The 262011-nt window shown below is 50.4% G+C and overlaps 2 protein-coding genes and 1 pseudogene across 4 annotated transcripts; 1 reads left to right on the top strand and 2 right to left on the bottom strand.

Moving 5' to 3' along the window:
* Positions 1-13668: 13668 nt before the first annotated feature.
* LOC308258712 (T-cell ecto-ADP-ribosyltransferase 1-like) lies at positions 13669-55460 on the top strand (annotated as a pseudogene). The gene is made up of 4 exons: positions 13669-13724; positions 50682-50811; positions 54253-54322; positions 54786-55460. The product of its transcript is annotated as a T-cell ecto-ADP-ribosyltransferase 1-like (transcript).
* A 49416-nt stretch (positions 55461-104876) lies between these two features.
* Positions 104877-208433, bottom strand: PDE2A (phosphodiesterase 2A; the record flags this gene model as incomplete). The annotated part of the gene is made up of 31 exons (XM_080689365.1): positions 104877-105090; positions 105362-105468; positions 105586-105624; positions 106006-106118; positions 106329-106428; positions 106541-106615; positions 107532-107579; positions 107775-107862; positions 108228-108350; positions 108620-108690; positions 109704-109826; positions 110575-110652; positions 111255-111367; positions 111589-111766; positions 111900-111972; positions 112389-112452; positions 112560-112599; positions 113296-113407; positions 114412-114542; positions 114778-114846; positions 115368-115409; positions 115503-115577; positions 115764-115816; positions 116014-116152; positions 116797-116856; positions 122044-122099; positions 122895-123004; positions 130369-130457; positions 133566-133655; positions 165836-165905; positions 208363-208433. 31 exons carry the CDS (start codon positions 208431-208433, stop codon positions 104877-104879), a joined length of 2814 nt encoding a protein of 937 aa, XP_080545491.1.
* Positions 208434-220053: 11620 nt separating this feature from the next.
* ARAP1 (ArfGAP with RhoGAP domain, ankyrin repeat and PH domain 1) lies at positions 220054-254533 on the bottom strand (the record flags this gene model as incomplete). Of its 2 annotated transcripts, none has more annotated exons than XM_080711527.1 (33): positions 220054-220071; positions 220306-220455; positions 221876-221939; positions 222114-222164; positions 223696-223778; positions 225604-225636; positions 226104-226249; positions 226417-226530; positions 227857-227974; positions 228240-228308; positions 228394-228480; positions 228565-228712; positions 229109-229214; positions 229513-229725; positions 229849-230012; positions 230130-230181; positions 230447-230642; positions 231185-231287; positions 231534-231669; positions 233547-233681; positions 234805-234979; positions 235989-236171; positions 237551-237636; positions 239561-239760; positions 242357-242463; positions 242826-243028; positions 243494-243614; positions 243855-243924; positions 244295-244444; positions 244557-244678; positions 245255-245322; positions 245815-245963; positions 254019-254533. In XM_080711527.1, the coding sequence occupies 33 exons, from the start codon at positions 254513-254515 to the stop codon at positions 220054-220056; spliced, it is 4317 nt and encodes a 1438-aa protein (XP_080567653.1). The 2 variants fall into 2 exon arrangements, with proteins under 2 accessions (XP_080567653.1, XP_080567652.1); XM_080711526.1 differs by having other exon boundaries at positions 244557-244714; positions 254019-254515.
* Positions 254534-262011: the final 7478 nt, after the last annotated feature.

The raw sequence follows: 262011 nt of genomic DNA, 5'->3' as shown, positions 1-262011 counted from the left end.
CAAAGACTGTCTGCTGAGAGGAGGGTGGCTTTTGCCTTACTTGCCGGTAGGAAGGCACCCTCTTCCCTTTACTCCAGACACATACGCTCAGCTGCTCTGAGAGTAGGCTACGGTTACTCAGAGAAAGTCTCTTGAGAGAGATTTTTGAGACAATTCAAAGGACGAAAAGGAAGTGGTTTTCCAGAGAGAACTGGGAATGCGCAGACTTATTTAGGGCAAGGACCAGATGTGGCTGATACTCTCAGCACCCAGCTCTATCCCTTTGGACCCCATGTCTCAGGATCAGCTGTACTTCTCTACTGAGCGTGTTTCCAGAATGGCAGGAGGCTGCCATGCCCACCCAAGCTCCTCGGCCTGGAAGTGCTGAAGGATTAATCCTCCCTGGAGCTGCCCTCAACCAATGGCGGGTGGGACTGCTGAAATTACCCCAGCTCCCTGCCTCTCTGCTGAGATGGTTCTGAGGTGTGTGTTTTGCATCTTTTACAGGAACTTTCCATGAGATTAAGTTCCCGCTGCTTCCTGTGGCAACTGGCTTAAAACACGCCGTTTATTGGCTGCCTTTCCTCTTTTGCCTGTCCCTTTTGCAGATGCAGGGGCTGTTCTACTGTCCCTCCTGTAGGTGGCCCTGCACCTCCCCTGTCCTTGCACCTCTCACTAGGCTTTGGAGAGAACCTCCAAGAAGCTGGGATTTAGGGCAAAGTGGATTCATAGGTCAGGGTGAAATTTTTGAAAGGAGTTAGAAACCAGACTGAGAATTGAGACTTGATTTTGGAGATAGTTCACATGCTGGGTGATACATGAGTGATGTATTTCTCTTACAGTGTACTATTTCCATATTTAAAATATTAGTTCCTAGGTTTTTACAAAGCTGGCATTATCTGTTGAGTCCTAGCTAATAAAAATTTTCCCAAAGACTGCAACCTTTTTTACCTTTCTGTTGCTAGAACAAAAAAGAAAGAAAGAAAGAAAGAAAGAAAGGATGAGAGAAAGAGAAAGAGAGAAAGGAGAGAGAGAGAGAGAGAGAGAGAGAGAGAGAGAGAGAGAGAGAGAGAGAGAGAGGGGGGGAGTTAGTTTGTTCTGGCGAGAGAAGTGTTATTAAAGTGCAAGACAGATAAAATTCAGAGCTATGAAACCATTCCTAAGGCCTTGTTAGAGAAAGAAGGTGAGAATACTCACGAGACTAACTGTTATAGAAGGATTTTTTTGGTAGCCATCCTATTCAATATTTTATATCCTCAAAAAGTGACTTTGTGAGGTTATCTGAAAAGTCTCCTGAAAAACATTAGGTCTTCAAAAATTTAACATCATTTCCTAAGGTAGGAAACTTCGAATCCCAAAGTGTTGCATAATAATTGGTTGTCATGGGAAACTGCATGGCTGTACCTGGCATCTGCAACTCCCAAGTGTATATAAATAACTCACATCCTTTTGTTTTGCAAAAGAGTCTGAAAATTCTATATATGACTCTTCTCATTTAGACCAAAATAAAACTAAGAAAGTCAGTGACTCTGGCAAATTCTTCACCCTAAGACAACACATTCGAGAGATTTTAAATTAGACATTTGCCAAATGTAGCATAGTCTCTGTGCTTTACAGGCTTAGAAACCCAGAGCAGGCTTTCATAGAGGTATTTCCTTCCGCGGTGGAAGCTCAGAATCCTAGAATCAACTTTAATATGTAGACTCTCATTAACCAGCCTGACAGAGAGGCTGCGTGAAAGACACCGGCAGAAGGGCAGTTGGTTAATTCACACTGAAGCTCTTCCTGAGGGGCATCTGCATGCACACATTCTCCTCTAATCAGAGCATTTTGACCTGTGTAATTTGGCTTCCCAAAGAAGCTAATTGTAACCAGAAATTTGTTTGGTGGGCATGAATTCAAAACAAAGGGAATTTGATGATCTGAATAGTTAATGGATTCAGGCAAGTGAAGGTGACACTCTCAAACTATTCCCAGGATCAGAGGCCCGATGGATTTCTTGGTCCATGGTCCTTTCTCCCATGGGCGACATTTGGGTGAACACTGATTGTGTTTTTGTGACTCTTTTTTTTTCTATACTCATGCCTAATAAACCCCATCTGATAAACATATTCTTTCTTCAGATATTTTTCATATATTGAACCAGAGGCATGGATTGTGTGCGTGTGTGTGTGTGCGTGTGTGTGTGTGTGTGTGTGTTACTAGGGGTTGAACCCAGAAGCATTTTACCTCCAAGTGACAGCCATATTTTATTTTATTTTTTGAAACAGAGTTTTGTAGGTTACTGAGACTGTTTGTAAGTTGTTCAGACTGGCTACAAATCTGCAATTCTTCTGTCTCAACTTCCAAAGTACTAGGATTACAGTTGTGCACCACTGCACTGGGCACAGGTCATACTTTAAACCAGCAATTCCCAGTACTTGGGAGGCTAAGTCAGTTTCAGCCAGCCTCAGCTACTTAGCAAGTTCCTCTGGAACTTAGTTCTGCAATTTTGTTTCAAAATAAAAAATAAAAAGTAGGGCTGGAGGTGTAGCTTAGAGGTAGAATGCCCCTGAGTTCAATCCCCAGTTCTGCAAACAAAACAAAACCCAGCAATCAATATATGATGTTTTCTCTACAGCTGAGACACATTAAGTGTAGGAAGACAGGGTAGGTAAATATATCTCCTTCCACAAATACATCTAATAATCTAATAAGAAATATTGGCTTCTTGTTTCCACAATTTTGGCTCTGGCAGACTTTTTCCCCCCTCTGAAACAGTTTTTTTTTTAATTAAAAAGCAAAGCAGGATTGAAATAAAATTTTAAATATTTGTAAGTTAGGTCATGGATTCTTCTTTTTTTGGGGGGGTGGCACTGGGGATGGAACCCAGGGGCACTCTATCTCCAAGCTACACCCCCGGTCCTATTTTTTGGTTTATTTATTTATTTATTTACATTACTAGGGATTGAACTCAGGGGCATTCTACCCCCGAGCTACACCCCAGTCCTATTTCTTTTATTTTTTCTTTTATTGTTTGCGGTACTGAGGATGGAACCCAGGGACATATGAGCTATACCCTCAGCCCTATTTTTATTCTTTATTTTGAAACAGGATCTCACTGAGTTGCAAAGGACCTCACTAAGTAGCTGAGGCTGTCCGTGAACCATGATCCTCCTGTTTTAGCCTCTCAAATGCTGGGATTGCAAGCATATGCCACCATGCCCGGCCTGTCTTTTTATTTTTGAAACAGGGCTTGGGGTGTATCTCAGAAGTAGAATCCCTCCCTAGTACCACACCATAAATAAATAACAAAAAGGACTGGGTGTAACGCAGTGGTAGAGTCCCCCTGGCTCAATCTCCAGTACTGCTCTTCATGGTTAGCCTGTAAGAAGGTCGGGATGAGCAGGGACCACTACATTAAAGCAGGAAAAACTGGAGAGCCTGTGTGGAACAGATCCTGAGAGCATCAGACCAAAGAGAATGGGATGTGAACTTGATAAGTAGGAAATTATCAGCAGGAGTTCATGGATTCATGCTAAACTCTTGACCACGAGTGCCCAGAAGTGGCTTTCATGGTTTACTTAGCAAGTTTACTGAAGCCCAGTAATGGTCTAGAGTCAACGAGGTTAAGGGCTTTGGCAGCTTACTTAGCTAGTTGAGTGAAGCCCAGTGATGGTCCAGAGTCAATGAGGTTAAAGGTTCAGTGGTCCAGAATCTCAAGGAGACAGAAAAGGTTAAAGTGGACTTGAGTGTGCAATTTCCTCGGCTACTGCCATCCACTGCCCTGGGAAGGCTGAGGGCACTCCATGGCCTGGCACTAAGCTATGCAGAGATAGTGGGCACCCCAGAAAACAATGCCAGAGAGGAGGCTGGGGGATCCACCTGCGATTTGAGCCTTCTACTCCAATGGGAATGACAGGATTCTAGATTGCAGAGGCCAGGGGGTGGCTCTTGACTTCAGAGTCAAGGTGAGTGAATTACCATAAAAGGTTTCAGGGACAGAAGAACTATTTGAGTGTTTGACTTTCAGAGATCTGGGGTAGCAAGTAATTGATCATGGAGTTTTTAGGCATGAGCAGATGGGCAGTCTACAAAGGTGTGGCTTTATATAATTGGAAAACAAAAGTCCAACTCAAGTCACTACATACCTAATTATCAAACTAAGCCACTCCATAGGCCTATACCTGTTGATTGAGAGGAAGGCTGGATCCCTCGGAGGAAGGACCCTATGATGTGGCCATAAGTATATATTATGAAAAAAATTTTCCTTCAAGCCTCCCCCAGAAGGCCTGAATCCTAAGGTGACTGCGTTGATAGAGAAAATACCCAGACTTTTGGGTGCTGTTAGATGCTGATTCTGTTGATGCTATTATCAACTGCGAGTTCAAAAAGCCACCCTGGTTTGTTGATCAGAATGAGAGTGTATGGAAGGCATATCATAAACGGAGACTGGGTCAGTCCATCTGCACAGGGGATTCAAAGGATCGGTTTATTTTCCTAGTTCCTCTCTCTATAAAATAGACATACTTACTATTGGCTGAATTCCCTCATTGGTTACTTGAGTCATTGCTTCTTGTCTCTTCTTCAACAAGGCCTTTATGGGCTTGTGACCTGGATAAGAGATATGAAGATGGCCTGTTAGAAGGGGGAAAATGTGTAAAGACAATGTGTTCCAGAAAAGTGCCTGACAGAGTCGTCACTGTGGGTGAGTCTCTCAGCAGTCGGTGGCCGAGATGACCAGATGTATGGATGTCAGTCGGCCTCTTTCCCTAGCCACCCCTGCAGCTGCTCCATGGCATGGGTGCAAAGTGGTGTGGTGGGAGACAGGGAAGCTGTGCTCAAGCTTAGCAACATGTATATCCCCTCCCCAAAGCTAGTTTGGCTACTAGCTCTGGTGAGTGCCCAGTAGTCAACTGTAGTCGCCAACACCGAGCCCTTCACCTGGCACCGGGCACCATGCCCTGGTGGGCCAGCCAGGCATCCGGTGGTACGTTGATTTCATAGGAACCCCTTTCCTCAATGGAGACAGAAAGTATCCCTCTGGGAATATCTTCATTTCCAGATTTTCTCCCTTATTCACAATGCTTCTGTCAGAATCACCATCTAAAGATTTATAAAGAACATCATCTTTACCACTGTAGCAGTCCATAGGACATTACTTCCAAGCAAGCAGCTAATTTTATAGTGAAAGAGGATTGGCACTAGGCTCATACTGGGAGTTAGTTGGTTTAAGTTATATGTCTTCACCCAAAAACAGCTGGCTTGAAAGAGCTGTGGAATGACCAGCTGAAAATTCAGTAGCATTGCCAGCAGGGAGAAAGTAGCCCATCCATCTGGGAAGCAGTGGGACATTATTTTGGGTACTGGGGAGAGAACCCAGGGGCATTCTACCTCTGAGATACACCCCCAAAACCTTTTATTTTGAGACAAGGTATTGCTAAGTGGCTGGGAGTTTTGCTAAGTTGTTAAGGATGGCCTCAAACCTGTGATCCTCCTGTCTCAGCTTCCCAAGTACTGAAATTATAGGTGTGAGCCTCCACACCTCGGACGGGTTGTACTTTAAACCAGTAATCAAGCCGGGCGTGGTGGCGCACGCTTGTAATCCCCGCGCTTGGGAGGCTGAGACAGGAGGATCACGCAGGTTCGAAGCCAGCTGCGCGCGCTGGCTTAGGAGACCCTGTTTCCAAATAAAAATGTAAAAATAGGTCTGGGAGTGTAGCCCAGAAGTAGAAGGGCTTCCAGGAACCCCAGTGCCACCAAAAAAAAAAAAAGAAAAAAAAATAAACCAGTAATCAATATATGATGCTGTTTTCTCTACAGCTGAGACATATACGTGTAGGAAGATAGAGAGTAGATAAATCTCTGACAAATATATCTAATAATCGAATAAAGAATATTGACTTCTTGTTCTTACAGTCTTGGCCCTGGCAGATTTTTTTTTCTTTTGGGACAGTCTTTTTTTTTTTTTTTAACAGCAAAGCAGAATTGGAACACAATTTAAAATATTTGTAAATTAGGTCATAATAAGGATGTAAAATGTTTGCAATCTATTATATATTCAAACAGCATATGTCATGCATCAAATCTTACACTAATACATAAGATTATTCCACAATTAAAAATAGCCCAAATTAGTCGGGCATGGTGGCGCAAGCTTGTAATGCCAACATTTGGTTTGCAGACAGCCTCAGCTACTTAGTGAGGCCCTTTGTGACTCAGTGAGACCCTGTTTCAAAATAAAGAATAAAAAATAGGGCTGGGGGTATATTCGGAGGTAGAATGCCCCTGGGTTTCATCTCCAGTACCACAAAAGAAAGAAAGTAGCCCAAATCTAATAATCATAAGCCATATTACGGGATCTCTCATGCTATTATGACATTTCAATATTCCTTTGTATTTTATTCTCTCACCAAATGGAATGTACAAATGGAATTTTTAAAAATTGCTCAAGAATGGCTAAAACTCTGCAAATCATGCTGTCAAATTTACAGAAAATTCTGGGAGAACAAATGAGATAAAATACTGAGAAAAACTACCAATTATTATGCATGTAAAACTCTTCCATCTATTCATGATTCTGATACTAATATACTCTCTTAAGGAATTTTGCAAAAGATGATCTACTGGATACTACAGAAAAACCTTGAGACCAAACGTTGTAACTGACTTAACATGTGGCTCAGATAAAGTCATTCAAACGTAATCCACTTCCACACACATTCCCAAAAAAGATCCACTCTGTGCCAGAGCTAGCACAAATCTGGAGTGAAAACATTTGGAGTTGATCACTACTACTTACCAAATTTCTTTCTATTTTTTCCGCAAGATTTTCTATATTTAACACACACATGACCAGAACTCCTAGCTTCCCAGATACCAAGTGGGTTATTTTATGCAAAAGGAAGTTTTAAACCAATCCTCCAAATATAATTCAGTGTCAAAAGAAAAATTTTTATTTTTATAGCCTCCATCTGTTTTCCATTGATTAAAGAGAAACTGGCAATCTTATTATCGAATAGCACCAATGATGGGCCCGAGCTGAGTATCTTTTTTTTTCTTCTGGTACTTGGGATGGAACCGGGGCGTTCTACCTCTGAGCAACACCCCCAGCCCCCTTATTTTTTATTCTTTATTTTGAAACAGGGTCTCACTGAGTTGCAAAGGGCCTCACTAAGAAGCCGAGGCTGTCCTCAAACCGTGATACTCCTGTCTCAGCCTCCCAAATGCTGGGATTACAAGTGTGTGCCACCACGCCCAGCGAGAAAGTATCTGATGTTAGTTAAGTTTCAGTAGTTAAGAGTTCAGGTTACTCTTGCAGGTGATTAATTATTAAAACTGCCTTTACAAACATGAAACCATTTTTTTCTTCCTTAGGGGGAAGGAAATGGGAAGGAAGAGGAAATGGAGAGGAGGCACAAGATCGTGGCCGGGGTGCACGAGCTGTGCATTCAGTGAATGATTTGGGTCACTTTTTCACAACATGTGTTTACAAAAAAAAAATGTTATTTTCTTGTATATTTTACTAAGCCTATAATAAAAGACAGTATATATCAAGGCAAATTCAACACATTTATCGTCAAGTCTCATGAATATATATGATTTTAATTACGTCTCTAAAATACATTTGCGTATTTTCATAGACTAACATAATATAAAAACTCATGGAAGTCTCCTGTTACGCAGTTAATTTTGCCTAGATCTCACATTATCTTCATAAATATTCAATGAAATCACAACCAAAGGTACTGTAACTTCTGGAGCCTATCCAATTATTAAAGAAAGAGAAGATCAGCACAATTTCATAAAACAGAAGGGAATTTAATTCTCTACTTTCTTTTGCTTTTTGTATCAGTTGTTTGAAAAACACTAGATGCAGCCGGGCGTGGTGGCGCATGCTGTAATCCCCACGCTTGGGAGCCTGAGACAGGAGGATCGCGCTGGTTCGGAGCCAGCCTCAGCTACTTAGTGAGGCTCTCAGCAGCTTAGTGAGACCCTGTTTCCAAATAAAGTATAAAATGGGTCTGGGAGTATAGCCCGGAGGTAGAAATCCTCTGGGTTCCACCTCCAGTACCACCAAAGGGGGAAAAAAAAAAAAGAAAGAAAGAAAAATACTAGATGCAGGCATGAGATTTTCTATAAATTATCCAAAACTTTGGTTTTCTGACTTTTAGCTTCAGATTTATTTATGTATTTATTTATTTTATTAGTACTGGGTGTTGAATCCAGGGACATTCTACCTCTGAGCTACACTTCCAGGCTTTTTATTTTTTATTTTGAAACAGTCTCTCACTAAGTTGTTGAGGTTGGCCTTGAACTTGTGATCCTCCTGTCTCAGCCACCCAACCAAGCATTGGGATTACAGGTGTGTGCTGCCATGCCTGGTTCATTTGATCTTTTCATGTCTCTGATGCCAGCAGGCAGAGATGCGTGTGACTCTGTGTGTGGGATTAGAAAATCTTGATTAATATGAAGAAAGTGGATTCTCGAATGTTTTAGGACAACATAGTCCAAAGAAGTAGAAAGAAGAAACTCTAAGCCAGGCGTGGTGGCGCATGCTTGTAACCCCAGTACTTGGGAGGTTGAACAGAAGAATCTCAGGTTCAAAGCCAGCCTCAACAACTTAGCAAGGCTCTCAGCAACTTAGCAAAAACCTGTTTCCAAATAAAAAATAAAATAGGGCTGGAAGTGTAGTTCAAAGGTAGAATACACTTGGGTTCCATCCCCAGCACCACAAAAATAAATAAATAAATAAATAAATAAATAAATAATAAGAAACTCTACTTTTAAGTCATCTCCAGTAATTATTTTATTTTAAATTGACTTTATAGATAGGTGTGGTGGTGCATGCCTGTAATCCCAGTACTTGGCAGGCTGAGACAGGATAATTGCAGGTTCAAGGCCAGACTCAGCAACTTAGTGAGAGTTCCGTTTCAAACAAACAAACAAACAAACAAACAGGGCCAGGGTGTAACCCAGAGGTAAAATACCTCTGGGTTCAGTCCACTGTACTGCAAAAAAAATTTTTTTTACTTCTCAATCCAAGGATATATGATTAAAATGAAATATTTACCTTTTTTTTTTTTTGCAGTACTAGGGATGGAACTCAGGGGCATTCTACCTCTGAGCTACACCCCCAATCCTATTTTTTTATTCTTTATTTTGAAACAGGGTCTCACTGAGTTGCTAAGGGCCTCACTAAGTAATAGCTGAGGCTGTTCTTGAACTGCAATCTTCCATCTCAACCTCCCAAACGCTGGGATTACAAGCGTACACCACCATGCCTGGCTTAAAATGAAATATTTAGCCAGGTGTGGTGGCACACGCTTGTAATCCCAGCATTTGAGAGGCAGATCACGGTTCACGGACAGCCTCAGCTACTTAGTGACGCTCTTTGCAACTCAGTGAGATCCCGTTTAAAGAAGAAAAAAAAAAAAAGAATAAAAAATAGGACTGGGGGTGTAGCTTGGAGGTAGAATGCCCATGGGTTTCATCCCCAGTACCGCAAAAAAAAAAGAAAAAAAAGTGGAAATCAGCTGGGTGTGGAATAAAAATCAGGGCTGGGGGTGGAGCTTGGAGGTAGAATGCTCCTGGTCCCATTCCTAGTATTGCAAAAAAAAAAAAAAAAAAAAAAAAAGAAGTGGAAGTCACCTTCTAATCTTTTGTCTGGAAAAGGGAAAGCCTGTGAAAAGTCAATCTAGCCTAGGAATAAAAACAACAACAACAACAAACTCGGTCTTTTTGTGAATCACACTGGAAAGACATAAGGAATAGAGAAATTGGGCATGGTGATGCAACCTGTAATCCCAGTACTCGGGAGGCTGAGACAGGAGGATCGCAGGTTTGAGGCCAGCCTTAGCAATTTAGTGAGACCTGTAATTTAACAATACCCTGTTTCAAAAAAATACAAAAAGGGAAAGGGATATAGCTTGGAGATAGAATGCCCCTGGGTTGAATACCCAGTACCTGAGGGGGAAAAAAAAAAAAATCATGCTGTGACTTTGAAACAAAAGCCATTTGGAAACAGAGTGAGAGCAGGGAGAACTCAAAGAGAGCAAAGACACTTACTGTGGAGCCTCCGCCTCACCACAGAGGTGCCCTCTCACTTTCTTCAGTCCTTCAGATTTTGGCCAAATGATGCCTGTTTCCACTGGTGTGAAACTGGACCACGGATTTAAAGATGGCAGTCAGGGTCCGTCATTCAATGAAAGCCCTATGCAAGGAGCAATGGAGACCCCAAAACGCCTTTTCTCTGGACACGCAATCGTGAAGCAAGCGAGAGGAAGCAATCATGCCCATCGGAGGCAAAGTCGAAGGGCCCAGAATGCGGGTGTAAACACAGAGTCTGGGGTTGAGTCGTCAGCACGGAGACAATGCACAACTGGCAGCTGAGGCTCACACCTCGCTCCCGCTGTCTTCTGTGAAATCTTTGTTCAACTAGAAGATGGCGGCAGTATTTATTTATTTATTGGTGGTACTGGGGGTGGAACCCAGAGGCTTTCTACCTCCGGGCTATACTCCCAGACCTATTTTATATTTTATTTGGAAACAGGGTCTCACTAAGTTGCTGAGAGCCTCACTAAGTAGCTGAGGCTGGCTTCGAACCCATGTGATCCTCCTGTCTCAGCCTCCCAAGCACAGGGATTACGAGCATGCGCCACCACGCCTGGCTGGCAGCAGTTTTTAAACCCAGGCAGGGCCACCTTTCAATACTGGGGATGAACCCAGGGGCATTCCAACTCCGAGCTACACCCCAGCCCTATTTTTTTATTCTTTATTTTGAAACAGATTGTTTTTTTAAGCTAACTTGCTGAGGCTAGCCTCAAACCTGTGATCCTCCTGTGTCAGTCTCCCACCCTACCTAGCTGCAGGCCATGTGTGTTTCTTGGGATTGAATCCAGGGGCATTCTACATCTCAGCTAAACTCGCAACCCCATTTTATTTGTTATTTGGAAACAGGATCTCACTAAGTTACTGCAGCCTCACGACGTTGCTGAGGCTGGCTTCGAACCTGAGGTCTTCCTGCCTCAGCCTCCCAAGTACTGGGATTACTGGCACGCACCACCATGCCTGGCTGTAGGCCACCTTTTGATCCCAGCTTGGTGGCTAATGGTACAGGTAATGTACTCTCATTTGCTAACAGCTACTTTTTCTTCCTATCTCATGGGATCAGAAGACCCTGGGGATAGAGAGATGACTAGGGTCTGTTAGAGGTTGTGGACCCTAAATAAGAAGGTGCTTTTAGCCAGGCATGGTGGTGGCGCACGCTTGTAATTTCAGCGCTTGGGAGGCTGAGACAGGAGAATTGCACAGGTTCGAAGCCAGCCTCAGCTACTTAGGGAGGCTCTCAGCAACTTAGTGAGACCCTGTTTCCAATATATATATATATATATATATATATATATGTATGTATGTATATGTATATGTATATGTATATGTATATGTATATGTATATATGTATGTATGTCTGGGAGTATAGCCCGGAGGTAGAAAGCCTCTGGGTTCTATCCCCAGTACCACTAAATAAAATTTTTGTGTGTGTGTGGGTCTGGGGATGGAACCCAGGGGCATTCAACCTCTGAGCTACACCCCCAATCCTATTTTCTATTCTTTATTTTGAAACCGGGTCTCACTGAGTTGCAAAGGACCTCACTAAGTAGCTGAGGCTGTCCGCGAACCGCGATCCTCCTCTGGTCTCAGCCTCCCAAAATGCTTGGATTACAAGCGTGCGCCACCACGCTCGGTTAAATAATAAAAATTTTAAAAGCCACTGCATTTTAGCATTCATAGGATAATCAGTGTGCATTCATTATATATGTCTCATGCATCATATGAACTCTGTGACAGAAAGATGTGAAATTTCAGGCTGAGCAGGAAGCCTGTGCTCTGGGCTCTCGGCACCTCCGGGGAGCGCTGGCTCCTTGGCAAATGGGGCGAGGGGCGACCTTCACAGGCGACCTTCACAGGCGACCCCCCGGGTGGCCGGTGTTTCCCGAAGGCTAGGTGGGCTGGCTAGGTGGGCTGTGCTGAAGACCTGGGGGAAATGCACCTCAGCTGGTGCATTGGAAGCGTATGAATGATTTACAACCGAATGTAAAGGGGCCAAGAAAAAAGTGGAAGCAACAAAGAACCAACCAGAACAAGCAAATCAACTGCAACCGAATGTAAAGGGGCCAAGAAAAAAGTGGAAGCAACAAAGAACCAACCAGAACAAGCAAATCAACGATTTCCTTGGAAGGACTCCCCGACTCCGTGGCTGTCTGTCGGGGCGGGGCGGCTACCGCCATTCTGCAGTCTTGAGAGAATTCCTCAAAGAGCCGCACAGCTCTTGGTTCCCGCCTCCCATTATTACTTTGCGAGAGCTGAAAGCCTCGCGCTGCGGAAAAGCGTTGCAGATTAGAGAGGCTCTCACCCCAAGTTACGGTGGGAGAGAAAATGTACATTTTGGGCAATTTACCTCACATCTTTTCCTTGACAAATAGCGACTCCCCCACTGTAATTTAACAGAAAGGCTCCGACTGTGTCATCAGACTCTTCTTGGCGGCTTCCACGAAATAATGTGTTTTGGGTTCACGTGAAGATGAAGTGCTGATTCCAAGATAGAAAGTGTTTGAAGATGTCACCCTTTCTAAAAAGGCAAGGGGGAAAAAATACAACAATATTAACTTCAAATGTCAAAAAAGATGTCAGTAAAGCCGGGCGTGGTGGCGCACGCTTGCTTTAATCCCAGCATTCGGGAGGCTGAGACAGGAGGATACTGGTTCCCGGACCTCAGCTACTTAATGAGGCCCTTTACAACTCAGTGAGACCCTGTTTCAAAATAAAGAATAAAAAGTAGGGCTGGGGGTGTAGCTCCGAGGTAGAATGTTCCTGGGTTCCATCCCAAGTAAAGGGAAAAAAAGATGGCAGCAATTTCCATGGCTTCTTCAGTGAATCTGGGTCTGTGTTAGAAGTGGGGCTGCTGGGGCCATCACGGGAAAAAAGAAGGGTGCTCCCTACTACAGAAGCCCCCAGGGCAGAGAACAATGAGCCTCCAGTCCACTGCTAGAGAGTATCAGGTTCCTTAGAAGGACAGAAATACTGTCCTGGAACAGCTATCAGAGCTCAGGCTCAGAGACCCGGGGCCATTTCTAGTCCAGCCAAACCCCGAACGCCCCTGCTGTACAGTACAGAAGGGTCAGAAAGATCTGCTGACCACCAGGTGAAGTGGCCATGGGATGTGCCGGCATGTCGGGGGGCACATCGAAGGGCCAGGGGAGTGGGGAGACCTGGCTCCAGGCAGATGGTGTGGCTGCTGCAGTAATCCTGGCGAGAGAAGATGCCGGGACTGAGCATGTTTGTGTGGTGGTGGAGGGAGGTCTGGGGACCCGGCTGTCACTGAAATGTTCTAGGAGGAAGAGATGAGGGCTGGACAGACTGAGGGGTGTGGTCAGAAAACAGAATGGTGGACTCTGAGATTTCAAAGGTGGGATGAGTTCAATTTCTGATTAGATTCTAGGGTATTTGCATGGATATTTATTCTGAAATTCTTCTGGAAAATAAAAGCAGTCTAGACACAGGAAACAAAAGTAAAGACAAAAAGAACTGATTCTAGGCAAGCATTGAGTGCCTCCAAGCTACTTTCTGCAAGGTTTTAAAATTCACATCAGGCCCAAATGGAAACAAGATGGTCAGATAAATAGGTCAGCAGAGGAAAGATGCTTTCGGAGCATGAGGATGGAAAGATCGACATTGGATACTGATCGAGAAGCTGGAGTTCATCAACAGTAATTAGCATATGAGTAGAACACGTGTTTTGCGAAGTAATATTGGATGGTGAAAGAATCTGTTGGTCTTCAGAGCCAGAGATACCCTCAGGGGAGGAGACAGATAGGCACAGAGAGGTGCCCTCAGGGGCCGGAGGCCTCCAGGCCCTGGCAGGAAAGACCTCGCTCGTACAGAGTGGCACCCACTCAGGTCTGGCAGCTTGAAGCACCAACACAGAGGCCAGAGACTGGACTGACATTTGGCTTGGTGGCTTCAATAGTCTCAGGCTTCCTGGGGGTCAAATTTCCAATGGAGCAAAGGAACTAAGAGCGATGTCCTTGGGATCGATCATTTCGATATCACCGGAAAGGCTGGTAGAGGGGCTCCAGCTGAGAATTGGGGGGGGGGTCCCAGAGTTTATTGGCTATAAAATAGAGCTGGAAAGGTCTGAGAAGTCCATGTTCTGAAACATTTTTTTCTTTTCCCAGGCACAAAGACCCCCCTCCCCGCCTCCCACGTGCCTGGTTCTCCTGCCTGGTCTCTGGGTTTTGCTGTTCCGGGTTGATGGAGATCTCAGCTGCCTCCTGTTTGTTTGTTTATTTCTTTATTTCAGGTAGAACAGCTATAAAAGAGAAGGGCACAGACCTAGTTGCTCCCCGAGTTTGTCACAGAGAAAATGGGGAATCTTTTTCTTGCTTCACAGCTACTGCTTTTCTTCTGCACAAAAACCCAGAGGCTCTCCTCAATGAGCTCGGAGTTCACGTGACCTGCTTTGAGACTTTCAAGCGAGTGCATGTTCGGTGGTTCAGTCCTTCGGTGTGATTAAGGGCCGTGCGCCCCTCAGCAACAGTGTGAGGGGTAGTCACCCTGATGATAAACATAAGCTAAAGAGATACATGATCCAGAACACTGCTTTCTCTTTTGTAACTTTGGAGAATTCGGGGCTGTGCCAGTTCCTGGCTGGGGTCCTCCTCGGGCTCCTGTGATTCTTACCGTGGACACAGCAGTGATGCCTCGTGAGCCGCATTCTGCCCACTCTCCTTGGTGCTTGGAACGCGCAGGTGAGATTCGGAGGATCAGCCAGGCTCGGGGACTGGCTAATTCCTTTTTCCCCGGAGGCCGCTTGCTCTGTAGGGTATTAGCCAGCATCTCTGAGCTCTGTGTACTAGATTCCAGTAGCATCTCACCATTGTGACCACCAAACACGTTTCCAGACATTGCTAACTGGTCTCTTTTGGGTAAAAATCACCTCTAGTTGAGGGCTGCTGTCTTAGACAAATTCATCTGCCTTTCCCACTTGATATATAATTGGTCACCAAGTCCTATGGAAACCCCGCCTTCTTTTCCCGGTCTCCTTAGGAAATACACAGCAGGGAGCATTTTTATTTTTGTTTACTTATTTCTTTTTTGTGTGTGGTATTGTGTGTTGAGCCCAGGGACATTCTATCTCTGAGCTACACCTGCAAACCCCCCCCTTTTTTTTTAAAAAAAAAGCTTTGAAACAGCACCTCCCTAAGTTGCTGAAAGTCTCACTAAATTGCTGAGGCTGGCCTCGAATATGCAGTCTTCCTATTTCAGCCTCCCGAGTACTGGGATTACAGGCATGCACCACGAGACTGGTTGAGGGTTCTTGAGGTATTAATGAATCCAGAAAGGGTAACACAAGAGCAAGGTATTATCCAAGGCTGAAGCTGCAGTACCTAGTGGTAGCCACTGGGTGGCATCCGTACAACACCAACTCGGGAGCAAACGCGCGCTCAGAGCCAGGAACCTGATTTACCCCATTCGCGTGGCTGTAAGCTCAGGCCAAGTCAGTAACATCAGACACCATCTATCTGCAGAATACCTACTGTGTGCTGGGATCTGCTGATGGTGCTTTGCACACAATAATAAGCAGCACAATTATCCAGGCATGGTGGTGCACACCTGTGATGCTGGAGGCTGAGATAGGAGGATCACATGTTCACATTCCAACTTAGTAATACCCTCAGCAACTTAAGTAGACCTGTCTTAAAACAAAAAAATAAAAAGTTCTGGGTATGTAGCTTGGAGGTAGATTTCCCCTGGGTCAGTCACCAGTACTAAAAAGTAAAACAAAACAAAAAGCTCCCTAAAACAAACAAAAACAGTTAATCTTTATTGCAAATTTACTCCTTGCCGGACACTGGGTTCTGTGTATTGTATGTGTTATCTCCTTGAATTCTCACAATAATCCTAAGAGGCTCAATATTTGTTTGCTTATTATCTAATTTTATAGACTAGAAAAGAAAGGTACATACGAGTTAAAAAAAATAGGTTGGAAGGTTTATTTATTTTGACACTAGAGGCTAAATCCAGAGACATTCTACCCCTGAGCTACACCTCAATCCCTTTTTATTTATTTATTTATTTATTTATTTATTTATTTATTTATTTTTGCAAATCTGGGGATGGAACCCAGGGCCATTCACCCTCTGAGCTATACCTCCTGCCCTATTTTTTATTCTTTACTTTGAATCAGGGTCTCCCTAAGTTGCAGAGGGCCTCACTAAGTAAGAGTATGAACCATGATCCTCTGGTCTCAGCCTCCCAAATGCTGGGATTACAAGCATGCGTCACCACGCCCGGCTTTATTTTTTGTTTTGGAACAGGGCCTTTTCTGGTCATTGAGAGTCTCACTAAATTACTGAGGCTGATCTCAAATCCGTGATCCTCTTGTCTCAGCCTTCCAAGACTGGAATTACAGGCATGTACCACCACACTCAGCCCGAAGTTTATTTATTTCATTCCTCCAGAAGTATTCAACACATTCATATAACCAATGGATGCCTACGGTGTCAAGTCAGGCACGCTTATAGACAAGAGTGATATTTTAAACCCAATATCATGGGAGAGAAAGCAGACCTCAGAGTGTGAGGGTTAGAATCTCAACTTGCACAACTTGCCAAGTCAGTGTTCGCACTCAGGTATTTGAGTCTCATTCTAGCACCTTCCGCCACATCCATCTTAGAGAGAGGGACCCCCAAGCTCTGCCTGCTTCCAACCTGTCTCTTTGCTGGCCTGTGACACAGCAGGACCCTTGCTCAGAACACTTGCTTGTGTGTCAGGAACTGTTCTGAGCACCCGAGGGTGACTGGACAGACCCAGAACTTACTTTCTTAGAGCCTATAGTAGAAGGGGCCGGACAGGGAAGACATGTGTTCAAACAACTCATCCCAGAAAACACGAAACACAGCTGTGCCGGTGCTGGAAAGAAGAAGCACAGGGCAGGTAGCTGTGAACGTGTCTGAGGGGAGTCCAGGCAGTCAGGACAGGTTTCCCTGTGGAAGGGCCATCAGGGCTGAGGGTTCAAGCTTGGCTCACGGTTAATTGAGCAGTGAATCAGGAAGGAACTGTCTACACTAGGGATGGGAAACCTGGAGGCTGGGAAAGAACTCAGCCCCAAGAGTGAGAAGATAAAGGGTAGTGAGCGAAAGATAAATAGCAAAAAATTGAATTCACGGAGGTAAACACAAGTAATGTCTGCATGTATCTTGTTCTGAGCAGTTTTGGTTATAAGTGTGATCTTGGAACCAGACAGCCTAGATCTGAGCCCCAGGTCCACCACCACGGCATACTGGCCGTCGCGGGGCCATCCCACCTTCTCTGTGCTCTCCATCATCAGTAGAGAGGGAGCAAACTTGCCCCCGCTTCAGGGCCTCTGGGGATTCAATGAGCTGGGGTGTGGAAGGCGCTTAGCAGAGCACCTCTACTAATTATTACTAGTAGTAATTATTACTATCCTCAGCAAATTCATACTCTACTCTCTTTACAAGTAAGGATCTAACATCCTTAGAAACTTCTCTGCGAGTGCGTAGTATGTGAACTCAGCTGTCTGCGCCAGCATGGAGGAAAGATTCCTCCCTATTTCCTTTATACAACTTTTTGATGCTCCTCTGTGAACAACAAAGACTAAATCAAAGCGGAAGACAGAACAGAGGGCCCAGCGACGGAGCCACACACACACTGACATGTGGGATTGATGGCACAGGCTGCACTCCAGCTTAGCAGAGGGGCTTTGAATAAATGGGTTGATGGGATAACTAGCTTGAGGAAAACGAGCCTTGACCCCTTTTCCACAATTATCAAAAATTAATTGAGGATGGACAGTAGATGTCACTCTGGAAGCTAAAAATAAAGCAATCATGTTCCTAGAAGAATAGATAAATCTGGGAACGATGGAGCACACCTCTAATTTCAATACTTGGGAGGCCGAGGCAGGAAGATCACAGGTCTGATGCCATCCTGGGCAACTTAGTGAGACCTCTTTTCAAAAGAAAATATAAAAAGGGCTGGGGATGCAGCTCAGAGGTAGACATCCCTAGGTTAAATATCCAGTACCAATAAATACATAAATAAGAAAGAATGGATGGAGAGAAAATATTTCCTAAAACGAACATAGCAATTGATAAATCTGATTTCATTAAGATTAAGAGCTTCTAGTTGGCCATGGTGGCACAGGCCTGTAATCCCAATACATGGGAGGCTGAGACAGGAGGTCTCAGTAACATAGCAAGATTCTCAGCAACCTAGTGAGATCCCATTTTCAAAAACAAAAGTTAAAAAGGACTGGGGTTGTAGCTCAGAGGTAGAATGCTCATGGGTTCAATCCTCAGTACTAAATAAAATAAAATTTATAAGCCAGATGTGTTGGGACTTGTACTTGGGAATCCCAGTACTTGGGAAACTGGGATAGGAGAACAGAAGGTTTGAAGCCTGCCTCAGCAACTTACAGAGCCCTTAGCGACTTAGCAAGACCTTGCTTAAAAATGAATTGGGGCCAGGCGTGGTGGTGCATGCTTGTAATCACAGCATTTGGGAGGTGGAGACGGGAGGATCGTGGTTTGTGGATAATCTCAGCTACTTAGTGAGGCACTTCGCAACTCAGTGGGACCCTGTTTCAAAAATAAAAAGACTAAGCCAGGCGTGGTGGCGCACACTTGTAATCCCAGTGCTTGGGAGGCTGAGACAGGAGGATCGCACAGGTTCGAAGCCAGCCTCACTTAGTGAGGCTCCCAGCAACTTAGTGAGACCCTGTTTCCAAATAAAGTATAAAATAGGTCTGGGAGTGTAGACCAGAGGTAGAAAACCCCTGGGTTCCATCCCCAGTACCAAAAATAAATAAATAAAGAATAAAAAAAATATGGCTTGGGGTGTAGCTCAGAGGTGGAATGTCCCTGTGTTCCAGCCCTAGTGCCACAAAAAAAAAAAAAAAAAAAAAAAAAGAATTAGAAATTCCAGTGAGGGCATTGTCAGAGTTTATATCATAACACACTCGTAAGTGTGAATAAACAACAGAAATACTTTAAAAACATGTACAGGAAATAAGAATGATTTAATTATAAGGAATGACTAAGCAAACTTTTTTTTTTTTTAATGCAGTACTAAGGGATGAACCCAGGGACAGTCTACCATTGAGCTACATCCCCAGTCTTCTTACTTTTAATTTTGAGACAGGGCCTTGCTAAGTTGCTCAGGCTGGCCTCCAGCGTGGATTCCTCCTGCCTGCCTCAGCCTCCTGAATAAGCTGGGATCACGGGCATGTGCCAGCATGCCCCGCCCTAAGAACTTGAAAATGAAAAAAATATATAGACTTTTTAAAAACGAGTCATACAATAATTACAATTGAAAACTCATTATATGAGTCTCACACTTCCCTGAAGATGGAATGGGTTATACTTTTCTCTGTTCTTCCTGTTAAGTATAATTAAAATCTCATTATGTATAAAATAAACCAGAAGACATAAAGAAGGCAGACCCACGGGGCCTTCGGGTAGAAGGAATGACACAGTGATGTATTCCCTCCCTAGAACCTAGATCCCCCGCCTTGGAGCTGAAGAAGCCGGCACTTAGGAAATTCCAGTGGGCACAGAGCCAGAAAGCCCCAACTAGAGCCTGTTGTTTCTAGCCAAAGACCCAGAACAGAGACAACATAGAAGACAGAAAAGTTCTAGACAGTAACACCATACACTAGCCGAACACCAAAGAAAAAACCACGATTCCCCCCCACCTACCCCGACCCCTGCCCTTTTGGGAATTAGCTGAGAAGGCTGAGTTGAGAGCCGGGGCTCCCACCCTTATGGACGTGGTTAACAAACCTTCCTCCCCTCTGCAGCATCCATGGGGACCCCGTGGGGAGTCCTCCTCCTCTAGTGTCCATGGAGGTTGGCGGTACTTCCTCCCATACCTGAAAATAGTGAGATGGCGCCCACCCCACGCTACTGGAGTGATTCACAAAATATCTTCAGCTGAAACAGAAGTTTAAAGACAATCCAGAGCCTCAAAACATAATGCCTAAAATTCTCAGGTTTCAATAGAAAATCACTTATTATTATTAGTTTGCTCAAGCTGCCAGAACAAAATACCCTAGCCTGGGTGCTTAAACAACAGGACTTACTTCCTGTAGTTCTGGTGGCTGACAAGTCCCCACGTTGAGGTACCAGCCCGCTTGGTTCTTGCCTTGGCAGATGCCCCTCTCCTCGCTGGGTCCTCCGTGGCCTTTCCTCTGTGATCACAGAGGGAGCAAGGTGAGATTTTGTTGCCTTTTCTTATAAGAGCATTAATCCCATCAGACCTGGGCCCTACCCTCATGACTTCACCTAACCCTAATTCCCTCCTAAAAGGACTCATCTACAGACATTGAGGAGCACCTCAATAAGGCTGGCCTCGAACCCATGATCCTCCTGTTTCAGTCTCCAAGTACTGGGATTACAAGCGTGTGCCATCACACCTGGCTAAATGGAAAATTTAAAACTGAAAAGTGAAGCCGGGTATGGTGGCACACGCTTGTAATCCCAGCATTTGGGAGGCTGAGACAGGAGGATCAGGGTTCACAGGCAGCCTCAGCTACTTAGTGAGGCCCTCTGCAACTCAGTGAGACCCTGCTTCAAAAATAAAGAAAAAAAGATAGGGCAGGGGGTAGCTCGGAGGTAGAATGCCCCTGGGTTGCACCCCCAGTACCATACACATACACATACACACAAAAAAACGAGTAACTTATTTTCAAGTTACTCCGCTATACCCCCTCTGGTATAGGGCTTTAACTCTGCCCCATCTTTCTGTCTTTGTAATAATAAAATTGCTTAAGCTTACAGCAAAAAAACAAAAAAAAACAACAACAAAAAAAACCCCAACACAAAACAAAAAAACTGAAAAGTGTAGTAACTGAGATAAAGTCACTCCATGGACAGATTCATCAGCAGAGTTAGAGGGTCAGAGAAAGAATCAATGAACTGGAAGATAGAACATCAGAGATTACTGGCTCTGAACTAAAGAGAAAACAGTTGGAGAAAAATGTTAACAGCCTTAGGGATGTGTGAGAACAAAAGATGTAACATGCAACAATCATGTCTGGAGGCCTAGGAGAGGAGAGAGTGTGGATCTAAGCACTCAAAGCCAGTGCATGGTAATTTTTAAAAATAAAGTAGGGGTGGGGCTAAGTCAGAGGTAGAACATTCCTGGTTCTCAGGCCTTCGGGCTCAGGCTAAAACTAAACCGTTGTCTTCCGTGGGTGTCCAACTTGCCAACTCATGCTGAAGATCTTGAGGACTGCCCGCGCCTGTACCCCCGTGAGCCAAAGACCTTATAATCTGCCTACCTTCCTACCTATCTTCACACACATTCTCTTGGTTCCGGTTCTCTGGAAACCCTGACTCATGTAGTTATGATGTACCAAATCAAAGATATTTCAAAAAAGGAAATTATAGGCTCCATTCATGAATACAAATACCAAACAATCTTAGCCTATTAGGGGCATGCTACCTCTGAGCTACACCCTCAGCCTTATTTTTTATTCTTTATTTTGAAACAGGGTCTCGCTGAGTTGCAGAGGGCCTCACTAAGAAGTAGCTGAGGCTGTCTGAACCGTGATCCTCCTGTCTCAGCCTCCCCGAATGCTGGAATTACAAGCGTGTGCCAACACGCCTGGCTGAGTGTTGGCAATTTTAACTCAAGAGTGTGAACAACAACAACAACAACAACAACAACAGCAACAACAATCTCATCGTTGCTTAGTTCAATTTAACCTAGGTATACAAAGGTGGTTTAATATTAGGAAAAAATCCACAAATACAAATCATTGTATTAACTCGTTAAAAGAGAAAAAAACATGACGACAATTGGTCAGAAATTTGTTTTGTTTTGTTTTTTTGCAGCCGGGCGTGGTGGCGCACGCTTGTAATCCTAGCATTTGGGAGGCTGAGACAGGAGGATTGTGGTTCGAAGACAGCCTCAGCTACTTAGTGAGACCCTTGCAACTCAATGAGACCCTGTTTCAAAATAAAGAATAAAAAATAGGGCTGGGAGTCACTCGGAGTGTCACTTGGAGGTAGAATGCTATTGGGTTCCATCCCCAGTACCACCACCAAAAAAAAAAAGATTTATTTTTGAAAAAAATCTGTCTATCATGATCAGTATTTATAGGAAAATATGAAGAGAAAATCTGTAACATAATAAAGAGCACCTTAAAAAAAAGAGACGCCGCATCTTAAATGGAGAAACTTTGGAAGCGTATCTCTGAAGTCAGGAAAGGTACACAAGAATGCCCTCTAGCACTACTTTTATTTAATATGATATGAAAGTTTCTAGTCAGTACAATACAATAAAGAAAAAGGATATTAGGGTCAGAGGGTTAGGGGAAAAGGACATAAAAATATTGTTGTTTGAAAATTACAAACCCAAACAAATGTGCTGATAAGTTATGAGAAAGATCATAGCTGTAGATAAAAGATTCTCAAAGTCAGTTGTCAGTTGTCTTCATATATACTAGCAGCAAGCAGCTAGAAAATACAGTTAAAATAAGGAATAATACAGGTGTATCAGAGAATGCCAAGTCCCTAGGACTTGATAATACTACCAAAACTTCTGCAAGACCTTTACAGAGAAAATGATAAAGGGGTCAATTCTCCCCAAATTTGTCTGTAAGTCTGATGTGATTCTAATAAATGCCCAAAAGGGATTTTATGGAACTTGATAAAATATATTAAAAATGTAAATAGAAGCTAGGCGTGGTGGCGCACGCTTGTAATCCCTGTACTTGGGAGGCTGAGACAGGAGGATCGCACAGGTTCGAAGCCAGCCTCACCTACTTAGTGAGGCGCTCAGCAGCTTAGTGAGACCCTGTTTCCAAATAAAATATAAAATAGGTCTGGGAGTATAGCCCGGAGGTAGAAAGCCTCTGGGTTCCACCCCCAGTACCACCAAAAATAAAAATAAAAAGTAAAAAAAAAGTAAACAGAAGAGTGAAGGGCCATGATTAGCCAGGGCATTTCTATAGATGAAAAGAAAACAAGGTGGTCCTTGGGGAGAGAGAGAGGGAGGAGAGAAGCAAAGGCCCACAAAGACCTGCCATTCAAGTCTCTGAATTACATAAAGTAGAGAATATTTCCTACACTCTGTGTGTGTGTGTGTGTGTGTGTGTGCGCGCGCGCGCACACGCATGTATTTGCGCTTATTACTGGAAATTGAACCCAGGGGCATTCTACTTCTGAGCTACACCCCCAGCCTTATTTTGTTTTTTATTTTGTGCTACTGGGGATTGAGCTTGGAACATTCTACCTCTGAGCTACATCCCTGGCCCTATTTTTTTTTTTTTCAGGACTGAAGATGGAACAACACAGCATTATACCTCTGAGTTACAAAACCAGCCCTATTTTTTATTCTTTATTTTGAAACAGGGTCTCACTGAGTTGCAAGGGTCTCACTAAGTAGCTGAGGCTGTCCACGAACCACAATCCTCCTGTCTCCGCCTCCCAAATGCTGGGAATACAAGCATGCACCACCACACCTGTATTTTTTTTTTTTTTTTTGAAGCAGGGTCTTACTAAGGCAGAGGGCCTCACTAAGTTGCCGAGGCTGGCTGCGAACCTGAACTCTTCCTGTCCCAGCCTCCCAAGTCCTGGGATTGTAGGCATGTGGCACCACTCCCAGCTTTTCCCAAACTTTTGGCTGTGACTGCATGCACTGATCTAATGATGAACACTTATCTTTCAGAATAAATTTCTGGAAAAATAAGTCAATGTCTGGCTAGCCGCTTTCTTCTGATGAAGTAGCTTTGAGAGAATAAGGCCAGAAATTAAGATTCTCCTTCAGTGGATAAGTTTAACGGGAGTGATAGAACAGAACATGGTGCAGAAAATCCTCCAAAGATAACCAAGCCCTGGTCACATACTGGGGTTAGTGCAACTGCCTTTACTACCTCATTGGAAGCCAGCCTTTGATCCAATCCATCTCCCTAGCTTTCTCTAGGACAAGGCAGTTGTGGCCTGTGCAGCAGGGTGAGGACCAGAATAGCCATTAATGTATATTGACTCCAGGGAAGATTTCTGCATCTGGCAGCTGAATGTTGAATCACATCAAGGTAAAGTGCAAATAAATAAGCCCAGTCCATGTACACAGAGCTCCCAAGCCAACTCCTTATGGCCTTGTTCTTAAATAGAAGCAGATGACATTGAGGACATCTATAAGAATAAATAGCATGCTATTACAAAATAAGAATAACATGTTATATAAAATAAAGGAGCTGGTAGAGATGTTAATAATGGGCGAGACCATGCATGTGTAGGGTCTGAGGTACAGGGAAATGTGTAGGGTTTGAGACTAGGGGATATCTATATACTTCCTTCTCAATTTTCCTGTGGACCCAAAAGTGTTCTAAAATAATTAAGTCTTTAAAATGTTGAGGGTTGAGGGGATCATCAAAAACCAAGAATGAGGTCTTGGATATTAGAAATATTTGCCAAGTTTTTGATGAGTTTAATAGAAGAGCAGAAGATAAATTTGTGTCAATCCCCCAGGAGGGAGAACAAAGACAAGGAATCAGAAAACATGAAAGGAAGACAATAGAAATAGAGAATCAATCCAGAAGGTAAAATCTCTAATAAAAATAATTTCTTAAAAGGATGCAAAAATCCAAGTCTCCAGGGCCCACCAATTTCCCAGAACAAAGAATTAAAATAACTACACATCTAGACATGTCACTGTAAAATTTAGAAATCCAAAGATAAAGAAAAAGCCCTGAAAGCTTCCATAGGGGAGACCAAGTGGGGGACAGGTGCCTCCAAAAGGTGCATCAGATTCAGGTTTTTTTATGAACAACATTGGACATTAATACTGCATAATCTCAGTACTTGGGAGGCTGAGAGAAGAGAATTACAGGTTTGAGTTTAGTGTGGTTAAATTAAGTGAGACTTTTTTTCAAAAATTAAAAAATAAGCCGGTGTGGTAGGACATGCCTATAATCCCAGTACTAGGGGGGCTGAGACAAGAAGATTGCAGGTTTGAGGAGAGACACACTAAGTAGTGAGACTTTCATCAACCTAGAGAGATCTTGTTTTAAAAATAAAATAAAAATAGGGCTGGGGGTGGAGTTGGAGGTATAATGCCCTGGGGTTCAATCCCCAGTTCCAAAATGTAGATAAATAGGGTTGGGGGTAGCTCAGAGGTAAAATACTCCTGGGTTCAATCTTCAGTAAAATACAGAGAGAGAGAGAGAGAGAGAGAGAGAGAGAGAGAGAGAGAGAGAGGGAGGAAGAAGAAGAAGAAGAAGAAGAAGAAGAAGAAGAAGAAGAAGAAGAAGAAGAAGAAGAAGAAGAGGAAGAAGAAGAAGAAGGAGGAGGAGGAGGAGGAGGAGGAAGAAGAAGGAGAAGAAGAAGAAGAAGAAGAAGAAGAAGAAGAAGAAGAAGAAGAAGAAGAAGAAGAAGAAGAAGAAGAGGAAGAAGAAGAAGAAAGAATACTGCATAGTTCCTTCAAACTTCTGAAAGAAATTTACTTTTCTCTTTATTTTTGCATCCAGCCAAACAATATCAAGTGTGGCATAGAACAGAAACATTTTCAAACCTGTAACACATGGCATTTCTCCTACTTCTTCTATTAGAAAATTACTTGAGATTATACTTACGTAAAACAAGGCAATTATCTAGCCTGGGTTCTCTGCAAGGAAAACTTGAAGCAGAGGTTTAGTTCAAGTAATTTATTTGGGAGTTTGATCCCAGGGAGCAAAAGTGCATGTCAGAGAAAGTGCAAGAAAGGAAATGGGAACACATTGCAATTCCTGAGTTGATCGCAGCAAGCGTGACTAGTTATTCTAGCCCGTATGACCATCTTAGAACCCTTTGGAAATGCAACCCAATTTTAGCCACTTAAAGAAAGGGAATTTATTTATTTCTCTACTGGGTCTCATCCTCCACTGGTCAAAGGTTCCCTCCTGGGGCATTAACTTCCCTGTGCTTCTGGGTGGCACACGTGTGAGCATGTAGTTTGCACACATTCTATCAGTCAAGGCCTGGGCAGGAATCCAGAGCATGGGCTGGAGGTATAGCACTTCAGATCCTCTAATACCCTCTGCTAAATCCAATCCATCACAAGGTCTTGGCGGCTGCCATCTCTGCAGAGATTTAGTGCGAGAGGATTAGAGAAAGCTATGGTTCCTGCCATACAGCTGCTCCCAGAGCCATAAATGATATTTATCATCTCCCTTTAACACCCAGAAATACAGTGTTATAATTACTGCTTTGTACAATCTTATGTCTCCTAGAGAAGTTAAAAGGAGGAGGAAATGCGCTCGCATAGTCTTTAACATTAAGCTACGTGTCGGCCGTTTTCGGTATTCTTCGTTTCTGCCTTGGGATTTGATTTACCATGTAATGTCACTTCCTTGCTCAAATATAGCTTCCCTCCCTCCCTCCTCCTCTGTGCTGTTGTTGTTATATATATCATCTCTTTATGTAAGTTCAAGAATACAATTTTATCCATATTGGTTTATTGGTTTGGGTACTGGGGTTGAACCCGGGGCCATTTTACTATCCTCACAGCCCTTTTTACGTTAGTTTGAAACAGGGTCTTGCTAAGGTACCACGTGCTGACCTGGAACCTGCGATCCTCCTGTCTCAGCCTCCCGTGCACTGGGATTAGATGTGCACCACTGTGCCTGGCTCCAACTTGTTTTTTCCTCCCTCTCTCCTTCCTTTCCTCCTTTCCCTTCTTTTTCCTTTTATTGGAGCATTGTAAGTATACCCTTTGGATTCCACCCATTCCTCCCCTTCCCATACATCAGTATGGCATTGGTGGGGAGATCGTAGTGATGCCTTCATATATAAATATAACATTGTTTCAACTATTTTCCCCTCAGTCCTCCATTTTCTCCTCCCTACTTTCCTCTCCAAATCCCCTCCCACTCTCCTACTGGTTTCTGTTCATTTATCTGAAGTCCCTTTTGTTTCCTCTTCTCTCTGCATCTTCCATATATGAAAGAAAACATATGACTCTCGACTTCCTGAGACTGGCTAATCTCACTCAGCATAATATTCTTTAGCTCCGTGTTTTTTTTTCTGAAAATGACATAATTTTGTTCTTCTTTTTGGCTGAATAAAAGTCCATTGTACGTATATCCCATGTTTTCTTTATCCGTTCGCCTGTTGATGGACACCTAGGTTGGTCCTGACTTTAAGTATTTTGGACAAATTCCAGGGAGGAGTATAGCTGGGTCATATGGTGGCTCCATTCCTTGGCTTTTGAGAAACCTCCATGCTGATACTCATCGTGGCTGTACTGAATTTACACTCTCACCAACAGTATATATGACTTTCTATTTTCTCACATCCTTGCCATCGTCTCTCTATATATACATTTTTTTTATTTTTATTTTGTTGCAATATTGGAAATGGAACCCAGGGGCATTCTACCTCAGAGCTACACCCCCAGCCCTATTTTTTATTCTCTATTTTGAAACAAGGTCTCACTGAGTTGCAAAGAGCTTCACTAAGTAGTAGCTGAGGCTGTTCTCGAACTGCAATCCTCCTGTCTCAGCCTCCCAAATGCTGGGATTCCAAGCGTGAGCCACCACGCCCGGCCTAAAGACTCTTTTCACACTCTTGATTGTTTCTTTTGATACACCGCTTTTTAATTTGATGCCATCCATTTATTGATCCTTGATTGATTTTCTGAGTTTTGGAGATTTGTGTGTGTGTGTGTGTGTGTGTGTGTGTGTGTGTGTGTGTGTGTTACTGGGGTTCCTGGAAACCCTTCTACCTCTGGGCTACACTCCCAGACACCTATTTTTAATATTTTTTAAAATTTGGAAACAGGGTGTCCTAACCAGCTTGGCTGGGTTCGAACCTGCGCGATCCTCCTGTCTCCGCCTCCCAAGCGTGGGGATTACAAGCGTGCGCCACCACGCCCGGCAGTTTTGGAGATCGTATTAAGGAAGTGTTTACCAGTTGGAGAGCTGGTCTTGTTTCTTTCTAGTAATTGTAGTTTCTATGTTTTTTATCTCTCTTGAGTTGACTTCTGTGTTTTATGCAACTTTTAAAAATCACTAAGAGAGCCATGCATAGTACTGCAGTACTGGTGATCCCAGTACTCGGGAGGCTGAGACAGAAGGATCTCAGATTTGAGACCAGTCTCAGAAATTTAGCAAGACCCTGTTTCAAATTAAAAAATAAAAAGGATTGGAGGAGTAGCTTGGAGGTAGAATGCCCCTGGGTTCAATTGCCAGTACAAAAAAGTTATTAAGAGAGGAAAAACATATACTTTTACTAATTTTAATTACCTATATAGTTATTTTTATTGGTACTCTTTCTTTTATTTTTATTTTTTGTGTACTGGGGATGGAACCCAAGGGCATTCGACTCTGGGCTATACTCCCAGACCTATTTTTTAAAATTTTTATTTAGAAACAGGGTCTCACTAGGTTGCTGAAAGCCAAAGTAGCTGAGGCTGGCTTTGAGCCTGTGTGATCCTCATGTTTCAGCCTCCCAAGTACTGGGATTACAAGCGTGAGCCACCACACCCAGCCTTGGTACTTTATTTTTAATAGACTTTAATTTTTGAGCAATTTTATATTCACAGCATAATGTAGCAGAGTTCAGAGACTTCCTAGATACTCCCTGCCCCTACACAGACATAGCCTTCTCCATTATCAATATCCCCGCTCCCTAGTCTTGTACCAATTGATGAAAAATACTACCTTCAAATATTCATCTGGGTTACTGAGTCTTTTGGTGACCTTTAAATTGTTTTCTGAGGCAAATGCCTCTCTGGCTTTTCCCAGGCCTCAGTCCTGGTATCCCAAATACTTTTCTTCTGTAATAATAACATTTTCAAGTAGACACATGGTCCCTCATTTTTCCTCCCTAGAGTAATTTCTCAACTTCCTTTAGAATGAGGTATAGCCATGTGCCAAGATGTGTCTAATGAGATGTATATGGCAACCTGTGGATCCTTCCCAAGTTTTCAATTCTATAGAGAACAATGAGACAGAATGTGTTCTGAGGCTGATGATGCTCATTCTTCCAGCGTCTCCATTGTGTTTATTGGAACATGGATGCCCCAGTTTGGTCATAGATTCAGGTCATACCCTAGGTTGGGTCTCATTGAGGAACCATTACATCCCCTAAACACCCACCTCCTGACTCACCCAATTGGTGGAAGAGAAAAATAAACTTCTGCCTTGTTGAAGCCACTGATGAAGTAAGTGTATGTGTGTGTGTGTGTGTGTGTGTGTGTGTGTGTGTGTTGTTTACTTGTGGCATTAGGAATTGAATTCAGAGGTATTCTACTTCCCAGCTACACCCCAGCCCATCTTACTTTTAATTTGAAGCAGGGTGTCACTAGCTAGTCTTGCTAAATTGCTGAGGCTGGCCTCGAACCTGGAATCTTCCTGTCTCAGCCTCTCAAGTACTCCCAAGTACTGCGATCTCCCACACCCAGCTGATTTATATATTGTGTTTTATGCCACTTTTAGCCAAATATTATCCTAGGGAATACCAAATACCCAAAAGATATGAAGATAATAGATACTTAATGAAGATAATTACTTAATGGAGATAAAAGAACTTGAAGATTTTACAAAAGTTTTGGAAGGCATCAGGATTTTGTTTAAACAGCTCACAGCACACAATTTTAAAAGGAATAGATTTAAATCGGTGATGTGTACATGTTTGTCCACACAAGTTTTTTACCCCAATGTGATGTATGAATACAATGCACCAATAAAAAATTTAAGAAATTAAAGGAAATAGATAATTTTGTTCTTAAAAAGTTCCGCACAAGCCGAGCGTGGTGGCGCACGCTTGTAATCCCAGCATTCGGGAGGCTGAGACAGGAGGATCGTGGTTCGCGGACAGCATCAACTACTTACTGAGGCCCTCTGCAACTCAGTGAGACCCTGTTTCAAAACAAAGAATAAAAACTAGGGCAGGGGGTGGAGCTCTCGGAGGTTGGATGCCCCTGGGTTCCATCCCCAGACCTGTAAAAAAAAAAGTCCGCACAGTCTGGGGTCTGGGCATACTGTAAGCCCAGTACTTGTGAGGCTGAGGCAGTAGGATGTGCCACCACGGCAGGGCACAACCTCACTCCACTCAGCCATCACCCAATCACTCAACAAATGTTTAACTAGACACTCATGATCCAAGCCCTGTTTTAAGAAATAGGGTTAAGGTGGTGAACAGAAGGCGCACCTCCCTGCTCCCCGACATTTGCTGTGTACTGGGGAGGCAGGAAGACAGCAACATGGACACAGTAATATCAGAGTAACATCAGGTGCTGCTAAATGTGGCGAGAAGAATAAAGCCTGGGGAGGGAGGGAGGATGCCCAGGAGAGGAGGAACACAGTATGGGAGGGAAAGTGGTCAGGAAAGGATGAGAGGTGATCAGTCCGTGATCAGATGACATCTGAACAAATACCTATAGAAGGGAGGGAGGGGCCGGGCGTGGGGGTGCGCCCCTGTCGTTCCAGTATGAGGGAGGCTGAGAGAGAGGAGGATCTCAGTCTTGAGGCCAGCTTTAGCAATTTAGAGGGGCCCTCTATAACTTAATGATACTACATCAAAATAAAAAAAATAGGACTGGGGGTGTAGATCATAGGTAGAATGCCCTTGGGTTTAATCCCTAGTGATGATGGTGATGATGGTGGTGATGATGGTGCTGCTGCTGCTAATAATAATAATAATAATAATAATAATAATAATAATGCCACCACCATACAAATGCTCAGTGGCTATTGCCTGATACAGAATCCTGGCCTTCCACTGTTTCTCCATCTTGCCTCTCTCTCCCTGGCCTGAACCTCCCACTCAGAGGGCTGGGGATCATTTTGCACTCTTTCATAGAGCTGCTTAGTTCTGGTCCTCTTACTGCTCACCCTGACAGACTATTCATGAGGCCCTTTCAGACTCATCTGCCTCAGAGGCAAATTATTTTCTTGCCCATAGGAAGTAGGATTGGCTGGTGTGAATGATGTTTCAGAAAAGATATCCTCTCTCCTTTCTCAAGTAGTGCTGCAGGAAGTGTCGCTCAGTGCCTGTCTGCCTGGGTTGCGCAGAATTTATTTCTAAAAATGTAATAAGGACGACAAAAAGTCTGAGGCTGAACCCACTTAGGTCCCACCCACTGGTGTAAGAGAGCCTGTCTCCCACCCACAGAGAAGCCTGGATTGATCCTTTACGTTTTAACAATGGGGTTGGTGAGAAAGGGTATCTTGTTCTCTTTTCAGTCACAGAGCATTGGAGACATAGAGGATGTATTTATATGTTTATTGGTCACTTGGGTTTCTTTTGCAAATTTCCTTTGATCTTTTTTGTTCCAATGTGCTTTTCTTTTCTTTTCTTTTTTACTCATTTATAGTAGTTTCAGGAGGGCATTAAAACTGTTTATTGTTCCATTAACTAAGAATAAAAATGCAAAAATAAATCAAACTTAGGTTTGGCTGCATATAACAACAACAAAAGCAAACCTAACTCACAAGAGTTCTTAAATACACACAAATAAGCCACATGGTGACAAATGCTTATAATCCCAGTACTTGGGAGGCTAAAACAGGAGGATTTTCGGTTTGGGGCCAGCCTCAGCTACTTAGTGAGGCCCTTTGCAAATTAGTGAGGCCCTGTTTAAAAAATAAAATAAAATAAGGCTGGGATGTATCTCACAGATAGAATGTCCCTGGTTCAAAACCAAAAACCATAAAATATATACTACATAGATATTTTATATGATACATACATGCATATAAATGCATAACTATAAACTTTATAATTATATATGCATTTATTTTATTTTTGTCTGCTTTTCTCTCCCAATTATTTCTGTCTTACAGATTGCTTTATCCATCTCTAGCAGGCTGTTTTCCTCTGTTTATAGCATATTACTGTGTAAACCTGTTTTCTTTCTTCTCTCTTTCTTTCTTTCTTTCTTTCTTTCTTTCTTTCTTTCTTTCTCTCTTTCCGTTTATTTATTTATTTATTTTAGGGATTGAACCCAGGAGAAGTTTACCTCTAAGCCACACCTCAGCCAGGCGTGGTGGTGCACGCTTGTAATCCCTGCGCTTGGGAGGCTGAGACAGGAGGATCGCACAGGCTCAAAGCCAGCCTCAGCTACTGAGTGAGGATCTCAGCAACTTAGTGAGACCCTGTTTCCAAATAAATTATATTAAAAAATAGGGCTGGGGGTATAGCCTGGAGGTAGAAAAGCCCCTGGGTTCCACCCCCAGTACCACCAAATAAATAAATAAATAAGCCACACCCCAGCTCTTTTATTTATTTATTTATTTATTTATTTGTTTATTTATTTATTTATTTTACGGGTCTGGGGATGGAACTCAGGGGCATTTGATTTCCGAGCTATACCTCCTACCATATTTTATATTCTTTATTTTGAAACCGGGTCTCACTGAGTTGCAGAGGGCTTTACTAAGTAGCTGAGGCTGTCCGCAAACCACGATCCTCCGGTCTCAGCCTCCAGAATGCTGGAATTACAAGCGTGCGCTACCACACCTGGCTGTTTTTTTTTTTTTTTTTAATACAGAGTCTTACTAGGTTGCTGAGAGTCTTACTAAGTTGCTGAAGCTGGCTGCAAACTTGCAATCCTCCTGCTCAGCCTCCCAAGGACTGGGATTACAGGTGTGTGCCATCATGCCCAGCTTCTTTTCTTTCTTTCTTTCTTTCTTTCTTTCTTTCTTTCTTTCTTTCTTTTTTTTTTTTTTTTGGTGGTACTGGGGTTCATGAAAACCCTTCTACTTTCAGGCTACACTCCCAGACCTATTTTTATATTTTTAATTTGGAAACAGGGTCTCTTAAGCCAGCAAGGCTGGCTTCGAACCTGCGCGATCCTCCTGTCTCCGCCTCCCAAGCGCGGGGATGACAAGCGTGCGCCACCACACCCGGCCTTATTTTCTTTTTTAATTTAAATTTATTTGTTTTTCATAGTGCTGAGGATAAAACCCAGGAGCATTTGCATTCTCCCTCTACATCCCAGCCCTATTTTTAATTTTTATTATTTATTTATTTATTTACTTTGTGGTACTGGGGATGGAACCCTCTACCTCCAGGCTACACTCCCAGACCTATTTTATATTTTTATTTGGAAACAGGGTCTCTTATGCCAGCGAGGCTGGCTCCGAACCAGCGCGATCCTCCTGTCTCCGCCTCCCAAGCGCAGGGATTACAAGCGTGCGCCACCACATCCGGCTATTTTTTTATTTTTATTGTTTTGTGGGTTTGGGGATGGAACCTGTTACGTTTGGGAAACTGTCCCCAGGGATCTTTTTTAGATCCCTGGGAATAATTCCCCGAAAACTCCCCAAAGAAACAAAACAAACAAACAAACAAACAAAAAAACCCAGAAAAACAGAACTACTGCGGGTTTTTGTCCTGAGCTAAGGATAAATACACATTAGCCCAGACTCTTGCTGAAGATTTAAAGAAGTTTATTAAAAAGATAGAAATACAGAAGATAGTTACAGCCCCATGCCATTAGAATGGCATGGGGAGGGGGGGGTGGTTCGAGTGAATGCCCCACCACCAGAGATACAACATGTGGACCAGACCTTTTATACCCATGACCTCCATCTTGTTTACATAATTCTGACGTAGTAAACGTCCCTGTAAGCCCCCCACCACCAAGGTGTCTTTCACAAAGGTCCATCCCCTCCTCCCATCCCAGCTAGATTATTATGTAGATCTGTTTTAGAAAGAGGAAGTCCTAGCTCCCCTCTCCTATGGACTTGCTAATTTCTTTTAGCTAAGTCAATCTAAGTTTCAATAGCTGTTTGCTTCCTGACCTAAACCAAGACCAAGTCTTCCTTTCCCCAGGTCTGCCATTTTGACACAATTATTTTTGAAATATATCTATTAATAATCAGAGCTTTCTCAAATCTTCCCAAGCCATTCCCAATACTGGCACAGAACCCGGAGGCATTCGACCTCCAAACTACACCCCCTGCCCTATTTTTTATTCTTTATTTTGAAACAGGGTCTCACTAAGTTAGGAGGGCCTCACTAAGTAGCTGAGGCTGTCCACAAACCGCGATCCTCCGGTTTTCAGCCTCCTGAATGCTGGGATTACAAGCGTGCGCCACCACGCCCGGCTTAGTCTTTATTTTGAAACAGGATCTCAGTAATTTGTGGAGGGCCTCACTAAGTAGCTGAGGCTGAGCGGAAACCTGTGATCTTCCTGTCTCAGCCTCCCAAGTACTGAGATTACAAGTGTGTGCCACCACGCCTGGCTTTAAATTTATTTTTAATTTTATTCTTAACTGATACATAGAAGTGTAATAATTGTACATATTTATGGGGTGTCATGTGATGTTTCAATATGGATATACAGTGTGTAATATTTAAATCAGGGTAAATATATCTCTTTAAACTTTTATTATTTCTTTATGATGAAAACACTCAAAATCCCTTTTTCTTCATTGTTGTACATTGTTGTTATCTCTAGTTACCTTACTGTGCAATAACACACCAGAACTATTTTCTTTTATTTAACTATAATTTAGTACCCATTGACCAACCTTCCCCCTACCCCTTTTTTGTGGTACTGGGGATTGAACCCAGGAGCATTCTACCTCTGAGCTATACCTCCAGCCTTATTTTATTTATTTTAATTTTGAAACAGGTTCTCACTAAGTTGCTGAGGGCCTCCCTAAATTGCTGAGGCTGTCCTTGAACTTGTGATCCTTCTGTCTCAGTCTCCTAAATACTGGGATTACAATTGTGGGGCACCATGCTGGGCTTCCTCCTCCTCCTTCTCCTCCTTCTCCTCCTCCTCTTCCTCTTCCACCTCCTCTTCCTCCTTCCTTGTGTGTGTGAGGTACTGGGGATTGAACCTAGAGGCATTCTGCCTCTGAGCTACACCCAGATCTGCTTTATTTTTTATTTCAAAACATAGTCTTACTAAGTTACCAAGGGTCTCGCTAAGTTCCTGAGGCTGGGTTCAAACCTGCAGTCCTCCTTCCTGTCTCAGGCTCCCAAGTACTGGGATTACAGTCCTGCACCATCACACCAACTCCTTTTCTTATTTTAAGATAGCCTTGTTAAAATAAAACTGAATTTAGCCGGGCGTGGTGGTGAACACTTGTAATCCCAGCATTTGGGAGGCTGAAACTGGAGGATCATGGTTCGTGGACAGCCTCAGCTCCTTAGTGAGACCCTCCTCAATTTAGTGAGACCCTATTTCAAAATAAAGAATAAAAACAAAAAATAGGGCAGGGGGTGGAGCTCGGAGATCGAATGCCCCGTGTTCCATCCCCAGGACCGCAAAAATAAAACAAAACACACTCACACAAAAACAAACAAACCCTGAGTTTAATACTTACTGTGGTACAGCGATCTCTACAGGTCTTGACAGCATTTCAGAAAAGGAAGGGCTAAGCTGGAACTGAGAATTTTTGCGACGTTTAAGTCTGGTCAAAAGGGGCTTCATCAGGACTGGGTATGAGACATGATACGTAGGAGTCTCCTGGGGGACACAGCAAAAGGAGGGTTGTTTATTTTTTTTTTGGGGGGGGAATCTGGGGATGGAACCCAGGGGCATTCGACCTCTGAGCTACACCCCCTGCCTTGTTTTTCATTCTTTATTTTTGAAACAGGGTCTCACTAAGTTGCAGAGGGCCTCACTAAGTAGCTGAGGCTGTCCGTGAACCGCGATCCTCCGGTCTCAACCTCCCAAATGCTGGGATTACAAGCGTGTGCCACCACGCCACCTCAAAAGGAGGGTTTTGAGGCAAAAGGTTCACATAAATTTGGGGTGTAAACTATCATTTCATATGTTCTTGAGAGCAGGTAGGCTTTTCAAGTTCATGGAATTAATAATAGCTTCCCTCTTTCTGGGCAACTTTACTGTAACTTTTACTGTTAACTTTACTGGAACAGTAAAGTTAACACTGATAAAGACAGAACTGTGAGGTGGTGTAAATTAGACAGTGAGCTGTGTGGACATAGATGGCTTTTGGTTCTTGCTGTGCCCTGGGTCCTGCTCCTCGGCCTGAACAGCAGGACAGCCTGTTACTCTGCAGAGGCTGCGATGCAGTACAATCCAGATGGCCACGTTGCAGGTCACGTTTCCAGGGGTGTGGTTCTGCTCTCCATCAAGTGTCAGGGTTTCCCGGTCTGTGTGTGTGTGTGTGTGTGTGTGTGTGTGTGTGTGTGTGTGTGTGTATGCACTCGCACTACTGAGAATTGAACCCAGGGGTGCTTTACCTCCGAGTTATACCCTTAGCCCTTCCTAGTTTTTTTGTTTTGAAACTGGATCTTGCTAAGCTGCTGAGCGTCTTGCTAAATTGCTGAGGCCGGTTTTGAACCTGTGATCCTCCTGTCTCAGCCTCCCAAGTACTGGGATTACAGGTGTGTGTCATCATATCCAGCTGTTTGTTTTGTTTTTAGTTCTGGGAATTGAGCTCAGGGGTCCTCAACCACTGAACTATATCCCTAGCTCCCCTTTTTTGGTGGTATCGGGGTTTCTGGAAGCCCTTCTACCTCCGGGCTACACTCCCAGACATTTTTTAACTTTTTTTTTTTATGTGGAAACGGGGTCTCCTAAGCCAGCACATGCGGCTGGCTTCGAACCTGCGCGATCCTCCTGTCTCCGCCTCCCAAGCGCGGGGATGACAAGCGTGCGCCACCACGCCCGGCTCCTAGCCCCTTTTTTTAATTTATATTTTTTTGTTTTGAGACAGGTCTTACTAAGTTGTCCAGGCTAGCCTTGAACTTGCGATCCACAGGCCTCAGCCTGCTAAGTTGCTGCCACCATGCCTAGCTTCCTGGATGATCATTTCTTAGAGCATCTAGTGGGACAGCTGTTTTAAGGCAGGGCTGAAGGGTCCAGATACCACATATCTGAAACCTAACACAGACAGACCAGGAGAAGGCTATGGTCTGTGTAGTCAGTGTTTGAGCCCAGTGTCCAAAGTTCCCAGGCTAAGTGAAGAGAATACATCCCATTCTGCCTGAGAGCTCATAGAACCAGATATTGAGTTATTAGCTAAATTACCACCTTTTCTGATTCTTTGTTTTCTTAACCCCAGAGAGGTTTACAAGGACATGAGCACAGCAGTCCTGAGATTGAACCGCGGGGTGCTCTGTGTCTGAGCTCCACCCCAGGCTTATTTTTTGACTTGGAATGGGGTCTTGCTAGGTTCCTGAGGGTCTCCCTAAATTATTGAGGCTGTCCTCGAACCTGTGATCCTCCTGTCTCAGCCTCCCAAGTACTGGGATTACAGGTGTGTGGCCCCATGCCCATCTATCTCTCCACCTTTGAAAGAAGTGTACAATCATGTTATCTTTTTTTGTGAGTATGATACCGGAGGTGGAACCCAGGGGCTTTTCTATCTCCGGGCTATACTTACAGACCTATTTTATGCTTTATTTGGAAACGGGGTCTCACTAAGTTGCTGAGAGCCTCACAAGTACCTGAGGCTGGCTTTGAACCTGTGCAATTCTCCTGTCTCAGCCTCCCAAGTGCTGGGATTACAAGCGTGTGCCACCACGCTCGGCTTCATTTATCTTTTGTGTGTGTGTGTGGGGGGGGGGGGCGGGTATTGGGATTCTACCTCTGAGCTACAATCTGTTGTTTTTTCTTTGAATCAGGGCCTCACTAAGTTGCTGGCCTCAGAACCTGTGATCTTCCTGTCTCAGCCTCCTAAGTACTGGGATTACAGGTGCGTGCTACCATGCCCGTCTTTCTATATACTTTTTTTTTTTTTTTTTGGTGGTACTGGGGTTCCTGGAAGCCCTTCTACCTCCGGGCTACACTCCCAGACCTATTTTTACATTTTTATTTGGAAACAGGGTCTCCTAAGCCAGGGCGCGCGGCTGGCTTCGAACCTGCGCGATCCTCCTGTTTCTGCCTCCCAAGCGTGGGGATTACAAGCGTGCGCCACCACGCCCGGCTTCTATATACTTTTAAAATCTTTTTTTTTTTTTTTTTTTTTTTTTTGCGGTACCGGGTATGGAACTCAGGGCCACTGTACCTCTGAGCTACACCCCCTAGCCCTAGTTTTTTAGTTTTTTCTTTTTTGGTGGTGGTATTGGGGTTCCTGGAAACCCTTCTACCTCCGGGCTACACGCCCAGATCTATTTTTATACATTTTAAATTTGGAAACGGTCTCTCAAGCCAGCGCAGCTGGCTTCGAAATTGCGCGATCCTCCTGCCTCTGCCTCCCAAGCGCGGATTACAAGCGTGCGCCACCACGCCTGGCTTTTTTTAACTGTTTGAAACAGGGTCTCACTGAGTTGTGAAGGGCCTCGCTAAGTATCTGAGGCTGTCTGCGAACCACGATCCTCCAGTCTCCACCTCCCAACTGCTGGGATTACAAGCATGCACCACCATGCCCGGCCTTTTATTGTCAATTTTATTAAATACATAGCAAAGTATTGTTTCGCATGAACACACATTCCTGTCTGATAAAGTGTGCAAGCCTCCTGATTACCTTTGACATTTTGCCTTGCCCAAATCATCCTCAGTGATATCTTTTGCACCCGAAACTACCTTTGAGATTTACCGGAGAGCCTATAGAAAGTCACAAAGAATTTGTTCTTCCACCTTATAAAAAGAGACTTGCTAAAAACAATTAGGCTTACTTTAATATGTTACAAATTGCATGAGAAACATTGTGAAATCAGAGGAGAGGAGCAGTTTTGCCTTCCCTAAGTTAATATAGCGGAGTAAAATGTAATTAATAAAAACTATTTAAAAATGTATGAAGTGGCTGGGGGTGTAGCTTGGTGGCACAGTGCTTGCCTAACATACACAATGCCCTGGGTTTCATCCCCAGCCACACACACACACTCACACATACACATACACACACTTATATGTTTATCTATAAACTTATATATAAAAACTATATCTATATACATATATATGACTTCAAAACAGCTGGGTATGGTGGTGCACACTTGTAATCCCAGCATTTGGGAGGCTGAGACAGACAGGAGGATCATGGTTCAAGGACAGCCTCAGCTAGTGAGGCCCTTTGCAACTCAGTGAGACCCTGTTTCAAAATAAAGAATAAGCCAAGCGTGGTAGCACACACTTGTAATCCCTGCACTTGGGAAGCAGAGACAAGAGGATCACGCAGGTTCGAAGCCAGCCTCGCTGGTTTAAGAGACCCTGTTTCCAAATAGAATATAAAACAGAAATAGGTCTGGGTGTATCCTGGAGGTAGAAGGGTTTCAACCCCAGTTCCACAATAAATAAATAAATAAATAAATAAATAAATAAATAAATAATAAATATAAAACTTTAAGACATTATAATTCATAACTTCTATTACCTTTACAATATGAACGTAGTCACAATTTGAATCTATTATATTCTAAGCCAATGGTTTTCACTTGCAAATTCATATCACTTACCTATGGAGTTTTATTAATATACAGATGTTTAGGACGTACTAAAGACTTACTGACTCTCGCCACTAAATAATCTTAATATGTTTTCAGTATATTCTAACTATATGCTTGAGATGTTTACATTTATAGTACATATGTCTCAGGAATATTATATGTTATGTCTGAAGGTTTTTTCCCTCTGTAAAGATTATGTTCATAGGTAGGCATGGTGGCACACTATGTAATCCCAGTACTTCAGAGGCTGAGGTAGTGGATCAGGTACAAGGCCAGCCTCAGCAATTTAGTGAGACCTTGTTTCGAATAAGATTTCTTTTTAGAAATAGCACAAATTATGCTGTGCTCATGGATGAAGTTATCAATACCAATCTAGCTGTCATATAAGAGGAGGGGTGAGTCACAGGATGGAACAAGAAAGGACTCATACCAAGACCCATGTGCATGTCTGTTTGAATTTTAACCTCACTAAGATAGAAAATTACAACGCACCAATAAAAGTATGTAAAAGAATACATAATCATGTTCATCCATTTTAATAAGTTAGGATGGAAAGAGGATTAATCATTATGTCTATAGATATTTATCTAAAGCTCTAAAACCTCTGGGTTGGCTTCATTTGTTCTTTTTGTTTGTTTGTTTGTTTGTTTGTTTGTTTTTATTTTTTATTTATTTTTTATTTATTTTTATTGGTGCACTGTATTCATACATCATAGTAGGATACATACTTTTGTAGACATACATGCACACTTTTCCCAGTCAGCCCCCACCCAATCCCCACCCCATTCTCTCCCTATCCCTCCCTCCCATGCTTGGCTTAGTAGTTGACATCTAGTATTACGGCAATTTATCTAAAATTAAAAATGATAATATTTTTCAGAAAAAAAATCTATCCTAATATGGAATATGAATTCTAGATACCCAAAACGATCTTGAAAAAGAACAAAGCTAGCAGATATATATTTTCTGATTTCAAACCATATAAAGCTACAATAATTGAAACAGTGTAATACTGTTCTAAAGGCAGATATATAAACCATTGGAGTTAAATACAAGCCTAGAGCTAAATTCTTCCCTATATTGTCAAGTTATTTTTGACAAGGTTTCCACAAACATTTGGTGGTGGAAATAATAATCTTTTAACTAAATATTGTTGAAAAATAATAATTACATGGAAAAGAATAAAATTGGACCCTTACCTAATCCCACATACAAGTATTAACTCAAAATAGATAAAAGACCTAAATAAAAATCTTAAGACTATAAACTTTTAGAAGAAAATCTGGGTCATAAAACCTCACAACATTGAAATTGGCAGTGATTTCTTGGTTATGATTTCAATGGCACAGGCAACAGAAGAATATACAAACTCCCTAAAAAATAAAAAAAAATATTGTATATCCAAAGACAATGTAAACAGAGTTAAAAGTTACTAATAGAATTGGATAAAATATTTCCAAATGCTATATCTGAAGGTATATTAATATTCCAACTAGAAATCCTAAAAATTAACAACAATAAAGGCAAACAATACAATTTAGAGATAGGTAAAGACTAACAAAAATAATGAATCTCCACAGATAACCAATCTTAGTTGTCTGTTGGATGGAAAATCTTGTTTCTCTGGTTCTGGTGAGTGTTACCTATTTCTTCTTTGTAGTTAATCTCTTTGAGTATTTTCTCTAGCGCTGGTTTTGAAGACATAAATTCCTTCAGTTTCTGTTTGTCATGGAAGCTTCTTATTTCTCCATCTAATTTGATAGAAAGTTTTGCTGGATAGGAAATTTTTGGCTGGAAGTTGTTTTCTTTCAGAGTTTGGAATATGTTACTCCAAGCCCTTCTGGCTCTCATGACTTGGTTTGGGAAGTCTGGAGTGATTCTAATTGGTTTGGCTCTGAATGTCACTTGGCCCTTTGTTTTTGTTGCCTTTAAGATTCTCTGCTTGGCTTCCACATTGGTCATTTTGACAATTATGTGGCGTGGGGATCCTCTTCTCTGATCCTGTCTAAAGGGAGTTCTATAAGTTTCCTGGATCTGTGTATCAACCTCTTGCTCTATATTTGGAAAATTTTCTGCTATTACTTCCTTGAAGAGATTGTTGATCCCTTTGGTTTCACTTTCTTTTCCCTCCTCTATTCCAATTATTCTTAGGTTAGCTCTCTTAAGATGGGCCCATATTTCTTCCATGTCAGATTCCTGCTGTTGGATATTTTTTTCTAGATTAGAAACTATGCGTTCATTTTTGGATTGCTCATCTTCTAAGAGCGAGATTCTGTTCTCCATGTGTTCTAATCGGTTGTTTGTGCTTTGAATTGAGGCCTTTACTTCATTAATTGCATCCTTTATCTCTTTTTGGCTCTCTCTGAGTTCTTTTCGAAGCACCTCTATTATTTCTACAGTTATTTTCCTGATTTGATCTTCTAGAAATCTCTGATTTTCTGTTTTATCGGGTTCTGATGTTGTGGGGTTGTGCGCATTCATTACTCCAGTGTTATTCCTCTTTCCCATGATTTCGGAGGTTTGTGCCTTCTCTGGGTTCTTCCCTTAGGTCACTATGGCTTCACTTAAGGTGCTCTGGATCTCGAGTCTGTATTATCTCAGACCCCACTACTCCTTTATTGGGTTGTATCACAGAGTCTCCGACCCAGGGAGTCGATAGAGGCTGCTTTAAACTATGGGGGGTGCCAGGTTGCACGTTTTCCTATGGTGTGATATCTCTGCCACCACCACTCCCTCACTGGGTCAAGTCCCAGGAGGTACAGTACTGGGATTTCTCCTCTGTGGCCCGCAATTTGACTCACTGTTCTTGAGTACGCAGATGTAGCTGTACTGGACTCGGTGAATTCACTGCTGCTGCTGCCGCTGGTGGCAATATGGCGCCTCTGCCACGCCCTCGGCCGTGAGGCTGGTGTATTTTTTCTTCTCTGGTTTTGATTTCCACTCTGAATCCCTGCAGCGTGTGCTGAGCTCGGCCACTGGGAGCTTTAGACGCTCTCTGCGTGGAGAAATCCCGCCTGGCTGTTCCGCAGTGGCTCACCTCGGCTTGCTGTAGCCGTCCGTTGAGTTCGCCGCTGCCGCCGGCAGTATGGCGCTGCTGCCGCGTCCTCGGGCGCGTGTGTCTCCTCTGTGGCCCTGAGCTCTGTTCTCAGTCCGCTTTCTCTCTGGAGCCTGGTGGGTTTTTTTGTTTTTCTGGTGATGGTGTTTTCTGGCTATGAAAGGCGCTGGTTTTGTGGTAATGGAGATTGGTTGTTAGCAGGGCTCTTAAGCCCCGCTTTTCTCGGTCGCCATCTTCCCGGAAGTGGTCTCATTTGTTCTTCAGGCTACAAAAGAAGCCAAATTTCCTTGTTAGTTGCATTTTCATTCAATCTTTTCCTTTAAAAATGGGTAGTTTTCCCCATCATTTTGCAATCCATTCATCTGTTGATGGAGACCTAGGTTGGTTCCATATTTTGGCTATTACGAATTGTGCTGCTATGAACATAGGTATGCATATGTTACTGTAGTTCTCTGGAAACCCCTTTGGAAAGATACCCAGGAGTGGTAGAGCTGGATCATATGGTGGATTCATTCCCAGTTTTCTAAGGAATCTCCACACAGATCTCCATAGCGGCTGAACTAGTTTGCACTCCCACCAACAGTGTAAAAGAGTTCCTCTTTCCCCACATCCTCGCCAGCATTTGTTGTCGAGTTCTTTATGCTTGCTACTCTGATTGGGGTCAGATGGAATCTCAGCGTAGTTTTGATTTGCATCTCCCTGATGGCTAATGATCTTGAACATCTTTTCATGTATCTATTGGCCATTTGTATCTTTTCTTTTGTGAACTGTCTATTCCATTTAGTTGCCTATTTCTTGATTGGGTTGTTTGTTTTGCCTGTGTAGAGTCTTTTGAGCTCTTTGTATATTTTGGACATTAGCCCTCTATCAGAGTGATGACTGGTAAAGATCTTCTCCCATTCTGTAGGCTTTCAATGGAATTCTACTCATCAATAAGGAAGAACAAAATCATGTCATTCGCAAGAAGATGGAAAAACCTGGAGAACATTATGTTAAGTGAGATCAGCCAAGCACAGAAAGAGAAGGGACATATGTTTTCTCTAATATGTTCAAGCGAGGGAGTATTAGGGATACCAGAGGGACTCCAGATGATGGAGGGGAAACCTCAGCAAAGCCAGGAAGTAAGGGGAGGGGAGGAAGGCTGAGGCTGATTAATGGGAAAGCTACATTCAAATATGTGTACATGTGAATATAACATAGCTAACCTGGACACTCAGTATTAAGAGGGATGGAGAAGGGAGTAGTGGGGGGGAGCACCAGGTACTGTGTGAATATATGCCATTGTCAACATGATCCACATTATGATATAAGACTATAGTGCTCCAATAAAATAAAATAATAAATAAAATTAGTAGTAATGAGTTAACCATAAACATTTCAAATGTTTTGTCACAATGAATATATTTCATTTTTGCATTTGTTGTACTCTGATAACTTCCCTGAAAGTCCTTACAAATCATCTACAGTGTTTAGTCTTCAACAAAGAGGACTGCACTAGGCTAGGCATGGTGTAATTCCAGTAGCTGCGAGGCTGAGACAGGAGGACCTCGGGTTCAAGGCCAGCCTCAGAAACTTAGTGAGATTCCCCCACCCCCGCCACAACTTAATGAGACCCTGTTTCAATTTTTAAAATAATAAGGGTCATGAGTATATCTCAGAGGTAGAATACCCCTGGATTCAATCCCCAGTGCAAAAAGAGGGAAATAAAAAATTAATTGCAATAAATAAATAGAAGGAAGGATGGAAGGGAGGGAGGAAAAAAGAAAAGAAAGAGAAAGGAGTAAGTAAATAAATGAATGGAGTGGAAGGAGGGGAAGGAATGCCAGAGACCTGTGAGAAAGAGATAGGCCAGGTGCTGTTCAACACAGGTGTCTGGTGCCATGTTTAAATAACTTTGACTCCATATCTCAGTCAGGATTTTCTGATTTTCTCTAATAGAGAAGCAGATTCTTCTAATCCAAGACTGAGCAGAACAAGAGTAAATTACATGGAGCTGAATGGAACGATGCAGGAGAATTATGAGTTTTGTGTGGAATATTGCTGATGCATTAAGGTTCTCTTAAAATACTTATAACCTTTATTTTTGCAAATAAAACCAAAATATTTAGCAGATGTTTAACTTACAAAACAGTTTTATAAACAGAAATGAAACAATTTAGTTGACTGTTCATTTTTGCAGATAGACACGAAACATTTATCTTTTCTTCCCCCTGCCTGACACCTCTGCAATTCAGAAGTCATACTGAGTATTCTCATTTCCATAGCAATATAGTTATTGGCTTAGGATTCCTTTTTTGTTAACAGGACATAATTTGAAACATTGCCTTACCTGGACTATCTTATATGAAAATGATGCTCATTTAATCAGATATGACCAGACACTATTAAAGATCTAAGGATAACTTTCTAGACCCGTTGCTCACAAATCCTTCTTGAGGAGAAATTGGGCTCACAGGGTTCCCAGCTTTAAGTATAACTAAGGAAGCTCATTTCCTGGCAGGCCCAGGAAGCTTCAAATACTTACAGACATCAAGAGGAGAGGAATTCACCCGAGTCTGCGCTACAGCGAGTAAAAGTGAATTCTTGGCTTGGTTTCTTTGCCTCGTGAATCTTTTCAAAGTCCAATCTAAGGTATCTTGTGAAAACTTCCAGCAATGCATATTTAAAAGGCTTATACAGTAAATCATTTTCCAGCTGCACCTTGTAAATAAGCAGGCCAAATCTAGTGGGACCAGCCTTATTTTGTGGTCAAGAAGCATGTTTCTTTAAAAGTACCTTTAGTCAAAAGGGATGACGTTAAGGACAAGTTTTGTGTTTCAATAGAAAACTGTGGCATGTAGCCGGGCGTGGTGACACACGCTTGTAATCCCCGCGCTTGGGAGGTGGAGACAGGAGGATTGCACAGGTTCGAAGCCAGCTGCACTGGCTTAAGAGACCCTGTTTCCAAATACAAAAAAAAAAAAAAGATCTGGGAGTGTAGCCTGGAGGTAGAAGGGCTTCCAGGAACCCCAGTACCACCAAAAAAAAAAAAAAAAAAAAAAAAAAAAAATAGCACTTGGGGTAGAGATCAGAGGTAGAATAGTTCTGGGTTTAATCCTCAGTACTGTGTGTGTGTCTGTGTGTGTGCATAAAAATCAGTTTTGGTATCTACCTATACATTGGACTGGTTCCTGTTATCATGCCCAAACTGTCAACATTTGTCAAATTTTCAGTTTTTCCAATTTCCTTCCATTTGTAGCTACAACCTTCCAAACCAACTTGCCAGTTTCCCCCCATCTTTCCTGACTTGGTGTCACTGAGAGCTAAGACCTGACAGCCCAGATCCTTATAAGGGTTCATCTACCTTGTTATTGACCTTTGCTCCCAGTATCTGAAGGAGGACCACCAGCTGGAGCCCAAGCATGTGATATGCACCTCCATGGACTGGTCAGTACAGCGGGCCAGCATGGGCCACATTTCATCCTGGGCTGGTTGCTGTTGGGCCACTTAGGAAATCTGTAAAATGCATGGGTCATGCATGCCCTGTGAAAGATAATCAGGAGTATGGACAATATCACAAGAATGTCTACATCTTAGCCAGCAAGTCATGCTGTAGAATCTATCTATCTATCTATCTATATATTGATCCTCCAGCTGGTAGTTCTCTCTCAGATACTGGGAGCAAAGGTCAATAACAAGGTAGATGAACCCTTATAAGGATCTGGGCTGTCAGGTCTTAGCTCTCAGTGACACCAAGTCAGGAAGGGGTATGTATATGTATATCTGGCCCATGCTGGACCACTGTACTGACAAGTCCATGGAGGTGTATATCACACACACACACACACACACACACACACACACACACACATATTATTGGTGTACTATAGTCTCCCATTATAATGTGGATCATGTTGACAATGGCATATATATATTATTTATATATATTGTATGTGTGTGGTACTAGAGATTGAATTCAGGGGTGTTCTACCTCCAAGCTAAGGCCCCCATCCTTATTTCGTGTTCTTTATTTTAAAACAGGATCTCACTAAGTTGTGGAGGGCCTCACTAAGTAACTGAGGCTGGCCCCGAACATTCGATCCTTCTGTTTCAGCCTCCCAAGTACTGAGATTACAAGTGTGTACCACCACACCTGGCTTACAGATTTTAATCTACCCACCTCTTAGAATCCACTGGACTGGATGCCCTCAGAGTTCAGCTGCTAGCTTTTACTTTAGTATGATATTATATATTAATATTCCTCTTCTTCATCCTGGGCATCTAACTTTTAAGATACCTGATCTGTAGGACTTTTGCAGGGTGTTCAACAGATGGTCCAACTGGTTCTTCAGAAATGACACCACAAAGAATCATTTCGCTCAGTCATCAGCTTCAGATTTTCCTTGCTCTAAGATGTCAAGGACAGTGTCTCTGGGCCCATCTTGAACAAGAGGATGCACTGATAAGGCGGGTCAAAGTTTGTGCTGACTAGGGCAGACTATGTGTGAGCCAAATTCAATGTTGACTTCTACCCTCGCTTTTGTCTTCTCCATCCCAGCTCTGGACCCCACTGTATGACCACAGGCAACAGTGTTGCCTCCCATTGTCAGATACTATAATGTTGGATACAGTGTGCTAAGTTTTGTTTGTGTGTGTGTAGTACTGGGGTGGAGCCCAGGGGCTTTTCTACCTACAGCTATACTCCCAGACCTATTTTATACTTTACAGGGTCGCACTCAGTTGCTGAGAGCCCCACTAAGTGGCTGAGGCTGGCTTTGAACTTGTGGGGTCCTCCTGTCTCAGCCTCCCAAGTGCTGGGATTACAAGCGTGCGCCACCACACCCAACAGTGTGCTAAGTCTTAAAACTCCCCTCCACCATTTTTAGCCCCTCCTTTTTCTTCACAGCCACTGTCTTCTTTCTTGTGTCCTTTGTATATAAAAGTTTTGCATGTCTACCTGTCCCCGATAGGTTTCTGCATTAGGCACTGAGCATCTTCCAGCTGTAATAGTCTTCCTTTTTTTTTTTTTGTGGTACTGGGGTGGAACCCAGGGCTTTCTACCTCTGGGCTATACTCCCAGACCTATTTTATATTTTATTTGGAAACAGGGTCTCACTAAGTTGCTTAGAGCCTCACTAAGTAGCTGAGGCTGGCTTCGAACCTGTGTGATCCCCCTGTCTCAGCCTCCCAAGCGCGAGGATTACAAGCGTGCGCCACCACGCCCGGCTGTAATAGTCTTCCTTAATAACATCTTTCTTTACTAATGTTGAGACCTTCATTGTTCCCCCCCTTACATAGCCAGTAGTATTCTGTGCCTTTAATTCAACACCAGTCATTGAATCGTTGGGAATAATTACATGTTTTTGCCCCAAATACCTATATGGTACCACTCATCAAGGCTAGTTCAGTTGGGTGTGGTGACACACACCTGTAACCCCAGTGCTTGGGAGGCTGAGTGAAGACAATTGCAGGTTCAAAGACAGCCTCAGCAGTGTAGTGAGGCTCTATTTCCAAACAAAAGATAAAAAGGGCTGTTGGCATAGCTCAGAGGCAGAGTACTCTTTAGACAATCTCAAGTTTCTCTCTCTCTCTCTCTCTCTCTCTCTCTCTCTCTCTCTCACACACACACACACACACACACACACACACACACACACACACACATATTACCCGATGGCTGGGTCTAGATACACAGGAAACCAACTGGCTCATTACAAGGATCCAGGACTAAGAGAAGCTGGTAGTTCTGATATAGGCAGGACACACAGATGGGAGGTCAGGCAGCAAGAGGGACCACCGTAACCCTGCACCAAAGACAACCCTCTGCTGATAACAAGTCTGCAAGACATGCCCAACACAGGATATCAGTATGGTCTAGGAGCTTAGGAGAGAGGAATCAGAAACCCACCTGGAAAGTCCCTGCCTGCCCATGCACATTTAAAATTGGGCCCTAACCTCAGGTTAACTTTGCCTAATTATAATATTACTAGGATGATGGTTTTCACCCTTCTAGTGTAGGGTAAGTACAGGCCTAAAAGAGATAAGGTAATGTCATTCCTCCCCTCCACCCACTCAGAGAACACCCAGAGACTTCTCCACTCACCACTAAAATCACATTAAAGAGGCCCAGAGCACAAGCTGGAGCCCTGCCCTGCTGAGCTGCTCGCAGCAACACCGGCTCCTTCCTTTGCTATGAGGAGTGACTTCTTTTGCTTTCAATAAACCTGCTTGCTATATGTCAAGTGTATGATTCATCCAATTCTTTGTCCGGGACACCAAGAGCCTGGAAAAACATTGGAACCACCTACCCCAGGAAGTTCTCAGAGGAAACAGTGTACAAAATTAACAATTTGGTTATATGCTTTAGTGTTCGACCAATAAAAAGGGATGAATAAGGATGCAAAAATATTCCTTAAAAGCACTCACCTTGGCTGGGTGTGGTGGCGCACACTCATAATGCCTGCGCGTGGGAGGCAGAGACAGGAGGATCACGCAGGTTTGTAGTCAGCCTCTTTGGCTTAAGAGACCCTGTTTCCAAATAAATAAAAAATATAAAATAGGTCTGGGAGTGTAGCCCGGAGGTAGAAGGACTTCCAGGAACTCCAGTACCACACTCAAAAAAGCACTCACCTCTCTACCTGTGCTTTGACATAATCTCCTCAAATAGCTCAGGTGATCTGTAGACCAAAATGTAAGGGGCAAGGATCGACTGGCAAACTCTGCTTTTTACAGGACCTACCTGCATGTCATAAAACACACATCCCCACACCTGATGCCCTGGGGAGGAAACAGGAAGGTCCTAACTCTTCCTGGTATAAAGAAAGGAAAACGTGCAACAGCAAAATACAAGTTACCTAGTTCACAAACTATCTGGCTTCCCTTTCAAATAAAATCTGAACTCAATAGCACATCTTTCCCCAGCATAAAAGGGCAGAGCACAGCCTTTCATGCACTGCTGTCTGAGGAAAACCAGAACGAATCTTTAAGGATCTGCTGGAGATCAGGTGCCTGAGGGGAAGGGCATCTGAAGGTCAAGGAACTAGGAATGTCCCCTGAGGAGAGAGCGTGTGATAGAATAGAGCTGGGAGGAAATCAGGACTGGGGTGACTGTGGCTGTGGGAGGTTACATGTCAAGAGCCAAAGCCACAAAATCGATTCTGGGCAAGACAGAGAGATACTGGATAAATACTAATATTCATTACATGGACGCTGTATAACTTAAAAAGCCTAAGAGTCAGTTAAGAATGTTAGGAAAGCATAAAGTATAAAATAATGAAATAAATTCAGAGTTATCTGGGAACATGAATGACATATCATCCATTCACATTGTGCTCGAATATTTTAAGTGAAACTTTCCCATAGAGTCATAATTTTCAGACATAAATGTGCAGGATTTTTGTTTGTTTGTTTGTTTGTTTTGCTGTGGGGGTTTGTTTCGGTTTTGGTGTGGGGATTAAATCCAGAGCTTTAAACATTCCAAATATACTCTCTACCACTGAGCTACACTCCTACCCTTAAGACCAGTTTTTATAATTATAACACATTTCTTTTTCTCCTTCTTCTTCTTCTTCTTCTTCTTCTTCTTCTTCTTCTTCTTCTTCTTCTTCTTCTTCTTCTTCTTCTTCTTTTGAGGTACTGGGGATGGAACCCAGGGCATTCTACCTCTGAGCTACACCTCTAGCCCTATTTTTTATTATATATGTATATATAATAAATATATGTATATATGTATATTATATATGTATATATATGTATATTTATTATATGTATATTGTGTCTGTGTGTCTGTGTGTATATGTGTTACTGGGGATAGAACCCAGAGGCTTCCTACCTCCGGGCTACACTCCCAGACCTATTTAATATTTTATTTGGAAACAGGGTCTCACTAAGTTGCTGAGAGCCTCACTAAGTAGCTGAGGCTGGCTTCGAACCTGTGCGATCCTCCTGTCTCAGCCTCCCAAGCGCAGGAATTTACAAGCGTGCGCCACCATGCCTGGTTTATTCTTTATTTTGAAACAGGGTCTCACTGAGTTGCAAAGGGCCTCACTGAGTAGCTGAGGATGTCTTTGAACCACGATCCTCCTGTCTCAGCCTCCCAAATGCTGGGATTGCAAGTGTGTGCCGCCACGCCCGGCTTAATTATAACACATTTCAATTTGTAAAATATTTCAGTTGAATATTCATGTGTATTCATCAGATTTCCATTGCTGTGACAAAATACCTGAAAGAATCAACTTATAGGGAGGAGAAGTTTATTTGGGTTCATGGTTTCAGTTTATGATTAGCTGACTTTATTGCTTTTGGCCTAGGGTGAGGAAGAACATCACAGTGGAGAGTTTTGGTAGAGCACAGGTTGTACCTCATGGGCACCAGGAAGCAAAAAGCAAAGAGGGGGGAGGGGGCCAACAGCCCAATATCCTCATAAAGAGCACACCCTCAGTGACTCATTTTCTTCCACCAATTTCCACCTCTTAAAGGTTCCACAAGTTCCCAGTAGTGCCATTAGCTGGGGACCAAGTCTTTAACACAGAGCCTTTGGGAACACTTAATATCCAAGCCATGGCACCATATTTATGTGGCTTTTGCAAAAGGCTGTATCTAGTCAATACTAGCAGAGAAAACTGAATTTCCCCATAAAACCAAAATATGTCATGCTCAAAATTCTGAAATTTACATTCTATAAAAAACACACTTATCACCACAGAATATAAAATTTCTTCTTTTAGAATTGAAGGGAAATGTTAAGTTTCTAGTTTTGATTTTATTTTCATCACTTTTTTGAGTTTTAACAGCATTTCATGTGAAAGCATCCAAATTCAGGATACAATTTTAGAAGAGTAGCATCATTAAAACATCACTATTATTATTTAATCGAAGAAAACAGGGTGTGGTTTGTTTAAACTTAACTTTCATGTTTTTGGTTGCTCTAGAAATGGGGCTTACTCTATGATGAGATTAAGTTAGACAAAAAGCATATTTGGTTCAAGCATGCCGTTCTTAATGGACCACCATTCTGGATCTGCTAAGATCTTGAAACATCATTTTTGTTTTGGTGGTACTGGGGATGGAACCCTTCTATCTCTGGGCAATACTCCCAGACCTATTTTTTTTTATATTTTATTTGGAAACAGGGTCTCTTATGCCAGCGAGGTTGGCTTCAAACCAGCGCAATCCTCCTGTCTCCATCTCCCAAGTGCAGAGATTACAAGTGTGCGCCACCACACCCGGCGAAACATCATTTTAATTCACTAGGATATGTTCCTATTAAGTACAGCTCCCAAGGGCTTTTTTTTTCTTTTGAAGGAAGAAAATCTTATAAAACATAGATTGTCTCAAGTATTAGGAGAGTTCTTGTAACTCAATACCGACTTCAGTTTCTTCTCAATGTCCGGCATTCGGTGTCATCCCTGCCTTTCAGCAGTGTAGGGAACTGGGGAAGGTACAATCACTTGAATGTTCTGCCTCTCAGAAACAAAGCAAACATTGCTTTCGCAGGCACATTTTTTTCTTCAAAAAATTCATTCTAAATATTTGTTTATCCCATCTCGACATCATGTTGAAGTGAGTTTTTTTTTTTTTTTTTAATATCCAGGAGGGTGGTTAGTGTAGGTAAACAAAGATGACCCTGAGGTCAGCAACTCAAACAGTTGATTATAGTTGGTTTATGATTGTTGAAAATTCTTTTTTTAATCCATAATAAGTATAGATATATATATAGAGAGGGACAGTCTCTACTAGAGTTCTGAGCTACCGAGTCTGTTATATGTCTAGGATGTCCCCAAATGGCTCAGGGGATGGCAAGCCAAGGTAATAGTAGGGCCAGGAGCTACAGCAAAGGTTCTCACTAAGAACAGTTAAATGTTTCACAGCCCCTCTCTGCCATTCTCAAGGTTTGGGTAGAGCATAACCTACTGTCCAGGCTAAGCCAAAATTCTGTGGAAAGTAATACAATGGACTTAGAGTTCAGAGATAAATTTGCAAAATTTTCAAAGAGCTTCAAGCAGGAAGAAATGAAGGGAGTGGGTATCAACCCAAAGTGGGGTGACCATCATATTTTGTCCTTTGACTTGCTGAGTGCTGAGTATGTAGTTTGTATCTCTATTCCTAAAAAAAGTTACAAAGAACATATATTCATTATAAAATATCAAGTATTTGAATATTCATTAGGTATAGTAATTAATAAGGCAAGTTGATTGCATTAGTCTGTATTCTGTTGCTATGTCAAGATATTTGAGGCTAGGTACTTTATAAAGAAAAGATACGAGCCAGGCATGGTGGCACACACCTATAATCCCAGTACTTGGGAGGCTGAGACAGGAAGATTGTAGGTTTGAGGCCAGCCTTAGCAACTTAACAAGACTCTCAGCAACTTAGTAAGACTTTGCTTCAAAATGAAACATTTTAAAGGGCTAGGGGTATAGCTTGGAGGTAGATTATCCCTAAATTCAATTCCCAATACAAATATAAAATAAAGTAAATTTAAAAGGTGGTTTTCTGCTGATACTTCTGATGGCCAGAAGGTCTAGACCTCAAGGCACCTGCATGAGGGTCCCCCGGGCGCATCAGGACATGGCAGAGAACTATGTGTCATGTTCAGAAGGGATCACAGGGGAGACGGGAAGCCAGAGAGAAACAGGGGCCAGGCTTGCTGTCCTCATAACAACTTCTCTTGCAGGAACTAACCGGGGTTCCAAAGGAACCGCATTCATCTGTTCTAAGGGAGATGTCCTTGATGACCAATTACCTCCCACAAAGCCTCTTAAAGGTTCCACCACCTCAACACTGCCACACCCGGTACCAAGCCTCCAGCCCATGAACCTGTGGAGGAAAACCATATCCAAATTATAGTACTGATCATGGAGAAAGCTGATAACACTAGGAGACATTCAAAGTATTGGCTGGGGACATAGCTCAGTGGTACAGCACCTGCCTAGCAGACGTAAGGTCCCCTGTTTGATTCTCAGCACTGCCCTTGCAAAAAAGAAAAGAAAAATGAATGACTTTCTCATCTGTTTCAGCAATTTGGGAGGCTAAGATAGAAGAATCCCTTGATTCGAGAAGTTCAAGGCCAGCTTGGGCAACATTGTAAGACATTAACTCAAAAAGAAGAAAAATCTTTAAAAGAAATGTTGAGCTGGCCTTGGTGGTGCAAGCCTGTAATCGTAGGATTTGGGAGGCTGAGATAGGAGGATCACAAGTTCAAGGTCAGTCTCAACAACTGATGAGGCCCTTAGCAACTTAGGTAGTCCTTGTTTCAAAAAACATAAAATAAATTAGGGCTGGGAAATATAGCTTGAAGGTAGAATGCCCCTGGGTTCAATACCCAGTAGTACAAAAAAAAAAGAGTGTTGAGAACTGTGACGTAGCTCAGTGATAAAGCACTTGCCTTGCATGCACAATGCCCTGAGTGTTTATCCCAGTACCAAAAAGAAAAGATGATGATAGATAGATGATAGATAGATGTACTGACTTGAGTTTGAGCCCCCAAGTTAACAAAATTTGAGAATAATTTTAAAGCATCTGTGAAAAGACAGTGTTTCTCTAAGGGAGAGTAAAATGTTAGTGTCTAGGAAGAGGCTGCTAAAACTTTATCTATTTCTCTCACAGACATCCACATGACCCGCAGCTCTGCCTGTTACCAGGAGTGACTGTTTCACTAAAGCTCCCTACTGGGGACTGGATGCTAGACCTTTCCTAGAGCAAGCCCCTGGCAGAGATGTTTACAAGGAATCCTAATTAGCTGTTCAGGAAGCAGTGTAAATAGGAGCCCGGACGTCTGGATTTGAAGTAGCAATTCATTAACACAGACGGATGCACCAACATACAATGAACACATGTTTACACCTCACTTACACTGCTGTTTGCAGGTTTTTCTTTTAGTGTGAAGATGACATTGCTTCTAGACAAAGCAGTGTACATCTTCATGCTAACTCAGTGGCTAACACAGCATGTAATATGCACTGCCCATTCTTAACCTGCATCCTGCTAACTGGCTTTTCCCTCATTTTTAAGACAAGACAGTTCCCAGAGTTGAGTTTCAAGCTACAGCCAGTTAGAGTGCATGAATCTGAAAAGTTTTTGTGGTGTGTATGTGGATTGAACCCAGAGGTGTTCCCCCAGCCCTATTTTATTTTGAAACAAGGTCTCACCAATTTGCCGCATGGGCCTTGAATCTGCGATCCTCCTATCTCAGTGTCCCAATTAAGGGGCTTACAGGTGTGCACCACTGCACCTGGCCTGAAAAGGAATTTAAAAATACTACCAGTAAACAAAACAGAGTCTCAAAGCTTAGCTTTTGTAACACTCACAGTATAGTGAGATTGCACTCATACCTGTTCCATATATGAGCCCTGGGATTGGATTATGTCACATCTCATGCTGCACAAGCAGCCCATGCTGTGGGTTCTGGGCAGCCTCCCGTACGTGCTGGTTGCTCAGCAAACAAGCCAAAGGACCCTCCAGTGTCTGGCCTGACATTGCTCCCCGTGCTGGATGTGGTTACAACGCATTTGATGATCAGTATGAGGGCTGTATCGAATAAGTGGAGGAAAAGGCACCTCTGTTGTTAAGAGAAAAACTGAACACAAATAAATGATTAAAAACTGAATGGGGAAAGGCAGGACACTGAAGGAAATAAAGAGCAAGATAAGCTATTCAGAAAATTTCAGTGATTTGTACAGAATGGTTCTAGTGGACTAAACTGGAGATATTGCAAAAGATTTTTAGCAGAGCTATAAGAAAATTCTGCCAGAACTCACATAAGTTTTAGTACAAGGCCTTCTGCTCCTACTTAACGCGAGCTCTTCAGCTTCTCAGGACACAGACGCGTTACCGGGTTCTTAGAAGAGCTAAAACTAAATCTCATTACAGCAGGGCAGGTAGTGTACTATGGGGCAATTTGCTTCATCATCTCTGGATCTCCGTGTTGCTGTTTCTTCATTTCTTGGTGATGACAAGACACTGTCATCAGAACCCGCTTGGGTGTTGATATCAAAGCATCCTCTATACATCTGCAGGAAGAGGAGGTGTTGATACCAAGGTATGAAGTGTATCAGAAAGTCACTGTAAGGCAAACTAATAAAAAATAGAATAAAAATGTCCTTGATGATTTCAAAAAATGAAGAGTAACTTAAATTGCTTCTATGATAGTTCTACTAAAATCCCCAGCAGACAAGACAGCAATTTTAGCAGTTTAGGTGAGGCCAAGTCTGTACTGGAGGTACTGGGGCAATCATGAAATAGATGGAGGGTGCTCACTACAGAAGCCCCCTGGGCCGAGAACAGTGGGCCTCCAGTCCACTGCTAGAGAGTCTCAGGTTCCTAGAAAAACAGGAATACTGTCCTGGAACAGAGAGCTCAGGCTCAGAGATATGAGGCTATTTCTAGTCCAGCCAAACCCCAAACACCCCTGCTGTACAGAAAGTCAGAAAGATCCGCTGGCCACCAGGTGAAGCGGCCACGGAGCGTGCCATGTCGGGGCACACTGAAGGGCCAGGGGAGTGGGGAGACCTGGGTCCAGGCAAAGGGTGTGGCTGCTGCAGTAATCCTGGCGAGGGATGGGGCTGGGACTGAGCAGGTGGCTGTGGCGATGGAGGGAGGTCTGGGGACCCGGCTCTCTATGAGATGTTCTAGGAAGACAGACTGAGAGGTGTGGTCAGAAAACAGGATGCTGGACCCTGAGGTTTCTAGTGTGGAGAGTTCACAGGTTTTGGTCAGGTTCGAGAACATTCCCCTAGGAGTGACTGACCAGATTGAAGAGCAATTGTTGGAATGAGGAATCTAATAACCGAAAGATTTTTCCAAAGGTCTTCCAGTACAACTCAGTCCTACTGCGAGGGACCGTCCCTAAGTTGCTCTGGGGGTGAAAAAAAGAGGGGCAGACAAATCTACAATTGCAGAGTGCAATTCACTAGGGTCTTGCTGATGAAAGCGCGGTCCTGGATACCAGCAAGACCACTTGGATCCCTGCAACTGTGGTAAAAAAAAAGAGAGGGTTATGTATGTTTTAGGACAGAAATGACTGCATATTAGCTGGCATGTATCTAGTTTATGTTAAGCCAGTATAAAAGAGTCAGAACTGGGTTTGGTGATGCACACCTGTAAGCCCAGCTACTCTTGAGGTTGGGACAGAAAGATCACAAGGCTAACCTGGGCAACTTAGTAAGACACTGTCTCAAAATAAAAAACAAAAAGGGCTGGAGCGATAACTCAGTGGTAGAGTGCTCCTAGGTTCGGTAACCATTACTGGGAAAGGGGAGGAGGGGACCAGGCACATTTCTGGAGTCAGGGTTCAGTTGTAAAGCTCCACATACCTCTCTAATGGCTTTGTCTATTTGGATTTGCTGAGAAACTATGGAAGGAAAAATGGGGTTTTCTCTGGGACAATAATGATTGTTACCATTCAAGATGGCTGCAGTTGTACTGAGCTGAATCCATGTGAGTGGGCCTCACGGTGGGCCATGTGCACAGGAATTGTGGCTGGAATGACAAAAGGCAGAATTGGTAAAACCAAAGGAAAGGAACCTTGGCAAAGATGTATCAGTAATGGCTGAAAATGGTAATTGAGAACACCAAAAAAGGCTGTTACTGCTTCTAGCCTGGGATGGATAAGAAGTGCCGCCCGAGAGCTTTCTCCCATCCTTGGCTAAGCTGCCTGGCTTTCTGGCCTTCGTGCCTTTACATCCATCATGGCTCGTGGCCTGGGGTCCCTCTCCTTCTTCAACCACCTTCTTTATCCAAGCTATGACACTATGAATTTCAGTATAGTAATTATCTTTCAAGACCTAGTTCCAGCTTGGGCATGCTGGTGCATGTCTGTAATCTCATTACTTAGGAGGCTGGCACAGGAGGATCACAGGTTCAAGACCAGCCTCAGCAATTCAGTGGGATCTTTAGCAACCTAGTGAGATCCTATTTCAAGATAAAAAAATAAAATAGGGCTAGGAGTGTAGCTCAGAGGTAGACTGCTCCTGGGTTCAATCCCCAGTACTGCAAACAACAGCAATAACAAAATCACTTCTAATGGTAAGTCTTCCTTGATATTTTCAGAGAAAACTCAATATTGTATCATGCTCTATGCCGTAGGTGTGGAGTCAGACCACCTCAGTGGTAATCTGGCTCAGCATCGCTAGCTCTGTGAGTTGGGGCAAGTTACCTAAGCAATCTGTATCCCAAGTTCCTCATCCCAATACTTTAGTAGTATTGCTGTGAGAGTTTTAAGAGAAAAATTCAAGACTTATTGCTTGGTGCAAATATTGTTCAATAAATACTAAATTTCTTTTTTCCCATGGAGAACTTTGTGCACATTTCATCTTTCTCCTGATGGTGTATGGCTCACCGTTTACATGGTAATCATTTGCCTACAGTCTGGAGACTTTGTCTCTCTATTCAGCTGCACTTGGGGCCTGTCATAATGACTTGCTTAAATCAGGGCTTCAGGATATGTAGTTGCAGTAAGTTAAGTCTTATTGAAAGTTTAGGGGTCTGATCAGAAGCAGATATGAGCTGCAGAGGTACTGAGTATTCAGCAACTTCAGACTAAAAATTAGTCCTTATACTCTCAAGGGGGTCTGAAAACCCCCGTCAAGAACCAGAAGTAGATGTTCTCAGAGTCTCTTTCCCTCATATTTCTTATTTCTTTTCTTTTTTTCTCCCTTCTTTCTTTCTTTGTGTGTTGTAGTGGGAATTGAACCTAGGTCATTCTACTTGTGAGCTATATCTCTAACCCTTTTTATTTTTGTTTGCTGAGGCTGTTCTTGAACTTGTGATTTTTTTTTTTTTTTTTTTTTTTTTTTTTTGGTGGTACTGGGGTTCCTAGAAGCCCTTCTACCTACCTCCGGGCTACACTCCCAGACCTATTTTATATATATATATTTGGAAACAGGGTCTCTTAAGCCAGTGAGGCTGGCTCCGAACCAGCGCGATCCTCCTGTCTCCACCTCCCAAGCTCGGGGATTACAAGCCTGCGCCACCACGCCCAGCGAACTTGTGATTTTTTTTTTTTTTTACTCAGTCTCTCGAGTGCTAGGATTATGGGTGTGAGTCACCATGCCCGTCTTTTCTCTATGGGATTTCTGAGTACTTCAGGAATCCTGAGAAAGCAAGAGAGGATAGTCTAATCAGGTTTAGTGAGCCATTAGTTATTACCCTTTGAGGTTTTGACATGAAGGTAAAGCCCTGGAGGTTTGGGAGGCCCATGTCTTGAAATTCTCTGTATGGAAACCTTTCCTTCTCTTCCTCTCACCTGTAGGAACTTGAGAAGGCCCCATGCTCCTCTTCCTGCTGCTGCTGCTGCTGCTGCTGCCTGGGATCCTCATCCTGCCGCTTCTCCTTGATAACCCGTATCCTTCCCCTGCCTAGAGCCTGAGAATCAGTGTATGGAAGGGAGGTCAAGGGGCAGTGTTATGGTGAGATTTAGAATTGATATGATTGTGTCATGAGGGTTGCAATATCATCAGCGTGCAAATCCACTGTGATGGATTTACTGGGTGGTAACCTAGGCAGGTGGGGTGTGGCTGGAGAAGGTGGGTCCTTGGGGTGTGGCCTTAGGAATTATACTTTTGTCTTTGAATCCCCTTTATTATTTGCTATCTCTTGCTTCTAGCCCCCACTATGTAAGAGCAGAACCCATGCTGTCCTCTCTGCTTCCCACCACAACGCCCTGAGCTCCACAGACCCAGCCTGACATGGGCTGGACCCTGCAACCTCCAAAAAATGTGAGCGAATAAACCTTCCTTCCTCTAAGTTGTGTGGTTAGCTGGTTTAAAATCACAGGAATAGAAATGTTGAGCAAGGCAGGAAGAGACGGCCAGGTTCTCTATCATCAGCGGTATCTGGAAGGGTGGGATCATTTTTGTGGTTTACTTCAATGCTCATGTTCTCTCAGATGTATGAGGAAGCTACCAGATCTGACTGTAAAAGCCGGGCACTCTATCTTAAAATTTACTGCCTGAGATTAGTTCATGTCTCTTTCCTCTTCGCTATGATTAAAAAGCAATATTTATATGCACTATCAGCAGCAATATTAAAAAATCACAATTTGTGCTTAATGTTATAACCTAATAAAATAAACTATTCATAATCACACCTTGCTTTTCTGTGTGTAGATATGTCTATAGGCTGTATTATTTGTTCAAGAAATTCTCCTAAGGCATTAGATCTGACACCAGCATCTTTATAGCTGAGAAGATTCCTACTGTACACTTTTCATAGATGTCCTTGCAGGACTGATGGACTGAGCCATAAATACAAGGGCTGTTCCAGATAAATTCTTCCCTCTATACCATCCCACCAGAAATGTTAGCAGGTACCAAGCCCTGCTGACTAACTTGGATAACAGCTCCCACATCTACTCCTAATCTCTCACCCACTCTGAGCATCTCCAGGGAAGTAGACAGGCATGTTCATTAAAGTGACCAATCTACTTTTTGTTCCTTTCTTCAGATCTTTTCTGCCTGTAAGGTCAACTCCTGCTCAGCTGATAAAAACACCCATTCTATTTTATAGAATGAGATGTTGCCTGATTCTAGTAAAAGACAATTATATGTTTAAGTTTGTTATTATTTTGTTTTTAACACACTATAAGTAAAAATAATTGAATGTGTTTAGTGGCACATGCCTATAATCCGGGCACTTGTAGGCTGAGGGAGAAGGATTGTAAGTTTGAGGCCAGCCTCAGTAACTTAGCAAGATCCTGTTTTAAATTGAAAAATAAAAAGTGCTGGGGATCTAGCTCAGAGATAGAATGCCCCTGGGTTCATAGTACCAAAATAAATAAATAAATAAAAGACTGTAATCCCAGCATTTGGGAGGCTGAGTCAAAAGGATCACAGGTTCAGCTGAATGTGGTGGTTCATACTTATAATCCCAGTATTTGGGAGGCTGAGACAGGAGGATCGCAGGTTTGTAGCCAGCCTCAGCTACTTAGGAGGCCCTCCACAACTTAGTGAGACCCTGTTTCAAGAAAAAGAATTAAGAAATAGGATTGGGGTGTAACTCCGAGGTAGAATGCCCCTGAATTCAACCTCAGTAGCACATACAGAGAGAGAGAGAGAGAGAGAGAGAGAGAGAGAGAGAGAGAGAGAGAGAGAAAGATTGAGAGAGAGAGATTGAGAGAGGAGTGTAGCTCAGTGGTAGAGTACCTCTGAGTTTAAGCTCCAGTATCTCTCTCTCTCTCTCTCTCTCTCTCTCTCTCTCTCTCTCTCTCTCTCTCTCTCTCTCTCTCACACACACACACACACACACACGTGAGAACATTTAACATCAGAGCAGGAAAAAAAAAAGTTCATGTCTTCCCCATGTCTAATTCAGGCCTCAGCAGGGCTCCGCTCAGTCTCTCGGGGATGCAGGAAGCTGGGGGCGCCATAGCAGAACGTTCATTCACAATTCCTGAGACAGAGAAAGGGAATCAATAGACACATGATGGATTTCTGGGTCTTGTCCTTCTGCCCAGGAGTGACAGCATCGTTTTTGCTCATGTTTTATTGATTAATGCAAGTCACACAGCCATCTTCAACTTTAAAAAGGGATTCCCATGTGCACTGGAGAGGAGGAAAAATCTATAATAAAGCCAATTGATTGGGGAACTGTATCTTAAGACCAAAAGGCAAAACCACAGGGAGAAACATCAATAAGTTGGACATACAAATATGAGTAGCTAAAAGGTACTGGCTGCTTATTGTGTCTCGGGCACTCATTGTTCTAAGCCTTTCATTTAATTCTCATAATAACCTCAGGAGGTAAATTCCACTATTTCCTAATTTTGCCAAGAAGGCACTGAGAAGTTATGTAACTGACTATCAGGGAATAAAATGGACACAAGAAGTAAGAAAAGGGAACATAAACAGGGGAAGGTCAGGTCAGGGGATCGTTAAGTGTTAGGAGTTATGCTAATTAAGCAGTGAATGCTGGCATTCCAGATAGGATAGGTTGAGTTCATAGGTCTGGCATGTAGTTGGCTAAAGGAAATCCTATTGTTTCTTGTTCAGGAAAGAGTCTCTAGTTAGCATTTCATATTCCGGGGTCATTAAAGGTTCATGATTCTTTATCAGTGTTAGCAGAGAAAAAAACAGTTGTGATGGAAGAATGCATTTTTTTAATATGTCCTAGGCTAGTAAGTCAACACTTTTACACGCTATGAGTAAAGTAAGTCAGAATCGAACGCACAAATTTCCGAATAGTAAATTTTGCCATAACCAAAATGCAGAAGCAGACTGGGTAAGGATCTCTGCAAGATTTATGACATGTAAACAATGTCTACGTTTTTTTTGTTTTTTTTTTGTTTGTTTGTTTTTTGGTGGTGGTACTGGGGTTCCTGGAAACCCTTCTACCTCCGGGTTACACTCCCAGACCTATTTTTATATTTTTTAAATTTGGAAACAGGGTCTCTTAAGCCAGCAAGGCTGGCTTCAAACCTGCGCGATCCTCCTGTCTCCACCTCCCAAACTCTGGGATTACAAGCGTGTGCCACCACACCCGGCGACACACATCAGTTTTTAAACATAGAAAAATTAAGTCTGGCTCGGTGGTACACACCTGTAATCCTAGAATTTGGGAGGCTGACACAGGAGGATTACAGGTTTAAGGTCAGCCTGGACAACTTAGTGAGATCCTGTTTTAAAATTTAAAAAAGTAAAATAGAGTTGAGGGTGTATCTTAGAGGTAGAATCCCCTACCCACAGGTTCAATCCTCAGGGCCTCTCACATGCAAGCACATCCCCCCCACACACAAAGAAAAATATATGAACAAGCAATTTACCAATATGAAAAACAAATATTTTAATGTTCATTTTATGCAAATTGAAATGCAAATTGAAACAATCATGACGAATTTCTTCGTCTATTATACTGACCACTAGACTTTATCAAGCTGTTTTTTTATTTTTATTTTTTATTTTTTGCAGTACTGGGATGGAATCCAGAGGCATTCTACCTCCGAGCTACACCCCCTGCCCTATTTTTTTATTCTTTATTTTGAAACAGGGTCTCACTGAGTTGCAAAGGGCCTCACTAAGTAGCTGAGGCTGGCTGCGAACCGCTATCCTCCTGTCTCAGCCTCTCAAATGCTGGAATTACACATGTGCACCACCACGCCCGGCTTCAAGCTGTTGTTTTTTAAGCAATTATTGCTTTTGTTAAACCAAACTCTTGAGACCTGAGAGATCTGTGAAATAAATGGTTATGTTGAACCATTACAGATGCTTTTTTTTTTTTTTTTTTGGTGGCACTGGCAGTGGAACCCAGGGGCTTTCTACCTCCAGGCTATACTCCCAGACCTATTTTATATTTTATTTGGAAACAGGGTCTCACTAAGTTGCTGCGAGCCTCACTAAGTAGCTGAGGCTGGCTTCGAACCTGTGCAATCCTCCTGTCTCAGCTTCCCAAGCGCGGGGATTACAAGCATGCACCACCATGCCCAGAAATCATTACAGATGCTTAAGAGAAAGAAAAGAAAAAAAAAAAAAAAAGACCAGGTCTTGGGACAAGTTCCTGCAGTTACCAGTAGCAGCAGGTAGCGATTGGAAATATGACTACTGAACCTAGAGCTAAGAGTATTATGCCATGAACCTTGAGGAAGGAAAGCCTAAGTGATTGACATTGAACCTACACTGGCTTTAGATAAGAGGGGCAGAACAGAGCTTTGGGATCGAAGGGTGCCCCATAAGGAGAAGTACTTGTTGCTTCTGGACTGGCTGGGATTAATAGTCTGAGAAGTCTATATGCAGACAGGGATTGGTGGCCCTGGTGGTCAGCCATGAAGGAATTTAAGCCAGGCTTTCAACATGAACAGTCCTTTTTATTTTTGCCAGCAGCAGTTAACCGATTGCCTACCTTTTCTTATTTCCTCCCCCTCTCTAGTCTATGACCCATAGATTCCCAAATTTATTTGGTATACCACCCCTTTCTCAGAAGAAAAAATTACTCAGTGCCCCCAGAAATCTACCTTCTTTAAGCAAATAAACAGAATGACACAGTGCCAAATTTGCATTCTTTTATGTGTCTATATTTTATTCCAGGGTCACCCACCCTGGTACATGTGCTGGGCCTTTATAATTAATATTAGGCCATCTCGATATTGTCCTCTTATCACTTTGAATCTGTATAAGATTCTGAACTCTGGTTCTACCATTTTCCTTCCATCATTTTATTTAATATCCAGGTGAGAAAAGTTTTGGTGCATCATTTAAGGCAGTAACCTATGTCGCATAGGCAACACTGCAACTTCAGCCTCGAATGGCTGAAAGCCAAAGTCTTTACTCTGCCCTACACAGGCCATAGCCATTTTGGCACTCCCTAGACATTCTGATCTCATCGTCTGCTACTCTCCTCTTTTGTACACTCTGCCCCAGCCACACTGACCTTCTTGTAATTCTCAACCCAGCAGACACATCTTGGACTTGGGGCCTGTGGTTTTTAGCTCCTGCTGCCCAGCACTTACTTCCCCTAGGTATGGGTCTGGCTTACGTAGCTTAGCTCAGGTCTTTTCTCAAGGCCTCCTTCTCTGTGAGATGCTCCATGTCCGTCTACAGTTGTAACTGCCTCCCCTCCCCCACACCAGCCCCCTCTCCTGCTTTTTCTTTTCCTTAGCTCTTGGCAATCTAAAATATTATTTATATACTTTTACCCTATTTCATATTGTCCCCCTCACACTTCTGATCCAACTTGCAAGTTTTCTTGCCACCATAGTATTTACTATCTTCAATACTAGAAATGTACTTACTTATATTTATTCATATATACCCTGTCTCTCCCCAGAATCTAGAATCTCAGCTTCCACAAGGACAAGGCTGTCTTTACACTATTTCACCAATATATCCCCAAGCTCTTAGAACAACACTGAGCATGTAGTGGGAGCTTAGGAAGTCTTTACTGAATAAATGAATTGTCTCCCTTCCATGGATGAGAAAAATAAGTCTTCCAAGACAATACTTCTTCATGGTACCAGCCAAGAAAAGATAGATCTGGAGTCACCCAGGACAACAATTTGGTGTGACACTGGGGACTACATTGTTTTTAAAAAAACATTTTGTTAAAGTGTAGAATGCTACAGAAAAGTACACAAATTGTATATGTATCACTTGATGAATTTTCAGATATTCATCACACCTCTGTAACCAGCATCTTGAAAAAAAATAGAATATCATTAGTGACCCAGAAGTTCCTGGGAATCCCCCTAAGGCATTAAAAAAGTAATCATTATTCTCACTCCCAACACCATGGATTAATTTTGTCTGACTTAGAACTTCATAGAAATAGAATTGTATGAAATGTATGAAATGGGGACTTCCGGGAAGATGGCGACCAAGAAAAGCAGCTAAAACTTGATCTCTATTGCCACAAAATCAGCGTTTTTCATAGCCAGAAAATGCCATCAGCAGAGAAATAAAAAATGCAAACACAAGGGACAGAGATAAAAAAGACTAGAAGAACAACCAGAGACCAGAATTCCCTTACAGCACCAGGATCCAGAGAGGAAAGGTAAACAAGGAGCTGAAATGAGCAGCTGCAGATCATTCGGGTGTAATTTAGCAGTTCTTCCAGTGCAAAAAACGTCTAAGACTCCCAGTGGTCAAGCTCATCACACCTTCCAGGGACTCAGAACAGAGCTCAAAACCAGAAAAGAAATACACCAGCCTCACGGCCGAGGGCATAACAGCAGCACCATATTGCCCAGGGACTTTGATAGTCTCCCTGGGTCTGAGATTTTGCAGTCCAACCCAGTGAAGGAAGGAGTAGTGGTGGCAGAGATTCCACACCCTAGTCGCAGCTCCCCGTGGGAAAACGCCCAGCCTGGCACCCCCACAGTCTCATGCAGCCTCGACTAACTCCCTGGGTCAGAGACTTTGCGATACAACCCAGTAAAGGAGTAGAGGTGACTGAGATTACCACAGACTCGAGATACAGAGCACCTTAAGTGAAGTCGTAGTGACCCAGGAAAGGCACAAAATTCTGAAATCATGGGAAAGAGGAACAACAATAGAGCAATGAATGCTCACAACCCCATATTATCAGAACCTGATAACACAGAAATTCAGAGATCTCCAGAAGATCAAATCAGGAATATAACTGTAGAAATAATACAGGACCTTCAAAAAAAAATTAGAGAGAGCCTAAAAGACATAAAGGATGCAATCATTGAGGTAAAGTCCTTAATTCAAAGTACAAACAATCGATTAGACCACGTGGAGAATAGAATCTGCTCCTAGAAGATGATCACTCCAAAAATGAACGCTTTATTTATTTATTTATTTATTTATTTATTTATTTATTTATTTGTTGGTACCGGGGTTCCTGGAAGCCCTTCTACCTCTGGGCTACACTCCCAGACCTATTTTTACATTTTCATTTGGAAACAGGGTCTCCTAAGCCAGCGCGCGCCGCTGGCTTCGAACCTGTGCGATCTTCCTGTCTCTGCCTCCCAAGCATGGGGATTACAAGCATGCACCACCACGCCCAGCCGAATGCATAATTTATAATTTAGAAAAAAAAATCAGACTGCGGGAATCTGACATTGAAGAAATATGGGCCCATTTTAAGAGAACTAACCTAAGAATAATTGGAATAGAGGAGGGAAAAGAAGGTGAAACCAAAGGGATCAATAATCTCTTCAAAGAAGTAATAGCAGAAAATTTTCCAAGCATAGAGCAAGAGGTCGATACACAGGTCCAGGAAACTTATAGAACTCCCTTTAGACAGGATCAGAGAAGAGGTTCTCCACACCACTGAATTGTCAAATGAGTAATGTGGAAGCCAAGCAGAGAATCTTAACGGCAACAAAAACAAAGGGCCAAGTGACATTCAGAGACAAACCAATTAGAATCACTCCAGACTTCCCAAACCAAGTCATGAAAGCCAGAAGGGCTTGGAATAACATATTTCAAACTCTGAAAGAAAACAACTTCCAGCCGAAAATTTCCTACCCAGCAAAACTTTCTATCAAATTAGATGGGGAAATGAGAAGTTTCCATGACAAACAGAAACTGAAGGAATTTATGTCTTCAAAACCAGCACTAGAGAAAATACTCAAAGAGATTTACTACAAAGAAGAAATAGGTAATACACACCAGAACCAGAGAAACAAAATTTTCCATCCAGCAGACAACTAAAATTGGTTATCTTTGGAGATTCATTGTTTATTTTAGTCTTTTACCTATTTCTAAGTTGTATTGTTTGCTTTTATTATTTTTAGGATTTCTATTTGGAATATTAATATACCTTCAGATATAGCATTTGGAAATATTTTATCCTATTCTATCAGTAACTTTTAACTCTGTTTACATTGTCTTTGGATGTACAATATTTTTTTATTTTTTAGGAAGTTTGTTTGTTTACCCTTTTGTTGCCTGTGCCTTTGAAATCATATCCAAGAAATCACTTCCAATTTCAATGTTGTGAAGTTTTATGACCCAGATTTTCTTCTAAAAGCTTAAAGTCTTAAGATTTATATTTAGATCTTTTATCTATTTTGAGTTAATATTTGTATATGGTGTTAGGTAAGGGTCCAATTTTATTTTTATTCCTTTTCATGTAATTATTGTTTTTCAACAATATTTAGTGAAATGATTATTATTTCCTTCACCAAATGTTCTTGGAAACCTTGTCAAAAATATCTTGACCATTTATGGAAGAATTTATTTCTAGGCTTTTTATTTTATTCCACTGGTTTATATATCTGCCTTTATAGCAGTACTACACTGTTTCAATTATTGTAGCTTTATAAGGTTTGAAATCAGGAAATGTACATCTTCTAGCTTTGTTTTTTCTTGAGATTGTTTTGGGTATTTAGAGTTCATATTTCATGTTAGGATAGATTTTTTCTGAAAAATAAATAAATGTATGATAGTTTCACCTTAAAAAAAGGAAAAAATATCCTCTAGTAAGAAAGAAAGCAAAAAGAAATATTGAAATGTTATCTCTAAGTCATCAAAAGCTTGGTATCAGACAAATGAATGTTATGTGAGATTATCATTGTTAATTTTGGATAAATTGCTATAATACTAGATGTCAACCACTAAGTCAAGCATGGGAAGGAGGGATGGGGAGGGAATGGGGTGGGGATTGGGTAGGGGCTAACTGGGCAATGTGTGCATGTATGTCCACAAAAGATTTTTTTTTATCCCATTATGATGTATGAATACAGTGCACTAATAAAAAAAATGTATGAAATGTAGTCTTTTTTGTTTTAGTTCATTTACTCAAAATTATGTTTGTGAGGCTCATTTAAATTGTGTCATATAGCTGTATTTTATTCATAAATATGTATGTATACATATACATATACATACATAGACATAGACACAGACATAGTTCAACTTTAGTAGATCCTGCCAAACTATTCTCCAAAGTGGTTCTATTATTCTACATTCCCAGAAATGCACAAAATTTCTATCACTTCATTTTGCCATAAGTACTTGCTATTGCAAGCCCTTTTAATAAGTTAAAAGGTGGGTGATACCGCCAAGCTATTCTGGTGGGTATCTCATGGTTTTTTTTGTTTGTTTGTTTGTTTGTTTGTTTTTGGTGGTGGCACTGGGGTTCCTGGAAGCCCTTCTACCTCCGGGCTACACTCCCAGACCTATTTTATACTTTTTTAATTTTTGGAAACAGGGTCTCCTAAGCCAGCACGGCTGGCTTCGAACCTGCGCGATCCTCCTATCTCCGCCTCCCAAGCGTGCGGATTACAAGCGTGCGCCATCATGCCTGGCGATATCATGGTTTTAATTTGCATTCCTCTATGTGTACTGAAGTTGACCACTTTTTTATATGCTTATCAGTTATTTGAATACCATCTTTTGTGAGGTGTCACTGATTCTCCTGTCCTATTTTTTATTGTGTTCTCTATGTTTCATTTATTGATAAGCAGGAGATGATACATATATATGCATGTATATATTATTTAAATGAACCTTATATATAAAAATTGTGTAGACATACATATATTCTTTAAATGAACCTTTATTGGCTATATGTATTGCAAATATCAGTCTCCATTCTGTGGCTTAATTTTCTACTCTTTCAATGATGTGTTTGAAATAGAAATAGAAGTAATTTATTTTAGTGTAGCTTAATTTAATTTAGTTCTTTGTTAAGTCATGGTAGTGCACACTTATGTCCCAACTACTCAGAAAGTGAGGCAGAAGGATTACAAATAGAGGCCAGCCTGGGCAACTTAGCAAGACCCTGTTTCAAAATAAAATGAAGAGAAGGTTGGAGGTATAGCTCAGAGATGGAACAGTTCTATGTTCAATCCCCAGTAATGCCCAAAACAAAACAAAAACAGTCTTTTATTTTATTGGTGGTGTTTTATTGCACCCTGTTTAAGACAATTTTTTCTGTTCAAACTCAATAATTTGGCTGACATTATCCTTTAGAAACCTTATTGTTTTAGCCGGGCATGGTGGCACACACTTGAAATCCCAGTAGTTGGGAGGCTGAGACAGGAGGATCGCGCAGGTTTGAAGGCAGCCTTGGCTACTTAGTGAGGCACTCTGCAATTTAGTGAAACCCTGTTTCCAAATAAAATATAAACTAGATCTGGGAGTTTAGCCTAGAAGGCCCCTGGGTTTCATTCCTAGTACCACACACACAAACACAAATAAAATAAAATAAAATAAAATAAAATAAAAAAAGAAAACTTACAGTTTTGTCATATAGATTGCCAACCGCTGTGGGACTGACTTGGGGGGACTTGAAAGAGGATTAAATCCTGTTGTTTTCCATGTTGATATTCACTGACCGGCAGGTGCAGGTGGTGGAAAGACCAGCCCGATGCTTTGTAACACAGCCAGGGTTTTCCTGGAAGTGGCATGCCCTTTCTGGACCTCAAGAGAAAAGCAAGTCATCGACGGCCTCCAGAGCTGGGGGAGCCGAGTCCTGCGATAGATCTGTTGACCCCAGCCTCTGGAGAACCCTAACTAGTACAACCTGTTGGCCATTTCAGTGCGTGGCAAGGCGTGATAAGTGCTTTCCAGTGATGTTTTCCCTTGATAGACATGATCTCAGTAAGAAACTTTACCATCGCTTTGCCTATGGAAGCCAGCTGGTAGGTTGTACTTAGAATAGAATATGTTGATGCGCATCATTAGCACTTTGAAATGATGGAGACAACATCATCTGGCCTAAAAATGCCTTGCCAGGGAGTGGCCAGGGAGGAGGGAATAGAAACAGCCTAGGCCTCCCTCCCCCAGACAGGTCATGTGGGAAAAGTTCTGGCCTTTGGTTTGAAGTAGATCCGTGCCCATCAGGGCTGTGGGATGGGCCCCTGGCAACTCCACTCCAGCTTCTACGCAAACTTTAACCAGTTTATTTCTTTTAGAATTCAATTTGGGGGAGGGGGGAAATTCTCTAATGCAAATGATGTACTTTTAAAAACATATCAATGTCAATCACTAAGTCAAAGATGAGAAGAAGGGAGGGGGAAGGAATGGGGCAGGAATTGGTCAGGGCTAGCTGGGTGATGTGTGCATGTATGTCTCCACCATCTTGTACCCCATTAAGCTGTATGACTACAATGCACCAATAACAAAAATTTTAAAAGTGTGTTATAAAAGAGCAAAAAAGAAAAAGAATTCAATTTTCATGATCTTCTCTGATTCCAAATAACATGAACTATAAAACCATTTGCGAAGACAGATGTGGTGGTGCACGCCTTAGTCCCAGTACTTGGGAAGCTGAGACAAGAGGATCACAGGTTTGAAGCTAGCCTCAGCCACTTAGGCCCTCAGCGACTTAGCAAGTACCTGTTTTAAAATAAAATATAAAATATGGTTGAGGTGTAGATCACAGGTAGAATGCCCCTGGGCTCAATCCCTGGTAACACAAACACACACACACATTGAAAGAAAAAAAAAAGGCATTCATGAATCAACAGGGGTTTATAACTATGAACAGACAAAAATAATCCAAGCTGGGCATGGTGGCACATGCCTGTAACCCCAGTGCTTGCAAGGCCAAGACAGGAGGATGGTTCAAGGCCAGCCTCAGCAACTTAGTGAGACCCTGTTTCAAAAATAAAATGGGAGGCCAGGCGTGGTGACGCACGCTTGTAATCCCCGCACTTGGGAGGCAGAGATAAGAGGATGGCGCGGGTTTGAAGCCAGCTGTGTGCGCTGGCTTAGGAGACCCTGTTTCCATATAAAAATGTAAAAATACGTCTGGGAGTGTAGCCCAGAGGTAGAAGGGCTTCCAGGAACCCCAGTACCACCTAAAAATAAAATAAAATAAAATAAAATGGGGTTGGGCATGTAGCTAACAGGTAGAACATCCCTGGGTTCAATCCGCAATACCATACATACAAAAATAAGTCATCCAAGCTTAAAAATAAAACTTTAAAAGACTTTTAGAACTCTCTTTCCAACAGATATTGTACCAACAATTGCACTCGCATATGCATAAAAAGTACATACATTTGTTAAAATGTATTCATGCAGCCAACCCTTCACTTGTATAAAAACAAGGGGAATCATACGTATAAAATTATCCTCCTGGGGGGTTGTTGAGTCACTCTTCTTATCTTGAAGCACATTTAATTCTCACACCATTGACAAGCCCTGAGACTTCAGCACACTGCACACATGCTAATCTTTCCTAGAAGTTCTTTCCTGCAGGTGCAGAACTGTGGCGACGTGCACAGGTGAAAGAGGAAGCCCTTGGTACTGCCAACGGCTTTGGGGAGCTCTGAAGATGGAGTGGGCAAAAAGACACCCTGGCCAGTCTCCAAAGACTCTGCATACAGGGCTTAATCTTACACAGGAGAACATCTGAATGAGATGCTGGAAGATGTTAGTTGATATAAATGAGAATAAATGTCCCTGAGAACAGGAAATGGCTATAGCTTACATAGTTATTAACCATTAGGCTATATTAGGATAGCCATGGTAGAAGGTAATGCCAGCACCATGAGAAGTTTTAGTTTTTTCACTTGTGCCTTGGTCCACTTGGGCTGCTATAAGAAAATAGCATGAACTGGGTGGTCTGTGAATAACAGGAATTTATTCCTCACTTCTGGGGGCCAGGAAGCCCAAGGTCAAGGTGCTAGCAGATTTGGTTTCTGGTGAGGGCCTGTTGCTGGCTCAGAGGTGGCCATCATTCCGCTGGGTCCTCATGTGGCAGAAGAGGCAAGAGGGCGCTCTCCATGGTCCTGTGTGAGGACACTAATCCCATGTGCAAGGGCTCTGCCTTACTGACCAAAGGTGGGTTGCTCAACGCCATCACACTGGGGTAGGATTTCAACATAGGAATCTGGGAAGACACAAACATTTTGTCTGTAGCAATCAGTGAGGAAATATTGGCTTTTTCCTCTTTTTTTTTAATGATGTTTCCACAGTCCTTGAAAGCATAGTGAAAATTGATACAAATTCAAACAGACTTTTGAGAAGTGAGGCTACAGATTCAGGGGAGCAACAGGCTTTGCTACTTGTGTAGAAAAGATAGAAGAATAGAAGAATTTTTACTACCTCATGTTGAGAGCAGACAGCATGGACAAAGACTTTACTTTTGTAGTCATTAACTTTTTTTTTTTTGTGGTACTGGAGTGGAAGCCAGAGGCTTTCTACCTCCAGGCTATACTCCCAGACCTATTTTACATTTTATTTGGAAACAGGGTCTCACTAAGTTGCTGAGAGCCTCACTAAGTAGCTGAGGCTGGCTTCGAACCCGTGCGATCCTCCTGTCTCAGCCTCCCAAGTGCGGGGATTACAAGCGTGCGCCACCACGCCTGGCTCTGTAGTCATTAACTTTAATGTTCCTTGTAGCAAACACCTTGAGTTCAGCTGGGCATGGTGGCACACACTTGTAATCCCAGTATTTGGGAGGCTGAGACAGGAGGATCACCGTTCATGGCCAGCCTCAGATACTTAGCGAGGCCCTTTGCAACTCAGTGAGACCCTGTTTCAAAATAAAGAATAAAAACTAGGGCTCGGAGGAAGAATGCCCCAGGGGTTCCATCACCAGCACTGCAAAAAGATTAATAATAATAATAATAATAATAATAATAATAATAATAATAAATAAAAAAACGAAAACACCTTGTGTTCAACACACCAAAAAATGTCTATCAAACTCACCCTGTCAGCCTCACTGTCCATTCCAGATTCTGAGGCAGTAAGAGGTCCACTCTGCTTCCCGTTGACACTTAGGATGCCTAAGAGAACATCCCCAGGAGTGTGGGGAATTCAGCTCTGTGGGGCAACCTTCAACCAGTGGAGGAGAACAAGGGTCAAAGGATAAAAGTGTTTCCCTTTTGACGTCCAGGAAGATGGTTCTGAGACTCATTTCAGAAGGTCATCATAGTGCCCAGCCCAATGTAAGTATGTTTAAATGATAATATCTTGGGTTTTTTTCTTTTTGTTTATTTTTGTTTGTTTTTTGTTGTTATTGTTTGGTTGGGTTTGGGGGGAGGGCACTGGTGACCCAACCCAGGGGTATTTTATCTCTGAGTTACACCTCCTAGCCCTTTTTAATTTTAACAGGATCTTGCTAAGTTGCCGAGGGTCTTACTAAGTTTCCGAGGCTGGCCTCAAACACGTGATCCTTCTGTCTTAGCCTCCTAAGTACTGGGATTACAGGTACATGCCACCATGCCCAGCTAACAATATCTAGTTTTTAAAAAATATAATGGAGTCAGGCATGGTGTCATCCCAATACTTGGGAGGCTGAGACAGGAGGATTGCAGTCTTTGCTGCCAGGCTCAGTGACATGGTGAGACTATCCACAATCTAGCAAGACCCTATTTCAAAATAAAATATAAAAAGGGGCTAGAGTATAGCTTGGAGGTAGAACTACCATGGGTTCAATCTTTATTACCTCACAATATAAAGAGATATTTTCAGAGATAATACAAAGCAACATTGCTGATACATGGATTAATTTTACCCTCATTGTGTGTGTGTGTGTGTGTGTGTGTGTGTGTGTGTGTGGTATGTGTATGGTACTGGAGATTGAACTCAAAGGCATTCTACCTCCAAGATACACCCCTAGCCCAATTATTTACTTTTATTTTGAAACAGGTCTCACTAGGTTGATGAGTCTCACTACTTGCTGAGGCTGTTCTCGAACCTGTGATCCTCCTGTCTCAGCCTCTCAAGTTCTGGGATTACAAGCATGCACCACCTCACTCCGCTATCTCAAAGACCAAATGTGCCTATGCATAGAAAATAATACAGAGGGTAGACACCTGTCTGGGGATTTTGTGATTCCCACATGCTTTATTTTCTCTGCATTTTAATTCCTTCATAAGTCTCCCATTAACTAGTAGTAACTTGTTAACTTAAAATGTCATCATTTATTATTCAAAATCATTTATAGATTTTATAAAACATTCAAAGTTAACATTAAACACCATTGTTGATTATAAGAGTTTTATAAGGCGCACGCTTTGTAATCCCAGCACTTGGGAGGCTGAGACAGGAGGATCCTGCAGGTTCAAAACCACCCTCAGCTACTTAGTGAGGCTCTCAGCAACTTAGTGAGACCCTGTTTCCAAATAAAGTATAAAATAGGTCTGGGAGTGTAACCTGGAGGTAGAAAGTCCCTGGGTTCCATCTCCAGTACCACACACACACACACACACACACACACACACACACACAGAGTTTATAAGATAAATGTAGTAATAAAACATTATTTGCAGGTAGGCGTAGTAGTGCATGCTTATAATCCCAGTACGTGGGAGGCTGAGACAGGAAGGTGGCGGTTCGCAGTCAGCCTCAGCTACTTAGTGAGGCCTTCTGTAACTTAGTGTGTGTTTTAAAAAACTTAAGACTAAAAAGTAGGGCTGGGATGTAGCTGGGAGGTAGAATGCCCCTGTGCTCCATTCGCAGCACCACAAAACAAAACATTATTTGCTTTAAGTGGAACAGCTCTAGGATGTACATAATTTGCAATATTGTGTAAATTCCAGTGATATAGGAGCCAGTTTATAAAACATTGGTTCTTCACCTCTACTCGCTGAATACCCATTTACATTTACACTGACATATTCTTAAATATCGGTGCAAGTAATAATAATCAGGAAATTTGGAAATTCCACCTCATTTAACTTCTTCGAGGATAAAAAAAAATGGACTCAAAGTCTTTTGGGAATTAAAATGCCACATTTGCATTTTTATTTCCCACTGAGGTAAAGTCAGGGAGAAGACCTATAGTCATCTTTTAACTAAAACTCACAGTGTAGCCGGGCATGGTGGCACATGCTTGTACTCCCAGTACTTGGGAGGCTGAGACAGGAGGATCACAGGTTCAAGGCCAGCCTCAGCTATTTGGTGAGGCCCGCCACAGCTTAGTGAGACCGTTTCAAATTAAAGAGTAAAACATAGGGTTGACGGTGTTGCTCAGAGATAGAATGCCCCTGGGTTCAATCCCCAGTACTGCAAAACAACAACAACAAAAAAGACCTCACAGTGCAATTTTACTTGTTTATTTTGTGGTACCGGGGATCAAACCCAGGGGTTTTGAGCTATATTCCATCTGCCCACCCCCCCTTTTGAGAAAGGATCTTGCTAAGTTTCCCAGGCTGGCCTTGAACTTCCGACCGTCCTGTCTTAGTCTCTGGAGTCGTGGGACTGTGCCACTGCACCTGGTTATATAATTTACTTTAACAAAGGGTTTGCCTTGATGACTAATATTAAGGTCACATGTGTTAGCATTTATTTTTCTTTATGCTTCCACTTTGTACCTGTTTGTTTGAGAGCTCCGCCTGTAAACCCCATTGTTGCAAGACGCCTGGGGGGCAGTGAAGACAGAGCGCCATCTGATAGGATGTGCAGAGGAGAGAGTTGATAGCTCTCCCTTCCTTCTTTTCCTTTTCCTCCCCAAGCTCCAAGTCACAGCAAACTCCAAAACGGCAGCTAATTTCAAAGCTGATCTGCTCTACCCAGCCCCGCTCTGGCTCTGCAGGTTTCTGTTACACACATTTGAAATGAATCCCTCAGCTGGGAAGGATCACACCAGATACACATTCAAAACCGGAACACGCTCTTCCTCCGGCACACATGCGCTCTCAGGGGTGCACGCTGATTCAAGATTCTGGTAAGATTCTTGGTCAAACAAAACCTGCATCCGGAGGATAAACGGTGCCCAAGGGTGGGTAAGAGCTGCGTGAGCAGTAGTTACTCCCAGTAGGCTCACAGCAAAGCCGGGCCTCCAGGGTCCTCAGCCTGTGCCACAGAGAGTGCTGGGCTCATCGCAGTACCAGGTACCCACTCAGCAGAAGCCCATATTTCTCTCAGAATCAAAACAACTAAATCGTTCCAGGCATTTCCTTAGAAAATAATAAAATGAGAAGCAGTGTGGTTATACTGGCTGCCGTGGCTATGTGCAGGAGAGGGGAGCAGAGCGCCCACTCGCACAGTAGCTTTGTGTACAGGTTAGAAAATTCTCTGCTGTTCTTTTCCATCAGGGGCGTGAAGCCTCAGCCCTAGGGGCTCAGCCAGTGCGCGGCCCCCGCGGGATGTCCTGCCTCCGAGTGCTCTGTAGCATCCCACGGCCTGCAGTAAGCGAGTGCAGCCACCAGAGGACAGGGCGCGCGTGTAACCCGGGCCTTTCTCAACGCCCTGACTTGTCTTCGGAACTTATTTTCCTTGACTTGTGAAAGAGGTGGGTTATCAAGATAAAATAAGGAGGAAACACCCTTGAAGAGATTAAAACTAAGAAGTGGAAAAATGACGCCAGTGTCACGTGCACACGGTTTATCGTTTACGCCTACAGTGGCCCAATAATTAAACAAGTTACTTTAGAAAGAGGAAACTGCAGGGGAAGGGAAGGAATTTGGGGGTTCCCAACCGGAGGATTCTAATGCGGACCATGCCGATTCCTTCGTGTCCCGTAATTTATAACCTGAGACGGGTGTCATGGGCCAGAGCAGCAAAAGGAAGTCCCATAATCCGTAAACCTCGGGGGAGCACAGGGCCAAAGCCGCGCACAGGTCACTTGGCAGTGAGACCCGAGGGCTTCCTTATATTTATTTTACAGGGACACTCGGCCCTCAGTATCTATGGGTCCCACTTCCGTGGATTCAACCAGCGTCAGATTGAAAGCATCTGGAAAAAAAGAAAAAGGCAAGAAAAGTACTTTTTAAAGCTGAACTGAACATATAGACTTTGTTTTCTTGTGATTATCCCCTAAATAATATTGTACAGCAACTATAGCGTTTGCATTGTATCAGGTATTGTAAGTCATCTAGAGATGATTTAGAGTATGCAGCCAGATGTGCATAGGTGGAAAGCAAATTCTACTCTGTCTTATGTAAGGGACTTGAGCATCTTTGGATTTGGGTGGTAGAGCTGAGTCCTGGAGCCATTCCCCTGTCAACACCACGGGAGGATTGTGATAGAATTCTCCAAACCTTGGAGAGTCTTAGTACTAAAGGATTTCTTAAAATCTTTGTAGCTACCAATTACTGACCTAATGCAAGTTTACATATTATTGGGCTTAATCTGCATATGTGTTTTGCAACTCAGCAGGAACCTCGAAGCTATTAAACCAAAGTTAGATTTTTCTCTTTTCCCGTCCAGAAGAGGGGCTTACGTTTGAAAGTAATGATAGTATTTAAATTTGTGTTAATCTAGTTTATTTTTCACGGATATTTATAGATACATTTTGTTCTATTCTTATAAGTCTACAAAATCTACCTTTTACCCAAAGGTTAAAACTACTTGATTGAGTAGTTTGATTTTTTTTTTCACTTTGGAAGTTTTAAGTAGAAACTATTAAAAAATTCATCCTTTTGAAGACTAATTTCTTTAATCCTTTTAAATGCATTAACATAAATTAAAGAATGCAATTTACAGTTCAAGCCTCTTTGTAAACATGGTGTTCTGCAATTTGGAAGGTTTTCTTTTATTGTTCTCTCAGCCTGGAGGGTTTTTCATAAAGTGCTGGCACATTTAAAGTATTGGAGGTGTGGCTTGATTTCTTAGGTTTTTTCCTCCCCAGGGAGACATTGAGTCCCTTTATCTTAGATTTATATAAGCTCTCAGTGGTGTCTTGAAACCAATATAAAAAGAAAATCCACAGAGGTTGAGAGTCATCATAGCTGTATTTTCTGCAAATCTACAGAGGAAGCCTAATTAATTCCACAATACCTTCTATATCAAACTCATTTCTTGGTCCTCCATGATATGCACACGCCAGTCCTTGAGAAATGAGCAAGCTGAAATAGACCTCTCAGGGTTCCAGAATGCTCTTGGACTTCCAACCCCTCAGTTCATGCTAATCCAGACCCCATGCGGTGGGGCTTTTACCCAGGGAAGGGAAGTCTCTCACAACAGAATATCAACAGAATCAATGATTACAATATTAGAAAATCTGAAAATTAAACAGTAGCATTTTTCCCCTAAGGAGAAGAAAGAAGAGACCTTGCATACATTCAGAAAAAGTCACGCGCTTCCCTGGATCCACTTGCACATATTTATCCTCTAGGGGGCATGAGTTCCCTGTTTCTGGTGAAAACCACAATTCTCTGGACAAGTATTTTGCTTCTTGGACCTTCCAGGGGAACTTGACATAGCCAGGTCTTAATTTGAACAGAAAGAAAACAGTCCAGCTTGGAATCAGATAAATTCTAACCCAGAAACTAGCAGCACTCATCCCAAGAGACAGAGGCACAAAGTCCTTTCAATCTGCTTAGACTGCTGGTAAGCTCACAGAGACGGCTCCACCTGCGTGCTCTGGACTCCAGGATGGCCGAGAACACTGGCAAAAGCCACCAGATAGTCAACCAAGACAGCAGGAAGCAGCGACAGCAGGTTCTCACTCCGAATGCTGCCTGTGTAGATGATCTTAGCCAGCTGTTCCTTCGTGCCCTTGTTCTGAGCAGGTTAGAAACGTCTCAGAGACAGGCAGGTGCCCTGTCAAGACCCCGAATGTGGGCTGTCCATCACCACCTGGCTTCCCTTTCAAAAGCAGTGCCCGAGACAGGATTTGCCTCAAGGGGACCTATTTGAGAGGTGACTTCAGGATGCCAGAGTGAGGAGCTGGTAGGGCGACCAGCTGTCCCTGTCTGCTGAGTCTGAAGAGTTTCCTAAGCCCCGAGACTTTCAGGAGAAGGACTCAATGGAGTGGGATGAGCTGGGCACCACGGGAACTGAGTGCTGGACCGCGAGAAGGAGGGAAAGCCAGCACGAGGTGGACTCATGCGTCGTCTGGATCCCACAGCACAGAGTGCTCCTCAGAACTGTTTACCTGCAGGACGGAAGTGGGGCGTGCGCCCATGGGCTCCCATCCTCGACTAGTCGAGGGCGGACCGTGGGTGTTAACTCCTTCCACATTCAGGGCTCCTGTGCACAGGTGCTGTGAACCCCATAGACATCTCCTGCCGACCCTTCAGAGAATCCCTGGGCAGAGAGTGAGAAAAGCACAAAGCAGCTGAGAAACGGCGCAGTGAGTTACACCTACACAGATAGATGCGGTTGCTCCAGCGATGGCGGGGTCAAAAGTGGCCTGAGGGGCGGGGCATGAAGGTTGATTTCATCGTCCTTTGGTTGGCTCATATTTGAGCTCAGCATGAGAGGGCTTCTCCACCTCTGTTCTTAGCTTCCAACTCATTTGTTGATTTAAAAGAGATCGCCGTGCATGTGGCCCCACCCCTGTAATCTCAGTACTTGGGAGGCTGAGACCGGAGGATCACAGGTTTGAAGCCAACCTCTGCAACTTAGCAAGATCCTGTTTCAAAATAGAAAATAAAAAGGGCAAGGGCCGTGGCTTGGAGGTAAACTGCCCGTGTTCAATTCCCATACCAACAACAGCAACAAAAAGATAAAACTCTCAAACTCCGCCGAAATAAGAAATCCAGCAGGGCAGCTTTATTCCATCTTGTGTATGTAGGGGAAGATGCTATGCCAACCATCCCCTTCTTGCTAAGAAGAGAAAATTCATAGGTATGTGTACCTCTTCCCAAACTGATGTCTTGATTTAATGTCATAAGTGTAAATCATTTTTCGTGAGACCACCAATCAGAAATCATAGACTTTTTTTTGTGGTACTAGGGATGGAACCCAGGGGCATTCTACCTTCCAGCTACGCTCCCAGCCCTATTTTTTATTCTTTATTTTGAAACAGGGTCTCACTGAGTTGCAAAGGGCCTCACTAAGTAGCTGAGGCTGCCCGCATACCATGGTCCTCCTATCTCAGCCTCCCAAACGTTGGGATTACAAGCCTGGCTCCACCACGCCTGGCTCATAGACTTTTTAGAGATTAAAAAGTCTCATTATTACAAGACATAACAATGACCGGTTATGTCTTGCAAAACTCCTTTTTGTCAACCATATTTGCAAGGATGATTTATATTTGTATTTTTGGTGGTACTGGGGATGGAACCCAAGGGCCTTCTATCTCCGGATTATACTCCCAGACCTATTTTATATTTTATTTGGAAACAGGGTTTCACTAAGTTGCTGAGAGCCTCACTAAGTAGCTGAGGCTGGCTTTGAACCTGCGCAATACTCCTGTCTCAGCCTCCCAAGTGTGGGGATTATAAGCGTGCGCCACCTGCCCGGCTTATATGTATTTTTTTTTTTACTTCTGTGCTTCTTTTAAACCTTTTATTATGGATAATTTTAGAAGTTAATAAAATAGAGGGAATAGTGTAAAGAAACCTCTTTTTTAAATCTTTTATTATGGGTAACATCAACAACCATCCACTTTAGGCCGTCTTTTTTCCATCTCCCTCTGCTAAGAAGTCATACGGCAGCAAGCAGCAGAGGGCCCCTTTGCATGATTCTAAATGAATAAAAGTACTATTAGTCTCAGATAACATCATGTCTAGAGCTATACAGTCCAGGGCTGGTGTAGAATTGAATAATCAATCTTCAAAAATTAAGTTTCTTCTATCATTTGGCTCTTTAAGTGTATGTGTGTGTGTGTGTGTGTGTGTGTGTGTGTGTGTGTGTGTGTTACTGGGGATGGAACCCAGGGGCATTCTACCTCTGAGCTACACCTCCAGCCCTAATTTTTTATGCTTTCTTTTTCTTTCTTTCTTTCTTTCTTTCTTTCTTTCTTTCTTTCTTTCTTCTCTCCCTCCTTTCTTTCTTTCTTTCTTTCTTTCTTTCTTTCTTTCTTTCTTTCTTTCTTTTTATGGTAATGGGGATGAAACTTAGGGGCTTTTCTACCTCCATGCTACACCTCCAGACCTACTTTACACTTTATTTGGAAACAAGGTCTCAGCAAGTTGCTGAGAGCCTCACTAAGCTGCTGAAGCTGGCTTTGAACCTGTGATCCTCCTGTCTCAGCCTCCCAAGTGCTGAGATTACAAGCGTGTGCCAACACGCCCTCCTTTATTCTTTATTTTGAAGCAGGGTCTCACTGAGTTGCAGAGGGCCTCACTAAGTAGCTGAGGCTGGCTTTGAACCTGTATGATCCTCCTGTCTCAGCCTCCCAAGGACCGGGATTACAAGCATGCGCCACCACGCCGGGCTCGTTGGCTCTTTAGAATGTGATTGTAAGGTGGCTGCTAAGCCTCCAGAGATCACATCCTTGTTCCAAGAAGGGAGAATGCGGAGGGACAAAAGGACCAATGACATGTCAAATGCCTCAGGTTCCTTTGAAGACCTTTCCTGGAGCTCCACTGGGCAACTCCTACTACCTTTTGGCTGGGACAGAGCCACCTGGTCTATATTTGATACAAGGGAGTGTGCAGGCGTGAGGCTAGTCATTTTAGTTGGGGATACAGCTGCCCTGAATTAAGTCAAGGTCCTGCTAGTCAGGAAGAAGGAACCCCTGCCATTTTGCTCCTCCTTTTCTCTACACTTCAAATGCCCCTCGCCCCACCACTCAGGTTAGTCCTTTATTTAATGACTATTTATTTAGCATCCACTGCCTGCCAGTCCCCAGGCCAGGTTCTGGGTTTCTAAAAAAAAAGAAATAGAAGTTTTTGTTCTTGAAGAGGTCCTATTCTAACCCATAGCTGGAAGCCAACGCATAATATCTAAACTTGTTAAATTCAGAGTCACACAAACACATTATTTAAAGATGTAGAAGTAACCCCTGGAAGACATAAAACCAGAATTCTTCAAAGGGGTTGGTTGCCCCTGGAGACCAGACTGGGGAGGGGAGGCGTAGAACGGGGGATTGTGCATACTATTATACATTCCACGCTCATCGTGTGCTGCGCGCTGCTTTTTTATTTTTTTAACCATGTGCCTACATAATTCCGATAAAATATTTATTAAATTCTGTGAAATAATATCGCAGCGAACACCGTTGTGCATAAAGCATTGTTGCCATTTTGGGTTACGTCTTCATGAATTTCTCTTGTTAAGGATTGCTGATATGAACTAAAGAGCTTAAATGGAACGACACATGTAAACCACCGGTGCACATTAGTGAGAAACAAATAAATCGCCCGGCATTTTGCCCAGATTCCCAAGGGCTGCCACGGGGAAACACGGCTCCCTGGATGACAGCTCCCTGGGTCCCTTGGGAACACCAACAGCAGCAGTGAGCCGCCCGTTCCAGTGTCAACTCGGGCTTTTGGCAGTGTGTGTTTGGGATAGATTCCTGTGTGTACATATTTGGGCCAGTGCATATGTGATCTTGCCATGTTCCCCTCCCATAGGGACTTACCATTTTCCACGTCCTTCAGCCATGTGTCAGCACGCTTTACCACAGCCTGACCAACGGAGATTAGCGTGCGACCATGGAACATCTATTTGTTTAACGGGGCAGACACAGTCTTTCTCTCACTGATTCCTATCACCCACTTAGCCACAGCCCACTCAGAACCTCCTTTGCCCCAAGCTGCACTTTGGCTGGCGCAACTACTCAACTACTTACCCTTTCCCCCTGCAGGGTCTGAGCCTGTAGCTGCCCATTCAGGTCACTCCAGAGTGCAGAAGCACTCGGGGAATCTCCTGAGCTGCAGACCTTCTCCGTCCTGCCCCCATTAAGTGTCAGCAAACACCTTCTGAAAATCAGGCTTGCTTTACACCCTGTCAGCAGAGTAAATCCATGTATGCCTCTGATCCGCTTGTACAGAGGCCCAAAAGCATCCAGGTTCCACATGACCATCGGGGTCATGTGGAACCTTCTCTGTCCCTTGGTGGAAGAGTTCCTCTTTCCTCGGAAGCTAGGACTTCTCCAGGCCTAAAGTTATAGGAACACAGAGTAAAACCTTTTCGAGTGGATCCCTGGCCATGATGGTAAGAGGAGCCACTCTTCCTTCAACCTTTTGGGTCCTAGACCTCTGTATTCCAACTAATGGAGACAATTTCACATGACAGCCACTGGTTCAGTACATATTCCATACCCTTCAGGACAGCTGGACAGCACCTGGACCCCTTTAGGGTCAAGGCCCATGCCCCCAGGCTAGTGCCTTCCCTACACCTTTCAGACCAGGTAATTCCAGGTGACACTCTATAATAAGGCAGGATCAGCAGGACCTGTGGGAATGTGCCCATGTCGCTCCTTCTTCTCCATCACCTGGGGCCCTTAGGCTGGGGCAACAGGAGGCAGCGTTCCAACTCAGAAAACCAGAATGCAGTCGGTTCTGCAGACAGAGGAAGGCAGGCCCATATCTAGAGCTGGTTACAGTAAGAAAGAACCACCCTTCCTTTCAGGTTAGAAGGGGCCCAACAACTCGTTGGCTCTTTCCCAGGGATGGAGCTGCACTGGAGACTCTGTTGCTCCCCATTAGATAATTAGAGGCAGTAACAAGGTTGGCTTCTGTGAGTGGGATCCAGGCTGTCAGCCCCATGCAGGGTCTCCATCCCTGACCCCTTGACTCCTCCATTCATGAATCCATTGCTCGAGCACTGGAGTGCCTAAGGACAGAGGCTGGCCGCCATCTACAGAGAATGCATCCTGGCCACCATGATGCTGAATCCTTCCCCTAAGGTGAATGCTTCCTAGTCAACATTGGTGTGAGGCTCAGACAGGCACACACTTGTGCCCATCCCTGTGGGTCCATCTACATGCCTCTATCCCAGGCCTCCCAAGAGTCATCTCTCAGCCCTTGGACGGCCAGCTGGAGATTAACCACTGCTCAGGAGTCAGTCTCTGTGTACTAGGACAGTTCTCGCCCTGCAGAAAACTTACAACCAGCTGGGCGTGGTGGCACACACTTGTAATCCCAGTACTTGGGAGGCTGAGACAGGAGGGTCACACAGGTTCAAAGCCAGCCTCAGCTACTTAGGCTCTCAGCAACTTAGTGAGACCATTTCCAAATAAAATATAAAATAGGTCTAAGAGTATAGCCCAGATGTAGAAAGCCCCTGGGTTCCATCCCAAGTACCACAAACAAAGAAAAATTAAAAAAAACTTACAACCAAATGTACTGCTCTTTTCCCACAGAGACCATTTCCTTTCTATTCCACTTCTATTCTAGAGCGTGGAAATATCTATTTTCCATTCACACCACCCTACAGGTGAGTCGAGCTATACATGAACCAGGTCTGAATGTTCTCTTCCTCTGTCCTCTGGTCATAAGGAAGCCCCAGGAGGCAATAAATGTGAGCTGCACCAGAGGTGTCCGTGCAAAAGCTGATATGCATGGGGCTCTGAGCCCCCTGCTTGTGCAACTCATTCATGTCTCAGGTGGGAATGGACTATTTCTATCTTGTGATGGATTGCTGCTGTGCCGGCCTGACCTTATCACGACTTGATGGCTCTAACAATATTCAGCTCATGATGGGCAGCTCCAGTCTCATCATTATTTGGTGTCTGTCCCCCAGTCTGTCTCTGCAGGGTCCTGGTAATATATCAACATCAGAAACTGCTTTTAAATGCACAGTTCTCAGCCAGGCATGGTGGCACATGCCTGTAGTCCCAGTACTTGGGAGGCTGAGACAGGAGGATCACAAGTTTGAGGACAGGCTCAGCAAGTAGCGAGACTCTCATCAATCTAGCGAGATCCTGTTTCAAAAAAATAAAACTAAAAAATAGGGCTGGGGGTGTAGCTCAGAGGTAGACTGTCCCTGGGTTTAATCCCCAGTGCCCCCCCCCAAGTGCATAGTTCTCTGATACAGAAGGCAGAAGTCTGTGCTATGCATTTCCTGTTGGGACTTGTCAGAGACTCCAGCCAGCATCCCTATCTCCATAGATTCCTTGCACACTACAGCCAAGTGGCAGAGCCGCTTGCCATGCAACCTGGTCCTAAACGCGCTACAAGTGAGTGCTGAGCCTCACTTGAAATTGTTAGACTTCTGACTACTTAGTAAATGCACTGCATATACATACGTGTGTGTGTGTGTGTGTGTGTGTGTGTGTGTTACTGGGGATTGAACCCGGGTCATTCTGCCTCTGAGCTACACCCCCAATCGTATTTTATTTTGAAACAGGGTCTCACTAAGCCAGCCTAACTAAATTGCTAAGGTGGGCTATGAGCCTGCAATCCTTCTGTCTCAGCCTCCCAAGTACTGGGGCTATAGGCCTGTACCACCATACCTGGCTGACATGTAAAGTTGGGCCCTAAAACTTTCACCTGCCTAGCAGGCTCTTGAGTCTAGAGTTTACCTCCCATTCTCTGACACACAAGTCTTATTAGAACCTCCAGGGAAACTCCATATTCCTATTTACCAAGTCCAGTTGTTTAATGCTAGCAATGTAGTGGACCAAGTGATGTTCTACAAAAAGTCAAGGTGTCCAAAGTCTTGAGCCAGGCATGGTGGCGCATGTTTGTAATCCCAGCATTCAGGAGGCTGAGACCGGTGGATTGCGGTTCAAGGACAGCTTCGGCTACTTAGTGAGCCCCTCTGCAACTCAGTGAGACCCGGGTTCAAAATAAAGAATAAAAAAATAGGGCAGGGGGTGTAGCTTGGAGGTCGAATGCTCCTGGATTCCATCCCCAGACCCACCAAAAACCAAAAACAAAAACAAAAACAAACAAAAACAAAAACAAAAACAAAACACAAAGTCTTGGAAGACTCTACTGTGATTTTTGTTTTCCAGTACTGGGGATGGAACCCAGGGGCATTCTATCTCCAAGATAAACCCCCAGCCTTATTATTATTATTTTTTATTTTTTATTTTTTTTTAGTCTCTTTATTTTTTGAAACAGGGTCTCACTGAGTTGCAAAGGGCCTCTCTAAGTAGCTGAGGCTGTCTGTGAACCACAATCCTCTGGTCTCAGCCTCCTGAATGCTGGGATTACAAGCATGTGCCCGCACACCCGGCTCCTACTGTGACATATTTCTGATGCTCCCAAAATGTGCAATGCTCTCTTCTACCACTTGCCATTGCCCAAGCGCCTCCTTTGATCTGGAGGGCCATCTCCAGCCCCTCTGTGAAAGTTTAACTACCATTTCAGTCTCTCAGGTCACCACTCTGCGCAGCCTTCCCTGACCACCCTTGTCAGGAGAGGTTGGCTCCCCCTCCTTCCTTCACAGCCCATGGGAGCACACACCCCTGAGAGGAGCACTCCACTTCTGTCAGCCCTGTACTCTTCCCCACCAGATTGTGTGGTGCTGAGGATGTGGATGGCCCCCTTTGTATCTGTAGCCATCTGCGTTTGTGTACAATCAAGAACTCAGAGTGTCTCCCTGGGACCAAATAAATGGGTTCTGCTTGAGAGGTGGAGAATCGAGGATGGCAGGTCACAGGTAATAACAAGTCTGATTATTTTTTTCTCCCTTAATTGTGTAGAGCGTTTAGCAATCACTGTTAATGGACTGATGCACCACTCATTTCCCCATTCTCCAACCACTTCCCCTTCATCTTCTTAAAGAGGCCAGACAACGTAAGTCCTTGGTTTCCCAGACTCTCAAGTGTCTAGATGTAGCCATGTGTCAAAGTCTGACCAATAAGGTGAAGCAGAGGTTGGCTAGAGGCTGCTGGGAAAGCTTTTGCTTTTCTGGTTAAAGGGTCGCTTGGGCTGGCCTTTCCCTTTTCTCCTTCTTCCTGCCTGGAATACAGATGCAAAGCCTGAAACTTCCTCAGCCATCTTGTATCACGAGGCAGCAGTCTGCACACTGAGGGTGGGTGAGCAGAAAGCCTCAGCCGGAGCCAGGTATGATGTTCACACACCCGTAATTCCTGGACTTGTGAAGCTGAAACAGTAGGATTGCAGGTTCAAGGCCAGGCTCCGGAATTAAGCGAGACCCTGTTTCAAAATAATATCAATATATTATGATAATAGAATTATATTAATATATCATTTAATATAATTAATAATTATAATTAATTATACCATTATTTTATCATATCAATATATTAATATAATTCTATTAACCATAGAATTATATTGATATAATAATATATTTTATTATATAATTAAGTATAATTAATTATATTAATTAATATATAAAATAATAATAATAAAACATTAGGGCATAGCTCAGAGATAGAATGCCCTGTGTTCAATCCCTAGTACCAAAGAAAAAGAGAAAAAGAAAGAGAAGGAAGGAAGAAAGAAAACAAGAAAACCACAGCAAGTCTGAGCCTTGGGCGGCATCTCAGAGCCACTTCCCGCCTTGGGCTGCTGCCTGCTGACCTCCGCTTACTTGAGGTAATGAAGTGTCCTAATTGTTTGAACAACCACCTGCTTGTCAGGTTATTCATCCCAGCGCAGAAAGCATTCCTGACTGAGAACACACAGGACAGCAGGGACTACCTGCCAGAAGGGTGTTCCAAGTGGAAGTCATGCTGGAACCAGTTGTTGAGATAAACCCACCAATTTGCGGCCGTGCAGGGGTTAGCTGGTTCACTTCCACCCGGCTCTTGAAGCCAGGTGGCGGGAGACCTGGAAGCCAGACACGCAGCCTCGCCTCAGGTGTTCACAGTCAGGTGGGGGCCTCTGATGAAAGGGGCACGGCGAGCAGCGTGTGGCTAACTGTGGGACTGGATACAGCTGCGAGGGGAAGTGCCTTGCATAGCGATGTTTTCCTGCAGGACCCGGGCTTGAACGGGCTTCAGAGGTGAGTAGGACTCGCTGGCTCTTCACGAGCCTTCAGAGGAAAGCAGGCTGAAGGAGGTAAACTGTGTGGCAAGCCCCTAGCACAGTGGCGTTAAATAGTAATGCCCTTCTGGTCCTCTACAGAAGGTTGTTTGTTTGTTTTGTGGTACTAGGGGTGGAACCCAGGGGCTTTCTACCTCCGGGCTATGCTCCCAGACCTGTTTTATACTTTATTTGGAAACACGGTCTCACTAAGTTGCTGAGAGCCTCACTCAGTAGCTGAGGCTGGCTTCGAACCTATGCAATCCTCCTGTCTCAGCCTCCCAAGTGCTGGGATGACAAGCCACCATGCCCAGCCAGAAGGTAGTTTAGAAAACTCTTTTCTCTTTCTCTCTCCCTTCTCTCTCTCTCTCTCTCTCTCTCTCTCTCTCTCTCTCTCTCTCTCTTAGGTTCATCTGGCCAACAGATATTTATTTGGATTTTTCTGTAGATGAGGAACCACTTGAGGAGCTGTGGATACACCTGCGGGCAGAACGCAGTACCCGACCAGGTTGACCATCCCCTCCTGCGACTCCATCTCCTTTCCTTGGTGCAGGTTCTACTCTGGCTATAGCGTTCTGCTCTATTTCCAAGGCAGGCCCTGCTCTCACATCCCCAAACCCCCCTACCCCTCAACACACACGCACGCACACGCACACACACGCATCCAGAGCTGAGCTGAACACGGAGATGATCATTCCAGACGGGGCTCTCTGCTGGAAGGAAGGGGTACTGCTAATCATTGCGGTGAACAACAGGCAAACCAACTCAGTGGTCCCCTCTCCAGGCCCAATGCCGAGGGCTCACCTCCAGACAGCCTCTGCGTATGTTAGATCTGCTTCCAAACCATGTTCCACAGAACATCTGGGAGAGCTCAACAGGGAGGGGACTTCACAAGAACAAAAACAAACTGAAGATCTCACATTGAAATGATTTGGAGAAACTCTGAATCAACCCAAGATAAACAGATTTCCTTCCCGCAGGACCTCCCAAGATGAATATGTATGAGTAAGAGGAGAGCCTGTCATGTCTCCCAAACCCATTTGACTACGGATTCCTTTGTGTATAAAGCATCTCAGCATCTCACACTTTAAGAAATTCATCCCTGGACTAATGAAATTGTTTTCAGAGTTTGTGCTTATCTCTGTCCCAGCATTTAGTATTAAGATATGAGCCCCAGGGTGGAAATGGGCTCATACTCAGCTCTGCCTCTTTCTAGCTGGATTTTTCATCAGGATGCTTTTCTGCTGTTTTTCATCAAGATGCTTTTGGCTGCAAGTAACAGAAATCAGTTGGTATTATGGTTTATTACTCTCATAGCAACAGTTCCAGAGTTAAGTGTTTTCTGTTTCTTTTTTGTGTGTGTGGGGATGGAATCCAGGGGCATTCTACCTCCAAACTACACCCCCTGCCCTATTTTTTATTCTTTATTTTGAAACAGAGTCTCCCTGAGTTGCAGAGGGCCTCATTAAGTACCGAGGCTGTCCGTGAATGCTGGGATTACAAGGGTGCACCACCACGCCCAGCTTTTATTCTTTATTTTGAAACAGGGGCCAGGTGTGGTGGCGCACGCTTGTAATCCCCGTGTTTGGGAGGCGGAGACAGAAGGATTGCGCAGGTTCGAAGCCAGCCGTGCTGGCTTAAGAGACCCTGTTTCCAAATAAAAAATATATTTAAAAAATAGGTCTGGGAATGTACCCCGGAGGTAGAAGGGCTTCCAGGAACCCCAGAACCACCAAAAAGAAACAGGGTCTCACTGAGCTGCAAAGGGCCTCACTAAATATCTGAGGCTGTCCACAAACTGTGATCCTCCTGTCTCAGCCTCCCAAATGATGAGATTACAAGCGTGCGCCACCATATCCAGCTTTAATTGGTCATTTTTATAAAAGAAGTATATGTAAAAAAAATCAGAATATACACATACTGACAAGTAAATCAGTTTATATATTTGTACATTATCCATTATAAAAATCCCAACATGTAACGATTCTTTCCTCACAGGACTTCCCATGAGTATGTAGGCTTTGTGCCCTGCACCAAGATGAATATTTTCCCAGGTGAGTCTTCCAAATGACAGTTGCCTGTCGTTACGTGACCCACGGGATCGCGGGGCATGTCCTCGTTGGTGACCAGCTTTTCAGTCCTGGTTAGACTCTGTAGGCCCACTTCCCATCAGGCTCCTTCTGTAGCTGAACATTCAGTGTCAGAAGCAATTCCAGAAATTTCTCAACCTCCGTTCATCTGTGCTTCAGTTCCTGCTGTACTGACTCATTTGCAGCCAGAATTCAGCAGACTTTGTCTGTAAAAGGTTACTGACCCTCCATTCGAATGACCTTCTCGTTGAGATCTCCAGGCTCACTTCCGGTATTTGCAATATTTATATCCAGTAAACCACCTTTCACCAAGATTTGCTTCCCTTCCTCTTCCAGTAGAGCTTTGGCTTCAGAGCGTCCATGAGGTCATCTTTGACAGACAGAACAAGTCTGAGTGGCCAATCTTGTGGTATTAGTCATTCTCTGATTGCCACCCTTTCCAGCCTCATGGCCAGCTTCAGGATGTTAACGCCAGGATAGAGTAACGTGCACATGCCTTCCAGTGGGCACTGGCAGGCTTAGAAATTCTGCAGATGTTTAGATAATGAGTCCTTCTTTCTGTTCTCTGGAAGAACTCAAACTAATAAGTCTTAACATTCTGTTTGATCTAATTTCTGAGTAGTCGCATCTCAGGTTAAGATACAGAAGACCAGTTAATACCACTGATAAACCATCAAGTTTAAATTGCAAGTTTAATTTACGTTTCTCTATGAGTTTAAACTCTGCCTTCTCCAGCAGTCCTTGTTCTAAACAAACCATCCTGATTGTACAAATGCCACAGTTCCATACAAACATACTAAGAATACAGACTGCATCTCATAAGTAACCAAACATGAGCCAGACAATTAGGCAATTAGACTGAGGTTAATGAGAGCAAGCTCTTGAAATAATCATCACCCAGCTGAACATTAACAGGTAAGGTGATGTTCACTCTATGAGCATGGCACCCAGCTTTGTTTACCACTGCAGCATTTCCAGTGTCTGGCCAAAGTAGCATATAGTATTTTTTCAACAAATATGTGTTGAACTAGTTGGGCATGGTAGCACAGGCCTTTAATCCCAGCTACATGGGAGGCTGAGACACAAGGATCACATGCTTGAGGCCAGCCTTGGCAACTTAGACCCTGTCTCAAAATAACATCACTGGGTTCATCTCTCAGTACTGCAAATAAATAAATACATATGTCTCAAATGAATTAGTTCATTCATCAATTAATTAATATCAGACAGGTCACTGTGAACTCCCATAGGGCAGTATCTCTCTGTCTGAATTCTTCTGCAGCATGCCACCAGCAGCTAGCCTGGGCTGGGCCTGAGGAAGTGTATAGTGTCTACTCTCTGAGTGACAGATGTCTGTACTGTTGACAGAGATAAGTGTGTATGTCAGAGGGCACAGTGGCACCTGCCTGTAATCCCAGTGCAGGGGAGGCTGGTGACACAAGCACACTTCCACTGAACATGATTTCCTTTGGTGGGAGGCCTCCCTGTTCGTCACGCAGGCATGGTTTTACTGAGCAAACTGTTATCTTCAGTTGAATGTGGTGGCTCTTGCATGACCATGATTACCACTGAGATACTCCCAAAGATTTGCCAGCCAGCTCCGGGCTCCTCAGTAGATGCAATCTTGCAGATTGGATTTTTAATAACAGTGACCAACATTTCATATAAGCATTCAGTGAATTTTTTGCTGAGAACTTATTGTATTATGTTTGGTATAAGTGCTAAAGACATAGAAATAAACGAAACTTAGTCACCCTCCTCAAGGAACTCAAGTTTTATTGGAGGAGACAGGAAATTACAACCAATAGGATCTGTGCTCTGAGAGATTCATACATCATACAGGTTCAAACAGGAGAAGAGAACCAGGCTCAGAGCTACACAAGACAACAGAGCCAGGGTCAAAGCGGCCTGCCCAAAAGCCCAACCACACTGCAGGAATCTTCTGGCAGAAACATCACCTTAGTTGGGCATGGTGGAGCACACCGATAATCCTAGTACTTGGGAGGCTGAGACAGTTAAATCACAGATTTACAGCCACCCTCAGCAACCTAGTGAGACCTATTTCAAAACAAAAAAATACAAAGGTCTGGGGTCGTAGCTCAATACCCCTGGGTTCAGTCCCCACTACCACAAAAGAAAGAAAGAAGAGAGAGAGAAGGCAAGGGAGAAGGAAGAAAGAAAGAAAAGAAAGAAAGAAAGAGAAAGAAAGAAAGGAGAAGGAAAGAAAACACCACCACCCTGTCACCTAGAACTTAACCTATGTAAGTCACTCGATACCAGAAACTCCTTGTGGGTATCCAAGGAATATCCGAGCACCTTCATCATAGCTGCTTTTAGATGATTTTCTCTCCCTGCATGCAGTCATTTATGCCCATCATGTGCTTTGACCACCACATCTCATTCGGGCCCCTTCTGGATGGAATCAACTATAGCAAAGTTTAGGAAATGTTGTTTTAGTTTTCTGACCTCGGATGAGGCTGAGGCTGGTGACTTGGGAGTCTGAAAACCACCACCCACGGGACGGGGAGAGGTGTGGTGGGCAGGGAGGGAGTTGGCCCCCCTCCCCCCGCTTGGCCTGAGATCTCAGTTTCTCCATGTGACCCCAGAGGTGCTATTGAAGCTCCATTTGTTCTGAGGGGTTCCTGCCAGCTAGCTTCTGGGCCTCAGTTTCTCTTGCTAAAAAGGTGACAGTAGCTCCTGCTCCTCTTTGGGAGAGCCTACCATCTAAGAGATTCTTCTGTTTCTCCAGCCAACACTAGGGAGAGGCAAGAAAGCCCTGGAAGGCTCTGTGGCTACTTCCTGGCCCTCACCCAGCTGAGGATGCACAGTAGCCCTCCGCTCACCATGTCCTCCCAGCCTGATGACCATCACTGGCCAGGCCCCAGGAGCTGTCACAAAGAGGGAACCCAGCATAGGGTGGGGGGAGGGGTAGACTCACACTTGGGAGTTGAGTGCAGGCTCCACCATTTCCTAGCTGGGTGGCTCTAGGTAGGTCACAAGATCTCTCTGAGCATCTGTTTCCAAGCCTATATAAATGGATTGCTGGCAGTACATGAGACCAAGATAGGGAAATGTCCAGATTGGGCTCGGTATACAGGTTGGCTCAGCTCAGTCTGAGCTGCCCCAAGCTCAAAGCTTTGCTGTCATGATCCCGGCTCTGGTTACCTGGGAAGATCCCTGTGTGGGCTGCAGGACACTCGAGAGCATTCACTTGAGAGACTTCCCCTGCCTCTCCCCCTCCTATTCCCAACACTCCATTCTCTCTGTCCCAGTCCAACCAGGCCCATGTCAACTCACCAACACCCTGAACTGGGAGCAGAACCAAGCCTTGAGGATGGGCGGTGGCTCTCGCACATCCTACCTGACCCCGGCCCTCAGCTGCTGCAGTGGAAGCAGGGAGACAGTGTTTTCAGGTGCAGACAGTGTTCACTTCCAGCCTGGGAGGGTGGGGGCCTCTGCCCAACAGGGCCAGTTTGCCCCCAGCTGTCTGGGCAGTGGGCGATCCTCAGGCTTGGAAATGCTGTGTTCGTCTTCTGGAAGACTGTTTCAGAGCCTCCATCCAGGGCCCGTCAGTGTTCCCCCCCGGCCCCCTATCCCTGAGGCTTTGTGGCTATCAGCTTCTTCTGCAAAGGTACAGGCATGTAGCCTAGTGATCCTTCACCAGGAGAGCGTTCAGCCACTCCAACTAAGCCCGTCGGGGGAGCGATGCCAAGGGTCTGAGCTAGTGGGCCGACCGCCCTCATTCATTCTGCATTCATTCATTCATTCATTCATTCATTTATGCAACCACATGCTGACTCACCCAATCCATTCAACTCATGACCCTCCTAACTCATTTCCTCATCATCCTGGGACCCACTCGCTCATTCAGGGGCCCACTTCACCCGTTCACTCACTGACTTACTACAGTCATCTGCTCCTTTCTCTAACTTATCATTACCGGTCCATCCACTCCTTCCTTCAGCCACACGTGAATGCTGATTGAGGCTTTCAAAGGGCAGGACTCAGTTCCTCTCTGAAACACTCTGTCCCCAGAGACAGAGAAGTTCTCAGACAAGAACGGTTAAGGAACTTGGAGAAGGCTGGCTGAGGCAGGTGCGTCTCCTCGTGTACATTTTTTGTTCCTCCAGACCTCAGAGGCCTAGGCTGGAGCTAATCAGGTGCTGCAGTGCACAGCAGGGACCTCTCAGACGTTCATCCAAGGCCCTGGTCTTATTTTAGTTACTCCCTTTTATTCCCATTCTTCCCTGATGTGCCCCCTTCCTCAAAAGTAATCATGTACTTAATGTCTAGCACTTCCCCTCCTCCTCCTGCTCCTCCTCCTGCTCCTCCTCCTCCTCTTCCTCCTCCTCCTCCTCCTCCTCCTCCTTCTTGAATACTAAACTCAAGGTCTCTCCAGGTCTACATGCTAGGCAAATGCTCTACTACTGAGCTACATGTCAAGCCCACCACCTCTTTTATTAAAAGAAAAATTGTGCCGGGCGTGGTGGTGCACGCTTGTAATCCCCGCGCTTGGGAGGCAGAGACAGGAGGATCGCGCAGGTTCGAAGCCAGCCGCGCGCACTGGCTTAGGAGACCCTGTTTCCAAATAAAAAAAGTATAAAAAATAGGTCTGGGAGTGTAGCCCGGAGGTAGAAGGGCTTCCAGGAACCCCAGTACCACCAAAAAAAAAAAAAAGAAAAGAAAAATTGTGTGTGGTACTGGGGATTGAACCAGGGGCATTCCACCTTCAGGTTACACCCCCAGCCCAATTTTATTTCTTATGTGGAAAGAGGGTATCACTGGCTGATGAGAGTCTTACTACTTGCTGAGGCTGTCCTTGAATCCGAGATCCTCCTATCTCAGCCTCCCAAGTGCTGGGACTACAAACGCACACTGCCTTGCCCAGATTTTTTTTTTTTTTTTAATTTGAGACAGGGTCTCTAAATTGCCTAAGCTGGCCTTGAACTTTTGTTCTTCTTGCCGCAGCTTCCCAAGTCACAGGATGGCAGGCATGCACCACTGCACCCAGATATGTCTAGCCTTTTGTTCATGGGAATTCTTATAAAATCGGTATTGCAATTCAGAATACCTATATTTTGGCCAGGCATAATGGCACATGCCTGTAATCTCAGTACATGGGAGGCTGAGACAGGAGGATCACAGGTTTATGCTTTAGCAAAGAAGCAAGACTTTGAACAACCTATAAAGAATTTGTTTCAAAACAACAAAAGGGCTGGAGTGAAGCTCAGAGTTAGAACAACCCTGGGTTCAATCCTTAGAACAACAACAAGAACAACAACAAAAGAATACGGACATTTTAACTATGTAAGCCGTACTGTATCATGGGTCTCAGTCCTCATCCCCCTTTTTTGGGTAGTAAGGAATGATCCCAGGGGCATTCTACCTCCTAGCTACACCCCCAGTGTTTTTTATTTTTATTTTGAAACAGGGTCTCACTAAGTTGCTGAAGGTCTCCTTGAATTGCCCAGGCTGGCCTTGAAGCTGCAACCTTCCTGATCCAGGCTTCCTAGTACTGGGATTATAGGTGTGCACCATCACACCCGGCTTTCTCCTTTTTTCACTCACATATATATTCTTAGGATTCAGGCAGCTATGTACCTTTATACATTTATTATTTCTGCCTGCTAAAATAGTACCCCATGATGTACACACACCCCATTTTGCCCAACAATATGCTACATACTCAGTCGGCATCCTCATTCCTGCAGCCAAGGATTTCTTTGGGCTACAAATAAACATCCCTAGAAGTGACGCTGAGAGTCATAGAACATATACGTATTTAATTTGAATAATTTCTGTCAGATTGCTGTCCAGAGAGCTGCATCCATCAACATTCCCATGGATGGTGTCAAACTGCAAGTTCCCGCATTCCTGACAATAATTGACATTATCTGGCTCCCTGAAGTCCACCCGTCTGAAAGGTATAAATGGCTTGTTGTTTCCATTTCTGTTTCTCCGGTAACCAATGAGTCTGAGCTTCCTTTCCAACCCTTTTGAGTTTCCTCTTCCATAAATTGTGTATTCCAGTTATTTCTCCATTTATTTATTTATTTTTATTGAGGTTGCTGTCTTTTTACTAGTTTGCAAGAATTTCTCCCATAATTCATCAATTTTATTTTTTCGGGGGGGGGGGTTTGGATTTTTTTTTTTTTTTTTTTTTTTTGGTGGTACTGGGGTTGGAACCCAGAGGCTTTCTACCTCCAGGCTATCCTCCCAGATCTATTTTATATTTTATTTAGAAACAGGGTCTCACTAAGTTGCTGAGAGCCTCACTAAGTAGCTGAGGCTGGCTTTGAACCTGCGCGATCCTCCTGTCTCAGCCTCCCAAGCGTGAGGATTACAAGCTGCGCCACCACGCCTGGCTAGCCCCTCATCAATTTTAAACATTGCAAATAGCTTCTCTCATTCTATCAACTCTCTGTCAACTTTATCCATGATATATGACAATGAACAGAAATCCACAGTTTCACTGTAATTGAATTCACAGATTGTCCTTCCTATAGCTTGTCCTCTTTTCACACGTAGCTATTTTCTACATTTTTCTTCTGCTAACTTTAAATTTTTACCTTTCACATTTAGTCAACAATCCATCTAGCACCCACCTGTGTATAGGATATTAAGTAGGGAAAGAAATGTGTGTGTGTGTGTGTGTGTGTGTGTGAGAGAGAGAGAGAGAGAGAGAGAGACAGACAGACAGACAGACAGACAGAGACAGAGGACGGAACCCAGGGACTCACATATGTTAAGCAAGTGCTCTACCACTAAGCTACATCCCCAGCTCTTTTTATTTCATCTTGAGACAGGCTCTCACAAAATTGCTGGGCTGGCCTTGTCAAACTTTCAACCTTCCTGCTTTAGCCTCCCAAGTCGCTGGGATTACAGGCTGGGCTACTGTGTCCTGCTCAGTTTTCTTTTTCCCCACGCCACGAGCGAGTTTTTCTAACAATCCGCACTTCTCCCTAGATTGTGGCCCCACTGTGATTGTGCAGTATTGTGGGGCTCCTATTTATATGTAGGCTCCTCTCTGACTCTGTTCTGTTCCACTGGCCTATTAGTCTGCCTTGCACCAAAATCACTTAAAATTATATCCTGCTTTATTTTCACTTTTTTTTTTTTTTTTTTTTGGTGGTACTGGGGTTCCTGGAAGCCCTTCTACCTCCGGGCTACACTCCCAGACCTATTTTTATATTTTTATTTGGAAACAGCGTCTCTTAAGCCAGCGAGGCTGGCTCCAAACCACCGCGATCCTTCTGTCTCCACCTCCCAAGTGCGGGGATTACAAGTGTGCGCCACCACGCCCGGCCTATTTTCACTTTTCAAACTTCTTTTACTACTCACAGTTGTTGTTTGTTTTTTACAATATACATACACATATAGTATCCGTGTGTTTATATGTTTGTGTGTGTTTGTGTTACTGGGGATTGAACCCAAGGACATTCCACCTCCAAGCTTCATCTCCAGCTTTAAATGTTTTGTTTTGTTTTAAACAGAGTCCTGTCAGATTGATGTGAGTCTCACTAAATTTCTGAGGCTGGTCTCAAACTTGTAAACCTCCTGTCTCAGCCACCCAAGTACTGGGATTACAGGCATGTACCACTGTGCCTGGCTTGCCTGAGTTAATTTCTAAGATGCTTTATAGTTTTTACTGCTATTGTGAGTGGTATACTTCTCTTTTTCTTTTTTGGTACATTGCTGGGATGGAATCCAGGGCCTCACACATGCTAGGCAAGCACTCTACCACTGAGCTACACCCCCAGCCCTTATTTTTAAGTTGTAATTTCTTATTGGTTCTTTCTGTTGCAGAGAAATGCTATTAATTTTTATCTTATTTCCAGTGATGTTTATTAACTCATTGGTCCCAACAGTTTGTCTATTCTATTTGCTTCCTAGTGAGATGATTGTGTCACCTGTGAAAAACAAGTCTCATCTGTTCCTTCCAAAATTGTGCCTCTTGCTTCTCTTCAGAGCATTGACCAGACTTTCTAGCACTGAATTAAACACGACCGGTGACAATGTGCATCCTGGTCTTATTCTGGTTCATAAAGGGAATATCTTGACTACAATCTAAAATGGCTAAAAGTAGCTAAAACGATTGCTGAAAAATTTTGGAGTGTTCCCTTTTCCAAGTTCATTTCCCGTCTAACCCCAGTTTGTTGAAGTCTTCTAAATCACAAATAGGTATTAACTTCTAAATCACAAATAGGTATTAACTACATCAAATACTTTTCTCCACACCATTCGAAATAATCGTATGATTTTTCTCAATATGCCTATTAATATGGTGAATTACGCTGATGGGTTTTCTGAGGTAAAACCATTCTTGCATCCCTTGGGGAAAAATTTTCCATCTGATTATGATGCATCTTAAAATACTCTGTTGCATCTGGTTAGCTAGTGTTTTACATAAGACTTTTGCTTCTGAGTTCATAAGCAAAACTGAGCTAAGCTTGCATTATATTTTGTGCATTACTCTTATCTCATTTGGAAATCAAGAACAGGTTAGTTTCATAAAATGAGCTGGCAGCTGTACTTTTGCCTGGAATCGTTTTTATGAGCTAGAAACTAATCATTCTTTCAGGGAGTGAACTCATCTGTAAAACTATCTGGAAGAGGAGTTTTTGAGGCAGGGTGGTCTTTAACTACAGCTAATCCCTTTAATACATGTTTACCTGTTTTTTTAATAGCCTGTGAATTTTATATTTTTCTAGAAATGTATCCACTTCATCTAGGCTTTCAAATTGTAGTGCGTGTGTGTGTGTGTGTGTGTGTGTGTGTGTGTGTGTGCGCGCGCGCATGCACACGTACAAACGTATTGTGTGTGTTACTAGGAATCGATCCCAGGGGCATCCTACCTCTGAGCTACACCCTCAGCCCTATTTTATTTTTTATTTTGAATCAGGGTCTCACTAAATTTCCATGCACTGGCCTTGAACTCCCATCCTCTTGTTTCAGCCTGCCTCCCAAATCCTGAGAACATGCCTGTGAAATTTAATCTAATTTTAATCTAAAATTACAAGCGTGCACCCGGCTCATCATTTTTTTTTTAATTTTCTCTTCACATCAACGGTCCTGTGCCAACGACATAACAAGGTTTAGAGGGAGGCACATCTTTCACAGTGATGAGAGCACTCAATTACCATGCTTATGACCCAAAAAGGGATCTGCGATTGTGTGTTATGTTTTTATTGTGTCTTTTGTTATGCTTTTAATCTCTCTGGTATCTGCTAATATTTTGTTTTTGTTCTATATTTAGTATACTTGCATCTTGTATTTTTAATGATCAGCCTTATTAGAGGTCAATCTTCTTCATCTTTTCAAAGAACCAGCTTTTGGTTTGGCAACCTCTAATTGTTATTGTTGATATTCTCTAGGTTACTGATTTCTGCCCCATATTATTATTTTTTCTTTTTGCTTTTTGTGCCCTCTTTTGCTCAGCCACTTGAGTGGAATGCTTAGCTCATTTGTTTCATTCATTTTCAGAGTCTTCTCTTTCCTAATAAATGAATTTATTTATTTTTATTTTTATTTTTATTTTTTTGCAGGTCTGGGGATGGACCCCAGGGGCATTCAACCTCCGAGCTACACCCCCTACCCTATTTTTTTTTTTTATTCTTTATTTTGAAACCGGGTCTCACTGAGTTGCAGAGGGCCTCACTAAGTAGCTGAGGCTGTCCACAAAACGCGATCCTCCTGTCTCAGCCTCCCAAATGCTGAGATTACAAGCATGCACCACCACGCCCGGCTCTAATAAATGAATTTAAAGATAGAAATTTCACTAAACACTGCTTTGGCTGTTTCACAAATGTTGATATCTAGTAAATATTTTTAAATAATCTAGTTCTAAGAATTTCATAATTTCCTTTATAGTTTTCTTTTTAGTACATGAGTAATATAATAATATGCAACTCAATATCGAGATAAATGGAAACATGGCTATTAGTTTGTTATAAATGTCCTTTAATGTCTGCTTTGATTGTATTATAATCAGAAAACAATGTAGCATATTGATCCTTTGGAGTTTTTAGGCCTCTGTATGGCCTCATAAATGGTCTATTTTTCAAATATTCTGTATATGCAGAAAGACTAATATTCTCTGAGTGTGGGGAGGTGTATATATATTCTCCACTGCACCATTTTGCATTCCAACCAGTGATGAAGGAGGTTAGAACTCCGATGATAACCTGATTCCTTCTCCACTATTTCTCCCTCCAGCAGAATCCACCCTGCTCACCCGCCTGCAGCCTCCTTTACTCCACACCTCATTCTTCTACTTGGTTCTTTTTTTTGTTTTGTTTTTTGTTTTTAATGATTTCTTGTCCTTCACGTTGCTATTATCTTCTCTTGTCCTTACGTAAATTTAAAGCATTTATTTTAAATCCAGGGCCCATCTGTTCCAGCAAGTCGGCCTCAGATTCGTGTGTTGCCTAGTTTCCTTTAGTTGCAGACTCTTCTGACCTATGGACTGGGTTTCCCTTGAGGCTTGGTGATTCCTACTGGGAGTGAGGTCTGGTGCCGAGCGGAAGGCCGTTCTCCCTCTTGACACTAAGGCAGGAGCCAGAGGTGAGCACAGGCACCACGCAGCCACAGTGGGACACTCCCTTTTGCGGGTGCCTCCTCTGACTGGTTCCCTCCAGCAAGGAAGCAGCTCCTCCCAGAGGAGGCATCCAAGGCAGTGAGGCTACAGGCGCTCCCCCAGCCCCACTTCCCACCCCAGCTGCTGCTGTTAGTTCCTAGAACCCCTCGCTTCCCGCTCTGCTTTGTGGTTCCTCCCGGAATGACAGGAAACGAGCCGGGCAGCCATCTTGGCAGGAAGTCCCTGTGCTGCCTGTTCTCCCAGCTGACCCCAGCCTGCAGACTTGATGGTGCACTTCGCTTTCCTCATGGCTCCACCCTGGTATTCCCTGGAAGAACAATCCTTCTGGGCTATGAAGTCCAGATTTCACTCATACCCAACTCCCCCAAACAGGGTGGCCTCCCTCCCTCCCAGAGACCTTCAGTATCCTGAGGGTTTCCAGAGGGGCTCAGTTGATGGGTAAGAAAACTAAAACCAGTGAGGGACCCTAATGCTCATCCTCCCAGGAGAGAAGGGAAACCCCAAGGGACTGTGAAAGTGTGCAGGTGGTGACCACTCCTGCTCTGTGCTTCAGGAGCGACCCAGAAGTGAAAACTTCTGCCAGGAGAGAGACCTCCCTGGACATCCATCCTCCCCACACCTGCCAGGTGCCTCCTCCTCCTGTCCCTTTCTGCCTGGACCCAATACTCTCCCCGGGTGCTCTCCATGGTCTAGGCTTGGAGGCAATGGCTGCCCTGCTCCTCTGGGGCCCAGCTCCTTCTTCTTCCTGGACCCACACCTTCTCAGGAGGCCGTAGCAAAGAAGTGAACAACATCTCTCCCGCCCTCTCAGCACACCCCACCCCACCTGCCACCTCCTGCCCTTCTCAGCTGACTTTTCCTCCCCATATCCAGGGCCCTACCTTCATGGTGGTCTCCAGGAGGCTGAGCCCTGGGAAGTGCAGCCATGGGGTGTGCTGAGGTTTTGGCACCACCCCTGGCATTCTCCACCTGCCAGCCTGCCTTTCTGTTCTGTCTTCAGGGCCCTTGCCTCCTATCCCATTCATCTTCCCCATTGGAACTGGAACCTCCCTGACCCCCAACCTCTTCACCTCTGCTCTGCCTCTCCTGCCTCGGAACACAGGAGCAAGGCCTGCGATGCTGCCTTGCAGGTGTTTCAGGCAGAGGAGGAGAGGTAGGGCATCAGTTCTACCCACCCCAATCACAAGGCCGGTCCTGTCTCCTCAGGGGTCCCGTCCAGCCCACCCTGGAGGTGGGCATGGAGTCCCACTAAGGCAGAACTGGTGGTCTTCAAACCTGTTCAGAGAACAGCTGTAGGGGCTGAAGGCCCCCAAGAAACAGTTCCCATTTTCACAGTAGTGTCTGTAGCGTGTAGGCTGTGTAGGATCTGTGTCTACGCACAGGTGTCTGTGCAAGAGACAATGACCATGTGAGGTGGTGTGTGCATATCCGTGTGGGAATGCCACTATGCTTGTGAATATGAAAAGGGTGTATATGGTGGACTGGAGCTAGGAGCCCTTCAACACTCTGACCCCAGGTACCCTTCTCTGACCTTTGGGGTGGGGCACTGATTGTGAGTGCTGGGCACCACCTGGTGGCCACGGGGTGCACTATAAACCACAGCCACTTTTTTCTCCCTGTCCCAAGGCAGGCACTTACCCAGGTGTGTACTCCTCTGATCTCCATTCCTTCTCTGAGCCCCATCCACTTGTTTGCCCTCCCCATTCCCCACAACATCCTTCAGACACTGATGATGAGAGTCCTACCCTCCTGAGTCACCTTCTTCTATCCCAGAGAAAGAGCCCTTGGAAGGGAGGCAGACAGGCAGACACATGTAACCTTGACCAATTACTTAACCTCTCTGAACCTCAGGCCACTCAGCTATGGAATGGGCTAATTGAATATATGCCACAGAATCCTTGTGATACTTAAAGAAGATGAGAAGTAAAAGCATTAAGCTGGGAGGGAAGAGTAACTACAAGAAGTCGGAGGAGGCAGCCTGTGTTCCTTGACCTCCCGAAGCCAAGGGGGCCAGCCTTGTATCCTGTGACCTCGTCCCCCACCCAGCATCCCCAGACAGCTGCCCTGCCCACCTCTGCAGAGAGCTCACCCCTGCCAGAGGCCCACCCCTCACTTGGGTGTGGGGAGGATAAGGCTAAGCAGCCCCCAGGGCTCCCTACGAGCAGCATGGACCCCACCTCCCAGAGCACGCCCTAGTCCTTTCTGCATTCCATCCCACTGGTCACCAAGTCCCGCCAATCCAACATCTCCTGGATTCTCTCCTTGCCCAGCCCAGGGTAAAGTGTCACAAACTCCACAGCCTGGCACCCAGGCAGTTAGAGATTGACCTTACCTCCCCTCCCTCTTTCCACTCCTTCACTCCCTTCCCTGCGCCTTTGTTACAGTTTCTAATACCACAAGGGCCTGCAGGAAAGCAGCACCTGCCTTCGGACCTCGCCGGGACCTTTTCAGGGGTGCCATCCTGCCTGGAGCCCCATGGCCCCGCATCCAGCAGGCTGTCATGTGTCTGAGTCTGTATCTCTCCCCTCTGTCACTGCGAGACCCTCCAGACCAGGGACAAAGTGAACTCTGCACCTCAGCACAGGGTCTTGCATGCATGAGGCAATTATTTGTGTGTTGTTCCCTCAATTTGGTGACAAGGAGGGGTGTGTCACAGCGTGAGCATCAAGGGACTGCTGGGCTGGGGAGAGACAGCAGCTGAGGGGTTGGGAGGGTCAGCAGAGCCTGTGGTTGGCACTCAGGTTGTGTTTCCTCTTGGTCCGAAGGGTTGTGGGAAGGGACGTGCACACACATTCAGGGCTGGGGTCATGGACAGATGAGCAGCTACACTGGTCCACATGGTCTCTGCTGTCAACTGGGCACCAACTAAATAACCATGTCCTACTAGCCTTGGGCTAGGAACTGTCCCCTGGCCAGCCCCAGGTCCTGCCCTATGAGAAGAGACAGCCTGGGGAGCCCAAAGCAGGCAGGCAGGAAAGGAGCTTGGAGCCTGCCCCAAGGGGAAGGCTGGAGGCCAGAGACTCTCCAGCCCAAAGGAGCTGATTCTAAACCCTGACAGGCTGGGGGAGAGGCAGGAGATGGGCTTGCAGGGCAATGGGCTCCCAGTGGCAAGGCTGGTCTGGGGGTGGTGCTGTGGCCACAGCATGGCCCTGTCCATCTCCCCCTGGCCTGCCCTCCCTCCAAGAAAGGAGAGCACGCAGTTCCTTGCAGATCAACCTTGACTGGTCAGGACTGGATCAGCCAGAGGAGGTAGGAGGGGTTTAGGCAAGTCTGGGGCAGGGCCTGGAGATTTGCCATTTAGAGCATCCTTGGGGCTCCAGCCCGGAGCCCCTGTGCTCTGTCTACAGAGGCAAACACTCATGCAGCCAGGGTAGCAGGGACCAATTCCACAGTCCCAACCCAGCTCCAGATCTGGTGTAGAGTCCTACCCAGGGGCACCCCTTCAACAGGACTCAGATAAACTGAGATGTGGGTTTTACAGGACACAGGCATCCCTGAAGCTAGGGAGAGGTTCAAAGGTTCAGGCTGTGGCTGTATGGGCCTCATGACCAGGGCAGGCCAGCACACAGGTTTAGAAGGCCACCCCCTCCAGGCAGCCACCCCGATTGCTTTAATCTCTCCGGTCTCTCTTTGCAGTCCACAATTTCTGTCAATGATGGATCCTCTCCCTGCTCCATGCCCAGTCCTCTCCATCTGCCCTAACTTCTAAGCCCCTGCCATCTTGCACAGAGCAGTCTCCAAGTCCCAACAAGACTCCCCCAGAAGAGTGGCTAGGCACCAGCGGTGACGAAAGCTAGGGAGTTCCAAAGGGCATTTGCTTCTCCCAGTCCTGCTCCCCATCCACCCCAGGCACAAAGTCTACAAACAGCCCATGGGAGAGGGTTGGTAGAAAGAAATAGATTTATTCTCATGTACAAAGCGATCAGCCCACAGGACCACATACAACAGGTGCACAGAGTCCTAGAAAAACGCATCTCTCTAAAGGCAACTCAGAGTAGGTAAGGCAGGTGGCCCCCTCCCCACCCACAACACACACAGGACAAAACAGAAGAGAGAAACCTGAGGCCCCAGGGGGTCTCCCGAGCCCCGGGCACGAGTGGATATGGCCTTGAAGAGGAGAGAAGCTCTCCCCGGTGCGGTCAGGCCCCTCTCCGGCTGCAGGAATGGGAGAGGGGCTCAGGCCAAGGGAGAACACTCGGTGGACACTGAGGAACTCAGGGTTGGGCTCTCTATGCCCCAGGGTGGCAGAAACATTCCACACCTTCTGCTGGGACTCCACAGAATTCTTCATCTAAAAGGAATCTTAGGGAACAAATTGTCTTACCCTCTATTTTGCCCAGATAGGGAAAGAAACTTGCCCAGGGTCACACAGCCGGGAAGAAGCCTTGCTGACACACAAGGGCCTGTCTCCCTGTGTCGGGACCCTTCCTGCCATCACTCCCGGCTCTGCTCTGCCTGAGCGCCCTCTTCCCAGAACACTGAGCTGCTCCTCCAGGAGCTTCCTCCTGCCCCTCCCCCACCCCAGCAGCACCCTCGGGTGGTCCTTGGGGCGCCTCTGCCCCTTGGCTATTTCTAGTCCCCCCCCCCCTCTGTTTCTGTAGAAGTCTCTCTTTCCCCTCCATGAGGATCCGGGGGATCCAAGGAGGTGGGAGTCCACCAGGGGTAAGTGGCACAGATCTGGTGGGGCAAGAACGGGCAGAGAAGGAACTGTCCAGCCTGCTCAGAGAGGGAGGGGCTGGGGAGGACTTGCAGAGGGGCCCACTGTTCATTGGTCACCCCTGTGCTCTCAGAGGACGAGACAGACGAGAAAGCTGAGACCCAGGAAGGTCAGTACGAGCCTGGGTTGGCGCAGGATGTCCTGGTCCAGAACCCAGGACCCATGGCTCTGCTTCCCAGTGCGTCAGGCCCAACTGGTGGAGGGCAGCGGGAGAAGAGCTGGGCGGGGCGGGTCCCAGAGGTCACTCGGCAGCATCCAGGCTGCAGCAGCCGTTGACAGGGGCCCTGGAGCCATCCAGCTCCGACACCTCATACTCCTCGTCCAGGAAGTCCAGGGAGTTGTTGCTTGGGAGGCCGCGGATGGTGAACTTGTGGGACACCTTGGTCCAGTGCTCACGGTTGGAGGCCACGCGCTCGTACAGCTCTGCCGCCTTGGGGAACAGGTCCTGTAACAGCCTGGGGAAGGGGAGGGTGAGGGGTCGGAAATCAGTACAGACACCAGTACAGACTCACAGAAATGTGAGTCATGGGACCGGCAGGGGAAAGCGGGGCAGTGTCTCCCCACCAGGGGCCCAGGAGGAAGTAAAAGACCATTTAGCAGCCAAGTAGGAGACAGCTGCGGGTCAGCTAGAGCCGGGCACAACCAGGACCTGTGTCTACTGCGATGTCCACAGCCAGCCCCACCTGCCCTCCCGGCACGGCCCAGTGCCCCCAGGAGCCCACTCACTTGTAGATGGGCATCGCAATGTGCTCCATGAAGCTGATCTGCAGCTCGGGGATGTAGGCCTTCTCCCGGTCCATCATCTCCATTGGCCTGTTGCCCATGGCCTTCTCCTGAGGGCAGGAGTCACCGGCTCACCCCTTCTACGCCTCTGCCAGGCACCAAGCCCTCCCCGCCCCAGGCCGGGAGCCCTCCCCCAGCCTGCACACCCGAGGTCAGGACACACGTACCAAGTCTCCCTGGGAGAAGAACTCTTTGTAGATCAGCTCCTGGGAAGCAACACTCGCATCACTTCCTGTAAGAAGGAGCCCTCCACCCCAGCGCATCCCCAGGATGGGAGATGCAGGCCAGTGACTCAGGCCCACTCGTCCCACCCTCGCCAGCCAGCCTGGCAGAGGGATGGCCCTAGATGGGCGGGAGTGACTGGGGGTTCCGGCCCACCTTCCACCAGCCACTGATGTGCTGTGTGACCCTGGGTAAGCCCGTACCCCTGTCTCAGTCTCATCTGTCACCCTGAGATGCGCTAGGTTTCTGTCTCCTCACAATACAGCCAGACTGAATGCAGCACAGAGAAGGTGTTCAGGCTGCAGGGGACCGCAGGGCCAGGCAGGGCCTGCAGCCGTGTCTACTCAGGGAGGGATGGCACTCACTGCGATCTTTCTGGTGGTCTTCCAACCCTTGGTCTGGTCAGAGAGGTCACAGGAGGTCATCAGGAGGCAGAGGAGAAGTCTGTGGTGCTGCTTGTTGGTTCGGTCATAGCCCACTGTTGGGGACAATGGGGTCAGGAGGAGGGGGCAGCCTCCTTGCCCCTCTCAGGGCAAGACTCTCAGGGCCCACCCCAAAGTGAGCCAGGGAATTGGGCATTCCTGATCGATGTCACGGGGCCAGTGCTGATGCTAGAAGGGTCAGGGTAGGCAGCCCCGGGGATGCTCCCCACCCTGACTGCCCAGATCTTCTGGCTAATGGCAGGCACCTTCGGCCATCTTCTGGAGGTCCTTGAAGATGCGGAGGTGGTGGGCCAGGTCTGTGGCCAAGATGATGTCCCGCATCAGGTCCAGCATGCGCTGATAGTCCTGGGGTGGGCCGGGAGGGGGATGTCACGGCCTTCCGCTGGACACACCCCACTCATGTACCCCAGAGGGAGGAGCCCCACAGCTCCCACCCCTCATCCTGCTCGCCGGTCACCTTCCGGGAGAAGTGGTCGAAGATGTTGCAGCCGTGGGTGTTGAGGATGGCGATGGCCTGAGCGAAGTGGTGCCTCTGTGGGGAAGCGGTGAGGGGCCTGCTGGGGCAAGGGTGCTCCCCTCACCTTGGACCCCAGCTGGGCTCCTGCCCTCAGCTCAGTGCAGCCCACAGAAAGGAGACTCTGGGGGTCCCCAGTACCCAATGTCAGCTCTGTGTCAACCCTCTGTGGCCCAGGGCAGGTCCCCACCCCGGCCTCAGGTTCCCCAGCTATCACGTGGAGGGACCCAATAAGGTAAGCCCCGAGGGCTGCACAGGCTGGAAACATTTTGAAAGGATCCCTGAAGCCCTAGACACTAATTCATGCAGAGAGCATTTGTTTGCTGACAAGAACGAAGTGAGTAGGCGAGGGCGAGGCCCTGTCTCTGGACTCCAGAGGGCTGTCACTCCAAGGAGGAGCCGGCCTATTCCAGGGGACAGAGGCCACGACCAGGGCTCCCACCAAGCCCCCGAGAGAGAGCAAGTGCCACATGCATTTCTGGGGGTGTGCGAGGAGGGGCAGCCTCTGCGGGGGGGTGGTGCAGGAGGCAGCTGAGGCAAGGTGACCTTGGAAACTGGGCTACCACTTGTGCCAAGTGCAGGAAGATGTCTCGGACCTGGCCCCTGGGCCAAGGAGCCGGGTATAGGATGGGCAGGCCCACACCCAACAATCTAAGGCGCAGCTGCACCACAGGCGTGGAGCACCGCAGCCATAGCCGCAAGGGTGTTCCCAGACACAGCTGAGTGCTCCCTCAGCACACCTACACCCCCATCTGTACCTGTGCTCCCAGGGACCCTCCAGGAAAATGATCCAGACACACCCAGGAATGGTGCAGCCCCATAGCCTGTCTACAGAACGCAGTTTGGGAACAGGAGGAGCTGGGTCCCAGTCTAACTTTGCAAGTCACTGGCCTCACGGGAGTGAGAAGGACAGGTCTGGGCGGAATGGCGATACCTCCATGACAGATCCCTCGGAGCTGTAGAGTGCGGCCAGCACGGATTTCTGGAAAGGCCCAGGAAAAATCCAGTCACTCCTCATACGTGGATTCAGGTCCCCACCATGACTGCAGCTTGGCTGAGAGCCCAGGCAGCCCTGGAGGGCCTCCACCAGCCTCTAACACTGCACCCTGTCTCGCTGCCCCCCACCTCTCCTCCCAGGCACCCGGGAGGGCTCCAGCACGAGGAGGGCAGGTCTCACCGAGGCCACCTGGAAGGAGTTGTTAGTGCCTCTGTGGTCCAGGTCGTGACACATGCAGGAGATAAACAAGGCAAAGATCTCCATGTCCCTGGTTGGGAGCCAGAAAGGAGTAAGAGGTCACCCCGAGCTCCGCCCTGGGCCCCCGAGGAGGGAAAGCTGGAGATGTGCAGCAGCCAAGGGACAGGTGGGCGGGACGCCGGGTCTCCTTCCTGGACAGAAGTTTGGAGCGGCAGACCCGCTTTGGGGTGGAGGGTGTCGGGCCTGTTATTCACTGACTGCACGACTGTGCGCAGGTCCCTCCTGGAGAGTTGGGGCTACACAACCTTCCTGCCTCAGCTAAGAGGACCTGACGGATGGTGCAGGTCAGCGCCCCCTTGACCTGGAAAACTGGAGGTCTTGACCTGGGAAGGGGAGCCTAGCTGCTGCCAGAGGTGGGGAGCTGCAGCCACTTACTCGAGGTAGTTGGTGAGCTCCAGGTTCTTGTAGAGAAGGTAGCAGAAGTGGGAGACAGAAAAGGCGTGCATCCAGTTGTGGTAGGGGGGATCCCGGTAGCCCTTCTTCACCATCAAGCAGAACCTGCGAAGGAGAGGAGGCAGCAGAGTTCAGCACCTCCTCTTCCAGGAAGCCTTTCAGGTTCTTCCCTGCCCCATTTCTTGTCTTATTTTTCATTCATGATCCCAGTATCTGGAAATTGTATCTCCTTCGTGGCACCAGCACAATTGGGCCTCCCTCAGCTACCCTGAGAGGCCCCTCCCCAGAAGCCTGGGGGCAATGGATGTGAGAGTAGAGGACAGACTAGGCAGCGCTGGGGCTTTCTGCATCGAGGGGAGCGCCGGGGCACACACCGGGCCAGGGTCGGGCAGTCGATTTTGTAGTTGTTGATGAAATTCATGTCCTGCAGCATGCTCAGAATGGCCTGGGAAAACGGAGGGGAAGCATGAGAGCGACTGTCAGCATCGAGATGGGCTCCTCGGAGCTCTTTCTGAAGCCCCACATTCAATATTTTGGAGTCTTAAAACTTGAAATTAGAGGATCATAAAATAGTTGAACCAAGTAGCCGGGCGTGGTGGCGCACGCTTGTAATTCCAGCATTTGGGAGGCTGAGACAGGAGGATCACAGGTTCACGGACAGCCTCGTGAACTTAGCAAGGCCCTTTGCAACTCAGTGAGACCCTGTTTCAAAATAAAGAATGACAAATAGGGTGGGGGTATAGCTTGGAGGTAGAATGCCCCTGGGTTCCATCCCTAGTACTATAAAAAGGGGGGGGGGAGCTGGAGGTGTTACTTGGGAGTAGAATGCCTATCCCTAGTACCGAAAATTTAAAAAAAAAAAAAAATTGAACCAAGCATTCAGAACTGTAAACTTTTGGAAGTTGCTCTAAAGGATCTAAGAAGCCGGGCATGGTGGCGCATGCTTGTAATCCCCGCGCTTGGGAAGCTGAGACAGGAGGATCGCACAGGTTCGAAGCCAGCCTCAGCTACTTAGTGAGGCTCTCAGCAACTTAGTGAGACCCTGTTTCCAAATAAAATATAAAATAGGTGTGGGAGTATAGCCCGAAAGTAGAAAGCCTCTGGGTTCCACCCCCAGTACCACCAAAAATAAATAAATAAATAAATGAGATAAAGGATCTAAGAACTCTTAGAACCAAGCTCACATAAAATCTTAGAAAGACAGAGGAGGGGCTGCAAACCCCAAAGCCACATCCTGGGGATATGGATGGATCCAGAGCAGTTCTTGGTGATCACCCATTCAGCCTAGACCCTGGGCAGCCCCATGATGGCAGACCACATGCCTACTCCATCTCTGAAGGAGCCGCCATCGCCTTCCTCCTTGACTCTGCCTTACAGGAAGTCCGTATGCACTTCTAACCTAAATCTCTGGCTGCACACCCTCCGCCTTTCCAGTCGAGCAGGGGAGGGCCAGCTCACCATGGAAGTGTCGTCCTCAGGCAGAGAGCGAGGGGTGTAGGTGAAATTGGCAAAGTTGGAGTCAATGGCAGCCACGGGCTGGATGCCGTCATGGAGAAGTTTGGTGTACTCATCATCAGAGACCTGAGGGGGGGCAGCCAGGGTGTCAGAATCCCCATGGCAGGTGGGAGATCCTTTACCCAGAATGCACCACCCTCCCCTCACAGCCCTGCAACACACCTGTCATTCCTCCCTTACCTGTAACAGCCTATCTTTGGCAAAGATAGGGAACACCCCTTTGTGACCCCCCAACTCGTAATATTCTTTAATAGACACTAACTCTAGCCGTCCTTCTCTTGGGAGATCTTCCCAGTGTCTCACCTTAGTCCTTCACATTACATTTTTAGCCTATGCACAAAGCCTGAGGCCCTTTGGCTGGGACCCAGGTAAGAGGAGGTGCTCACTGAACAATGATATCACATACTCTGACCTAAGGCCTGAGGATGGCGTGGAATACCAGCAGTTAGGACCGCCCAGGCTGCTTGATCACCGTAGCCAGGGAAGCCTTGGGTGAGCCCCTGGACCTTCAGTAACTCCCAAGATGGGGCTTACTCCCTCACGGGGAGTACTAGACTGCACTAAATACTTCCCTGGGTGGAGTCCTGCCAGCTATGCCCAGCCTGGGACCAAACTGAGAAATAGCATAAAAGAGAGGTCTAGGTGTAGGGGGTGGGAGGCCAGGTATTGCTCTGGGTCTGTCCCTCATCCCCAGGTCAGAGCAGTCACAAAGCCCATCCTGGACCTGGGCTCCAAGGATCCGGAGAGGCAGGGAAGGCGCATGGAGGAGACGGCCCTGGGAACCCAAGGGGCAGACATACCCTGCAAGCCTCACCTTCATGTGGTACATCATCATCTCATTGGCCAGGTGGCTGCGATACTGGGCCTCATTCACTTTTTTGTATAGGAGAGACTGGGGGGAGAGAGGGAAGGATGGGGCTCAGGCAAGGATGCCATGAAATCCTTGAGATGCCCAGAACTCGTTCAAATGGATGAGAGAGAAGCTCCGATTACGGTCCCATTCGGAGCCCTGTGTCTGAGCCTTTGGGCTCCTATCCAGAGCCCACCCCCCACTTGCATCCAGGGGTCCTCACTCAGGTATCCCCCAGGTCCTCTGAGCATTTGAGGCACTTTGCGCCCTTCCCCTGCCTGTTGGGTCCCAAGGCTCTTGGCAGGAAAGAGGATAAGTCAGAGACCTGGGACTGGATTCCCAGGCTGGGGCTGCCAACAGAACTGGTCAAAAAGAGGCTGGCCAGGGGTTTGGTTGAGGTCGTTTCCAGAGAAGGGGAAGAGAGTTCTGAGAATGAAGGAGTGTCATGGTCTTGGGAGGCTGAATATAGTAAACAGTATCCCCAATTTTCAGGTGGAAGCTGAGCCCAGAGGTGGCCAGCTTGTACTGAAGGCTGCATAGCAGCCCAGCTGTAGGTTCTAGGTCCCCGCCCAGAGAACGGACCCTCTGGGCAAGCTAAGGGGGGAGGGGCCCTCGCCGGGCCCGCCCCTGCCCCGCCCCCTCACATGAGCGATGCTGATGCCGCAGTAAATGGAGAAGGCCGTGGCCAGGTCCTCGTCGAACTTGCTGAACCACGGCCCGTTGATCTTGTTCACCAGCTCAGCCACACCGATGACCTCTGTAAAAGAGAGAGGGGCTAGGAACGACCCGTGGATGGAGTCGGGCATTCCAGCCCTCCCAGGTTCCCTAGAGAACGCTCCAAGCGCGGGAAATCCTGATCACTTCTGCCCCAGGACGCTAGAGGGGATGAAGAAGGGCAGCAGAGCTGCCGTTCTGCCCCGCCCACCCGCAAGGCTCCGCCCACCGCCCAGGCCCCGCCCCTGCCGGCCCCGCCCGCACCTTGGTTCTCGTTTTTAATGGGGAAGCAAAGGATGTTGCGCGTGCGGAAGCCGGTGCTGTCGTCCACGCCGCGGTAGAAAAGTGGATGGGCGTACGCGTCTGGGATGTTCAGGATCTGGCCCGTGGTCGCCACGTGGCCCGCGATGCCCTGATCGGCTGGTATGCGGATCTCATAGCTCTGCCGCGGCAGGGGAGGAGAAATTAGCGTCCTGTCCGCAGAGGGGACCGGCAAGCCTCAGGCCTGCTCCCCAGAGCCCCCCGCGGACTCTCGGGCCCCCTCCCCACGCGCACGCCCCTCCACACTCCCTCACCTCATCATCCACCACGCCCCCATCGAACACCTTGGCCACCAATTCGTTCTGGTCCAGCAGGAACACGGAACAACTGAGCGGGGAGAGGGTTAGTCCGCAGGGCCCTAGCACCCCTCTCGGACCACCCCAACTTCCCATGACGGGCGGAGGCCGGGTTTCTGGGGCTTGGCAGGAGTGCTCTGGGTTGGGGGGCCCTCTCTTCAGGTCGGGCGGACACTAGGCATTTGTTCACTCAAGTGATTTTTTAAGCACCATCTATGTGCCAGGTATAGTGTCAGGAGCTGGGGACCCATGGTAAGCACAGCGGGCTCTGCCCTGAGGTCAGTGGGGCTGACAGTCCAGTGAGGGAGATGGGCACAAACTTAAGGATCCCACAAAAGGTGATGGGGTCCACGGGAAGGCAGGGAGGCAGAGAAAGGGGAGGACAGGAGCGATGAGGAAGGGCAGGCCCAGGGCCTCCCCGCCCACCCCCTGCGTAGATTCGCTCACATCTCGGCATTGCTGAGGTTTCTGGCCTCTGTGATGATCTCCTGGAGCAGGACGGAGACATCGTCTGGCAGAGGGAGAGGACGGGGCAGTTGTAACTCAAGCCAGGAGAGCAGAGGACAGCCCTCCCACCTCTCTCCCCAAACATCTGCGTGGAGGAGAACGTCTGCTCACCCAGGTGAGTGAAGAGGTTCTTTGCCACTTGAAGAAGCGCCTGGGATGGAGGAAATAAAAATCATAGAGGGTTTTTTTGGGGAGTCACCCTACCCCTGGGTCTCCTCATTCCTCTCCTAGGGACTTGACAGTGTCTAATATGTCTTTTGTTTTGTTTTTTTGTTTTGTTTTTCTTTTTTGTGGTACTGGGGTTCCTGGAAACCCTTCTACTTCCGGGCTACGCTCTCAGACCTATTTTTATCTTTTTTTTTTTTTTTAATTTGGAAACAGGGTCTCTTAAGCCAGTGTGGCTGGCTTTGAACCGGCACGATCCTCCTGTCTCCGCCTCCCAAGTGCGGGGATTACAAGGGTGTGCCACCACGCCCAGCTGTCTAATATGTCATTTGACTACTAAGTAAAGGAGTGGGGAATGGCCCAGAGAAAGAGGGTTATCTCCGGAGACTGACAAGTGTGTTTGTTCATCTCAGGCTCCAGCTGCCCAGATGTTTCTGTAGTACCCACGTGAAACACTAGAGGGCGGTCACAGACAGTGCCTGCAGCCCCCTGGGGCTGGGCCTGAGAAAACTACTGAGCTCCCTCAAGAGGCCTCCAGGTCACCAGGTTACCTACCTGCTGCAGGGCAGGACTGCCACTAGCCCAGAAAGCCAGGGGCATCTCCCTTGTGGATGCTCTCAGGGGCTGAGAGCTGGGTGAACTGGTCCAGGGAGGGGGCAGAGGGTCAAGGCAGGCCACTCACCTGGCACTCACTCTTGAGCTTCTGCTCCTTCTGGAAGGCCAGGGTGCTAGTGAGCACAGTGCCCGTGTAGTGGAAGCAGTGCTGGATCGTATGCTCATCCTGGCCCGTGAACCTGGAGGAAGGGGTGGGGGTCACTAAAGAGGGAAGGAAAGACAGGTTCCGTCCCCAGTTCTTACAACTCTGTGCCACTGGGAAGCCCAGAGAGATAACCACCAGCTAGCCCTAAGTCCTCCCCTCCTCCCTCTCAGCCTGCCAGCTCCCTGAGAGGAAGGCTCCACTCCTCCTCAGACCAAAGTGTCCTTCATCCTCAGGCTATTGCTTTGCTCTTGTGTTTGTTTTGAGGCAGGGTCTCATGGTATTGCCCTGGCTGGCCTCAAACTTTTGGGCCCAAGTGATCTGCCTGCCCCTGCCTCCCTAGTAGCTGGGACTACAGGCACCCACAGTAATAACCACAGAAGGTTATTACTCTGTGTGTGTGTGTGTGTGTGTGTGTGTTTGTGTGTGTGTGTGTGTGTGTGTGTGTGTGTGTTGCCAGGGATTGAACCCAGCTACATCCCCAGCCCTATTTATTTTTATTCTTTATTTTGAAGCAGGGTCCCACTAAGTTGCAGAGGGCCTCTCTAAGTAGCTGAGGCTGGCTGTGAACCTGGATCCTCCTGTCTCAGCCTCCCAAGTACTGGGATTATGAGCTGGTACTACCATACCTGGCTAGGCTATTATTTCTTGAAGCCAGAGCTGTATCTCCCTCCTCTGGGGATTTAACCAGATCAGGGTGGGGTCTCCTTCCTCAGACTACAGATGTGCCCATGTGCCCAGGCCAGAGCTGGGTGTTCTCCTGCTCTTCCCCAGGTGCCCCTCCAGCCAAGGGAGGAGCGGTAGCAAAGAGAAGGGAAACCAGATTGGGCATTGACATGGCTTTAAATAAGACACAGCAGGTGTCAGGGCATCGGCAGTTACCTGAGCCAGCAGCAGCTACGAGGGCCTAGCAGCCCCCTTTACCCTGTAGTCTTGCCCTAGCAAGCTGCTCAGCCCACCCCTGCTGGGACAGGACCTCCTGCGTAGTCCTCTTCCCCCACCTCTCAGCTCCATCCTGATCCACATCCCACCCAGACTCACGAGTCTCCTCCAAGCTTGTTGAAGGCGCAGGCCAAGGCCACCACCTGGTCAGTGGCCCGGCTGATAACCGGGACACAGAGCATGGCCTGCAGCTCACAGCCCAGCATGCTTTGCAGCTGCTGCACGTCCTCCTGCAAAGGGGGAGACAGTGAGTCGTCGTCAGGGCAGGGAAGGAGGGGGCGAATGCGTCCCTTCCCCCAGCCCTCCACCACACTCTGCAACAGGCCGTGGCATGGGGAGTGGATGTCGTAAAGTCCCTGGGGCCTGTCTCCCCCATTTCTAGGCTGCCATGTTCCAGACACCTGGGATCTGGGGGCTGGGCTGAGGAACTCCCTCTTTTGGGGACTCAGCCAGGCCATGGCTTACGGAGGTAAGGTCCTTCAGCTGGATGGACGTCTTGTCTTCCACGACTTGGCCAAGGCGCCCCATCGTCAACTAGGTAGAAAGGAGAGGCTGAGTCAAGGCTCAGCTCTCCCTGGGTCAGGGCATCTCAACCCATCTCCGCCCCCTAAGTCTGGAAGTTTCAACAGATTATTCAGTCAGTCCAAACAGTGGATGAGTCAATTCTGAGAAGAGACAGAGGAGGGAGGCTCGGCAGAGTCACCTGTAGAAGACTCTAGAGTCTTCCCTAACAAGGAGAGAGATACGCAGGCGCCAAGAATCCTCATTGATCCAAACAGACTCTAACAGATGCGTTATCTAGAAATACTCCCAACAGGAGTGAGCTGGTCCCAAGTAAAGCCTTCTAGATGATACGAGATTTCTCCTAATGGAGACTGATCGTGAGATACTGGGATCCTTTGTCATTTCTAAGTAGATCCCAAGGTCCAGATAATTCCACCAGATTCCAAGATAGTCTACAGAACCCCAGCCCCTCAGGGTGGACCCCAAGAGTGCCTTAGCAGGCCTCAGTGGCCCCCACAGACTCCGGTGCAGGCGATGTGGGAGGGACTCACAGGAAAGCTGATCTCCTCCCCCAGCACTTTATCACCGATGACCTGGGGAGCAGAGTGGCAGGCTAGTTAGTGGAAAGGCACATCAGGTCCCTCTCCCCCACCTCGCTCCTGCCCACAGTGGACCTGGGCCCTCACCTTGCAGGAGAGCTGCAGACTGTCCTCGGACACCAGCAGGAGGCAGCAGTGGGATGCCTGGGTCTCCTGCTCCAGCTGAGAAGGGGACGGACAGAGAGCTAAGGGCTGACCGTGGATCTAGGGCCACCCACCTCCACCCTCTCGCCACCCTGAGGCTCTTCGAGCTTGTGGAGGAGGGGCGGGGCGTCCACGGAGGACTCAGGGTCTCTGGAAGGAGAGGAGACAGTAGGGGAGGTAGGCGCGAGGGACTCTAGGACTCACGTATTGAAGGACTTTGAGCTGCAGGGAAGTGGCATCCAGGTCATAGAGTTCCCCTGCAAGGACGAGACATGTTCAAAGAGGGCCCCACCTGGCCTTGGGGCGGGGTTCCTCAGGCACCACCAGGTCTCTGACCTCCGCGAGCCCCCCCCCCCAGCCAGGTTCCGTCCCCCAGACAGCCCAGACCAATATATGCCCCACCCCCCCAAAGCCCCTCCCCTCCAAGTGGACCAGGTCCAGGCTCTGCCCTCACCACACAGTTGCAGGATCTTTCGGTCGCGCTCAGAGTACTCTAGCCCACCCTTCTGGTCTTCCGCCACCTCCACTGGGGGGTTCTGGACGCCGGGCCCACGCTGCTGCAAGGCCTGCACCCTCTGCAGGGCCACCAGGGTCTGGGGCGAGCCGAGTGGTCAGTGCGTCCCCACTGTCCCCACCCTCACCACACTCGCTGCCCCAGAACTCTTCAAAGTTAGCCCAAGGCATTCTCTCCGCCTGCCCCGCCCATCACCCAGGCCCAGCCCAACAGCTCAGGCTTCCGTGTGCCATCCTCCTGGGGTTCCCACTGCCCTGGTCCAGAGCATCCCTAGGTCCACAAACAAGTGCAGGGTCTCTCTCCACCCCTAGCACCCAGATCCTTCCAAGACTCGACAGGGTCCCATTTGTCTGTCTCTAGCACCTTTGGGGAGGTACCTCTGTTAGTGTCAACTAGAGCCTTTGTTTGGGTCACAAAATCCTAAGTTCTCAGGTGGGTAAGAGCCTCAGCATCACTATGTAGTTAGTCCTTCCTAAGTTATCTAGGGGGCCTTTGACTTGTCTTACCTCACCGCTAATCTAGTAGGCCAGTGCTGTCAGTATTCTCGTTTTCAGATGTGAAACGGAGGCTGAGAGGGGCTAAGTGATTTGTTCAAGGTCCCAAGGATCAAAGATAGTGGCACAGGAACTGGAACCCAGGTCTGTCCAGCTCCCTGGCCAGGCCATCCTCCCCACAGCAGTAACGTTGAGCAGCCCCCATCCAACCGTGACCCGCCACACTCACATGCTTCTCCACTGCCTGCAGGCTCCACTCCTCACTGTCACTCAGCTGGCCACAGTGCACCTGGAGGGATGGGAGAAGGACCAGCTGTGACCTCCTCCAGCCTGTCTCTGCCAGAGTGCCTTCCTGTGTCCAGCACACATGGGTCCCCACCAACACATACACACTGCCGTCTGCAGGCCTCCATATAAGCCCATCCTTCAGACCATGGTCACGGCACCATGGTCTGAAGGATGGCGGGAGGCATCCCCTCCTGCAGGAAGCCTTCTAGCAGATTCAAAGGGTGGAACCTTTCTGTTTCTGTCCCATTACTCCATCAAAACTGTCCTATCGCTGGGACAACCGGGGTCCCATCAACAGCATGGCTCAGGTCTTAGAGAGACGGACCTTAGATCCTCTCCTTACTATACAACTGGTGCTATTAGCCTCAGTCTCCCAGCTCTCTCCTTTCTGAATTAGGGTCTTGGGCTGCCCCCCAGTCTGGGATAGAGCCAGGAGTTCCACATGACACATCCGCTGAGCGTAGGGAAGATGAGCGGGTGGATGAACTGCTTGGCCTTGCAGGGGATCCTCACCACTGAGTGATGCAAACTTCCACCCTGCAGATGAGCGAAGGCACAGAGGTCGAGGGGCTGCCCAAGACCACCGAGCAGAGAGTGGCAATGTTAGGACAGCTGCACCCCTCCCTCTCCTCTGCCCACCCCTTCCCTCTTCATCCCGTCCCCCCTCTCTAAGCTCCAGGTTCCCTGGGCCGGCCACCCCCATCTCTTACACTCTGTGAAGTCCTGCCTCCCCCTTGCTTGGGTGCTTGATTAGAAAAATAAGGAGAGGAAGGGGTGGCAATCTCAGCCCCCCCCCACAGGCCTTGCCAGCAAGGCTCCCCACCTGCGCCACCAGCTTCCTCGCCTACCTAGAGCGGGTCACCACCTGCAGGGCTCGCTGCGGTTCCTGCACGGGGGGCGGGGGGGCTTCACCTGTCCCTGGCCTCAGCAGCCCCTGCCTGCCTCTGCTGTGGGTCCCCTGCCAGGAGCAGATGGAGAGGAGGGGAGCAGCAGGTTCTCAGGAAGCTCATGTCTGGCTGGGGCGGGGAGAGTGGGGGGACCCACAGAACCTTGTATCTGATGAAGGAGAGGGCAGGCAGCCTTGGCTGCGAAGCCTGGGGGCATCCGGGGGGTCCCTGTGTTGACACTAAGCCATGGGCAGCACAAGCAGAGCCAAAGAGGGGGCCCTGCAGGCAGGAGGATGCTGGGGGGAGAGGGGAGGATGAGGACCCAGGCAGGGGTAGGATCTGTGGTGCCACAGAAGGGAGGGCTTTGAGTGCCAGGCTTTAGTCTGAGAGTACTTGGGACATGGCAGATTTCAGCATCTGAGGGCCACAGTCTATGGGTGAAAGGTGAATTAGAGGGGGCAAGACTGGAGACAGGAAGACTTGTAATGATACTGAGGCTTTATACTGTGTGGCTCCCATGGGATAGAGGGTTGAAGGAAGCTGAGGCCAGGGCTCATTGACATGAGGTTTACACCAATATGCTGGCATTTTACTGTTAGTGCAAAGAGAGAGCATCCTTTTTGTTCCTTCCTCCTGGACCCATCTCTCCAGAAAAGGGAAGGTCAGGAGCTCTCTGGGGCAGCCAGTTCCTGAGCTGCTCACATGGCCCAGGAGCAGAGCTGGGAGACTGAAAAGGCTAAGGGAAAGTAATGGAGTCCCCAGCCCGGCACACGCCCCCGGGATACCTTACTGTACCCCGCCCAGAATGTGCACAAACACATACATACTTCCACTGAATATCTCAGCACCCCCCATGCACACACTCATACTTTCCCATGGGAGAGTGAACACACTCGCAGTTGTAGATACAAAGACATCCACACACCCACACCTACGGTGCCTACACCATTCGCCTGTGCATACAAAGAGCCATGCACACTTTTTTGACATCCCCCCAACATACTCAGTCACCCCAACACACTCACATGTGGCCTTTGCTTCACTAATAGGAACACACAGCTGCACCTGCCATTGCTAATCAGGATGGTGGTGGTGGGTACTGGGGCTCTAGGAAGAGTTAAAGCCCAGCCCAGCTGCCGGTCCCCCACCCTCAGCGAAGCCATCCCAGCCCCATGCAAGGAGCCAGTGTGACAGGCACAGCTGGGGGGAAGTGCGAACACAAATCAAGCATCAAATGCCAGAGACCAAGGGCCGCCCACTCCTCAAAGGGACTTATTATTCAGGGTTGAAGAACAGGGCCAGAGACTTTGCCACACAAAGAATCTGCAATCAAGGCGCCTGGAGCTGGGAGCCGCAGAGCCCACAACTCAGCTGCACCTGGACGGCAGGCTCCCCAGAGAGCCCTAGGCCCACTGCGCCTCCAGAGGCCCCAGGATTCCTTGCAGGGCTCCCTGGTTTCCTCACTAGTGTGGGCTGTCGTTTGCAATTCTATCTTTATTTTGCTCATTTGTTTCATGCCCTGAAGACTATATGGTCTGTGAAGCAGGGCCTGTCTAGTTGGTCTTGATCACTTCTGCGTCCTCAGAACCTAGCAAAGAATGTTAGCACCCAGTGGGTACTCTAGAGATAGTTCATTTCAGTGGGGGGGGGGGAATTGCTGGTGAGTAAACTCAGGGGCATTCTACTTCTGAGCTACATCCAGCCCTTATTGATTGATTGATTGATTGATTGAGTACTGGGGATGGAACCCAGGGCATTCTATCTCCAAGCTACAGCTCCAGCCCTATTTTTTTTTATTCTTTATTTTGAAACAGTGTCTCACTGAGTTGCAAAGGGCCTCACTATGTAGCTGAGGCTGCCCACAAACTGCAATCCTCCTGTCTGAGCCTCCCAAATGTGGAGATTACAAGCGTGCGCCTCCACCCCTGGCTTTATTTTTTATTTAGAAATAGTATCTCACCAACTTTCTGAGGCTGGCCTGGAACTTGTGATACTCCTTGTCTGGACCTCCTAAGTACTAGGGTTATAGGCATGCCCACACCCAGCTTGGAAATAGTTCTTCAATGGATGGATAGATGGATAAATACCAAAAGCAGAGACCCAGAGAGGGGAATAGGGCTTCTTGAGAAAGGAACTTAACCCTCACCCCTTGTGACTAGACCCCCCAAAAAGAGATCTGCCCTGAAACCCTCCACCTGCCCTCTGAATCGGGTAGCAGCCGGGAGGCTGTGAGAGCCTGTGGCCAGGGAGCAAGTCAGGTGTGTATCCATGGGGGGGGCAGTCCTGGGGAAGTGCATTTCTACCGCAGTGAGAAGTACCCTCTTAGAGGAGAGGCAGGCAGTGAATAATAAACCAAACACCTTTCAAGAGCTCCTCACTGCCCAAGGTATTTGAGGAGGTGAGAGGATGGCTGCGAGGAAACTCTGGCAGCCCAAATTTCTCAGCAGCGTGCACCCCACACATCCACCCCGCTAGGACCACACTTCCCCAACACGCCCCCCCCTTTGCTCAAGCTCTTTCCTCTGTGGGGACACCCTTTCCCTTCTCTGCTTGGCCACCTCCTACACATGCCCCAGAACACCACTCAAGGGTCCTATCCACGGTGCCCCTGGCTCCTCCAGCCTCTGTCCTGGGGGCACCTGCTGGCAGCGCTTGTCCTGCGGTGGCCGAGGGCGTCCTGGCCTTTCCCCAGCTGAAAGCTCTTAGAAAATGGACTTGGTTTGTTCCAGCACCTTGCCTGAGTTGGCGCTCAGAGCAGGGTTCTGCTGAGTGAATTCAACTGGAGTGATATGATCTCACCTAAGGGGCATGCATGCGTGCGTGTGCAAACACACACACACACACACACACACACACACACACACACACACACACACAACCTTTCCTCTCTTCAGAAAGCCTGGATTCCTGGCTCAACCAGAGTCAAGGTGAACAGTGGTCATTGCAACCATTTTCTTGCCCACAAGATGAACCCTTCCAAATGTCTTCCCCTGCCAGAGCTCCCCCCTTCCCCCCAGTCCCCACAGCCTCCACATAAGGAAGTGCTTCTCAGGAGTCTGCCTCCGCCCCAGCCCTTTCCCCAAAGGAAAGGAGGCGGGCCAGGTGGCTGCTGCCCCTACACACACCTCTGCATGCTGCCCCCAGCACCGGGCCTCCCCCAGCCCACCAACTCAGGGACAGAGAGATGCAGAAGAGCCAGGGAAGCAGCCTGCTGAGGACTCTGCCAACAGCAGATCTGTTCCCTGCAGGAGCAGAAGCTGAAGGTGGGGAGCAGATTGTGGGAGAAGCCAAGGAGCCTGGTCTCCCCCAGTCAGCATATGGGGCCCAGAGAGCTAGCCAAGTACCCCCCACCACCACTCCCACTCCCCTCCCCACCCGCAGCAGCTCTGGAAAGGTCTAGAGCCTCAGAAACCTTTAATTCCACTTGAAGGAGTCCCCTGGGCCACCAAGGGTGGCTGATTATTTGCTCAGGGTGGCAGCTGCTTGGGAAGAAGCAAACCCCAAGTAATGGCAATTTGGGGTGCTGACCCGTCCTTTCCTAGAACAGGACAAGGATTTTGAACCCCTACCTCCATATGCAGTAGAAGCTCTTTCCAGAAGACTTCCCACCCCATCCCCATGGATCAGAAACCTGGGGGTCTCTGCGAGGAGTGGCAGAGGATGGAGGGGAGCCTTGGCGGGGTTCCCAGTCTAGCTTCACCCTGCAGCAGCACATCCCCACACCCCACGGAGGCCCCTTCCCCTTCCATGGCCCCTCCAGGACGTCCCTGGATGCCTGGCTTCTGCCCAGCCTCAGCTGGGGTCTGGCTGGGGCCTCCCCTCCTCAAGTGCCCTCGCTCCAGCCACACCAACCCCTGCTTGGGTTTCCCACGCTGTCTCTACTGGTCAGCTCATGTCCTCCAATTCCTCCTCAGTGTCTATCAGTCATGTGTCCGTGCCCTGCTACATACCCTACACAACACACCAGGAGGATCTCAAAGAAGGAACAAGCTGGGGATGAGCCAAGGCTGGGCTTTTGCAGCCCCCTGGGCTGAGTGCAGGTGGGATTTGAGCATCTCTCAAGACTCGGGGCTTCCTCCTGCCCATTCAAGGTGGGGCCCAGATGGGGTATGGGAGATACCCCGACACTCTTCTCAGACTCTGTCTCCTCTAGGTCCATCCCAGTTGGCTGTTCTCATCACATACACACACACACACACACACACACACACACACACGCACAACAGATCCACCCACCACTCCTTCCTTTGCTCCCTGGTCCCCCATCCCACCACCCTATAACCACATGGATGGGCTCTTACCAAGATGACGGCCGCCACAGCCCCGGCCTCCTTGTCCACCAGCGGTATGACCAACACTGAGGGGGAGAGGGCAATCAGGTGGTCCTGTGGGGCCAGCAAGGCTCAGAGACACTGAGCAGGGACCCAGGGAGGGAGACGAAGACCCAGACAGAGAGGCCAGACAGAGACACAGAAAGACCCGGAGGCCCAGTGAGGCAGAGAGAGGGGTCTTGAGCCAGCGACAAAACCAACCATAGCACAGGAGGAGACCCCCTCGCCTGACAACTCTCTTGTGATCCTCCCGGCAACCCTGGGAGGGAGGGAGACAGGAAGGCTGAGCACCCCTCTTTTACACATTGGGAAGCTGAGGTCCAGAAAGGGGAAGTGACTTGCCCAAGATCACACAGCAAGTCAGGTCTCCTGACTCCCAGGCTTGTGCACTTTCCACATCGAGACAGAGGACAGAGACCTAGAGAGACTGAGACATGAGGCAGAGAGAGACATGGCGGGCGGGGGGCATGGAGAGGAAGGGAAAGAGAAACGGAAATGGTGACAGAGAGCATGACAACATCGACAGCCCCATCTGGCCATGGCACCAGTGAGTCACTGAGCCCTAGCAGGTGCCAGGCCCTTAACATGCGGCATCTCATTAGCTCCTCACAACGCCCCCTTGAGGTAGGTACCAGTCCCCCACTTTACATTAGGAAACTGAGGCTCAAGGAAGTTAGTAGCACAGTAGAGAGAGAATTAGATGGGGGATTGCTGCAGACCCAGAGCAAGAGAAAGGAGACAGAGATGAGGACTGGTAGAAGACATACATGAGCTGGGAGCAGAACCCCGGCCCCCCACCCTGCCCAGCTCCCAGCCCTTACCTTGGGTGTCAGGAGCCAGCGGCGCCAGCAGCCTCGCCAAGGGCTTCCCTGGCAGGTCTGAGGAGCCCAGCCCATTGCAGCTCAGCCTCTTCCGGGAGATCACGGCCTCTCTGAAAAGAGGACACTGTCTCACCCCTCAGCCCCTGGATCGAAGAGGAGCGAGTCCCGCTCCAGGGAACACACAGCAGGGGTGGGGCCTGCACACCTGCAAGGAGGATCTGACACACTGACCTGCCTCAAGCTGGATGTGAGGAGGGCAAAAATGAGAATCCAGACCTTGGCCCCTGTGTGGAGGGGCAGCGGCCACAGGCTGCTCTCTGGTGCCTCCTGCTGGCAGGTAAGGGAAAGGCATGTGTGCAGACCCAAGGCTGAGAGACAGGCTGCCTGTGGCTACTTGACCTTAGGCAAGTGACCTGACCTCTGACCTCCCTAGGAGAACAAGAGAATGGAGGTGGAGGACAGCAGAACCCAACCTCAGAAAACAGCCGCAGAGCAAGTGTTGGTGCTAAGCACAGGAGGAAGACTCCGAGGCGATCACTGGTTTAGTGGGCATTTCCTTCATGTCCCTCACAGCCCAAGCAACTTACATCGAGTACCCCCAAATTCCCAACAATTATATGGGGTAGAAATGATCATCTCCATTTTCAAGTGGAGCAGGTGAAGTTACCTGTCCCAGGTCCCACAGCTAGTAGGTGGTGGCAGGAGCTGGCACCCGAGCTAAGTTTAACCTATGCTGAACCATCCCAAAGACCTGTGGGGTGTGAGCCTGCAGCAGGGGCCCAGCACGAGTGCCGGGTGCGATGGTGGAACTGAGGGAGGGAGAGGTTGGTTATGGAAAGAACACATTTCTTTCTACCCCACGACACATACCACCCTTCTCCTGGGCCTCAGGCTCTTCTGCTTAATTAAGTGCCTGATTTTTCACCAAATGTCACTCCCTGATGAATAATTGTCCTGGGCTCCTAGTCCCTCATGCTGCCTCCACTTAACTATGTTTATAGGAACTGCCTGGCCAGACAGAAGAGAAGCTTGGGAGCGCTGCTACACTGATGTAGGCATTTGGGGTTACTAGGGGGACTCTGGTACAGGTCAGATGAGGCAAAGTGAGAGCCAGCCTACAAGTCACCGCATCAAGAGGTCACAGCCTCTGAGAGATCAAGGACCACAGAGGCTGCGCACCTCCTGCAAGGTTATCAGAGCTCTGATCCAGAGCCCCTCCCCCCCGGCCCCTTTGATTCATTCAGAATCTACAGGAACCAGAGCTGTCTCCGACCTAACAACCCTCACGCTCAGGACCTCTGAGCCTCCTGGAGCTCTGGACTCTAGTTCTGAGTTGTCCTGACTGCTTGAAATCATCCCAGGAAGGAACAGCAACCTAGAGCAGCAGGGGGGCATGGGAGCCCTGAGGCTTCATGGAGACAGAGGCATGACCCTCAGCTAAACCCCACCTGCTACTTACTTAGCCTTAGACACTCAGGTTTTGGGAAGTCACAAGGTGGCACTGGTCTCTGAGTTGCTGGTTGGTAAGCCAGGCAGCCTCTCCCCCCATCCCCCAGAACCCCCCATCCCCCTTCCCACCCATAGACCCTGGGCTGCTCAGCCTCTCCTTGAGGACCCTGATGAAGGTATAGTCCCCAGCCTTTCTCCTCTTCTGCACAAAACTCCTCATGGCTCTTGATTCTCTGGCCCTCACCCATGAGCTTCAGACCCAAGATAGTGAAGGCTACCTGGAGGCTTCCCCTGGGTGTCCCCGAGGTTTTATAAAGGTACCCCAGCCTGAATGTATCATCTCCATGCCCTTCCCCATCAAAGCAGCATGAGCACCCACTGGGGCTTTTATAGTTCGTCAGAAAACTGTCCCAGCTGCCCATGGGTGGGTTGCTCCCCAGGATGCTCCCAAAACTGTCCCTGCTCTGTTCCAGAGCCACTTCCCAGCTCATAGGAAACATCTCGGCCCTGAGCTCTGCTGCAGCCTCTCCCTTGGCCTCTCGTCTCCTGTCCAAGTCTCTCAAACCCGTCTCCATACAGGGCAAGTATAAAATTTCTGAACTAAAAACCTCATGGGAGCATACTGTGTAAAGTCTTTCATCCCACAGGGCCCACTGGGGCCGGGTCAGGACTGAGGGCGGAGTCAAGACTGGGATCCATTCACCACTGAGGGAGCCAAGTGCCATGCAGAGACCGACATCCACAATGCACATGCTTGAGTCAGGAGAGGAGGGCTCTGAAAGGGGAGAAGAGCAGGCCCGGCCTACCCAGAGAAGACTTAAGCAGAGGTCATGACACACAGGCTCGTGTCCGCCGTTCGGGCAAGGGGATGCGCGTGCACAAAGGCCCAAAGGAGATGTGACTAGAGTTTGTTCTGTCCGAAGGTTCAGCTACAAGGAGGTAGGTGTGGCTGCACAGGGGCTGGGGCTCTGCATTGCTGGGCTTGATCCTGAGGACAGTGAGACCCCTGGGAGGGGTTGAGCAGGGAAAGGTTTGATTTCAGATCCATCATGCTGGCTACATAGAAAGGGAGAATCTGACACCAGAGATTTGGTTTCCATGAGGGCTTCATTGCCTTAGTGGCCCTGAACAAGAGAGGAGGCTGGGCTGAGGCAGATCAACTTTGACTGGGCCCAGAACCCCTCCCCGAGCACTAGCCCCCCCCCCCAATCCTAAACTCACAGGGAGGTCTTGCTGCATCCTGCCCCCCCCCATGTAAGCCCCTTTCCCTGGCTGCAGCCTTCCAAGAACGGCTGTCCCCCAAAGGCCATAGATGTCACAGACTGCAAGGGACAGTGCCAAGACGGGGTCCCCCATCACGTGGGAGAAAAGTTTGCCTGCTGCTCAGACGCTCTGATGGCTCTCCCCTTCACTAGAGCGCAGGCACCTCCTCCAGCCCTCTGCCTCCTTCCCCTGCCCCTCCTTCCATTCCCTTGGGGGGAGACTCCACACCCCAGGGCCAGATGTCCAGGCCAGTGACTCAGCCCTGGGTGCCAAGGTGGCCATGGTGTGCCCCACTGAAAATAAAGACAGATGGGCACAGAGTGAAGAGAGGAACAGGCGTGGATTTTATGACAGTTCCGTCTCTTTAACAACTATTTGTTTAATGGAAAAAGAATAGAGGAAAAAGCTCTCCACTGGAAAGGTCAGCAGCCTGGAGAGAGCTGAGTGCTCAGGCCTCTTGCGTGCCCTGAGCAGAGCATCCTTCTCCCATCCCCTGGGGGATGCCCCACCTCCTTTACTGAGACCTACCCCTACCTGCCCCTTCCTGAGCGCCCCCCACCAAGCCCGGGTCCTTGACTAAGACCAACCTCCATGACTCTGCACCCCACTGAGCTCTGTCCTCCTCACTGAGCACAGGTGCCCTTGTTAATCCTCCCTCCCTCACTCACCCCCATCCCTTCACTGCGCCCCCACCTCACTGTGCCCCCGCCCCACTGAGTCCCCACTCCTCATTGATCCCTCACTCCTTGCTGAGCCCCCTACCCATCACCAAGCCCCTGTCCCTTACTGAGCAACAGGTCACTGGAGGCTTTGGGATGGCAAGAGAAGCAATGAGAAGAGGTAGGTAGTGGGTTGGAGACTGGATCGCTGGGTGATCAGGGAGGCGGCACCAACAAGAGAGAGGCGAAGCTTTCCAGGATGCTCTTCCTCCAGCCCTGAGGCCCCTTGCAGCCTCTAGAATCCAGACCTGGACCAGCCCTTCCCATCAGAATGTTCAACCTTCTCATTTCCCAGAAAAGTAAAGGAGACCAAGCAAGACAGGTGGGGACCGGGATGCAGCTCAGGGGCAGAGCACTTGCCTAAAGTGGGTGGCCCTGGTTTAGTCTCCAGCACCCACAAAACAAATAAGTAAACAACTCACTGAAAAAGAAAAAAAAAAAAAAGCAAAGATCAGTGAGCTAGACATGGGGTGGTGAGTGCCCCGTGCTGACCTGGACCCCAGCGCAGTGTTTCCCTGTGGCCAGACCCACCCCTGGGGAAGCCGCTGCGGCCAGAAGCCTTCCTGAAGATTGGGTCTTCTTCAGTGATGGAGGTCTGTGACTTAGGCTTCCGGAAGAGGGTCTGGCCTGGCCTCAAAGATGAGTAAATGGGATTGTCTGCCAGGGTGAGGCAGGCAAGGATGATTTTGAGAGTTGACAGCTCCAGCAAGCACCAGAAGGCAGGAAAGCCAGAACACATTTGGAGTGCAAGGGGGCATCCACGAGCCTGCAGAGTGGGGGTCAGAGCAGGGGGCTGAGGCAGCCGAGGGGCCCTCACTCCCCCCTGGTTCTCCGCCATGCCGCCCTCCCCCCGGGCCTTATCTGTCTTTATGATCCAGTCTCCCCAGCACACCTGCTGCTGTTTGCCGGCAAACCAGCGTGAGGGTTTCCTGAAGGAGCACCCCACCCTGCCACCACCCACACCACAGCTTGTGGACGGCTGCCTCCACCTCCTGGTGGACCAGAGCCACAGGGTCACCCCGCAGGAGAGCCCTGCACTCAGTCTCACTCAATCCACCGAAAGAGAGACTGAGGCCAGAAGGAAAGTTGTCTTTCTCAAGGTCGCCCAAGGTTAATCCTAGGTGGACTTGGGAATGGAGGCAGCTAGGCCTCGCTGAGCTGCTGCCCTGTGCGGGGCTCTGTGCGTAGCGCTCATACCCATCATCTCGGCAAGCCAAGGCAGAGGCCCCAGGGTGAGCCCAGAGAGGATCCGGGCCTGTTTGACTCCCACTCCAGTGCTCCTCCCTCTTCTACAAACCTAGGCCTCAAGCTCTGATCCTGCTGGTGGCACCAGAGAGCAGGGGCCAGTCAGCCTGTGGCCTCTTATTCCTAGGGGTGAAGACGAGCTGACCACCAACCGCACACAGGGACATGGGGAGGGGCAGACTCCAGAAGAACTTTCCTCGCCAGCCTGAACAAGCACTGATCTCTGTGACCCTGGGATGCCCCTACCTACACCCGTGTGTTTGTGTGTGTGTGTGTGTGTGTGTGTGTGTGTGTGTGTGTGTGTTACTGGGGATGGAACCCAGGGGCATTCTACCTCCGAGCTACACCCCCCAGCCCTATTTTATTTCTTTATTTTGAAACAGGGTCTCACTAAGTTGCAGAGGGCCTCATTAAATTGCTGAGGCTGGCCACAAACCTGATCCTCCTGTCTCAGCCTCCCAAGTGCTGGGATTATAAGCCTGCGCCACCACATGTGGCTTGCCCCCACCCTCTTGCCTCCACCTCTCAGGCCCACCTGGAGCTCCTAACCCCTATCTCCCGGCAGGCACTCACCTCCCCATCTCCACTGAGCTCCCATCTACTTGTATTTAAACATTCACTTTTAATCGCCTCCCCCATCACCTTTTCTGAAGGTTCCAGGTGCCATGAGGAGGGATCTCTACTAGGTCTGGAGTGACTGGGGAGGGTGCTGGGTGATGTTGGTGCAGAGGACCTGAGCCCACAGTAGACACCACCCACCTTCCAGCAGGAGGGGGCAGTGCAGGCCAGAGGGGCAGGGGATGTCCACAGGATACTGCACCCTGCCTTCTGAGCCTGTCATTCCACATCCCTCCCAGGAAGGCCTTTCTAGGCAGCTTAGAGACCTCCTGGGAGAGTTGAGCTCATATTAAACAAAGACTTTAGGGTGGGAAGCTGGGCATAGTGGTGCACACCAATAATCCAATATATAGAGAGGCTATATAGACGGCTAGAGGCCAGCCTCAGCAACTTAGTGAGGCCTCAGCCATGTAGTGAGACCCTGCTTCAAAATAAGAATAAAGAATATTTTTAGCCAGTTGTGGTGGCACGCACATGTAATCCCAGGACTTGGGAGGCTGACACAGGAGGATTGCAGATTTGAAGCCAGCTTTGGCAATTTAGCGAGGCTCTCAGAAACTTAGTGAGACCCTGTTTCCAAATAAGAAATCAAATTGGACTAGGGGTATAGCTCAGAGGTAGAGTGCCTCTGGGTTCAATCCTCAGGGCCACAAAAAAGCAAAAACAAAAATATTTTAAAAGAGGAGGAGTATGGGTGTAGCTACCAGGTAGAATGCCTCTGCGTTCAATCTCTAGTACCAAAAAGAAAAAAAAAAAAAGAAAGAAAGAAAAGAAAAATAAATAAAAAATTAGGTGAGGAGGTGACTCAGAGGAGAAAAGGGAACATTACATTTTTTTTCCTTAAGGTTCCAAAGACCTCCCGGTCCTATCCCATCATTTTATAGATGGAATTCAGAAACCAGAGGGCACAGTCTGTGGCTTTGTTCACACCATCCTCAAGGGGAGAAGTTGCCTGGAGAAGCTGAAAGGGAGCGTGCCACCCATGCCTACCCCAGGGAACTCAGCAGGGACAGGCAGTGCAGCAGGGCAGGAAGGGGAAAGCCCTGAGCTATTGGAGAGGAGCCTGCTACTGCCACTGGGAGGGGCCAGGGAGAGACCACCACCCTGGGAACCAGACCTCAGGATTCTAGCATGTCCAGACAAAATGCTCTCCGCACCCTGTGGCCTACTGGAAAGCCCTGTGTCCTCAGCTCCCAGCCCAGTGCTCCCTGGGCCCCATGATGGCCCTTCGTCTGTTCTTAGAAAGCAATGGTGGGTCCTTCAGGGCCCCTCCCCCCGCCACCTGTACGCCCGGCCTTTAGTGTCGCTCATCTGACAGGTTCCCTTCCCATCAGTGACCCCTGAACAGCCAGGAGCCAGGGCACCCGTGTCCAGGCCTGGCTCCGCCTCCCCCGGTACGCGGCCATGGACATGCCTCACAACATTTGCTCATCTGGAAAATGAGGAGTCTGAATTCACTGGGCTGAGAGGTGTCAGGGGACCGTAGGGCACTGCACCCCTGATCCTGAAGTCCCTGATTCTGATGCTCTATCATGATAATAACTAAACCATGGCGATCGTCAGCGATCAGGTTGTTTTAAATACTTTGCATGTATTAAATTCATTTACTCCTCCCCACAAACCTATAACTACTACTAACATTATGCCACAAACAAAAAACCAGGGCACAGGGAGGTTGCATAACTCGCCCAAAGGTTACACAGTTAACAAGCGGGGAGCTGGGCTTTGAACCTAGACAGCGGGGCCCCAGAGCCCTCCACAGGATGCTGCCTCTGACTTCCCTGTTGTCAGATGCCGGGGGCGGGCACCATGCCCTCCCGCAGGCCCTGCGCTCCATGGTCCCGAGCCTTGGCTCACAGGTAGTTCTCATAGCACGCTGGGCTTTCAGCTGATAGACACCACGGCCTTGGCCTCAGAGACTGGACTGTGAGTGGTCACAGCAATTTAGACTCTAAGAGGAGAACACCTACTGGTGGCACTCTCCCTTCCCTCATGCAAGAGGAGACACTGCTTCTCCCCTTCTATACTGGGGTCAACAACTTAGCCAAGAAACCATCCCGGCAGGGAGGCGGGGGTCAAGGTGGAGAAGGACAGGTCAGACCTGGTGACCTCAGGAGGTGCCTCCACCCTGAGAATCCCCTGCTGTGCGAGCGGGCTGGGGAGTGCAGGGGACAGCTTACCGGACTCTCCCCTCCTGCGGCAGCTCATGAGGGGGATCCTCACACACCAGCCGGGACTCCCCATCCAGCAGGTAGGTGTAGACAGTCTCCTAGGATAAAAGGCGCTCGTGAGGCCCGTGGAGAGGCCCAGTCCTAGTTTGTACGCAGGGGCCTGCATGGCCAGGCCACAGCCCCTCTGGGAGCAGAGCTCTGGCCCTGTTAGTTTTTATGCCAAATGGCTCTCCTCGCCTTCACTTCTTGGAAGGGGCTCTGGGTAAGGAGCCACTCATAAATCTGCCAAGGTTCCTTCCAGATCACCCCAAAGCTAAGGTGCTGGGGACAGAGCCCCAACGGCTAAGGCGCAAACAAATCACGCTCCCCCTGGATACTTCCCTGCTTCACTCTAGCTGTGGGTATTCAGCAAATAATACTGAGCACCCACTCCAGGCCCCATCTAGGCTGGGCTCAGAGCGCCCCAGGAAACTGCTGGGGTACCACACCTGTGTCTGAGCCGGGGGAGAAGTGTAGGGGGGACACTGCCCCTATCCTCTGTGGGTGCCCAGGAGGGCTTCCTGGAGGAAGTTACCTTTAAGCTGTACTGAGTGGGAAATTGGACATACTTGGGAACTGGGCTGGGGGACAGAACTGGCTCTTGGGGTTAGTAACAGGGGTGCAGGTGGGTCGAGAGGTGTCAAGAGCACAGAGCATTTAGGAACTCCCAGGGGGTGAAGAAGCACGAGGGGTTGGCTCGAGTGAGCAGCGCTGTCTGAAGAGCCCTGGGAACAGAGCTGGGGGAGGGGCCGGCACGAGCCAGAGGAGCAGATGTGTATTTTGGACCAATTGCTCCCTAGAGTGAGATCAAAGCTCCTGCCTGAAGCCTGTCAAGTCTTCAGCCCTCCAACCCTCCCTCCCAAGCGCCCAGTGCAGTCTGGGACGCCAACTGCAGGCCCAGTGTTTTCGTAGACATCGCCCTCGCTATTTAGGGGCCCCTCACCCAGCACATACCCCTGCACCTCTGCAGTTGATTCTGTGGGAAGCTGGAGGGGCTCCCCTCTGCTGGAGGTGGTGAAGCCCCACCCTCAGTAAACATGGAACCCTTCTCAGAGTAAGCAGGGCCTTCTGCCACCTGAGGGGCCGCAACCTGGCACCCTGGTGCTCTTGACTGTCCCCAGCCCTGGAGCTGCCCAGCGCTATCGCCAGACACTGAGCTGGGCTCTGGGTGGCGGAGCCCAAAGGGAGAGAAAGGGACCAACACCAGCAAGGCTGGCACCCCGTGTCCTCCAGAGGGGAGGGGAGGGGAGGGGAGGAGGCCACCCACGCCTTTTGTCACCCTGTTGTCACTTTTTTGTCAGCAGGACATCCCAGGAGGGGCCCTAGATGTTTGGCACAAACAGGTGAAGACCCCACCCAGGTCCACGGGAGACAGGAGCCCTTGTCCCGCAGAGGGCCGCTAAGCCGTGGTGGGGGCGCCTCCCTTCACTTCCGGATATCCGCGTCTCCCACCCCCTCGCTCTCAGCCCTCCGGGTTAAAATTAGCTGAGTTTATTGGAGAGAAGGAGGGAACTGTTTCAGACGCATCAGCACCATCTGCATCGGGGCTGCCTGCCACAATGGGTGCTGATGAGGGAGCCAGGTGCCGCAGCTCTCCTCCCTGGGCGGAGGGAGTGCCCTCCTCCTCCAGGCGCCTCCCTCACCTCCCTGGGGCCCAGCCTCTCCCTGCAGTCAGGCCAGGCCTCCCCCAAGTCAGGGCTTCCCTAGCTCCTCTCAGATCTCTCGGGAGGGCAGGGTAGACATTTCCACCAGCCAGGAACCTAGTTGTCTAGGCCACAGCTGTCATCCCAGCCCCCAGCTTCTGGGCTAGTTAATCCAGTACGGGGCATCTGGGTTGGCCCAACCACCGAGACACCCAGCCTATGAAAGCCCAATGGGTCACCTCCCCCTCCCACTCCCAGGGCAGCCCCCGGACCTCCACTTGCCAGCTTCCCCCACCCGCCCTTTCCAGATGTACCTCTGCCCCAGGCCAGATGTTGCCTCAGTCCCATCCTCTCCTGGAGGATTTATTTTTGGGTGCCAACACGCCACCCACTTCCTACCAATTTCACGCTCAATAAAGCTCCGTCATTAGCCCTCCTCCTGGGCGCTGAACTTCTAGGAGGCTTGGGGAAGCAGAGCCGAGGAGAGGGAACAGGAGTGCCGAGGTGCCAAGTGCCATTTGTCCCTGTCGTGCTGTGTGACCTCAGGGAAGTGCCCTCCCTCTCTGGACCTTTGGTGGCTCATCCATCATGCAGATTCAGGGACAATGGGCTCAGGGACAATAGGCTCCAGTGGGACAAGAAGGCTGCATCCTGAGTTGGCTGTATTCCCTGAATGAGGCTGCCCTTGGCTGGTGGCTACAGGGGGAAAGTTGACATTTAAGGCCATCAGGACCCACTTTGTGCATCTTCTTCTCCAGGAAGTCTCCCATGCTCCTTAGGCTGGGCCAGACCTCAAGCTCCATCCCACGGGCTTCAAAAGCCTCTTTCTTCCCACCTTCAGGCACAACCAGGAGCCTGTGGCTTTGGACCGGAGACTTGGTCTATCCACCTTCCTCTTTAAGAGCTGAACCAGTGGCCATTGAAAGTTGAGGACTGTCCTAAGACGGTCAAGGAGGGACACCATCCTTCCAACAAGGTACTTAGGGCCCAGGTGACCATGGTCACCCCGTCTACCTGCCCCAAACCTGTGATCCCATTCATGGTACTGGGACAGGACAGAGAAAAGCCTAAGAATCACTAAAGGTCGGGACACCTTAATCCAGTGTAGGTCCATTCATCAAGGCTGACTCCTTTAGCATCTCTGAGACTTCCTTAGGTCTTGCCTCGGCACCCCCTACTCAACATATTCCAAAACCCACCATAAATGGTGACTCTATCAATGTCCCAACTGTTACCCCACTGAATGCCTTCCATTATCTGAGACAATTTTTCCAGTTGACCTCTAAGGCCCCTTCTAGCTCAGATTTTGCCGGATTCTTTTGCGGGGCCATTCTGTGGTGCTTAGCTTCAGCAGCCCTGCTCCAGAAAGCCCTCTCAGAACACACAGCCAGTCCTGCGCATCCCCACAGGGGTTCATGGGCAGGATCTGCCTCTTCTCTCCTCCCCCACTGCATGTGAGGTATAGCTCAGAGCTGGACAAGAGCTTGGGGTGGGTGGGAAACGCAAGGCAGGGGTGGCACCTACCACTCTGGGGAGTACGGCAGAGAGGGCCTCCTTGGCTGCCCGTCGCAGGCCCGCAATGTCGATGACAGAGCCCAGGCTCAGCAGTGCGTCCTGGAAGAGAGGAGAGGGTGGTGAAGGGCCATGCGCAGCCCCATATGCCCAGAGGGCCATGAGCACAGACCGCGCCCCGTGTAGACCCCAGCTGAGGCTGCTAACACGCAAGATCTCAGAATCAAACAGTATTGAGGCCCCAGAATGTCCACGTCCCTTCATCTTACAGATGGGGGAACTGAGGCTCGGAGAAGGACCGGGGACTTGACTGAGGCATCACAATGAAATAGAGGATAAGAGCCCTTGTTCTCTCATAGAGGTTAACTCTGGCATAATAAGGAAAACACTAGCTTTCACATTAAAATAAGCAAACACAGAGAAAGAAAAAGAAAAAGAAACTTAAACTTGACTCCTTGCTCTGGTATGTATTAGCAGGGTGTATCTTGGAATCACTGAGCCTTAGTCTTAGATCTGTAAATTGGGGACAACTGAGGCTACTGCCCCCTACAGGCTGACTTGGAGACAACTGAAACTGAGCACTCAAAAACTCTGGAAATAAAAATAAAGCCAGGCATGGTGGTATATGCTTGTAATCCCAGTACTTAGGAGGCTGAGACAGGAGGATCTCATATTCACAGCCAGTTTCAGCAATTTAGGGAGCCCTCAGCCACTCAGCAAGACTCTGATTCAAAATAAGAAATAAAATTAAAAGGGCTGGGAGTATAGTTTGGAAGCAGAATACCCCTGGGTTCAATCCCCAGTACCAAAAATAAATTAAATTAAATAAGAATGAAAATGAACACTAGGGCCTCAGAGAGGGTCCAGCACAGTTAGTCTTGGCTGAAGGCTAGTTGCCGCTGCAGGGCAGTCTCACCCATCTCATGTTACAGCCAAGTGAGGCTGGATTGAGAGTAGCAAGAGCCCAAGGGGGGCCTGAACCCACAGGGTCGGAGAAGCACAGCTGGGCCACTGTGGCAACCTGAGTGGGAGAGAAAAACCCAGCCCTGACAGCCTCACAGCTTTTCCATCCCAGAAACAGGCCTCGTCCTTGGAGAGCCGGAACGGGGACGATGAAGGTCCCGCTTCTCGCTCTATTAACTTGGCCAGAGCCACAGGGATCAAAGAGAAAGGTAATGGATCAGGGGATCCAGGGCCAAGGCAGGATGGTGACTCACACGGCCCACTCACCAGTGCCCTCTCCCCAGCCCTTGGAAGTCCTTCCTAATGTCTTCCCCGTGGATAGCTGGGTGTGTGTGTTCAAAAATCAAAGTGGTTAGCTGGGCACCATGGCATGCACCTGTAATCCCAGTATTTGGGAGGCTGAGACAGGAGGATCACAGGCTTGAGTCCAGCCTCACAACTTAGCGAGACCCTGTTTAAAAAATAAAAAGAGTTGGTGGTAGAGCTTGGAGGTAGAATGCCCCTGGGTTCAATCCCCAGTAATAGCCAAAAAAAAAAAAAAAAAAAAAAAAGTGATTAACTGCAGGATGAAGCAGGCATGGCTTGGCCCCCATTTGTAGGAAAAAGATATGAAGTTCAGGGTCTTGGTGAACCACAAATTCAACATGAGCTCACAGCATAAGCATGGCTGGTAAAAATTAAAAAGCTAAAATCGCCGGTCATATTAATAGAGATCCATTAATCCAAATAGAAAAGATGGTAGTTCTTTCACTCCTGCAGTCTGGTTTAACCACCATGGGTTCATTGTGGCCCAGGAAAGGACAAGATGAGACTCATCCAGAGATGAGACTCATCCAGAGGTGTAAGGAGGGAACTGGAAACCAAGTCCTACATTTGCTTAAGACCCAGGGAGGCTTAGCCTAAAGCAGAGCAGACTCGGGGTCATCAGTGTCCAACTCCAGATTCTCAGACATTCCAAGGTGGGGGAATTGAATTCTGTGTCTCCGTGGACTTCCTGGGGACCCCAGAGCCTGGCATCAGCCCAGTGGAATAGAGGGCTTTCTTCTCAGCAGAACCCTGCTACAAAGACAGAGGCCACCAGGAGAAAGGGAGGAAGTGGGCAGCCCATTCCTAAGGGTGTGAAGCAAGAATGGGCTGAATGCTCATTCAGAAGAAAGGCTACCGAGAGGAGTCCTATACTGAGGTCTAAATGAAGCCTGGGTCTAGGCTTCAGATTCAAATTTTACTCTTGGCTTGTCTTTTTAGTAGCAATTTCCTCCCCTTCCCACTCCCAATCCTGTGTTTCCAGGAGGTCGGCAGCAGTGGGCTTTTCTCCCCAAAAGTCCTCCTTGCTTTCCCCAGCCCCAGCCTCCCTTTGGTCCCTCCCCCTGCTCAAGGATGAAGATACATCTTAGTTATGGAAAGATGTCTGCCCTTGGACATTAAAAACTGCTGATTCCAAACAACACAACCCCCAAAAAGGATGGTTTATCCTTGTGCCCCTCAGACACCACTCATCACAATTCACACAGCCTCAGCGCCACCCGACCACAGACCCCTACATCATCGCAATGCCTGTGTCACACGTGCCGGGTCTCAAAGTTACAGCTACTTCCTCATGCATTCACAGGCAAGGGCTCCAGACACACCTGCTCACACAGCACACGAATGGGCTTTCGTGGTCTTCCAAGGTTAATGCTGAGGACTAAAGAGGGAGATGGAGCAGATGCCCCAGATAATCTCAAAATACAGTCTTCCAGACCCAGGCTCCCCGACTGAAGCTCCGAGTGCAAAACCCCAGATGGTGATGCTGGCGTAGAAATACTCCCACCTGGAGGCATGGCGGAGGCGGGGGACATTGTCAAGCTGACCCCCAAGAGTTCTGCCCTTGGTGGCATCTATGCTGGAGAAGTTGAGGAAGAGAGATCAAGGCAATGGCGTGAGCCTGGTATGAGGGGGGAAATTTATCCAAGCCACAGGCTTCAGACAGCTCAGTCTCCCCATTTGACAGATGAGAAAACTGAGACACAAAGAAAAGCAATAACCCATCTGTGGTCTTCTAGTCGGTCAGCACAGAGCGAGGTCCAGAACCCAAAGCTTAGGATCTCCAGCCCCACATCTTGCTCCTGCTCTGTGCCGACCCCCATCTCCCGCCCCGGGGGGGGCTTAGCAAGAACGGTCTGTCCTTTGTTTTGATTGGTGGGCTCCTCAAACTGCCCTTTGCTTTGATTGGAAGATGCCCTAAACTGTCCTTTACTGGAATTGGTGCTTGCCTGTCTGGCCTTTGTTCTGATTGATTGGTTTTCTGTGACTTTTTAGGCCAAGGGCAGAATAATGCCAGTGGGGGAATGGGAAAGGAAATGTGGGGACAGTTGGGGCAGGTGCAAGGAGGGGCTTCAGGTCCTGGACCAGAGTGGACTGATGGGGTCCAGGCCCTCTGCCTGGCATCCTCTCTGCACCCACCTCCTAGCCCTGCCCAGCCCGGGCCCCGGAGTGGGGGCGGGGTGTCGGACACAGGAAATGCTGGGCTTGTTCTGGCCTGGCACTCAAAGGGGCCTTCACGGCTTGCTCAAATGCCACCTGCTCCATGAATCTTCCCCAGATTTCAAAGCAACCTCGCTTCCACTGCATCGACTCAGGGAGGAATAGCTCAAAGTCCAAAGCACATAAGGTGCTTCTCCCCAGAGGGCATAGTGGCTGTCTCAGTGAAGGGAGGAGAGGTTCCATGGGGAGCAGCAGAGGATGGGAAGTGAGGAGAATTGTGAGGTGGGGACAGGTGGGGAGCCAGGCTCAAGTCTGGGTTAGAGTCCCAGGAACCTTCAAAGGAAGAGGGAGGAAATATACAGTCACTGCCATCCTGCTCGCAGGCCCATCCACACATGGCACATAAATGTATGTCACACCACTGTGTGTATGCTGTGTGCACACCACTGCCCACATCTGTGTGCACATACACCCCACACAAACTGCACACACAGAGAAAGAAATGCAACCCTATATCCAAGGCACACGCAAGTAAGCCCTTAGACATGTGCACACGCACAGGGGTGGGGTGAAGGAGGTCACATTTTCGACTCTCAAAGGCCTTTTTGAGCAAACGCCAGTGTAAATAGCAGCATAAGAACCAGGCAATTCCCCAGCCCCAGGTGAGAATCCAGTCCTGTCCCAGACTGATGACAACAGCTCTGTGTGACTTTAAACACACGCCTTTCCTCTTCTGAGCCTTGGTTATCTCATTATTAATAATGGGTCTTTCTACCTCTGCTGCACATAGTTCTATGGTTTTGTCGCTTAATTCAGTGAGGATGGGTGGATGGATGGGTGGGTGGATGAATAAGTAGGTAGATGAGTGGGTGGAAGGATAGGTGGGTAGGTGGATGGATGGATGGATGGATGGATGGATGGATGGATGGATGGATGAATGGATAGGTGTGTAGGTGGGCAGATGAAAGGATGGGTAGATGGATAGATGGATGGATGAGTGAGTAGGTTGGTGGATGTGTGGGTAGGTGGGAGGGTGGGTGGATGAGTACACAGGTGGTGACTGGGGGTGGGTAGAAAGATGGATGGATAGGCAGGTGGAGCCGCCCTGCTCTCCCCAGCTCCCTACCTGCAGCCTGTGGCCTGAAGTAGGGCTGTCAGCATCTCAGACAGTGACATTCCCAGTTGCTAGTCTTTCTCCCCAGGTACCAGGAAAGCAGAGCCTGTTCTGAGTCGACTCCCCTGAATCCATGCTGAGGGCTCAACCTGGGGCTGGATCAGCATTTCAACATTCATCTTGGGAGAGGAAGGGGTTTAACTCCTTGAAACCTAAGATTCTATGAAATCATAGACCTTGACCTTATCCTCTTTGGAGCCACCAGCCTTCAAAGTCAGCGTTTATCATCTCACGATGCTCCCCTGTCTCATCTCTGTGAGTCCCTACCCATTTACCCACCTCCACGGCCCTTCTATTGCCCTCCCTGCTGCCTGGCACTTAGCCTCCACACCTCCTGCTGGCCTACAGGGAAAAAAAATAGCATCAAACTCAAGAGTCAAGTACCTCCTGGGACTCGAGCGAGCTGTGCTACTGGGACTATCTATCCATACCAACTGGTCCAACTCTGCTTGTGTGGGGTCCCCTGTGTGGCCTGGGAGCCAGGGCTCTTCTCTCAGCCTGGAACTTGGTGTCCTCTTCTCTAAAGGGATGGGAGGTCCTCCACGTTCACCAGCCCTCTGGAGCTCCTCTGCCTCTCTGTTCCTCTTTCCTTCCCTCGGCCAGGCTCTTCCGATCTTCCAAATGGATCTCTCTGCCTCTCTCTGCTTCCCTCAGCTGATGTCCATCTCTGTCTCATGCTACTCCTGTCTCGCCTCCCTGAGTGGCAACTTCTTTTCCACCTCCACATCTCGGCTCTTCCTCCCAGATGGTTTTTCCCCACTCTCAGTCTCCCTCTCCTGTGTATGCCCTGTCCCCACCTGTTCCTGTATTTCCTGCCTACTCTTCCCCCAAAGCTCCACGCAGTTGTCTCCAAAACCTGGGGAGGAAGCACCTGACCCAAGATGGGCACCTACAGAATGGGGGAGTTCAGGAAGGTGACCGTGGTTTGGAAAACCACTTCTTTTACTCCCTGCTTCCCATTCTAGTAGACAACACATACATGTTCTAATCTATCCAGACAACAAGGCCCTTCAAGGGCAGAGGAGAAGTTGTCCAGGTCTATGCCCAGCACATGCCTGCCAATAGCAAGTACAGCTGCTAGGGTAAGGGAATTAATGGATCCACTCTCCCAAAGGAGGCCTTCTCAGACCCGAGAAGCTGCCTTTAACTGGGCCTCAGACCCTGCCTGAGCCCAGCACCCAGGGCTCCCTGCAGCTTCTCATAACTCACAACATGCCCAGCCCTAGAGACAGAAGACAAGGAAGCCAGATGAGGTGTCTCCTCCTCCTCCCTCTCTGCCTCCCCAAACGCCTACGCCTACCACCTGCCCGAGGAGCCGCCTCTAGCTGGCACTGGTGCCTGAAATATTCAGAGAAGAGCTGACTGTACATGCTAACATCTTGCATCCCCAGGCCTTCCTGCAGTAAAGCTGAGCTGGACTAGGGGCAGGAGATGAAAAAGGAAAGGGGGCTGGTGACCCGTGAGAGTCCTGGACTAAAGGGGGAGGCAGGACAGAAACCTAGGCCACACTTGGACTAGCTCAGATGTCAATAGGTGTCCTCCAATGGTTCTCAAACTTTAGCACACACCAGAATTGCCTGAGAGCTTGCTAAAATGTGGAGTGCAGGGCCTTGGCCCCAGAATGTTTGATCCAGTTGGTCTGGGATAAGGCCCAAGAATTCGTACTTCCAACCCATTCCTAGAAGCTGCTGGTTTCAGGAGGCCCCCACCTTGAAATCCACTGACATCCATGGTCTCTGATCCTCCCCAGCCCTAGGAAGTACCTCTTCTGTTCATACCACTTTGGAGGTGGAGGGCTGAGGACAGAGGGGTCGGCCTTGCCCAGGTCAGGGCTGCCTCTCCTCTGAAGGCAAGTCTATTCCCACGTGAGGGGACTCCACAGGGAAGGATGTGAAGCAGGGGAGGAGGGTGAGGAAGGAGAAGATGAGGTGAGGACAGGGGACAGGGCGCTGGAAGGGGCTATTTACAGCCCAGCCCAGAAGGAAGGCCCTCCTCCCCTCCCATCCTCCTCTGCCTTCTGCTTCCCCCTCCTGGTCCCATCCCATCCTCCTCCCTCCTGCCCACCCTTTACCCTTCGCCCTTTGCCCTTCACCCTTCGCCCTTTGCCCTTCGCAGACTCTGGCTTCAGTTGTTACTCCAACAGGGCCGCGTCTCCAGCCTCCGAGCCACACTGGAGACACGTGCACTGTAGAATACACCTGCGCCTGTCCCTGCGCCTCCTGTGGCTGTCTGTCCCTCCATCCCGATGATCTTGAGCCTGTTGGAACCTCCCCTACCAGCCCACAGCCAGAGCCTTCCTGGCCTCCCACCAATCCCTGCTTCTTCTGCAGCTCGTCCCATGTCTCCTTAGATCTGCCAGGGGCTAGGCTGGGGTACATGGGGTGAGAGGCAGAAGGAGCTGGGGGGCAGTTGCCAGAACAAAAATTTTTCCAAGGGCTTAACTCAGTCCCAGCCTGGGGTCCAGAGTCAAGGAAGGAGGGGATAAGAGACCAGTCAACACAAAAAGAGGGAAGAGGTCAATAAACAAGTGTGTGAGCGGGGACATGATACTGCAGGTAAGATATCAGATGTCGCAAGGAGGCTCAGGGCGCCTGCACCCTCCTCACCTTCAGCCACCTTGTCACCAAGAGTGACACCCTCCCTGCAGCTCACATTCTCCTCATCCCCGCGGGCCCCCAAGCACGTCTCCGGGTCACCACTATCACCCTAGTCATCTTGGTCTCCTGGCCTGGAGCTCATGAGGGCAGAACTGGGCAACCGGGCCGGACTCAGGAGCAGATAAGTAAGCATACTGAGTCAGTTGTGCCTCCAGAGGAGGCTGGGCAGCAAGGGGGACACGCTGGCCCTAGGTGTGCAAGCAAGGAGTAAGGCCCTGCCAGGGCGTCCCGCAGAGCCCTCCAGCTCTGGGTTCCAGGACCCTGAGTGCCTGTGAAACTTCCACTGCCTCACCCCCTCCAATGGCCTCTGTGGTGTATCAGGAGCTGGACAAAGTAGGCCCAGAAGCCTCTGAGAGGTAGCTGTGGAGGCCCAAGCAGGAGACAGGGGTGCTGCTGAGTGAGCAGCTGGGCCAGTGTCAGAAAAGGGAGATAGGTCCCTCAGGAGACGATGGCCAGAGGAATGATTGGATACATGAATGAGTGACAGAGTGAGTGACCACCCTCCTCTGAGCCTCCCCCAGGCACCTCCCCAACCTGGGCCCTCACTGTACTCTGTGTCCTCACCTGGCTCACCCATCAGAGGAGAGGCAGCCCTGGCCCGGGCAAGGCTGTCCCCTCTGTCTGCAGGAGCTCCAGGAAGCCAGAGGTGGGGCCCCACTCCTCTGCAGGTCCCGGCATCACCCAGCCCTTCACAGGACTCAGATGTTTGCTGAGCTGAGAACTGCTGGGTGCCCAGGGCTGCTGGGCTGTGAGGGTACAGGCCCTCATGAACAGAGAGGTGGGCTCCCAGAGGCCCCCAGGGGGAAGACAGATGAGACCTCTCAAGGTCTCTCAAGCCTGGGATGGTGACAGCCGTAGCTTGAAGAATGAGGGCACCTTGAACTGAGATTCCCTGGCAACCTTTCTAAGGTGTCTCAGCAGGCCAAGGCCCTGTGTTAGGATCACCTCCAAGCGCAAAAGGGGAGGGGGATACTTCCCTAAGAGCAACTGAGTGGTGTCACCACCTCCAGGAAGCCTTCCTGCCCACATGGTCCCTTGTCTTCCTCCCAGGCCTCCTGAGAATTCCCACAGGACCAGGGTCTACAGGCCCCAGGCTTCATGGAGTTCAACTCCCAGCTTGGTGGAGGAAGGCTAAGGCCAGAGGGAGCAGGAAAGGTCTGCAGTGGTCCTTACCTGGAGGCAGCAGGCCTATGCCCCAACTCAGGCTTCTGGGCCTCACCAGGCCACTTCCCTCCTGGACGCTGTTTTGGGGGCCTCTCTGATATGCTGGTTGGCCAGGGGATAGACTGAGTCCCTCTCAAATATGGGGTGGGGTGTCTTCCTCCAGGCTAGTGTCTGAACCTCTGGTCTCCCGCTGCGCCAGACCCCAGTGCCCACTATGGCAGGTACATGGCACGGCACGGCCCAGGGTGAGCGGGGACCTGTGGAGGGCTGGGGAGGGAGGGCAGTGGGGTGAGGAGGACAGGCAGGCGCCAGTCTCCACTGGACAGGCAGAGAGCAGGTACAGAGGGCTGCCTAGGATGCCTGCCCGGGCTCAGCCGGCCCCGCTCTCTCCAGGCCTCGCTGGCTAGCTGCCTCTCCCTGATGCATGTCTCCCTCACAGCCTCACCCGGACCTCAGAGCTGGGCCCATCCCAGCTGTTCCCCAACCCCAGAGGAGCGGACAATGGGAGATGGGAAGGAGAGACAGGGACAGAGAGCAGTTCAGAGGCCAGGGGAGACGTGAGAGCCGGGGGTCTCAGGGAAGGCCAGAGGGCAGGGCCAGCCAGGAAAACCTTCCAAGCAAAACCAGAGTTGGGGGGACAGTCCCCCTCCATCTGCACTGACTCCGGCCCCTCCTTTCCCTCTCTCTGCCCCTGCAGGAATGTGTGAGCACTTTTATTGTTCCTAAAAATAAACCTTCTTTATTGGGAGTTGGGAGTGAGGAATCTTCTGGGCAGGGTTCGTCTCAGGCATGCCCCTGCCTCTGAGCTCCCTTCCCCTGTGTTCCCCAGGGTGGGGCCACTCTGGGCCCCCTCCCCCCACAGTGCTTCGTTAAACATAAATGTGACTCTCCCTCCCTGGATCCTCACTTCCACCAAGGCTCTGAGCTCCCCAGCTGTTGGGAGCAGTTTGGAAAGCCCTCCTGGGCATCTATGAAGGGACAAAGGGACAGGGGCTGCTGCCGCTGGACTCTCCCTCCACTCAGGCCTGGGCCTCTGGCCGTCTCTCTCCCTGTTTCCTCTGCGCCTTGGGCCCTCTCCCACTGAGGCCTCCCATCATGGTGTCCTCTCCTCTCTTCTGACCTTCCAGGCCCAGCCCTGATCTGGTCCTCCAGGAAGCTCCCACCCCTGCTCTCTGACTTTTGTCCATCCTGTTCTCTCCCCTGCTCCCCTGGCCAAGCAAGCCTGGAGCCTGGCTGTGGGAGTGCAGAGCAAGTGTGGGCACTGAGGCCCAGGCCCACCGCCAATGAAGGAGAGAGGTTGGCAGGGACACTGCGGGCTCTGGGCCCCTCCATCCTGCCCTGAACATGGCCCCTGGTGGCCCCCTCTGTGTCCCTCCTGGCTTAGGTTTATCTCTTCAGCCCCAGTGTCTCTGTATTTTGGTCCTAGGGGGAAAGTCCATTGGTCTTGCCTCCCCTCTGTTTTCAGATGAGAGAACTGAGCCCCAGAGAGGGGAGGTGATGGGCCTAAGAGCCTGTTGGAAGCTGGCCCGGGGCCTCAGTCGCTGCGCATCACCGCACAGGGTCCCAGCTGGCGGGGCTCCAGGGACAGAGGCGGGCTCCTCCCACCCACCCTCCCCACCCGCCGGCAGGCAGGCTGGCATCCAAAGTTATTTGCCTTTGGAGGGCCCAGGAGCCAGAGAACAAACATCCGGATTCTCTGGAACTTCTCCTGCTTTCCCTTCTCACATCCAGAGGGCCTGGGAGCCAGCGCAAGTACACACGTGAGCACATGCACGCTCATGCACAGCCGGGGCGGGTGAACGTGAGCCTGGGAGCTCGGGTGGGATTGCTGGCGACAATTTGGTACAGATACCTGCCTTAGAGGCAGAGCCCTGGAAAGATGGTCCCCTTCCACCAGAATCTCAGACCCCATATGCAATTCACAGTAAACTTCATCTTGGATATGGACATTAAAATAGCTTTTGTATGGCTTTTCTGATTGCAAAGTTCCCAGTACGCGCATCGAAACTGACCTTTTGCTCTCATTTTGTGGGGAGCTCCCCCTTGACTGGTGACCTACACACATGTTGTGCATAACGGCGTGTCCCTACAGACCATCATGTGACCACGACAGAATGTGTCCCTTGGGTTACTAGGAAAACATCTGTATGAAAGCAGATGAGTTTTGCTTCTGTGGGAGACTGTGTGTGAGAGTGTAAACATGTGAGTATCCGTGTCCGTGTGGTGCGTGATTGTCTACACGTGCGGGTGGCCTTCGCCACCTGTGCCCATCAAGTGTGATTCAGGCCACTGGCATCGATGTGAGCTGGCGTGTGCAGCCAGCTGTGGCTGTCTGGGGGACCGTGAATGTGCGGTGGCTGATCTTGTTTAGGAATGAGTAAATGCATGTGTGGCTGGGAGTGGTGGTATCTGGACGATATCATTCTCCTACACCCGGGCATCTCTTCCATGGCCTTCCCCAGATCTGGGCCCACTTTCCTGTGCCAGCACACACCACAATCATGGGGCAAGTCTTTTAACCTTCCTGGACTCAATTTTCTCATCTGTAAAATGATACCTTTCCCCAGATTAGACAAAGTTAAATTACAGTTATCCAAGTCTTACCTAAGCTAGCTGCTATATCTGTGCAAGTTAGAAAGAAGCAATCTCAGTTAGCAGTGGCTCATGCCTGTAATCCCAGTACTCGGGAGGCTGAGTCAGGAGGATTACAGGCTGGAGGCCAACTTCAGCAATTTAGTGAGATCCTGTTTCAAAACAGAAAATAAGAGCCGGGCGTGGCAGCACATGCTTGGGAGTAATCCCAGTACTTGGGAGGCTGACACAGGAAGATCACACATGTTTGAAGCCAGCCTCGGCTGCTTAGTGAGGCTCTCAGCAACTTAGTGAGACCCTGTTTCCAAATAAAGTATAAAATAGATGTGGGACTGTAGCCCAGAGGTAGAAAGCCCCTGAGTTCCATCCTAGTACCACAAAAGAAAGAAAGAAAGAAAGAAAGAAAGAAAGAAAGAAAGAAAGAAAGAAAGAAAGAAAGAAAGAAAGAAAGAAAGAAAGAGAGGGAGGAAGAAAGAAAGAAAGAAAGAAAGAAAGAAAGAAAGAAAGAAAGAAAGAAAGAAAGAAAGGAGAAAAAGAGAAAAAGGGGGTATAGCTGGAAGATAGAATGCCTCCGAGTTCAATTTGAAGAAGGAAGAGGAGGAGAAGGAGGCCCCAGTCCACTGGGAGGAAGCATCCTGAGGGGCTTCTTAATGAGGGAGCAGGCTCAGTATCAGTGCCACCCCACCTCTGTTTGAGCCCCTGTGCAAGGTGCAGCCTGCCTTGCAGGTGACCACGAAATAGCAGCTCCCTTTCTTCCTAACCCTCCTCCAGGTGGACAGCCTGGGACTGGAGGGCCTCTGACTCTGGAACTGGATGGACACATTCCGGATAAGGCTCTAAGGACACCCACCCCCTCTTAAATTCCCCTGGGGTTCTGTCCCTTTGATCCACTCTCCAGCCCTCCCTTCCCAAAGCCCAGGGGAAGGTCCTGCAGAAGCTATGAGGAGAACTGACTTAACGGAGCTAGATGCAGAGAGCTGCTCCACAGGCTGAGGCTCTGAGATCCCCAACACAACTCTCACTGAGGCCTAGAGAGAAGCAGTGACACTCCCAAGGAGACAAGTGAGCCCGGGAAGTCCAGGCTCTGGTGTCAAGGCCTCTCTAGCTGGGTTCCAAGAGACCAAGCTTTAGACTCTCTTGGTCCTGGAGCCCCAGGGAGGAGGAGGGGTCCAGAGATGGGCACTTGGACACCTGCACCCTCAGCTGTTGGAATGGACCTCTCACCCCTCCCACCAGGGCCAGATCCCCTACTGGTGTGATTAACCAAATTATGGGGCTCTTTCTTGAGCAAATTGCATAGGCCTAATTGAATGAGGCTGCAGGGACCTGGGCTGGAGGCTGACAGGGGAGAGGAGGGTGTGGGAGCCAGTAAGTATGACAACACTGAGAGACAGAGGGACAGAACAAGGCAGGGAGGGAGACGGAGAGGGCACCATCCTGTGGCATCCTTCTCCGTGATCCCCCTGGTGCTCCTGCAAGTGGTGCCTGCAGCGCAGGAGTTTCAGGGGGCTTCCCCCCGGGAATCCACGGAGCACTTACCAAGCACTAGGGACTGTGTTCCTATGTGCATTACAAGTAGCATTTCATGTAACCCTGACAACGGTCCCATTTGATACTTGAGGAAATTGAAGTTTAGGAGCTCAAGTGACCTGCTGAAGCTGGACCCTTGACAGGACACCAGCTGGCCCTGCCTCTTCTTTGTTGCGGGGGGGTGGGGTGGTACTGATGATTGAACCTGGGGGCACTCTACCACTAAGCTAAACTCCTTTTTTATTCTTAGAGACAGAGTCTCACTAAGTTGCTCAGGCCAGCCTCAAACTTATTATCCTACCATCTCGGCCTCCCAAATACTGTGCCAAGGTACCTGGCTTCAAGCCCTTAATCTTAACCTGCAGCATCTCACCAGGATACTCGCACCCTGTCCCTGGAAACCTCCCTGGGTGTTCAGAGAAGGGAGGAGGCCTCGTTCCAGTTTACCGTCGGGCCCAGACACCATTTCTGTCCCTCTTAGACATTTCTCCTTGCTCACTCTGCAGCATCTACCCTCCCTCGGCACTCAGCAGCCAAGACTGAGACTGATATCACTCAGTCTGCACACCAGAAACCCCTCTCACTTTCACACAGCTTCCCGCTCTGGCTCATACGACTCACTCCACGACGGCACACAGGGACGCCGTCCCCATCACCTTCACACAGCGGGTCCCACATCCTTGGCGACACACAGGCATCCCACAGCATCCACAGTGTCCGCCAGGCGCCAGAGGCCACACGCAGTGACTCACCGAGTCACCCTCACTCAGGGTGCTCCCCATCCCCCTGTCACCCTCCACAGTCCCAAGGCCACTGCCACCCACAGCTCAGATCCAGACTCCATGCCAGCTCTGTGGCACACTGTCACATTTCAACATCACCCAGAACCTCCTCGTCTCAAAAAATAAAAATAATCCACCTTTAATGAAATGCTATCATATATCCTTTAAAATAGTTAGCAACGCAACCTACAGAGTGGGAGAAAAATGCAAATCACATATCTATTTTTTTTTCGGTACTAGGAATTGAACCCAGGGACATTCCACCTCTGAGCTACACCCCCCAGCCCTATTTTTTTATTCTTTTTTTTTTTTTTTTTTTGGCAGTACTGGGGTTGGAACCCAGGGGTATTCTGCCTCCAAGCTATGCCCCAGCCCTATTTTTTATTTTGAAACAGGGTCTCACTAAGTTGTGGAGGGCCTCACTAAGTATCTGAGGCTGGCTATAAACCTGTGATCCTCCTGTCTCAGCCTCCCAAATGCTGGGACAAATAGATAAGCAAAATGTGGTTAACTACATAGAATGGAATATTATTTGGCCATAGAAAGGGAAAAAAATCCTGTCACATGCTACAACACAGATGAACCTTGAGGACATCCTGCTAATTGAACCTAAAGGCGGTTGCCAGGGCCTGGGGAAGGGGAGAGGGTCATTGTTTAACAGCCAGAGGTGCAGCTTGAGAGGTGAAAAGAACTCTGGAGATGGATTGCAAAACAATGTGAATGCACTTAACGCCACCGCGCACTTAGGGTTGTTAGGAGACTAAAGTTTATGTTATGCATATTTTTCCACAATTAAAAATTAAAAAAAAAAACTTAAGCAAGAAAAAAACAAAAACACAAAAGTAAGGAGGAAATAGATGAAGTAAAATCAATGTGACCAAATCTTAACTACTGTTGAATTTGGGTGATGGGAATATGGAGTTTATTGGATTAACCCCTTCAGTCGTGTGTTTGAAATATTCCACAACAAAACATTTGAATCTGCCGTGCCCCACCCCTTCCAGGAGCCCGGCCCCCTCAGTGCCCGCTTTAGCCTAGGTCTCCAAAGGGCTTTCATCACCTCCTATGCAACCTCCCAACTGAGCCAGGCTGGCTTCTGGCCCCACCTGGGTCTGAAATAGTTCCTATCAGCCAGGCTCACCACAGCTCATGGGCACAGTGACCCACTCCCAGCTTAGCTGAAAGCCCAGGGCACCCACACCCTGCCTCTCCCTCCACCTCCACCTCTCAACTCATACTCCTGGTCTCCTCCTCCCCCAGGCGGCTCCTGAGACCCACTCCCCAGGCTCCACTGTCACCACGCTCTCTCCCGAGGTCATCCCAGCCAGGTCCACAGCGTAACAACCAACCAGTGCCTGTGGACTCCCAAATATATGCCAGGTTGGCCCCGCCACCCACTGGACAGTTCCCCTTCCCAAACAAGTCTCTCTTTCTGTCTTCTTGTCCTCCCCACCCCCCTAACGCTGACCTGACCGCAATCTCTGCCCATCTCAGAAACATCCCCACCACCCATCACCTGATTCTTCAAACCCCAAGCCTGGAGTCATCCCTGGATTTTCTTTCTTACTCACTTCAGTCATCAGCAAATTTTGCCTTTTCTTTTGGTAATAGGGATTAAACCCAAGGGCACTCTGCCTCCAAGCTACATCCCTAGCTCTCCCTTTTTAATTTTTTTTTTAACTCTGAAACAGGGTCTTGCTAAATTGCTGAGGCTGGCCTCAAACCTGCAATCCTTCTGTTTCAGCCTCCTGAGATTACAGGCATGTTCCCCCACACCTGGCAAATTCTGCCATTTCTAAACATGGCCAAGACTCATCCTTCTCTCAGGCGCCTCCCAGCAGTCTGCCCGCCTCCCGCTGAGCCTTCCCCTTACCCCCCCCCCACCCCTCTGCTCAGCAAGCGAGCAGTCTCTCAATGCTCCTTCCCTGCCTGAACCCATCTGCATCTTCCCACCACAGGGTCACACCAGCGTTTGTGCTCAGACTTCACACGGCATCACACAAGCAAGGTCAGGCTCGGGTCCCTGTTTCCACGCTGGATGTCAGGTTTTCACACCTGATGTCACTCCCTGCTACACTCTGGTTTGCACACTTGGCCACACACTCTATTAGACCATCGGGGCGCACCCTGGGTCTCACAATCCAGTGTCAGGCCCTCCAGACACAAATCAGGGCCACATCTGTCACTGCAGTGTCACTTGCTCATGTGGACCCCTCAGTTCTCAGGATGTCATACCGTCCACACACCCATCGCCACCCTCAGTGGCACACACTTGGGGTCACAGGATGCCACACACCCAGGTCACGTATTCAGTGACTCACCCACTCTCCACACGCTATCCCATGATCTAAGTTGCATATTTGGTATCAAACACCATGAGCTCAGTGTCACACACCCAGTAGGACGCTTGCTGTCCCACAGTCAGTATCCCAGTGTCACCCTCAGCGTCACCCCGAACTCCACGCGCTCCCCTCCCTGCTGGGCACAGCCCGAGAGCTGCTGCCCTGTGTCAGGGCAGTTTCCTGTTGTTGTGCTCAGAGTCCTCAGCTCTGCGTGCTCCATCAAGGATTTCCTGTTGTCAGGACCCAGTCAGGCCTGGTCCAGTCTGGGATACACAGCCCAGAGTCCACAAGAGGCCCCGCAGAAACCCTGGCCCCTCCGCCTCCGGCCCACCCTGGCTGGACTCGGGATTTTCCATCTTCTCCATTCAAACGACCTGGGCTTGTGCTGGCCATACAGGCTGGACAGAGGAGGTGGCCTCTGGGCCTTACCCCACGACTAGGCTGTCCAGGCCTGTGCTTCCTCAGATAGAGATACCTGGGCAGCCTGCACAAAGCTGTCTACACCATCTGAACAACTTTGGGTGAGACAAGTTGGGCCTTGGTCTGAAACTGCTGGAAGCTTTAGGAGGGGAATGGAAGGTAGAGGAAGAAGAGCCATGGAAGGCAGCCCAGAGGAAGCCAGTGTGCTGAGGGCCAGGAAATATGGAGGAAGAGGAAGAAAGGCACCAGACAAGGAGCAGAGTCTTGGAACCTGGAATCCGGAGGAGATAGGGACCAAAGGGTTGAAGACAGGAACATGGGGGTGGGGGTTTAGAGAAAACAGGACTCTCTCCTGGAGCCAGCAGTAGGTAGGGGCAGGCTCCATTTCTCAGCCCCCCTCCCTGGCCTTTCCTGCCACCCCAGAGATTGCCCCCCCTGCCTGCAGGAAGGACTGGAGGAGGCCAGCGCACACGCTCCCCACACGGCCCGAGATAAATATTTCCTGGGAAACGGAACTTGTTCTCTCGGTGTTTACAGCCAAAGGCCACACAGGACAGAGGGGGCAGGGCTGCCGGAGGAGCCTCTTTACTGGACCCAGAGCATCTGGCTAGGCACTGCCTGGGGCCTCTGTACACCTCTGAGCCAGCCCCTGCCTCTCTCCGAGATCCGCCCCAGGCTCGGGTGGCTGCCTCTGCCTGGCCTTGTCCCGGCTTCTGTTTTCTCTGGGGTTTGATGCCTCCCCGTTTAGACTAGGCTGCTCTGATGCCATCTCTCCTGTCCTTGGTCAGTCAGGGCTGCGGAGAGATGGATGATGGGCAGACAGACAGACAGGCTGGAGCAGCAGCTGACTGCCTCCCTGGCCCCAAGTCCCCACATGCCCCGGCTTGCGCAGCCCGACAGGTGGGTGCAGACAGATGGCAGGGCCTCAGGGCCCCCATGGATGCCAGATGCAATGGCCAACTTGTTGGCAGCAGCTCCCTTGGGGCCACAGGGCGTCAGCGAGGCCACTGGCTACTGCTACTGATGTGCAGAATTCAGAAAGAGACAGGCACAGAAAGAGACGGCTGGCAGCGGCAGCATTCACTCAAGAATGTTAAACTGGGGCCTGGAAATGTCACTTGCAGGGGTCCTTCCAGCCTCACCCCAGGGCTCCCTGCTGGAACCTATGCCCCACTGACATGTGGTGCCTCCTCCCGTGGTGAGGGCATCCTGCCCACCTGCCCTCCCTCAGGCTGAGAAGCTGCCTACTTCCAAGAGGCAAGGTGCCCTGGCTCAGCCCACCCACGGCTGCCCACCACCTGGGCCCACTCATTCAGTGGTGGTGGACTCAGCCTCACACCTGACTCAGAGACCAAGTCTCCCTCCGCCCATCACTAGGGCAGAGGCTTTTGGAGCCAGGTGTTTTGTTTTGTTTTGTTTTGTTTAGCACTGAGCCAGCCTCCTGTGGCCCCCTCTGAGACCACAACCTTGTTACAGACCCCGCTCTCTGCTGGTTCCCATTCCTGTGCTAGTCCTTCCCACTGGTCCTGATTGCCCAGCAGGCCTCTGGCCCCACTCATCATTGGCCTTGACTCTCCCCATCCTTTACAATTCCAAGGCTACCTCCTCCAAGAAGTCTCCAAGACTGCCCCAACCAACAATTGAGCCTCCTTAGAACCAGCCCTACTCACAGCCGTTCTCATTCATTCAAGAAGTCTTTACTGAACACTGTCTGTATACAGGCCTATGATAGGCCCCACAGGAGCCCAGGAGAGATGAAGGAGACTCTGCTGACTATATAGTCACATGAGAAAGAATGTAGGGTAACAAGATCCAAGCCTGGGGAAACTTGGGAGCCATGAGTGCCCAAGAAAGGGAGGAGACTGACTCAGCCTGGGGTGGAGAGTGGTCTGAGAGGACTTCATAGAGGAGGGGACATCTAATTAGGGTCTTAAAAAAAGAGTATGAGGAGGGAAAAGGGAAAGTTCTCCAGACAGAAGGGTAAGTGTGACCCAGGGCAGGGAAGCTCCAGCTGGAAGAGCTGATGTGTATTGGGGAGTGAGCAGGGCCACAGCACTGAAACACTGGGTATCAGGAAGCAGGGAGTGGACACGAGGGGCCCAGCAGGCAAGGGGAACAATGCCATGCCAAGGGGTGCAGCCTTTACCTCTCCCAAGGCCAGCGACAGAGGAGCCATGCATTTGGGATCGAAGTGTGCATACCTGCACCTGGTCCATGGCTGCCTCTCCCCCACCCTCTACCCCAGCTGGGCCCTGGGACTCAGTGTGCTCAGCTCACCACCTTGAACTGTCTCAGCCCCGAATTCCAGGGAAAGCAACGAATTCCAGGGAAAGCAACATCTCAGGATCCCAGTCTTAGCTGGAAGAGCCCTTCCTCCAAGCTGGCCAGCTGGTGGCCCCCCAGGAAGCCTTCCCAGGAGGGTATGCTAAACTAGTACCCAGTGGGTGGGGGTGGGTGCTGGCAGCTCTGTTCCTCTGGCTGCCACCCAGCAAGTATCAGGAGACCTCCACGAGCCTCAGCCCAGTCCCAGGGCACACCCTGTCCTGTGGGGGTACAGCCTATTTCTGGCTCCAAGGATCACCCTTGCAGGGGAGCAGGGAGAGGGCAGCTCGCCAAGGACCTGCTGTGGGCCAGGCCGGAGCAAGGCGCTCACACACACACACACACACACACACACACACACACACACACGCATGTGCATGCGCGCTTCTACCTACAGCTCTGTGTGCTAAGACCCAACAACAGTGATTCTGCCCATAACAATGGAGGAGCTTACCCTGTTTGCAGGTGAGGAGAACGATGCTCAGGCTGGCTAAGGGACTGGCCCAGATTCACAAGCCTGGGAAGCAGGGACAGGAGCACATGCATATGTGATCCAGGGTCTGTCCACCCTACGAGGCCATCTGTCTCCCCAGCCTCCGTGTCACAGGAGAGTCCTCAGCAGCACCCCCCCCTCCAGCTGCCTACAGTCTGGACAATATTCTTGGGTCTCCACTCTGTGGAGTCCTATCCTCTGCGTTGAGGAGTCCCCAACAGCAGCCTGTCTCTTTCCCAGCAGAGCTGAGCATGAGCTTGGGTGATCAGTGGGGGTATTTATAGACCCAGAAACAGTAGCCCCTGCCAGGAGGTCAGGCAAGCGCTAACCTGGGACAAGTGTGGAGTCGGGGGCAGGACAGGGTGAGAGGTAAGGTGCGCATGGCACGAGATCCTCAGTGAGGAGACAGCAGGACCCAAGATCCTCAGCGAGAAGGAGGAGACAGCAGGGCCCACACAGAGGGAGGCAGAGAGAGAATACAGGAAGGGAGCAGAGGGATCTGGGAGGCCTCTGGAAGGATGAAGTTGGAGTAGGGAAGGCGCAGAACTCAAACTTGCTGAGAGTAGAGCCATTGGCCAAGATCAAGAGGGTCTATACACAGAGGAAACAAGGAGCCTGGATCTGAGCTCCTTCCCTCAGGACCCAGGCCCACCGGCCACTTCTCCAATCCCCCTCCCCTCACAGCTTCCTGGGTGGATGACAAACCCAGTCTTTCCTGGCGGGTGGCCCAGGCTGCTGAGACACTGCTGGCTCCCAGGAACACCATCTGTCCCGGCTCTGGGGGGAGCTCCCGCCCCATCGGGAATGCCATAGCAATAAATAAATTAATAATGACTATCCAGGCCCCCCCTCCCTGAACCAGCTTCTGCAGCGAGACCAGTCCCACTGGGAGGGACATTCTCAGCCCTGACCCCAGGCGGCAGCAGGGATCCCACGCTGAGCCCCTGATGCTCCAGGCCCCTGTGGCTTCTCCTTCCCCTCTTCCTGAGGACAGGGAGGGAGGGTGCATCTGAACTCCACTCAGCTCTGCCCTGATTCATCTCTGGGCCTCAGCTTCCTCAAATGTAAAAGCAAAATAACAGCAGTCCCTACTTCCAGGAGGTATGGCAAGAACCAGACAGGAGTGTGTGTATCAGAGTGGACCAGAGGAGGACCAACACAAGCCGCAGCTTCCTCCTCCTCTCAGGGGCCCAGGTACACAAGCAGGCCAATTTACACACACACACACACACACACACACACACACACACACACGCCATTTTTGTTCCTCATTGAGCATGGGAGATTCCTTCAGGTACCTCAAATGCATGGCCAGGGGCTGGGACTGGTGCTCCTATCGATAGAAATGCACTGACTGAGCCCTGTAACAGGCATCCATCCAGGACAGTGGGGATACTGAATGGAAGAGGCACAGTCCCCAGGCCCGAGTAGCTGAGTGCAGAGATGAGCCAGACATACATATGGAGTCACGTGATGGGGAAAACAGGGTGCTTGCAGCACACAGTGGGCGACAGACGGCAGAATGCCCCAGCATCCGACTGCCAGGCAAGAGAGCTCAGAGGAGGGAGGGGGAGCCAGCTGGGTCCGAGGCGATGGAGAGGCAGGGAGAGCGGGCATCCCGGAGGAGGGAGGCTAGAGCGGAGCCCAGGAGGGTGTAGTAGGCTGAGGGCTGGAGAAGGCCCCGGGGTGGGAGAGGAAGGAGTGGATGGAGGGGACCGAGGCCACCACGCAGCAGCTTCAGCCGTTGCCAGGGGGGTGGGAGCGCAGAGAATTTTTGAGTGGAGAATGACAAGTTCAGGTCTCTGCCTTAGAAAGATCCCTCTGGCAGCCGCATGGGGGATGGGGACAATGGAAAGTAGGCAGCCAGTGAGCCTCCAGGGCAGCTGCTGGGCAGGTCCCAGCAGTGGCAGGAGCAGAACTTGGGAATTGCTTAGGGCAAAGAATGGAAGAAATTATCAGCGAGGGAGGAGTTGTAGGGGCAGGATCCCCAGGAGTGAGGGACTGGGATGGGGCTCCAGCCTCCCAGTCCTCCCAGGAATGAGGGCAGCTCTCCGACTGACCTCCAGCCTGCGCCCCCCATCCCCCAAGCCCACCCTCTCCTCCCTCCACTGAGCTCTCACCTCCAGTCGGTCGTCTCTACTCCCTGGGGGCTCTGGCTTCTGTGCAAGGGGGTCCTGGCTGGCTGCAGAGACAAGAAGGCCAGGGGCTGAGGCCTGCCAGGCCTTCTCCCCTTCTCCCCAGCCTGCCCTCCCAGCAGCCCCGGGAAGCCCACGGGCAGCCCCCTCCTCCAGGAAGCCTCATCTGGTTGCACTCAACCCTCTCCCCAGACTCCCTTCTTGCTCCCTGCTTCCTGTAGGCCTCTCTGCTCTGCCAACTTCTTTTTCTCCTGACTCTCAGAACAGAGGCATGCTCTTCCTTTCTGCCTAGGGCTTCCGATGGGTGGTAACAACCACATCTGTGCCTCTTCTGAGCCCCCCACCCCCACTTCTCCCTCTCTCCAAGGAACTCCACCAGCCCTCTAAGCCACAGTGTCCCTGTCTATAAAACGGGATCTATACGGTCCATCTTGCGTAGTCGCTGAGCCTGCGCAGTGGGCCAGGGCCTTGTTCACAGACAACCCAGGGGCTCCCAGCCTGGGGTTGCTGCAAATCCCAAATGAATGTGAGCTCATGGGAGCTGCCACCCCCAACCTGGCACTGAGAGTCCTCTGGGCTCTGATTAGAGCCCTACCCCACGTTCCACCAGGGCCACTTCCGCAACTCCCGGAATGCCAGCCATGGGGACGCCGATCCTGGGCCCGGCACACACGCCGGCTACCCACTCCCAAGCCCATCACCCCAGCCTCAATGGCAGGCACTGCCCAAGGGGCTGCTGTGGGCTCCTGCCCCTCCCCACCCCCACCAACAAGCGTGCCCAGGCATCGGACAGGCGGTGGGATATTCTGAGCCTGGCTTCGTTCCCGTCAGCTGCCGGCCGCCATGCCAGCCTGGCGCGAGTGCAGGGGCTGATTTGATTTGGCAGCTTCGGAAGCGCGTGGTGGGGACAGGGAGGGGGAGGGGGATGAGACACCCATCCCCGCTAGGAAATAAACAGCCTGAGGCACTCTGCAAGCTGGGGGAGGGCACAGTCTGGCACGGGAGGAGCTTCTGAGACCTCTGCCGGGTGTCCCCCTCTTCTATCCCAGTCGTTGGACACCTGTCCAGGCTTGCTGGGATCCCTGGTTCTCCTCGGATGACTGTAAGGGTGGCAGTAGCTGCACCTGGCATATGGATTCTTGCAGGGTGGCTGTGGCCGGGTGGCTGTGGCTGGGTATCATGCCCCTGAATCCTGCAGGGTCAACCCCATTTGGCTACAGCCAGGCCTGAGTATTGTCGATGACCGCGTGGGGCTGATGGTCTATGAGTGACCATCTCCCCGGTGACCGTGGCTGTGTGGCTGGACTTGTACAGGAAACCGAGAGCAGCCCAGGGTGTGACGAGGTCAGCCGGGAGCCGGACTTCGGTAGGGCCTGGCACGTGTTGGAGCTGGCCCTCTCCTTCCCCCTGTGCGATGACCCCACTAACCCTGCCGTGTCCGGGACAGGAAATGACGAGGGCTGAGATAAGTGTCTGACCCCAGGGTCATCCCTTTTGTCCACAAAGCACGAGTGAGCCATCTCTGCACTGCCTAGGACAGCCCCTTCTCGGGGAGGGGGCAGTGCTGGCTGCGGTTGCTCCCCAGGGACCCCCGAGGCCCCCACTACTCCTAAGAGAGGCCAGCCCTCCAGTACCATCACTGCTCCCATCATCACCCCGCTTCTGGCTCCCCTCCACCCTCCTCAAATATGGGGGTCGTGGATAAGCGGAGGGTCTCAGCTAGGCCCTCAACTCCTCCATAACCCCACCCAGCCTCAGTGTTGACCCCTCTCCTGCCTTCCCCCACCGCAGCCAGAGGCCTAACTCACACCCAGATGTTCTGGGACTCTACCCGCCCCTCTGATGTTCAGCCGTGCCCCGAGACCTGGGCTCTACAGTGCATACTTAGAGAACTGCTGTGGGGGCATATGGGCTTCTGGTTCTCTGATTTCTGCACTGTGGGCTTGACCAAGACCCACAGGGACCCACAGGCCAGGGCTGTGCCCAGACTCCAACAGGGAGGCCCAGGGGTGGAGTCTGCTTTGGTGAAGACACAATGTCTCAACTGTCACTGCCTCCCTATTGTCCCATGGGTCCTCTGGGGACCTCAGGGCTCTCTCCCCACCCAGCCACAGGAAGCTGAGCCCCTCCTGGAGACACTGCAGGAGGGGCCAGGACTGAAGGGAGGAGGCCGCAGAGGAACCAGCTCACGGAGCTCAGCTGTCAGGAGGAGCTGGTAATGGAGACAGTGGAATAATTTACAGCAGTCCCAAGGGGCTTCCTGGAGGAGTCACATGAGGCCTCATGGGAAGAGGAGGATGCTGGGTCCCAGTGTGGCCTCCTAGCTGGGCCGTTGGGTTTCACTTGGATGTGCTTTTGCTAGTCATGTACTTGTGGGTGTTCATGTCCACGGGTGCCGTCTCAGGAAAAGAGACCTGTGCTCAACTGAGTCCCAAGCAGGGCTCAGCCAGGCAGCAGGGGCACTGGAGGAGAGGAGTCTGGGCGAAGGAGAGGAAGGGGCAGCAGCTCTAGCCCATCAGGAAGGGCGGGGTAGAGAAGCCTAGGCTTCAGGAGGGGCCTGCGCACTCAGCCTGCCTGGTCCTACCACGGTCAGCCTTCAAAACCTGGACACCAAGCTGGGCGTGGTGGTGCACATTTGAATTTCAGTACTTGGGAGGCTGAGACAGGAGGATTGCAGGTTCAAGGCCAGCCTCAGCTACTTAGTGGGGCCCTCCACACACACACACACACACACACACACACACACACACACACACACCCCTGGTTCAGTTGCCAAGACTAAAGGGAAAAAAAAAATCCTGGAACCTGACACCAGGGCAGGTGTGAAGTGGGGCTGGAAGGAGCTCAGCACTGAGCTCTGCTGTGGGCCCTGATCTACTGCACCACTTCAGACAGGATCTCCCCTCTCTGAGCTGGCTTCCTCTTCTGAAGAAAAGGGTCGGCTGGGAGGATGACACAGGAGGATGGCAAGTCTGAGACTTAGCCCTGACAACTTAGTGAGAGCCTGTTTCAAAAGAAAAAAGAAAAAAAGAAAAGGGCTGGGGCACAGCTCAGTGGTAAAGCACCCTGGGTTTAATCCCCAGCACCTTGAGGAAGCAAAGGAGGGAGAGAGGGAGGGTAAGGGGGGGAGCATTGCCCTTGATGATCTCCTATGACCCATCCAAGTCTCACAATGGGCTGAGAGAGACTTACACACCAGAGGGCCAGAGGTGGAGATGGGATTGGGACAGGGCCCGGGACAGGCAGAGGTGAGAGGGAGGATGGGACAGTGGCAGGAGAGGGGAGAGCCTGAGGAGGCATGCCAGGGCTTGGGCAGATGGGGAGGTCCCCTGCTGGGGACCCTCTCTACTACCCAGACGGGAGGTGGTAGACAATGAGGCCTTGTGGACACAGGGAGCAGCTGTCCCTACCCCACCTCCCACCTGCTTTCTGGCCTGTGGAAGGAGAGAAGAGATGGAGGAGTGACCAACAGGGACTCCACTCCCAGACTTCCTCCACTCCCAGACTTCCTCCACTTCCTGCTCTCCAGGTGTCTGGGGGTGAGGGGTGACCAGAGGTGATGAGGAACACCCCACCTCAGGGCCTGCTGGGTAGAGCATCCTATGCTCACTGGGGAAGTCCTCCAGCACATGCAACTGTGCTGGGCTTCTAAAAGGGCCCAACCAGAACGGCTCTAGAGGGCTGAAATCCTCTCCTGGAATCCAGGCTCCTCCCCAACTCCAGCCCGGGTGTCCGGGCACCGGCAGGATGCAAGAGGCAGCGAGATACTGGACAACTGGGCTGCGCTGTGCCAGGCAGGGCCGTGGGCCTGGTGAGGACCCAGCAGCCCCTCCAGGCAAGAGCAGGGTCTTCCCTCTGCAGCCTGTAATTGGCGGGTGCCGACAGGGTCCGCAGAGGCCTGCCTCCTTCCCTATCTGAGCCCTTGGTACAGGGCCCTCTCAGATGGTTCATGTGCAGGAAGCGCTCATGTCCTGTTTTTCCCACAGGCCGCCGGGGAAGGGGGGTTAGCAGGCCTCCCCGTCCTCCACTGTCTACATTTCTGCCCAGAGCCTTTGAAGACTAGAAAGAAGGGTACTCCTCTCGGCCACAGCCTGAAACAGTTGGAGAATAGAGGCAGGGGATGACAGGAATGACTCCCCAACAATGTGAGCTGAGGGAGTGGGAGAGCTCACACAGGCACAGGCTCACGCACCGGTTCTGTTGTGGCAAAGAGAGCTTGTGTGACCAGGTAGAAAAGGTCCCCAGTCTCCTTGAATATCAGCACACCCTCCTCCCCTCCCTCAATGGGGGGGGGCACCACCACCCGGAGCTATCTGTCTCCATTGCTTCTTGTTATGTTTTTAATAACTGAACATTGACATTAACAAGGCAGGTGGCTGCAGCTCTTCCCAGCAGCCCCATTTAGAATCATTGAATCATCAACTCATCAAATCCTAGAATCCTGCATGCACAGAATGTCCGCGTCTTCGGCTCCCAGAGTCGCAGCATCTTAAAGTCACAGAATGTCGTAATCACACAACCACGCACCCACCCAGCTCTGGCTGGGAGTGAAAGCCCCCTACCCCCAGCCCAGGTTCTCAGATCAGGTTCTCACGCCTTGGGGCTAGAGCTCAGAGAGCCCTGGGAGCTACTGATCCCCAACTCCCTCCTTTCACAGGTGAGAAAAAGCAGCAAAGAAATGGTCTTGTGCAAGATTCCAGAGAGCAAGGAGCCAACCACGAAACTGCAAGATCGGACCTCAGCATGTGGGTGTTCCGGAAACACACAACTTTCAGAAATTTGGGTGTGTTGATAATGCTGTGCCTCTCTCCCCCACTTCCTCTTACTCCCAACCCCCACCCTGCCCTGGGGCACCCAAAGAGAGGCAATCATGGGTGGGGGTGCATGGTGCCACCAATTCCCTCTGGTGAGGACAGGAAAATCAAAATGCCTGTCCCCTGAAGCCACCAGCTGGATGGGGAGGGGCCCTGCTGGCTCCTCTCCAGGGAGCGGGACAGGAAGGCCCTGGGCCTCCAGGATGCCACCTCAGAGGCAGCAGCTTCAGGGAGCAGATCCAAGGTCCAGGGAAGCAGCTGAGGCTTACAATTTACATTAGAAGGATCATGTATGTTTGACATTTTCATAAATTTACATTTTTACTCCTTTTAGAAGTACTCATACATCTTTGGTTTGAATTGATATTAAGTATTACCTTTTGAGGATTGCTTTCATTTTTGAGTTCTGAACACTCTTTGCCCTGGGCAGATCCGAGATCCCCAAGGTATAGATGAGGATGTAGCAGCCCAAGGCTGGGTCCAGATCTCAGGTTGGTCTCAGACCTCATGGCCTCCTGAGGGGCCTCCAGTGGGCTTTCAGTGCTCAGGCTTCTTCCCTCTCAGAGGCTGCATGAAGCCCACCCAGACCCCTCTAGCAGGAGCCTTCCCCTCCCTCCCCTTCACCTCTGCAGCTGCCTGGTTCTCTCCTCTGCTGCTCACTGTTTGCCCCCATCCTTCAGCCCCTCCCTGTCCAGCTCCATCCTCTTGCCTGACCCACACCAGCCTCAGCCTCAGTTTCCACCCCCCACACCCGTGCACTAGGGAGCTGCCTCACACAAGCTGATGATCATCCCTTGTTCAACCCCTCCCCAGTCCTCTCAAGTCCTGAACATGGCATATAAGTCCGGCACCAGGCCTGGCCAGCCTCATCAGGCCTTGTTTCTCAATGCTCCACATACCCCCACCCCCCCAATCCCACCCAAGATCCAGCTCCACCGGAGACCACGGAACCATCACTGTTTCACTACCACAGGCTTTCCTCCCTCTGCCTGCCACCAGCACACCGCCACAGTCACCCGCTCCCCTTCCCTCCATCCAGAACTTGTTGCTAGCTCATCCCTGAGCTCTCCCTTTAGATCTATTTCCTCCCAGAAGCTCCCCTCCTTGCCGATCCCCTCCCACTGTGAGCTGAATTAGGGGCTCAGTTCCATCCCATCATGACCCAATTTTATCTCCATCGCTGCCCTCACTACACCTGCGACCCACATTGCCTTCATCCATACCCCACTCCCCAGCCCTGCTACCTGCCATGGACTAACATGGTGTTGCTCAGACGTGGGGAAGCTGTGGCCAAGTCTAAGGCTTGCTCATCTCTACCCTCTGCCTCTGCCAGAGACAGAGCGGTGCTCACTAATACCCGCCCCCATGAAGGCCCGGCAGTACAGTGTGTGGCTTGGACCGGTGAGGTGAGGTGGTCAGAAGAGGTGAGAACTTCGGGTCTGAGCTGGAATCTTCCTGGGGCATCCTTCAGGGATCAGTCCTAAGGCAATTATTGGGGCTGGGCTACAAAAAAGTGCCCAAGCCAGCCCTAGGGTCACCAGAGCAAGCCATTAGAGTGAGAAGAGAGTCTGAAATGAGGGAAAATCAGTGTCCCCTCAGACCACTGGAGGGACCAGCCATGAATTCAGGGAAGGATTCCTGGAGGAGGGGCCACTTCTGGTTTGTTTGGGGCAAAGAAGGAGGTAGAGATGAGTCAGGTTGGAGAAAGTGGTCAGGGCCAGAGATGTGAAAAAGAAAGCTCTGTCTTTTCATGTCCTTTGCCCCTGAGAGGTCAAGGTCAGGGAGGTGGGAGGTTGATGGGCAGGAGGACAGAGCAGGGTGGGCAGGAATGGAGATGACCTCAGTACTAAAACCATGGTCAGGGCGGGTACAGATGACCAGGGCTGGCAGGGAGTAGCTCCCCAGCTGTGGCTGGGAAGCGTTTCCTGTCTCTTTGCCAGGGGGGTCATTAATAATCATTTACCCGCCACAGGCAGCAAGGAGGCCAGCCAGGGAGCAGCATGGTGCTGGGGCCCGAGCCCAGCCTGGCAGCCAGGAGGACCGTATAATAGTACCAGCCCTGCCACCTTGCTCTGAGCCCCAGGCCAGTCAGCTGACCTCTCCTGACTTCTGGAAATGCTGGCAAAAGGAGGATATGATGGCGATTCCACCTTCAGTCCCCTCCCTGCTCTGGACCTCAGTCTTCCATGATGGCAGCTGGTCTGCCGACCCCACTGAGCAGCTATGGACATCTGATGCCACATAGGAGCATTTAGACTAAGCCAAGCTGAGCTCAGGACACAGCAGTGGGAGGGAGGGAGGGAGACCCGAGGCCCAGTCTCTGCAGACCTCCCTTTCTGGCAGGGGCCACACCCATATGGGGTGCACACATAGGGACCCACAGAAGGGAACACAGAAGGGAGAGGCCAGCTGACCAGGGCTTAGGGCTGATAATGTGGCTGCACGTGGAAGGCGGGAACTTACATGTGACCCTAGCACTTAACACTGTGCCTGCCTTGGCCAGAGCAGGGGCTCCAAAATGCTTTTAGACAACTGCAGGGGTTAATCTGTTAAGTGGGACATTTGTGAAAGGGCCTTGGAAGTTGGAAAGAACTGCATTAAAAGATGATTATGATGATGGTGGTGATGGTGGTGATGGTGATGGTGGTGGTGGTGATGGTGATGGTGGTGGTGGTGATGGTGATGGTGGTAGTGGTGGTGGTGATGGTGATGGTGATGATGGTGGTGGTGGTGGTAGTGGTGATGGTGATGGTGATGATGATGGTGGTGATGGTGGTCGTGATGATGATGATGGTAGTGGTGGTGGTGGTGGTGATGGTGATGGTGATGGTGATGATGGTGGTGGTGGTAGTGATGGTGGTAATGGTGATGGTGGTGGTGATGGTGGTGGTGGTGATGATGGTGGTGATTGTGGTGATGATGGTGGTGGTGATGGTGGTGATGGTGATGATGGTGGTGATGGTGATGATGGTGGTGATGGTGGTGATGATGGTGGTGGTGGTGGTGGTGATGATGGTAGTGGTGGTGATGATGGTGGTGATGATGGTAGTGGTGATGGTGGTGGTGGTGGTGGTGATGATGATGGTGGTGATGGTGATGATGGTGGTGGTAATGGTGATGGTGGTGGTGGTGATGGCAGCAGCGGGGAAGGCTCTAACCAAACACAATGGGATGGGGAAAGAGAAATGAAAGCTTGGGAAGGCTGGAGGCCCAGAGACAGCCACCCAGTGCTGTTTGGCTTCAAGATCCCTTTTGCCAGTTGAGCCAGACCCCTCCCCCACCCCAAGCTGTACTTCCCTGCCCACCCCAACCCCGATGCGAGGCTCAGCTCAGGCCCCTTCACTCTGAGCAACCTTCTGGAAGGAGATGTCAAGTGCTGGCTCCCAGCCTCTCCCCTAATGGACTCTGGTGATCTCTGTGCCTCCATTCCTTAAGGACTCTTGGAGTGTCATGCTCTCAAATAGCTGTGGGAGGCCGCCTGGGGTTTGCCGTGGCGTTCCCTGGAAGGTCTGACCTGGATCTTCTACTGACTGGGATCTTCCCCATCAGACTACAGAGTCCCCACAGGTGTGCCAGGATAAGGGTCTCTGTGAGGACAGGGACTCCCTCTCCTCCATTAAATGTGCAGGTCAACAATAGGTTGAGGTCTTCCTGTTGTCTCCCTGAACAGTGATGAGGACCACAGCTACACAGCGAAGGGAAGAGGAGAAGGAAGCATAGAGGAGGGTTGGGTGCTGCTCAGCATCCCTGAGGTTATGTGAGCCGAAAGGAGTGCTGGGCCCCCACGGCCCTGAGAGAGCGTAGTTGGCAGATGTGCCCAACCCAAGCTGCTTGGGCACCAAGAGGCACCACCAGAGGCACCCAGCCTCCCCGCCCGCGCTGCCCCCCTTCCACGGAGCACAGTGAGGTGGTGGTAAACACAGTGACCTTGCTACATGTGCATCCTCTCCCCCTCCAAACCCTGGCCCCAAACACAAGACAGGCCAAGAGGAAAAGAACAAAGGTTCCCGGACTGCGACATCGCCCGCCGCCCGCCGCCTGCCTGTCCAGCGCCTGCTCAGCAGGAAACCCAAGACAAAGGCTTTGGTCAAAGTAAGGAGGATGAAGGGCAAAGGGTAGGCCTGGGCTGGGGGGGGGGCACATGAAGGCATCTCTAGAGGCCTCAAGGAAGGGGAGCAGGACAGGCTGGCAGCCAAGCCTTCCCTGCACACACACGTCACTCCACAAACATTTATGGGGCACCTGATGTATTACACACACACACCCCAACTGTAACAAGCCTTATCCCTCATGCCACACCCCTTATTCATGGCTGCCTTATCCCCTGCAGCATATTCTACAGCCCTCAGCACACCCACCACACACCCCTCACTAGACACGCCTCACACACTCATCACAGGCGCAAACAGCTCCCAGGGGGAGGAGATCACAGAAGCACACCTCACAGTGAAAAGTCACACACCCACCTTCACATCACACCACACTCACATGCCATCTCCCACCACACACCTCACACTCACCTCCCCAACCACAGACACACGCATCCAATTAAATCCAGCACACTGGGCAGCCAGACGAGGAGGCACAGGCAGACACACCCTGCAGAGATACTGTACGCACCTAAAGTCACACACTTGTGGGCACACGAGCCCTTCAGCACAGACTTCCCCTGCCTGCACACTGCTTCCTCCTACCTCCCCCCACGCTCAGCAGCAGGACTCCGCGGCCCTGGCTGCACCCTTTCCTGTCCAGAGTTGTACAGCCGCCACACAGCACACGTGACACTCAAAGGCCAACACACAGCACATGTGACACTCAAAGGCCAACACACAGGTCCTAAGCAAACCCAGCATGTACCACAGAGACCCTGAGCCACCACAGAGGCTGTGAGCACACTTGGGCACGCACAACCTCCCTCACAGCGCCTCTCTGATAAAACACTCAGTAAAACTCATCAGCCCTCACCACAGCTCTACCTGGCCACACACAACAGCCAAGAACATACACACGCATCTACATATACAACCCCCCACGCAAGCGGCCCCTACAACTTCACCCGGCAGCAGCAAACACGCGGCAGTCATACCTACCCACCACTCACACTACGACACTGCCTCCCTAGCCATACACAGCACGAGATGCCACAGCCCCACAATCCCCGTGCTCCCCATAACCCCCACCAGTAATTCCACTCATGATGATATGGCCATCCGTGGCACAGCACATGCGTACACACAGGCACACCCAACACATGCAACCCAGCCTAGAAACACATGAACGTGCATATCCAACTCACCCAGCCCTGGGCAGCTCCCACCACAGGTGCCTGACTCTCCCCCATCCCAGATGCCTGCTGCCTCGTCAAGCCGGGACAGCAGGGACCAGGGGGGTTACAAGTTATCAACACCAGCACCCTACCACGTGATCCCCTGCCTCAGATCCCTGGGCACCACCCGAGGGCAGCACACCACATGTTTAAGCCCTTCCATCTGAGCCCGCTCCATGCCATGCCTGGGAACAGGGAGAGGGTGGAGGCCCCAGGGCACCAGCCTTGCCCTCTCCTCATCCCAAGGCAGAGGCAGCTTGAAGGGGGAGGGGTGGCCACAGAGAGAAAGCCCAAAGGACAGAGGCCCACAGAAATTGAAGAGATGATGAACAGACCAAGAAAGGTGGGCACACGGGGCAAAAGAACAAATCAGGAGAGAAGCAGGGGGGCAGAGAGTGAGCCCAAGAGTTGGAGAGAAACCCAAGGATTAAAGTAAGACCACCACACCTCGAGAAGAGCAAGAGGAGGGGGAGACCTACGGGGAAAGACTAGGGGATCCTCTACGCAGAAGAGAGGGAGAGTCTGCAGAGGAGAGAGCCCAGATGCAAGAGGGGCTTGCACCCTGAGGTGGAGTCCTGGCTGAGGACGGAAGTCCAGGTATTTGAGTGGGAATCTGGTTGGGGTGCAGTTGAGGCAGTGGAGTGGAGGTTTGGGATCTTGGGGTGAGACCCCCAACTCTGAGATGGGGCCACCCGCAGCAGGCAGGGGTTCAGGTGGTCTGGGTGAGCCCACAAACTCATCTGTACAATGGAGGTTCCCAGGTTTGGGCAGGGGTCCTCCTATCTGGGGGGGGGGAGCAGGCTTGAGCAGAGCGCTCAGTGTGGACTAGAATCCCAGTGTGGATTAGAAATCCAGTGCTTGGGGTGGAGTCCCAGATCCAAGAGAAATTAGGAGTCTAGGGTAGTGTGTGGACCGTGAAGTGGGGGTTCAAGGGCTCCTTCCGGGTATGGGCTGCAGTTTCCGCACAAGAGTGGGGTTTGGAACTAGGGCAGGGGTCTCCTCCCTGGGGAGGACTCAGGGAAGATGGACCATGGAGCTGGCATCTGCGTGCTCCGCAGACACCCGATTCCCCCGGTGCCCAGCATGGGGTCGGGGGGGGGCCTACCTGCAGGTTGTCGGTGCATGGCTGCGGCGGCGGCGGCTCGTCCGGCTTGAGGAAGACCTGCTGGCCCCGCCTGAGGAATTGGACGACAGCGATGAGGATGTGGTGCAGCACCAGGACCATGCTCGCCGCGCCCGCCAGCCGGCCCGGCCGCTGCGCTCGGTCAGCGCGTCCGCGGCAGCTTCGCGGGGTCCGCGGGAGTGTCCGCCGGCCCGGCCCCGCCCCGGCCCGCCCCGGCCCGCCCCCGGCCCGCCCCCCACCCCGCGCCCGCCGCACCTCTCGGCCGGTGGGCTCTCCAGGCTCCCCCCGCCCTCGTCTCTCCCCTCTCCGGACTCTCGGACCGGTCTGCAGCTGGGACCCCCGCCTGCCGCCCGCGCCCATCCCCGCCCCCCGGCCCCCAGCGCCACTCTTTCGCTGTCTCGCAGGGTCGGTGCCCTGTCTGACCACATCCTTTCCCCGCCACTTTGAGTCCTGGGACCCGGCCAGGGAGCCCCCCAGGCCGAGACCAGAGTGGGAGCGGAGAAGGGAGAGGGGGAGGGGTAGCTTGCTCCTCTCCCTCCGACCCAGAAGGTTAGAGGGAAGTCAGGGAAAATTTTAGAGGTCGCCCCAAGACGGACGAGCCCTAAAGCAGTAAAATCTGCAAGAGGGACACGTGCGCACACACATGGGCGCACCGCTCCTAAGTGCGGGATGAAGGCACTGGGACCCCAGGACTGGCGCGCAGGGCTGCGTCGGCGCCCGGGATGGCTGGCGAGGGTGCAGGCCCCGGGGCCACGCAGCCCGCAGCTCCGCGGTGGGACCCGCGCGCCGGGAGCGCGTCTCTCCGCAGAGCGGCCTCTGGGCTCCGGCGCCTGCGGCTGCCGCGGCGCTCCCGCGCCCCCTGGTGTCCAGTCACGGCGAAGCAGCCCGACCCCAGTTGCAGTGGACCTGGCGCGATGCAGTGGGGTTGGTGGGTTATAACCAGAGTCAACTCCCTGTCTGGACCAACCCGGTTTCTAGCCTTCATTTGCTCTGACGGCCAGCTGAGCTGGTGCACTGGAGGTTGAGTGTGAGTCTGGTCTGGCTTCTGTCAGCGACCTGCTGAATGACCTTGGTCGCATCCTCTCCCCGACTTTCTGGGCTTCGGTTTGTTTTCCCTTCAGGTCAGCCAGGAGGATCAAACCGGAATGATGGGAAGGTAGACAGCATCCCTTGACAGCCCGTGCTGTGGCCTGACCTGGATCTTTCCCGCGGTACTGCAGGTCCCTCTTTCTGCCACCTTCCCTCTCCCAAACCAGCTTCCCTGCGTCCCCACCTCCCCTCCTCACTGGGTGATTCATCTGGGCCCTTTCCCCCTGGGGAATGACTTCCTCAACCTTGAGTCACTGCGCCCAGTCCTGGACACCGTCCAGCACCTGGCACCGGCTTGGCAGAGCCCTGGCTGTCCCTTCATTCAGCATTCTCCCGCTTTTCTTTCTGAGCCCCTTCAGGGGCTCCCCGCCACCAGCACAATAAAGCCTGAAGCCTCAGCCTGACATACCAGACCCTCTGCAACCACCGCGACTTGTCCATCCGCTCAGGCCCACCCTCCAGTATCCTTGTATGTGAACTTCTTGCTCCACTCTGATCAGTGACTGACTCTTTCTCACCTCCAGGCCTCTGTCCATGCCACCCAACCCCCCGACGCCCTCCAGCATTGTTTCAGCCTGCTTATCATTGGCAGTCGGGTGGAAGCCCCCTCCCCCAGAAGGCCTCACCGGGCATGGCCCTCTCTGTCTCTTTCCTGGGAACCATGTCTCAGATCTCAGGGAGGGGTGGGTGTGAGTGACATGGGCCAAGTCAATGAATTTTACTGGGTCTTCAAAATAGGGGAATCTGTCAGGGCGTGGTGATGCACGCTTGCAATCCCAGTACTTGGGAGGCTGAGACAGGAGGATCACAGGTTCATGGCCAGCCTCAGCTACTTAGTGAGGCCTCTGGAACTTAATGAGACCCTGTTTCAAATATAAAGAATAAAAAAATAGGGCTGGGGGTGTAGCTCAGAGGTAGAATTCCCCTGGGTTCAAGTCGCAGTAACACACACACACACACACACACACACACACACACACACACAAATAGGGGACTGTCCTACTTATTAACACCATAGAAAATAGTGCATAGCCTAAGATGTATAAAGATCTGGTCTCAAAAGAGCCTCCTTTCCTTTTTCTTGGCCTCAATTTCCTCCTCTCTAAATGGGATGAGCAATGTTAGGGCTACTGTACGGACTAAGTCTGAGCCCCAGGCCCACTGCACAAATATCTTGGTAAGTCCCAAGTATGGGCTTTAGTTGGCCTGGGCAAGTCATCAGCACCCAGGGGCTATCTGTTATGGTCACTAGCTAGAGCTACGTGTCCTTTGGGAGAGGCCATTTTAGGCCTTGCAGTCAAGAGCCAGTCTCTTGGGCTCTTTCCCTAGGCAAGGCCTCCATAGCACTCATCTCCTGGGAATTACTTCTTAGGTCTTACTTGAGTCTCTCATACTGCATCTCAGTGGCTGGAGTCCCAGATGCATGCCCTACGTCTCCCTCAACTCATATTCTTTTTGTGCAGATTTTTGCAGATTCAAGCATTCCTCGGAGGGGTTGAGTCTGAACTCTGTCCCAGACTTGCTGTGAGTCCAGGCATAGCACCAGACCTCTCTGAACCTTGATTTCCCCATATGTGAAATGCTAGCACTCTAAAGTTAAGAAACAAACTGATTTATTTTAGTGCTCAGTAGGATACAGAGTCCTTTCTTAAACATTCTCTCATGAAATCCTTGACATTCTCCCAACAATTCCTATCCCTGTGGGGACTCCCAAGGCTCCTCTGGGTCACAAAGTAAAGGGCTCACTAAGTTCTCAAGGGTAGAAATGGCCCCTGTCCCAAAGCTAGGACCCCTCAGCTTCCCAACAGACGCTGGCCCTCACTCCAACTAACTCTACATCTGTGATCCAGTGTTGATTTTTCTCCCTGGTTCCTGGTCGAATCTCCTGGAAGTATTTTAAAACGTTGATGCCAAGCCAGGCGTGGTGGCGCACGCTTGTAATCCCAGCATTCGAGAGGCTGAGACGGAGGATCGCGGTTCACAGACAGCCTCAGCTACGGAGTGAGGCCCCCCGCAACTTAGTGAGACCTGGTTTCAAAATAAAGAATAAGCCGGGCGTGGTGGTGCACGCTTGTAATCCCCGTGCTTGGGAGGTGGAGACAGGAGGATCGCGCAGGTTCGAAGCCAGCTGCGCTGGCGTAAGAGACCCTGTTTCAAAAATATAAAATAGGTCTGGGAGTTTAGCCCGGAGGTAGAAGGGCTTCCAGGAACCCCAGTACCACCAAAAAAAAAAAAAAAAAAAAAAAGAATAAGAAATAGGGCAGGGAGTGGTAGCTCGGAGGTCAAATGCCCCTGGGTTCCACCCCCAGACCCGAAAATAAAGAAAAAGAAAAAGAAAAGAAAAACGCTGATGCCTGGTGCCCCGATTGCAGATGTATTCTAATGCCCAGGCAATTCTAATTTGCTGCCTTTTCGGAGCGGCCTGAGTTAGAGGCATCTCCTCCTGGCTGACCTCCTCCTCTGGGGGCAAGGGTCAGAGCTGGCCCCTAAGAGTTGAACATGTATCCCTGGGGTCGGGAGGCTTTGCCATTTATTGAGCACTTACTGTGTGCCTCGCATTTTCTTTTTTAATTTTTTCTATTGGTGCATTGTAGTCCTACGTCTTAATGGGGTACAAGATGGTAGAGGCGTGCATGCGCACATCACCCATTTAACCCATCTCATTCTCGCGTTTTATTTTTCAACAGAGATATCAGGTAGGATCTTGGTTTTCTGGCTCCAGGCTGTGGCTTAAATTAATGTCTTGCCTCTTAAGAAGCAAGGGAAGGTAAGAAAAATGAATCTCTCTCTCTCTCTCTCTCTCTCTCTCTCTCTCTCTCTCTCTCTCGGTACTGGGGATGGAACCTAGGGACATTGTACCTCTGAGTGATACCCCCAGCCCTATTTTTTATTCTTTATCTTGAAACAGGGTCTCACTGAGTTACAAAGAGCCTCGCTAAGTAACTGAGGCTGTCCGTGAACTGCGATCCTCCGGTCTCAGCTTCCTGAATGCTGGGATTGCAAGCATGTGCCGCCACGCCCGGCTTCCCCAGCAATCTTTATGTTCCCAACAATGCAGTGGTTGAGGGGCCTATGCCCAAAGCCCTTGCATCCTCTGCATCTCTATAACAGCAGGAAGCATGGCCCCAAATGTCCTCCCAGATCCAGCTCAGGAGGCCAGGCCCAGCCCCTCCAGCCTCCTTTTCCCATCTCCCTATCCTAGGGCCCAGCGCCCCAACTATTCAGGAAAAGGTGACTCAGAGGAGAACCTGTCAGCCTGGATGCTGGGCCTCAGGTACTCTAAGAACCGGCTCTGCCTTGTTCCTAATAATAACACCTCCTGCAGGTGGGCCCTGTACTTACAAAGCATTTTCCCCCACTCTATCCCCATGTTGCAAATAAAATGAGGCTCCAAGATTGCCCAAGATGACTCGGCTGTCAGCACAGGAACGTGGGCCCAGGTCACTGACCCCACGCCCAGTGCTCCCGCCACTGAGGAGGAGCCTCTGCTCATCCAAGGCCCCTGGGCAGAGTCACTCTGGCTACATCCACCCTGCTCACCACCTTTACCGGGCTCCCCAGGGCCCCCAAGGAAGCATCCAGGCCCTCAGCGTGGCTCACAGGGCTCATCCCTCATGACTTCCCCTGCCTCTGCTCCTGAACCTTCCTGCCCTCAGCCATGCCTGACTCCCAGCTGTTCCCTGGGCTCTGGCTTCTCTCCCACCCCCGACTTCGCTCAACCTGTTACCCTCACACAATGAATGCCCTTCCCGGGGCAGATCTGCCTGTCAACATCGCGTACTTGTTTATTCATTTGCACTCCAAATATTTATTGAGAATCTACGCCCTGCCAGGCATTGAGGACAAAGGAGTTAAAAGTGAGATCTTCTTAGATACAGGAGGAAAACTCCCATCTAACGAGCATCTGCCCCACCAGGGTCTCCACGGTGGGCACGTGCTCTCCCTTTCTGGCACACCCAATCCTGTCTCCAGTCCTTCCCTGCATCCCCACAGTCCAGCCTGGGCTGGGGACACTGTGGTTCCCAGGGAATTCTGGAGAGTAAGGTGGTTTCCAGCTGGGTGTAGGGACACATGCCTGTAATCCCAGAATTTGGGAGGCTGAGACAGGAGGATTGCAGGGTTTGAGGCCAGAGCACAGTAACTTGTTGTGGAACTTTATTTCCAAATGAAAAATAAAAAGGACTGAGGGTGTAGCTCAGTGAGCACCTCTGGGTTCAATCCCCAATATCTCTCTCTCACACACACACACACACACACACACACACACACACACTAGTTTCCAGTTCAGCATCTTTCCACTTCCCACACTTGGTACCAGCAAACTGTTATGCAGTATAAGACTCTGCATCCAGGTCTGTGAGCATGTGTGTGAAGTGGGAGAAGGTGTGAGTATGGTGTGTAAGTTTGTATCTTTATAAGAGTATGTGATACTTCCATTGCATGACTGTACTTGTACATACACAGATGTGCATGTGGACCTCTCTAGGACTGGGTATACGTGTGTGTACAAATAGATCTGCGTAGTGTGTACAGTTGTGTGCATGCACAAGTGTCCGAGTCTGTCATGTGGATGCATGTGTGTACAAGTATGTATGTGTGTTCAAGTTCACAGCTGAGGGAGGTGCTACCCATGGCCACTAGTCTGGGTCCAGGTGTGTGTGTCCACGGGCTGTGGCTCCAGGTGTAGGTAGGCCCTCGCAGAGAGAGGGTCTGACCACAGGCAGGTGGCAGGGATGGTGTGCATTCTGGCTCTGGGTGGCGGAGCCTGCCTGGAGAGCCCTGGCGGCATCTCTGAGTCAGGAAAAGCACAGACTGAGTGCGCTGAGGCTGGGACCAGGAGAAATGGTCATTTCCATGTTATTTGCATCCACGTTTGTCTTGTATCCAGCTCTGCCCGCCTCACTCATACCTCCCCGGCTCACCACTGCCCACAGGACACAGCAGCAATGCCAGTCCTGTCCTGGGGGGCTCCCTCCACCATGCCCACACTCCCCACACTGCCCACCCCTCCAGCACTTCTCACCGCTCCAGGGTCTCAGCCCCCACTATCTGTCAGCTTCAGAGGGCAGGACCGTTTTCTATTTGGATCACTGCTGGGGTCCAGCTTCTAGCCCAAGGCTTGACCTAGAAGAATTACCTGAAAGCACATGCAGGAATCAGCAGTAGACCCTCCCTCCAAGCCCAGTCTGTCTCCTTTCAGTGGACTTATAGGTTTTCTGTGTGCCCCCTCCGTCTGACCAGGGCTCCTCTAGGCAGAGACTGGGCCTGATTAATTTACAAATGTCTATACCCACCGCGGGGCAGAGCATGGAGAACAGGGCGGGGTAGACCTGGGGCCAAGCCTAGGGCATGCAAAGTCCAGGCTGGAGCTACCTCTTCTGTGATGTTCTGGGAGGTCTGAATGGTGGAGCTACCTGGGCTAGTCAAAAACAGATAAACAGCCGGGCGTGGTGACGCATGCTTATAATCCCTGTGCTTGGGAGGCGGAGACAGGAGGATCGTGCAGGCTCGCTGGCTTAAGAGACCCTGTTTCCAAATAAAATATAAAATAGGTCTGGGAATGTAGCCCGGAGGTAGAAGGGTTTCCAGGAACCCCAGTACCACACACACACACAAAAAAAAAAAACAATAAACAAACAAACAAAAAACTTTTGCAGGGCAGGAGCCTCCAGCCTGCCTTCTCTCTCCCATCCAGAGCCCTTTCTGAAGTCACTCTGGCCATCCAGCCCCTGCTTACACACTCCCAGGGACAGGGCCTCTCTTCCCAGCCAGCTCCTTCCCAGGGAGATGGCTCTGTCTGACACTGACTCCTCCCAGAGTGCCAACCTGTCAACCCTGATTCTTCTGAGCCTTGGATCCCCAGGGGACACCAGAAGGAAGATAAGCAGGAAGAGGAGAGGCAGATCCCAATATTTACAGCAGTCCTGGCAGGTTTTCCAGCCTCAGGCAGATGTGGGAAGAAGGAGCCCTTGCCCAGCCCAGACATGGGTCCACTCCCTCCTACCCTATCTCCCCTCACTGGACCCTCCAGTCCTCCTCCAGTCTGCAAGACTAGAAGGGACAGCTCTGTGCCTCACGGAGCTGCTTCCTCCTGAGCCCTGGCTGGCAGGCTGGGCCTGTGAACTGAGAGGCTGGTTCTTGGCCAAGGATGGCTGTCCAAGACCCTGCCTGACCCCGCCCAGAGAGCTGCAGCCACCAGGCTACCCAGCTTTCCCCAGGGCCTAGGCTGGCCCTGCTCCTGGGGTACCTCAGAATGCAATCAGTCACCTGCTCAGCCCCCCAAGTATACATGCACATCAGTATTCAGAGCTGAGTCCATCAAAGAAACTGAAACAAGAAAATCTAAGCAACAGAGACTCAAGGTCCCATGCTCTGAAAACTCCCTGTGAACTCAGAAACCATCACACAGGCCCCAGTCTTTGACTTCAGGGATACAAGAACTCCCAGAGCCTCATGTTCTAAGAAAGCCAGAGCTGCCATTATAATGCCCTATTATTAAAAGAATAATACATTCTATGGATCCAAGAGCCTGAATTCCTCAGAAATCAGGAACCCAAGATCCTAACATTCTTTTACCCTAAACCCATGACTCCAGGACTCTAATATCCCAGTTTCCTTGCCCCCCACCCACAGTCTGTAGGCTTGAACCTCTATGAATACCAGGGAAGGACCATGCCCCAGCAAGCCCATTGTGCCTGCCTGCAGTGGGGCACTGGAGAACAGGGGCTGAGGAATCCCATGGGAATGAATGCCCCTCCTGGGCGGTGCTGGGAACTCCAGGCAATCCAGCAGTGAGGAGGCAGGGAGAGGGCAGGGCCAGCAGGAGAGCAGTCTAATCCCACCACTTTGCAGCTGTGTGATCTTAGACAAGTGCCCCTCAAGCCCATTTCCTGCCTTCCACAGTGTGGGTCAACTGGCTTTGCTCAGAAGGTGGCTGAGAAGAATAAATGAGAGGTGCCCAGAGCTAGGCACACACAACAGCTCAGAGGATGACAATGCTAGCCAGCCACGCCTGCAAACCCAGTACTTAGGAGGCTAAGACAGGAGCATTGAAGTTTTGAGAACCAATTCAGCAACTTAGTGAGACTCAGCAACCTAGCAAGACTCTAGTTTTTTGTTTGTTTGTTTGTTTGTTTTGTTTGTACTGGGGATGGAACCCAGGGGCATTGTATCTCTGAGCTATACCCCCAGCCTTAGTCTTTTTGTTTTTGAAACAGGGTCTCGCTGAGTTGCAAAGGCCCTCGCTAAGCAGCTGAGGCTGTCCATGAACCATGATCCTCCAGTCTCAGCCTCCTGAATGCTGGGATTACAAGCATGCGCCACCACGCCTGGCTAAGACTCAAAGCAAAATATGAAAGCTAGGCATAGTGGCACACACCTGTAATCCCAGCATTTGAGAGGCTGAGACAGAAGAATTGCGGTTCTCGAGTAGCCTCAGCTACTTAATGAGGCCCTTTGCAACTCAGTAAGACCCTGTTTCAAAATAAAGAATAAAAAATAGGGCTGGGGGTGTAGCTCAGAGGTAGAATACCCCTGGGTTTCATCCTTAATACCACACACAAAAAAAAAAAATTAAAAATAAAAGTTAGATGTGGTGGTGCATGCCTGTAATCACAGTTCTTGGGAGGCTGAGACAGGAAAATAGCAGTTTCGAGGACAGCCTCAGCCACTTAGCGAGGTCCTGTTTCAAAAAAACAAAAGCCAAAAGGGCTTGAGGTGTAGCTCAAAGGTAGAATACCCCTGGGTTCAGTCCCCAGTAAAAGAGAGAGAGAGAGAGAGAGAGAGAGAGAGAGAGAGAGAGAGAAAAGAAGAAGAAGAAGAAGAAGAAGAAGAAGAAGAAGAAGAAGAAGAAGAAGAAGAAGGAGAAAGAAGAGGAGGAGGAGGAGGAGGAGGAGGAGGAGGAGAAGAAGAAGAAGAAGAAGAAGAAGAAGAAGAAGAAGAAGAAGAAGAAGAAGAAGAAGAAGAAGAAGAAGAAGAAGAAGAAGAAGAAAGAAGAGGAAGAATAGGAGGAGGAGGAGGAGGAGGAGGAGGAGGAGGAGGAGGAGGAGGAGGAGGAGGAGGAGGAGGAGGGAGGGTAAAACGGCAATGCATTGCTTGCTGTCCTCCTGTCCTCCCCATGGCTTGGGCACAGAGACAGTTCACTCCTTGGCTGCACTGATGAGCTGGGCCTGCTAGCCCCATCCTCCCCGTCCACACAAGCTCCTCTCTCCCCTCCCCATTGTCCCTGGTGCCCTGCAGTCCTTAGTTTAGAAGATGAGCCTGATGAGATGTGCAGGGCCAGGATCAGGGAAGCCTCTCCTACTTCTCAGCCTCATTTCTCTCCTCTGCACCATAACAGCATGGGGCCATTCCCAGACAGTTCATTGCCCCAGAATAAAGGCTGTGTGGCCATTGGTGGCCTCTGTGGCCGGTCTGGCAGGGAGGAAGACCCAACAGAAGTGATCCTCCTGAGGCTGTCACAGCAAGGAGGCACAGTATGGTAGTAGGCTAGGGGACCCCAATGTGGCTCCCCACCGCAGGAGTCCCAAATGCTAGAGGAGAATTTGATTGAGCCCACCCCTTTGGACCTGGCAAGAACGCGTTCCAAGAGAGTGGGCCCTCCTCCGTGAGCCCCTCAGCTGGGCCGCTCTGGCAGAACTGCTTCTGGATATGAGCCCTGGTCCTCCCCTAAACAGCCCCACATGAGTGAGATGTGCTTCAGCCTCCCGCCTTTGCTTATCCCACCCTCCTTGCCTGGGGAAACTTGCTCATGCCTTTACAGGAGAAGAGGAGGAGCATCCGTGGCCACCACCTAAGTGCAGGCCCACCTCATCTATCCTCTCACGTAATCAACATGACATTAGCCCCATTTTACAGTTAACAAAACTGTGGCCCTTGGGAGGCTGAGACAGGAGGATTGCACAGGTTCGAAGCCAGCCTCAGCTACTTAGTGAGGCTCTCAGCAGCTTAGTGAGACTCTGTTTCCAGATAAAGTATAAAATAGGTCTAGGAGTATAGTCCATAGATAGAAAAGCCCCTGAGTTCCGCCCTTAGTAACACACACACACACACACACACACACACACACACACACACACCACAGCCTTGAAATGGAGGTCATTTGTCTAAAGCCACACAATGAAAAATGAAAGACAAGCAACCTGAACCTGGCCCCTTCCAGCTCCCAAGTTCATGCCTCATGCAGCTGATTCCTGGGAGATCTCAGGGCCTCCCTTCTGGCTCCTTTCATGTTTTTTGAGCCACATCAGAGTAGCTCCAGTAGTCCCAAGCTCCAGAAGGCAGAGACCACAGTCTCTTCTTCTCTTCCCTTCCCAACTTGGCAGCAAGCTGGAGCCCAGCTTCCCGATTGATCCAAACTCACTCGATGGGCAAAGGCTCCCGTAGTGGGACTGGGAGATGCAGCGTTCTGTTTCTAAGCACCCGTCGCTATGGAAGCCAGGTGCTGCCAGCCCAGGGCCTAGCAACGAGGCGCAGTGTGGGGCGGAGGGCAGTGTCAGGGGCTTCAGAGGCAGCCAACAAGCGGGAGGGAGGGTGACTACATACGCTCCCAGAAGTGGAGGGCCGGACTTGCTGCCCTAGCCGGGCTTGTGAGGGGAGGAAGGAGGTGGAGCGGTGAAGACACGGCAGGACCTGAGAGAGGAGACCGAGAGATAAGGGCAGAGAGTAACATGTAGAATGGACCAGAGGAGTCCAGAGACCATGAAAGGCAGAGGCACAGTTAGAGAGAGGGGACGGGAAGCTGGTCAGTCACCAAGAAGGAGCCAGAGGCAGGTGAACAGAGGGACCAGCTTCCAGAGAGGCCCGATTCCTGCCCGCCTCAGGGATGAGGAGGATGTGGCAGAGAGTGGGGGACAGCCAAAGGGGAATGACAGAGATGGATGGACTCGGGACAGGAGATAAGGCTGAGGCTGGAGACAATATAGAAGGAAGACTAAAAGAAGATAAAGGTAGGGAGAGGGGCAGGCAAGCCGTCAAGGTGACTGGGGGACAGAGCAGACAGCAGCCAGACAAGAGGGCAGAAATACCAGGACAGGGCACTGAGGCCCTAGATGCTGGGCTGCCCAGTCCTGGTCCTTCCTCCCCATCGCCCATCGGCAGCAACCACCTTGCACCACCACCACCATCACTGCACCACCCCAGCCTCGCCCCTGGAAAACAGAATCATCTAGGAATAGACTCTCAGAAAAAAAAAAAGAAAAGAGTCCAGGATCCCATGCCGTGCTTACCACCAACTGGACAAGTCTAGAGCAATTCTATACAGCCAGGCAGTATCTGAAACCGCAGAAGTCGGGCTTTGAGAACGCCAGCCCTGAGCTCCTCCCCAGCCCTGCCCAGAGACAGCCCACCCCTTAGCTGCCCATGGAGGCTTCAAAGCTCCATCAGTGCAGAGAGGTACCTTCATCCCTTCCAGAGTGACTGTGATGACAGCCCTGGATGGGATCTCCCAGTGAGGGGCAGAGCTCCAGCCTGGACGTTCTGTCCTTTGTCCTCCCCAGCAGGCCTGTGTCGGGGCATCGGGGCCCCATGATGGAGCAGGCAGCCCAGGTGCAGAGATGGATCACAGCTGTCTCTTTCAGCACCATGGAAGGCAGGCAGGCTCTGGGGAAGCCAGCCTGGTCCCTGGGGGCCAGGGAGTGACAGGTCCTGAACAGGCAATATCTCATTTAAGCCTCACTGTACCTACCATACAAATGAGAATGGATTTGTCCGTAATTGCCACCAGCAGATGCTGAAGCAGGACTAAGCCCAGGTCTCTTGGAGCCAGGGCAGGTTGGAGGGCCTGGTGGAGATGGGGGTAGAGCAGCCAGGAGGGGGGTGACCCACGCCTGCTCAGGGTCCCCCAGGGAGGATGGGGGTAGCATGGGGAGGGTCTCAAGCCCCACTCTGGCTGCCACTCCTCTTAGCACCAGACGTCCCATCTCCCCATGTCAGAATGGGTGGCAGCACTTGGCCAGAATGGCAGATGTCACCTCCCTCTCTGTGAACACTGTCCCAGGCACTGGCAGCTGGCTCAGGGGGCTCAGTGCCCTCAGAGGTGCCACTTGCCCCCTGCCAGCCTCCATCTCCCAGACTCCTCAGGGAAGAACAAGATGACAATGAGTTAAACGCCTACCATGCGCCCTGTGGTGTGAAGCACTGTGCACTCGCTATCTCAATACACTGTCCACGGAGGTCTTGGAGGCCGTGCACTGGCCCCACCTCCCTGCAGCTGCTGGCCTGGGCTCCCTACCCACCCCAACACCTGCACAGGGCAGCACCAGCACCCGCCTGAGGTCTGCTCTCAGATCACAGGGGCAGAGCGGGCTGGGCAGCAGGAGGTGCAGAGGGGACCAGAAGCTTGGTTCTCCTCGTCTGTGGTGTTCATGGGAGGGGCAATGGGAAACAAGGGGAGGTTGTGGGGCTGTCAGGGGGAGGGAGAGTGGGGGTGGGGAGCAGAGGAGGCAGCTGCTGCCCCATCAGCCTCACCCCACACTGTCAGCTGGGTCTGGGCCACAGCCCAGGAAATCAACCCACTGAAGTCAGTAGAGCAGGAGTTGTGAACACAAGATGTGAACCATACAGGTCTGGGTTCAAATCCCAGCCCCTCATTTTCTTGACATGTGGGCTATGTATGTCACCTAAACCTCTCTGGGCCTCAGTTTCCTTATCTGTACAGTGTAGTTACCAAGGGTGTCCAAATACCAGATGTTAGGATATCACCCTTTTGCAAGAACTTTGCATTTAATCCTCCTGGGACAGTTGCCCTTTGCAAGTTCCCGTTTTGTTCTTTTGAAGATGCTGTGCTATGCTGAAGATTACTCAACCACTGAAACCAAGCTGACCTCTCTAGTTCACAAACCCGGCTAGAGCCAGGTCGGCTTCCTTCCATCACTTTGTAAGTCTGTGCGCTTCACAGGCCTCTTCCCTGTACAGATCCCTTCCCTATAAATAATATTCCTGCCCCTTCCTTTGGGGCTGATGCCATTTTGGCCTTAGCCCATCTACTGGAAGATGTAATAAAATTTTGCTCCCTGATTCTTGTCCAGCCTGGTTCCTCTTGGCATTTGATCTAATATTTGGTGCGGAAAGCCAGGAGCCACGGCGGGGAACCCAAAGGGAATCTCTCTTTTGTATTGCTGACCATGTACCCACCACTAGCCAATTCTACTGCGATGAATGACATTTTGTCTTTCTCCTCTGGATTTCTGACTTGCTCCCCTCAAATCCCAGAGGTAGGCCAGAGATCCCCTCTCAGCTCTGGCCCCATGGCACCTCATCCCCACAGACATCTCTGTCCAAGGCTGTTTCCTTCCTTCTTCCTTTCTTCCTGATCAAACAATAAGAACACGCTCCTTTGGCTACAGTACTCCAAAATTCAAATTGCCACTTATCGTCCTTTAACTTCTGAGGCCAGGCCCAAGCATCTCATTTTCCTTTGCAATACTGCTTGGCCCCAATATAAATTAGACAATGGCTCTCACTCGCCTGAGAAAGGCCTTTCTTTCTTGCTTTCCTTCCTTCCTTCCTTCCTTCCTTTCCTCCTCCTCCTCCTTCCTCCTTCCTCCTTCCTCCTCCTCCTCCTCCTCCTCCTCCTCCTCCTCCTCCTCCTCCTCCTCCTCCTCCTCCTCCTTCTTCTTCTTCTTCTTCTTCTTCTTCTTCTTCTCTCTCTCTCTCTCTCTCTCTCTCTCTCTCTCTCTCTCTTTTGTGTGTGGTACTGGGGATTAAACCCAGGGACATTCTACCTCCAAGCTACACTCCAACTCGATTTTATTTTTTACTTTGAAACAGGGTCTCGCTCAATTGCTGAGGGCCTTCCTAAGTTGCTGGGGCTGGTCTCGAGCCTGTGATACCCCTGCCTCACCTAGCTCAGCACAACACTTTCAATTTTAACGTTCTCTATGATTTGGGCACCTTTTGTCATCATAATGGAAAGTGGTCTGAAATTTCCTACACTTGAGCCTCATCTTATTCCATCTACCAGATTCTTCTTTTCAGCCCAATTCTGGCTCCCATGTCCATCTCCTCCTACTCTGTGGTCCTCTAGATCCTGAGGGCCCTTCAATCCTGCTGATAGAGAGGGTAGAGTTACCCTCTCACCTTCTAACCCGTCGCTGTGGAATCCACTGCCGCCATCCCCTCTGACTTGCTGCTGAGATACATCTTGGCTAACTAGAAAAAGTTTGATCCCAACAACCTACAAAAGAAGCATCTTCCTCTTGAGCCCCACATTCCCTACCCCTGCTTGTGTCTTGTTCTGTTGCTTGCTTTTCTAAATAAATCTCTTTGCTTTCCTAAACCTCAGCTAGCAGATGGCTTGCTTTAAAACCAATAATTTTTTCCTTCTCCTCCTCCTCCTGTTAAAAAGTAACATGTTGTTATCAGTTTACTGACCACAGAAATAAAGAGCTGGCGCCAGCAAGCCCAGGGAATTACTTCCCCCTTCAAGTACCTTCAAGCCCCCTCTTCAGACTAAGGGGAAAAAGTGTCCCTTTTAAATCCAAGTTGCTAACTAGGGGACTCAAAGAAGGTTCTTTTCTCTCTTTTCTCCTCCTCCTCCTCCTCCTCCTTCCTCCTCCTCCTCCTCCTCCTCCTCCTCCTCCTTCTCTCTTCTCCCTTCTCTCTCTCTCTCTCTCTCTCTCTCTCTCTCTCTCTCTCTCTCTCTCTCTCTCCTTTTTTTCTTCCAGGATATTTGTTTGCTGTCTACTTTGATGTATATTTTGTGTACATGAGTATGTGAGTGTGTTGTCGGTCTATCGTCTACATGGTACCAAAGCTGGCTTATAGATAAATGAGACCTCCTAAATTAAAAACAATGACAGAAACAAAAAATGGATCCAAAAACCCTTTTAGTTCATATGACTTAAATAAATCTTTAACACGTAAGTTAATTTAAATTTGTTGGTAAAACAGGCAGAGTGGTGCACACCTATAATCCCTGTACTTGGGAGGCTGGGACAGGAGGATTACAGGTTCAAGGATAGCCTCACCAGTACTGAGACTCCCATCAACCTAGTGAGACCTTGTATCAAAATAAAAAATAAGATAAAATAGGGCTGGGTGTAGCTCAGAGGTAGAATGCCTCCAGATTTAATCCCCAATATCACAATAAAATAAATAAGTAGCCAGGCATGGTGGCACATGCTTGTAATCCCTGTGCTTGGGAGGCAGAGACAGGAGGATCGCGCAGGTTCAAATTGCTGGCTTAAGAGACCCTGTTTCCAAATAGAAATATAAAAATAGGTCTGGGAGTGTAGCTTGGAGGTAGAAGGGTTTCCAGGAACCCCAGTACAATAATAATGATAATAATAATAATAATAATAATAATAAGAAGAAGAAGAAGAAGAAGAAGAAGAAGAAGAAAATAAATTTGTTGATAAAATAAAAATAAAGAAAGAGCTGGGCTTGGTGACACATGCCTATAATCCCAGTACTTGGGAGGCTTAGACAGGAGGATCTCATGTTCAAGGACATCTCAGCAACTTGACAACACCTTGTTTAAAAATTAAAAATTCAAAAAGGGGTCTGGGAGCTGGGCATGGTGGCACATTCTTATAATCCCAGTACTTGGGAGGCTGAGATAGGAGGATCACACGGGTTCGAAGCCAGCCTCAGCTACTTAGTGAGGCTCTCAGCAACTTAGTGAGACCCTGTTTCCAAATAAAGTATAAAATAGGTCTGGGAGTATAGCCCGGATGTAGAAAGCCTCCAGTACCACCCCAGTACCACCAAAAAATTAATTAATTAATTAAATAAATAAAATAAAATGCAATGTCCAGGTGATTTTGTTTGAAGCACCCCCTCATGTTACCCCCGGGTAACGTGAGGCTGTAATTTTCCTCTGTATTTCTATCTTTTTAATAAACTCCTTTAAATCTTAAAAAAAAATACAATGTCCAGCATCTTTAGGATTTCCTTTGATTAAAATAATTTAAATGCTAACTATGTTTGTTTGTTATCTTGGTTTTTATGAATACTGTAAAGTAACTATTAAAATGGATAAATTAGGTAAATACAAATGAGATAAATATTTATAAATGTGTATATTCTTTAAAGATCTGAATTGTTTAAAAGTAAGTTAAAATACTAAAACATCAATTGCTAAATAAACATTTAAGTACTCTTGGCTTCTAAAAATCCACAAACATAATATTTTGGGGTTGATCAAATGTGTTTTTACATATGTAGAAACAGTTTAAGAATGCTTTCATTTTAGGTCTTCACTAAACTAAGATTACTAAGAATTAAAATTTTAAATAATGTATATAATCCTATATAGAAAAGGTACCAAAAACTTAAAACTGGGTTTTGATGAGAAAACTATAAAGAACATAAAATATTTTATCTTTTCAAAAAGGAGTAATTTGTCTAAATTAAATTTTTCTCTAAGAATTGTGTACAAATATAAGTTAAAAATAATAAGGCCAAGGCTGGGCATGGTGGCGCATGCTTGTAATCCCCACGCTTGGGAGGTGGAGACAGGAAGATCGCGCAGGTTTGAAGCCAGCCGTGCTGGCGTAAGAGACCCTGTTTCCAAAAATAAAATAGGTCTGGGAGTGTAGCCCGGAGGTAGAAGGGCTTCCAGGAACCCCAGTACCACCACCAAAAAAAAAAAAAGGGGGGGGGAAATAAGGCCAAAGTAAATCCAGTAAATAAAGGAAGATGAAGGTGAGGGTTCTGGGGATGGAACTCAGGGGCATTCTCCCTCTGAGCTATACTCCCAGCTTTTATATTTTTTTATTTTGATGGGTCTTGCTAAATTATACTTAAGCTGGCCTTGAACTTATGAGGCTCCTGTTTCTCAGACTCCCAAGTACTGGGATAGGTATACACCACCACCACACCAGACAAAGGGAGATTTTTTTTTTTTTTTTGGTGGTACTGGGGTTCCTGGAAGCCCTTCTACCTCCGGGCTACACTCCCAGAACTATTTTTACATTTTTATTTGGAAACAGGGTCTCCTAAGCCAGCACGCGAGGCTGGCTTCGAACCTGCGCGATCCTCCTGTCTCTGCCTCCCAAGCGCGGGGATTACAAGCATGCGCCACCACGCCCGGCTGGGAGATTTTTTTTTAAAGGTTATAGATATGAGGAAGTATTTTATTAAAGAAAGTTAAAAAAAGAAATGCTTTTAGATGAGAAGAGATTTTTTATGGCAATATTTTTGTTCTAAATGACTGGTTTATCCCAAAAGGGAAAAGAAAGGTGAGGACAAAAGGCAGGAGGTTTAAGTCACAAGAGGTCTGTGGAGGAGGAAGCTTATGAAAGAAATTTTGTGTGTGTGACAAAGTTGGTTATAATTAAGAAGAATTACTTGAAACATTTTCTAAAAATCAAATTTAGTACATTAATTCTCTTTATGAAACAATTCAGGTTTTAAAATATTAATCTACTTTTGGTAAAAATTTTACAAAAACTAGCCTAGAGAGCAAAAAATTTGCATTTTCTTAAGATAATTTCTTGTGTTTTCTTCTGTCTCTATTCTTCATACTTAAAATAATTAGATTTTCTGTTCTTGGTAACATTTACTGAGGGCTAGCTTAAAAAACAAAGATTTTATGTTCAGTCAAGATAATCTTGTGTTTGTTATCTGTTAGGCCTTTGGTTACTTAAAGGAAACTAAGTCTTAGCAAAGTCAGGGCTTATTAAGTGTCTGTCTGTTTCACAGCTTTTATAAGACCACTTACAACTAGGCTAAATAAACAACTATTCTTGGGGTTACTATAGTATATTTGGTACTCTATATATTTGTAGCAAAATATGTTGTATATCTGAGTTTCATCTAAATGTTTCATAAAATTTTATTAAGTTAAAGGTATATAGGTTTAATACATGGAAGGTAACCAATAACTGCTCTCTTTTCTATAATATAAATTGTATTTGAACCTAAAGCATATAAAATGATTAATGAAATTTCTGCCATATATGCATTTAATACCATAAAAACCCTAGCCATTTAAGGCTTGGTTTACATCCACTTGCTTTCATTACATTTGTGTGTGTGTGTGTGTGTGTGTGTGTGTGTGTGTGTGTGTGTGTGTTACTGGGGATTGAACACAGGGGCACTCTATCTCTCAGCTATATCCCCAGCCTTATTTTTATTTTTTATTTTTTGGTGGTACTGGGGTTCCTGGAAGCCCTTCTACCTCCGGGCTACACTCCCAGACCTATTTTATATTTTTGAAACAGGGTCTCTTAAACCAGCGCGGCTGGCTACGAACCTGCGCGATCCTCCTGTCTCCACCTCCCAAGCGCGGGGATTACAAGCGTGCGCCACCACGCCCGGCTCCCCAGCCTTATTTTATTTTTATTTCAAAACAGTGTCTCAGCTGGGCATGGTAGCACACACTTGTAATTAATAAAATAGCTCTGGGGACATAGCTTGGAGGTATAATGCCCTTGGGTTTAATCCCCAGTACCACAAAAAATTGGTCATTAATAAGCATACACACACACACACACACACACACACACACACACACACACGTTAACAAGTCAAACTTATATGGGGATTTATTTATATCTAATATTTTCAGAACTATTCCACCATCTGGATTTGTTTTGTTCCTAATCATTTTGCTTTGTATTTTCCTTATAAAACTTTGCAACTGTTTCTGTTAATGTTTTATAGAAGTACAACTTCTAATAGAACAGCCTAAACAATGTTTTGAGATTATATCCATCACCTGCAAGACAGATAGGTATAATATTGATCCCTATTCATTAAAAATCACTGATAAAGCCAGGCATGGTGGTACACACCTGTAATCCCAGTACTTGGAAGGTTGACAGAAGGATTGATTGCAGGTTCAAGACCAGCCTCAACAATTTAGCAAAACTCTCAGCAACCTAGTGAGACCTTGTTTCAAAACAAAAAATAAAAACATCTGAGAATATAAGTTGGAGGTAGTTTGAGTCCCCAGTACTGCAAAAAGTAAAAAAATAAATAAATAAAATAGGGTTGGGGCTGGGATGTATTTTAGAGGTATAATGTCCCTGGGTTTAATCCCCAGTATGAAAGAAAGAAGGAAAGAAGAAAGAAAAAGAAAGAAAAAAAGAAAGGAAGAAAGAAAGGAAGGAAGGAAGGAAGGAAGGAAGGAAGGAAGGAAGGAAGGAAGGGAGAGAGAAAGGGAGAGAGAAAGGGTCTGAAACTGACCTTCTGGTTGTTCAACAACTGAGATTTGCAGAACAATCAAGTAATAAAAAGAAAAAGAAAAGCCAGTGTCTGGGCCCTCATCCTCCAAGGTAAATAGGACCCAGAGAAAGATAGGACTCCTCTAAGAGCCCTGCAGCTCTCTACTCTGATAAATCACCTGACCTCCCAAACATGGGAGTTGCAAAGACCCCAGAGACCAGGAGCCACCAGAGCATATTCTGCCAAACTGGAGAGTCACTGAAGAAGGAAATGTTCCCCACCTCCAGGCAGCAAAACCCTTTCCTGTCCTGGCAGATAGAACAACTGGTAGAAGAAAAGATTAACAGAGCCAAGAGGTTCCTCACAAAGTCCCTAAAAGTAACCCTGGGGAGTCTTGACTGACATTTACAGAAAATAATTTTTAAAATTTATGTTTGCCCAGAACAGGGTTATGTACTTGATCTTGAATACCCAGCAGGAAAGTATAACCTGAAACAAGTGTGCTATTCCAGAGTAAAAAGAAATCCATACTCATGGAGCCATTTAAAAGACCCTCACATAAAGTAACTATCTTCTGACTTTGGCTCCCTTTCATATTTACATTATCATCTACAATGGTGCTTCTACATCTAGACTCACAGAAGAAATAGGATACGCTCAGAACTTCTCTCCAACTGGGTTCTTATCAGATGCTATGAAGCCAAACCTGTCTCTCGTGAGGTTTTACAGGTCCAGGACCACTAGACATGACAAAAAAGGAAAATTAGTATTCCCAGCTAGATGCAGTGGGGCACAGCTATAACCCCAGTACTTAGGAGGCTGAGACAGGAAGATCACAGGCTCAAGGCCAGCTTCAGCAATTTAGCAAGGCCCTCAGAATCTTAATGAGACCTTGTTTAAAAATAAAAATAAGTGAATAAATGAAATAGGCCATGGAGTGTAGCTTAGAAGTAGAATGTCCCTGGGTCCAATCCCTAGTATTAGAGAGAGAGAGAGAGAGAGGAGAGAGATTGATTTACTATTCTTGTAAGTTTCTGAAGGATCTACAGATCCTATTCAAAAATTAAAAAATGAAAACCTGCTTAAGCTAAGTTCCCCTCTACAGTGTATACCAGGAAATTTACTCCTTTCCACTCCTGTGGGACTATTTTCTTTGGGCTCTGGGAGTTTCTCTACTCCACCAGGAACTAGTCCTTTGGCTAGGACTAATAATTGGGATAATCTTGTGACTTGCCACCGGCCCATGTGTTACCAACTATATAATCAAATTTGTTTCTTCCAAGTAATCACAGATCCAAATGCAAATACTCCTGAGACACAATGCAACCTTATTTCCAGGAGGCTTTACAACACTGCCCTCAAGATGGTGGCCAGAGCCTGCCTCCAGTCCTGCCCAGAGCAGCCTCCTTCCTCACACGTCACCCTGTCCCAGCATCTGGACAATGTCACACTTCACCCCTCCCTCATTTCTTCTTTGCTCCCTCTCAGCTGAAAGTACTTAGAGCAGTCACTGTCGAGTGTCAAAGGTTTGGCCCTGTTTGGATGCCGGGGGGGGGGGGTGCATTGCTTAACCTTGCGAGGCAATCCAGGAGAGGCTTCAGGAAGCTCTGAGAGTGATCGCTGACCAGGAGCCCCAACCAGCACCATCTGTTATTTTACAACTTCGGGAACATGTCCCAATCACGAGCCCAGCTATGTTACAACCAACTGTCTCACTTTCAACTTCACTAGACACCTCCAGTGGCACGCAGATATGGTCCTGTACAGAAGTTCCTCTAGCTCTTCCCTAAACCCAGTCCTTGAACCTGGGGACTGGGTCTTTCTTAAAAGATTTCAGTAGCTGGGCGTGGTGGTGCACGCTTGTAATCCCCACGCTTGGGAGGCAGAGACAGGAGGATCGCGCAGGTTCGAAATAATTTGGTTTCCAAATAAAAATGTAAAAATAGGTCTGGGAGTGTAGCCCGGAGGTAGAAGGGCTTCCAGGAACCCCAGTACCACAAAAAAAAAAAAAAAAAGATTTCAGTAATAATGGAACCTTCAAACTCAAATGGATTGGGCCCCAGCAGGTCCTCCTCACAGCTCCCACAGCAGCCAAATTAAGGGGCTTCATTTCCTGGCTGCATTCCCCTGGACTCAAGTGGGCGGCATCATCCCAGCTTTCCCTGCCGGTGGACCAATATCTGAGCTCCAGACTTGGCCCCACTCACTCTCAATCGGATAAAAGTGGTTCCTCCTGCCCAATCCCCTTCTGTGACCCATGAAAAACATATGTGTAAAAATAAAAGGCTGAAATGTTAGGATGTCACCCTATCCAGGAACTTTCCCCTTAATCTCCCAGGCAGTTGCCCTTTGCAATTCCCCTGTTTTGCTCTTTGGCCGACAGTGTGCTGTGCTGAAGATCACTCAACCACCAAAACCAAGCTGACCCCTCCGGTTGACAAACCCAGCTAGAGCCAGCACACTTCTCTTGCTCCACAGATCCCTCCCCTGTGCAGATCCCTTTCCTATAAATAATACTCTTGCCCCTTCCTTTTGGGCAGATGCCATTTTGGCCTTAGCTCATCTGCTGGCAGATTTCATTATAAAAGTTTGCTCCCCGATCCTTGCCTGGCTTGGTTCCTCTTGGCGTTTGACCCAACAGGCTCTGGGGAAGCCAGAGGAGCATGGTTCCTTGGGGCCAAGGAAGTCAGGTACTGAACTGGTGATATCTCATTTAGTCCTCGCTTTACTTCAGGGACAGATGAGAGGACAGAGGCCCCAGAGGGGGTGGGTTTTTGGTAACCACTACCACCAGGGAGTAGGTACCAAACCAGGACTAAGCCCAGGTCTCTTGGAGCCAGGGTAGGTTGGAGGGTCTGGTGGAGATGGGGGTAGAGCAGCCAGGAGGGGGGTGACCCACGCCTGCTCAGGGCCCCCCCAGGGAGGATGGGGGTAGCATGGGGAGGGTCTCAAGCCCCACTCTGGCTGCCACTCCTCTTAGCACCAGACGTCCCATCTCCCCATGTCAGAATGGCAGATGTCACCTCCCTCTCTGTGAACACTGTCCCAGGCACTGGCAACTGGCTCAGGGGGCTCAGTGCCCTCAGAGGTGCCACTGCCCCCTGCCAGCCTCCATCTCCCAGACTCCTCAGGGAAGAACAAGATGACAATGAGTTAAACGCCTACCATGTGCCCTATGGTGTGAAGCACTGTGCACTCGCTATCTCAATACACTGTCCACGGAGGTCTTGGAGGCCTTGCACTGGCCCCACCTCCCTGCAGCTGCTGGCCTGGGCTCCCTACCCACCCCAACACCTGCACAGGGCAGCCCAGCACCCGCCTGAGGTCTGCTCTCAGATCACAGGGGCAGAGCGGGCTGGGCAGCAGGAGGTGCAGAGGGGACCAGAAGCTTGGTTCTCCTCGTCTGTGGTGTTCATGGGAGGGGCAATGGGGAACAAGGGGAGGTTGTGGGGCTGTCAGGGGGAGGGAGAGTGGGGGTGGGCAGCAGAGGAGGCAGCTGCTGCCCCATTAGTCTCACCCCACACTGTCAGCTGGGTCTGGGCCACAGCCCAGGAAATCAGCCCACAGTGCCACACTCCCCTGGGCCCTTGTCCCTGAAAGGCAATGCTGAAGGGATGATGGACCGGCCTTTCAACCTCCCTTACATACTGCCTGGAGGCTGCGTCTTCCATGCAGTCCCCCAGACTGGCCAGTTTTACAGCCAGGATAGGAGTCTGGGGCAGCCTGGGGAGATGCATAGTGACTCTGTTCCTGTTCCACAGCCCTCACTCCTCAGGAACCTGGTCCAGGTGGATGGGTAGGTGCAAGGGCCAATATGGTAGCTTATGTTCATGGATGTGCATGTGAGCACAGTGGATCCATGCATACGTGTGTATGCATGCACAGGAAGCCAGTACAGCAGGAGTCATGAATGCAAGATGTGAATCATATAGGTCTAGGTTCAAACCCCAGCCCCTTTGTTTCCTGGATCTGTGTGCTGTGCAAGTCACTTAACCTCTCTGAGCCTCAGTTTCCTTATCTGTGCAGCGGGGTCACCAAAAGTGTCCAAATTCTATGATGAATGAGGTCATACAGAGCTCTAATGCAATGTTTGGCAAACAATATATTGTTTTATATATAAAAGCTTTATTAATGTTAGCATGAACATGAATGGATGTGTGGGCATGTGTCAGTATGCTTGGGAGGCCCAAGAGTGATTTCTAGCACTCCAACAAGGGCAGCAGGCTATTTCCTAACCCCAGGCCCCCTAAGAGGGGGGATGCAACTGAACTCTCAATTCAGTCTCAGAGAAGGAAGACCTGCTGTGGGCCCCTTCCTCCCACCACCCCCAAAAAGGAAAACTACCTGAGCTGAGTAGGGCTGTGGGGAGATAAGTGGCTTGGAGGCCACCAGGCAGGCCTGGTGATTAGGAGGCCAACAGCCCAGCATCCAGAGAGGAATGGGAGGGAGGCTGAGCTGCAGGGCCATCCATCAAGGCTGGCAGGCGGGCAGTGCTGCACAGCCGATGAGAGCGCTGCATGGGGGCGGGGGAGAAAAGCCAGGGGCCAGCAGATGGTGCCCAGCCACCCACCTGTTGCAATGCTAAATGAGTCACCGTTATCTTGGACCTCAGTTTCTTCACCAGGACAATGGAACTAAAGGACTTTTTCTGCCCAGAGGAGTTTCAGATCAGTAGGCCCAATGTTAGACCTGGGTTCAGGAAGAGCCCAGGAGAATATGCAAGGCTCAGAGATGTCCCTGCTTCCTATGGGTGACAGGTATGGCTAAAGGTCTGTGGGATAGGAGGAAGGTGTGTGTTATAGGCTCTGGGCTTGGAACCCAAAGACCCAATTTGAATCAATTTCTCTACCCTAATCCCTTCCTGACTTTAGCCAAGCCCCTGACTTCTAGGTCCTTTCCTGGATACCCTACCACCACCACATGCATCCCCCAAAAGGTCCTCAGCACAGCCCTGACTTGTCCAAATTTCACTCAAACTGAGAGCAAAGTCACTGTAACCTCTCTACCTTGTGAAAGTAGTAGTAGTTAGCTGGAAAAATCCTGGTCACTGAGCCTGGGTCAAGAGATCCTAGCTGGGGCCTAGCAGAATGAAGCAAAGACTACTGTCAACAGACTGTCTCTAATGGCCTGACCTTGAGCAAGTCACTTTCCTTCTCTGGGTCTGTTTTCCCATCTTCAAAATAAACCCTCCTGCTTAAAAATTAAATAAGCCACATCAAAAATCCCTGGAGGCTGGGCATGGTGGTACACATCTTCCCAGTACTTGGGAGACTGAGAAAGGAGGATTGCGAGTTCACAGCCAGCCTCAGAAACTTAGCAAGGCCCTCTGCAACTTAGTGAGACCCTGTTTCAAAATTAAAAACAAAATAGGGTGGGAGGTAAAATGTCCTTGGGTTCAAGCCCCAATAACACACACACACACACACACACACACACACACACACACTCCCTTCTTAGCCTGGGACAAATCAGGATTGCCATGGTATCCATGCCCTCCCAATCCTCCATCTGCCTCAACTCCCCCTGTTCTCTGCTCCACATCCCAGGTTGCTGTGGGGTACCATCATTCCCCATCCCACCTGTTTCACCTTTGGACCTTGCTTTTCAGCTGGAAACCTCCTTGTTCATCAGGGCCAGAAGCATCTCTCCAAAGCCTCCTGCACAGCCCCTGGTGCAGCTGAGCCAGGCTCTCTGCGGAGCCTCCAGCGGCTCCCACACACCTTCCCCAAGGCCTAACCTGGGATGTTGCTGTCTCCTCCACCTTACTCAGCCCCTCTGGGTGAAGGCTAGCTGAGCAGCCCAGGGACTCAAACAGGAAGAGAACTCAGGAAAAGAGGAATGAAGAGAAAGAGGAGGCAGGAGAGAAAGAATGAAAACAAGGAAGGAAGAAAGGAGGAGAGGAAACAGCTGTGTCTAATATCCCTTTGATGTCACAATCCACAGTGACCCTAGTCCACTTCAGATGGCGCCCCATGCCCTGGCTCCTGCTCCATCCCCCTTGCCTGTCCCCCTCCAGCCCCCGCCTCTGTCGCACACACCAGTACAAAGGCCCAGAGCCAAAGGGGTCTCTGGCCTCTGCTTCTGCACCCGGTGAAGGCTAAAAGCGCCACACACGGTCGCCATAGCAATGCTGGACGCTGTCATCACTAATTCATCGCCTGAGCCCTGGGAGGCCAGAGAGGTGTGAGGAGAGCTGGTCAGAGCTGGCAGGAGTCGTAGGGCCTTGAGGAGGGACTTTGTCCTCCCCTCAGCCTCTTAAAACCCCAGTAAGGAGGAGGATGGCAGTCTTCCCACAGTCTGTCATGGGCACCCACTTGTGTGTCCAGCTTGGTCCAACTACAGAGCTCAGTGAAGGCAGTGATGGGGAGCCATCAGCCTCTTTGAGCTGGTTCCCAGGCCCAGAGTTCTCTAACAGGACAGGGAGCTGTCCTTCCGCTTGTCACAAGGGCTGAGGAGGGATGGAGAGAAGGAGAAGGAAGCAAGCCTATGTATTGTGCCCTTTCATTTAAACACATTGGAGTATCTCTATAAAGTAAGTCATTTAATCCTTCCAGAACACCCTCAGGGCCAGAATTATTGCTCCATTTTACAGATATTCTGTCTTCCTGAATCCTCCCAGCTGATTCTGTCCTCTCTTCCAGGATGCCTTCCAGCGTGGCTCACCTACACTTATCCCCACATCCTCTAAATTCCCAGAGGCCAGTGGGTGAGGATCCTGGTCTTCCCCATTGCACCAGGTTGGTTACTTCTCAGTTGTTTCACACCGTGGGTTGTGAAAGTCACAACGGGCTGATCTTCCCAGCCTGGCTACAATCTAGGAGACAGGAAGGGCATGCCCATTGAGCTCGAGGGAGCTGTCCGTGGTCCTGAAAGCCTTCCCCCATCAACACACACACACACACACACACACACACACACACACACACACACACCTTTCTTTACTTCCACAACCACAGGGAAAAAAATCTTTTGGAACAGGAGAATGGGAATAAAACTAGAATGCAGTCACACAAGGCCTTTACTGAGCACCTAGTCTGTGCAGTCCTATAAACAAAACTAAAGGTACATTATTCAACAAAACAGACATAATCCCTGTGCTTGCAGGGTCTTGGGTCTAAGACAGTCAGTACTGGGGTCTGCTTTACACATACCAACCAACTCAGTTCTTACAATGTGTATGCAAGTAGACCTTATGCCCATTTTACAGTGGCAGAAATGGAAAGTCTTGGGCTAATAAAGGGGCCTACCCAATGCCACACAGCTAGTGAAGGCAGGACTCAAGCCAGCATGTGTCTCTGTCCTAAGTCTTGGTCTGTTCCTGGGCATGGAGAGGGGGTCACAGAGCTCAGCCCTGCCCTCCAAGAGTGTATCATCTAGCATCCCTGCCCTAGTTCCCTAATAAGCCCCACTGGAAAGTGTCCCTTGACTCTGATCCGGATCCCTCCTGCTGCCTCTCTGACTTGGCCTCTCTTTATTAAGGCCGCTGTGGGATGGAGGCTCAGCTTTCATCTCCTTGCAGACACCCAGGGTGCTTCCATGAGCTTCCAGCCCTTTCTCCACCCCCACCTTGCACAGAGACCTCCCCCCACAGGAGGCAGCGAGGTGTGTGCTCTAAAAATACCTTAATCCCTCCCTGCTCGCGCTCTAATTAAGCTGAGTGAGTCACTACTTTAAGTAATTTATTGCTAGTTACATAATTGCTTTAATATTTGGTTCTAGAACTGGGGAACAAAAGTTCTCCCCTTCTTTTCAGGGAATTGTTAATCCACAGAATGGGGCTTTTAACCCCTGGATTGGAAGACAGGGAGAGGACTAGAGTCATCTTGGCCAGCCCCCTGCTCCGATCTGGATCAACATATGGCTGTTTCCACCAGCACCACAGGCACACCTAGTCCAGGGAGGTGCAGGTGTGTAGAAGCACAACTCTATTCCTCCTCTGAAGCCACCACTTCCAGCTGATCCAGCCTTCACATCCAAACGGCTGTCAAATGGCACGACCTGAGCAGCCCTTTCCCTGCATGGCCTCATTGTCTTAATATGACCCACAGCAACCAAGGCCCAGAGAGGGCAAGAAGGTACTCGACATCTTCCAGCCTGTCAATGGCAGCCCCAGGATGTTAGACCAGAACCTCTCAAGTCATGCAAGAATTCACAGCCCCCATCCATGCACAAAGGGGATTAACCACAAAGGGCAGATGGGGAACTTTGGGGGATGATAAAAATTATTTTCTTGATTTTTATGGTGGCTACATGACTATACACTTATTAAAATTCATTATACTCTTGGCCGGGCATGGTGGCGCACGCTTGTAATCCCCACGCTTGGGAGGCGGAGGCAGGAGGATCGCGCTGGTTCGAAGCCAGCCTCGCTGGCTTAAGAGACCCTGCTTCCAAATAAAAAATATAAAAAAATAGGTCTGGGAGTGTAGCCCAGAAGTAGAAGGGTTTCCAGGAACCTCAGTACTACCAAAATAAATTCATTATACTCTTTATTATTAGTAGTATTAGTATTAGTATTAGTAGTAGTAGTAGTAGTAGTAGTAGTACTGGGGTTCCTGGAAACCCTTCTATCTCCGGGCTACACTCCCAGACCTATTTTTACACTTTTTTTTATTTGGAAACAGGGTCTCTTAAGCCAGCGTGGCTGGCTTTGAACCTGCACGATCCTCCTGTCTCTGCCTCCCAAGCGCGGGGATTACAAGCATGCGCCACCACGCCCGGCTCATTATACTCTTTAAATTGGTGACTTTATGATATGCAAGTTCTACCTCAATAAAACAGATGAAAAAATAGTCTAAAAAGAGAAGCCCCTGCCGGGCATGGTGGCACATGCTTGTAATAGCAGCTTTTGGGAGGCTGAGACAGGAGGATCGTGGTTTGTGGACAGCCTCAGCTACTTAGTGAGGCCCTTTGCAACTCAGTGAGACCCTGTCTCAAAATAAAGAATAAAAAATTGGACAGGGGGTGTAGCTCAGAGGTAGAATGCCCCTGGGTTCCATCCCCAGTACCGGAGAGAGAGAGAGAGAGAGAGAGAGAGAGAGAGAGAGAGAGAGAGAGAGAGAGAAAGAGAAAGAGGAGCTCCCACCTTCTGGGCTCTCAGTGCAGAGTTGGTAGCTACACAGAGATGAGGAGGGGTGGTGCAAAGAAGCAGCTATAGAGCGCACACAGTAGGTGCTCGCGCACAGATGTTTGTTTCACTCAGTGCCAATTAGCGAGGAGTCAGTAAGCACCTCCTGTGTGCACCTGCGCACCCTTGCGCTCATTAGCTCTCTCCCTGCTCTCACGCAGCCTGGAGAGGGAGCCCGGCTGCACATTAGGTATATTACACGCCGCTGTCTTGTCTAATCCTCGAAGCAGCCCTAATGAGGTGGGCTCTGTGATCATCCCCTCCCTCTACAGACCAGGGAACAAAGGTGGCAGAACTCACAGCGGCCATGCAGCTAAGATGTGAAGGAGCTGAGATTTGAGCCAAGCGACGATCCCAAGGCCTGTGCTCATAACCACCCCCACCGCCTCCTTCTACTATACCACGGACTAGGAAGCCTTGGGCAGAGCACGTGCCTCTGACCCCAGGTTTCAACTGAGGAGGGCTTCACTGGGCTTAGAGGTAGGGGCAGGGCACACCCCATGCGGAGAAGGTAAGTGAGCGTGTGTAACTCAGAGAGGCGAGGCCGGCTTAGGGAAGGAGGGAACTGGGTCAGACAGCAGGCCTGGAGCAAACATCAAAGAAATCAGACAGCTGAGAAAATGAGGCAGAGGGCGTCCGGCAGTGCCAGCCGCGGCCTTCCCAGGCCCTGAGCAGCCGGGGCTCCTCCCTGCTGTTCTTGACTCACTGCCCCAAATTGGTCTCAGTCCAGTTTCTTGGCACTAATAGCTCAGTCCCACTCACAGTCACCACCTCACCGGAAAGATGCCCCGAACTTGACAGAGTGTTCAGAAAACGGTCACCGCTGCCACGGTGTGGGGAAGAGCTCCAAGGTTGGGGAGTGTAGAAGGACCCTACCAAGGCTCAGGAACGTGTCCCTGGACAAGGGGACACCAAGATCCGAGGACTGGTAGGAATCAAGGAAGGGTGTGCCAGGCAAAGGGAACAGCATACTCAACAGCCCAGAGGCGAGAGATGCTGGCCAGGTGGGGAAGTGTACACAGCTCAGTTTGGCGACACTGGTGGTGGCACACCTGTCCCCAGTGTGAGTACCGTGTTGCACACATGGGTCTGTACACCTGTGTGGTACACATGGATGTCTCCATTCATTCTGGTTCTCTTTTTTCTTGGTCAGTTTTTAGGTTCGCCCTGCCCAGTGCTCATGTACACTGATGGCTATGTTGGGTGGTAGTCCCTCTGTGTCCCCATGCTCGTGTCTGCTGCTTTGTGTGGGGAAGTCTTCGAAATCTGAGTTTGTTTCTCTGTTTATTTGTGCTGGTGATGGTGGCCTCGTGCCTGGATCCCATCTGAGTCTCCCTGTATTATATGTTTTTTGGCCAGGATGCTTAGTCCCCTAGCTCAGGAAGCTGGGGCCAGCCTAGGTAGGGGGGGCTGGAGCTGGGATCCGGTTGCCCATAATAGCACCCAATGATCACCAAGCACTTAGTGGGGCAGAAGCCTGCACAGGAGATGCTAATTATCACTGATAATGAGTCAGGGCTCAAGGCCCAGCAGAGGCTAAAAGTGGGCTCCCACTGGCACATGGCACAAGGATGAGCTGGCCAGGCAAAGTCCCTCATTCCTTCAGCACTGACTCATCTCCCAGGGAAGCCCAAAGATGGGGCTCCAGACAGCAAAGAGGACAGAGGTCAAAGTCCAGGAGGAAGCCAGGAGTGGTGGCTTATGCCTGTCACCCCAGTGCTGGGGAGGCCGAGACAGGAGGATCCAGGGTCGAGACCAGCATCGGCCACGTAGTGAGACTGTCACAATCTAATGAGATCCTGTCTCAAAACAAAAAATAAAATTGGGCCGGAGGTATAGCTCAGAGGCAGAATGTCCCTGGGTTCAATTCCAAGTACCACAGTAACAACAATAATAAATAAAGAATAATAATAAGTCCATTGGAATTCCATTGGCTTCCAAAGAAGCACCCGAGCTAGCCACGGCAGTGCAGGGGCCATGTGATCAAGAGACAAGGCAGCAGTGACCAGCTTTGCTCCCAGGACCAGGGTCGAGGGGTGGCTCATGCATGCCATGTATGGGTGCTTCTGAGAGCAGAAGCCACAGGCAACCCAAGGCAGGAAAGGATGTCCCTGGAGGGAGGTCTAGAGCTGCCGCATACTGCTGCACTGGGGACAGACCCTGAGGCGCTAGGACCATAGCTCAGGCAGTGAGCTGGGATGGAGACTGTCACTCCTCCTCTGACCCATCCATGCAACTCACATGTCCTTGGCCGCTCCCATGGAGACTTATTGCCTCTCACCTGGGTCCCCACACAGCTTCCTCATCAGCGCCCCCGTAATTATCCTGAACCCAAAGCTAACCATGGTGTGTCTCCATGGCCCAGGTGAAAAGCACAGGGCAGGGGCCATCAGGACATCATCACGGCTGGGCGGGATGAGTGAGCAGGAGGCGTGGTGGGGCCACAGCGTCCCCACTGATCCTGACAATGGCATTCTTCAGCAGTCCCAGTGCTGCTCAGATAGGGAGCAAGGTAACCAGGCGGGAGACAGTGAACAGCTGGGTGCATCTGGGTATGCGCACTCAAAAGCCCCAGAGTGTCTGGCCCCCCATCAGATCAGTGCCTGTGACAAGGTAGGCCTGAAGGCAGGGCCTGGCTTTGGCACCAGCTCTGAGACCAATGAGCACCGTGACTTTGGACAAGTCTGTGCTCTCTCTGGGCCTCATTTTCCCAGCACCCACTTGGCCCTCCAGATCCCGTCTCCATCTTTTCCTGTGGGGCTGTGTGCCTCAAGTCTGGCCACTAGTGACTGCTTCATTCCACCTCCCTTTCCCCTGGCTTCCAGATGGGTCCTGCCGAGGGGGTTCTAGGGGCTGGCAGGAGAGCAGAGGGTGAGAAATGGGTGCCTCCCAGCACCACCCCTTTGGCCCCAGCTCTGGTAAGGCCCCTTCCCCAAGGCCAGGGCTCTGGGATCTGAGGTATCCTGCCCCTCAGGCCTCCCCGATCCCAGTTCCAAGTACCTTGATACACTTGTTGGTCTGGTAATCCTTCTCCACCTCCATCATAGTTCCCTCCTCAAACTGCTTTCAATTAAACCATTGGAGAGTTATTTTTTTTTTATTCTCTACCAAAGGGGGCTAACTCTTTCAAGGATTGTTAAGGTGATTAAACAAGGTAATGTGTGGTCAGGTGTGGTGGCGCACACCTGTAATCCCAGTACTCAGGAGACTGAGATAAGAGTGTCGCAGATTTGAGGCCAGCTTCCGCAGTGTAGTGAGACTCTCAGCAACCAAATGAGTCCCTGCTTCAGAACAACAACAACAACAACAACAACAACAACAACAACAACAACAAATTAAAAAGGGCTGGGGCGTAGCTCAGAGATAGAATATTCCTAGGTTCAATCTCCAGTACAAAAAAAAAAGGAGATGAACACAGTGACATATGGTTGTAAACCCAGTACTTTGGGGGCTGAGACAGGAAAATCATAGGTTTGAGGCCAGCCTCAGCAACTACTTAAGGAGACCCTGTTTTAAAATAAAAACTTAAAAAAAAAGGTTTGGGGTATGTTCCATACCCAGTAACACACACACACACACACACACACGGGGGGGGGGGAGAAATGAGAAATGTGTGTGTGTTTATTAAAAGGGGCCAGGCCTGGTGGTGTACACCTGTAACCCCAGGACTTGGGAGGCTGAGACAGGAGGACTGCAAGTTTAAGTTCAGCCATAAGTACTTAGCAAGGTCCTCAGTCACTTAGCAAGACCTTGTTTCAAATTTAAAAAATAGGGTTGGGAGTATCGCTGCTGAGAGTGTGGCTTGGAGGGGATATGCCTCTGGGTTCAACCTCCAGCACCAAAATATTAAAAATATAAACAACAAAGTAGTGTGTGTGTGTGTGTGTGTGTGTGTGTGTATGTGTGTGTATCACACTGGAGATTGAACCCAGGAGCATTCTACCTCCCAAACCACACCCCCATTCCTTTTATTTTTTATTTTGAGACAGCCTCTCCCTAAACTGCTAAGGCCAGCTTGAACCTGAGATCCTCCTGTCTCAGCCTCCCAAGCACTGGGATTACAGGTGTGTTCTATCACATCTGATATACATATACAGATAGATATAAATACAGATATATATATTTTAGGTGTGTTATATATAACACATATACACATATATATACATATTTGTGTAAATACATATATATGTATGGGGGTACTAGGGATAGGGCCCAGGGGCATTCTACCTGTGAGCTACATCCCCAGCCCTTTTTTAGTGTTTGTTTGTTTGTTTGTTTGTTTGTTTTGGGTTTTGGGTTTTTTTTTTTTTTTTTTGGTAGTACTGGGGTTCCTGGAAGCCCTTCTACCTCCGGGCTACACTCCCAGACCTATTTTATATTTTATTTGGAAACAGGGTCTCTTAAGCCAGCGCGGCTGGCTTCGATTCTGCGCGATCCTCCTGTCTCTGCCTCCCAAGCGCGGGAATTACAAGCGTGCGCCACCACGCCCAGCTTAGTGTTTATTTTGAAACAAGGTCTTGTTAACTTCTGAGGGCCTCACTAAATTGCGGAAGGTAGCTTCAGACTAGCGATTCTTTTGTCTCAGCCTCCCAAGTACTAGAATTACAGGCACGCCCCACTGTGCCCAGCTTTGGCCCTTTTCATTTTTTATTTTGAAACAGGGTCTTGCTAAGTTACTGCATGCTGGCTTCATACCTGTGATCCTCCTGTCTCATCCTCCCAAGAACTGGTGGTATTATAGGGATGCCCCCCCCCAAGCCCAGTTAACAAGGTGACCTTAAACACATAAAGGGCACTCTGTAAACAATATGTCTCTCCATCTGGCCCCAAATCCCACTCCACTCAAGAGCTTTAAGATAATACGAGTTCTCTGACCTGGGAAGGATGTAGAATTGACTGCCTGCTGCTCTCCTGTCCTACCAGGTCCCGCCAAGCCCCAGCCCCAGCCCCAGCCCCTAGAAGCCTCTTTTTGCCCCAGTTTAGTCCCAATACTGGGCCTCCCCCCTCCAACCCATGACTCGGGACATGCCTGGGTGTCCTTCCCCGCCAGTGTCCAAGAGAGAGGCCACCCTGAAGTGCCCCGTCTTCCCCATCCCACTGCAAGGCCACCAGTGTCCTTGCATCCAGCCCCCTGCCTCCAGTCCCAAACTTCCAGGAAGACAAAATTCCCCCAGTTTCTCAGGAAGGGGAGCTCCTCACTTCCAGCTTGGTGGTCTAACCTCACACCCTCTTACTACCAGGCTGTCAAGGAAGTGTGCAGGGAATCAAGACCACCCCCCAAGCCCAAGGGGGCTGAAACACATCTTTCTCTGACCCCTTCATGGCAGCTGCAGCTTAGAAAATAACTTCCTTGCAGGCAGGACTCTCACTTGCAGTCTCCTTGAGCAGGTGTCCCAGCCCCTGCTCACATCTCCCCTCCTTCCCAGACAGGAAGCACAGCCCTCCCTCCCAAGGCAGCCCTTTCTGATGGGACTGCCCTGCCTCCCTCCCCATGAGTCAAGCTGGGCTCTAGGATCCCCATGATCCTATGATCCTGTGTACAAGACACCGAGCCCAAGGATAGAGTATAGGGAAAACCTTGAATGTTAGGACAATAGAAACCTAAAACACAAGCACCTGCTCAAAGAGGAAGCAACTGAGGCTTTGAGAGGAGGCCCCTTCCCAGCACCGCCCCCCCACTTTGGGCTCCTCTGCAGGGAGTTTCCATGCTCCAGGGGATGACAGACTTCACAGGACCCTGGGAGAAATCTCACAGCATGCAGAAGCTCTGGCAGAAACTTCAAAGGCAGCATCTAAGGCCAGAGACCAGGTGCAGGAGGTGGCTGCAGGCCACAGAATGGACCTACTCAGAGATCTCCACCTGCTCTGGGGGCTGGAGGGAAGGAGGCCTTCCTGCTCCAAGCCTGCCATCTCATCCTGTATTCTACTGGGCCCTTTTCTGGACTTTAGTATTTACTTATATACCAGATTACTAAGCTGGGAGTTTCTGAACCTCTCTTAGTAGCATGCAGGTGTGACCATAAAAGATTTCTGGGGAGCCGGGCATGGTGGCGCATGCTTGTAATCCCAGTGCTTGGAAGGCTGAGACAGGAGGATCTCACAGGTTCAAAGCCAGCCTCAGCTACTTAGTGAGACCCTGTTTCCAAATAAAGTATAAAATAGGTCTAGAAGTATAGCCTGGAGGTAGAAAAGCCCCTGGGTTCTACCTCCAGTACCACACACACACACACACACACACACACACACACACACAAGATTTCTAGGGAGAATGGTACCTAGTCACTTCCCAGCCATGTCCAGCTCCTCAATCTGATTACTTAGGATCCTGGCTGACCCAACCTGAGCCTGACCACAAAGACACTCTGTTCCTCTAGGGCCATCACTGACAGGGGATCCCAGAATCCCTTACGGAAGCCCAGCCCCATGGACAGGGGGCGTGACAGCCCCTTCAGCTCAGGTTTATGCGCAGCTCATCTCTGCCTGGGGGGGGGGGGTCAGGAAAGTGGTGAGTAGCTGGACACAGGTGTGGCCTTGCTGGGTCAGCAGAGCAGGCACACACACATATGCACAGACACACAAGCTACACTTGCACACGTATAACCATTTACCAATGATCAGACATAAACACAGATGTACATGCTCACGCATGTGAATAGGGCCACGCTTTTATACAAACACAAACCCACACATTCTCACTTTCTCAAACCTGTACACACATGCACATGACTAGAAGCGCACATTCGAGTACACATCAAAACACACTCAGGGACATAAACCAACCAACCTCACCCCACATCTCAATATCATGCAAATCTTAAGCATGGCCCAGTAGAAATCCACACCCCAAGTACAATGTCATTGTAAATGCACTTCCAAATATTATCCTGTCCCAGAACTGTGAGGAGAACATTTGTCCCCTGGCTGAACTCCTCCAGTGTGTCCTACTATGTGGGGCCCAGCAGGTCCTCAGCCTTCATTTCCCCTCATCCCGTGTCATTGCAAAAGGGCTCTCTCATCCTGGGCTCCAGAGAGGTGGAGAACACGGGACTGCCCTCTCTTCCCTCTTCACCTCTGAGCCTCCTGCCTACTTCTCTCTCCTACTGACCCTTCAAATGTTAAGAAGCTCCAGGCTGGAATAGTCTATACAGCACCCCTGCTGGAGACATGCGGAATTACAACACAGCTCTACGGTACAGTCTTCACAGCAGGGTATGGAGAAGAGTAGGAAGAGGAGAGGAAAAAGGTCAACGGGAGGAGAAGAAAAGAGGAGCAAAGTGCTGGGTGCTCCAAGGATGGAGTTCAGAAGCCTCAGGCTGCTTTTGATTTCTCTCCTTCAATCCATTCAGTCCAGGCTGCAAGATCAGCCTGCCCAAAGCCCAACTAACCAGGTCCAATCCAAGCCTTGCTTGAAAGCTTTGGGTGGATCCTGATGGACCACAAAATCAAATCCAAAACTCCCAGCCTGGATTCAGGTCCTGGGGTCTGGTAGCCACCTCAGCCTTATATCCTGAAGAGCCAGCCCTCACCTTTTGTCCCCTGAATAGCTCTTAGCTCGGCTGCTTTTCTGCTGAGATGCTTCACCCCAATTTTACTGGCCCATATTTTGCTTGTTCTTCAAGGCCCTGTCTTTGCCATCTAGAACAATAATCCCTGAAAATAATCTTTGGAGGCAGGGGGACCTGTGTTTCAGCCTGGCCCCGCCCAGCACTGGCTGAACACCTCTGCACAAGTCCTTTCCCCTCCTGGATCCTCTGCTCCTTCATCTGGAAAACAGCTGTCTCTAGGGTTTGTGGTGAGGATTAAACAAGATCATGGATGTGAAAACAGGGCTCAGGCAGCTGTAAGCTTCTGTGTGAATATGCAAGGAGTCATGTCATAATTATGGCTTAATCATTTTATCCCTGCTCTCAACTACATCCTCCAGGACCGAGAAGTGGGGGACCGCTGAGGGAAGGAGTCAAGGCTGCTCTGCCTTTGGACCCCTGGTTCCCCAGTACCCCCACCAGGGCCTGCGCCTACAAGCCTCAGCAACAAGGTGTGGATTCGGATGAGAGGAAATAGTAGAGTTATACTCGCTGCAAATCCACACCAGACTACAACTCCCAGAGTGACTCATGGCTGCCTTGGGCGTGGTCACAGGCTTAACCCCTTCCTCCCCAAGCCCTTTCTTCCAGTATACTCTCTGGGAATCCGTCTCTCACCCGATGGGGGCAGCCTAGCATGGTGGTCTCAAGCCCCTGAGATGCCTTGGCCCCTCCCACAGAGCATCTGTGCTGCTCACCATATCCATCCCACCACGGCTCCATTTCAGTCCTCCTTGTCTCTCCCACGCAATGATAAGACTATCATCTGGGCTCTTCCCTCCAGGCCCCCACCAATCCTTCTAAAAGTGTAGGTGAGTGTGGGTGGTTCATAATCGTAGTGGCAGCAGCTAACCTTTCAAGCACCTGCTGCAGGCCCGGCACTAAATTCTGCACTTCTAGATTCTTCAAAACCAGCCAGGGAGGTATGATCCCCCACTGCTCGAGCAACTTCCCTAGGACCCCCCAGCTATGGAGTAAGTGTGCTGAAACTTGAACCTACACCTATCTACCGCCTTCTCTATCATATACTGTATGGACGCGGTGCTGAGAATTGAACCCAGGCACATTCTACCTGTGAGCTACGCCCTGGCCCTATTTTATTTAATTTATTTAGTTTGTGTAGGTGCTGGGGATTGAACCCAGAGGCATTCTAACTCCAAACTACACCTCCAACCCTATTTCATTTTTTTTGTTTGGAAACAGGATTTCTCATTAAGGTCTGAGGCTGACTTTAAACTAGCAATCCTCAGCCAGGCGTGGTGGCGTATGCTTGTAATCCCAGCATTTGGGCGGCTGAGACAGAAGGACTGTGGTTTGAGGACAGCCTCAGCCACTACTTAGTGAGGTCCTTTGCAACTCAGTGAGACCCTGTTTCAAAATAAAAAATAGGGCTGGGGTGTAGCTTGAAGGTAGAATGCCTCTGGGTTCTATCCACAGTACCACACATACACACACACAAAATACCAATCCTCTTGTCTCAGCCTCCCAAATACTGGGATTTTAGGCGTGCACTACCATGCTAGATTTATTTCCTATTTTAAAACAAGGTCTAGCTAAGTTACTTTGTGCTGGCTTCAACCTGCAATCCTCCTGTCTCAGACTCCAAATGTGAGGGTTACAGGTGTGTTCCACCTCTCTTCGATTTGCAAAGCCTCCTCTGAACCCAGGGTAACTATGCAAAGAGTAAGAGCCCAGGAACCTCAAAGTCCACAGATCTCAGCAGTTATACTGTCGAAAAGTCCTCTCAGATATCTGACTCGAATCCCTTCTGCTGCACCAAGCCCCAGTCGCCTCCTGTTTTTCAAGGAGGGCGGTGAGAGGGTGACTTCAGGGACTTTAAGAAGTGGGTCACGTCACTGGGGACCTGGCCTTTCCCAGGGAGCGGGCAGCTGAACAAAGGGAGATAAATGTGTGAAAACATCCCTGTTACTAAATATATCGACTTCCCAAGAGGAAGAGGGTGCTGACAGGGAGCCCGGCCCTGGAGGCCACAGTGTTATGGCTCAGACAAGCCGGGGTGCTCAGAGCAGCAGACAAGGCTGCTCTGGCCAGCCAGGGTCTGAGGAAGGGGGTGGAAGGGGTGATGTCTCATTTTCCCAGCCCAAGCTGCCAAGCCCAAGCTGGCTGATTTGCATCTTGCTTTGCATTCATTTGCATGCCACTTTCTGGAAGAGGCCCATCTTCTTCAAATGCTGCCTCTCCCTCATTTCCAGAGTCTCAGTTCATTCATCGAACACCTCAATCTCAAGACGGGTGGGTCCCTTAGCCCTCGTCAGGGGCACCTGGAGAGACCATGATGTCACAAGTTGACAGGATGCCTACATGCCAAGGCTGCTGGGGACACTTTTGGGGCAGAAAGTGCTTCCTGTAGTGTACCCTCAATTCCCCCACTCCTCTCTCCAGCTTTGCACTTCATCTGTGGCCACTCTGAACTCCCACAGTCCTGGCAGAAATAAAACTGTGCTAGCTTTGTGTGCAGGCCTCCGCGCACGATGCTCCTCTTCCTGGACCTGTCCCTCCATTCGGCCTGCAGTGACTCTTCCTTCCAAGGCCAGCCCCGGTGGCCTGTCCTTCTAAATGCTACCCCGACACTGATAAGAAAGTCAGTTTCCCCACACAGCCATTGGCTCTGCCCATCTCCCCCAGGACTGCCATATCCCGCTGGGCAGCAGCCCCGTGAACAGGATGAGTCCCAACCCTCCCGTCTGGGCTCCCCAGGGTCCCTGGCTGACTCCACTCACCTGCAGGAGGACCGGGGATGGGCGGCGCCTCTGCCTCCAGCTCCCCCCTGTCCTGGGACACCTCCCTCGTCCCCGCAGCCCGCTCCCGGCCACCAGCAGCCCCCACAGCGCTCTGTACTGTTCTTCCCATCGCCCACCCTCACTCCCTTTGCGAGCCATGCCTGCTTCTTCAACATTATTTTTGGAGAGGAGTCAGAGCCTGGCCCCAACTCAGTTTCACTCTGTGTAATTGGAATAACGGCTGCTCATTTCTCTTATTCTCTGCCTAGGAATGTGTTCATACCAGTCCTGGATCGCTACGCCCCAGCCTGGCCCTGCTTAAGAGGACAGTGATCCATGATAGAGAAAGGACACGAGGCCAGGCTAGGTATCCTGAGCTGGCCAGGCCCCACAGAGGGCAGGTATAAACACCACAGGGAAGGGCTGCCCAGGAGGAATGATGAGCATCCCATCCCTGGGGCTGCGTAAGGACTGGGCAGTTGTGCGGGCGCACTGTGGACAGGCGGAAGCCAACTGCTACAAGGTGGCCCAGGTTCTCTTTTTTTTGGGGGGAGTGAGTACTAGGGATTGAATCTAGGAGCATTCTCTCTGAGGTGCTCTGCTAGCCCTTTTTATTTTGAAATAATAAGGTCTTGCTAAGTTCCTGAGGGTCCCACTAAATTGCTGGGACTGGCCTTGAACCTGTGATCCTCCTGTCTCAGTTTCCTGAGTGCTGAGATTCCAGGCCTGTGCCCAGGTTCTCTTAATATCTTCTCCCACTAGAGGCTGCACCAGCCGGGGTGCCCAATGCTGTGTGGGGTGGGAAACAAGATTAGGCAGCTTCTGCCTTTGAGGAATTCCTTTGTTGGGCAAGGGACTCACACGGGAGACATCGCAGGAGAAAGCTGAGTTGGAGTCCCATTTTTTGTACTATCAGAGACAGAGACTCCGGGGTAGATCACGGGGTCAGAGGGAGAAGCAATCAAGGAAGGCTTCCTGGGGGAGGCATGGCCTTAGCATTGGAGACTCTACAAAAGCTGGCCCCGCCTGCCTTCCTTTCCTCTTCTCAATGTCCCTTCTCACTCCTGCCAATCTAAGCTTTTTTGGTCCCTTGAACGTGTCCCTTTCGTCACCCTACACACACACACACACACACACACACCTTTACAGGCTCTTCCCTCTGCTCTTCCTTGCCTGGGCAACTGTTACCCATCCTATAGGGTCCAGCTCAAATGGGCTCGTTACAGGCCCTGCCAGTCCCCAGAGCTTCCCTCTGCCCAGCTCTGCTCATGCTGTGGGTCACAGGTTCCCACTCCAGACTCCCTCATCAGACTGGGCCAGGTCCTCTCTGTATCTCCAGTGACCAGCCAAGTGGACCCCCAGCAGGCACTGGGGAGGCCCCATTGCATGAACCAATGCACAAGTACAAGATGCCGTGGGAAGCCAGCCAAGCAGGTGGGGTCCAGCCATGCAGCAGAAGCCTAGGGCATGCAGGCCTGGCCTGCGAGCAGCATGGCTGCGGGTGAGACTCACAGTCCATTAAGACTGGAGGGGGCCCTGCAGGGAGCCCCCCCACACCACTTGGCTAGATCCCAGCCAAGCCATCAGTGGTCCCCGGGGACGGGAGGCTGGAGTGGGAAGCAGGAAGAGGCAGGAGCTGCTCGATGGGCCGGGGGAATGGGGTGTGTGTGTGCAGGGAGTGTAAAGGCAATTAACCCTGAGTGGGCTGGCCTAGCTCAGTCATCGAGAGGTTCTGGGCAGGGCCCAAAGGAGAAGGATCTGGGGGAGTCAGGGCTGAGGAAGGGGTCCAGCCCAGCCGGCAACCAGCAAAGGCTAACAGAGCCTCAGCCTGTTTCCCTGTCTGGCAAGAGGGGCCTCTGAGATCTCTGACCCTACGTGTCTAGCTAGAACCCCCCCCCCCAAGGACCTGTCTACTACCTCAACCCCACACCAGCTTACCTGAAACTGCCAAAAGTTGTTTATCCTGAGATCCTCATTCTCCGAGGTCCCTCCACTGCACCCATAGTCCAAGCCTGTGCCACAGCAATGCTCCCTTCCCCAGCCTTGCCAAGTCCCCAAAGACCTCCTCCCTGCAGAAAGCCCTGACCCCAGCTGCCCCTTGGCCCACCTTGCCCTTGACCTCACTGACTCCAGCATTGGCTGGGCCTCCACCCCAGCCTCCTGACCCAGGCTCTCTTCCAGTTCAGCACCAACGATATCACTGAGGCAGGTTTCTAAAACCCACCTTCAATCACGTCCCTCCCCTGCAGAGAATCTTCCCAGGTTCCCCGGGGCCCTCTAGACAAAGTCCCTGAGACCTGGAGTTCAAGTGCTATGGGATGTGGCTCCGAGCCCTGTAGCCCCTTCCTACGCCCTCCTCCGCACAGCCTCCTCCCTGCTGCAGATGCTCACCGGCCAGCCCAGGGCCTTTGCTTACGCTGCCCCCACACCCACCCCACCTGTTGGTTTGACGCTGATCTCTACTGCTTAATTATTCCCCAGCTCTTTCATGTCTGTGCAGCTTAGGAGGCCCCAGAGGGCAGAGATTATTGTCTATTTCTTTACTGCACCTCCCCATAGGGTGTAGAATGAATTGTCCTGGGCTCGTGGAGGTGGTCACACATTCAGCCACCCCCTCCCTGCGTCAGCGGCCACAGTGTCCCGGCTGTGTCCTCAGCCACCAAAGGAAGGAAAGAGCCACCCACACACCCCGATGAACACACATGTACAGACACACACACACACACGCTTGCACACCAGTCACACAAGCACACACAATAAATGCACACTGGTGCCACAATCACACACTCATGCCAGAACACTTACGCTAATACACAACCCACCCCCACACACAGCAACACTACTATTCACACACCGATATATAACACACAAACAGGGGTGCACACGGAACCGATGAAACACGCAGACCGAGTCGCTCTATTTTACAGGCACAGGACACATATGAACGTGGAAACTCACCCTATCACACACACCAGCCTACATACACACATCACTCTACACTCACACTCAAGACACGTGCAGATAAACACCCACAACCACACAGCGTGGCTCAAATTCCAACAGGCTGCTTGACCAGGGACCGCCAAGATCCCCAGAACCAGACAGGTGCCTCTACGCCCCACGTGTCCCTGACACCCTACATGCGTGCATGCCTGTGTACACACACACACACCACCACCTGCCTGCCACTTCTGCAGCCCTTCCAGGAGCCCCTCACTGAGTCCAACCTCCACTGGGGCAAAGCAAGGCTGATGTGCTCGTCCCAACCTGCTCCGCGGCTCTATCCCATCCTGGGACAGTTGCCTTGCAGTAAAGTCGCATGATGTGATGGCTTTGAGCCCCAATTTCTAATTGCATGGAGGGTGGATGCCCTCTTTTGCTCCAGGGCCACTCTTAGTAATTTGTATTCTCTCTTTCTCCCTACACACACACACACACACACACACACACACACACACACCTCGTGGTCCAAGTCACTCTCCTCCAGAGTTGAGAACCCTTCTATCTCAGCCCCCAGAGCTCTTTGGAACTCATTGGCAGAACTTCCCAACCCCCAGTCCCCAAAAGCTTGGTGCATGTTGCCATCAACCCCTCCCCCAGCCAGCAGCCCCTTCTATGGGACCCGGCTCCCATAGAAGCTGGCGACAGGCTCCGAGGCTGGCGACAGGCATCCCCTCTCTGCACAGAGGCCCCCTATGAGGCTGCGGTCCCGCAGCCAGGTGCCCAGGAGCAGGATCGATGGTCCCACGTGGCTGAGCTCCATGTCGATTCCAGCTCCTCGGAGGGACTCCCGGGACCCAGTCAGTGGCGCCTGTCACTGTCGGCCGCTCCCCTCCCCAGCCCCTGCCTAGTACTCACTGCTCAGCCGGTCGCGCTGCCGGGTACTGCTGGCTCCTGCAGAGGATGGAGTGGCCGCATGCCTGCCCCATCACTCCTCATCGTCTGCCTCCCCGGCCAGACTAAGGTGGCACCTCACCCTGTCCCCCCTGACCAGAGTTCTGGGCAGGGCACCCCCAGCAGGCACGGGGACTAAGAGCAACGGCCTGCCCCCCACTCAGCCTGGACTCAACACCCCGATCCAGCCCCGCTGCCCCGGCTCCGCCTCTCCCGCTGCCTCGGCTGGCTCTGGGAGGAGGTTGGAGCAGGTCTGATAATGCAGAAGGGGGAGGGAGGAGGGAGGAGGAACTGAGAGAGGCCCAGACAGAGAGGGAGAGAGGGAGGGAGGGGTGGAGAGAGACTCTGCCTGGGAGGAGAGAGAAGACACAGACCGAGGGAAAGACTGAGAGATAAACAGACAAGGAGGAGAGAAACACGTGAAGGAGAGGAGAGAGGGATCAGAGCCTCGGAGAGCTCAAGATGGAAATACGGAGAACAGAGAGGCATAGGGGAAGCACACTCACAGAGGAACAAAGAGGGGACAGCACAGGCAGAGACAGAGGGAGGGAAGAGGAAGGACAGGCAGAGGGGAGGTAAAGGTGAGGGGCTTCCCAGCATGGGCAGGGATGGGGCTGGGGACTAAGGGACAGGTGGACATGACCCAGGCCCTCTGCTGCCCATCACAGAGTCCTAAGGGTGAGGGACAGGTGTGTGCCCTCCTCAGGTCTGAGAGAGCCAGGCCTCCTGAAGAAGAAGTGGCTGTCCTTCTGGGGTGCACCCCAGCAAGGAGTAGGTATACAGCAGACTCAGGGGGTGTTGGCTGATGCCCTCTGAACTCAGAGCCTTGGCACAGAGCCCCTCTCTGGGTGTTTCTGCTTAGCTGGGACCCTGGAAGCTGACACTTGAGCATGGTGTAGCTCAGATAGAATGTCCCTGGGTTCAATCCCCAGTAACACACACACACACACACACACACACACACACACACACACACACACTGCAATGTAGTGAGACCCTGTTTCAAAATAAAGAATAGGAGCATTCTACCTCTGAGCTACACCTCCAGCCCTATCTTTTTATTTTTCATTTTGAAACATGGTCTCACTACATTTCAGTGTGTGTGTGTGTGTGTGTGTGTGTGTGTGTGTGTGTGTGTGTTACTGGAGATTGAACCCAGGGAAATTCTATCTGAGCTACATCCCAGTCTCTTTTTATTTTTTATTTTGAAACAAGGTCTCACTATTCTGGTGAGGCTGGCCCCAAATCTGCCATCTTCCTGTCTCAGCCTCCCAGGTACTGGGATTACAGGCATGTACGCAGCCTGCCCCACAAGGCCTTCACTTCCCACAGGCTACAGGCATGGAGGAAGCTGGCTGCACCTCGGCTTTGTCCCAGAGGACACTCCCCAGAACATAGCTTTAACCCATGGAATGGGGCATTTTAGGCACTGGGACATAGGCGTTGTCTCAGAAGAGCTCCAATTGCATGTAGAAGAAAAAACTTTACATCTTGAGGCAGGAGATGGAATAAAGTCCTGGCTCCATTATTAAATTTAGTCATTCTTTAGCCAGGTGGTGGCACACACTTGTAATCCCCGTGTTTGGGAGGCTGAGACAGGAGGATCGCACAGGTTCGAAGCCAGCCTCAGCTACTTAGTGAGGCTCTCAGCAACTTAGTGAGACCCTGTTTCCAAATAAAATATAAAAATGGGTCTGGGAGTATAGCCCAGAGGTAGAAAAGCCGCTGGGTTCCACCCCCAGCACCACCAAAAAAAAAAAAAAGTCATTCTTTAACAAACACTATCATTGACCAACCCCCATGGATATGGCTCCAATTGCCCCTTGCCTTAGAGAAGCACCCAGGCTCGGATAAAGGGAGAGACGACTGGAAGGCCATAATAGAAACACAGGGTTTGTGCAGCCCAGAGAGCCCTCCTCACGTGCTCAGGGGAGTTGGCAAGCATTTCTGGGGAAGAGGATCTGAGCTGAGTCTTTAAAGGCAGAAGAGTGATCTAGGGAAGAGGAGCTACAGTGACTCTCACCAGTGACATGTGAATGCCCCAATACAACAGGCTCCAGGCGGAGTTAATGGAAACCTGACCCATGCCAAGGGACAGGGGAGTACAAGTGGTGTGTCTGTGTATGTCTGTGTGGGGGGGTGATGAGCAGGAATGACTGAGCTTGTGCACAAGGACTGCCCAGGCTGTGTGCTTGGCAAGTAGTTGTAGCTTAACATATGTCAGGGAAAGGCAGATGTGGTGGTGCACACCTGTAATCCCAGTACTTGGGAGGCTGAGACAGGAGGTTTACAAGTTTGAGGCCAGCTTCAGCAACTTAGCAAGACTCTGTATCAAAAATAAAAAATTAAATAAAATTGAGCTGGAAGGGTAGCTCAGAGGTAGAATGAATGCCCTGGGCTCAATCCCCCCAATACTGCAAAAGAGAAAAATAAAAGTATCAGGGAAGAAAACACCAGGGAGCCTTTGCACCCAGAAGGTAGAACTGTAGATTTCTAAAAGCTCTGGGCAAACTGTTCTCACTGAGAAGGAAAGAGGGCCAGGCCCGTCCTAAACCTGCCAAGCTGGCCCAGAACATACATGCGTCATTATTTATTTATTTATGTATTTATTTATGTGTGTTTTACTGGGGGTTGAACCCAGGGGCATTCTACCTCTGAGCTACACCCCCCAGCCCTATCTTTTTATTCTTCATTTTGAAACAGAGTCTTACTACATTGCAGAGTGCCTCACCAAGTAGCTGAGGCTGTCTGTAAACCGCAATCCTCCTGTCTCAGCCTCCCAAGTACTGGAAATACAGGCAGGGGTCACCATGCCAGGGAAGAATGTATGTCTTGCTTCTCAGCCTGACCTATTCCTGGCAGCGCACTGCTCCATCCTGCCAGCTGGACAGGCCTTCTCTGAGGTTCTGGAGCCACGGGCCGAGCTTGGTCTCCCAGCCTATCATCACCTCTCCAGAACCGCTCACCAGGCTGAGGAGCCTGGCTGGAAGTAGCTGAGTCGGAAGAGTTGGGAGGAGGGCGCCCCCTGGGTGTGGGCGTGTGCAGGTGCAGCGCAGGCCTCACCTGGCCCTCAGCTCCCTTTCGGCTCTCCCTCTCTGGAACAGTCATGGTATCATGCTCAGAAATCTCCTGGGCATACAGAGGGCGAGAGGGTCTGCTCCCCATCCCAAGGCCACGCGGTTGTAGAAGGAGGTTCTGCAGGAACCAGGTCAAGGTGAGGATTTAGGAGATCAAAGGGGGACTCCAGGACTAAGAAGGAGGCAGGTGGGATGCAAATCCCAGCTCTGCCGTGTGCTTAGATAACTATTTCACCTCTCTGAACACCAATTTAGTTTTCTCACCTGAAATATGGGGTCACAATAAGGTTGTGAGGTTTGAGGGATTTCTCGAAAGTTCCTTGTATATATTTGCCCCTCGTCTCCACTGAAGTTGAAATCAAGGAAGTAGCAGCCTCATGTGTTAGGGTAGGAACTCCTGTGGGGACAGAGAGGTGCCGGACAAGGAGAAAGCTGGAGCCAGTCCAAGCCCAGCCAGTTTTCCCGCTCCTCCGGCCCCCAGCCACAGCCCCTCTCGCCCCTCCCAGGCCGCTCTCCAGGGTGCTGAAACAAACTTGATGCACTCAGGGCTGGCCTGCTGCCCGCTGGTCAGCAGACACCATGCTGTGTTGTTCTCTGGGGGCGCCCGAGAAGGTTGTACGAGGAGGCAACTTAGCTGCTCCAAGGGACGACAGTTCTGGAACGGCCTCTGCGGCTGCCCCCAGAGGACTGCAGGCTCCACAGGTTCCAGCAACTTCTCCTTGGCGCCCGCCTCCACCCCCTCCTGCGAGCCTGCTTCCCTCCCACCTTCCAGACGGCCCCTCCTCGGTCTCCCTCACTGGCTCATCCTATCTTCGCCCCCTCAATGATTCTCTGAGGAACACAGGCCGTGTCTTTCCTCATTCTCTGCCCCACCCCCACGGAGAAGGGCGCCCTCCCCAACATGCCAGCTATGCGGTTGTCTAGGGGGCTAGACACGTGGCCTAGCCCCCTGTGTGACGCTCCCGTGTCTGGTACAGTATGCTACCTGGCCATCTTCTCTGTAACCCCCCAGCGGCCCCTCACACAAAATTCAACATCCAACACAATTTTGGCCTGGATCAGGGGTAACCACAAACTTCCAATCCCAGGAGTGCGAATTTCAGTCTCCTGGGTGCTTCCCTTGTCTCCCTGTGTCAAGTCTGCAGGAGACCTGTTGATTCTCTCATATCCACCCACGCCATGCTCCTGCTTCCTTCCCCTGCCCTGGCCATCCCCCAGCCTGCATCCCAGCTTGGCCCCTCCACACCACATCCACCCCGCCCCTGAGGACATATTCCTAAGACACCTACCTGATCCTGTAATTCCTTCTCAGAACCTTCCTGTGGCTTCCCAGTGCATGCAGGATCACAGCCAAGCTCCTTGGCCTGGCATTTAGGATCTCGTGATCTGGCCGAGGGTAACTTCTCTCTCCTCTGCTCCAGGCAGGGCAGGGACTGGTCCCTAAGCACATGCTAGTCCCTTGCTTCCCCTTGATTGTGTATGGTGGGTGTTCATTCCCTCAAGCTGACTCCTCATCTCCCTTTCCTGTGCCCCTCCCAAAGCCTGGCCCACACTTACTGGGCCAGTTCAGCACACACCCTGCCCACCAGCCACAGAATTCTGGGCTAAAGGAATGAAAAGCCGCCCCTAACTTGCCGTCTGTCCCACCTTCTCATCCCCCTACTCAGATTCATCCATTTCTCAAGGTAGAGCCGAAGTCCTACTCCGCTCAGCCTCAGCCCTGCCCCCTTTGAGCAGCCTCAGCAGGTGCACGGGGACAATGCTGGTGGAGACAGAGGAAATGAGATGGCGTGCACAGGAACTCAGCTCAGGGCTGCGCAGGAGCAAGGCCTCCACGAGAGGCTGCAGGTGAAGGTCGCAGGTGGTGGCCGAGGCCCTGCTGACCTGCGCTGTAGCCATGCCGCTCCTGGGGCAGGCTGAGGCTGAGGCTGAGGCTGCGGAGTGTGAAACAGCCCTGCTCTCTGGGGAAAGGCTGGTAATTGGCGGAACATGGATTTCACGGAGGGATGGTCTGAACAACCCTGGCTGGGGACCAGGCTGGGCCCACATCTGGGTCTTGGCAACAGGAGCCCAGGAGGGGGAGAGAGGGGTGGGGAGTGCCGGGATCCACCTCACAATGCCTTGCTACCCCCAGGAAGCTGCCACCTGTGGCTCTAGTGACAATGACCAGGAGAGCACCATGTGCTTGAGGAGGGCTTGACACAGTCCCCTGCATTTTTACACTAAACATGATAACATGATGCCATGGATGAGTCTTTGCTGGCAAGGAAATGAAAAGGCACCACAGCCTCTAGGATTGCTTTAAGGTGGAACAGCTTTTTCAACATCTCACCAAAGTGGCTTTGTGGACACAGAGCCCAGGTTAAGGAAATGTGAGTCCCCTTTAGGTTCCAAGACCTGAAGTCAGAGCTGCCTCTGAGGGAAGGGACTTGCCCGCTACTGCTGGGCAGGGGAACGAGGCTGTGGGACAGAGGTCAAGTTAGGAGAGAGGCAGCCATTGGGGTGGCACAGAATTCAGGGACCCTTCCTGCCTACCCTGCCCCTGGGTGGGACATGCTGATGCAGCCTGGAAGCCAGCCTGGAATGAGGTTGGCCCTGACACCTGGGGGCCTTCTGCCTAAGATTGATATCTTCCTCAGGGATAAAAATTAGAGAATAGAGTTCAATATCTCACTTACAGAGAGGGAAACTGAGGTCAGAGACATGCGTGGTTCACAAAGTGAGTGATGGGCAGGGTGCACCCTGGAAACTACCCCCTACATGACTTTTTTTTTCTTTCTTTCTTTTTTTGTGGTACTGGAGATGAAACCCAGGGGCATTTTATCTCCAAGCTACACCCTCAGCCCTATTTTTTTTTTATTCTTTATTTTGAAACAGGGTCTCACTGAGTTGCAAAGGGCCTAAGTAGCTGAGTCTGTTCACAAATCTCAATCCTCCTGTCTCAGTCTCCCAAATGCTAGGATCACAAGCACGGGCCACCACGCCCAGCTGACTTCCTCCTCTTCATCATCTCTCCCTCCCCCTCCCTTACCTCTTCCAGCTGGGATAGGGGCCCAGGAAAATAGGCTATGGATACAGCTTGTGACCCTGGGGAAGTGTCAGCAGGGATGGGCCAGACCACAAGTGGCCCCTGTGGCTTCCTATTCCGGGAAAGTTTTGCTGTCCTTGGGGCCCCAGCGCCCTCATCACCACCCAAGGATCCTGCTTACCAGGATCCTCCTCCGTGCTGGGAGGCCCTGAGCTGCCTACTCAGCCCCAATCTACCTCTTCCCCCTGAACTCCCCGCACCTGAGGGGGGATGGCGGGGGTGTGACTCAGTGGGATAAAGGCAGCTGCTATATTTGAATGATTACATAAGTCAGCTGCAACGTGATGGCTCCATCAAGGTTGAGAGACAGTCGAGGCTGGGCCCAGGAGACACCGCCTCTCCTCTCTGTCCCTAGGCTCCAGCCTGGGCCGTAGACATGACTCTGAGAGCACCTGGGCATTGCTAGCTAGTCTCTGCATTGCTGAAGGCAAAAAAGGTCTTCCCTAGGTCTAACCATGAAAAGGCTCTGCTCCCTTTTTCTCAGAAAAACAACTCTCTGGCTTCTAGAAACCCTAAGGTCACACCCAGACTAAGCCCTAGATCTTCTCCACAAATTCTTTCTCACTTAAGAGTTGATGACAGGTTGCTACTCACTAAGAAAGGAGCACCTCTGGGGCAGGTCCCTGGGTTCCACCTGTGCTCTTGGCCTCGCTAGGCCACCCACTACTCACCTTCCTCATGGGTCTCCTTCTAAGAATGAAGTGGGATGACACACCCAAAGCTTAGCACTGTGCATGGCGTGGCGGGTGCTGTCATGACTGATCAACACTGCCATTTGCATCAACATTATCGCTAACACTAAGGATGGGTGGGGACATCTCAGGCGGCTGGAATGGAGGTAGGACTGACTCTGCCTCCAGTGACTGTTGACCTGGTGGAGGTGGGAGAGTGGAAGAGAGGACAGGGACCTGGGCCAGACTTGCTGTGTGCCTTTCAGGAAGCCCCTGCCCTCTCTGGCCCCCAGCTCCGGAGCTGGAGCTTGCAAGAAGATTTCCCTCCACCTAGAACTAGTGATTTGTAGCACTAGAGGCCGCCGCGCAGAGCCGGTCGAGGTAGAGTGTCCTAGGGGTGGTGTGGCCGCAGCACACGCGGAGGCCAGCGCTGGGCACAAGTACAGGCCACTTCCTCCAGGCCTCTTGGCAGCTCCTAAGGGTCCCCCAGCCCCAGAGGAGGAGGAAGGCTGTGCCCACCCAGACTGCGTTGCCATGACGCTGGTCTCCATGGCGCCAGGCACACAGCCCTCCCCTCACCCAGAAGCAGGGACTGAAGGTGGCAGGAGCCAAGGAGAGCCAGCTCTTGGTACCCCCCAGCCTGTCCCTCTGCCTCCAGCCAGCCAGGTCTCCAGCCTGACTGCTCAGGAGAGAGGGCAGGGGGAAGGACAGTCTCCACTTTAGAGTGAAGAGTGACGGAGGGGACTCAGAGCCACTTAAGTGGTGGAAAGACAGCCAGGCGTACAGAGACATAGCAGGGAGGACACGCTGCAGTCACTAGGGGGCGTGCTGCGGCTGCCGGGCGGGAGGTGCTGGCCAGCCCAGCTCTAGGGTCTGTGTTTGGAGGTGGGTGGTGGTTGGCGGAAAGAACAGAGGAGGAGGAGAGAGGGAGGGAGGAGGGAAGGGAAGAGGGGGAGGAGGGGGAGGTTAGGGAAGGGAAAGGGAAGGGGGAGGGAAGGGAGAGCAAATTTTCCTAGAGAGCTCTTTGTGTGTGGGTGTTCTTCCACATGGTGTGTGTGTGTGTGTGTGTGTGTGTGTGTGTGTGTGTGTAGACCTGGGAGTGCAGGCTGAGGTGTGCAGGCACGTGTGTGCAGAGCATGAGTGTATGCCTGTGGCATGTGTGCGCCTGTGCCACTGTGTCTCCAGGGTGATAAATACAGCAATAGGAGCTGTAACCAGGGCAGAGAAAGTGCGGAAATTTCCACAGGCTGAACGTGGTGTGGGAGAGGGGACAGGCCAGGGCAAGGCCAGCGAGGCTGACCAGAGATGCTGTTCCTTACGGCTCTTTCCTGGGCCAGTCCCTAGCTGCGTGCACGTGGCCTGCCCCCACCCCCGGCCACACACACGCAAACACATGCACGCCACGCTCAAGTACACACTGTACAGTGGGGTGGAAGAGGAATCCCACAGAGCTTCCTGGGGGAGGTGTCCTGATGGAGGAGCGGTTGGAAGGTTCAGGCCAGCGTTCCTGTGTCAGTGAGAGAATCAGGTGGTCCCCAGGCAGGGTCTGGGTCACAGGAGTCACGGAGCTAAGAGAACTCTGCCTTCTTCTGGTGGGGGAAGATCCCAAGGGGCCCATTTGCCTGAGATGTGGTCACATGAGGGGGTGAAGATCCAACAGTGGAGGTGGAGGGGAGAGGCCCTGGTGCCCACGGCACTGGGCCCCAGGCACGTGGCTACCCACTGCAGGTCACGGCCTCACCTGTGTTCTTGCTATCCCCTCCCCTAGAGGTTTCTCTCCCTCTCAGCTCCACCTGCAGAAACACTAACCATCCTCCCAGACTCCTGTTTTCCATGGACAAGATATTGATATTCTTGATCAGTATCTCCTCAGAAGGGCTCCCTCCTTCCCCCACATGGCTGGCTCATGTGTCCCCTGCCATGTGTTCAGCACAGCTTGGCACACAGTAGGTGTTCAATAAATGCTTGTTTGAATGGAAAATATATCAGGTCTGGGAAGGACTCTGGATGCCATGATGTCTCCTCACACATGCCTGGGGAGGGGACTAGCAAGGGACCGCACTGGGTACTTCACACTTACCAGCTCATTCAATCCCCCAGAGAGCCCTCTAGGAGGCAGCTACTATTAATACTCCCAAAGTATGCATGAGAAGACGGAGGATCAGAGCGCAAAACCACTTAGCTTGTAAACGGGAGCGTGGACATCCACGCCCAGGCTTTTCTGAGACGAGAGAGCTGTGGGAAGGGGGCCTGGGAGCCACCAGGACCTGGGGCCAGGGAAGAAGCTGTCAGCTCCAGGCCACTCCAAATTCCTGAGCTGGAGGGGCGGGAGGCAGGGCCGGCTCTCCTCCTCCTCCATCACATTGCTTTCCTGCAAGCCCAGGGGTCTCCAGAGGCCAAGCTCCTCAGGCCCAGCTGCTGGACACTTTGCAGAACAGGGAGGAAGCCGAAGGGAGAGACAGATACCCATGCCCTCTGGCCTCCCCTTCACTTCCAGTGCCCTCACCACCCAGGGTCCAACTGGCTGCAGCCTTCTCTCCTAGGGCTCCCTATGGTCCCCTGGGGTTAGACCCCCCATTCCTCTCACAACCCCACCTCCAATCACACCTCCAGGAATATCCCACAAAGAGTTGCTCCCCACCCCTAGTCCTAGGCTCCTCCTCCCCGCCCCAAACAACCTCAAATAATGTGTGCTTAAAACACCCGGGATCCCAAGAGGCCCATCCCAGAGGACCAGCAGAGCCTCCTGCCCTAAGCCGCCGGACACTATTGCCACATGTGTATTTCATTAAAGTGGAGGCTCCAGTACTGACGTTGCCTCCTGCCGTGCAGAGCCCCCTGAGGGGATTGCTCCTGAGGGGAAAACAGTGCTGGAATCGGGAACCTAGCCAAGGGGGACCCTTTTGATAGGGGGCAGTAGAAATGGACCCCAGGCCTCGCTCAAGATAGCTGTGTGGCCTCCAGACAGTTGCCTCCCTTCTCGGGGCCTATCCTCCCTCCTTTGCCAAAAGGAGACAGTGACAGGAAAGTGGCGCTGACTCACAGGAGCTTCTTGGTGAGGGCTGCTCCCTCCTCCTCCCAGGTCCTAGAGCCCAGGAGTTCAACGCACATCCCTACTGATCCCTTCCAGAACATCACCAGGCTAGGGCCAAAGGCAGAGCCAGGGGCTGAGCAGCCCCCGGCACAGCAAAGCCAGAGTGAGCCCTCTAGACCTTATTGACATAGAAATGATGAGCAGTCCACGGCTGCCCCCTGGTGGTCTATGGAGGTCCCTGCAGCCACAGCAGAGTATCAGTCTGGTAGGGGCGAAGCCTCCAGTTTTACCTACTATCTGGGTCTCTGGACTCCCTGTTCAGTGAGAGATCCGATTTAGTACAGAGTGAAACCATAACACTCAGACAAGGAGGCCCATCTCCCTTGTTCTGGCTGGAGGTGGAACAGTCTCCCTGCCTACAGCAGCCTCCCCAGCACAGGTGAGAGGTGGGACATGGGCCCTGCCTGTGAAACAGACCAGTAGGGCTTAAGGAACTGTTTCAGTTGCCTGGTATAAACCTCCTCTCTCTGAGAGACAGGGCCAGGAACCTGAAGCCCAGTCCACAAAGCCTTTCCCAGCACCCAGGCTTTCCCCCTGAGTAGGCCACAGAGGCAGAGATCACGTGGCCTGCCTTTGCGAGCTATGCCTTGCGAGCTCCACTGGCCAAGGCTGAGGACAGAGGTTTGCAAGTCTGCTCCTTGGGGAGTGGGTGGTGAGGAGACTCCAGGCAAGGCCGGCAGGCGGTGTCTGGTAGCTTCCCAGGGAGTCCCCGACCCGCCTCTGAAAAGCTCTTCGTTCTCACTCATGCTGGCGGGCCCCCGGCTTGGAGGGGCCAGCCTGGCAGTGCCGATGAGCACTACCCAGGGCGCACGGGCCTCATCTCTGCAGTAGTGTGCCTAGAGTGTCAAGTGTGACCTGGAGTCTTCCCTCCTAGTTTACTACAGCTCCTGAGAATCTGCAGCCTTGTGTATACAGCCCTGAGTCACTGACATGCACACCCAAGACAGGGGCTCAGGCCCCCCAGGGTCCATCCTGGCTGGCCAGGAGGGAGTGTCTAAACTGCTCACTTCTGGAGAGAGAGGACACAAGCTCCCAGCTTCAGGGTACCAGGCACCCATCCCTGGTCTTCAGATCAACTGTTCCCACCTGCTCAGGGCACCCAATCCCCTCAACCAAACACAGGCCTTAGCACTATAGGGTAAAATATACAGATATATTTATATTATCAAAAAGTCCCCAAAGTGGGGTAGGGGTATCAAGACAGCCTGGGCCTCCCAGCCAACCCAGACTGGAAGGGAGGCTGAAGTCCCGAAGTCCAGCTCCCAGCCCTGTAGAAGTTCCCGTAAGAGCCCCCTCCCCGCCCAGCTGAGTGCTCCCTTACAGCTCCAGCTTCTTGCAGCCCTGGAGTCTGTGCAAGGGGGTGGGCTCCCTTCCAGCGGGACCCCAGAGCCTCCAGCCTCTGATAGGACAGGGTCCACCAGAGCTTCTGATTCCGCCCTTCTCCAAACTCAGGGTGGGTGACCCTGCTACTGCAAGGTCAAGCAAGCCATGCCAGGAGGACTGTGCACTAGGAGAGCCTGGAGGGGCCCCTTCCTGGGCAGCCCTGCTGCCCCCACCCCTGCCACAGAGCCCCACGCTGCAGTCAGGATGTGGGATGTGGGGTACAGCTTCCTCGTGCACCCCGCTGGCTCACGTCAGGTACACAGTGCATGAGGGTGTCTGAACAGGAAGGCTTCGGGTCCTGGTCGCTGCAGCAGAGTCCCAGAGCCAGGCTAGCTGATGTGCTCAGACGTTGCGGAGGAGCTGTAGGGAGCAGAGCAGCCCAGATTTTGAAAGAGTTTTGTGATGGTCGGAGGGGCCACTTGGCCAGCAATGGGGAGTGACTGCAGACGCTTCAGCAGCTGGGTCCCCAGCTCTGTGACCCTACTGAGGACAGAGCGAGGGGGCTAGGGGGCACTCAGGAAGGAGCAGTGGGGTAGAAGGTAGGTATCCACCCAGATCCCCTGCCCCTGCCCACAGGAATGGAGAGCCACTCACAGAAAGGGGGTCCGCCGCGAAGGCTGCCACGCTCCGGCGCATTTCATTCTCACTGCCTCGCAGGGGGATCAGTGACACGCTGCCCAGCCGGACCTCAGGCGCTGCCCGGGACACACGTGAGGGTTCTGAGGGCCACACCAGGCCATCATGCTGGGGAGCAGGGAAGAGGAGGGGTGCTGGGCGGGGACCATGCCTCGGTGCACCCAGACACTCAGCTCCAGATGGATCTGCCCACACTTCCCAGAAAAGCCTCCAGCTGTGATCCGAGGTGACAGCCTCAGCTTTGATCCCAGCCGATATGAGAAGCAGCTGTTTGCAGAATATGATGGCATCTCCAGCGAGACACAGCCAGCTTTCTGTTACTCAACAACTCCCATCTCTGGTTCCACAAACCTCTCCAAGAATGCAGTACCAAGAAAACATTTCTCTACAAAGAATATGTCTGTGGCCTCTCTACACAGAAACCAAGAACAACAGAATCCACCCTGTTTCTCTCTAAGCTTTGACTACCAGGAAGCTCCGGGCTAAAAAAAAAAAAAAAAAAGTATCTACAGGGGCATAGATACATTCAGGGCCCTTAGAGTTTCCCATTTCTTTTCCTTAAATGATTCTGAAGGCTCACAAGAAAATCTTTGATCTAAATCAGGCATGGTGGCACACGCCTATGATCCCAGTACTTGGGAGGCTGAGACAGGAGGATTGCAGATTCATGGCCAGCTTCAGCAACTTAAGTTGTGTGAGGCCCTCTACAACTTAATGAGACCTTGTTTCAAAATAAAGAATAAAATAGGACCGGGGGTGTAGCTTGGAGGTAGAATGACCCTGGGTTCAATCCTCATTAACACACACACACACACACACACACACACACACACACACACACACACACTTTGATCCAACTCATCTGTTTTAAGTCTAAGCAGGCTCCATCCTCATCCCAGCTCAGGGTTCATCACCGCTCTGCTCCCGCCCGGGCCACTGCAGTAGCCGCGCCGCTGGCCTACCACACCAAGACTCTTCCCTTCAATGCTTTCTTCCCTATACACTGTCCAGAGGAACCTTCCCAGGCTCCAACCTGCACACCTCACTCTCTCTTGCTTGAAGCTTTCCCACTGCCTGCTGGGTCAGGTTCAGCTTCCTAGGTGTGGCCTTCAAGGCTCCTAGAAAATCTGCTCCTGACTCCCTTTCCACCACCCGCTGCTGGGCCTCCTGGCCCCACAGAAAAGCAGTACTTCTCTTCCACAACACTAGGCCTTTGTATACACTGTTCCCTCTGCCCAAAAGCTATTCCCACCCCATATTCATACGTGGTGAATCCTCCCCCAAGACACCATCTCCCTGCTCTCCCCATGTCCATCAGGTTAGGGTCCCTGGGCTCCCCTCTGTCTCCATGGCACTGATCATGTTAGAATATAATAGGCCACCTCCGGGGCAGGCAGGGCCTGCAGAGAGCGTGTAGCATGAGGAGGAGCTCACAGGTGAGGAATGGAAAGCAACCCAAAGTCTGCTTGAAGCAGCAGGTGTCCTGAAAGGAGGGAGCCAGCCTGCCCTACACGCCCCCGCCTGGTACCTGCACAAAGAGGAAGGTGGCGAACCACTCCCGGAGCTCCATCTGTGTGTCACAGCAGAGGTACCTGCGGGAGGGCACAGGTCTGGATGTTGCTCAGGGTCTGGCTAGGGGCTGGGATACCCTGCCTGTCCCCCCAGCCCAGGGTCCCCCAGCAGAGAAGAGAGGGGAGACTTGATCGAGGGGCCAGTGCTACCACACACCCCACCTCAGCCTGGGGTCCCGGAGTCGCCCCACTCACCACTGCTGTTTCTCATGCTTCTCTGTCTCATGTACCACTGTGAAGCCCCAGCTGCAGGAGGGGGAGGGTGGGGTCACTAGCAGCCTGCAGAGGACCCCAGGACAGCGCCCGGCCAGCCAGGCCCTTCTCACAGGTGTAGCACACCTCTCCCTCTCTCAGCCCCACTCCCTCCAGGCCCTGGCTCCCAGCCCCCACCCCAGACCCAGGCTCAGCATGCTCAAGGCCCTGGGTTCAATCCTCAGCACCACAGAAAAACAAAACAAAGAGGGAAAAAAAAAAGAACAAAAAAAGCACTGATTTCCCATCCTAGGCCTGCTCTAGACCCAGAGACAGCCAGGCACAGCCGACAGCTGAGGAGAATGTCAGAAGCCACGTCTGGTAACCAGAATGCACAACAGTTACGGTGGTGTGTATCACTTTTTTTTTTTTTTTTTTTTTTTGGTACTAGGGATTGAACACAGGGGCATTCCACCTCTGAGCCATACCCCCAGCCTGATTTTATTTTTTACTTTGAAACAGAGTCTTGTAAGGTTGCTGAGGGCCTAGGTTGCTAAGACTGGTCTTCAACCTGTCAGTGCCAGGATTTTAACCCAGGCTAGTTTCTCAAACATGAGTAAACATCTGATCTTCTTATACAGCTTGTTAACTGAAACTGAGGGCCAGGCGTGGTGGCACACACTTGTAATCCCAGTACTTGGGAGGCTGAGACAGAAGGATCGTAGGTTCACAGCCAGCCTCAGCAACTTGTGAGAGGGCCAGCCCTCTGCAACTTAGTGAGACCCTGTTTCAAAATAAAGAATAAGCCGGGCGTGGTGGCGCACACTTGTAATCCCCGCGCTTGGGAGGCTGAGACAGGTGGATCACACAGGTTTGAAGCCAGCCTCAGCTACTTAGTGAGGCTCTCAGCAACTTAGTGAGACCCTGTTTCCAAATAAAAGTATAAAATAGGTCTGGGAGTAAAGCCTGAAGGTAAAAAGCCTCTGGGTTCCACCCCAGTACCACACACACACACACACACACAAAAAAAAAAAAAAAAAAAAAAATAGAAGAAAATCAGGCTGAGGGTATAGCTCAGAGATAGAATGTCCTTGGGTTCAATCCCCAGTATAACTAAAAAACAGAGAGAGAGAGAGAGAGAGAGAGAGAGAGAGAGAGAGAGAGAGAGAGAGCGCGCGCGCTGCCAGGCACAGTGATGCCCACCCATAACCCCAGTGACTCAGGAGGCTGAGGCAGGAGAATGGCAGGTTAGAGGCCAACTGCAGCAACTTAGCAAGACCCTGTCTTAAAAATAAAATAAAAAGGGTTGGGGATTTAGCTCAGTGGCGCAGTGTTTTGGCTTTAATTTCCAAGTCCCAGTAACCCAAAAGATAAACAAAAATCCTGAGTACTGGGCCCCACCCCCAGAATCCAGGGCTCAGGAGGCCCAGGGAGGCACCTGAGAAGCTATTTCTAAGGTGTGTCCAGGGGACTACAACTTCAGAAGCACCACATGAACCCCTGTCGAGTTCAAAGCTCCCGGCTGTGTCAGTTTTGGGTCCCGGCAGGCCCCAGCCACAGGCTTGTCACCAGAGTCCTGGCTTACCAGGTGGGTGGCCGGAGTTTCTTCTTTACACCCAGGTAGACTTTGAGACTCTTGATGGGCCACTCCTTCTCAGGCCGGTGACTCTGGGGTGCGAAGGACAGACGGGGCACCTGAGTGGGCCAGGGCAGGCATGGGGGCAGTTCCCTGGCTGGGCACCCCCTCTTTACACTCTCAACTCCCTCTGCAGGCTAGCACCTCCTCCAGAGAGCCTTCCTGCCAAAGCCCCCATGATCAAGATCCTGCCCTAAGCCCCTGGCTTCTCCCTACAGCAGCATCAGACAGTCAACCCTCAGTCCCTGGGGCGTGCAGGGCAGCAAATTCCAGTCCCACTCTGCTGCCCTGCGAAGTGGAGCACTGGCTGGCAGCACTGGCCTGGAGCGAGGGGCCTGGAGACCCGCTGTACGGCATCCTCAGCGCCACAGGCCTGTCCATCATTCCCCAGTCCTCCCTGCCCCATGGAGGCTCCAGGGTTGACAGTGTGAACACACAGCTTGAGGTTCAGCAGTTACCAGCTCTTGGGTTCCAGAAGGCTAATGACTCAAGCCAAAGCAGCCTGGCTGTTCAATAGACCAGAGGGAGCACTTCCCAATGGTCTAGGACAGGAAGCGAGAGACCGATGTACTGGGGAGGGGCACCAGGTCGCTGACACACTCACTCTGGCCCCGCCTCTGCATATGGGTCTGGGCTGGAGGGAGCAGGCTGGCTCAGAGGCAGAGGGATGGGAGCGATGACCACCATGGAAGGGCTGGCTTGGAGGTCGAGCTAATGAGCCTTGCTCCTGCCTTGGGGCCACTTGCTTGGAGCTGTCCCCTCACCAGGCACCCGTGGAGCCAAGAGAGGCACCGGGATGGGTGCCAGGGGAGGGGGTTCACTTACGACCGAAATCAGGGTCCAAGGCTGAGCTTCCCCACCTTGCTCCCCATCAGTGCTCCCAGACACCCCAGGCATGGTTCCTCAGCAGAAACAGAAAGATCTAGGACATAGCTGGGGGCTAGAAGTCTCCAGACTTGGTGGAGGTGGACTATATGATCTCACCATGGAAGGATGGGCTGTCTAGGGACCGGAGGAGATGTCTGTGCTGTCACAGGGCTGTGATTTGGAAGGGCCTGAGTAGGAACTTTCCAGGGACCAAGGGCCTGATGGGGCAGCCCCATGTCCTGTATAGACAGCACCTGAATGACAGTCGCCACATGGCCAAGAAGACTCAGACATCTACTCTTGGTCTAAAGATACTGGTGGGGCAGCTGTGAGCTCAGGCTTGATTGCTGGGCTTGGGGCATGTATGTTCTGCCCATCTCTGTTGGTAATCTATGTTCTGCCATCCCAGAGGCCTTGCTGGGACCCACAAGCACATTCTGGGAGGCAGATTCTCAGCTGAACCTGAGCAAGCGCCTCTTCCAGAAAGAAGTATCCTGCTAGGGATGTGCGACTCCAAGGAGGGGTGGCTGATCTCCCCTTCCCAGGGGTGTGTCAACCAGGGAGGCTGGAGAGGGCAGGCAGGGTTGTCCCAAAGCCTCTCGACCCCCTTAGCCTTTAGGTTCAATCAGTGGCAAAGACATTTTGATACCCTGGGACTCTCTCCAGAGTCAGAAAGACAGTGACTCCAAGGGTGATGGGACATGAGGGTCAGAGCCTTGATTCAAGCCTTGGGGGTCTCCATACTGGCTCTGTAACTTCTACACTAAGTCCCATTGGAAAATTCTAGAGCATCACACCATAGGGGACCCTATCTCGAGAGGAAGGGATTAAATGGTAACTACTGAGCCTGGACCACGGCCCCAGGGTGGGGGCCAGCGCAGACCAGCGAGGGGGCAGGAACCATGCCTGGAGAGAGCGGGAGCCTGGCTGCGTGCTTCCACTCCCACCCGCGGCTGCCTGGCAGCTGGCAGTCGGCCCACAGCTACTCACGGTCTCAGGGGCCCCGCTCCACGACCTCTGGCTCTGTTTGATAGAGGATCAGGATTATGGAAAAAGTCATCCCACATTAGAGCCAGGACAGTGTGTGCAGTGGTGTGTAGGAGATGTGTCGAGTATGTGCAGAAGATGGGGCTGCTAAGATAGAGTGGCCTGGGAGAGAGAGGGCTGGGAGGCCTATGAGCCAGGAAATGGCAAGGCAGGCCCGGGCCACAACCCACGGCTATCACCCTGTGGCGTGTTCTAGAGGCACCGTGAGAAGGCACAGACTAGAAACAGCGAGCGATATGCCGGCATCTAGGTGCCGGGGCCTAATGGGCCATAGGCACAGTGGCGTGGCCACCCAGGACCACAGAGGGGGCCCTGGGAGTGTCATTCGAAGACCCCAAGGAGGGCATACTGCCGCTTGCAGACCAGGGGACTTTGCGTATGGGTGTCTGAGCCCACTTAAGATACAGGTGCCATCACAGAGCAGGACCCTCGGTGCCACTTACCCGGACCTCCTTGTAGAGCCGCAGGCAGCTGCTGTTGAGGATGAAGTAGCGGTCGTGGAAGCCACCCGAGGGCAGCCCCAGACCCAGGAGGCTGCGGTCCTCGCGGAACTTCATCATGCCATGCTTGGTGTCGCCCACGCGGCTGGCTGGGGGAGGACTGGAGTGGGCACAGGCTGCGCCACCTCCCCCATAGACCCAGGGCCACGGGACCACGTGAAGGAACCATCCATCCTCCCCCGCCCCACAGGGCCACCCGTCCCTTGTCCCCTCTCCTGCCCCACAGTGGGTCACCGCCCCCACCAGCCCCACCTACCCAGGTAGAGCAGCACGGCCTCCATGGCCTGGTGCTTCTTCACCACCAGGTGGCTGTCTGTGCCCAGCCCGTGCAGGATGGGCAGCACCTTCTCCGCAAAGTGCAGGGGCCGCTCTGTGGGGAAGTCACGCCCACTGTCACTGGGACCACACGGCCTGATACCCCCCTACCCAGGGCCAGCAAGTGGGCACACATGCCCTGCACATCGACCGTCCACTCCCCCGTCCATCAGCACCAGGACAAACCACCATGGCGACCATCCTTCCCACCGCCAAGCTGCTGGCTTGATGCTCCTGGCTGTGATCAAACCAACCCCGTGGCCATCCCCTGTGTGTCCCCAGCAGGAAAAACAACAGCACTGCCACCAGCCAGGTCCCCAAGTCAGAAACATCCCCCTGTTCCCTCCGCCCTCGGCATGTTCAGTACTCTGCTCTGTCCCTCTCCACTGCTCCACCCTGGCCACATCACCAGCCTCTCCTTGGGCTCATACCAGGACGTCCAAAGTGGCCTCTGCCTGTGCTCCTGTCCCTGCCCGCTCCCCGCCCGGCAGCAAGCAGCACTCTTTGCTTGCACTGTCAAGCCCTCACGCCTGCCTCTGCCATCTGCGGCCACACCCCGAGCCATCTGCGGCCACACCCCGAGCCGTGGCCCTCACTGCTGTATCTCCTTGGGGCTGGGCCCCTGCCCCCCTCAGGGCGTTGGCCCGTGCTGTTCCCACTCTGTGGGAACACTCTCCCATCTCCACCACATACCCCTTGCTCCACATCTGGCCTAAGGAGTCCAAAGCCTGAGAGCCTGTGCTAAGCTCTAGTGACACGGGCCGCGTTATTCATTTCTCAGTACGATTGCAGGATTATGTCTTCATCCCAAACCAGACTGATCCCCACAAAACCAGGCTGAGCCCCACAAGGGCAGAGATGGTATCTCTGGCTCCTCAGCCCAGTGCCTGGCTCTTAACAAATAACAGTAAAACACAGGAACCTCCACCGATACCCAAACCACCCCTCACCATGAAAGGCCTCAATCACCCCTCACCACCATCAGTCACCCTGCCTGTACACCAACATCATTGCCACATCCCACCCAGTAAGCATGCTCACCGTCACCCCCTTCACCACCAAGCGTGTGTCACCCCACAATCTCACTATCACCTCTGAAGCAACACCATTCTCACGGACACCCAAGAAAACCTCTCCACGGTTGACGTTATCTACCCCCAACTGTCCCTCCTCTCAGCCACATACAGCCATCACCTCAACCCCTGCCAGGTCCCTGTCACCGCCATCATAGATACCAGAGTTTGCATCAGCGTAAGAGCAACAGGTGTCATGCCAAACCCTGTTCACTGCCACAGTCCCCACACAGCAGGAGGACAGCACAGAACAGGGCTGTCCCAGACGGGGACAGGCCATATGCAGCACCGGTCCTAGCATCACCCACCTGCCTCCTCCTTCTCGTTGACCTCAAAGCAAGTCCAGTAGTCCTTCTCCCTGACGCCTACATTCCGGCGGTCCAGGATCTCCAGGGTAAGCTCCTCCGCTGTCATGGATGCCGGGATCTAAGGCAACCAGAGACAAGCTCAGCCTACCCTGGCCCGGCCTCTGCTCTGCCACAACCGTGCTGAGTGATTCACCCCCACCACCCCCTCAGTGTCTTCCAAGTCCTGGGATCCAGAAGGGTGTCTCTGAGAGTCCTGATGAGCAGGAGAAAAGATGGGCCCAGCACCAACCAGACCCAGACCTAAACTGAGCTCTTTGGGATGGAAGCCCCACTCCCCTGGCCATCTGGGCCTGCCCCGTGGCCGCCTGGTCCCCAGCCCCCACCTTGACATGCTGCTCAGTTTCCGCCTTCTTCTCCTCCAGGTACACCGTGCAGATGAAGTCACCGGCATGCTGCGGGGAGAGAAGGTTCAGCTGGAGGTCTGGGGAGCAGGTGCGGGTGGCCAGCCCAAGCCCCCACCCAGGTCCCAGCCTCCACCTGGGTCCCACTGGCAGTGCCGGCCACTCGCATCTTCACGATGGCAGTGACCTCTTCCCGCTGCTTCCTCAGCTCCTCCTCATCCACCTGGGAAAGAGAGAAGGGAAGATGGCCACTGTCTCCTGGGAGAGGGTCGCCTTGCCCTTCCCTGCCCACCAGCTAGGGACTCACACTGAATACCACCACATAGTGGTTAATGAGGTCTTCCACCACCCGGCCAGCCTTGTAGTCCTGCCCATCTGTCTGGAACAGTGTGGGCCCAAACACAATAGCCAGGTTGTGCGTGTTCATCTGGTTTGTGTCGGAGAAGCACTGGACACTGGAAGGGGAGAAGGGAGGCTGTGACTGAGGAGTCCCTCCCAGAGCTTCCCCATCCCAGCTTCCCCGTTCTCAGCAGGTCCCATACTGGCCACCAGAATGAGGCCAAGGAAGGCTTGGGTCAGATGGACCCCTAGCTAAGGATAGAGGGGACATGTCTTGGGTCCTGGCAAGGAGTAGGGCTGGGAAGGGGGAAGATCTGGCTGAGGTATCCTGAAAAATCCTCTCCCTTCCTATAGGAAGTAAGGCGGGAGAGCAAACATTGGAGGTGAAGGCAGATCAGTACTCAGTCCTCAGGCCTACCTGGCTCCCAGGGGAGGGCAGCCAGCCAGGTTGGGAGTAAAGGAGTCTTCTCCATCCCATCCCCCCAGAGCCTCGCAGGGGTCTGGTCCCTCACCAGTACAGGTGGCTGATCAGGGCCTTCACCGTGGCTCTGTTGACAGGGGGCAGATGCACCAGGAGCTCTCGGTACCTGGAGACTTTCTCCTCCTCATCCTCAATCTCTGGGTAGAGAAAGATGGATCGGGTCAAAATCCCAGTAGCCACCTCCCCATCCCACCTTCTCATCCTGGTGACGGCCCTCCCTGCACCCTGCAAGTGCAGGCCAGTCGTCCTCAAGAATAAGAAATTCTCTGCCTCCCAGGGACAGGGATCAGTACAGTGACCACAGAAACAAGAAGCAGGGGAGGAAGGGAGGCTGGAGCTGTCAGCAGGGACATGCCTAGTCCAAGTACACGATGGGGTGGGGAGGAAAGCTAGAGAGAGACGCGAGCACAGCTGGGTGTGGGCTGCAGGGCCCACCTGAGGCCTCCAGCCAGGCGAGGCGCTGGGCCCTAGTGAAGAGCCCGTCAGGCAAGTCACGCAGGAAGCGTTTGAGAGCAGAGGACACATCGTCCACGTGCTGCTCGCCCTCCTTGAGATGCACAGAGCGCGCGTCTTGCCGCAGGCTCTCCAGCAGCCGCAGCGTCTTCGATGTCTGTCCACACTTGCGGTAGATGCCCTCAGAGGTGAGGCCTGGGGAGGGGCGGGGCCATGGGGCTACTTTCAGAGGGCTCCTGGGCACCAGGGCCGGGTATCAGAGAGGGGCGAGGTCTGAGCCTTATAGGGGAGGGGCCTGGGTCTAGGGGCGGGGCTCACCGCACTGCGTGATATAGTCCACACAGCGGTACACGATCACAGGGATGTCCGAGTCCCCAAGCTGCTGCTCAGACAGTGTGTCCCCCAAGCTGGCTGCTGCTTTCTGGATGGCCCCCAGCCAACCTGTGAAATCCAGCCGCCGCTCCCCCTGGATGTACAGTGTCCTGGACCAGGGACAGTCCAGTCACTGCTCCATTCTTGTCTGTCCCCATTTGGCCTCTTCCCAGGCCTATCAGACTGCCCCAGGCTTCTCAGAGCCCCTCAGGGAAGCCATAACTCACCTCCTCCGCTCCACCAACACCAGCACCTGGTTCTCACTGTCCCCTTGGATGGCTGCGGAAGGGCCAGGCAAGGTGAGGTCCAGGCCTTGGTCATGATGCCCAACCCGCTCCCTCCTGAGGCTCTCTGGGCAGCCCTCCAAGATCCACCCATCGACCTAGAGGGTCACTAAGATGCACCCCAAGGGCAGGGGAAGGCAAGCTGGCTCCTTGGCTCCTTCTGGCCAGGCCAGGATAGAATTCAGACTTCCAGACAGACTGGGGGCCTAGGAGCCGGGATAGTGAGCCCTGGAGGTGAGTCCAGGCCTGGGGCCACGCACAGAGCTCTTGTAGTTTCCGGAGCTGCAGTGGTTCATCGCTGGGACCCTCTGGGAAGACAGTGCGGAGTTCAGAGCCGGTGAGGGCGAACCAGCCCTCCTGGGCTCGCTGGAGGCTCAGGCCAGCTTTGTAGGGTAGACGGCCGAGCCGCTCAAAATCCCGGGCCAGCAGGTCCTCTGCCAGGGGAGGCACGAATGCCTGGTGGGGAGGTGGCAGGAGGAAACTACATCAGCCAGCAGCACTGCCTTCCCGGGATGACTCCTGGGCAAGGGCCTCTTCCCACCTCACTGCTTCCTCTCCTCTTCCCCAGGGCAAAACCCAGCACAGTGGCCGAGCTTTGCTGTCACGTCCTACTGCACATCCACCCTGATGTGTCCTGTTTCGGAAGCCTTCCCTGACACCATCAGGGATGTCCCTTCTCTGGGCCCCTACAGCACCAAAGCATTCTGTAGTCACACTGACTACACCATGGTCTCAACTGGCCTGTCTCCCCCACCTACGTGGGCGCTGCTGAAGAGCCAGGACCAAGACTGGCTCACAGGGTGCCTGGGCTCTGAGCACTGATCCTCGGGAGGCCCAGCAACAGAACAAGCAAACGACAAAGTCCTGGGCTCTCACAACCCAGGACCTGGCTCTAGTCTCCAGGAGAGAGCTCTGCTCTGCCTACCTCCAAAGACAGCAGCCCCCTAAGACGGCTCCCACCCTGCCTCCATTGGACACTGTCCACTCCCCCGGCCCACCTTGGCAATGCACTTGACCCACTCGTGAGCCAGCTCTGCACTCTCCAGCCCGAACAGGTACAGCCGCTCCCCTTCTGTGTACACCTCAAAGGTGTGCTCGAAGCTGCAAACACACAGACCAGGGCTCACACAACTTGCCCAGACCCATCCCTGTCACCTGCCACTCTCCACCCCCAGGGGTTAATAGGAAAGCCTTGGGCTGAAGCCGCAGAAGACCCAAGTCAGCACTCACGCAGACCTGGTTTGCTGTGTTACCCTGGGGAGGTCCTGCCCTTCTCTGGGCTGATTTCCCTGTCTCCCCAGTCAGAAGTTGGACTGCACAGGGGTGACTCTGGCCAGGGGTGCTCACCCATGCGTGTCGGGAGGGGGCACTGCCAGGCACACAATCTCGCTGGCCCGAATCTCCCCGTTGGGTGTCACTGCCCGCTCATTCTCATAGTAGCTCAGCACCCCGTCACTAAGAACACACCAGCGTCGGCTGAACTCTGGGGAGAAGTTGGGCAGATGAGCCTTGAGGGATTCTCCCATCTCCATACCCTCCCTGGACCCCTAAGCCCGCATGGCAAAGTCATCGCTCACCATTCTTCCGGTCCACTCCTCTCTCTACAGCCTCGCCACCCCCCACCCAGCCCACACCTTCTTTTCCCAGGCCTGTGCGGTGGCCTCCTCATTGGTCTCCTGGCCTCTTTTAAAGCCCAAGAATGATCTAAACCGGCCAAAACCATTCCCTGGCTGTCCCTTGCCCTCAGAACAGTCTGTGCCCTTAGGGTGGTATTCAAGGCCCTGCCCCTGCCCACCTCACTGACCAATCTCAGCTGTGCCACCCTGATCCCTCCACATACAACCCAGAGGCCAGCTCTGTGCCCTATGCCCTAGCCTCCTTTGCCAGAAGCACCCATCACTCCATACCCTGCCTCCTCTTATATCTGAGGAGACAACAAGATCCCATAAAGGAAACACAAATGGGAACGTAGACCAGGAGAGGTAGTGGAAAAAACAGAAAGTCAAGGCCACGCAGGCTCGTACAGTTCACAGCACTGGACTTCACAGTGGCTCAGAGCTTCCTGGCACCCAGGGCAACAAGGATGACTCAGACAGTTACATAAATGATACTGTCAGGAAGAGGGAGGTAGACTGGGGCAGTGAGGTCGGGAAGGGCAGAGAGGCCCAAGGAAATGCCTTTGGGATTTGGAGGGCTTCATCCCAGGCCCTCACGCAGCGGCCGAGGGGTGACAGCATCAGTCTCAACGTTCCTGCAGCAGACTCTCTCTCATTCTGCCTACAAGGGCCCACCATTTTTGCCCACTGAGGGCGAGGTATGCGCAAGCCGGTTCCTGGGGAGGAGCTTCCCTAAGAAGCTCGGCACTGCCATAGTTCCCCTTCATTCTGCAAACATGTGCCAAGTGCCCACTGGGTGCTGGGCACTGCCCAGGCACGGGGGATACAATGGTGCCATGATCAGTGCTAGATGAGCGGTACAAAGAGAAAGCAGGACCAAGTGAGAGATGGAGGCATACTGTTTTAGATGAGGGTCAGGGATGGCGTGTCTGCAGGAGTGACATTCATTCGTTTCATGGAACTAGGGATTGAATCCAGCATCTTGCACGTGCTATGCAAGCACTGAGCTACATCCCCAGCCCTTTTATTTTTTATTAGAGACAGGGTCTCACTAAGTTGCTGAGACTGGCCTCAATCCTCCTGCCTCAGTCTGCCGAGTAGCCGGGTTACAGGCATGTGCCACTGTGCCCAGCTAGAAATGACATTTAAACTGAGATCTAAAGTGCCTGACCATGCGGACATTTGAGAAAAGCATTTAAGGAAGAGGGAACAGAAAACGCAAAGGTCCTGGTGGCCATAGATCCGGCACATCTGAGAAAAGGCAAGGAGGCCAGGAGAGCTGGGGCAGGCGGCACAAGGGGAGAGGGGTCCGCGAGGGAAGAGGGTGGTGCAGCTGGCTGCGCAGGTTCTTATGGGATGTGGGTTGAATTCAGAATCTAGGACTAAGTGGAAGAAGAGATCAGAGAAGAGCTTCAAGTTTAGTCCTCAAACTCCCTACTATCCAGACTCCAAATCCCAGGTGCCCAGCAGAGCCACCCAACAGAGGCCGAGTGCAGACTTCTTTAGTCTAAAGGAAACTGGCCAGGACCTGCTCTGCAGTGCCACACCCCGCCCCCACCCTCCATCAGCCCACCTACAAAGCACCTCTTCTGCACCAGAGTCCACATGCAGGAAGCCTTCCAGGTGACCGCCACCGTCCATGTGGCACCCTCGTGGGTCCACCGGACTGGCCAGCCCTGGTTTCCCTGTCCCTGAAGCCATGGCAGAATCCCCTGGGCCAGGGTGGCTGTGGCGCAGCACCCACCTTCCCGGGCACGGCGGTCCTGCAGCAGCTTGCCAGCGGAAGCAGTCTTGTAGAGGAAGCCGCTGTGGCTCACGGCTGGCAAGATGACCGAGTAGTGCTTTTCCAGGGGCTTCATGGAGTCCAGGCGAGGGACCTCTTTAGAGCGAAGTGGGGGAGAATGGCTGGTCATAATGACCATCTAGGAAGGTGTCCTCACTTTAACCCCACCCCCGACTGGGCACCCAGGCTCACATCCAAGTCCCAGCCCCGCTGATCAGCGCCCTCAGGCTCCCACACCCACCTGGGGTTTTGGACAAACTATTCCTCTCCTCTGCCCTGCTATGGGAATTCCACTCCACGGCGAGGCCCAGCTGCAGTGCCCACCCTCCCAGGAAGCCTTCCCAACTCCCAGCCCACCTCGGGCTCCCTGGCAGAGGCAGGAGGCCAGGCACACTAGAATGAGGGTGGCTTGAGGCCAACTCAATAACAATCCCTAGAGAGACATTTGTCCCAGGCAGCATGAAGCAGCCTGGCTGCAGCCCTGCTCCCTGGGGTCAGCAACAGCGGCTGGGGGGGGGGGGGTCTGTGGTTCTCCCATATCCCCCATCGGCCCAAGCAGCTGGGTGGTCTCCTGTGCCTTCCTGGACACCTGGGTTTTCTCCAACCCGGCACACCCCACCCACCAGTGGCCCAGAGCCCAGAGTTGGGCTCCACCCTGAGTCCTGGGCTGTGGCCCCGGAGACCAGGCTTGGAGCAGGACCAACGCCGCTCACCCTCCGCCCCCCTCCTCACCGACCCGGGGACTAGGAGCCAAGTGGGACCCAAGCCACGTCTGTGATTAGGCTCCACCCAGACAGAGTAGTGGGCAGGGCTGCAATTGCCATGGTAGTCACACACACACACACACACACACACACACACACACACACACACACACACACACACGTGCACAACTGCCCCTACACAGCAACACAGACACACTACGTGTACAAACCCAAAGCCCTCAACATCCCCCAGTGTAAGGAAACAGAGATCCACCTTCCCACATACCCCAGTGCACACAACCCGGCACACAAAAGCCACCCAAGGGTCCCACACTGCAAGTCAGCAAGGGGCACACAGAGGCAGAAAGGGACAGATACATGCAGCACAAGTGTACACTGACACACGAACCCAAACACCCCAGATGGCTTAAAAGTGGCCTATGAACCAAGGTGGAGCCTCAGCCAGCTCCAGGGACCTCTGTTCCCCGAGGGGTACAGTCCCACCCACCACCTACCTGTGGTCTGATTGTTCCGAAGGAATTCCATCTGCAGTGTCTGCCCAGCCTGCTCGGCGAGAGCCAGGGGGGTGGGGGCCTCAGGGTCCCCTGAGAAGCAGCTGACCCCAGCCCCACAGCCCAGGAGCGCCTGCGTCTCCGCCAGGTCTGTGGTGGTGACTGCAGCACACAGGGCCTGGGGAGACGGAGGGGAAGGTGAGCCAAGCACAAGTGGGGGCCAGCGGGGATGGGGCTGTCAGGGTAAGGAAGAGGTAGGAGTCACCCAGGTCAGGGTGGCTCGGCTTCAGACTGAAGCGGACAGTGGGGGGACAGAGAAGAGGAGAGGTCATCAGTGGGGCCAGGAGTGGAGGTGGGGGTCCCAGCTGCCCAGGCCTCACCCTGCGGCGGCCCCTGGACACAGGGACACAGCTGCCGTGAGCCCTCGGAGGATCTGAAGCTCCTTCTGCCTTGCGGAGGGGGGCTTTGTAGCTAATTCCTCCCACATTTGAATTCCTCTCTGCCTGCCCAGCCCTTCCAGCCAATGGGAGCTGCGCCCTCCTGGCTTACAGGCCAGACTGGGTTGGGCCAAGGGCAGGACGCCTGGGTCCCTGGGAGGTGGAGGCCTGGCTCCCTTGAGCCTGCAGGGATCAAGCTCTTAGGGGGAGGGGCTGAGGGCCAACCCGAGGTCACAAATGGCATCCCCCTGTCTCTGAACAAGCCGCCTCCCACCCAGGCCAAGCCAGATCAGGATCCAGGCTTGGCTCCCAGCCTGTCAGGGCCTGGGGCCCACATGGGGCCTCCTCTTGAGCGGGGTGTGGATAGGGTGGGTCGGCTCAGTCCAGCTGTTTTTCATGAGCCTGACAGGAAATAGCATCCCCATCAAGTTCACTCCTTTTGGCAGGATTCAGAGAGAACAGGACGGGGTGCAGGAGACAGAGGAATCGGGAGGGAGATGCTAGGGATATGGTGCTGGCCCGAGAGTCAGGCCTAGCTCCTCCCGCATTGCCGTAACTTTCCTTAGATGAAGTCCTGCCACCCTCTGGGTCTCAGTTTCCCCATATGCCAACTCAGGACTCAGAGCTGGTAGAAGAGATGGATTGATTGAAGGGGAGGAACATGGCTACAGGGAGAAAGCAGATGGCCTCACGGGCCGACAGTGAGGGAAAGGGGCAGGCTCCAGAGCCCTAGAGATGCAGCGCCCTGACCTTGTCCAGCTCCTCCTGGTTGCCAAAGAGTGGGTGGTAGCGGCGGTACTTGCCCTCCCTGTACTTGGCCTCCAGGTGGTGCCGCCGGGCGCCAGGGCTACTGCTGGGCTGCAGGGCCTCGCTGGGGGGCACGTTGGCTGCCCAGAAGCGGTTCCCAGCACCATTGCCCAGCTGTAAGAAGAGCTGTGGGTATGGCCAAGAGGTCAGAAGGAGAACCAACAGCCAGGGTTTCTGGAGAGCCAGGCCACCCACCCATCTCCCAGGAGGGAACGTGAGGGCAGCCTAGCCTGCTGGGGGCCGCAGGGCTCCCCCACCCCAATCCTAAGCTCCATGTCTAGTTCTTTAGCTCAGGGACAAAATGAGAGCAGAGATAGCCATCTGACAGGTGGATGCCTCAGGCCCTGAGCCTGGTCCCTGGGGGCGTTGCCATTGCCCCACCCAGCCCCACATCTGGAACTCTGCATTCCTGAGGCTGTCACAGCTGGGGTTGGGGCTGTAGTGGGGTCTGTCAGCCAATGGGATGGGCAGGAGCTTGGGAAACATCTCCGGTCCTGACACGCCTCTCTGGGCAAGAGGGTGGGGTGGATTATAGGAGTGAGCAGGGTCCAGCTCATTCCACAGGCACTTCCTGAGTTCCGTCTGTCAGGTCCTATGTGGGATGCCGAAGGCACAGCAGAGAACAAAGCAAAAACAGGCCCTGCTGCTGCCGACTCACTCTAGCAAGTTATTTTCTCAGTGTCCGCATCTGTGTATTGCCATCTAAATCCTAACTCACAGGATTGTTTTAAAAGTCAATTAACAAATGCAAAGTCATTATGTGCCAAAAACAGTGTGCACACAGGAAATGGAGCGACACCCAAATTGCTCTGGAGTCTCCCCCTTGGCTGGGCTGTCAGGGATGCCCTACATGGTAAACCTCTGGGTCCAGCATCCGGCTGCAGGTTCTCCACTTCAAGTACCCCACGTATGGGTACCAGGGAAACTCAAGGGCACAGGTATAAATGCACAGGTGCGTGTGCACCCAAAGCATGCATAGGAGGTAGAGGCTGGGGGGTACTGAAGATGGAGAACACCTCGAGTCAGCCAGGAAGCGAATGGAAAGGGGCTGGCCTGGGTGGATTTGCCGGGTAATCTCAGGGGGACTATAGCCCTGTCCGGGACCTTGGTTTCCACATATCTACAACAGGATGACAGCTGAACTAGATCAAGGATCAGCAAATTCTCTAAAAGGTCAAATAGTAATGGTTTATGTTCTACAGAACATGTACAGTCTCTGTTACATCTTTTTTTATACATATATATATATATATATATATATATATATATATATCCCTTTGAAACTCTAAAAACATTCTTAGCTCACTGACCAGTTTGCTGGCTTTGTCAAAAGTCGGCTTTTCCAAAAACTTCACCCACTAGACTATCACAGAGGTCTCCCTAACTCCAAGATGCTGGCGTCAGTGAGGGGGGGGGAGGGGGCTGGGAGACCCAGGCAGCAGCTGGGAGGAGCAAACCCCAAGCACATTCTAGTGTTCTAGTATTCTAACAGGGGCGTTCCCCACCTCGATGAGTGTTTCCGTCCACACCTTCCTGTCCATCTTCAGGCTCCGTACCTTGGAGACGCCAGCACCCAGCCCACGGTGCTCCCCTGGAGACAGAGGATCCCCACACTTGGTCACCCGGGCCCTTCCCTTCGGATGCACACTCACCCACCTTATGCCCATCCAGGGCACCCAGGACTGTTACTCCACTTCCAGCACGGCTCTGGAATCTGGCCATGCACTCCTGTTCCCCACTCCAGAGCACTAAGCCTTGCACCCCTGGCTGGAGTTCCTGTGGTAGCCCCTACCCACAACATGCCAGACTCCCACAGCCACACTGCCCCCCCAAGACCACTTTCCACTCAGCCCTGCCAGAATGATCATTTTAAAATGCAAATTTTCAGGCCGGGCCAGTACACCCATGCTTGTGATCCTAGTACTTGGAAGGCTGAGACAGGATGGTTCGCAGACAGCCTCAGCTACTTAGTAAAGCTCTCAACAACTTAGTGAGACCTTGTTTCAAAAGTAAAGAATAAAAAATATTGCTCAGGGTGTAGCTTAGAGGTAGAATGCTCCTGGGTTCAATCCCCAGTACCCCTGCAAAAATGCCAATCTCTGCTTTTTACCCTTCTGTGGCTGCCTACAATTCAATCTAAATTTAGTCCTACCTGCTTCCCCTACAACCCCATCTTTCTGCCTGGAATCTCATCCCCATCTCCCCGTGGCTGCTCCTTCCTGTCACTCAGATCTCAGCTGACGTGTCACCTCCTCAGAGAGGAATTCTGGGACAAACAGTACATTCTCTTCTAGCATTTGCATTCCAGATACTTCTATTGGTCCATGTGCTTTCCTCCTGTCCTGGCTGGAATGTCGGCTGCATACAAGCTCCCTGAGAGCCCTGCTTGTTGGCTCCAGAGCCCAAAACAAAGTCTAGCACACAGTAAGCACCTAATAAATCTCTGTGAAATGGAAGGAGAGGGAAGAGGTTGGAGCTAGAGGGAATAAGGCTTTGCTCAGCTGTAGATACCCCGAGGGACCATGGAGCGGGAGGAGAACTGGCACTCAGAGTGCCCAGCTCTGGCCATGGCCTGCTCCCTGAGCAACCTTGAAGCATCTGCCCTTTGCCCTCCAACCGGCCTCACACCTCCAAGAGTATGTGCCTTTCTCACCTGGTCTCCAGCCAGATCATCACTTTCCTGCACCCTGCCTTCATGGCCCCACGCCCCTAGACATTTGCTCGAGAAGTCCCACAGGCCTGGGGGTTCTTCCCCGAGCCCAGCACTTTGCCACACCTGTCCCTCTCCCTGAACCCCAACTCGGAGGACCCCCCACTTCAGCCTCCCATGGCCACCCCCTGGCCACTGTCAGCTCCCAAGAGGGCCCGATCCCCAGCACGCTGCACAGTGCCTGACACGTGGCAGCCCCTTAGTAACTTCAGTGAAGAGATAAATGCATCCTGGCTCCTCCTTTCATTTTTATAACACAGATCTCGAGGGCTCATCGCTTCCCCAGGCCAGGCCTCCTCCTCTCCCTCCTGCATCCTGCAGCAGCCTCCTCACTGGTCTCCAATTTCAGCTTCCACCCACCAGCTAGAATCTGACTCACAAATCTAACCACATTCCTGGGCCCCCTGCCTCCATCCCCCTCTAGACAAAAGACCAGCTCTTCCCTCCGCAGGCAGAGCTCTGCTAGGCCTGACCTCCCCCTCTTCTCTCCCCCATTCTTCCTACAGCACAGGGACATCAGACCCCAACAGGCATGGGCTTCCATCCAGTTTCACCTAATTGCCAGGTAACCTTCAACAACCCATTCTCCTTCTCTGTGCCTGTGTCTTCTGTAACTGAACCCTTGCCTTGCAGTGTAACCCTGGTGGGAAGGGCCTGGCACGCAGAAGGAAGGTCCAAGTGGCTCCGGCCCCTCCTGCCACACAGGCCACCCGCCACCTGACTCACCAGCCCGGGCTGCATCTGCTTGGAGTCCCCAACACACACACACACACACACACACACACACACACACACACACACACACCTGCACAGCGCTTGCAGATGACCACGCAGAGGTTGATGGAGGCCCAGTCAGGCTGGGCAGCCCCGCAGTCGGCACAGAACCTGTTTGGGGCTGCAGCCCAGATGCGCTCGGCCACCTCCGAGGTGGACAGGGCCTCGGCGATGGCTCCCTGCATGGCCTCTAGCCACTGGTCCTTCTCTAGCTCTGAGTCGGCAGAGAAGCTGGGGACACAGAAGTAAGAGGCCGGTGGGAAAGGGCCCAGGGGTACTCGGGGCAGCACAAGGGAGCACGGCATGAGGGGGGCAGAACCAGGCTTTGGGAACTCGTAGAAAAGGGAGGTATCCTTGAGCCTGGTGGGCAAAGTGGGATGGACATGGACAAAAACTGTCAAGCTGAGCTACATATGAGGATGGGAGCCAGGGGGGCTCTGCCCAGAGTTGGAAAGAAATGATTCCTGGACAAATGAGAAGGGCTGAGCCAGGCAGAGGGGTGGAAGGGCATTCTAGGCAGAGGGAAGAGCATGTGCAGAGGCAGGGTGGCACACGAGCATTCCAGGACCTATGAGCAGGAGGGCAGGCTGGAGGAGAAGGCCAGGCCTGTGCCAGGCAGAGGAAGTCAAAGCACGCCCTGAGCACAGTGGGTGGAAAGAAAGGAAAGGTACAGAGACATCCTAGAAAGAATACTGCCATCCCCATCTTCAACCTGCTTCCTATCACAGCCCCGTGACCCCGCTCCACAAAGAACTCCATTGGCCCAACACACGCAGACACCCGGAGCCCGGCCACGCCATTTCCTGTTCTTTAGGGCGGGAAGCCCTGGAGGGACAATACTTGGATTTTCCCTACTGCTACCACCACCTCGGGCCACACATGTACATTCCATAGTCCACACCAGACGTAGCGCACCACCACGACAGAGGAAGGTGCTCCTGCTGCGGGTGTAACAGACACGAGCACCACCCTGTGAGGGGCTGAAGCCTGCCCTCAGCCGTGACAGCCTGGCACATGGACTCTGCAAAGCCAAAAAGCCTCAGACAAGCGCCACCTTCCTGTGCCCGCATTCAACTATGAGGACCTGTGCGTCGGGATGGCGGGAGACCTTTGTCAGTCTAATTGAGGCTGATGGCAGGAAGTGTCCAGGGGCATGAGTGGCCTCTATAAGATATCTGAAAGGGAGAACCCCACTGGGTAGTTGGCTGCAGTTGTTGGGTGGCTAAGAATTATGGCCAGGCTCGGGGTACACACTGTAACCCAGCTCCTCCGAGAAGCTGAAGCAGGAGGATCGCGGAGGCCTTGGCTAACATGTGTAAGGCCCTGGGTTCCATCCCTAGCACCCACCCCCAAATAAAAGAATTATGGCAAAGAATCTCAGAGACATCAGAGTACTTCATATGCAAGAAATGAACAAATAAGACCTCAGCTCTCAATGAATAAGGCCACTACTCTGTGATCCTGTCATCCTTGGGGACAGAGTGAAGAGGCTTAGACAGATAGCCAAAGAGCAGGGAGGCAGGTGACTGGGGCCAGAGCACCTGCCAGGCCTAAGCCAGGAGGGTGGGGGCAGAAAGACAGACAGATGGGAGCAAAGACGCAAGATAGGGTGGTGATGGGTTTGCACAGGGTGAGGAGAGGCAGGGTTCTCCGTGAGGGTACACTCGCTGCAGGAGGAGATGTCCACAGAGTGGTCAGGCATGCAGGCCTACGGTTGTGGAAGGTCCTGCTGGGGAGCCAGCTGGGCCAATGGCAGGGATGGTGATGGCGAGGCTGGTGTTACAGAGCAGTTCCCGCAGTCAATTCCCCAAGAAATGAGCACGGAGAAGACAGTGGTCTCCCAAGTCGCACAGCTAGTCCAGGTGGGCCCAGGGTTGAAACCTACGTGCAGTACGGTGCCTCAGAGGTAGCCACTGAAGGTCCAGGAATGGGCAAAGCTACCCAGGGAAAGGGAGACAGACACCAAGAGGCAGCTAAAGCCCAGGGAGGAGCATCAAGACTGGCCCCTAAGACCCAGAATGAGGAGTCTGAGATGAGAGAGCATTCATGGCAACCAAGACCCTGTCTTTCACATGTGTGTGTGTGTGTGGGGGGGCACTAGGGATTGAATCCAGGGGTTTTCTATTTCTTTTCTTTGCTTTTTTTCTTGCGAGTCTGGGGATGGAATCCAGGGACATTCTACCTCTGAGTTACGCTCCCTGCCATATTTTTTATTCTTTATTTTGAAATAGGGTCTCACTAAGTTGCGGAGGGCCTCACTAAGTAGCTGAGGCTGTCCACACACCACGATCCTCCTGTTTCAGCCTCCTGAATGCTGGGATTACAAGCATGCGCCACCACGCCCGGCTTCTATTTCTGATCTACACCTCCGGACCTTTTTTTTTTAAAGAGGGTCTCACTAAGTTACAGACTACTGACCTTAAATCTGCAATCCTCCTGTCTCAGCCTCCCAAGTACTAGGATTACAGGCATGTGCCACTATGCCTGACTTAGCCAAAAGCCTGTCAAAGGAGCAGGGTAGTGGGAGAGTGGCAGGAGAGAGGGCAGAGTGAGATCAGGCAGAGGGTGCAAAAAGCCAGTAGGTCTGGCCCCTGAGCAGCAGAGTAGGCACAAGGTCCAAGGACAGGCAGCAGGAGGCAGGTGGAGTGAGACTTCTTAGAAGGGAGAGACCATGGCAGATTAACAAATAACATCAAAGGACCTGCATGGATCAGGCAGGTGGGGAGGGAAGGAACCCATCCTAGAAGAGACAGCTTCCCCATTATGCAAAAAGCAAGCCCTGGGAGTGAGGTCACAGGTAGGAAAGGGTGAGAGGGCGAGGGCTCACCTGAAGATGCGGTAGGGCGTGGTGAGGTCAAAGCCACGCCGGTCCACTTCCTTCACGTTGCCCACACTCATGTCGATGAAGGTGATGCCGATGCCCATATGGTACTCCTGGCAGGTGGGTAGGAAGGGGTGAGGCTTTGGGAGCAGGACTGGAGGCCCAGGCGGGGAGAGGAGGAAAAGGCAGGACCTTAGGGACTAGAGAGCGCCCAGGAGGGAGGGAGGGGAGGACCTGGGAACCTGAGCCCGGGCTGGCCTCGGACCTGGAGAACTGTGCTCAGGAATGAGGTGAAGGGATGGAATCAGATGGGGGGAGAGGCTAAAGGGGGCAGGCAAAGTGCTGGGCTCAGTGCAGGGAATCAGGAACAAAAAGCTCGAGGCTCAGGACCAGGTGGGTACAGGACAGGGAAAGGGCCCTGGGCGGAGGGCAAGGGGCAGGGAGAGCCTCAGTGGCCTGGCCAAGCGCTCCGCACCTCCAGGTTCTTATAGAGCTGAACTTTGTTCCCGACCACAGCCACATACAGCTTATTCTTGAAGCCACGCAGCTCCAGGCTGCCAGCGTGGTCTGGCTGCTCTGAACCTCGAACTCCCAACAGAGAAGCACTAGACAGCCGGGCCCGGGCACGCTGCTCGGCCACAGCCTGCTGCAGGGCCTGCACCCACTCCTTCCGCTCCGCTGCAGAGAAGCAGAGGAATAGGCCACACTCAGACTGGCAGGGGCCTCCTGACCCTGAGCTCCTCGGGAAAAGCTCCTGCCAGAAGCCCGCCCAGACTGCCTCCCACCCCTCTTGACCGCTGTGGCCTGGCCTCAGCTTGTGCCTCACCCATCTGAACCTGTGTCCTCATGCACAGGAACGTGTGGCTCTGAGGAGTCAAGGGGTGTGTGGAGCACACAGTCAGGCACAGGACGTCCCCTTCCCTCCCTCCCCTCCCTGGATGTGAGGTGGGGAGCAGATGTCTCTCCCCACCTCCTTATCTGGCCAAACTCCCAGTCTTCTCTCTCCTTCCACACACATATATGTACACATGCATATACACATATTTATGTGTACACACATACGCGCACGCGCACACACACACACACACACACACACACACACACACACACACACACACGTGCGCGTGCCCTCAGGCTCCCCACCATCACTCTCTGCCCGGAAGGCAAAGGTCCGGTTATTTGTGATCACTTCAAACTTCTGGTCCCCAATAGCAGCCACGCGGGAGATGAGGGCCACAGAGACAAAGCGCTTAGAGTAAGCATCCTGGGAAAGAGGGAAGAGCTGTGTTTTAGGGCTGGGGTGGGGCCTCAGCTGGAATGAAGGCTGCTGCCCCACCGCGCGCTGACCCTGACCACTGCCCATGGCCAGGAGGACACCGTCCAAGGACACAGACTGAAGCTCCGGTGAGGACTAGGCTGGGGCCTCTGCTTAGATCCGAAGTCAGGGTCCAGCCTAGGTCAAGGCTGCAGCCAGGGTCAAGTCGGAGGATGACACGGTTCTCACCTTGTTACTGTCAAAGTATCTCAGGTACTCAGCATCCAGTCTCACCCACCGCTTCTGATAGATGTAAGATCTGGAGAGGAAGAGGCAGAGTGACCACAGAGCAAAGGACTGGGCATTAGGGAAGAGGTCCTGGGTTTCCCTGGCCCTACCACCCCAGCAGCCATGCACAGTTAGGATCAGCCGGGTTCAAGAGAGGAAAGATCTCCAATAGCCACTGAGAGGAAGATGGACGTTACCTACAGCAAGACTGACTGATGTTAGACCCAAAGAAAGATCCCAGTCTTGAAGACAAGAACACGTAGGTCTGGTGGGAATAATGGTAATCTGTGGCTATGAGGTACCCTAACGGAGACTTGCTCAAGCCCTCTTGGATTCCTGTGGTCCTTGGAGCACCGCCCAGGCAATGCAGATACCAGCAGGACCCAGGAGGCCTCGCTCACCCCTGCGGTGGGTTCTTGTCCAGCCAGCCAGCCTTGATGAGTGGCATGAGGGGGGCAGGACCCCCAGGCGACTCCTCCATGGGGTGCAGTGGGAGCTGGAGGAGTGGACTGGGCGAGGGTGAGCTCAGGCTGCCGCCGTGCCATCCACCACTAGCGGAAGAGGAGGGAAGGCAGGTGGGCTGGGGAGAGGGCAGGTGGGCTGGGGCTCTCTTGGGTGGGCTGGGCCTTGGGAGGGAAACCGCCTGGAGGAGTGGACACTCACTTGGGGATGCCCTCGTAGGCATGGTCATCCTCGTCCTCCTCATCTGCGGACAGTTCCTCCCCCTCACTCAGCAGACTGGCCACGCGCACGGCCCGTGGGACTCGGCTCGGCGGGGGCTCCTCCTGTGGCGCCCCAGGCCCAGAGTCACTCTTCCCTTCCTGCCCCAGGTCACTCCCCGGGTGCCACGCCCACCTCTGTCCACCCCATCGCTGACCACACTGCAACGCTTTCACTTCTGCTTCCTTGGACTCTCCTCCCCCACCAGCTGAGAGCACACTGGGACCCAGGGTCACAGGACAACCAGAGGCAGACACAGATCTCGGACAGGGATAAAGACACAGACAATGACTTGGGTGCAGAGGGAAAAGACAAGTGCTCAGAGAGGATAACATGCGAACACAGAAAGTGAAAGAGAAAGAAGGACGACAGCGGCTCTAAGCAGAAACACTGGTAGGGAGTGTGGGGGCCACACATCCAGGCACAGGCAGTCGAGCCTGGAGTACAAGCCACGAGCCCCAGCCCCACCCGGCCCAAGGTTCTGGGGCTTCACTGACCCCATCCTCTGTATGGCGAGACAATGAGGGGAAGAGAGAACTTTCCTGGGAAATGCCACCCACTCTGGGATCTGCAAGGCATCTGGGCAGCCCTCCCTCCACACTGACAGGCAGAGGGCCCAACCCCAACCAATCCCTGCCCACCTTCTTGGTCATCACGCTGGCTGGGGCCCCCGGCCCCTCCTCTGGGGCCTCATCATAGTCAGAGTCGTCTGGCAAGAGAAGGCTGGGTCAGAGGCCAAGAGCTTGGCAGCCTCTCCCGGGGTATGGCATGGCTTCACAAAGGCCACCCCCAGCCCAAGAAAGACTCCCACTCCACCCCAGCCTGGCTTTCAAAACAAGGGCACAGGGACAGGAAGTGCTATTTATACTAGAGGAGAGGCACAGTCACCACTGGGAGGTCTGACCAGGCAGCCAGCTTGGGGGCCAGGGGCAAGAACCGACCAAAACAGACCAAAAAGACAACAAGAACTGAGGAATGCAGCCCACTCCCAGGTGCGCCAGGATCCCTGGGGGTACCTCACACTCTGAACCGGCTCACTCAGGGTGGCCACCACCTGGCACTAGCTCAGGAGTTTGGGCAGGAGCGCTGACCTCATTTTGCAGATGCAGAGAATGATGCTCAGGGCCACGTCATGGGCTGATGGCAGTGGCAGGCAGCCTGCTCTCCCATGTGGGAGCCCCGTCTCGACTGCAACACTTACCGAACTCCGGGGGCAGGCGGGGTGGCTTCGGAGGGATCTCTGGGGGTGGGGGAAGCCTCTGTGGCAAGGTGGGCACGGGCGCCTCGAGCTCTGGCTGGGGAAGAGATGGCAGCGGTGGCAGTAGTAACTCTTCCTCGCTGGAAGGAAGGCTGGGAACAGCAAAAGTTGGGCGTCACTGAGCGACAGAGCCCAGATGCAATTCAGCTGAGCCCCCGCTGCTCATTGGGCTGCAGCACACCTGTCCCCTACAGGCTCCACCCACAGGAACCGCCTGGCACTGCCACTCGCCTCTTGACCAAGACCCTCCCTAGTACATAAAGCCTAAAGGAAGCAGGCAACCTTTTCAACCTGGACAGCTGGTCACCTGTCCCCCGTGGTCCAGCTCTCAGCCCTGGGCCACCACTCTGGAAGGAGGTCGGACACCAGATAGAAACCAGGAAGGATTTCTGGGGAGGTGGTAAGGGGCCCGCGCTTTTAAGGTAGTACAGCATTTACTGGCAAAGAGATATGTCAGGCATGAAATAGACATCAAGGATGAAGGCACAGTCAGTCTCGGAGACCAACTCCAAGGCCCCTGCACCGCGGGTCTCTAGACCAAGGCTGCCTGCGCTCTCGAGACTGGACACTCACTACCTCCTGGGTGTCCTCAGAGTCCTCAAGTTCACCCCACCCCATCATACTCATCTCTCCTGACACCAGCTCCCCATCACGCCCCATCCCTGGACACCTGCTCGAGGCAGCACTGCCTTGGCAATGGTGGCCTGCTTGGGGAATTGTCGGCAGACTTTATTTATTTATTTATTTATTTATTTATTTATTTATTTATTATTTTTGCAGTACTGGGGATGGAACCCTGGGGCATTGTACCTCTGAGCTACACCTCCCCAACCCTATTTTTTAGTTTGTTTGTTTGTTTGACAGTACTGGGGATGGAACCCAGAGGCATCCTCCCTCCGAGCTACCCTCCCAGCCCTATTTTTAGTCTTTTTTTTTTTTAATTTTTGAAACATGGTCTCACTGAGTTGTGAAGGGCCTCACTAAGTAGCTAAGGCTGTCCGCAAACCGCGATCCTCCAGTCTCAGCCTCCAGAAAGCTGGGATTACAAGTATGCACCACCACGCTCAGCTGTCAGCAGACTTTAAATATGGTAGGCAGGCCAGAGCTTGGGCTTCCCTTGGTGTGGTCACTTGTAACTGAGCACATCCCAGGTAGGGGGACCTGACACTACCTATGTGGGGCTGCTAGAAGACACAGTGGCCCCTTGGGGCAAGAGGTTTCTAAGCCAGGCTGGCTCCCTCTGAGTCACCTGTCCAATCTAATCCTCAGTCCTTTGTCCTTGAGCTGTCACCTGGAGAACCATAAAAAATGGCTCCTGGACAGCTGTGTAGACTGTGGATCAAGCTAGCAAGGTGTCACAGAGGAGGAAGACCTGCCACTGCCCTGGGGGAAGCCACTCTCTCCTGAGTGCTGCCCCAGGAAGCTGATGCCCAGGGCAGCCCATGGTAGTCTTGACCCTCTGGTGGGTGCTGCGCCTGGCTGTCACCCCACTTGCCCCGAGTCCCTTTGGTGCAGGGGCAGCATCCGACTTATATTCCTATAGTCCAGGGCAGGGCCTGGCTGTGTTGGCAGAAAGAACACGTTGCATAGGTGGGGGTGAGCAGGGAGACTGGTCTGTGGTCATTAGGGTTGGGAGGAAGCAAAGGAAAGAGTGAATGGAGTGGATGGTGATGACCGTGTGGGTGCCTGGGCCCCCAGAGCACGCCCTGGGGCCACCGAGCCCGTCAGTGCAGTGAGCCTGGAGACTTCCAGACAGGCAACCCACCCCTCACACTACTGCCTCCTTGGGATCAGCAGAGAGAACTCCAAGCTTTGGTCCAGAGGACAGCAGAGCCTGCTCTTCCCTCGCAGGACCCAGGTGGCATGGGCCCTCCCCTCTGGTACCCAGTCCACCCCCATCACCCTCCACAATACGGCCAAGGGGTCTGCCCACCCTGAGGCACCCAGCAGGTGGGCTCTACCTTCTTCATTCTGGTATCCCCAGCACAAAGCAGGGTTTTTGTTTTGTTTTGTTTGCAGCACTGGGGATGGAACCCAGGGGCATTCTACCTCCAAGCAACAGCCCCTTCCCCAGCCCTATTTTTTACTCTTTATTTTGAAACAGGGTCTCACTGAGTTGCGAAGGGCCTCACTGAGTAGCTGAGGCTGGCCTCCAACCTCAAATCCCTTGCTGGGATTATAAACTTGAGCCACCACACCCACCCAGCTAAAAACAGGGATTTATTAACAAATGAATACCCGGATTAACTAATTCCTGTTCACTGACTACATCATGTGTCTATATATGTGTGTTCTCAGCCACTTCTAAGTGCTTTGCATGAATTCATTCATTTACTTTGTCAGGGGCTCTATAACTTAAAGCTTCTGTCCTGCCTTATAGGTAAGGAAACTGAGGAACAGAGATTTTTTTTTTTTTTTTTTTGGTCTATGTGTGATACTGGGGATTGAATCCAGAGAGATTCTACCTCCAAGCTACACCCCCAGCCCTACTTTTTAGTCTTTATTTTGAAACAGGGTCTCACTAAGTTGAGGAGGGCCTCACGAAGTAGCTGAGGCTGGCTGCAAACCTGTGATCCTCCTATCTCAGCCTCCCAAGTACCAGGATTACAAGTGTGCACCACCACGCCTGGCTGAAAGCTAAGTAATTTATCCTTGGCCCCACAATTGATTTGAACCCGGAGAGTCAACCCTGCGGTCTGGCAGAGTGTGAGGGCTTCTCTGAGGCCTGCCTTCTCACACTGCCACCAGGCTTGGGGTCTAGCTGGATCTGAAGGTAACATCCGCCAGTGAGGGAACAGGATCATGGCTCTGACAGTCAACCCCTGTGACCAGAGGGGAGACTGGAATACAGATAACAAGCTTTTTTCCCAAAAGAGCTATCAGGTAAGGGATGAGGGGTCCTCAGGTAAACCTGCCATCCCTGCTCTGGCTACCTCCTCCAGCCTCCTGGCTGACCCCTGCCTGCCTGCCTGTCTAGCACAGGGGATTAGGGCCTTGCTGAGTCAGGCCTGGGCCCATGAAAGGAGAAGTGGTGTCTGGAAGGCCCAGCATGTGGGAAAACCCCAGGGAAGGGGCAGCGTCCCCCTTCACAGAACAGGACCTGCAGACTGCCAAAAGGTGTGTGTGGGGGGGGGGGTACTGAGAGTATAGCTTGGAGCCCTTGGGTTCAATCCCTACTACCAAAACACAAAAACAAAAACCAGAATTATCATATCATTGATCAAACAAGCCAGAAATATTTCTTAGTTAAAAGAGGCACCGTTAATAACCACATCGGGGCAGCAGATGCAAACAGGGCCCTATGAGGTCAAGTGAAATGTGTGGTCACTCCGGTCAGGCAGACCTGGGTCGGAGGCCCAGCTCAACTGTCATCACTGTGTGACCTCAAGCTGCTCACGTCACCCCTGAGCCTCAGTTTCCCCTCTAACCCACTTTCAGGCTTACTGAAAACTCGGCAAAGGAAGGCCCCTCCCACACGCCCCCAGAGCAGCACCGTGACCCTGGCTGTGGTCGGAGAAGACGAGGCCCCTCGGCTGGGCCAAGAAGCTGCTTCCCAGGCTCCTCCTCCTGCAGCTGTCCCGGCTCCTCAGGTCTTTCAGCTCCACTGAACTCAGAGCAGAGGGGCCGGGTCTTACCTTGAGGGCAGGTATGCTGCAGAGAAGGGCAGGCTGATTATCTCTCCTGAGATCACATTCCAGTGCCCCTGACTGCGCTCATGCTACACAGGCCCACCTCCAGGCCCTCGCATGCCTACCCCTTTCTCCAGAACACCCTTACCCGTCTGGCCAACGTCCCACTCTTCCTTCAAAAGGCCAAAGCACACATTGTCCCCTCTCCTATGGGCCTCCCCTCATGCTTCAGCCTGGCTCCCCAACCGCCATGCTTCAGCCCGGCTTTGTCTGTCAGTGCTGGTTCACTGAAATGACCTCAAAAACCAAAGAGCCCACCCACACCCCATCCTGGAGGAAGGCCTCTCTCCCTAAGATGTCACATGGACCTTGGAGGGATGCAGGCCAATCCCAGCTCCCCGACTCTCACCAGCAGGGCTGTGCCTTGGGGCCAGGTTCGGGGATCTGGGGACACAGACTCCTTCTCTGACCTCCCCTTTCCATGAGCACTTCTCCAGCTGCCCGTGTCCTCGTCCATGCTCCGGCCTCCTCGGCAGCCCGAGCCTCAGTCCTGAGCCTCCTGCTTCCTCCATGGCCGCTTCTGCCCTTCCAACTCTGCCCTTCCTGGGTCTCCTTTGCTAAAATGGATGTCCTGTCAGCTGCCTTCTTCTCACAGGGCCAATCCCCTCCCTGCCTCCAGTATCACCTCACCGCCAGGGGCTCAGGGAGTGCATGCACTGAATGACCAAATGACCACCACCCTGCCTGCATCCTGGTCACCAAGAGGTCACCGGCTCCCCCACCCTCCAGACAGTCCACCTACAAATCCAACTGGCTCCACCTGCTCCCAGTACGTCTCCCTAGGAGAAGCTGCCACCTGCTAAGAACCCGTTGCGGGCCAGGCTTCTGTTGGGGCTTTCTGCATTCAGTGGACAGATATCAACTTCCCTGTGCTCGGACTATGCCTCCTCTGGGAAGTTCACCCAAGTGCTCGCCCCATAAGCTCCTAGGCAGTCCACACTGTATGGCATTCCCACTCGGGCCTAGGCTGGGGCTCCCCACAGGCTGAGCCCTGGAGGGCAAGAGGCAGCAGCACAGGTCCCTCTCCCCAGGCAGCTCTGGGCACTTCCCAGACCAGGCCTGGTGCAGCCTGAGGGGAGAAAGTATAGCCCTCAGGGTGTTCCCAGCTGTGCTGAGCCCCTCCCCCATCTAGGTGCACAGGTCAGAGGTCACTCTATGTTCCCAGTGCCCCGGGGATGTGGAATTCATTAGGGAACCAGGGCCAATGCAGGGAGGGGAGGAAGCCTGCCCAGGCTCCACAGGCACCTAGCACCCTCCCAGCCCTGGACGGGAGGAGTGGAACCGCACAAGGGCCAGCCAGACCAAGGGCCAGCCCCCTGTGCACATCTCCCCGTCACCTGGACTGGGGGTGGATGGGCTGAGAACCGCAGCAACCTTGAGCTTCACACTGAGATAAAGCCACCTCAGCTTCCCCAAGGGGAGTCGCCGGAGGGGTGCAGGGAACGAGGGCACCCGCCAGAGCAGATGGACGCCAGATGGACGCCGGGGCCCTGAAGGGCAGAGACTCTTCGGGGTGCTGTCTGAGGGAGCAGAGTCTGAGGAAGGCCCAGAAAACAGGCACCACGGGTTCCTGGCCGGCCCAGGAGAGAGGTTCACGGTGATGTAGAGACATGAAAAGAGCAGAGGAAAAGGAAAGAGGGAGCAAAGAAAAGCAAAACAGAAGACGTAGAGAACGTGACAGAAGACAGGAAAGTCTGAGAGCAAACAGGATAAGGGGGAGCAGAGCACTAGGAAAGCCTGGCCCAGAGGTGACGGCCTCCCAGGCCCTCGCCTCCCTCCCACCCACCCAGCCAGGCCGCCCCTCGCTCACCCTCAGAGGCTGGCTGGGTCCTGGGCCCGAGAACTCCCGCGCTGGCCAGGCAGGCTCGGCGTGTGGCAAGAATGCGGTGTGCCTGCCTGTGCAAGTCTGCGTCCGCTTGCGCTGGCCCGTCCCCCAGGTGCTCCCCTAGGGGGCCCAGGTGTGGCTCTGTGCGCCTGGATTCTGAGTGTTCCTAAATCACTCTGAGTGTGTGTGTTTCTGAGTACAATGGTGAACTGTCCGGGAGAGTGTGAGAATATGAGAGAATGAGAGAGAGAGAGAGAGAGAGAGAGAGAGAGAGAGAGATAGTGTGTGTGTGTGTGTGTGTGTGTGTGTGTGTGTGTGTGTGTGTGTGTGTGTGTGTGTATCCAGCTCTGGTCTCTCCTGCTTCCTGCTCTCCACCTCCCCCAAACCCTGTAGTCCTGGCCAACAAACACACACTTCCTGAAAACATAGGCTGAGAAAAAGAAAAGTCACCCAGAATCCCCTGGGGCAGACACTTCCTCCCCGCCCCTGGGGCTGCACTCCCCCACCCCCAAGCTAGGATGGACAACCAGCGGTAACTGCTGGTCTCAAGAGGCCTTACAGCGTAAAGGCCCAGGAAGCTTTGGCCCTGGCTGGCCTTTGCGGTGGCCTCTCCCCCACCCCACCCCAACGAGGAGGCCCAGAGAGGCTGGGAGAGAGTCTCTTTGAAGGGAGCAGGCCTCCCCCAGCAACAAGTGATCTAGCCTCAGGAAGACCAGGGATTGGCTGGGCTGCAAGCAGGCAGGGCATTGGAGGGGAGCCTGACAGAGTGATCCAGCCAGCAGCTGCCCCCTCCCAGCACACACTTCCAACTCCTGCAGCTATCTCCAGGTATTCAAGTATCAGAGGAGGGAACTGAGGCCCAGAGCAAGCTGGGAGGGGCTCTGTGGAGTGACCCTGATCAGAAATGGCTCCTCTGTGGCTCTCAGGGAAGCACGTTCTGAGAGCTCATGTGTATGATGCTGAGTGGACAGCGACAAGGCCAGGAGGCAAGGTGTGAATATCTGCTTCCCCTCTGCTTGGCTGGGTGACTGTGGGCAAGTTTCTTGGCATCTCTGGACCCCCCAGCAAGTTCTCTACCCCGAGCTTAAATAATGGTAGACAGCACAGGCTCTGGGGATAAGTGAGGTTCTCCTGGGCCAGACAGACAGGCTCTGGGAGTCCTGGACGTGTCAGGCAAGGGAGGAGGAACCCTAGTCTCCTTGCTTATTCATCTGCTAACACCTTGGTTTGTGGCCTGTGGTCCTATCCCACTCTCATTCTTCCCACTGGCCTCCTCTGAAGGCCTCTCCCTTCCCAAGACTTTAGGGGTGATATGGATTGGGTAGAAAGATGGGGAGAAGGGATCTGTGGTGGTCAGCTTTGTACCCTTTAACTCAATGACGGGGTTGAAGAAATATAAATTACTCTTGCGTGCAGGAGAGTGGCCACTAGAGGGCACAGTAGTACCAGGAAACTCTGTAGTACCTACCTATTTCCAGTTGTTATGAACCCAGGAAAGGCACAAACCCTTTTTTACTTCCAAATTTTATACCTCCACAGACCTGGGTGGCCTTCAAGGCCCCGTGACTTAATACTCCTCTCAAGGTGGGGATAATCTCCAAGACCTTCCCCAAAGGGACCTCTGATTGTGTTTTTGCATGGATCCAGACAGTGCCCTCTACTTTCTGGGCCTACTTAAAACCAGGACACAAATTCTCTAGAAGGCTGGCCACAGGGATCAATGAAATCCTGTATATAAAACGCCCACATAGTGCCCAGTGATGAGGACAGGAGACCTCTCTCTGTACATGCGTCCCTCCTCCAAGACTCCTTCCCAGAGTAGCCTGACTTGACCCAAGTGCTCACATACCCCCACCCTGAACACACACCTAAGCCTGCCTGCAGATGTGCTGACACCCAAGCAAATGGCAGGAAGGAGGGCACATGTCAAGACGAAACAGAAGGTCCACAGAAGCAGAAGGAAACTCAGATCAGAGGGGATGAGGCCTCAGAGGTGTCCCGGGTGACAAGTGTCAGGCCGTGGGGCAAAGCCCAGGAGCCCGGGCTCTCTGTTTCCTCTGCTGCCACCTCCAGGTGCCACACATTCCCTGATCACCCACAGTATCTCTTGCCAGGTCCATAGACCTCAGACTTCCTCCCAAGTCCACTTCCATCCCTGGGCCCCAGATCTGTCCCTGGGTTTATCACAGGGAGGAGAGTGGCACCCACAAGCCCCCCTCCTTGCCCACTCTGCTCATGGCCAGCAGTCCTGAGTCCAGGACCATCTAGGGCCACATGCGGCTCCAATCCTCACTGCCCAATGGGCTGTGGCAGAGCCTGAGTAGGGGCGTCCAGAGCATGATCTCTTACTGTCTCCCTGCCTCCTCTATCACCCCCAGGAGCAGCCAGAGGCATACTGCCAACTGCCTGGCTCCCACACCAGGCCTTGGCAGAGAATCCCACCAGGGCCACTCTGAAGCCTCACCCAGGACAACCCAGCCACCGCCCGAGGTCCCAGGGTGCTTCCCTCCTCTGAGCTTCGCATAGGCTGTTCCCCCACCTGAAGTACTTTTCTTGTCCTAAGGCAAAGCGCAGGCTCCCTGTGTAATCTCCAAGGCCCCCGGCGTGTTCCACCCGCCCTGGCATCCACTCACCTCACCAGCAGGCGGGGGGGCCCGGTGCGAGGAGGCACGGGGGGCGCGCTGGGCTCCACAGAGTGCCGCTTGGCAGGCAGTGGGGGCAGCGCAAGGTCCGGGGCGGTGGGGGTGAAGCAGGCGGGGGGAAGGCAGCTCCTGCGGGGCGGGATGGGTGGGGCGGCGGGGGTCCCCTCGCCCTCTTCAGCCACAGGCACTGGCTGGGGGGCAGCGGCAGGCCCAGGGGGGCAGCGGAAGACGTGGCGCTTCTTGGGCACAGGCCGCGGGGCGGGGCGGGGTGCGGGGGCCGGGGCCTGCGCACGGAGCAGGCCGGCCAGCACGCGGCGGCGGTGGCCCGGGAGCAGCATGCCCATGTCCACCAGGCGGGCATCGCTGAGGCCTTGGCACTCGGTGGCCCACACCAGCCCGTGCTGTTCAAAGAGCCCGGTATACTGCTCCAGGTGCAGTGCCCGCAGCCACTCGGCCACCGACAACGCGCCATCCCTGCCCTCGGCCATGGCTCCTGCCGGCAGAGGCCCCGCTGGTGGGGCTCAGTCCAGACCTAGAACACAAGGGCTCAGATCAGAAGCATGCATGGCGCCCAGGGTGGGACAGCATCCCTCTGTGGCTTTTCCCTTGATCAGCATCCTTCTGTGGCTTTTCCATGCCAGTGCCAATCATAATTCCCAAAAGACACAGTTCTGAATGCCATAATCCCAAATGTTGAAATCCCAAAATATCAAAATCCACAAAGTCTAAAAATCCCCCAAATTCTAAAAAATTAAAAAGACAAGTGGGCCTGATAGTCCACAGCCATAATACTAGTAGTCAGGCGGCTGAGATAGGAGGATCGCAGGTTTGAGGACATTCTCAGCATGTAGCAAGACTCTCAGCAACCTAATGAGACCCTGTTTCATAACAAAAAATAAAATAGGGCTGGGAGCATTTTACATCAGAGCTACACCCTAGCCCTATTCTTTTTTTTTTTTTTAATAGGGTCTCACTAAGCTTCCAAGGGCCTCCCTAAATTGCTGACGCTGGTTTCAAACCTGTGCTCCTCCTGTCTCAGCCTCCCAAGTATGGGGATTACAGGCACACACCACCCACCACACCTATCTGCAAATGTTGTGATCTTAAAAGCCCAAACTCCTCATGTTGTGGGTTCTGGGTTCAAGTTCAATCCCTGAGCTTTCTGTACCCCATGTGCTACATAAAGCCAAGTAAGCCAGGTCCTATAAATACAGGCTTTCCCTCTGCCTGAAACCGTCCCCCACTTCCCCGGTCACTGGATAGCTATAGCGCAATCTGGAAAAATCTACGGTGTATTCCTACCTCACACCCCAGTATGAAAACATAAAACCATGAAAGGATTGAAACTTAGCTCAAGAGGCAAAAACCTTTTGGAAATTATACAAACCCAGATCTATCTCCTCTAGGAAGTCCTCCACGGCTCCCAAGGTTGGTACCTGCCACATCCCCACACACTGCCTTGGCCACTGCTAGAGACTGGTTGATGGCCTGACTGGTGCGGTGCCGGGGGTGCATGTACACACACACACACACACACACACACACACACAGCCCTGTAAGACCCAGGCCAGGGCTCAAATCCCTCTAAGCCATTAGTCCCCAGCCAAGGGCCAGGCCCAGGGCTCAGCAGGCATGTGTCAGATGAAAGGGCATTCTGCTGGTCCCTCTGCATGCCTGGGGTGGGGGTGGAGCCTCACCCCCCCAAGCCCATGGTGGAAGTGGAATGCCCTGGAAGATAAGCCAACCCAGACCACACAGCCTCTGTGATCCTGGCCCTCTACATGAGCAACCATTCCTACTACCAAGGCAGGGGACAGCCATTCATTTGTTTGCTCATCCAGATCAGCCTTGCACTGTGCAGTTGGGACCCCTGCAATTTTTTTTTTTTTTTTTTTTTTTTGCAGTACTGGGGATAGAACCCTGGGGCATTCTACCTCTGAGCTACGCCCCCAGCCCTATATTTTATTATTTATTTATTTATTTTATTTGTTTATTTTTTTGGTGGTCTGAGGTTCCTGGAACCCCTTCTACCTCCAGGCTACACTCCCAGACCTATAGATACATAAGCACAGGGATTACAAGCATGCGCCACCACGCCCAGAGCTTATTCTTTATTTTTTGAAACAGGGTCTCAGGGAGTTGCAAAGGGCCTCACTGAGTAGCCGAAGCTGTCCATGAACTACAACCCTCCTGCCTCAGCCTCCTGAATGCAGAGATTACAAGCGTGCACCACCACGCCCACCCGGCTAACCCTGCACTTGAGAACTCCTGGCCAGAGGGGGGAGGAGGGCAGAGACAATGTGAAGAACAGGTGACCAGAAGAGAAAGCAAGTAACAGATGAAAAGTTACCCAGTCATCTCTAGACACTAAAGAGGCATACATAAAACTCAACATCCCAGAGGATCACAAGTTGGAGGAGAGCCTCAGCAATGTAACGAGACTCTCACAACCTAGAGACCCTATCTAAAAAAAAAAAAAATTGGGCTGGATGTAGCTCAGAGGTAGAATGCTCCCAGGTCCAACCCCCAATTAAAAAGAGAAAAACTCAACATCCAGCTTACTTGAACAAAAACCTGACTAAAATGGGAATAAGAGTTCTATCCACTTCCTTAAAACCCAGCACCTTGCTTAGCAGAAAAACAATAGAAAAGTCCCACTAAAGTTAAAATAAGACAACATCCATTTATTGTTATTATTATTCTGATTGTTCTAGACAACAAAACCTAACCAAAGTATGCCAATTAGGAAAGAAGAGATGAACTATCCATCAGTGGTCAATAATAGGAGGATTTTCTTTGGGTGTGTAGAAATGGAGATTTGAAAATGATACAAACCCAGGAGCATTCTACCTCTGAGATACATCCCCAGCTCTTTTTATTTTTTATTTTGAAACAAGGCTCACTAGATTGCCGAGTCTTGCTAAAATGTCTGAGGCTGGTCTTGAACCTGCAATCCTCCTATCTCAGCCTCCAAAGTTCTGGGATTATAAATGTATGCCACCACACCAGGCAACAATATGAGTTTTGAGTCAGAAAACGAAACAGCTCAACTGAGAAAATATTAAAAGTAACAAAACAATTTAGCATAATAGTTGGGTTCAAAATTAATATGACAGAAATCAATATTTATATGCAAGAACCAGGTAGAATTTAGGATAAAATACCCCATGTTCAATGGTATCACAAAACATAAAACACCAGCCGGGCATGGTGGCACATACTTGTAATCCCAGCATCTGGGAGGCTGAGACTGGAGGATCGCGGTTCGCGGACAGCCTCAGCTACTTAGTGAGGCCCTCTGCAACCCAGTGCGAACCAGTTTAAAAATAAAGAATAAATAATAGGGCAGGGGGTGTGGCTCGGAGGTCGAATGCCCCTGGGTTCCATCCCCAGACCCCCCCAAAAAAAACACCAAGATGAGACTTTATAAAAAAAAATAGTCAAGATCTTAGTAACAGAAGGAAAGAGAAAAGGACAGAGAGAGACAGACAGACAGATAGACAGAAACAAGCCCTACATGAAAAAAAAGTTTGTAGTGCTACCCAGGGACAAAAAAAAAAGACTCAGACAAATGAGAAGACACAGCAAGTTCTGGATGGCTGGATGGGAAACATCAAAAAGGTATTAATTCTTTCTAAGTAACATAAATATACATAAATCCTACTCAATATACACAGCGAATTTTCTTTTTTAAGCTAGACAGACTTATTTGAGAATTCATGTGGAGAAATAAGGGAGCAGAGAAATCCAGGAAAATCCAGAAGCAAGAGGTAGAAAGAAGTGAGGGTTCATAAGAACCAACCTCACAACATATTAAAACATATCACAGATTCAGAACAGTTAAAACAGTGTATGGTACCAGCACGGGAACAAAGGGATCAATTAAACAGAAGAGAGATTCCAAAGGAGACAGAAGAATATATGAATTTAATATACAGTGAAAGAAGCAATTCAAATTAGTGCAGGAAGGAGGGGGTGGATTGTTGTATTGGGACAGCTGCGGAACAGTCTAGGGGAAGAAAAAACTAAGGTGTATCCCTACCTCACACCTTACAACAGGGTAAGTTACAGACAAATCAAAGATTTCAGTATAAAAATATAAAACCAAGACAGGCATGGTGGCGCATGCTTGTAATCGCAGCATTTGGGAGGCTGAGACAGGAGGGTCCCGGTTTCACACAGCCTCAGCTACTTAGTGAGGTCCTTTGCAACTCAGTGAGACCCTGTTTCAAAATAAAAAATTAAAAAAATGGGGCCAAGGGTGGCCAAGGGTGTAGCTCAGAAGTAGAATGCCCCTGGGTTCCATCCCCAGCACCGAAAAATAAAAATAAAAAATAAAATAAATAAAAATATAAAACCATAAAATGATTGAAAAAATCACCTAAAAGAGGCAAAAGCCTTTTGAAAATGATACATACCCAGAAGATCTACAGAAAAGACTGAATATAACAAGTTTTCAGTAGATGACAGCCTAGTGACATCACAGCCATGGTGACATCGTAGAGAGACACATTCTTCCTGTGTCAGTAATGGTGCTGATGTCGAGAGATCATGCGCACTGCCGGCCATATAAAGGTACAGCACATACAATTATGTACAGCATGTAATACTCAATAGTGAGAATAAATGACTATATTACCAGCTTATGCACTTACTATGTGGTTTATGCATTTATTTATTTTAGAGTATACTCTTACTTATAAAAAGTTTCCTATAAAACAGTGCCAGATCACGCAGGCAGCAGCCTTGAACATCTCAAGTTTACTGCGTCTCCTGACTGCATCAAGAGGTCACACGGAATGACTGACCTAGACATCAAGGTTGGCATAAGTGCTCTCCATGATGTTCACAATGACAAAATCAACAAACCATGCATTTCTCAAAATATCCCTGCCATTAAGCACCATGAGACAGTCAACAGAAATCAAGCACCACTGCATAAAAGAAAACACTGGAGGAAAAGTAAGAGGTAAAAGACAACCTAGGGAGCTGGGCGCAGTGGTGTGTACCTACAATCCCAGTACCTGGGAGGCTGAAACAGGAGGATCACAGGTGCAAGGCCAGCCGCAGCAATGCAGCAAGACCCTCAGCAACCTAGAGAGACCCTGCTTCAAAATAAAAAATAAAAAGGGCTGGGGGTGTAGAATACCCTGGATTTAATCCCTAGTTACCTCCTAGAATAAAAAGACAACCAAGGGGGTATATCTCATATCCTACTCATTTCTTAAAAAGAGGGCTCATTTCCTGAGAGTTAAAAAGCACCTAGGAATAAGAAACATATAACTTAGCCAAAAATGGGCAAAAAATATGAAAACAGATGTTGACAGAAAGGAAAACAGAAATGACCTTTAAACATTCAATGAGTAACTTAGTGAGATACAAAGGTAAAATATAATAAAATACCACTTCCACCTATCAGATTGCCAAAGAGCAAAAACCCTGAAAACACGCAGTGCTGGTAATGGGGTGGGGCACCCCCTCCCAGGTAGAAACCAGACCTCCGGGGACAGCAAGGCCAGAGGAGCTACAAAAGCTCCCTCCCCAGCGCTGCCCTTGGCCCAGCCGTCCTGGGTCAAAATACAGGCGTTACCCTACAATTTTGCTGGCGCGCTGTGTATAATAACAAAAGATTGGAAATAACCAAAATGCTCATCTACTGGAGAATGGTTAACTAAATTATGGGGCAGGCATACCGTAAAGTATCGAGCGGCCATAAAAAGGAGGAAACTCCTTACACGTTGGCATGGGAGGACCTCCAAGGCAGACAAGTCTAAGACAGCGTTATCATGTCTGCCTCTGGTGTGAACACAAGGAGAGTGGGCTCAGTGCACAGCCACTGGACACTGTGTGACGTTTCTCTGAAGAGGCACAGGAAGTGAGCCTACACCAGCTACCCCCTCCCCCAGGAAAATGGAGGGCCCAGCGGACGGGGACCAGGAAGGTGCAGAGCACACAGGGCCTGATGCTTCCAATTTAGATGGCTCCTTTTGGGGAAAAGAACAAAAGAGTATCTTCTTTTTGCAAAACTGACAAAAATATAAAACTGCCTGCACATTGTTCAGGCCCCTCTTTGGGCCCTAGAAGGAGGCCTGAATGTTAAATACCAACTTCACTGGAAATCCATCTCTGGCAGGATGGAGATAGATACTTTATCCTATCACCTAAATTTTGAACTATGTGAATTTTAAAAATAACAATGGTGTTACTGGTGTTATTGGAGGCATGGTGGCGTACGCTTGTAATCCCAGTACTTGGGAGGCTGAGTCAAGATGATCGACACAGGTGAGAGACCAGCCTCCACAACTTAGCAAGGCAACTTAAGACAGGTGAGAGACCAGCCTCCACAACTTAGCAAGGCAACTTAAGACTCTCTTTCAAAATTTAAAAAATTAAAAATTAAAAAATTAAAAGAATAAAATTTAAAAAATAAGCCGGGCATGGTGGCGCACAGTTGTAATCCCAGGATTCGGGAGGCTGAGACTAGAGGATCATGGTTCGCAGACAGCCTCAGCTACTTAGTGAGGCCCTCTGCAACTCATTGAGAACCGGTTTCAAAATAAAGAATAAAAAATAGGGCAGGGCGTGTAGCTCAGAGGTCAAATGCCCCTGGGTTCCAACCCCAGACCCACAAAAAAAAAAAAAATTTTTTTTTAAAAAATAACAATAGCCGGGCATAGTGGTACATGCTTGTAATCCCAGCATTCAGGAGGCTGAGACAGGAGGATTAGGGTTCGCGGACAGCCTCAGGTACTTAGTGAGGCCCTTTGCAACTCAGTGAGACCCTGTTTCAAACTAAATAATAAAAAATAGGGCTGGGGGTGTTGCTTAGAAGTAGAATGCCCCTGGGTTACATCTCTAGTACCACAAAATAATAATAATAATAAAATGGCTATTCCAGGGAGCCAAAGGAAGATATAAATAAACACATATATTCAATGCCCCTGGATCCAGTGTCTCTCAACATTATAAAGTCATCTGTTCTTCCAGGGCTAAGCTAGAACTTGAATGTAAATCCTCAGCTGAAATTATCAACTGGAACTGGTTTTGATTCACAGGTACTAAAGTTCACATGAACTGATATTAAAGGTTTATTGTTAAGTGGAAAGGGAAGCTGCAGAATAGTTTTATGTAACAACTGGGTTAAAGAAGAAGAAAAGTATACATATATACACAAATATATACAAAGAATATCTGGACAGATACATAAGAAATTCGTTTGGGGGAGAACTGGCAGCTACAAAGATAGAAGACACTATATCTTTCTATATCTTTTAAATTTGTGCCATTTAAAAATTAAATAAATAAGATTTAAAAGAGAAGCTAAAGTCTGCTGTGGTGGCATACACCTTTAATCCCAGTACTTGTAAGGCTGAGACGGAAGTATTCCAGGTTCAAGGCTAGCCTCAGCAATTTAGCTAGGTAGGCCCTCTGCAACTTAATGTGACACTATTTCAAAATAAAATAGGGCTGGGGGTGTAGCTCAGAGGCAGAATACCTTTGAGTTCATCTCCAGTACACACACACACACACACACACACACACACACACACACACACACACAGAATCAAGAGAGAGAGAAAGATGATAATCATGAGAGAGAGATGGGGGCGGATATGATAATCATGACTAGAATCTGGAAATGAGAAAGAAACTCAGACTCACCAGGCCAGGAGGAGCGTCCAGCCAGTGATGCCCCAGGCCAGCCAGCAGCCAGCTGGTTCCTGCCTGCCCCTCCTCTCAGAGTCCTGTGGGGCCTCACCCTCTGCCTGTGACACCGTTTTCAAGATGGAAGATGGGATGTGGGCCCCAGCCGCCCATCCCACAGTGCTGGTGCCGGGCCTGCTGCCCTCAGCCTGACCCCACTTCCCCAGCCCACCCCTCACTCACCAGCCGGGCTGCCAGGGATGCCTGGTCCTCCCAGGGACCACAGCTACTCCAGAGGGCTCCTCATCGTGGCCTGAGGCAGGAGCTGCAAAGACACAGG

Source organism: Muscardinus avellanarius (genome assembly GCF_963383645.1).
Source record: "Muscardinus avellanarius genome assembly, chromosome: 1".
In the NCBI taxonomy this organism is placed as follows: domain Eukaryota; kingdom Metazoa; phylum Chordata; class Mammalia; order Rodentia; family Gliridae; genus Muscardinus; species Muscardinus avellanarius.
Note: the sequence above shows the minus strand (reverse complement) of the source record. Positions and strands in the feature narration are given on the sequence as shown.